The following is a 288,358-nucleotide window of genomic DNA, read 5'->3' on the forward strand; positions in this document are numbered from 1 at the left end:
CCTTTTAACACCACGTCTATTGTCTACCTCTCCTCATCCTTCAGAATGCCTCTGTGTTAATGTCCCAAATGATCATGATGCTGCTAAAGAGAACAATTCAGGAAACAAAGTGATATTCATTCTGAGAGGGTGTGAGTGTCTTATTAGCAAGTTTGGGTAGTAGTAGAATGTCTGTGTGTTATTAAAGGTCCAATGCAGCCATTTCTTTTTTTTATCTCAATGTCAAATCATTTCTGAGTAATTACTGTGATTGTTTTCAATCAGAATGGTGAAAAGAAACAGAAATAGCTTCTTACCAAGAGCAATTTTTCTAGCAAGAATTTGCTAGGACTGTCTGGGAAACCTGAAAACAGCTGTTACTGGCAGAGAGGTTTGGAACTCTCTTTCTTAATGGTCTATTAATGGTGACGTCACCAGGCAGGCCAAAACTCCATCCCACAGAAACAGGCTGAAATTTCAGGCGGTCTTTTCAGACAGCTCTTACACTAAAAGGGCAATATCACCATTTTCACAATTTCACAGTATTATTCCAAACTCATAGTATGGGGAAATAAGTAAAACACAGAAAAATCAAATGTTTGACTGCACTGGGCCTTTAATGAGTGTATGTTAATGAGTTTAGGCTTGGTGTGGTCGTTTTGTAACAGGAAAAGGGTCAGTGTGTTTTATGTGTAGATTAAGAATATTGCAAATCTCTTTTTTTGTAAGTAACCACTGAGTTAACCTTGTCTTGCCTTCACTATAATATCTTAAGGATCAGAGAAAAGGTTCATCTCCTTCAAGGTTGGGGTCAATTTAGTTTTCAATTCAGGAAGTGAGTTATAATGGTATTGAAATATCTTCCTAGAAAATGTACCACACTCTGTATATATATATATATATATATATATATATATATACACTGTACGTGTCTGTCACATGGAAATAACCACAACCCAAGCTACTGTAGCATTGTTCTCTCACTGGCAAATCTCATAGTTCTGGGCTTGACTCTATGACTCACAGTTTATAGTTTACTTTCTTTAACCTGACAGCTTAATTTACCATCTTTTCGTTCCCTTTACACAGAAGTCACACAGAAGTGACTGAGCAGACTGTGTGGGTGGTAAATAAAGTATAATTTAAAAGGAGGCCCTTTCTAGGAAGTCTTAATTTTGACAATCATGAACCTTTGAGGAACTTGTAAAACAACACTGTTACAAATGCACGGAGGCTTGTTGTGCAATTAAACTGAACACCTTTACTTCAGACCAACATGTTAGCAACTCATACAAACTCGTTTGACACCCACCAGTGGAGGTCGATGCCGTTTAAGATGAAAGGAGGTAATAAAAAAAAAATTATGATCATGGCTTTATTTCTATTACAGCATATTAGATGACTGCCATTCATATTCCATTCACCCAGTTCAATGCAACATCGATAGGTTCACAACGTATGTGCACAGGTCGAAAGATATTTGAGTAATTAAGGTGACAAACATTGACACATTCAATACCACCTTGCACACACTTGCCTGCATCTAGCTGATATAGGGTGTACTCATTAGTCCAACAGTTGCAAACGAGAGTTTCTATTGGACAAATTCAGGTATGTTTATCCCCATTTTGTTACGTTTGCTTCCATTGAAGATTTTTTTTTTTTTACAGAATCGGTGGAAAGAATACACCATGATCACACGCAAACACAGTTCACTTTCATAGCAGCCACATACAAACAGCATGATCCCTGTGATCGTTGTATAATTCCTTCTCCCATCTACGCGCTCTCCTCCTCTCACCTTTTCCCTTCGCTTGTGGACTTCAGTGCACAACACATCAGCTGTCTGTGACCAGGCAAAAAAAAACGTTCCAGGCCAAACCTTCATATCATAACCGCTAACCGCTACACACAGCCTAAATCGTTGTCACCATATTAGCTAACGTCATTGTCAACATAGCTACTAGAACTAATTAGTTAGTAAACCCAAGCAGTTTAGCAGTTACACTGGTGGGCCCCAGTGGCAATAAATTTATAAAACCAAAAGCTTACCTTGACTTGGAAGAGTTCCAGTGTTGGATAGCCATAGCCAGCAAGCTACCTTAAATAGCATCCCTCTCTGTTTCAGCCAGGTGTTTGATTAGGCTAAATTTGCTAGCTGCATTCACTAGTTACATAAGGGAAAGTGAAAAAATATATAACTAAATAGCTCTCTCTTTCTTTCTTGCTTATCCTTCATTTCTGAAGAAATGTATTTGTTCAAAACTGTTCAATTATTGTCTTTCTCTCTCTTTGAGTCAACTACTCACCACAGTTTTGAAAAAAAAAAAATCTTCAGAAATGAAGGAGAAGCAAGAAAGAGAGAGCGGATTGTCATTTTTTTTCAGTTTCACATACTTAGCTAGCAAATGCAGCTAGCTAGTTTAGCCTACTCAAATACCCTGCTCAAACAGAGGGATGTTATGTTAGCTAGCTGGCTATGACTATACAAAACACATCATTGGAACTCTTCCAGGTCAAGGTACGCTTTTGGTTTTTACTCATTTATTGCCACCGGGAACTGCTTACTGACTGTACACTGTAACAATACTGCATGACTGTAGCGAGTTTACTAACGTGTTAGTTCTATTTGCTATGTTGACTATGACGTTACTTTAGCTAATATGTTGACAACGATGTAGGCTGTGTGTAGCATGATATGGTTTGGCTTGGAAAGATTTTTTCACCTGGTCACATGTTGGCCTTCTAGGCAGAGTTCCTCTGTCTGTGTTATTTTCCCCCTCTTAATATTTTCTTCTTATTGGCCAGTCTGAGATATGGCTTTTTCTTTACAACTCTGCCTAGAAGGCCAGCATCCCGGAGTCGCCTCTTCACTGTTGACGTTGAGAAGGGAGTTTTGCGGGTACTATTTAATGAAACTTGCTTGTGAGGCATCTGTTTCTCAAACTAGACACTCAAATGTACTTGTCCTCTTGCTCAGTTGTGCACCGGGGCCTCCCACTCCTCTTTCTATTCTGGTTAGGGCCAGTTTGCGCTGTTCTGTGAAGGGAGTAGTACACAGCGTTGTACGAGATCTTCAGAGTCTTGGCAATTTCTTGCATGGAATAGCCTTCATTTCTCAGAACAAGAATAGACTGATGAGTTTCAGAAGAAAGTTCTTTGTTTCTGGCCATTTTGAGCCTGTAAACGAACCCACAAATGCCGATGCTCCAGATACTCAACTAGTCAAAAGGGCAGTTTTATTGCATCTTTAATCAGAACAACAGTTTTCAGCTGTAGTAACGTAATTTCCAAAGGGTTTTCTAATGATCAATTAGCCTTTTAAACTGACAAACTTGGATTAGCTAACACAACGAGCCATTGGAACACAGGAGTGATGGTTTCTGATAATGGTCCTCTGTATGCCCATATAGATATTCCATAAAGAATCTGCCGTTTCCAGCTACAATAGTCATTTACAACATTAACAATGTCTACACTGCATCTTTGATCAATTTGATGTTATTTTTATGGGGAGAAAAGTGCTTTTCTTTAAAAAACAAGGACATTTCTAATTGACCCCAACATTTTGAATGGTAGTGTACAACTGGAAGGCTTGAAACCAGCCAGCTACCATATACAACTGGAAGGATCGAAACCAGCCAGCTACCATATACAACTGGAAGGATTGAAACCAGCCAGTGATTCCATGGTACAGGTTGACACACCACCCGAAGCTTGGAATTGTGCATGGTGATCATAGGCTTGTGTGCGGCTGCTCGGCCATGGAAATCCATTTCATGAAGCTCCCAACAAACAGTTATTGGGCTGGCGTTGCTTCCAGCGGCAGTTAGGAACTCGGTAGTGTGTGTTGCAACCGTGGATAGACAATTTTGCTCCTTGTTGCTCCTAGACGTTTCCACTTCACAATAACAGCACTAACAGTTGATCGAGGCAGCTCTAGCAGGGCAGACATTTTACAAACTGACTTGTTGGAAAGTTGGCACCCTATGATGGCGCCACGTTGAAAGTCACAGAGCTTTTCAGTAAGGCCATTCAACTGCCAATGTTTGTCTATGGAGATTGCATGGCTGTGTGCTCGATTTGATACACCTGTCAGCAACGGCTGTGGCTAAAATAGGCGCATCCACTAATATGAAGGGGTGTCCACATACTTTTGTATATATAGTGTATTACTGTGACAGTCAGATACTGCACTGACAGAGACAAAATAACTTGTCTCACTGCAGATCACTCAGGTTCTTTCCTTCTCTCTCTCTCTCTCGCTCTCTCTTGCACTCGTTCTTGCTCTCTCCTCCAGCAGTGTATTTCACACCCCACTTTCCAGTCCTCCACCAATCAAACACACACACATCATCTTGGTAAGTCTTCAAAGAGTGTATACCAGTGATGTTGAACTATTAATTGTGTCATGGCTGCTTGTAGTGATGTACACACTCGCAGGGTATGTGTGTATGTACACTGTCCAAACAGAGGATGAAAGGCTTATGACTCAGAAGAACACAGAGCAGAAGATCAAGACTGGGGATTGTGGCGATGTGTGTGTGATGTAATGGTGGTGTAAATGGTAACAGAAAAAGGCAACTGGCTGGCTGGTTGTCTCCCTCTCTCTCTCGATGCATGAAATAAAACAGTGTTTGTTGGAAGAGAAATCCCTAAAGCAACCTTATCACATTACAAAGGAGAGGGGGAGAGGAGAGGATACGACAGGATGAGAGGGGAGAGGAGAGGATAAGACAGGATGAGAGGGGAGAGGAGAGGATAAGACAGGATGAGAGGGGAGAGGAGAGGATAACAGGGGAAAGGAGAGGATAAGACAGGATGAGAGGGGAGAGGAGAGGATAAGACAGGATGAGAGGGGAGAGGAGAGAATAAGACAGGATGAGAGGGGAGAGGAGAGGATAAGACAGGATGAGAGGGGAGAGGAGAGGATAAGACAGGATGAGAGGGGAGAGGAGAGGATAAGACAGGATGAGAGGGGAGAGGAGAGGATAAGACAGGATGAGAGGGGAGAGGAGAGGATAAGACAGGATGAGAGGGGAAGATAAGACAGGATGAGAGGGGAGAGGAGAGATGGTGAAGTGTGATTCATCACTCCAGAGAATGCATTTCCACTGCTCCAGAGTCCAATGGCTGCGAGCTTTACACCACTCTAGCTGATGCTTGGCATTGTGCATGGTGATCTTAGGCTTGTGTGCCTGCGGCTGCTTGGCCATGGAAACCCATTTCATGAAGCTCCCGACGAACAGTTATTGCCCTGAGATGGCTTCCAGAGACAGTTTAGAACTCGATAGTGAGTGCTGCAACTGAGGACAGACGATTTTTACAGGCTAAGCGCTTCAGCATTCAATTCAATGTTTGTGTGGCCTACCACTTCGCATCTGAGACGTTGTGGTTCCTCTTCACAATAACAGCTCTTACAGGCAGAAATTTGACAAAACTTTGACAAACTGTGACAGTGCCGTGTTAAAAGTCACTGAGCTCTTCAGTAAGGCCATTCAACTGCCAATGTGTGTGTATGGAGATGGCATGGCTGTGTGCTCGATTTGATGCACTTGTCAGCAACAGGTGTGGCTGAAATAGCCAAATCCACTCATTTGAATGATATTCACATACTTTTGTATATATGGTGTGTCTCTACACTGAGTGTACAAAACATTAAGAACTCTTGCTCTTTCCATGACAGACTGACCAGGTGAAAGATATGATCCTTTGTTGATGTCACTTGTTAAATCCACTTCAAATCAGTGTAGATGAAGGGGAGACGGGTTAAAGAAGGGCGTTTAAACCTTGAGACATGGATTGCGCATGTGTGCAAGACAAGATGAGCAAGACAAAATATCTAAGTGCCTTTGAACGGGGTATGGTCGTAGGTGCCAGGCACACCGGTTTGTGTGTCAAGAACTGCAACACTGCCGGGTTTTTCATGCTCGACAGTTGACCTTGCGTGTCGGGAATGGTCCACCATCCCAAGGACATCCAGCCAACTTGACACAACTGAGGGAAGCATTGGAGTGGAATGCGTGACACCTTGTAGCGTCCGTGCCCCAACAAATTGAGGCTGTTCTGAGGGCAAAAATGGGTGCAACTCATTAGGAGAGTGTTCCTAATGTTTTGTACGCTCAGTGTGTGGAAGATAGTGCTGCTTTATTGTCCAAGTCAAATTTCCCCTCAGGGACAGTAAAGTATATCATATCATATATCGTGTTCTTCTCTATAACATGGAATACAAAGTATGACACCAGAACCAACGTTTAATTTTGTTCCCTAACAACCTACTTAAAGCAACAGCATTCAATACTCAACTGAGCTAGGACTGCACATTACTGAACAAACACCCTCACCCAGAGTACAAATAGTAAGATCATTTATTGAGCGCTTTAACAACATGAATACAAAACAGTGAAAACTTAAACTGCTAAAATAAAAGGTGGTATGCAGCTGTGTACCGTTTGAATGTCTATGTTGACCTGGACACCATGCTCTTAACAATGTTGATGCTAAACTAGTGGAAAGCTGTGCCTGAACAGAACATACTGGAAGGCTTTTAGCAATGCAACACAAACAAACAGGAACGTAAACAAGGAACACAAACAGCTCATAATGGTCAGTAGAGGCAATAGAGTGCTTTTTCATGCTTGAACGAGGTGGGTTATTAGTGAAGAATATGGTGATCACATACATAGGTAGGTGCATGGAAACAGGAGTGAAACTGATGTAGACTGTATTTGTAGAGTATTGTACTGCATTACAGGGATTTACATATATCTGCTAGGCACTTGTTCGAAGATTCTTATTACTTGCCCCAAATGTTTTTATTTGCTATTTACATGCAGAAGTGCCATTTCCCCTACACATAGGGGAGGAATCAAAGATCAGTACTGGAATTTTTTGTATTTTCAAAAAAATACAAGGCTGGCTAAACTTGCCTGATTATAAATACGATAAATTGTCTGTCTTTCACTTAAACAATCGGGAGGAACCATAAAGATCCGTTTTAGGCTACTGGAATTATTTGCAGTTTGGTTATGTTCACACAACATCAACAAACAAAACAAATTCACCTGCCCAATGGGGAAACCTCAGTGCAGGCTCAACTTGCGTGACTGCTAAAGTCTCTTGCCCAAGGAAATAGGGCAACCCTTGATGTCAAACCCTGGTATTATATATTCTAGATTGTACAGATGCACATCTCAGTTGTGTAGGAATGCCAAAGCATCAGCCACATAATCCTGTGCCAAGTCTATAGGTCTGACACAGGTCATTCGTAAATTGAGAAATTAAACAGTTCAACACTTGACTTAAATCTCGGATCTTCAGTTCTGACACGTTAAAATGATCAAAATGAAGAAAAAAAACCCCAGCAGAAACCCCATTCTCACGATAGGACTGAGTCATGACATTTCATGAGATCAGATGAATCAGATGTTGGACAAAACAAATGACAAAAGTGCAGAGAACCAGCTGGTAGTGAACTTCCCACTGATCCAGAACACCTTCTAAACAACTCATGTAAACTGTAGTAACACACATACCTGTACATACAAAAATGGACTGATTTTAAATTTGGAAAAGCCTGCATATTCAAACATGAGAGGTATTTTCTTTCTCTTTCTATCATTACTGTCCGGTTTACTCACTTCCTTATTCCCATGAATCTCTCCTCCTTTAAGGACGTAAACAAGCAGGTCAACCCCAAAAAATTATGTAACGAGGAAGAAGAGCACACCTCTTTCAAATCAATCATTTTTTTAATTCAGCAAAGTGGGCGCCTTAAAGCAGAGATATACACCTAACGTCTGACCTCTTCATCTACAAATAGTGTCTAAGGAGCCAGGGTCCTTTTGCAAAGCACAAACACAGGCACACACAAAGGCACAAAAACGCACGCACTCTCACACACTTCAATAATGTCATTTTTGTGGGTCACTTCCGGCATCCCTTCCTCTCTCCACTTCTTAGTTGTGTCCTCTCTACTTCCCCCTTTTGGACCGCCCCCTGCGGCCTCTGCCTATGGCGGAGGGTCCTGGGGCGGGAGTGGCTGCTGCGCCGATGTTGATGCTTCCTTCCTGAATCTCAGTCCTGGTCTCTGGAGGAAGACCTTCTATCTGCTGCTGAGTCTCCAGGTAAAACATTACATCTCTCAGCTGCTCCTGGAGCTCGGCTATCACCCCGTCCTTACGCTCGCCTGGAGGAGGGAGATAGGATGGACTTGTCATTTAGATAATATTGTCATCCATTACACTCCCAGATAAAGATTATGTCCACAAAATAGGGCTCTAGTCTCCCTCTGACTCACCCGTCTCTCTCGCCTTGCGTTCCTCCTCGGCCAGCTGGGCCTGTAGTTGAACCTGATTGGCTCTCAGACAGCGGTTCATTTCCTGTTCCTCCTTCAGCTCATGACCAAGCTTTGTCACACGGGTCGACAGCTGACCACACCTGGGGGGGGGGGGCACGACATACAGCATGAATATGTACCTACCACCTACAGGTAGATGGTGCTACCAAGACACACAGATTCTCAATAACAACTTCTCTCCTTTCTCCCTACTACTTTATAGAGAGAATGATGATGTACAGCATGACTATGTACCTGCAATCCACAAGCAGATTCTACGGATTCTAAAATCCTACTGTGTCAGGATGATTGACAGCTGCAGTGTGAGAGGCTCCACCTACTTCTTGTCCATGCTCTGCTTGTCCTTGGCCAGCTCTCCCAGCCGACGCTCCAGGTTATCACAGCGATCTATGGTCTCCTTAAACTTGGCCTTCATGTTGTTGATCTAAAACACACACAGGGCATGAGCGTACGCACACACCAAGCATACATGAACCACACATTCAGCTGGGCAGATGCGTACACACACACACATTCCGAACACATGTCCACACTGTATCAGGCACTTAGGTGAATGGACAGATAGGAATCAATGCTGCATGTCTACCTCCTCCGCTGTGTCCTTCTCCAGGTGAACTATCTTATTCTCCCAGTAAATGCGCTGGGACTCCAGTTGACTCGTTAGCAGGTAAGAATACTGCAGGAAGAGGAAAGATCATTCTGGGGGAGACAAATCTTCTTTAACACGTGTGTTAACTAACAATAGTTCACACTTTTTGTGCCACATTATATAACACATCAAACTGTAAGTTGATGTCATTACATTAGAATGAAAAATAGGGTGTCACACACACAAACTATCCTTGTGGGATTCCCATTCAAAATCCTATTTTCCCTAACACTTAACCTAACCCCTAAACCAGTGGTTCTCAAACTAGAGGTTGCCTGATATGACTAGTGTAGTTGAAGGAAAATGACCAAAATTATACACCCCAAAAAATATTATATTGTCTTAGTATCTCAAAAGCATTGTAATGTGGTTAACCTTAAAAATCTAAATGAAAACTATTCAGCGTGCCCTTAGATCAGGGAAAAAAGGCTCGACTCATTCCCATGATGAAAGGCTAGACCCGCTAGGATATGAAACCACACACTATTACAGAGGCTTTGATAATACCGGCCTCAATTGATATGGTGAAAACAATATGTGGGGAGGCAGAGGCACAGAAAATCACATCGATACCTTTGTCAGATATCACTGTTAAACTAGGAATTGATGCTATTGATAGCAAGCAAGAAATAACTGACTGAACGACTCAAACTGCCCAGCTTACGTTCTCCAAATGAACGTTAGCTTTGAGGGCCGAGATGCCCATGCATTGACTTTTGTTCGGGGGATGCTATTCACCAGGACATATTGTTCTGTCTCAGCATGAAATAGGGCACAGAGGATGATCCGTGTGTTGCATGGCTATATTGACAAATACTGATTCCATGGGATCAAACGGTGGGCTTTTTCACAGATGGAGCTCCATCTATGGCGGGAAGGCCTGTGTCTCCCTCTGCCATATGGACGCATTGTATGACGCACCGAGAGCAACTGGCGGAAAAAAAGCTGAGCACAGAATTCGGAGATACACTGCAGCAGGTAACTTTGATTTGTAAACTAAGAATTCTTATTAGAGAGTCTTTCAAAAGCGAACCATGTGCCCCCTTCCCTCGGCTGTGCAGGTTTCCAACAGAAAACAGCATCAGTAAATGTCCCACAGCAGTGATGACTGCTCACCTCCAACGCTTGGAAGAGCACTTTGGGACCTACTTTCCAATCCGTTTGACTGTGATCCTGGCTCAGTCGACATGGCGGTAAGTGAAATCGAACAGCTGATTGAGCCGTCATTGTGACTGAATGCTGCAGACAACGCATTCACGGGTCACCACGGAGGAGTTTTGGTTCCTGACTCCTGACGGTAACAGTAACTGTCAACCACGCCCACTGACATCGAGAAGCTCTGACTCGACATGCATCAAGCACACCCACCTCATCAGTGGTGGTGAGATAAGAGACATTATGTCAGACTCATTTGAAATTGACTGTCATAGCCCCACATTAAAAGTACGTGATGGTGAGTTGAGAAGACCATCAGAAATACTGTTCAATTGACTGCCATAGTCCCAAATTTAAAAAAAGTTAACATTGGCTGTTGATTACATACTTTTATCCCACATGGTTGTGTTCGCAATAATTTTCAGATAACAAAATGGGGTCGTGGGCCCCCCCAAAAAAGTTGGGTCCACCTAAAATAGCCTTTTTCCTTGTGGGAACCGGCAAAATGCCCCCCCCCCCATTGTCCGATATTTCCTTGTTTTACTGTCCTTGTGAGGACTTCTCGTCCCCACAAGGATAGTAAAACCAGAAGCACACACACACACACACCTCTAATTGCAGAGCATCTATCTTCTCCTCATGGCAGGTTTCTCCTTCACACCCGTACTGAACCATCTTCCCATCAGTCTTACTGGCCACCAGCCTGTGAACGTAGTTATCTACAACACGCACGCACAATCAGTTAAGCACCTTTGCAATGCTACACACAGCGTTTTATACACATTGGCATTTAAAAACACAGAAGTCTGAACTCCCCACAGTCTGCTGTACCTCCAGCATAGTCCCAGACACGGTGGTTAGTGAGCTGCATGGCGTACGTGTGTTGCGTCTCTTCAAAGTGTTTGTAGGCATGACGACTGACGTAGCGACCACAGCCAATATGACCACAGATCAGGCAGATCCACAGGTTCTGGAGAGGGAGGGGCGTAGGAGGGAAAACATGAACCAGGGGGAGGGGCGTAGGAGGGAAAACATGAACCAGGGGGAGGGGCGTAGGAGGGAAAACATGAACCAGGGGGAGGGGCGTAGGAGGGAAAACATGAACCAGGGGGAGGGGCGTAGGAGGGAAAACATGAACCTTGCTAATTTTTTTACACCAATAGCAACTGTAAATGACAGGAGTACCTTTAGAGGTATGTAAATGTATGTCGTTTTAGTATGTAAATAAGGTTTACTTCCTGTACGCCACATTCAAAGCACTTGTTCTCCTCTACAGGCTCTGGGGTCTGGCAGTACCGACACACAGGACACCTGGAACAGAACAGTCAACACCTTTAAACACACATCAAAACTACCAGCTACCACTTTTTTTGTCTCCATGCTAAAACACAATGCCATATTGTTCAAATGTGGTGTCAAAAAAGGACCCATTCAAAGCACAGGGATAAAACAGCAGCACATGACAGTGATTCACTGGCCAGAGAGAAAGGAAGGATGGAGAAAGAAACACAAGGCCATGTTGTGAGTAGGGCCGGGATGATACCAGTATCGCGACACTCGTTAGTATCCCGGCAAGGAAACAAAACACGAAAACAGCCCTAATGTTGGGTTTTAATTTTTGCCATGGGAAAAAAATATTGCGATACTGGTATCGTCCCGGCCCTAGTTGCGAGTTGAATCAGGCCCAAGTACTCACGAGGCGTCCTCCCAGCGTTGCAGACACAGGCTGTGGAAGCTGTGGTTACAGAGTGTGGTGAGAACCCCGTTCACTGACTCGTCCATCCTCTCCAGACACACGGTACACTTAGGAAGCTCTGTCAGCTCCATCACTGGAAGACTGGCGCCCTGAGGGTGGGAGGGAGGGAAAGGTTATTATAATCCATATCCTGCAGCTACACTGCTAAGACAGTCTTCAAAAGGACTAGTGTACATACGGCACCTGCTCAGACTTGATGACCTCAGCTCTCTCCACATAGACCAGCTGGCAGACTGCGTCCTCTATGGAGTTGAACGTACGGCCATTACACGCTGTGTAGAAACTATCTGCGTCAGCCTGGAAGGGGGGGGGGGGGGGGGGGGGGGGGTGTTGTAGAGAGAAAGGTGAGAGAGAGAGACCCAAGTAAATAATTACACAGTTCATAAGCAGACCTTAAATTACAACAAACGCAGTGTTCTATGATCATACTCATCTCACCTGGCTACTGAACTTAATCAGCACCATGTACTGGTTAGGGGTGGGGTCTCGTATGATCTTCATGTGCTCCATGACGTCATAAAACGGTGCCACAAACTTCATGAGGTCGTGGCTGGTCATGGTGGAGGGGACGGTCAGGATACACAGCATGGCACTGCGACGCACGTCCTCCGTCAGGGACGTCATCTTGCTGCGAGGGGACAGACAGGGGAAACCAAATTGTCTCAATGCCAGTGAGATATCTTGTCAATAAATAGTATCATCTTTGGTATACTGTAGTTAAAGGGTAGACTATGCATGCATGTACACTGAGCAAAAATATAAAAACTTCAGAGATTTTACTGAGTTACATTTAAAAATCTGTCAATTTAAGTAAATTCATTAGGCTCGAATGTATGGATTTCACATGACTGGGAATACAGATATGCATCTGTTAGTCACAGATATATATTAAGTATGGGCTTGGATCAGAAAACCAGTCAGTAACTGGTGTGGCCACCATTTGCCTTATGCAACACATCTCCCTGTTGATTGTGGCCTGTGGAAAAAAAAAAATGGGGTTTTCTATATTCATGTTTACACTTTCCAATATTCATAAATTAATGTATTTTGATTTATTGAAATCAAAATACTACTCATATTACAGAGAAAGTGGTAAAGCTTCATGACTCCGATTTTAGATTTGTAGCATCTACAGATGAAACATTATGGAGTCTTAAAGGAGGCCTGAGTAAGGCCAAAATGTCATTTAATATGTCAAATATACAGTATGTTAACAATCCTTTCTCCAAAGGACTATTCTATGGATGACATTTAGTTACAATCCCCCAAGTCCTGGTCTTTATTGGTCTAGGTTTCGTGAGAAATATAAAGGCAACAATTTAAAAGATTTGACTGAGTTACAGTTCATATAAGGAAATCTGTCAAATGAAATAAGCGCGGCACATTTCCTTCTCATAGAATTGATCAGGCTGTTGAATGTTGTCCCACTCCTCTTCAATGGCTGTATGAGGTTGCTGGATATTGGCGGTAACTGGAACACGCCATCGATCCAGAGCATTCCAAACATGCTCAATGGGTGACAAGCATGGTGAGTATGCAGGCCATGGAAGAACTGGGACATTTTCAGCATCCAGGAATTGTGTACAGATCAACATGGGGCCGTGCATTACCATGCTGAAACATGAGGTGATGGCAGTGATGAATGGCACGACAATGGGCCTCAGGATCTTACCCTGTTATCTCTGTGCATTCAAATTGCCATCGATCAAATACAATTGTGTTCGTTGTTTGTAGCTTACGCCTGCCCATACCATAACCCCACCATGGGGCAACTCAGCAAACCGCTCGCTCACACAACTGCCCAGTACAGTTGAAACCGGTATTCATCCTTGAAGAGCACACTTCTCCAGCGTGCCAGTGGCCATCGAAGGGGAGTATTTGCCCACTGAAGTCGGTTACGACACGCCAAACTGCAGTCAGTTCAAGACCCTGGTGAGGACGACGAGCACGCAGATGGTTTCAGCAAAAAATGCACCTGTGTAATGATCCTGCTGTTTAATCAGCTTATTGATATGCCACCCCTGTCAGGTGTATGGGTTATCTTGGCAAAGGAGAAAGGCCCACTAACAGGGACGCAAACCAATTTGATCACAAAAGGCACCTAAAGGACTCTTAGACCATGAGAAACAAGAATCTCTGGTCTGATGAAACCAATATTCAACTCTTTGTCCTGAATGCCAAGCGTCACATCTGGAGGAAACCTGGTACCATGCCTACAGTGAAACATGGTGGCAGCATCATATTGTGGGGATGTTTTTCAGTGGATACTTTTGTGCCTGTTTCCTCCAGCATCTTCACAAGGTCCTTTGCTGTTGTTCTGGGATTGATTTGCGCTTTTTGCACCAAAGTACATTAATCTCTAGGAGACAGAATGCGTCTCCTTCCTGAGCGGTATGACGGCTGCATGATCCCATGGTGTTTATACTTGCGTACTACTGTTTGTACAGATGAACGTGGTACCTTCAGGCATTTGGAAATTGCTCCCAAGGATGAACCAGACTTGTGGAGGTCTACAATTTATTTTCTGAGGTCTTGGCTGTTTTCTTTTGATTTTCCCATGATGTCAAGCAAAGAGGCACTGAGTTTGAAGGTAGGCCTTGAAATACATCTACAGGTACACCTCCAATTGACTCAAATTATGTCAATTAGCATTTTTTAAGCTTTTAAAGCCATGACATAATTTTCTGGAATTTTCCAAGCTGTTTAAATGGCACAGTCAACTTAATGTATGTAAACTTCTGACCCTCTGGAATTGTGATACAGTGAATTATAAGTGAAATAATCTAGTCTGTAAACAATAGTTGGAAAAATTACTTGGCTAGCTAGTTAGCGGTGGTGCGCTCTAATAGCGTTTCAATCGGTGACGTCACTCGCTCCGAGACCTTGAAGTAGTGGTTCCCCTTGCTCTGCATGGGCCGCGGCTTTTGTGGAGCAATGGGTAACGATGCTTCGTGGGAGGCAGTTGTTGATGTGTGCAGAGGGTCCCTGGTTCAAGCCCAGGTAGGGGCGAGGAGAGGGACGGAAGCTATACTGTTACACATGCACAAAGTAGATGTCCTAACCGACTTGCCAAAACTATAGTTTGTTAACAAGACATTGGTGGAGTGGTTGAAAAATGAGTTTTAATGACTCCAACCTAAGTGTATGTAAAATTCCAATTTCAACTGTATGTATGTATGTATGTATGTATGTATGTATGTATGTATGTATGTATGTATGTACAGTGGGGAGAACAAATATTTGATACACTGCCGATTTTGCAGGTTTTCCTACTTACAAAGCATGTAGAGGTCTGTAATTTTTATCATATGTACACTTCAATTGTGAGAGATGGAATCTAAAACAAACATCCAGAAAATCACATTATATGATTTTTAAGTAATTAATTTGCATTTTATTGCATGACATAAGTATTTGATACATCAGAAAAGCAGAACTTAATATTTGGTACAGAAACCTTTGTTTGCAATTACAGAGATCATACATTTCCTGTATCTCTTGACCAGGTTTGCACACACTGCAGCAGGGATTTTGGCACACTCCTCCATACAGGCATTCTCCAGATCCTTCAGGTTTCGGTGCTGTCGCTGGGCAATACGGACTTTCTGCTCCCTCCAAAGATTTTCTATTGGGTTCAGGTCTAGAGACTGGCTAGGCCACTCCAGGACCTTCAGATGCTTCTTATGGACCCCCTCCTTAGTTGCCCTGGCTGTGTGTTTCAGGTCATTGTCATTCTGGAAGACCCAGCCACGACCCATCTTCAATGCTCTTACTGAGGGAAGGAGGTTGTTGGCCAAGATCTCGCGATTCACATGGCCCCATCCATCCTCCCCTCAATACGGTGCAGTCGTCCTGTCCCCTTTGCAGAAAAGCATCCCCAAAGAATGATGTTTCCACCTCCATGCTTTACGGTTGGGATGGTGTTCTTGGGGTTGTACTCATCCTTCTTCTTCCTCCAAACACGGCGAGTGGAGTTAGACCAAAAAGCTAGATTTTTGTCTCATCAGACCACATGACCTTCTCCCATTCCTCCTCTGGATCATCCAGATGGTCATTGGCAAACTTCAGATGGGCCTGGACATGCGCTGGCTTGAGCAGGGGGACCTTGTGTGCGCTGCAGGATTTTAATCCATGACGGCGTAGTGTGTTACTAATAGTTTTCTTTGAGACTGTGGTCCCAGCTCTCTTCAAGTCATTGACCAGGTCCTGCCGTGTATTTCTGGGCTGATCCCTCACCTTCCTCATGATCATTGATGCCCCACGAGGTGAGATCTTGCATGGCGCTCCAGACCGAGGGTGATTGACCGTCATCTTGAACTTCTTCCATTTTCTAATAATTGCGCCAGTTGTTGCCTTCTCACCAAGCTGCTTGCCTATTGTCCTGTAGCCCATCCCAGCCTTGTGCAGGTCTACAATTTATCCCTGATGTCCTTACACAGCCCTCTAGTCTTGGCCATTGTGGAGAGGTTGGAGTCTGTTTGATTGAGTGTGTGGACAGGTGTCTTTTATACAGGTAACGAGTTCAAACAGGTACAGTTAATACAGGTAATGAGTGGAGAACAGGCGGGCTTCTTAAAGAAAAACTAACAGGTCTGTGAGAGCCGGAATTCTTACTGGTTGGTAGGTGATCAAATACTTATGTCATTCAATAAAATGCAAATTAATGACTTAAAAATCATACAATGTGATTTTCTGGATGTTTGTTTTAGATTCCGTCTCTCACAGATGAAGTGTACCTATGATCAAAATTACAGACCTCTACATGCTTTGTAAGTAGGAAAAGCTGCAAAATCGGCAGTGTATCAAATACTTGTTCTCCCCACTGTATGTATGTATGTATGTATGTATGTATGTATGTATGTATGTATGTATGTATGTATGTATATGTATGTATGTATGTATATATATATATATATATATATATATATATATATATATATATATATATATATATATATATATATATATATATATATATATATTTTACATATGGGTGGTCCCGAACCCACTATCCTGACATTGCAAGCGCCATGCTCTACCAACTGAGCTAGTCTACTAAATGACTGAAATGTTATTGAAATATAAAGCCAAGGGTTTTAGACTGAGTGTTGCATATAGCAGTAGAGACTCACTTGGTCTTGTAGAGGTGCATGATGCCGTGGACTATCTCCACTGAGGGGTTTCCACTGAAGAAGGAGATCTGGTCTGGAAGATGCTTGGAGGGCGAGTCTGGAGCCGTCTCTGTGCCATCGGCACTGTCCTCTGTAGTGCCCTCATTAGGGTCCCTCTCGTCTGGTTGATTCTCTAGAGGGCGGGCTCCTCCACCCTCCTCTCCCTCTGCCCCAGTCTGCTCAACCTTTCCTTTATCTACAGAGGAGAGATGAGGTTTAACTAGAGACTTCTGTTCCTTTGAAGACTGACAGATGGATATTCACAGCTGTATTTTCTTTATGAAATCTCAGAATATGTCATAACACATCCCAACCCTTATAAAAAAAAAAAAACACTCAACATTTATTACAGCATTATTAAACCCCAACAATCACTAATACATTGGTGTGTGTACAGAATTGCATTAATTAAATATGTGATCCATATAGCTATACACCCTCATTTTTTACCAGGGTTGGGTGCGATGGTCTCGATGACCATGTCTCCCATGGCTCTGCTGCCGATGTGCTGGTGTAGGACTGCTGCTCTCTCCAGTTCTGTCTTCCCACTCAGAGAAAGCCTGGCTGAGCCCAGAGCTTTCTCCTGCAAATCCTCCTCTGACATATCCTCAGCTACAGGGGCAGAGAGGGGGACAGGTAGAAAGAGGGAGAGTAGACAAATACAAAGCATCAACTTCTGGAACAATACAATACCTATTATCATCATCCAAAACAGTGCGTGTATGTGTGTAGATAATTTTCCATAATGGCTGAGTCACTGAAGTTACTCTGAGCCAAATGTGTTCCAGAAAACGTAACCTGAGCAGGTCTCTACTCCTTAGAGGGGAGAGTGTCTTGCTCTGATGCTGAGGCTCAGAATATTAAATGTTTTAGCCTAGCTAGTTCTCATGCTCCTAGTCCTCATACTCCTGTGAGGAAGAGTGCAAAAAGAAACACCATTTGTCACTGTTGACTAGCTAATTAACAGTTGCTAGCTAACTAGCTTCTGCTAGTATCTAGCAAGTTGGTGACGTCGATAGTAAATCTGAAATGATTAAACTCACCGGCGGTGTATTGGAAATTCCGTGGAGAGAGAGACTGGTCTGCGAGCTCCAGACGGATAACGACCAGTGATACACTCATGTGTTATGAAAGAATGACGATTCTTCTCTACGAAAAACCAAACCAAACCAAAACAAAGACTGTCTGACAGCTAGCAAGTTGCAGCTAACCTAGCCAGCAGCTACTTACGTGAGTATCTAAGTTAACAAGCCAAATGTCTGGTTAAAGAGAGGGATAAATTATGACGTTTAACGAAACACCAACATGACGACTTTTTAGCGATCATTCACATACCACTGAATTATCAAAATATGTGTTTCAAGAATTCACCATTTAGCTTCGAAAATGGATCTGACCCCGTGAGGAACTTCTTCCGGGTTATTAAATTGACGTCATGATAAAAACTGTTTGCCTAGCTATAATAATAATAACTAAAGCATCACTGGAATTGCGTCCAAGATGTCCGACCGTTGTTTTCAAGTTAATCTACTCACGTTCACATACACCGATTCGTGGTATCGACTTGTTACCACAGCCACAAAGTCAAAATTGGCCTATTTCGTTACAATGAATGAAAACAACAAATAATTTAAAGTTAGGCATACGGTTATCAGTGTGGTTTGGTTTCAAATCGGATCTTAAGAAGATCAAGTATTACTTTGTGGCTGTGATTATGGATAAACTGACAAGAGACAAAGGGCGGCGCACAATTGGCCAAGCGTCGTCCGGGTTTTACCGGGGTAGGCCGTCATTGTAAATAATAATTAGTTCTTATTAACTGATTTGCCTAGTTAAATAAGGACTACATAAACAAAATACATGTCTCTCCGCCCTATCAATGGAAGTCGTTGTCCACAAAGCGGCACGACGGGCTGCCTAGCCCCTGCCTATACTTTCTTTGGATTGGTGGATACATCTTATTATAATTGTTTTAATATTCGACGAGAGTTGTTAACGCCTGTATTCAATGGAAAGATAGCCTTATATTATGAATATTCATAGCCATCTCGAGACAACTCTGAAATAAAATATTTTTTTCTCAAAGTTGCCGGCATGTCATGTGTCCTACTTATATCAATCAAATGTATTTATAAAGCCCTTTTTCATCAGCCGATGTCACAAAGTGCTGTACAGAAACAGAGCCTAAAACCCCAAACAGCAAGCAATGCAGATGTAGAAGCACGGTGGCTAGGAACAACTCTCTAGAAAGACAGGAACCTAGGAAGAGACCTAGAGAGGAACCAGGCTCTGAGGGGTGGCCAGTCCTCTTCTGACTGTGCTGGGTTGAGATTATAACAGTACATGGCCAAGATGTTCAAATATTCATAGATGACCAACAGGGTCAAATAATAATAACCCCAGTGGTTGTAGAGGGTGCAACAGGACCCAAGATCCATAGATAACGCTGTACAGTGCATATAAGTATGCCCCAATGCAATTCTGAAGTCTAATACACACACAGTGCGATTTCAACAGATACACACTTTTTTTGTGTCAAATTAACTCAATTCCAAAGTTATATAGTCCAATTATATAGTCCAATTGTGGTACTGTTCCACTATTTCTATCTGTTTGCATCAGTTTCAATGGAGGACATTTATTTTGAAAGCGAACTGCTGAGTCCACTATTATTGCTCACACTTTAATTACAGTTTAGTCATTTAGCAGATGCTCTTCTCCAGGGCAATTTACAGGAGCACTTATAGGATTAAGTGCCTTGCTCAAGAGCACATCAACAGATATTTCACCTAGTCGGCTTGGTGAAAAACCAGTTACTGGCCCAATGATTTTAGCTACCTGTGAGTTCAAGACACAGGGGTGCCAATATATGCATTTTTTTCCCCATACAACTTGATTTTATTTTGAGTAGGATAGCAGCCTAAACGAGAAATAACTACCAATATTGGTTGTAACCATCGGAAAGCCACCTTGATGTTTGTGTGCATCTGTTAGAGACAATTTATGCTTGATCAGTAAAATGTGGAAGGAGGCGCCATATGGATGGTGTGGTGCAATTGCTGAGCCTCTGGTGGATGCAGAGGCAAATGAGCTCGTAGGGCATCGTGTGCACCTCTCAAAAGTTCTAACTATGTGGAGGCTCCATATAGCTCAGCATTGACATGATTGGTTTGTGGTAGGTGAGGGCGGGAGGTCCTGAACAAACAAACTCACTTCCTTGACACAGCTCTGCGCTGTTCTGTGAAGCACAATAAGTACGAATGCCCTGGCTTCTGCAGAGGCCATATCACCGTAAATGCTTCCTGATTTATGCAGAGACCGTATCACCGTAAATGCTGCACGGCCAATGCAGACGGCGGATTGACCATGTAGCGCCTTTAAGTTGTTATTTATAGACGTTTGTATATGGGGTGAGGAAAATATTATAAAGGAAAGCCACAATGATACAATCTACTATTCAGTTGGGAGAATTTGCACTGCAAGTCGACAACAAAACAACATGAAGCAGTATCCTTAGCTCTCGTTTGTCGCAGTAAGGAACGGAAAGTAGCTAGATAGTGTAGCCACAAGCATAAACTGGTTAGTTGGGAAGAACTCCTCTGGACAATAGACTGAACCGAATCCGTTGGTATCCACTCGACTCTCACTGCGCGACAAATTTAATCAATTTGGGCACCAGGCGTGTCAATACACAACTGTGAACTCGGAAAAATAAAAGGTCAAATAATGACGTCAGTGATAATCAGGTTGGAAAGTCGGAGCTCTAGAAGAGGCCCGAGTTGGATGACTTTCATATCGATTTTTCCCAGTCGGATCTAGTCTTTTCCAAGTGTTTTTGAACGCTCGGAAGTCGGAGATTTCCGAGTTCCCAATTGTTTTGAAGGGGGCATTAGTTCCACTATGAATCATAAAACCCGGAAATAGTTGCAATCTTTTTTTCACCATTCATTTTTCCATCAGGGATTTTAGAACTACTTTATGTAAGGTCTGTATTTCGTGTAGGCTTATCATGGCAATCTCAGACAAGGTAATTTGTATCAATAATTACCATAGCTAATTTTTTTGAGTAAATTGAGGCGAATATATTGATAAAACTGACCTTGTCCGAGAGAGAATTACACAGCTATCAAAAATCACGCCAAGGGAAGCCTACACCAGACGCACAATTAATTTACATTTGTTGTAAAAAAAAAAAATGAATGGTGGAAAACCCATTGCAACAATTTCCATGTTTTTATGGGTATTATGACATGTCCACTGTGGCGGACCATTGCCGCGTTCAAAACAGCTGTGAACTAGTACAGTACATTACTGGTAAGGACGGGAGTGGGGATCATTTCAAGTGATCTGCTGGAGTTTGGTTAAAGTGGCAATCTGCAGTTGCTAAATCAATTTTTTTGACATATAAACCATTGATATGTACCCATTGATTATTGAAGAATATAACTTAGAAATGCCTCATTAGCTTAGTTCAACTGTCGTACCCCATTAGAACCCAAAATGTAAGCTTGTTTTGCACCAATGTTTTTAAACAAAGTAAACACAAACAAACACTGTATAGCATCAACATGGTTAAACTATCATTTCGATATAATGAATGGCCGGTCCTTGCATTCTTAGCTCTGTCTGTGAATTTGAGTGGTTGCGTATCTTCAGCCCCATCCCTCAGCTCTTTAGCAAAACAGTGGCAGGGAATGTGCTTTGTTATTGTTACAACTGCTGTTTGCCGCTTTAAGACGTCACCCTGCAACGCAGATCGGTAGATCACTTATATTGTGATCAATTACATTTTCTTGGAGACATTTTAAATTATAGTTCTGCTCTAATCTGAAATATTTTGTATCTCTAGAACAGGTGAGTCGGAGGGGTTTGATAGACCAAGGGCAAGAGTGATCCGATAATGGGGTCAGGTGCAGCAAAGAAAGACCTAGCAAAGCTGCAGCTGGCTCAAAACAAAGCAACACACTCTGCCCTTAACTGCACACACATAACTAACATCATCAACATGCATGATAGTCTTCCATGGTTGAGGAGAAATGTACAACTTCTCTTCTAATCTTTTTAAGAAACATTTGTGTGTTGAAAATGCCTAATCACAGGTATAATCTATTTGCATACACTTCAAACAGACATACAGTACATACCCCACAAGACACACCATTATGGGTTTCTTCACTGAGTTATGCGTCGCTCAGTTATGTATAGAGCCATGTCATCGTGGAATGCTCTGCCACCAGAGGTTACTCAGTAAAAAGTTTTGCTTTAAAAAACAGATTTAAAAAAACAACAACAAATGGCATCACAGCACCTCTCCTCTTTCCAAAGGTCTAATTTAACTGTATATAATATGAATATGTATGAAAAGTGTGTAAATAGTATATATATATTTTTTATCTCTTGGTGTCTTTCCAATATATAACTCTTATTTTGTATTATTATTGTTTTATGTATTTATATTTTATTTATTTATTTAATGTCCTTGTCTATAACTGTTCTGTATTTTGACATTTATTTGTACATTTTATGTGGACCCCAAGAAGAGTTGCTGCTGCATGTGCAGTAGCTAATGGGGAGCCTAATAATCTAAAATAAACTCCTAGTGGCACAGTTTAACACAACAGTCACGTGTCATTGTGAACTGGATGAAAGAAATAACAGTCTGATATTTTCAAATGATAACGTCAATATGGGCTAATGGCAGTTGACAGACATACTTAGACTGTATTGTAACATTTATTTTTCATAAACTGTTTTGAATTTATTGAAAACTCAGTTGAATTCTACTGAAATCCTACTCCCGCTTTTAATTCCTGTCTGTCAGATTGGATTTTAACAGAAGAAGTAGCATGACTTTTGGTTAGTATTTTTTATTTTTGGTAGTTAGTAGGAATTTGTTTTTGGGGATATTTTACTACCCCGTACAGTAGGTGGCGGCAATACACTTTATGAGTGTAGTCTGCCAATAAACCTCAAAGAAGAAGAAAAATCCCTGCCTGTTTGACGCGACTGCGCATGCTCAGCCATATACCCTGGTAACCTCCAACATGGCGGCGAGAGGCCATGTGCAAGACCCTAACGACAGGAGACTCAGACCCATTTACGGTAACAATTTGCAGAAAAACAGCCAATCTCTGTCTGGTTAAATGTTTTGTCAGTGTTTATCGACGTACCGGAGAGGTCGTCTGGTCAGTACCTTGTGTCTGGGACTCGGTGGGCAGTACCGCGGCCCCCGAAGTCTTAGCCCCGTTCTCAATTCGCCTGCAGTGCTGAATGACAGTGCACCTTGAGTGGATGTCAGCACAATTCTGACAGCGCACAGCTGCAGACCGTTTGCCCACCAATAACGCACAATGAGACAGGTTTGCTTTAAACGAAACCCCAAAAGAGCTCCAACGATCAGTCTCTCTCACTCGTAAAGTTCAGGTCTCCTATATTTGACAGCTAGCTAGTTACCGGTAAGCTACCTAATAAGCTAGCTAGCCATGTTAGTTAGTATGCAGAAACCGAGATGAATCTGAACCGTATTGCAAATAGTTCTGTATGTGGCAGAAATATCAACAACTAACTTACGTTAGCTAACTAGGTAGCTAGTTGATCAGATACAGTACATCGGGGTGTATTATTAGTTACACAAATTGATCGGATGCATTTTAACGTCCGAGCTAGCTCACCTCGCTAGAAAATGCAGCCACAGGGGCAAGACAAAGTGTTCATGGTTGTGAACTGTGATGCCAACGTTAGCTAGCTGGTTAACTTGCTTTATTAGCGGGTGTGTTTCATTTCGTGCCTCATTCTGCTGATTTTAGGTGATCAGATCAGTGATCATGGCTAGTTAACGGTAACGTTATGTGTCAGATGGGCATAAGAGGATTAAAGTTGGCTAACTTGATAGGCCTGGTTGTGTTGATGCTGCAACGTTAGCCTCTGTTTTTGGCCATTCGATTACATTCTAGTGACGTGTTCCATCATACAGATAACTAGATCCAGTTAGATTTATATCAATGACTGCTATAATAAACACTCACCATTGTTGAGGCTTCTGTTTTCTCTCAACTTTTCTCTTTCCTCAAAAGCTCTGCTAAAACCATGTAGAGTTGATTATCATCACGTGACAGATGCTGTCAGTGAGTGGGCACACAATGAAAAATAGACCTGCTATATGGGTCAGGAACTGTATATACGTTGGCACTGATCTTGGAGAACTTGGTTCATGAAGAGTGGGAAACCGTAATGGCCAACACGAGACACAATGATTAAGGCCTAGCTGCCATTTGGGCTGATGACATAGTGTAGAACACTGTGTCTGTCTGTCTGGCAGGGTTAATTTTGGCACCCAGCTGTCTAGAAGCCTAGACTCCAAGCTTGCGCTGGTAAAGGGACTGTGTGTGTGCTTGTGTGCTCTGCTGTGATCCACGGGAGGACCACGGTGAGAGACAGTTGTGTGTATCAAGGTCGCAAACAATGGCAGAGGTCAGAGACCGAATACACAGACACTGTCGATCGGTCATACAAATAGACATTCTAATCTCGTCACACTCTTGGGCACTCGCACAAATACACATATGCCCAAACACCTCCACTCAAGACAGTACACATAGTGAACCACATAAACACGCGCACACACACCACGGAGTGTATTTTCAGGTTTAGTTTATCAGACAGGCATTAGCAGAATGCTGCAGTCTCAGCTGGTTTTAGAAAGTTACTCCTCTCTTGTTTTTTTTGTTGTCTTCTAAACATCAGGGCTATGACTCTTTCTCAACCTCTCCCAGTTACTGTGTTATTGTTGTTGTCATGTCCTTCATACATCTTGAAAATGCCATTTTAGAAACTCCTTTTAGAGCCTGAGAATGGCTTTGGCTGAATTATTGAAATCTGTGCCGGTCTATAAAAAAACTGTGGATGCTGCAGCGTCTTAGGACTCCGTGAATGGTTGGTAGAGAAATAGAAGTAATAGCTCCTTTGCCCTTTGTGTGGGACTTGACTGGGTGTGGGCGTGTGCGTCATACTATGTACTGTATGGAGTAGGTTGATTGATGCTGTGATGTCATCTCCCATCAGACTACCTGGACAATGGCAACAATAAGATGGCGATCCAGCAGGCTGACAAACTGCTGAAGAAACACAAGGACCTGCATTGTGCTAAGGTGGGTGGGACTCTGGCTCTGGGCTGTATTTAGGGTCCAAGATGGAGCCCAGAGTTGTTCAAAACGGACCCCATAGGCCCCTACCTCAAACCCTACCACCAACCTCTACTCCCCACCCCGATGATGATGAGGATGATGGTGGCATGTTACTGAGGCAGATCTCCCTCTCCCCAGGTGTTGAAGGCCATCGGTCTGCAGCGAACAGGGAAGCAGGATGAGGCGTTTAGCCTGGCCCAGGAGGTGGCCACCCTGGAACCTACCGACGACAACTCACTACAGGCTCTCACTATACTGTACCGAGAGATGCACCACCGTGAGTACACACACACACACACACACACACACACACACACACACACACACAGAGAGAGAGAACTCTCTATATGATCTTTTCGATGCTGTGATGCTGTTGACTCTCCCCCTCCTCTCTCTCTGTAGCTGAGTTGGTGACTAAGCTGTATGAAGCTGCGGTGAAGAAGGTTCCCCTCAGCGAGGAGTATCACTCTCACCTGTTCATGGCCTACGCCCGCGTTGGGGAGTACAAGAAGATGCAGCAGGTCAGAACACACACACAGTAATAACATGTGAACAAATGATGTATTGTGCTACAGTAATTAATGTATTTTGTGTAGTTCTATCTAATGTCTCTCTTTCTCTCTGGCTGTAGGCAGGGATGGCTTTGTATAAGATCGTTCCTAAGAACCCCTACTACTTCTGGTCTGTCATGAGTCTTGTCATGCAGGTAGGCATGGTCTCTCACTATACAGTTGAAGTCGGAAGTTTACATACATCTTAGCCAAATACATTTAAACTCAGTTTTTCACAATTCCTGACATTTAATCCTAGTACAAATTCCCTGTCTTAGGGCACCACTTTATTTTAAGAATGTGAAATGTCATAATAATAGTAGAGAGAGTGATTTATTTCAGTTTTTATTTCTTTCATCACATTCCCAGTGGGTCAGAAGTTTGCACACACTCAATTAGTACTTGGCAGCATTGCCTTTAAATTATTTAACTTGGGTCAAACGTTTCAGGTAGCCTTCCACAAGCTTCCCACAATAAGTTGGGTGAATTTTGGCCCATTCCGCTGACAGAGCTGGTGTAACTGAGTCAGGTTTGTTGGCTTCCTTGCTCACACATGCTTTTTCAGTTCGGCCCACAAATTTTGTATAGGATTGAGGTCAGGGCTTTGTGACGTCCTCTCCAATGCCTTGACTTAAGCCATTTTGCCACAACTTTGGAAGTATGTTTGGGGTCATTGTCCATTTGGAAGACCTATTTGCGACCAAGCTTTAACTTCAATATATCCACATAATTTTTACTTCCTCATGATGCCATCTATTTTGTGAAGTGCACCAGTCCCTCCTGCAGCAAAGCACCCCCACAACATGATGCTGCCACCCCCTTCACGGTTGGTATGGTATTCTTCGGCTTCCCCCATTTTCCTCCAAACATAATGATGGTCATTATGGCCAAACAGTTATATTTTTGTTTCATAAGACCAGAGGACATTTCTCCAAAATGTACGATATTTGTCCCCATCTGCAGTTGCGAACCGTAGTCTGGCTTTTTTCTGGCGGTTTTGGAGCAGTTGCTTCTTCCTTGCTGAGGGGCCTTTCAGGTTATGTCGATATAGGACTCGTTTTACTGTGGATATAGATACTTTTGTACCTGTTTCCTCCAGCATGTTCACAAGATCCTTTGCTGTTGTTCTGGGATTAATTTGCACTTTTCGCAGCAAAGTACGTTCATCTCTAGGAGACAGAACGCATCTCCTTCCTGAGCGGTATGACGGCTGCGTGGTCCCATGGTGTTTATACTTGCATACTATTGTTTGTACAGATGAACCTGGTACTTTCAGGCATTTGGAAATTGCTCCCAAAGGATGAACCAGACTTGTGGAGGTCAACAATTTTTTTTCTGGGGTCTTGGCTGATTTCTTTTGATTTTCCCATGATGTCAAGCGAAGAGGCACTGAGTTTGAAGGTAGACCTTGAAATACATCCACAGGTACACCTCCAATTGACTCAAATGATGTCAATTAGCCTATCAGAAGCTTCTAAAGCCATGACATCATTTTCTGGAATTTTCCAAGCTGTTTAAAGGCACAGTCAACTTAGTGTATGTAAACTTCTGACCCACTGGAATTGTGATACAATGAATTATAAGTGAAATAAGTAAAAATGACTTGTCTCATGCACAATGTAGATGTCCTAACCGACTTGCCAAAACTATAGTTTTGTTAACAAGAAATTTGTGGAGTGGTTGAAAAACAAGTTTTAATGACTCCGAGGTAAGTGTATGTAAATGTCCGACTTCAACTGTATATATACCCAGTGGCCAGTTTATTAATTCACAGAAATGGATTGCTCCTACCGACAGTGAGTCAGGTGGCTGTGGCTTTCTTTATAAAGCAGGCCGACTGGGATCAATGCATTCAGTTACTGTTCCATTGTACGTTAGAATGGGCAAAACGAGTGACCTAAGCGACCGCATCCAGTATCTCAGAAACGTCCTCCTTCCTGGGCCTTTCACGCACTGCATTGTCTAAGGTTTTACAGAGAATGGTGCAACAAACGAAAACATCCAGTCAGCGTGGAAAAGCATTGCCTGGTCCGACGAATCTCATTTCCTGTTGCGTCATACTGATTACAGAGTCAGGAGTCCATGGCCCCATCCTGCCTGGTGTCAACGATACAGGCTGGTGGTGGTGGGGAACTGTTGCGGGGAATGTTTTCCTGGCACACGTTAGGTCCCTTGATACCAAATGAGCAATGATTGAACGCCACGCCCCGAAGAATTCAGGCAGTCCTGGATGCAAAGGGGAGTCAGGCCCTGTACTAGATGGAGTGTATATAGCTTGTGTGACTGAGTATGTATGTGTAATTGTGTGTGTGTGAGACACTGTATGGGGTGACTCACTCTGTGTGTGTGTGTGTGTGTGTGTGTGTGAGACTTTGTATGTGTGAGTCTGTACGTGTGACCGTGGGTGGTGGTTTGCTTGCATGTGTGTCATTGCTCTGTGTGTTTCAGGCCATCTCTGCGCAGGATGAGAAGCTGGCCCAGACCATGTTCCTGCCCCTGGCTGAGCGCATGGTGGAGAAGATGGTGAAGGAGGAGAAGATTGAGGCTGAGGCTGAGGTGCAGCTGTACTTTATGATCCTGGAGCGACTGGGGAAGTGTGTGGAGGCTCTTGATGTGGTCCGCGGTCCACTGGGAGGTAAGAGTGGTATGTGTGTGTGTACGCAGAACAGAGATTGTGTGTGTGTTAGAGACCCAGAGAGAGGATCTGTGCAGCTTGTAGGTTGTGAATTATTCATGTCTTTCTACTCATTCTGTTTATGTGCATGCTTCCATAGAGAAGTTGACCAGTGAGTTGCGGAGCAGAGAGAATAAGTGTATGATGATGTACCAACGACTGCAGCTCTGGCCTGAATGCAACGCTCTGTCCTACAAGCTGCTGCTCAAAAAGTGAGAACCCACACACATATTCCGATAAATAGTCACATTTATGCACATTCAGCATTTCTGTGTCTTAAAACTCTCCCACACTAACTCCCAATCTTTCTCCCTTTCTCCTCTCCTCACCTTTCTCCTCTCTCCTTTCTCCTCTCTTCTCTATTTTCTTCTCTCCTTTCTCCTCTCTCTTCTCTCCTCTCTCTTCTCTCCTTTCTTCTCTCCTTTCTCTTCTCTCCTTTCTCTCCTTTCTCTTCTCTCCTTTCTCTTCTCTCCTTTCTCTTCTTTCCTTTCTCTTCTCTCCTTTCTCTCTCTTCTCTCCTTTCTTCTCTCCTCTCCTTTTCTCTCCTTTCACCTCCTCTCTCGCTCCTCTCCTTTCTCCTCTCTCTCTTCTCTTCTTTCTCTCTCTCCTCTCTAGTCCTGATGATTGGCAGTTCTATCTCTCCTATTTTGACTCTCTCTTCCACCTGATGGACAAGTCCTGGAGCCAGCCTGAGGAAGGAGAGCAGTGAGTACTGTGTGTGTGTCTGTGTGAGTGAGAAAAGTTTATATAGTAGCTGACTAGACTATTCCTCTTGATGGATGTTTTACGATGTCATGTAAGAGAAGACGAACTGATCCTCTCTCACTTTGTCCCTCCCCTCTTCCTCCAGCTGTGTGGAGGGCCCAGTGCAGACCACGGTGGCAGAGGCAGTGAAGTTTGTGGTGGACAGGATGGAGGAGCAAGACAAGAAGGAGTCGCGTCCTCTCAGAGGGCCCTACCTGGCCTGCCTGGAACTCATACACAGACTGAGACAGAGGGGCTGCCCAGATGAGAAAGAGCTAGGTACGCACACACGCACACACACACACACACCACTGTTTCCTTGGCTGTTTGCGTTGACTGTTTCTATTGGCTGTTGGTCTTCAGGTGACCCGTTGGAGTTGATGGTTCAGTTTTTTGGGAAGTTTGGAGACAAACCCTGCTGCATTACTGACCTGAAGATATACCTACACCTTCTGCCCCCTGAGCAACGCTCACAGGTACACACACACACACACACACACACACACACACTCTCACCTGCAGAATAGCAGTTGGTCAACCAACCAAGCCCTTCATGATTTCAATACCATATCTATTTCCCTCCTCTCCTCTCTCCTTCCTCCTCCCTGTAGTTTAAAAAGCGTCTGGGGGAGTTGGTTCCGTTGGGGGAGGCGGGAGAGGATGGCTTTGGGTTTCCGGGGGACACGAAGGCGTTGCAGAGACACCTGTGTGTGTGTCAGCTGAGCCGGGCGCTGGGACTACAACATGCTCTGGACACAGAGGGCAAACTACGCCTCATCACAGAACTCAAAGCCCACTACCACCACGGACTACAGTTTGGTAAGAACAGCAGCACCCCTCTCTCTCTCTTTCTCGCTCTCACTACCACTATGTGGGCTGCAATTTGGTAAGGGCATCCGTTCCTCGATACGTCTCTAATCCATCTTCATCCATCCCTCTCCGTCTTTCAGTCTATCCAACATTTTATGCATCTAACTTAACTGCAGGAAGAGATGCAATGACAATTTTGTGAAAACAGATGAATGGTTTGAGTCTGACTGTAGTTAGTGTGTGTGTAACAGGGAAGTCGTGTCTGAAGACAGAGCTCCAGTTCTCTGACATGTACTGTCTCATGGCCGCCCACGTCTACGTCGACCTCTGGACAGAAACTGGTGAGTCGTCTCTCTCGCCTCTCTCCCTCTCCGACCTCCTACTCTCGCTGTCTCCGGGCGTTCGTCAACATGCAAACATACATTTGTGTCTATGCGTTGTTAGGCGATGAGAACATGCTGTGGCAGTGTCTCGGCGTGTTAGAGGAGGGCTTGTCCTTCAGTCCCTCCAACGCCCAGTTCAAACTACTGCTGCTGCTGCTCTTCTGTCGCCTGGGAGCCTTCCAGCCCGTAGTGGACCTCTACTCCAGCCTGGATGCCAAGCATGTGCAGCACGACACCATAGGGTGGGTTTATAGTACGAACACATCACCACACAATACGGTTACCATACTCAATGCACTGGTCCTTATATTCTCTCCTCTCTCCCAGGTATCTGTTAACTCGTTATGCTGGCTCGTTGGGGCAGTTTGCTGCAGCCTCCCAGTCCTGTAATTTCTCCCTCAGGTTTTTCCACTCCAACCAGAAAGATGTGAGTCCCATTCGCATCTAAATACGTCCTTAAATATGTCATATATTCTGGTGACACTTCCCCAAGTTTTTTTCTCACCTCGGTCCTCTTTCCTCGTCTCTTCTCCCCCAGACCTCCGAGTACATCATCCAGGCCTATAAGTATGGAGCGTTTGAGAAGATCCCAGAATTCATAGCGTTTAGAACCCGGCTCAACCAATCGTTGCACTTCGCTCAGGTCCGCACAGAGAGGATGTTACTGGACCTGTACACTGAGGCTGACGTGTTAGTATACACACACACACACACACACACACACACACACACACACACACACACACACACACACACACACACACCACACACCACACACCACACACCACACACCACACACCACACACACCACACCACACACACCTGTAACATATTCCTGTTTTGTTCCAGCACATTGAGTCTGGAGGAGAGTGTGAAGGCGATGGGTGTGTGTCCTGAGGAAGATGATATTCCCTGGGACAACATGAGAGACAACAGAGACCTGACTGTCCTTGTCAGCTGGGACCCCAAGGACAGGTACACACACACACACACACACACATATAACAAGGACTTATATCCGTTTTTCTGCCACCATCCTGTAGCTTTGGCGCCGTGCCCACGGCAAAATCATTGCAGCCACGCCACAAATATGGAACGTGAAGAAATATCCCTGAAGATGCTTAAACAGTCCACAGACTGTTCCTCTGCAAACACAACAAACAATGAATGGAACAAACAGACAAACCCATAGTTGAACAGTTGATCTATTTACCTAGTCATCGTGTGGTGCGTTCTAGGAGAGATGTATATTCCTCTCAAGGCACATTGTAGTTGCGAGTGCCATCGGGAGGGAAAGATGCATTCTGACAAGTCGTCAATGCACAACAGTTCATCGTGCAATCACTGGGAAAACAGCCGTTCCAATGGCCGTTGTTAAAGTAAGGGGCATCCCAGCTTTCCATTCCTACTTTATTTATCAACTCCTAAATATTGCGCGTACTGCAGTATTTTAGCAGCGGCATGGTTACGCATATTACCACGTGGTAATTAGTTGTGAGTGGATAGAGGAGAGTGGGGCTGAAAGGGTCAAACGGGTCAAAACACCATCCACCATCCCATTTTTGGGAGTGACTTAAATTGTGATGAGACGGAGTACATTTCTAGTCGCGCAAGAGTAGGAGTGGCAACCAGGGAAAGTGTTGAGGGGGGGGGGGGTTTCTTTGACAGGCAGTTGGGGTGTTACTCCGGGTGGCGTTTTACTGCCAAGTTACCCTAACAGGTACGCCTGCATTATTGTCACTGTTTATGCCAGTTTTGTGGGGCATCAATTTCATCAATATGATGCTAGTTAGTTAAAAGATGCCATTTAGGATCTAGCTAATGATTAGCTGAGTGAGGTAAATACAGATGGACAACCCCATGCGTCAGCCTATTTATTTCTAGCCACTATGCTGCTCTGTTGGGCTACAGGTGATAAGGATTTCTTCTATTTGAATTGAACCTTTATTTAACTAGGCAAGTCACTTAATTACAATGGCAGCCTGCCAAACCCCCCCCTAACCCAGACGCTGCCCTATGGGACTCCCGATCACGGCCGGTTGTGGATCGAACACGGGTCTGTAGTGACGCCTCTAGCACCTTAGACCGCTGTGCCACTCGGTCCCTTATGGACCATGCACAGGCTATATGCATGGTCCAATATGTTCAAATCATTGTATTAACAAATCATTTTACCAGTATGTTATTGGACTCATTTCTGGACATTTTATATAGTGTCATTATAATTACATTTACATTCATTTCGGAGTAGAATGGCCTTTTAAAAGTCAGCTGAACTGAGCTTCTCAGTCCTGCATATAAAATGAACACAGTTAATTGTGTGTGTGTGTGTGTGTGTGTGTGTGTGTGTTCCAGGGAGCTGACTGAGGAGCATCGTCGTCTGTCTCTAGAAGAGGAGTCCGTCTGGTTGAAGGTTCGCTCTCTCACACTCCGCCTCCTCGCCTCATTGGCTCTGCTCGGACATGCCCCCTCGCCACGGAACTCTGATAAGACCAATGAGAACGGTATATCGGCCAAAAGCTCCACCCTCCAGACCCTACTCTCCCAGCTAGATCAGACACTTGAGACTGCTGCCCAGATCACAGAGAAACAGACACAGGTACACACACTAATATATTTAAGCAATAAAGGCCTGAGGAGGTGTGGTATATGGCCAATATACCACAGCTAAGGGCTGTTACTGCCTGGATACAGCCCTTAGCCGTGGTATATTGGCAGGTTGATCATCCCCAGAGGTGCCGTATTGCTATTATAAACTGGTTACCAATGTAATTAGAGCAGTACAAATAAATGTTTTGTCATACCAGTGGTATACGGTCTGATGGGTGTGGGCCAATCAGCATTCAGGGCTTGAACCACCCAGTTTATATAATGTATGCTATTTAGCAGACGCTTTCATCCAAAGCGACTTACATCAGTGCCTACATGTTCATATGGGTGGCCCCAGCAGGAATCGAACCCACGACCCACGAAATTGGTAGCGCCGTGCTCTTACCAACTGAGCCACACAGGACCACTAACTGTTGTTGTGTTGTTCCAGTACCCGTTCCTGGGGCCTCCCTCCTCCCGCCTGGCATCTGCTCTGTCTAGTGGCAGCTGTCACTGTCAGGCCTCTGCTCTGCAACTATCACTGACTCTACGAGAACTAGAGACCACTGGACTGGGTAAGACAGGGAGATGAGGGGAGGGGGGGAGGTGGAGAGAGAGGGATGTAGGGTCCACTACCACTTGCCTCCAACAATCTACAGGAGCAGCAGGACTGGGAAGGAGATGGAGGGAGGGAGGGAGAGTGGGTGGAGAAGGGAGTAGCGGAGAGGGGAAGAGGAGAAAGGAGGGAGGTCTTTGTCATGCTCTTTATTCAGTTTCTCTCTCCAGACGACTCGACGGAACTCCAAACCCAGATCTGTAACGCCTTCAAATCGTCAGTAGCACAGCTCCAAGGTACACCGTCACAGATATCTTTATTAAAGATGATCAACCTGTCCATGGTAATAATGACTGTCTAGTCAGCCACAGGAGACGTCATAGCTTCAGGTCTCTAGTCGAGGTCTAGTCGAGTGGGTCATTCTTATTCCCCCATGCTGATCTGTGCCCCTCGCTCCCCTCTTCTCTTTCCCCTCTCCGCCCAGAGATGTTATCCAGATGTAAAGGAGAAGTGTTGGAGATGAAAGACGGCAGATTGACGACCCGACCCTCCCTATTAGAAACGCTGGTCTTCTTCGTGGAGGTCAGTGTACTACACTTATAGTCACGCTAGACATACACAAGTAATACATTACTAAAATGTACATGTATTATAATATGAAACGTGCAATGGTGTGTGTGTTTGTCCTGGTCAGACGGTGTGTGTGGTGCTGTGGGTGGCCAGTTACTCTGCCAGCGTACTGCGACCGCTCAAGTCCAGCCTACAGAAGAAGAAGAAGAAGAAGAAGGACAGCAGCAGCGCCATGGTACTCCGTTACTACCTCACCTTTATCCTCCGACGACCCTTCTCCAAAATCAATGTTATTTAGTTTTTTTCCCCCACCGCAAAACTAAAATAGCATTTCAGTCATCAGAAAACAACGTATTATTTTCGAGACGACAGGCTATAAAGTTCTGGGGAAAGTTGTGGAATTTACATAGAACTTTGGGCTACTTTTGGTGAATTTTTTTCCCATATTTATTACACCCATTCTTATACGGAAGCAAATGAGGCGGGACCTACCTGCATTTGTCCAATAGAAACTCTTGTTTTATTGGCAAAACGTTTTGCCACTGTTTGGACTAATTATTACACTCCTGCTCTTTCGCTTCGCTAATGATGCGAGTGTGTTCAGTCTTCGGTCTGTTGCGTGTACAATATCCATGCCTATTCATTGATGATAGGCCCTGCTTTACTGAAGTCGCGAGACACATGCAAGCCAAGAGATTGTGAGATACAGCTTTTAATTACCGATAGATAGGTCTAGTGCACGGTTCTGACTGTCTGCCTGGTGGCTGACATGCCTATACAGTGCCCCCCCATCTCTCTTCTGCCCTCACTAGCTTGCTATGAAAGATGCTTTATGTTCTCAGAAGTTTGTGTTTTCGGAAATACGGCAACTAATGTTACCTCCGTTCCAAAAATACTGAATCTTAGGAGTCAATTACTAGCGGAATCGAATCTTTACACAGAAATGGATTCGGACGGGGAGTCCACTCTCCACCAGTACCTCATCATCATTAATAGTTGGGAAAATGTCAGAGACAGGCAAGAAATAGCGTTGAAGTCCAGTATGGCAGCCTGGTCTCATAGTCTAGACGTAACATAGTAAATATAAATCCGGGACACTCAATTTAGTATGATGGTTACATAAGATGATTGATTACTTAAGCCACCTAGCTAGAATTCGTAAAATATTGTACGTTTGGAAATCTGTAACTATAATACAAATTGTAATTCAGAACATATCATACGAAATGGGTGATGGACATCCACAAATGAATACATACCATAATAAACATAACATATCACACTAAATGGAGTGTGTCGGATTTACATACAGAATAATGCAAAATGCTCTGAGACCAGGTTGTGTATGGCAATACTTTGAGAAGTTAAATGTGAACGAAATGCTCACTTGGCGAGGTGAAATTGAGATGCAGTAATGGTAGTACAGGTGCAACGCTTCACCATCTGAAAGGGACTTGCCATGAAACCCAACCCGATGCTGGCAGCAGCACAGCTGCATTGTGAATTTGCATTGTATGAAAATGTTATCGTTTTAACAGAAACCCTACCCCCCCCTCCCCCAAAAGGCAGTTTAAGCATTTACATTTATTTTCTTCATTTATTCACAATACACCATAGCCATTCACGCAGTAGCCCTCTGCCCCTACAGCCAGTGGTGCTGTGTGGCTTCCAGGAGTGGACAGGCAGCCTGCAGGGTGTTGTGACCCAGGCTCTTGATCACGTGAAGGGGCAGGAGGCCAGCCTGACGGCCCTCAAACTAGCAGCACTCACCCTGGAGGAGGGATACTCACAGACACAGGTTGGTAGTGTTGGGCGTGTATGTATGAATTATTGATTTGTGCCCAAGCATTGGCTTAGTTCAAAGCATGCTTCTTTCTGTTCTTTATTCCCCCCCCCTTTTTATTTTTCTGACAATCTATACCTCTAACCTGTCTTTCCCTCTCTCGCTCCCAGGAGGAGTGTGGGTTTACGAGGGCAGCCATGGACAAGGTTCAGAGTAGTTATCTTGGCTCGCTGCAGGAGCTGGGAGATCTACTGAGGAAGAGAGCCGATTCGCTGAAGAGCCTCAAGATCTGACCCGCATCAACCATCCCTCTTCAATCAACATCTTCATACCCAACTATCACCATTATACTGTCACCATTTATCGTCTAACTCCACCCACATCCAAAGCCTTCTCCCCTTGCTCGTCTCAAAGGAGGGCTGCCTGCCACCAACACACCCTCTCTTTCACTTCATCCCCTTACCTCTCCTTTCCCACATATCCCCCGGTCTGGGTGTCTTTATTATCACACAGGATTCTCCTCTCCCTCCCACCATTTCTCACCCTGAGAACATCACTGCTCTCGCTCAGCACAGAACCACAGTTTGTGATAACATCACAGAGAAGCTCCTCAAAGATACTACAGCAACAGATAGACAAACAAAATAAGCAATTTTAGAAGTACTCCAATAATTGATTGTACATAGTCTGCAGACAGAACATCAACTCCTTGACTGAACGTGAATGAAATATAAGCTACCCCCTTAGTTCGTTTTTTTTCTTCAGTCTGTTTCCATGGTGAAGCCCAGTTAGATTAGAATATATACTCCTCCTTTTTTCCATGTTGGACTCCTCACTCCCCAAGCCTGATCTGGGTGCCCAAACATGGACACTGTTGTCAATCACACTCTTCTGCTCATAAGAACAAATGGGGTGGAGATGGTGCTTAGCTTACTGTATGAAAACAAAGGACAGCTGAACAAAGACGGTTAACGAATTGTACACACAAGGAAAGCTAAACGCTGGGGCCAACTCGGAAAAGCCTCAACTGTTTCTTGTGGGAGTGCACAACTCCAGTGATTTCAGGCCTTGCCTTTTAGCCAGTAACCTGAGAAGCCAGCTGTGTGCGCTCTTCTACGGGCAACCAGTGACTGAATGGGTCAGTAAAGAGCTGGGGAGAACTGAAGACAGCCCTGGAGGACCGGAGGTGTGTACCTCTGGGTGTGGTGCACTCTTGGTTAATTAATCTCCCTGCTCCCCACCAGTCAATGCCTGTCTGATTTCAGTCCTCATCCCAAACTCCTTTTTAACTTGGTCATTGTTTGCTTTATTTTTTCCACTGGTCTTTTTTATTTCAGTTTTTAATTTGGTTTGAAAGCCAAATAAAAAAAGCAATCACGGGACAAGATTATAATGAATCTGAAAATACATACAGTACCTAAAATGTATTTGCAAACGCTTATTTTTGAATTCTGTGTCTGTAGCTCTCCTAGTTTAGCTAACACCTACAACAGAGTGGATGGTTCGTTTTAACACCGTAGGAGAGAAACCTGACAGTCATTTCTCTGAATAAACGGGTAGAACTATATGAAACGGTTCTGACAACGGCTAAAACCCAAAGTTAAGATATCTAAATGCAAAGGAGACAAGATAACCAACTTGTCAGATTGCAATGAAGATGGGAAATGTGTTGAATGTCCTTTGTTGTAGAAAATACCTAGTCGATCTCTCTCCCCCCTATCTTGTCAACGGTTATGAGCTGCGCTGAATCGCCGCATAATTAATTTCACCAACCAAAACTGTCACTGTGTATGTAACTATATACCAAAAATGTGGCTATGGCATTTTAACTGACAGCTAGACCTACACCAAGCAGGGGGAGGAGACTTGTATCAGACAGACATCACGGGTATGTTCGGTAGCATTGTGGAACGTTCAGATAAAACGCGCTGTGTAGAGCAGACGCGTCTAACATGTAGAGTGAGGAATCTTGTCCTCTAGTCATGACGTTTATCTGCAACGTTCATTAGTACTGTTGAGCGAGGCAGACGAAACTAGCAATGTTGTCACGACCACCAGGGGGCACTGAAAGACTATCCAATGCAGGCAGCAGACTGACTAATATTGAAGTATATGCTTTGACTTAGTTTGATTTTGTAGGTTGTTTAGCTTTTCCTTCTTTAAAACAAGACATGGATGGAAGGGGAGCAACAGTTTGATCCTCCTACAAAACACACCCCTCTAAAGATGACCTGTGCCCAAATCCCCGGATGGATGGACCCTCTCTAGAGGCTGTTAGTGGACTGAGTAGAACTTATGTTGATGTGCAGTGAAGTGGTTGACAATCTGGAATGTCATCTCACCTGATACCCACCCAGTCTTTCTTTTGGTAGAAAATGGAAAACAAAAAACACTGGAATGTCAAAAGGATTTTTTTTTAAATGAATAAATCTGTTTTGTTTCAGTCTTGTATCAGTGTTGTCACCAAAAATACTGAGTAGACCAACTGTATCGAGCATTATGTCAAATCAGCACACGTGGTGGAGGTTTGTTCCATTTTATTAGATATTCTGTTCAATTCCATTATCTAGACCTTGCCACAGTTCAGCAGCTGTGAAACACAATATTTTTACATTCACTACTAAATTCCCATGAATTTGACCTTGTGATCAGAAAATCTTTCTTTCAGAGGAAATGAACAGTAGATTTTGCAAGTGCTTGGTCATGATGACAAGACATACAGTATGTTATGGACTGTAAGGCTCTATTCAATCTGCATCGTTGAAGCATTACAGAGTCCGTGTTGGTCATTTTTCAATTGAGCCGACATAGTGAATGCGGTCTCTGCTAATGCGGGAACATTGCCTTTAAATTTCAATCTCGCTGTAATGCTGAACTTCCACGATACGGATTTAATAGAGCCCTAAGGCCAGTGTTTCTCAATCCCTTCCTGGGAGGATCCACAGAGTTGCACGTGTTTGTGCTAACACACCTGATTAAACTAATCAGTGGCTTGGTGATAAGTAGTTGAATCAGGTGTTCGTGCTGGGATAGAACAAAAATTTGCAACCCCTCCCCTCACACCCTGGTTGACACTGGTGTTTCTACAAAGACTAACCCACATCATGGGACAGTTATGGGTCACATTCGACCCAATAGACAATGATCCAACAGGAATGGCTAAAATCTACAAGACAAAACATTAAAAAGAGAAACAATACAATGGCCCAAAAAAATAAAACGTCACTGTTTCACTTAACAGTGTCTCACTCCAAGGGTTCATTACCCAGGAGATCAAAATCTTAAACAATATCACAATGGGAATTAACTATCAAAATCTTCAGTTAGTTTAAATATAGGATATATAAGTATCTCTATCTGTTAATGCTGCAGCAGCTACATGGTCAGCATTGCGCCGATGGAGGACGTATTACTTACTGTATCTGCACTAAAATATTGTCTTTGCGTACTTCAGAGAAATTCATTACCTCAGACACATTGTATTACTTTCGTGAATGTACAGTCAAACTGCAGAATTGATGAAAGCCATGGGGGGCGGAACATCAAATGACCACAGTCACAGATCTAGGATCAGATTATTCTCCAAATCCTAACCTTAGCCATTGGCAGAAAAAGAAAAGTGAATCTTTCGAAGCAGTGTCTGAACAACACGCTGATCTGAAATCAAGAGTATGATTATATTTTACACCTGAACACCCCATTTACGATATTGTCCTGCCAAAAGTAGTGCACTATATATGGAACAGGGCGCCATTTGAGCCAGCGTCCTGCTGTATATAGTTACAGTACAGGGAGACAAGACAGGTCCGTCTAGAGTAGACCCGACCACCATGTATCATCGTCAATATGAAATCAGAGGACGGTCAACACTGCAGTAGTAGAACTAGGCTGGTAGTCCCACAGGACAGCTGGACAGTCACAGGGACCATGTCTTTCTGTCCCTACTAATGGTATAGCAGACCTGGGGATCATCTATCAAATATTTAAAAGTATATATATATATATATATATATATATATATATATATATATATATATATATATATATATATATATATATATATATTTTTTTTTTTAAAGCCACCAAAGTCTAGCTCTCGCTCCGATGTCATTAACACACAACATGACTCCAAGTAGGCAGAAAGCAAAGGGGCATGAAGGAGGTACTAGATACAGCTGGTTTAGCTGCACGAGGCAAAAAAATAATGACGAAATGTTTATAACCATAACACGTTAAAAAGGGAAATGACGGCAACATACATGATCAATAGACAGCAATGCAACAAAAACACAGCAAAAAAAAACTAAAACATACAAGAAATGTAGAAGTATGCTAAACCACTCGATCACAACCCTTATCTGTTAGACAGATGGTTGCTGCCTGGGACAGTGGTGAGTGGAGGGAGAACAGCATGACAAACAGAACTACAATTGTTCAAAAGGATATACAAAACCCTTTACAGTATACACACACACACTTCATCAGTTATGGTAAAATAGAAGCTAGGTTGCACTGGGGCAACCCAGCCCTCTTGTTAAAAACCAGAGGCCAATTCCATTTCAATGGAGTCCATTCAGGAAATGCATTGAAAGTCCAATCCAAGAAATGACATGTTTAAATTGGAATTTCTGGTTGAAGTCCTTAAAGGACTGAGTTGAAGTAGACCTGGCCCCCAGCCCTGGTATTGAAGCCCTAGTTTACAGGAGAGGGGTGCAGCCACAGCGCAAGGCCAATTTACAACAGGCTGGATCAGGTAGCAGCGAGAAGCCTAGCTGTGCCAAAACCACTCAGAAGCAGCATCCTAATCACACACACACGCGTAGCCATAGTTGTGTCCACAGAGGATCCTAACCCTTTCTCGTTTGGACACACTCCCTAACGGCAGAGTACGGAGGCATCCGAACGCACATGCACTCCCAGTCACTGTGGGTTGCAGTTGTACACATGCACTCACGAGTGTGTGTGTGTGTCTGGCTTATATATTGTAAGGTAGCGAAGGATAATCAAGTCATGCAGAAACATCACGTTCTACGAGAGAGAGCCACAGACCTGGGACAAATCAACAAAATAACAACTGTCTCCCCAACCACCTGTCAGACAGACAGGACAGTGACCAGGGGTTAAAATGCTTCATCTACATCCCAAAATGGCACCCCGTTCAGACCCAGCGCTCAGGCCAGAAGTGGTGCCCTATATGGAATAGGGTGCCATTTGGGACGCGTTTCAAGTCTGCAGACCACTACAACTGGGATAAGGGCTTGTACGGACCGTAGTCTCGGGAGGGGGAAGAAACACAGATGAAACCAATGGCAGAATGACAGATACAGTATGATAAAAAACAGGGAACACAAATACATGAAAAATTAAATTGGTCCAAAGCCTGTTAATACATTATCTTATTCCAATTTTTGGGGAAATTATAACATACCGAGAACTGTAAAACAACAAATAACATTCTTATCTGTTTAAAAGGCTTTCTGTGTCTCTGGATACAAACGAAGCCCGTCTTATAATCAACTAACAATTACATTTTACCTTCTGTGCAAAGAGTTTAAAAATTTTCTTTAAATGCAAAACCGCTTTTGTTTTTCTGTGTGAATAGGAGGCATGTGATTGAGGGTCAGTACAATAACATTGACCAATCAGGACAACCCCCCCCCCCCCCCCCCCAATATGAATCATTGGAGACAGGAAGTAGAGCAGAGACTTCCTCTCCTCTGTGGACATGGTAACATCATCATGGAAGGGTTTTGTTGGTCAACCTCACTGCTCGTGAGCCGCAGTCATGCCTCGAACCTGACCTGACCTACGCAGCTGGGACAAGAGAGGAAGGAGAAAGAACAAGAGAGGAAGGAGAAAGAACAAGAGAGATTAAAATAATGCGGGTGTCACCACAGTACCCCCTGAAGGACAAGAGTCTGTCTGTGATGAGACGGAGGAGTGAACCACTTTTGTCATTCCATCAAATGACTATTGCCTGGTTCATATAATGTACTAGCTACACTGCCAATGTTCACTTCACGAAATACAAAAATAGTATTTCCCCTTTACAGCACATCAACCCATCTCCATCACAGTGAAAACTCTTATCCTCTCTGTCCACATGACAGATCATTCCCCATGTAGGCAACATGACATGCAGAAAGATGGCAGATAGCAACAGGGTAGTGGCGCAGCCCCAACACCTGGAACCACACACATAAAACACACCATGTTAGTTAGAAAGTGGACAAAAAAAACAAATGAAGGTTTGAAAAAGGAGGATGAAAGTGGTGCAGCAGAACTGCTGAGAGAGCCAGACGGAACGGAAGGCAGGCGTGATGGAAAGAGGCAGAAACAGAATGAGACAGCCACATGGAGACAGAGGCAAAGCCACCATAGACAGGACAGACTGACCCAGAACGTTTGATTAGACTGGCAACATGCAGCTGGCAAAAAGTGAAAAAAAAAAAAAACAGGCGATGAGCAACAAAAACGAGTGGGGGTGAAAGAAAGATATACAATGAAGACGAGTACAGGCATGGGATGAGTCCACAACGCCATGATGATGTCATTTCCTGTCTCCTGCTGGGGAACTTACTCAGCCTCTGACCTACAGGGGCGGGGGCTACTCTTCCGAGGTTGCCGAGGTTCCTCGCACGGTGCCCTTCTCACGCATCTAAAGGCAGCAGAGCAGAACTGTCAGCTGGACCAATCAGACCTCCATAGGAGGGTCAAAGGTTAAGGCCTAATGAGGGTCACAGTCAGTCCTAGAGAGGTGATTTGTTGTTTATTGTGGTTCCTGATCCCTTCATGCCTCTGGAATCAGGTGTTAGTTACCTCTTCATCATCATAAACATCCAAATAAGTCTCCCCACCACAAAAAAAACATGAGCACTTTCTCTAAAACCTAGGAAACAATGGCAGACATCAACTGTGCGTTTGTGTATTACCTCTTCCAGCTCTTTCTTGGTCTCCTCTTCCATTCGTCGGATGTCTGCCATGGTCAGCTCCACCCAGTTGTCGATCCAACAGAACAACTGGCGATGGAAGTTAGTGAAAATACGCTTCTCTTGCTAAAGGAAGGAGAGAGGTGGAGGTAGGAGAGATGAGTGATGACAATATTAGGTATCAGTCTTTTCTCATTAGAAGCCCTAAAAGTCATGTGAAAAGGCTAGAGAGCGATAGAGAGAGAGATAAAAGCGTTGTACCTTCTGGATGAAGTTCTCTACTTTGGTCTGCAGGCCCCACCACTTGAACTTGACAGTGACCAGTTTGTAGGCACACATCTTAGGACAGTCTGTCTTGTTCATCAGATCGTTCTGTCAGAGGAGAAACACAGGAAGGGTGACGAGGGAAACATTTCAAATGACATTTTCTACCATGTTGAGTTTGGGCCAGTAGCGTCCAGCAACGCAAACAAGAGAAGCGTGTGCCGTTCTAAACGAGGTCAAACGTCAACATGACCAATTAACACAGACAAGGCAGGAGGGAGTCTAGTCCTGTACCTTCCATTCAGGTGAGAGTGGTCCTCTGCCTGTCTTTGTCGATTTGAAGAGAGCAGGGTCCTCCTCTGGTTTATAGTCCTGTAGGAGAGAACGTACATTACAGAACATGCATACTGAAAACATATACACATTACAGCCCATTATAATCCTGCAGGAGTGAACACGCACACAGAGAAACTATTGAAAAGGGAGTACTAATGTACATGAAGATAATATTATCTAGAATGAAGCCTCTACCAGACTTCTCACGGTTCACATACTACTGTGTAAAAGGAGATGTGTGGATGGTACGACGATCTGAGGAACTGGGAGATCAACGCAACTCCCTTATGATGAAGGAATGCCACAAACGACCACAGGCTCTCCCCTAGTCCCCACTTTAAAAAAATTAAGAAATAATTTAAAAAAATTATTTAAAAAAATGGTCAGACCTGTGTGTGCGCGCGTGTGTGTGTGTGCGCCTGCACCAGATGGACCCTCAGATTAAGCCGTGGCCCTGCCACTGATCCACTTATGTCGTTAGGAGTACAGGAGCCACTACTGTAGCACATGCTCTGTCCTGAGTGTTCAGTCAGTACTGTACAGGAGAGACTGACAAGACAGACATGGTAGGCCCACCACAGACAGAGAAGCTCACTCCAATACCGACTCTCAACTACAGTGCTTGGGGATCCTGCACTGTGGCTTTTGGGTGGGAGGAAGGCTGATTACGCAGACAACAAGTCACGTCAGCAGTGTGTCAGTAAGGTGACGTGTCGATCAGAGTTTCTACACAGCGTCTTGCACATGCACATTTTCTGGCAGGCAGGAAGAGACTGCCAGGCTAACAGCAGATACAGGCTAGGGATGACACTAGCCTGGTAGTAATCCCGTGGACAGATGCACGTCACATAAAAAAATGGTAGTAACATCTGTTGACAGACTGTGGGATGCGACGACTAAAAAGGAATTTCATTCCGGACCGCTGATTTCCAGTTAAGAACAAATTCGTATTTACAGAAACGGCCTACTCTGGACGACGCTGGGCCAACTGTGCGCTGCACTATGGTACTCCCAATCACGGCCGGATGTGATACAGCCTGGATTCAAACCAGGGACTGTAGTGACGCCTCTTGCGCTGAGATGCAGTACCTTAGACCGCTGCGTTACTCGGGAGCATGAAACTTGCCTTAGACCTGCCAGATTGACTCTGTTTAGAGGGGTGAGAATTCGGTAGCGTTGTTAGTGTATTTTCTAACACATCTCCCCCAGATCTTAAACGAGCATGAAGCAATTAAGAAAGATTTTAGTTCTGGGTGTTCAAGATTAGATTGGCACACAGCCAGTCAACATGCAGTGACACAACTCGTCCACATGGGGGAGACAAATACATTGACATAACCGTCAGTGCCTGGGACAGGGGCGCTGTACTGGGACAGATTATTTTACCACCTGGGAAGAGAGCCATCTTCATGTCACTGATCTCAAACGGCTGATGAGCGGTTAAAACCTCACGGCTTGAACCAATAGTCATGTCAGGTCTGACGAGCAATATAGGACAAATCTATTTATTCAAATATTGTTTCGAAGTATTCAGAAATATTGGTCACATACACGTGTTTAGCAGGTGTGTGTGTCCACTCACCCCATGGGCCACCACATCTTTGTCTGCGATATCGATGGGGACTACCTCCACTGTCTTCCACGTAGGACCATCCAAGTCATGCACGTTTTCCAGCGTTCCCATGTCAGGTTTGTGCCACGTCTCAATCTTTATCAGGAAGTCATCTTTCATATACTCGTTCTGGAAGGAGTGAAGTGAGCAAAGAAAGGATAGAAAAATCTAAATTGGCCCATGTTTTAATCAAGTCTCCTAACTGAATTCTAGATGCTGTGGGTCGGGGCGGCAGCCATATTGGGTGTACCATTCCAAATGTTTGATTAGTTACTACACCTCCTCTGTACAGTAGCCTTAAAACGTTAGCCAATGGAAAGCTACAGAATGCCTTAAATAGAGAACCAATGGGAATCTCTAATGCTGAGAAAGCCTTGAATGGAGGCCGGAGGCCTATTTAAACCCAACAGCTAAGCTAATTAACTGATCGGACTGAAACGACACGTCTGGTTAGTGAACTTCTGCCCAACTAAACCTTGGCGTGCTAGCATTAGCAGCGCAGCTAGCTACACGCCACCAAGCTACGGAAGTCACACTAACGGGAATGAGTGTCTCAACAACACTACCCCACACAGACAATGGCAAGAGTCTGGGGATGATGGTGTGTGTGTGTATGGTCAGTTCACTACTCACCGTTATAACTGCAGCAGATGGATAACACAAGCAATAGAAGAAAGAAGGAAACATTGGTTAACTTTCAATAAAAACTATTAAAATGTGACAATGTTGGCCAGTCCCAATCAGAATTGGTCTCAATTGAGTGTTTAAACAAGAGTTGTGGGACTCACCGGTGCGGCAGAATGGGTAGGCGTTCCAGGCTTTTTCATGGAAGACTAACGCTCCCTCTGGTGCAATATACCTCAACCAGGCTGGGACTTTACTGCCAAGAGAGACAGGAGTCAATCATATGGCTGCGTTTACACATGTAGTCCAATTCAAATACATTTCCACTAATTGGTATTTTGAGATCAGCTCTTTTATCAGTAACTGGGCAAAAGATCAGAATTGGGCTGCCTGTGTAAACGAAATCTTAGGAAAATATGCATGTACACTCATCCACCACCCCAATACTGTATGCGTGTAGCAGATTTGGTGTGTGTGTGTGTGTGTGTGTGTGTGTACCTCTTTAGATGGTAGACTTTGTGCGTGTACTGTCCCTTCTCTCCCTCGTCCTCGTAGGGTTCATTTATCAGCACCTCGATGCCCTCTCCTCCCCCCGTCTCATTCTTACTGGCCTCTGCTACAGTGAACAGCTGACCGACTTGGTACTACAACAGAGAGAAGAACACAGAAATGTGTCACATACACGCAGAATATCAAAGTGTCACTAACACACATCAATTGGGCCAATCACTGACAGAGTCACTGTTAGTGGCTGAAAGGGGATGTTATTTGACGTTGTGTTTATATGGTTTATGACCATCCACATTAAGGGTTAGTGGTTTAGGATATGGGAAGCTAATGACATTTTACACACACACAAACTCTATACATATCAGAAAGGGTGTTGTGACTTCATGGACTAGGAGCCGGAAAACACAAAGCTCTGCATTGTGTGTGTGTGTGTGTGTGTGTAGAAAAAGATTGTGAGTGTGTGTCGTTGCGTCGACAGTACCACAGAAAGACGGCCAATACAGTCACCGGCCCAATTCTGCAACCCTGTCCTATTGTTCTCTAACAAGGGACCTATTGTCCCCCTGCATCGGCCCGAACACACACACAGTTCCACTTTAGGGACAAGAGAGGAGGAAAGGAGATTCTCAGACAAACTGGAACAGTGGGCCTTAGTTGGCTGCAATGTATTTGGCTCGTTTTGAATTGATTCCAAGGGAGAGATAGGGAGGGAGGGGGGGGGGGGGGGCTTTCAGCAGCACATCCTCACATCGGATGGGTCAGTCACGGAGATACCGTTTCTCTACTATCAGCTATAGTTTGTCCAGTGAGGCTTTAGACCTAGGTGTGAAATCTAATGATTCCCTTGATACCCTGGGCACATCTAGAGGTGATGGGGAAGCCAGGCAAACACCTTGACAAAGGGTTTTTATACCAACTCTGCCTAGGGATCAATAAAGCCCAACTACTCCATATCATGAATATACACTGAGTGTACAAAACATTAAGAACACCTTCCTAATATTGAGTTGCACCCCCTTTTGCCCTCAGAACAGCCTCAATTCTTCAGGGGGATGGGACTCTACAAGGTGTTGAACGCGTTCCACAGGGATGCTGGCCCATGTTGACTCCAATGCTTCCCACATTTGTGTCAAGTTGGCTGGATGTAATTTGGGTGGTGGGCCATTCTTGAAACATTTAGGAAACTGTTGAGCATGAAAAACCCAGCAGCAGCAGAGAAACCCGGTGCGCCTGCCACTTACTACCCATACCCCGTTCAAAGGCACGGAAATATTTGTCTTGCCCATTCACCCTCAATGGCACACGTACACAATCCATGTCTCTATTTTTTTTAATTATTTTTTTTTAAGTATTTGGGTAACAGACAACAGACGTGTCAAGGCTTAAATATCCTTCTTTAACCTGTCTCCTCCCTTTCATCTACACACAATCTATGTCTCAAGGCTTAAAAATCCTCCCCTTTATCTACACTTGAAGTGGATTGAAGTGGATTTAAAAAGGTGACATCAATAAGGGATCATAGATGTCACCTGGATTCACCTGGTCAGTCTGTCTTTGAAAGAGCAGTCATTCCGAACATGTTGTACACTCAGTGTACAGTAGTTGAAACTACAACCACACATTTACAAGCCTTCAGAGCTGCAGCCTGCTCTGAAGTTAATCTTTATATGGAAGGGAGGTGATTGACCTCAGTCCGTAGGACCTGACTAAGGGGGAAATGGCCTTCCCTGTCAGGATATATGACCCCTCCAGGGTGGTGACTTTACAGCTGTCACACTGTGTACCTGCACTAAAAATCTTTATATGCTGCTACTACATCACATGCTTCAGGAGAACATCATGTGTTCATCATGCTGGAGTATTAATGTTGTGACAAAACAGACTGCAGTGGAAAGAAAGGCATGCAACAGACATTATCCGATATAGGTTGCTGCCCCCCCTCCCCCACTCTGTTAAAAAAAAAAAAAAAATCTACTCGAATTCACAACGCAGAAAATGGTTATATTGTGTACGACCGCTGGGGGGGGGGGGGGGGGGGCAATGACGTTCCATCTACCGCAGTCATTGGCTGAATCTTACGCCAAAACCGAACACATGCACAAGCTAAGCGTAGGTAGAAATAGGTGTGAAATAAAATGTCATTATTATAAATCAACACTTTTCTACATACACACAGTTACCAGTTCTCAACACAATTGAACACTTATTCTTGAGCGGCACCTGAGACAGCATTTACCATCAACAACAAAACACCAAATTATGGTATTTCTCATGGAAGAATGGTGTTGCATCCCTCCAAGAGTTCCAGACACTTGTAGAATCTATACCAAGGCACATTGAAGCTGTTCTGGTGGCCCAACGCCCTATTAAGACACTATGTTGGATTTTCCTTTGGGTCACTGACAAACACACGAATGGGACTGCACTGGTAAACAGTGTGCAGAATGGCACTTATTTATGATAGTTTGACAGCTTGCTGATGAAGTTGTAGACGTGTTCCCAGCAGTCAGTCCGTACTTCAGCATGTTTCCAAAGTTTTTCCAACTTAACGAGCTTTATACACGTGTGGCAAACATTTCAAAAGACGCATATCTCCTACTAACGTTACAGCATTGTTGCGTTAGGTATGTCATTTTTTGTTATTGTCTTTATGAAGATCGGGAGTTATTAGTGGTAGTTTTGTGATAACAGCACTGTGATAAAAATTGTGTGAAAGATGTTTTGTTTTTCCTGTCAGAGATTTGTTCTTAACGTTAACTTCCCAATTTCATTTAAACGTTTACACACCTAGTTGGTATTATTATTAATCCTGCTGCTCAGTCACTGTTACCCCTGCCCAGGGCCGACTCCAGGCAAACGCCGCCGCCCCCTAAAATTGTAAAAGTTTCAGGAACTCAGACGGGGTCTCCACTTACTGTTGAGAGTTAGAATAGACAAGGTGCAAGTTGGAAATTTGGATGTGCATCAGCAATTTTTTTATCTTGTTTTGCGAGTTACTGACAGTCACTCAATTAGCCATGACAGCTAACAATTAGTTAGAATTGCAGAAAATTAGGTCTAAAACTTTTTTTAATCTCTGCGCTGCATGGCAAAATTTGTGGAATTGTAGTAAATTCACTTTAAAAATGTACATTTCTCTTTGGCGGCAAGGGGGGGGGGGGGGGGGGGCAATACTATGTTTTGCTCGCTTAAGGCCCCCAAAAGGCTAGAGCCGGCCCTGCCCCTATGTGCATGTCTACCCCTACTACCACTGTATCCCTGCACATTGAAATGATACTGACCTTGTACACAGTATAGCGTACATTCTCATGTTTTACTTCTCATCTTATTTCTTTGTTGTACATCTGACCTAGTATACATTCTGTGCTCTTTAAGATCCTATTCTGGATTTTGACCTTTAATATTAAACACTGCATTGTTGAGGAAGAGCTTGTAAGTCAGCATTTCACCGTACTGTTTCACACCGGATGCATCCTGTACATGCAACAGATACACCTATTGTCACAAACAAATCGAAGTTTATCAAGGCATTATCAATGCCAACACCAATTATGACCTGCTTTCATACATGTAGACTTGCATGCATGAAAGCAGGAAACTAGCACATGTAGACTTGCATGCATGAAAGCAGGAAACTAGCATAACAATTGTTTGTGTGGGCTATGACATGGTGGTACTCACCTCTTGCACAGAGATCGGTAGGATCACACGGCTGTAAGAGAGAGAAAGAAATAAAGAGAAACATAAGAAAACAAAGATGTTCTACCAGTGTTTTTGATTTATTAGGACGCCCATTAGCCGACGACATCTAGTCTTACTGGGGTCCGACACACAACGAACGAGACATCACTGACAAAATACTTTACATACATTTAAAACCTTAACATGTAGTGTGTGTGTGTTACACAAAGTGTCACACGAAGAGACTAAAAGGGGCCCTTGCAGTAAACCAAACCATATCCATGCCTCAGCCTGTCTTGGCAGAGTTCAACCAGAGCCAGGAGTGAACTCCAGTAACCCCACACACTGTGAGACTTGTCAGTTCATCATTCAGACCACTGAGCTGAACATTTTCTAATAGGAAAGAACTAACATTTTTAAAAACTGACAATTTTCCACACAGTTGATTTGAACATTTCATTTGGGTACTCATTCAGCTTGTTCTGGGAATATGAAGAGATGCATCTGCCCTACACAGTACTTTCCAGTGAATGTCCACCAGAGCTGTTGCCAGAGAATTTCATGTTCATTTCTCTACCAAATGCCGCCTCCAACATCATTTGAGAGAATTTGGCAGTACGTCCAACCATCCTCACAACCGTAGACCACCTACGTGTATGGCGTTGTGGGGGCGAGCAGTTTGCTGATGTCAACGTTGTGAACAGAGTGCCCCATGGTGGCAGTGGGGTTATGGCACGGCCAGGCATAAGCTACAGACAACGAAAACAATTCAATTGTATTGATGGCAATTTGAATGCACTGAGATACCGTAATGAGATTTTGAGCCACCTTTCGTGCCATTCATCACCTCATGTTTCAGCATGATAATGCACGGACCCATCTCGCAAGGATCTGTACACAATTCCTGGAAGCTGAAAATGTCCCAGTTCTGGCCTGCATACTCACCAGACATGTCACCCATTGAGCAAGTTTGGGATGCTCTGGATCGACGTGTATGACAAAGTGTTCCAATTCCCACCAACTTTACACAGCCACTGAAGAGGAGTGGGACAACATTCCACAATCAATAGCCTGATCAATTCTATGAGAAGGAGATGTGTCACGTTGCATGAGGCAAATGGTGGTCACACCAGATACTGACGGGTTTTCTGATCCACACCCCTACCTTTTTTTAAAGGCATCTTTGACCAAGAGATGCATATCTGTATTCCCAGACATGTGAAATCCATAGGTTAGGGTATAATGAATTTATTTCATTTGACAGATTTCCTTATATGAACTGTAACTCAGTCAAATCTTTGAAATTGTAAGCGTTTATATTTTTATCCATAGAATAGTCCTTTGGAGAAAGGATTGTTAACATACTGTATATTTGACATATTAAATGACATTTTGGCCTTACTCAGGCCTCCTTTAAGACTCCATAATGTTTCATCTGTAGATGCTACAAATCTAAAATCGGAGTCATGAAGCTTTACCACTTTCTCTGTAATATGAGTAGTATTTTGATTTCAATAAATCAAAATACATTAATTTATGAATATTGGAAAGTATAAACACAAATATAGAAAACAATTTGGCAAATTTTTTCTACAGTCAAATGTCAACTTGAATGGGGATGTCTATGATCTATTTAAATACGTTTCCTATGGCAGATTGACTAATTCATTTAATTAATTAGTTTAAAACAATGGATATTCTCAACCACTCAAGTCAACATTCTCTGATGTGTGGGCCTTCAACCATCTTTGTAGTACCATTTGAAAGTTGACATTTCAATAGTATTCACATTTTAGTTAAATGTATCAGCCAAAACATGACACCCACCCTGTATTCAAGAGCCTGCTGTGTCTCAACCGATGGTGGGCACAACAGACACCTCTGAAGATGTAGCTTAGACCCTATTTTACATCATACACTGAGTGTACAAAACATTAGGAACACCTGCTCTTTCCATGGCAAGTTGAAAGCTATGATCTCTTATTTATGTCACTTGTTAAATCCACTTTAAAATCAGTGCAGATGAAGGGGAGGAGACAGGTTAAAGAAGGATTTAAGCCTTGAGGCAATGTTGTCTGTTACCTAAAAAAAATGCACATGGATTGTGTATGTGTGGCATTCAGAAGGTGAATGGGCAAGAGAAAATTATTTAAGTGCCTTTGAAAGGGGTATGGAAGTAAAGGTGGCAGGAGCACCGTTTGTGTCAAGAACTGCAAAGCTGCTGGGTTTTTCATGCTCAACAGTTTCCCGTATGTATCAAGAATGGTCCACCAAAGGACATAAAGCAAACTTAACACAACTGTGGGAAGCATTGGGGCGGCTCTAACCTAGTGGTTAGAGCGTTGGACTAGTAACCAAAAGGTTGCAAGTTCAAATCCCCGAGCTGACAAGGTACAAATCTGTCATTCTGCTCCTGAACAGGCAGGTAACCCACTGTTCCTAGGCCGTCATTGAAAATAAGAATGTGTTCTTAACTGACTTGCCTAGTTAAATAAAGGAAAAATAAAAATTAGAGTCAACATGGCCCAGCATGCCTGTGGAATGCTTTTGACACCTTGTAGAGCCCCGACAAACAGAAAGTGCGGTCAGAAAGTGATTGAAATCATATGGAAATAAGTCAAATCCTAATCTTTCCAAAACAAAATCCAAGGAGTGGCTGCAAAAATCACAATGATGTCCTCAGTTCAGAAGGTTATTTGAAGTTAGTCGATTCAGCACATGTGCACTCCAGGATAAGAGGAGACACGTTTAGTTTACTCTGATAGTGTGCTGTACACAAAACCAGCTGTGTCCACTGCATGGTCTGCAAATACCCCATAAGGGTTCTACATAGTAGAGCAATTACAAGCCCTAGCTATGGTAACTGACTTCCCACAGACATCATACAACATGATACAGGAAAGCAGAGCTGTCCGTGGGAAGACCTTTGGAAAAGGCAAACAGATTTATTGATCTTTCAGTCATGTCCCAAGTAGATTCATTCCTGGATCACCTGAGGAATATCTGGTGAGCTGACTGTTCAGACACCACCCATAGACCTTAAAAGGGAATAGGCACCGCTTTAGTTTTCTTGACAACCGATAGGGGATATGTCATGACACCCTGAGCAAAACGACTTCACACACACACAATTTGAGCCTGGGTCTGTTGGGGAATTAATCCATTTAAATCTAGACAGCCCTAATCAAATCTGGATGAAACACTAGGACAGTCACTGCACACTTGGCCAGCATGTCAGGAATGACTTGGCCATCTACAGCATTGAGCAATATTGTCAGTGCATTACTGCGCTTGCTTGGCGGTGATGTGACTCACACTATATCAAGCAAGACAACGGGGGAGGATAATTTATTTGCATTTGATTACAATGCTTGATGATGCAGCCAAACACAAGTGTGAGTGAACTGAAGGCCGGTAGCGAGCTATATATGGTTGCCATGAAAACCGCTGCAGCTGAAGAGACAAGCAAACATTTAGCGCTTAACAAAATCATCAGGGAAACCCTGCAAGTAAAGTCAGACTGAGGTAAAAGCCTCTACACTGTCGGCCGGTTGCATGTTACGCCAGGAAAGAGTAGACGGATAGACTGAACACAACACCACAGATACTGTCTTTGACAACACGGTCTAAAAATAACGGGCTAGGTAGTTGCTGGCTAGGTAATTGTAATTAGCTTAAGTGTCATTTAGCCACCCAAGCTGATGGTTAGCTTGCATGCTAGCTAGTGAACGATTTACTTGGAAAAGTGAACTAACGAACTAGCATTGTAGTGTGTGCCGACTCGCACACTAACTGTCATTTGAGTTGTATGGTATTTTGCATTTCGTAGAAACGTCTCACTGACGGAGTCTTGAGTACCTCGTCTTGTTTAACAGAGCCCCCTGAGATGGCACCTTGATAATCTGTCACTCGCGAGACCGAAGCTTATGGCACCGTGTTAACCAGCTAACCTATATGCTAACTTTACAGGTGTAGACACATAGCTACCCCGTTAGTTACTTCGTTTCCTCCATTCAGATTCATTCAAAGGTAACGTTAGCTCGCTATCGCTGTTGTCTAGGCCTAGACACCGGTATCGTGAAGACACATCCTGATCCACCCAAACACTCACAATATCCTCTCAGCTGCCACAAATACGCAAATACTTATTTCAAATTACAGTCACGTTGACTCAATAAATTGCTGAACATAATTATATGTTAAATACTTCAACTCACTATTCCTTGATAAGCACCATCTTCTCCTCCGGGGCTGCGGCTGCGCAAGGTTCTCTACGTCACCAGCAATTATCAACAACGAATTGTTTCCGCCCACGGGAGTCGCCGATTGGTCAGAACTTGCATACCTTGTGAACCGGGATGGAGACGAGTCAGTGCTATCTAGATTCCTTGCGACTTTTTTTTTTTTGATTCCTTGAGATTTCCTACGCGGAACCTCGTGACACTAAGGATTGAACGTTTTGTTTTTTTGCCCAACCACTACACAGTTGCAAACTTTGATCATTTGAAGCATCTGTATATTGTTAGGGGAAAAAAACTAAACGTGCACCGAGTTTGGAAAACGCGTCCCTAACCCTTACCATTTATTTTAAATATCAACTGCAATGGGGGGGTATGGACGTCCCAAGTATTCAGGATAGCACAGACCGATGGAGAAGGGGCGATTAATACATTTTGGTATTTGTGATCAATAATATGTCTTATGTGTTATATCTCTCTCTATATATATATCTTATATATCTCTGGTTCGAATCATAAAAATGTCAAGGTTTCCAGAAGTTTCTCTGGACAAGAACTATCCCAAATACCAGTACAGGTAGACAGTACGTTTCTAAACCAATGTCACTTATCTCAATATTATTGGTAATACAATCATTACATTTCCATAACCAAAACCCGTATATGGGTTTTGCTCTAAAGAACCAGGATGTCACCAGCCAAGTCCTCACTTTCAACAAGCATCATCACAGGCACACCTAATTCCATCTCTTACCGCTATGGCAAGCTTGATCAAATTCTTATTTTATAGTGTATAAAGTAGATCACACTATAAATGTCATGGTTGAGGGTTCAGTTTTGTTCACGAAGGCAGGAGCAAAGTCCAGGCCGGCAGTAATGTCCCTGTTAACAACCACTAAAATGAGACAAGAGAGCAAAACTTGTTTTATTGAAAAGAATTTACTGAGAAAAAACAGATGCATCTGCAAAAAGTGTTTTAAAAAGACAATACATGTTTCAATAGTAAGAGAGTTCATGCTTTCAGACTGACACGTCATTTACATAGGTCTTCTCACATGTCTTTTCAGCAATTTAATACAAATATGATTTGTTTTTTATTTGTGTACTGTTTGCCTTTTAATATATAATACATTTAATACTGATGACAAAACACTGGATTTAATTTACAAAATAAAATAACAATATAACAGTTACAATCCTTTATAATAACAGTTAACAATAATTATATTCAAATAAATCATACATTTTATTGTTTTAGATAGAAAGTAAAAACACAATTTTTGTATTTTCAGTCATCGTAACAGTCTCCGAGCCTGAGACAGAGTCTGCCTGTATAAGGTGTCTTTACAGTGTAGAAGGAGACATGAGGACTACATGCTCTGTTGTCAGTGAGGAACCATAGGCACCATAACCCAGGGTTATTATTACAGACCAATCTGACCCTCTGTCCTTCAGTGACTGCATGCACTCTTCTCCTCTATGATCTAGCACTGATCTGTCCTCCCCACTAGGGGGCAGTCAGTCACCGCAAAGTGCAAATCGGAACTTCAGTTTTGGTGGTCCCCAGTGGACCTTCTTGCTAACGTAATGTTCAGTCCCTTTCATAGCTCGCAGCCCTGCTAGTAAAACCCACCAGAAGAGCCTTAGAGTCAGGAGCAGATATCTAACCATATCTAACCATGAAGAGTCTCTAACCCACGGCTCTCCAACCCTGTTCCTGGAGAGCTACCGTCCTGTTCTAATAATTAGCTGGTTGATGAGCTGAATTGGGTAAGTTACAACTGGGGTTGCATTAAAAGCCTACAGGAGGGTAGCTCTCCAGGAACAGGGTTGGTGAGCCCTGCTCTATCCCCTCTCAGCATTTAGAGGAGGGGAAGAACTTCCCAGGCGAGGGGAACTTGAAGCCATTCCCAGAGGGCAGTCTGACAGGGTGTGGGGGTGCTCCAGGACTACCTCCCCTGGAGGAGTCAGTAGCAGTCTGAGGAGGAGGCGCCTCTGGTGGTTTTGAACCCAGCATTCGATGTCTGTTAAGCAGGTTGATGGGGCTCTGGGGCCCCTCAGCGTCCTGGTTCTTGTTGTTGGACCCATGTCTTGGAGAGAGGTGGAGAAGCCCCAGGACATCTTTCTGGACCGTGCTCATCTTCTTCCCCCCATCTCGGAGCACTCTGCCTGGGCCGGGAACCTCCTGCCTCTGGGTGGCATTGGACCAGAAGGTTTTCAGGTTGTGGATGGCCTGGACCCTCTCGTCCACCAGGCCTGCCTGTTTCAACCGGCGCAGGCCAGGGGTTTCAGCCAGGCTGGAGCGGGACGCGGTAGAGCCTGTAGAGGAGTAGGAGAGGGCAGGGGAGGGGGCCAGGGAGAGGGCTGGGGAGGGGGCCAGGGAGAGGGCTGGGGAGGCGGCCAGGGACAGGAGGCTGCCGGCTGGAGAAGGGTGGCCTGAGCTGGGGGAGATGGAGATGCTATTGGGGGAGTGTGAGATGTGCGGGGTGTAAGGGGAGCTGGGGTATTTAAGTCTGAGCTGCGCATGGATGTGGGGGTCTGGGGTTCTGGAGGGTGAGGGGTGGGGGTGAGAGAAAGAGAGGGAGGAAGAGAGGGAGGATAGGGCCGGGCTGTTGTAGCCGGAGCTGATCTTCTGTAAGGACGAGCAACGAGAGGGGGGTTTGGGCCTGGTGGAGAGGAGAGGGGTGGAGATGGGTGAGAGAGTGGCAGGGAGGGGTGAGAGAGGGCTGGAGAGGGAGAGAGGTGAAGCCCGGGCCTGTAGGCTGGCTCTACTACTGGGTCTGCTGAAAGCGCTGGATTCAGACGAACGGAAGCCCAAACCACCTCCAGTGGGGGTCAGGGGGGCTAAGGTGGAGGAGGGTGTACATTCTTGTCCTCTTAGCCCCTTCTCCCCTCCCCCATTGCCTGCCCTTCCTGTCCTCCCCCTCTGGAGGCTCTCCAAAGCTTGCATGTGGCTCTGGGTCTCTTCCAGGATCCTGGTGGCCAGCTCCTCGGGGTCCAGAGGGGTGAAGGGTGGCTTGTCTTCCTGGGACTTGACGGTGCTGTCTGTCTCTGTACTGGACTGGTCAGACTCCGAGAGGACCGCCTCTGTACTGACCACCTGACCTTCAGACAAGCTCTGAGAACTGGGGAGGAGAGGAGGGAGAGATGTTTAACTTGATGTGACAAGTTGGTGAAGTTGCGAACAGTTAAAGCAAACAAGTGTCTTTTTTAGCCTAGTAAGAAAAAAAAAGCAACAGCTTACCCCTGGGACTTAACGTGTGTGTTAGGGCTGGGGGGTATGGCCAGGGGCGGGGGGAGGACTTTGAGCGGTGAGGTGGGAGTGCTGACACTCCCCTTGGAGGAGATCGAGACGGGGTACCCCCTCCCTGCCGCCCCTCCCCTCCCTGCTCCTCTTATGTGTCTGTGTCCCCCAGGGAAGGGGAAGGTGTCACACTCCCTCCCCCCCCCTCCCCCTCCTCCCAGAGGCTCACTGCTGATGATAGAGAATCCTTCATACTTATCCTCCCCCTCTGTCCCTCTGCCTACTCCTCTGTGATTCGTTAATCTGTTTCTCGACACATCTCCTGTGTGTCGGTGAGATACTCCTCCGCGGTGCCGCTCCAGTTCTTGCTGCCGCGAACGCTGGCTGATGCCATCACTTCCTGCGGGTTCAGGGCGGGACAGGAAGCTGAGAGAGGAGGCGAGGGAGCTGAGGCTGTAGAGGGAGATGGCGTCGCATGAGAGACTGTCTGTGCCGCCAAGCGGGGGCGAGAAGGGAGGCTGGGGGAGGTTAAGGGGGACGGAGGCACACTGGGAGGAGGAGAGAGACTCTAGAGATGAAGAGCTGTCCAGGCTGAGGCGTCTGGGGAGCTCTGTGGAGTCTGCAAGGGAGAGAGGAGAAGATGGAGGTGAGACGGGTAAGATGAAATGGTGAAGCACACTGTAACTATAGGAAGTCCAGATGCCTAGATACTGTAACAATGTAGAGAGAGGACTTGGAGACTCTTACCAAACAGTGCCAATAGAGACTGCAGAGCAAAGTGCATTGTCCGTCTGCAAGCCTGTTTACCAGTCTTCAATAGCACCTCCTCCTGTCCTGCCTCACACAGGTCAAAACCTGGAGGGAAACAGAGAAGGGAAAAGAATGACACACACAGCTAACGCTTTAGCTCAATGGGCTAACACAGTCTTGTGCCATGCAGGAGACCTGGGTTCAAACTTGACACACCCACAGTGGCTCTCAAAAGATGAGATTGGCCGCCACTGCTATAATACAAGTATATCTACCGCTCAGTGCGGTGATAACTCACCCAGCGCAGCCAGGAACTCATGACAACCAGGAAGTCTCCACAGCTGGACACTAATGGATACCTGGATGGGAGCCAACGAGAAGTCCTGCTCCTTGTCACATGTCTGTTGCTGAACCAATACCTGGTGGAGCTGGAGACAGGGAGAGGTAGTTTATTAGGTTATCGTAGTTTAGGTTACTTCTGCTTTGTCCTACTTTTTTGCCTCAGTATGAGTTTCTCATGCCAGAAAGATACAACACACAACTTACCATTCCCACCATATTTTTAACAGCCTTCAAGTGGTGGGTAAGAGGAAGAGCGAAAGAGATAGAGGACTTAAATTGTTAGGAGCAGACCATTAGAAAGTAACAAATCTTATAAATGAAGACCACGCAGGGACTACCACTATTTATAAGCCCTAAAAATCCAAGAGGTTATGATGATATTGATATTGACCCCATGCAAACATTACCAGGCCCATGACATGCATATTCAAATCATATTTCTGGGGGAGCACTTTTGTGAAACAACCAAACTGGGCAAACTGCCAATCGCCATAGCCTACCCATGAGAGAACGGGGGTTGGGAGGGTCCCAAAGTCAAATTTATTTATACATGATATCAAGTTGATTCATATACATGCTATTTAAAATACTATTAACATGGATTATCAAGCTATTTGATTCTAGATTTTAGGACAATTGGGGTTATCAGAAACTCACGCGTAAAAATAGTTTGATGAATCTTTTTAACCTGGCTTTATCTTAGTAATAGCACAAAGATATGTCAAATCACGTAATGACACATTTTTATGTTTTGGGGTGAGTGAAATGCATCAGAAAGGTATTGGAAAGTTCAGGAAAACATCAGGGATGATCATCAAACAATCTTTGTGTGTGATCTTCTGAAATCGAGCGTACAGCATGTCAATTAATCAGTGTGTCTGTGTGCATTGAGGCCTACCTTGTTGATTAGCTGTTCTCCAGTCTCAGCAGCAATGACCAGTTTACAGAGGGCCTGGAATGCTGAATGAGGCAGACCTGGATGACAGAGAGGATTGATTGATTGATAGTTTTCCATGTAGGGACTGGAGTATAGTGCTGTGCTGGCAGTCTGATTGGTTTATTATTTGGTTGAACGATTGACAAATTCATTGATAGGTTACCTAGTAGTGACTGCAGAGTGGTGCTGCAGAGCTGCAGCCGGTCTCCAGGGTCGGCCATAGGGAAGAAGACAGCAGCGGGGAGACCACTGCCGTTACCGGGACAATCTAACCGGAACCCCACGGCTGACAGCAGGGCCTGCCATCCCGGTACGCCACCAACCTGGTGTATTCACAGAAAACAGATATATTCATTACGATAACACAGAATAACTAAGTAATGAGAAACACCAAAGACCTTACACTGAAGTAAAGAGCACACACACACACACGCATGCAAACACACACACACATACACACCTTGTTCTCCACACTCTGCTGCAAGGTGTACATAGCATTACTCTGACCACTCTGTATACGCTGGAGAGACTTCTCAACCTGAGGGATGGAGGGTAAAATCACATTATTAGGCAAGGTTCTTTAAAGTCTCTTGAATGGACATAGGTGAGACGGCAAACTTTGTGCATGTTCATTACCAGGTGCAAAAGTACTCTCAGGGAGTCTCTAGCCCTCTCAGGGTATTGGAGGATCTCTGCCAGAGCCTGTCCAATCAGAGACGAGGGGCTGTTCAGCTTCACATCACAGCCAATCAGCATGAAGCCTGTGAGAAAACAGGAAGTGGAGTGAATAACGTGTGATGTGTGTGTGTGTGTGTGTGTGTGTGTGTGTGTGTGTGTGTGTGTGTGTGTGTGTGTGTGTGTGTACTAACCCGCCCAGTTAGAAGGGTGTGAGAAGTGTGTGCTGCTCTGTAGAGTCTTCATGGCCTCAGTGAGAGCTGCACTGGCCTTGGTCCCATTCAGAAGCGCCGTGTAGAAGGTGTGTGTGAACACCTTGGAGGCTGCCATGGGAACGGGCCACAGTGACACACACACACACTGCACCCCCGCTGCAAGGAAGGCACGGGTCAGACCCACCACCCCGTCAGCTGTCACCCTGCTAACACACTCCTGGTACGACCTGAGTGGGGAGAAGAGAGATAACCAGTTTATAAACGTAGACGTACGGCATAAAAATATATAAAAACTGCTTGGTTGATAATTAGGTATGTGTGTGTGTGGCTCACCCCAGCACCACCAGTTTGATAGGCAGTCTCAGGTCCAGTATGTCTGCTGCAGTGAGTAGAAACTCCTGAAGTGGTGGACTGTCACACACACTCTCTGCATCACACACACTTCCTCCGTCCTCGCTCCCGTCCTCCCGTTGCTCAGTCCTTGCTCCCACATCCCCAGTCTCGCTTGAAAGCGATCCCCCACACGGTGCACTCTCCTTGGGCCGTGTTCCCGAGTCCATCCCTGGATCCTGGCTGGGGGAGAGAACCAGGGCCGCCAGCTTCCAGGAGACATGAGTAGCAAAATGAACACACTCTGCCTGGCCCATGGCTGCTATCACACGGTCCTAGAGAAGAGAAAAGAGAAGTGAGGAGAATGTTTCCTGATTGTGCGTCTCAATAAACCACAGGAGTAGAACACATATGCTTTATTTTCAGTACCTTGGTGGCCTGTGTTCCAGTGAGGGGCTGGCAGCCCAGCAGTTCCCCCAGGCGGAGGGCCTCGTCGTGGGCAGAGGGCAGCGGACCCCACAGCCAACGCTCCATCACCCTGGAGGGCAGGCGTGGAGCCCCTACTACTGCAGTCATGGAACCCCCACCGTTGTAGAGGAAGGGAGCCCCGCGACGAGGGTAGGACTGGAGGTGGGGAGGTGACGCAGATTTAAATGATTGATCGTTCAATGACACAATCAATGACACAATTATTATTATTACAGCATGGTTATCAGTATATTGAATTGTGCAGATTGTGCTGTTGTCTTGTGTAGTGTGTGTGTGTGTGTGTGTGCCCGTGAGGAAATTTGAGTGTGCGCTGTACTCTACACCCACCTTAGCTACAGGCCCCAGGCTCCCTAAAGATGGGACAGCTAGAAGGTTGAACCTCTCATACAGGTACTCATTAGAAGAGCTACCTTTGAGCAGAGCGAAGGGAACCAGGTACAGCTCTCCCTCTAACACCAACACCAGCTGTCTATGTCTGCCCACTGCACCACTACTGGGCATCAGCACCTAGCGAGGGACGGTGGGGAGGGCGAGAGAGAGCGAGGATGAAGGAATGAGCATAGACAGATAGAAGATGTAATTCGATCTACGTCAAATGGTAACGCGTGTGTGACGGTATACACACACACACACACACACACACACACACACTCTTACCCCCTCCATAGGTGCAATGAGCAGGTGGTGAAGTGCTCGTAGGGGGGGTTTGCCGAGGGGGCTGGGTGGGGGTCTACAGGGTAGAGAGGGGGTCTCGCTCACTGGAGACACTGTAGAACTGACCAGACAGGAAGAACTCCTACTATCCCTGTAGAAATATGCAAAAAGAGGCTTGTTGTTTAACAACGGGTGCTGTCTAGAACAAGTAGATATTGCATAGGAACATGTGATGTGACACTCTCTCCATATGAAACATCAGACTTGATTTGAAATATGGCAACGTTTTGAGTCTTCCTGCAGAAGACCCACCTGTTGAAGAGGTTGTTTCTGGAAACCATGCGTAGGTAGCCTGTCGGGTCGCTGGCTGAGCTCAGCCGTTCCTCAAACTGCTGTTCCAACAGATCACCCGCTTCGCTCTCTGTCTCACCGCTGTTACATGCGCGCGCACGCACACGCACGCACGCACGCACGCACGCACACACACACACACACACACACACACACACACACACACACACACACACACACACACACACACACACACACACACACACACACACACACACACACAGTAAGGTGCTGTTGGCTAGGGCAGCAGTACTGCAGTGGTTGTCAGTGAGAACAATTTGTGAGGGGGAACATTTGCTGACACAACACAGAGGTCCATGACAAATTAGCCTGCAGTGCTGGCGCCGATGGAAGCTGCGTGTGGTATTCAACTTTATTACCCTCCGAGGTGTGATAGTCTCTCTCTACTTTATTAAAGATTGTTTGGCGCTTCACTGACGGGTAGCCAGTGTGCAGTGTGTGTGTGCAGTGTGTGTGTGTGTGCAGTGTGTGTGTGAGAAAGCGAGAGAGGCTGTGAACTCCCATTATCACTTGGAGGGGTGCAATACATGTCACCTCTGAACAAGCCCATCCATTCTACAGAGGGAGGGAGGGAGGGAGGGAGGGAGGGAGGGAGGGAGGGAGGGAGGGAAAGACAGAGCACCGAGCCATGCGATAAAGAGCGCTTGCAGTCTATCAGTGAAGCACTGCACAATATTTGAATAAAGCAAAGACCATCGCAAGGGAAAGACACACACATACCTGCTGTAGTAGTCGTCAACTCCCAGAGCCTCTCTAGCTGCAGTGATGTGCTGCTCCAGAGTCTGGCAGCCACTAACTCCTCCCCCCTGGATCTCTGAAGCCTGCAGCTCGGCTCCTCCCTCGCCCAGGTACACCTCATGGAACTTCACTATACCTGCGCACAACAGAGGGTGAGGGATTTAGAGGTGTGTGTATATGTGTGTGTGTGTCTCTGTGTGTAAGTACCTACCTGTGCCTGGTGCCAGTAGCCAGCTGTAGAGGTACCCTGCGGCCAGAGAGAAGTACAGCACCAGTGACTTTTGACTGTTGACCGTATTCAGGATGTGTTCTACGGTTACCGGGGAGTAAGGGTCAGGGGTCGGGGTATAAGGGTCAGAGGTCAGGGGTTGGTGACCCTGCTGTCGCTCCACCAGGAGGTCGGCGAACGCCCGGGTCCGACCCCGCTCTGCCACGGCTAGGGCCTCGTCATAATGACCTGGAGAGGAGAGAGGGATGAACAGAGGGATGAGAAGAGAAGAGAGAGAGTGATAAGAGATGGGAAAGTGCAAGTAGAGAAAGAGAGAGAGAAAGAGAGAGCGAAATAGAGACAGGAAGAGAGAGAAAGAGAGAGAGAGAGAGAAAGAGATAGAGGGAGAAATAGATAGAAGTGGCTCAATAAGTTTGAGAGAGTGAGAAAGTGAAGGAGATGGATAACACAAGAGAGATTACATAAAAACTGAAAGAGAGTAACGAGAGTGTTACCCAGGCTGACGAGGATCCTCTGGAGAGCCTGGTATGATGATGTCTGCAGGTCAAACAGAGTCAGCCTGTAGTCTGAGCTGAGTTGGGCCTCATGCCGAATCGACTCAAACAAGGCAGACGCTCGGTACAGCTGGAGAGAGAGAAAGAGAATACACACCTACATCACACATTCATTCACACCTGAATACACACCCATGTGGCACCCCCATCGTGATATACACGCAATTCGTTTTCATTTTAAACATAGGGAATCTCAAAACCCCTAAGGTTAGAATCAGAGACAGCAGTTTCATAGTCAACCAGCAGGTGTCAGCAGGACTCAAGAGAGGCAACATTAACTTTGAAACACACAAGTTGGTACCTGGTTCTGGGCCTCCTCCAGGTTGCTGCTGGCCCACAGTGACAGGCCCAGACGATGACGGATCCTAGCCTCCTCCTCTCTCCTCCCACACTGCTCTGCTAAACGCAGACCTGAAACAGAGAAAGAGAGAGAGGAAAGAGAGAGAGGGAGTCTCAAAACATCATCAAATCACCCCTCTCCTACCCTCCCTCTTTCTCCAAGAACCATGTCTTCATTCATACTCTCTCTCGATCTCTCTCTCTCCTCTCACCTTCCTGCAGGTACATGACAGCCTGTGTGTAGTTCTGTAGCGCATGGTGTGTCCTCCCCAGGCTGCCGTACGCCAGTGTCTTGGCTGTGAGGTCATTATTCTGCGCTGCCACACTCAGGTGCTGCTCCTGATGACATCACCACAGACAGAAAGGTCAAGTCCCAAACCGTTTACCCGACAGAACCCACAGCAGAGAGGAAGAGGCGAAGCAAGAGGGATAACTGGGCCCAAAATATGTCTTCTCCAGCAGGAGGAATTTTTCCTTTTTTTTGCTCAACCAAGTGAAACGTTTTTGTATGGAGGTCAATGAGAGTGACAAATTTGGTTAACAAAAAATGTAATGGCTTATGTGCTAAGTGTGTCTTACTTGATCTAATATAAGTTTTAGAATGATTCGGTTGTTACAATTGACATCCTGGCAACTTTGAGAAAAAACACTTTATTTCAGAGTTGTGCCTGTTGTTCACATGAGTATCTGCCCTCTCATTGGCTAGAATGGTCCATCCTGATCTTGCCTCCTCCCGACTGCCTTCCATTTTTTAAGACATTTATTTTCATTGTTAGAGCGTCCGCTTGAGTATCTGGTCAATATAATGGATAATCTGTGACCATAGCGTGTGTTTACCTGACAGGCCACAGCCCTTTCGTAGTTTCCCAGCTCCTCATAGGTCAATCCCAGGTTCCCGTAGGCCCTCCCCTGACTCCTCACACTTCCTGTTTCCTCCGCAATCTCTAATGCCCTCTGGTGCCACTGGAGAGAGAAACAGAGATGGATGGACAGACAGACGGACACAGACAAACAAACAATGGACCATTGCACGGGGAATATAATAATATCATTATAAGAACCAACCTGTAGAGCTGTCTCATTCTCTCCCATCAGCTGGTACACTCCACCCAACGCCCCGCTCGCTTCGCCCTCTAGTGCCCGGTCCTGGGAGGAACAGATTTAGAATATAATATATTGTATAATATATTATAGATTTATAACACATCTATAACAGATTTATAACACATATACATATATACATACATATACACATACCGTACATACATTTATATATATACACACATACATATATATATATATATATATATATACATGCATCGAGCGAGAGAGAGAGAAAGAGAGAGAAAGAGAGAGAGAGAGAGAGAGTGTACCAAATGTTTGGATGCAGCTATTCATTCAAGAGTTTTTCTTTGTTTTGACTATTTTCTACATTGTAGAATAATAGTGAAGACATCAAAACTATGAAATAACACATATGGAATCATGTAGTAACCAAAGAAGTGCCACTTCCACTACAGGTATTTATTCCTACCTCCCTCCCATTAGTCATTCACTCATTCGAGAGGTAGAAGTCTTACCCCTGCGGTGGAGGCGATGTTGAGTTGATGCTCCAGGCAGGATAGAGCTTGTTCATAATTCCCCAGCTGGCTGTGTAGGTCTCCCAGCTCCCCATATGCCTGGGCCTGGGCCTTCCTTCCTCCACTTCCTCCCTCTCCACCTCCCGATCCGCCCAGCTCATGGGCCACCACCAGACGCTTCTCAAAACACACTAACGCCTGCTGGAGACTACCTAGAGATCTGACAGGAGAGGAGGAAGGGAGGATATAGGAGTTATTTTTGTTTAGTCCCATATCTCTCTTTAGAGTTGCTAACATAGGCCTGCTGTTTGCTGCAGATGAGTCACTATTGCACTCACAAGGAGCCCTACCAATGATTTACATAAATGTGACTCGTTTAAGGAAACTAGGCGTATGTCGTGTGTCACTACTTCACAGGAGAGCCATTTGAACGTGAACTTTTTATTTTTATCATAATGCGTTTTTTTTGGCAGAAAAGCATTCTGGAACATGTGAACTTTCATGTGCCTTAACAACAAACATGTATGCCATCTGTAAATACAAATACAATTGTTAAATTACGAGCCTAGTTGGTTTAGCCACGGGAAAAAGGCAACCTTCCCGCTAGCCATGATTGGCTGAGATAATGAGTGGGCTGGACATGCCGAGAGACATGCTGTGGGCTGGACATGCCGGTCTGTCACTTCTGTCTATAATATGAGCTGGTCAGTATGTGTAGGTAATCCTTTCCAAAGTGCATTTAAAAAAAAAGATATTGTAGTAGAATTCCATAAGTGTTGCTCTCCACTTTCTGGAGGACCGAGTTTTGAAATCAGTGTATGATAGCTAAGGAGATGGAGAAAATTCTGCCGTTTGATTCCAAATATGCAGACAAAGTTGAAAATAGAACACACAGAAGGCTGTTGTATTAAAACACCTGTCTCTGGATTACATCTTCAAACTAAGGGCAACCATCCGTGACAGAGAGGGAGAAGCGTCCATCCATATATATGGGTAAGACAGTCTAGATAGCTACATTTTCAGATATTACACATTTCTAATTTTGTCAGGAAGTAGTTATAATTTCAAGTTAAAGTGTACTGTTAGCTAGCTAGCTAGCTAATGTTACATGTATGATCTGTGTAGTAATATTATTCGTATCTCACAGTCATTTGCATTGCTAGTTATAGCCTAATGTTAGCTAGCTAAAATTGAACTTTGTTGGTTAGCTACCTGCAGATTCATGCAGGGTAGTAATGTTATGATTTGGGATTATGGTTAATTGTTTAGCTAGCTGTCTAAACAAAAGACTCCACTTTGCAAGTAACTATTTCAATAGAATGTTTATGATGTCACAGCGACAACTGTCGATAGACGTAGCTGGTAAATTCGCTCTGGCTATCTACTCCAATTTCAGAGCACTCTAGTCTGAGTGTGCCAGTGCGCAGAATAACTGACGAATTTACGAACGGCTGGTGTCAGAAAGGGTCAGTAAATGTTGGCAGAAAAGCGTAATTACACTTTTGCCAACAGCACGGTTGCAGTTGGCAAACGCTCTGGCAGTTGGCAAACGCTCTGGATAACATTAAAACAGCCTAACCATCTCTGCTAGGGCGAGTAAAAAGGTCAGAGTGAGCTGTTCTCTCATTTGTGTCTGGAAGTAGCTAACAAGCTAGCTAACGTTAGCCAGTTAGCTTGGGTGCTTGACTGCTGTTGTTAGGTCAGAATACTCGGATCGACCCTACTCCTTGGCCAGAGCATCCAGTGTGAGCTCTGAACGCTCCGAGAGCGAAACGCTCTGAATTTACAAGGGGACAATGTGACAACGCTATGAGTTTATAAACGCCCAGAGCACACTCTGGCACTTCGGATTAAATTTACGAACACCCCCTTGGTATAACCCAGTCCTGAAACGTTGGTTGTTTAGTACATAGCCTCACATGTGAATCCTTAAAGAGATGGGTGAGGCTAAAGCTTAAGGGGGTGTGAAAGATGCTAAATGGGTGTAGACAAAGAAGAGCTCTCCACTAGGTACCAAAACATTCAAGGGCCATTTTCTCAAAAGTGAGATTACAAGTTTATCAACTTTCAAAGCAGAATTGCTTTCCCATTGTTCTTCAACTGTAGTGTATGATATACCAGTCTCTACTTTTATCTAATGTAAAAATGTTGCTACGTAAGAGCGAATTGAGCCGGGCGGTCACAAATGCATTTCATATTAAGTACACATAAGCCACGCCATAAAACACTCCACTCTCAAAACAGCAAAAGCTTCTAGTTTCCCACAGAGCTATATGTGAAACTTAAGGAAGCTAACAAGCTAACAATTAAGCAATAACTTCAGGACATGTTGATTTTGCTAGTATGAGATGAAAATAAACATGCACAGCTTTGGGGGAGGGAATGTAAAAGAGGCTGTGTCTGAAAATTAACATCAAGCTGTGGCTTTTATCAGTATAATTACATTACTTATTCTTTCATTATTCTGTCCTTCCCTCGCCAGGGATCAGCAGAGAGGGAGAGAGAGAGAGAGAGAGCAAGAAAGAAAGAAAGAAAGAAAGAAAGAAAGATAGAAAGAAAGAAAGAAAGAAAGAAAGAAAGAAGAGATAGAGAGAGAGAGAAAGAAAGAAAGAAAGAAAGAAAGAAAGAAAGAAAGAAAGAAAGAAAGAAAGAAAGAAAGAAGGGGAAAGATTGACAGATAAAAGGAGTAGGGGGTTAAAAGAGAAAGAATAGAGAGATATAAAGAGGAAGCAACAGCCAGACAGAGAGAGTGTGTGTGTGTGTGTGTGTGTCTTTTACCTGTGTGCGTTACCCAGTCCCCTGTAGGCTCTCTCCTGGTCCTGAACATGGTTGAGACTCTGAGCCACAGTCAGAAACATCTCACAGTACTTTATAGCTTCCTCAAAGTCTCCCAGAGAGTCATAACAGTCTGCTAGGTTCCCGTAGGCCCTGCCTCTGTCCAGCACACACTCAGCCCCACTCAGCTGCTCCAGCATGGCCAACTGCTGCTCAAAATACCCAATGGCCTCCTCCAGGACGCCCATGTTCATCTTGGCGATGCCCATGTTGCCCTGGACCTGTGCCTCCACGCAGGCATCTCTGAGGCCCTGTGTCAGGGTGAGCTGGGCCTGGTAACACTGGAAGGCTGTGGGGTAGTCTGTCAGGGCCATGTGGACGGCTGCCAGGCGGCCCAGAGCACCACACTGCCCCCGCTGGTCGTCTAGAGCAGTGCGGGCAGACAGCTCCTGCTGGTGGAAGGACAGGGCCAGGTCGTACTGACGGAGGAGTCTGGGGGAGGATATTTCTATTACTTCCCAGTCAATATTAACTAAAAACATATGAGAAGTTAATAAATAACATTTTAGATGCTATCTGGGCTAGAAGCCTACCTGTGGGCAGAGCCTAGCGCTGAGTAAGCGTCAGCCTCCATCTTGTGTTCTTTGACCTCCTGAGCCAGGGTGAGCTGCTGCTGGTAGAACCTCACCGCCCCGGCCACGTCACCCCGACACACACACACATCCCCCAGGTTTCCCAGGGCACGGAACACTGCCTGGACACACACACACACACACACACACACACACACACACACACACACACTCACACACACACACACACACACACACACACACACACACACACAGTTTTAATGTAGAATCTCACCACCCCTGTCAAGTCCCCCCAACACACACGCAGACCCACTTCTGACCCATTCCTCCAATCCCAGTTGTGTTAATGACTGTCTGTACCTGAGTGTTGTTCAGAGCCTGAGCCAGGGACAGCAGGTATCTCTGACAGTCCTCAGCCTTGCTATATTCCCCCAGGGCTTTGTAGGCCAGACCCAGGTTACAGTAGGCTTTAGCCTGGGACAACTTATCACCCAGGTCTTTAGCCAGTGCCAGGTCCTGCTCATAATACCTGTCAGTAAAGAAAAAAAAGAAAATGACTAAGAGTGTGTGGCTCATCTTCTTCACAAAGTTGAGACCTTTGTGTAATTTATTTGGAGAGGTCGGGACAACCTTTATGAGTTATTATTATACATACAAGGTGTATGAAGAGTGTGTCCTACCTGACGGCCTCCCTGTACTGTCCCAAGCAGTAGTGTGTGTAGGCCAGGTTGTGGCAGACCTTGCCCTCTCCCTCCAGGTCCTGTAGCTGAGGTGACAGGGTCAGGTACTGCTGGTAGTACGGAACCGCGGGGGCATACTCCCCTCTACAGCAGTGGAAGTTACCCAGGTTACCTACACACACACAAACACACACACCCTTTACCTTTAGGAATCATTCAAGTTGATTTAATATTGTTTTGTGTTACTTTGTCCATCTGTCCGTCCATTACCTAGTGCCCTGGCCGTGCTCTGCGTGTCTCGTAGCTCGCGTGCGATGGTCAGGTGGTGCAGGTAGTGCTGGAGAGCCTGGTCGTGAGCGCCCAGCGCCTGATAAGCTACAGCCAGGTTACCATGGGTAGAGGCCTGGGAGGGACGGTCATTCACCTGGGAGAGGAAAGAAAGGTCAATACCAGGGCCGCATTCAGCAGGACACAAAGTTGGCCAACGTTCAGATAGAAATGTATGATGCAGAACAAACACATCTCTTTGGTATATAAAATAAGGAATCACGTCAGCTCTAGTCATGGCATTTCTATCTGCAACGTTCTACAATGGTTTCATCCTGAACATGGCCCAGGTGTCTGTGTGTCTGCCTCCAGTGATATCGGCTACCTACGATACCGTACAGCCTGGTCGTACGTCCCCAAAGCGCTCTGTGTGTGTTTGTTCACGTGTGTGCGTTCACATGTGTGTTCAAGTGTGCATCCTCACCTCGAGTGATATGTGCAGTTCCTGCCGGTGGTAGCGTACAGCTTGGTCATACATCCTCAGAGCGTTGTAGGCATTTCCCATGTTCCCATAGGCCCTGCCCTGAGCAGCATAGTCCCCCAGCTCCTGGACCAAACACAGGTGGGCCTTGTGGAGCTTCAACGCTGCATCGTACTCCCCCTTCATCTGATGGATTATACCTGAGAGAGAGAGGCACAGTGGGGCGTTTTCAGTCCAGTGAGTGAGTGATGGCCAAACAGAGATTAGACATGAGGATAACCAATTAGGATCGCAGTCGACAAGACTGACACTAGGCCTCTTCAGGAGGACGGAACATTACGGAACATTCAGATAGGGAATTGTCGGGAAAAAGCTAATCGTGTCACATCCCTGAATACACCGATATCTGCAAGTGTGTGTGTAGGTAAGGGAGGGTATCAGTGCTCAAATATCGGCATCAAACACAAGACAAGAGGAGGGAGGAATGAAAGAGGGAGCAAATGTGGAGGTGTCGAGACAGGGAGGAGAGGTAGGGTGTGTCGAGACAGGGAGGAGAGGTAGGGTGTGTCGAGACAGGGAGGAGAGGTAGGGTGTGTCGAGACAGGGAGGAGAGGTAGGGTGTGTCGAGACAGGGAGGAGAGGTAGGGTGTGTCGAGACAGGGAGGAGAGGTAGGGTGTGTCGAGACAGCAGACGTAGATGGATCAGTAACACATGGCCCTGACATCTGTCTGTCTGTCTGATCCAGTATGTGTGTGTGTGTGTGTAGGGGTCAGTCTTAAAATGGAGTGGAGCATGAAATGAGCTTAGGTAGTTTGGCATTCTGAGTGGAGAAACACTGTTTCCATTTGCTACTTTCTTTCATCCGGAACATAGCCATGATTTAACAAGAGAGAAGGTTTATGTTAAAAGGAAGGGTACCTTCACACTTTCAATGTCCTTCTAATGTACATAAACATGTTGGTTAACAGTATATGTCAATAATACGTGCATTTTTTGTTAATAAGTATGCCAAACACTTTATTTGAAATCATTTCTTGCCAGGGACATTTTAAATGGAAGGCTTGAATAATCTATCAATGTAGGTCTAAACAGTGGAAGTGCAGCCATTTTCTTTAAACAACAAAAAATGTTCTGTTCTGTAGCTCACTAGCCTTGTGAAAGGAAAGAAACGCTCGGGTAAAAAATGACAAGGTTCAAAGTTAGCATAAGCAACATAAACAAACAGTATTTACGTTGGTATTTTGACATTCCTTCTGTCGAGAATCACGTTACAAAATGGAAGTACTCTTTTACTTATTCAGAGCAGAGCATGGTTTTACACACAGGGACCTCTGCTGTTACGATCTGCGGTGGTTCCGCCTTTGATCTATAGAAGTATAGATCCTCTGCAGCTTCTGCTTGATTGTCTCTGGTACACCGTCAAGCACACCTACAGTTAACTGCTTAGCTTTTTTAAGAACCTGTTTTCTTGCTAATAATGGACTCTTTTGGCACCGCTAATAACCCGTCGTCATTGTCCCCCACCACCTCCCAGCTGTGAATCCCTGAGGTGAATCCCTTTGAACCCAGAATGTCTAAGTACCCACTAAACCTCTCTGGGTTGTCTGGAAGACTCCTATCCCCAGTCTTCATTCTTAGGCTGGTCAGGTCCTCTGAGAGATGGAGAGAGCATGCAGCTGTGTTTGGGTCCAGAACTACAGGTGTGCAGTCCAAAATTTGCTGCATCTTCTGCTAGACCTATAAGCCAAGGTTGCCCAGGTGATTGCCACGTCGACCAGAGCTCCAGAGACAAGCGGAGGGTCAAGAGGAGAATCTCTGCTTTCATCTTCACGGTCTTGTCGCTTTGCAGGAATGCGGTGTCATCACCCGACAGCTTCTCCTCTACCTCCCTGATTCTTTTAGACAGAGATGACATCCTTTTAATCTTCTCCCCTCTTCCTCCCTCAGCTTGGCTATTCTCTCTGCCTCTCAAATTCCTCTTTTATCTCTGTTTTCTGGGCCTGCGCCCCGATGTAAGATGACATTTTCTCCCAGGAGGGTTTGGTCTTGTCAACGACAGCCATTTTATTCTGTAGCGCCGTCAGTGGTGTTCTGAGCTCCTCCCTCTGGGTAGCAGCCTTCTTCACAGAGTAGAAACTGTGGCCTGCATGCTCAGAAATACTCTACACACTCACCCTCCAGGCAGAACAAGTCAGGCTTATGTCAGTGGAGGCCACACACATTGTGTAGGCCAGCGAAGTGTGTTTGGCGCATTGGAGCCTGTGGGGGTTCTCCATGCGAGGTCTCCTCTTTGGCTATCTTTCTGGGCAGCTGGCTGTCTGTGCACTGCTTTCCCTCTGCAGGGTCTCAGGGTTGCCGAGAAACGTCTGTCTGCAGACAGAGCAGACCTTGGTCCCGCCCTGCTTCCAGGTGGCCTCCAGGCAGATCCTGCAGAAGCTATGGCTGCAGTAGAGGATGATGGGTCTGTGAAGATCTCACAGCAGATGGGACATGACAGGTCATCCTCCAGAGGGGAGAGAGAGGCTGAGATCCTCTCTGGACAACTGGAGAGCGAATGAGAGAGAGGTTGTTAGAATGATATTTTTAAGAAAATGAGAAAGAACCAGTGCCAATGAGAGTGTGAGTACGTGTGTTGTGTGTTAGTGTGTTCAAATACAACGTTGGTTAGATATAGAGAGACTGTCTAAGAGGATGCTGCAGTAGTCATAATGGCAGCTTAGCTTTGCCCAGCACCCTAGCTACGGAACTGTAACGTGATATGTGATGCTCCATATCACAGTTATGGCTTAGCTACTGTAAAGTATAGCAAACAATTTTTCAACTAACCTGTTCCTGGCTGTCACGCCCTGACCATAGAGAGCTTTTTATTCTCTATGTTGGTTAGGTCAGGGTGTGACTCGGGTGGGTCATCTAGGTGATTTATATTTATATGTTGGCCTGGTATGGTTCCTAATCAGAGGCAGCTGTTTATCGTTGTCTCTGATTGGGGATCATATTTAGGCAGCCATTTCCCCTTTGTGTTGTGGTGGGATCTTGACTATGGATAGTTGCCTGTTAGTACTATTGTTAGCTTCACGTTTAGTTTGAGATTTATTGTTTTGTTTTGCTGTGAGTTTCACTTAGTAATAAAAAGATGTGGAACCCAGATCACGCTGCACTTTGGTCCACTTATTATAACGAGCGTGACAGAAGATCCCACCAACAACGGACCAAGCAGTGTGCCCGGGAGGTAATGGCATCCTGGTCTTTGGAGGAGATTAGAGAGAGAACATTCTGGACTTGGGACGACATAATAGCAGGAGAGAAGAGCCTGCCATGGAAGCAGGCGGAAGCAGCGAAGGAGGGACAGCGACGAAGTCGGTGAGAAAGGCCACAGAAACCCCAATAAAAAAACAAATTTGGGGGGGGAAATGGAGCAGTCGGCAGAGCCGAGCAGTGGGCCAGAGCCGGTCTGGGAGAAGAAGGAGAATTTGAAGGAGAGAGAAATGGGAGAGTTATTGAGTTGGTGGAGGACGCACGGATTTGGTCTCAAGGAACGTGTTGTCAGTTTGGTGCCACCTGAGTCAGCTCCCCATACTCGTCATGAGAAGTGTGTTAAAGTTCCGGAACAATTGATGCCAGCTATATGCACCAGGTCTCCAATGCACCTTCACAACCCAGTACGTCCTGTGCCTGCTCCTCGCACTCTCCCCCAACTGCGCTTTCCCAGTCCGGAACGTCCTGTGCCTGCTCCTCGCACTCTCCCTCAAGTGCGTCTTCCCAGTCAGGTGCGTCCTGTTCCTGCTCCTCACACTCTCCTTGGAGTGCGTGTACACAGTCCAGTACGTCCTGTGCCTCCTCCCGCACACGCCCTGAGGTGCGTGTCATCAGCCCGGTACCAACAGTGCCGGTCCCACGCATCGGGCCTCCGGTACGCCTCCACAGTCCAGTGCGTCCTGTGCCTCCTCCCCGCACTCGCCCTGAGGTGCGTGTCACCAGCCCGGTGCCACCTGTGCCGGTCCCACGCATCAGGCCTCCAGTGCGCCTCCACAGTCCAGTATGTCCTGTGCCTGCTCCTCGCGCTCGTGCTGAGGTGCGTGTCACCATCCCGGTGCCACCAGTGCCGGCCCCACGCACCAAGCTTCCAGCGACAGTTCCCAGTCCAGAGCTTCCTACGACAGTTCCCAGTCCAGAGCTTCTGGCGACGGTCTGCGGTCCAGAGCCTCCAGCGACGGTCTGCGGTCCAGAGCCTCCAGCGACGGTCTGCGGTCCAGTGCCCCCGGCGACGATCCATGGTCCGGTTCCTCCGGCGATGATCCACGGTCCAGAGCCCCCGGCGACGATCCACGGTCCGGAGCATTCGGCGACGATCCCCGCACCAGAGCCGCCATTGAAGATGAAGTATCCGCGAGCGGAGTGGGTACTTCGCCCTGCACCGGAGCCGCCCCCAACGGTAGATGCCCACCCGGACCCTCCCCTATTGAGTCAGGTTTTGCGGTCAGAGTCCGCACCTTTGCGGGGGTGTACTGTTACGCCCTGACCATAGAGAGCTTTTTATTCTCTATGTTGGTTAGGTCGGGGTGTGACTAGGGTGGGTCATCTAGGTGATTTATATTTCTATGTTGGCCTGGTATGGTTCCCAATCAGAGGCAGCTGTTTATCATTGTCTCTGATTGGGGATCATATTTAGGCAGCCATTTCCCCTTTGTGTTGTGGTGGGATCTTGACTATGGATAGTTGCCTGTTAGTACTATTGTTAGCTTCACATTTCGTTTGAGATTTATTGTTTTGATTTGCTGTGAGTTTCAATTAGTAATAAAAAGATGTGGAACCCAGATCACGCTGCACTTTGGTCCACTTATTATAACGAGCGTGACACTGGCGATATTTTCTTTGTTCTCGATATGGGGAAAAAGTGTATCTTATAAATGTCCAGTTGCAGGTGGTTCTATCAAAAACCTTAGAAACGACTAGATCCTGCAAAGATACTGGGCGGCGCACAATTGGCCCTGTGCCGTCCGGGTTTGGCCGGTGTAGGCCATCATTGTAAATAAGAATTTGTTTTTAACAGGCCTGCCTAGTTAAATAAAGGTTAAAAACCAAAACAATGTAATCATAATAATGTGCAGAACCTAAGATGGCGAGGAACCTCCAAGTGCGGTACAAAACATAGACTTAATATCTTTAATAATTGTCTCTGGTTTTTGTAGCACCACCTGCAACTGGACATTTATTAGATACCCATTTTCCCTGTATCGAGAACAAAGAAAAATATCGTCAGGAACAGGTTAGTTGAAAAATGATTTGCTGTACTTTACAGTAGCTAAGCCATAACTGTGATATGGAGCATCACATAGCTATCACATTACAATTCAGTAGCTACCAGCAACCTTAGCTAGCGGATTATAACGGACTAATGTGATGTTTCATTAGCCATTACAGGTTAGGTACTGTTTTGCATAGCACAGAGAATTTTCAACCAACCTTAACTTGTCAATACTCAGTGGTGTAAAGTACTTAAGTAAAACTACTTTAAAGTACTACTTAAGTCGTTTTTTGGGTTATCTGTACTTTACTTTACTATTTATATATTTGACAACTTTTAATTTTACTCCACTACATTCCTAAAGAAAAGGATGTACTTTTTACTCCATACATTTCCTTGACACCCAAAAGTACTCGTTACATTTTGAATTCTATACAGGACAGGAAAATGGTCCAATTCATGCACTTATCAAGAGAACATTCCTGCTCATCCCTACTGCCTCTGATTTGGCGGACTCACTAAACACAAATGCTTCATTTGTGAATGATGTCTAAGTGTTGGAGTGTACCCGATAATACGTAAATTTAAAAAACAAGAAAATTGTGCCATCGACTTTGCAATATATATGGAATTTGAAAAGATTTATACTTTTACTTCGATACTTCGAGTATATTTTTAAAAATTACATTTACTTTTGATACTTTAAGTATATTTAAAATCAAATACTTTTAGACTTTTACTCAAGTAGTATTTTACTGGGTGACTTTCACTTTTACTTTTTCTGTTAAGGTATCTTTACTTTTACTCAAGTATGACAATTGGGTACTTTTTCCACCACTGTTGAAACTCTCTTTATTCCCGACTTGGAAGACAACCAATGTCTTCTAAACATCTATGTCTAGTTTCAGGGGGTGTGCGCCACAATCTTGTCTATTTCAAATCTTCTCTCATTGATCAAGACATGCGAGTGTCATCTTGACATGCAGCACTTTGTGGTGGACACCCACCTGTCTCAATCAAATATTTTTATGGACGGCTCTATGACCATGTGATGAGTGGAGGAGAGAGACAGCGAGGGAGACTGTCTGTCGGTCTGATCCAGTGTGTGTGTGTGTTTCCACAATTTGTTGGGCCATTGGCCACTGAACCTGTAGTGTGTGTGTCTGTATGTGAAATGTTCAAACGTAAAGAACGGGAATTACCAGGGCTCAGCCACATACCCATCCCCTGAAAACCCCTTTAAATCAATTAAGGTGGTTCGGGTTGAACCAGGCTATGGCCCGTCAAGTGACCGGGTGAAGCTGCTGAGGTAGGAGCACCCTGCTCAAATCTAAAAGTAATCAGCGCCGCTCAGTGATGTTGTCAAGAAGATTATTTCCTTGTAACAATTTTCGTTGGTGGAAGAAGGAGAGGAGGACCAAAGTGCAGCGTGGTAGGTATCCATAATACTTTTAATCAAAAATGAATACACAAACAAAAACAACAAAACGATAACCGAACAGTTCTGACAGGTACAAACACTAACCAGAAAATAACTACCCACAAACAAGAGTGGGAAAACAGGCTACCTAAGTATGGTTCTCAATCAGAGACAACGACAGACAGCTGTCCCTGATTGAGAACCATACCTGGCCAAAAACAAAGAAATACAAAAACATAGAAAAAAGAACATAGATCGTCCACCCTAGTCACACCCTGGCCTAACCAAAATAGAGAATAAAAAGCCTCTCTATGGCCAGGGCATGATACACCTGCTCGCAGAGGGTCAATATCATCAAGAACATGGAAGCAAAAGTGAGAAGTCTCTTCAAAGCAAGTAGAAACTTTAGTGAGACTTTTTCTTGCTGTTCCTGCATCCTCTGCTGAGGCTGAGAGAAGCTTCAGTGCCCTGAGAAGACTGAAAAGATGTCTCAGAACATCAATGACACAGAAGAGACTGAACAGTGTGGCTGTTTGCCATGTTCACCAGGAAAGTCTGGTCAAGTTAGACCGGACAAAAATCTGTGTGGTCTGAGAACTTTTTCCACTTTGAAAAACATGTTCAGTCAGCACAGAAGAAGGACGCTACACCCGAGGGAAGCTCAACAAATCCAACCGGCATTTGACAGGGATCTTACAAGAAGATTTCTGGGAGAATGTAATGATCGATTACTCAGGAAGTTCCACAGAGCATCGAGGAAGCTGCAGCTCTTTTGAAAAGGTAATATTGAAACAATTTAGCTGGTAGGTTTGTGTCAAAATCTTGCCTTAGTGTGTCCACGGTGCTGATAGAGCGCAGTGAGATTTCGTGCCATTTGAACCTGTCACTTCTTGGTCAAAAGCGTTTCTTTTACTTGTATGTTTGTTGTGGTATAGCATGATATAAGCAGAATTCAATACAATTCCAATGCACTAACCCACGTGATGCCCCTGGGTATAGCTACACATCGAGATGTTTCATTACAGAAATAAATAGGCTATGTTCTATTGGCGCTCCGGTACCACTTGGCTTGGCTGAACTTGGCTGAATGGAGTCTGTGACAATTTTTTGGGCTTTCCTCTGAAACCGCCTAGTATATAGGTCCTGGATGGCAGGAAGCTTGGCCCCAGTAATGTATTGGGCCATACGCACTACCCTCTGTAGCGCCTTACGGTCGGATACCGAGGAGTTGCCATACCAGGCGGTGATGCAACCGGTCAGGATGCTCTTGATGGTTCAGCGGTATAACTTTTTGAGGATCTGGGGACCCATGCCAAATCTCTTCAGTCTCCTGAGGGGAAAAAGGTGTTGTTGTGCCCTCTTCATGATTGTCTTGGTGTGTTTGGACCATGATAGTTTGTTGGTCATGTGGACACTAAGGAACTTGAAACTCTCGACCCGCTCCACTACAGCCCTGTCGATGTTAATGGGGGCCTGTTTGGCACACTGCCAGGTCTCTGACCTCCACCCTATAGGCTGTCTCATAGTTGTCGGTGATCAGGCCTACCACTATTGTGTCTTTAGCAAACTTAATGATGGTGTTGGAGTCGTGCTTGGCCACGCAGTCATGGGTGAACAGGGAGTACAGGAAGTGGTTAAGCATGCACCCCTGAGAGGCCCCCGTGTTAAGGATCAGTGTCGCAGATGTGTTGTTGCCTACCCTTACCATCTGGGTGGGTGGCCCATCAGGAAGTCCAGGATCCAGTTGCAGAGGGAGGTGTTTAGTCCTTAGCTTAGTGGGCACTATGGTGTTGAACACTGAGCTGTAGTCAATGAACAGCATTCTCACATAGGTGTCCATTTGTCCAGGTGGGAAAGGGCCGTGTGGAGTGCAATTGAGATTGCGTCATCTGTGGATCTGTTGGGGCGGAATGCGAATTGGAGTTGGTTTAGGTTTCTGGGATGATGGTGTTGATGTGAGCCATGACCAGCCTTTCAAAGCACTTCAAGGCTACCGACGTGAGTGCCACAGGGCGGTGACCTTCGCACAAGGACTATGGTGGTCTGCTAGAAACATGTAGGTATTACAGATTCAGTCAGGGAGAGCTTGAAAATGTCAGTGGAGACACTTGCCAGTTGGTCCATGCATGCTCTGAGTACATGCCCTGATAATCCGTCTGTCCCTGCGGCCTTGTGAATGTTGACCTGTTTAAAGGTCTTGCTCACATTGGCTATGGAGAGCATGATCACACAGTCATCTGGAACAGCTGGTGCTCTCACGCATGCTTATGACCTTATACAGCTTGTTGAGTGCGGTCTTAGTGGCAGCATCGGTTTGTGGTGATAAATAGACAGTTACGTATAATATAGATGAGAACTCTCTTGGTAGATAGTGTGGTCTGTGAATGTTGACCTGTAGATAGTGTGGTCTACAGCTTATCATGAGGTACTCTACCTCAGGCGAGACAAAACCTGAAGACTTCTTTAATATCAGACATTGTTATTGTTATTGTTATTGACAAATACTGTAGACACACACCCCCGCCCCTTGTCTTAACAGATGTAGCTGCTCTGTCCTGCCGATGCATGGAAAACCCAGCCAGCTCTATATTATCCGTGTCGTCGTTCAGCCACGACTCGGTGAAACATAAGATATTAGTTTTTAATGTCCATTTCGATCATAGATCATGGAGTTTGTTTTCCAGTGACTGCACGTTGGCCAATAGAACCGATGGTAGTGGCGATTTCCCCACTCGCTTACGAATCATCACAAGGTACCCCGACCTTCTCCCTCTGTATCTCCGCCTTTTCTTCACGCGAATGAAAGGGATTTGGGCCTGGTCTCTGGAAAGCAGTGTATCTGTCACGTCAGACTTATTAAAGAAAAAATCTTTGTCCAGTAATCGCTGTTCTGATGTCCTTAAGCTCTTTTCGGTCATAAGTAACGGCAGGAACTTTATGTACAAAATAAGTTACAAACAAAATAGCACAGTTGGTTAGGAGCCCGTAAAACGGCAGCCATTTACTGCATTTGTTTACTGTTAATATAACTAGCCTAAATATAGATTGTGTGCAATTAATCATCTTACCTCTTAGGGTTTATTGTTGAGAACCCCTGCTGTATGTATTCATCTCGGTTTTAATTTGAAGCATCTCTTTATTCTTTGCTTGTTTGCAATAATTGCAAAGACATTGGCAACTTTGTATTTGAAGTTGACTACAAATAAACACTGTTTTAGCGGAGGTGAACTTCTATGTTTAGCGGAGATCTTCTGTGTTGAAAGTGAGACGCGGAGGCTGCATTCATTGTAGCTGGGGATTTTAACAAGGCTAATCTGAAAACAAGACTCCCTAAATTTTATCAGCATATCGATTGCGCAACCAGGGGTGGAAAGACCTTGGATCATTGTTACTCTAACTTCCGCAACGCATATAAGGCCCTGCCCCGCCCCCCTTTCGGAAAAGCTGACCACGACTCCATTTTGTTGATCCCTGCCTACAGACAGAAACTAAAACAAGAGGCTCCCACGCTGAGGTCTGTCCAACGCTGGTCCGACCAAGCTGACTCCACACTCCAAGACTGCTTCCATCACGTGGACTGGGAGATGTTTCGTATTGCATCAGATAACAACATTGACGAATACGCTGATTCGGTGTGCGAGTTCATTAGAACGTGCGTTGAAGATGTCGTTCCCATAGCAACGATTAAAACATTCCCTAACCAGAAACTGTGGATTGATGGCAGCATTCGTGTGAAACTGAAAGCGCGAACCACTGCTTTTAATCAGGGCAAGGTGTCTGGTAACATGACCGAATACAAACAGTGCAGCTATTCCCTCCGCAAGGCTATCAAACAAGCTAAGCGCCAGTACAGAGACAAAGTAGAATCTCAATTCAACGGCTCAGACACAAGAGGCATGTGGCAGGGTCTACAGTCAATCACGGACTACAGGAAGAAATCCAGCACAGTCACGGACCAGGATGTCTTGCTCCCAGGCAGACTAAATAACTTTTTTGCCCGCTTTGAGGACAATACAGTGCCACTGACACGGCCTGCAACGAAAACATGCGGTCTCTCCTTCACTGCAGCCGAGGTGAGTAAGACATTTAAACGTGTTAACCCTCGCAAGGCTGCAGGCCCAGACGGCATCCCCAGCCGCGCCCTCAGAGCATGCGCAGACCAGCTGGCCGGTGTGTTTACGGACATATTCAATCAATCCCTATACCAGTCTGCTGTTCCCACATGCTTCAAGAGGGCCACCATTGTTCCTGTTCCCAAGAAAGCTAAGGTAACTGAGCTAAACGACTACCGCCCCGTAGCACTCACATCCGTCATCATGAAGTGCTTTGAGAGACTAGTCAAGGACCATATCACCTCCACCCTACCTGACACCCTAGACCCACTCCAATTTGCTTACCGCCCAAATAGGTCCACAGACGATGCAATCTCAACCACACTGCACACTGCCCTAACCCATCTGGACAAGAGGAATACCTATGTGAGAATGCTGTTCATCGACTACAGCTCGGCATTCAACACCATAGTACCCTCCAAGCTCGTCATCAAGCTCGAGACCCTGGGTCTCGACCCCGCCCTGTGCAACTGGGTACTGGACTTCCTGACGGGCCGCCCCCAGGTGGTGAGGGTAGGCAACAACATCTCCTCCCCGCTGATCCTCAACACTGGGGCCCCACAAGGGTGCGTTCTGAGCCCTCTCCTGTAATCCCTGTTCACCCACGACTGCGTGGCCACGCACGCCTCCAACTCAATCATCAAGTTTGCGGACGACACAACAGTGGTAGGCTTGATTACCAACAACGACGAGACGGCCTACAGGGAGGAGGTGAGGGCCCTCGGAGTGTGGTGTCAGGAAAATAACCTCACACTCAACGTCAACAAAACTAAGGAGATGATTGTGGACTTCAGGAAACAGCAGAGGGAACACCCCCCTATCCACATCGATGGAACAGTAGTGGAGAGGGTAGCAAGTTTTAAGTTCCTCGGCATACACATCACAGACAAACTGAATTGGTCCACTCACACAGACAGCATCGTGAAGAAGGCGCAGCAGCGCCTCTTCAACCTCAGGAGGCTGAAGAAATTTGGCTTGTCACCAAAAGCACTCACAAACTTCTACAGATGCACAATCGAGAGCATCCTGGTGGGCTGTATCACCGCCTGGTATGGCAACTGCACCGCCCTCAACCGTAAGGCTCTCCAGAGGGTAGTGAGGTCTGCACAACGCATCACCGGGGGCAAACTACCTGCCCTCCAGGACACCTACACCACCCGATGTCACAGGAAGGCCATAAAGATCATCAAGGACATCAACCACCCGAGCCACTGCCTGTTCACCCCGCTATCATTCAGAAGGCGAGGTCAGTACAGGTGCATCAAAGCTGGGACCGAGAGACTGAAAAACAGCTTCTATCTCAAGGCCATCAGACTGTTAAACAGCCACCACTAACACTGAGTGGCTGCTGCCAACACACTGACACTGACTCAACTCCAGCCACTTTAATAATGGGAATTGATGGGAAATGATGTAAATATATCACTAGCCACTTTAAACAATGCTACCTTATATAATGTTACTTACCCTACATTATTCATCTCATATGCATACGTATATACTGTACTCTATATCATCGACTGTATCCTTATGTAATACATGTATCACTAGCCACTTTAACTATGCCACTTTGTTTACATACTCATCTCATTTGTACATACTGTACTCGATACCATCTACTGTATCTTGCCTATGCTGCTCTGTACCATCACTCATTCATATATCCTTATGTACATATTCTTTATCCCCTTACACTGTGTACAAGACAGTAGTTTTGGAATTGTTAGTTAGATTACTTGTTATTACTGCATTGTCGGAACTAGAAGCACAAGCATTTCGCTACACTCGCATTAACATCTGCTAACCATGTGTATGTGACAAATAAAATTTGATTTGATTTGATTTGGAAGGGCAAGAAATGCATCGTAGCTTTTCATGAGTGGTCTGAGGCAGGCGTTGAAGGGAAATTCCGCCACTTTTCGACCCATATTCAACATCTCCAGCACCAAAGTAGTGTCTACATACACTGAGTGTTCAAGACATTAGGAATACCTGCTTTTTCCATGACATAGACTGACCAGGTGAATCCAGGTGAAAGCTATGGATCCCTTATTAATGTCACCTGTTAAATCCACTTCAATCAGTGTAGATAAAGGGGAGGAGACAGGTTAAAGAAGGATTTTTAATCATTGAGGCAAAGATTGTGTGTGTGCCATTCAGAGGGTGAATGGGCAAGACAAAATATTTAAGTGCCTTTGAACAGGGTATGGTAGTAGGTGCCAGGCGCACCCGTTTGTGTCAAGATCTGCAACGCTGCCAGGTTTTTCATGCTCAACAGTTTCCCATGTGTATTAGAAACGGTCCACCACCCAAAGGACATCCGGCCAACTTGAAACAACTGTGGGAAGCATTGGAGTCAACATGGGCTAGCATCCTTGTGGAACGCTTTCGACACCTTGTAGACGAATTGAAGCTTGTCGGAGGGCAATATTATGAAGGTATTCCTAATGTTTTGTACACTCATTATATGTGAAAACAGCGCTTTTCAATGATCTGTGGTTTAAAAGGTCAAGTAAAAAATGCTTCTCTGACATGACAGGGTAGGGTCAAAGTAAAAAACGTTGATTTTCAAAACCTGCAACGAGTTTCTAGCCCAGGGGAGGGTATTTTCTTGCTCCCCACATCCCCGGAAATCTCATAGTGTTTGAAAATCACTTTTTAAGATGTAACTACAAAACTTTTCCACATACTGTATGTTGACACTGGTATTGTGTGGGAGATAATAAAACTGAGGCCGAAAAGTGGCGGAGTTGCCCTTTAAGCCTAGTTCACATTATCCCTAAGCACTCCATCACGTTGCGCCGGATGTCATGCATTTCAACGGGGACGTCAACAACGGAGTGGAATCGCATCGCCCCCTTGTGGTTGAAGGCTCCGGTGCAAGACGGATGCTGCATACTTTGACATTTTCCAAACTTTGCGTCGTCTTTAATCCAGCCAGAGTCTGTCAAAGAACAGGAAGTTGCCAAACCACAGCAGAAGATTCAAATGTGTTTTTTGGTGATGGCTTCATGGGATAACTAGCAACAATTACCAATTCCTATGTGATTACTTATTAAAAAGAATGGAGAACCAAGGCACTTCTTATATAATTAAGTAAAATGCCTTTATGGCATGTTCAATGGAACAAAGATATAAAAACTCTTGACACGTTTAGGCCGAATGGCCTTCGTCAGCGAGTACAATGTCTTTTTGAACAAAGCTGTTTTGTGACAAAGCATGGTCACAGAACAGCCAATAGTTAAAATTAATTGGACAACACCTAGTAAACAACACTATACATTCAAAAGAGAGAGGTATGCTATCAAAATGCACATCAGGGTTGATTGGAAAATACAAAAGAAGACATTGTATTATTGTATTTTTGTACTCACTGACATGCAGCCGAAACATTTTACCAAATCTACACATTTTACCATGGGGCGGAGAGAAGATTTTGCAATATTATAACTAATTTCATGCAAAACTACACATTTTGCCATAGGGTGAAGAGAAATGATTGCAGTTTTTGATATATCTGAGTGAGAGTGACTAGCAAAATCAATGGTGGCCCGCGGTCGGTAATTCGACCATGATTACACTACAAGTCTAGAAAGCTCGCCGCTAGACTAACTTATCAATGTAAAATGTTTTAGCTGACATGGGTTAATTGAGTGACTGTCAGTGACTGACATAACAGAGAAACACAAAGATGTAAGTCAATATGTCATTGTTTTAGTCAAAATAGGCTTTGATATATTTGGGCTAGAACTGCCAAATTCGAATGTGTGACTTCGGACGTTTCCGTGAGTCTTATGTGTCTTTTCCTATGAGATGATGTGTAAATTCTTTTCAGAGCTGGGTTTTATTTTAAGGGTACCACTCACCAGCATGGCATTATTTATTCATCAGGAACACCTGCAAAGTTCGTGAGTCACGACTGAGCTGAGCAATATAACAGATAATACACTATATATACCAAAGTATGTGGACACGCCTTCAACTTAGTGGATTCGGCTATTTCAGCCACACACGTTGCATAAAATCGAGCACACTGCCATAAATCTCCATAGACAAACATCGGCAGTAGAATGGCCCATACTGAAGACGTGGCACCGTGGCAGCAACGTGGCACCATCATGAGAAGCCACCTTTACAAGTCAGTCCGTCAAATTTCTGCCCTGCTAGAGCTGTCATTGTCAACTGCAAGTGCTGTTAACATGAAGTGGTGGTGGGCCACACAAGCTCACAGAATGGGACTGCCGAGTGCTGAAGCGCATAGTACGTAAAAAAATGTGTCTGTCCTCGGTTGTAACATTCACTACCGAGTTCCAAACTGCTTCTGGAAGTAATGTCAGCCCAAGAATTGTTCGTCGGGAGCTTCATGAAATGGGTTCCATGGACGAGCAGCCGCACACAAGCCTAAGATCACCATGCGGAATGCCAAATGTCGGCTGGAGTGGTGTAAAGCTCGCCGCCATTGGACTCTGGGGCAGTGGAAACACGCTCTCTGGCGTGATGAATCACGCTTCACCATCTGGCAGTCCGATGGACAAATCTGAGTTTGGCAGATGCCAGGAGAATGCTACCTGTCTAATGCATAGTGCTAAGTTTGGTGGAGGAGGAATAATGGTCTGGGTTGTTTATGGTTCGGGCTCCTTCGGGTCAAGGGAGTTCCAGTAAAAGGTAACTCCAACTCCATATTAATGTCCATGATATTGGAATGAGATGTTCGACGAGCAGGCGTCCACATATTTTGGTGGTGTACATGGCTGTAGTGTATTTGGCTACCTCAAAGATGGTTGATGAATGACGATAGTTCACTCAGGCCGTTTACCATTGCAAATATGTGTGAGTTCCGGTCTCCTTAACGCGGTGGGTCTCCCAAAGACACCAATGCAATATCAGCTGGGTCTGGTTTACTTAGTTCATTGACTTTCATTGAACCAGAAAAAAACTGTGGTGTCCTCTTCTGTCTCTCGCTATAGCCTACACTTGGCTGTCTGAGCCATGGAGCAAATTAAAATAGGGGGTGCAGACTAATGTTTTTTCATCTCCACTTTTTTTTACCAGCAAATTATCCTAATCCATTGGATACTTTGTCCAATTTCACTTATTGTTTAGATAGTCTGAATGAAAAACACATATGACCATTTTATAAATAGTAAAATTGTGTGATATGATTGCATTTTACAACCCCCTCTCCACTCAAGATGAATGGTTTTGAGAGTCTGATAAACGTCAACCCTCATCATGTCAACAACTCGTAGGCATGGTTTACCTGAGACTCATCTCTTAACAATAATTATTTTCACCTAACTTACAATTTCTTTAACTGAAATGGCGCCCACATAACATGCATTAGCTAGGTAAGGATAGCATGCTAGCTAGTTACATTGACAGCTGTCAGTTGGTGCCTTATTTGTTGTTATTTCTCTGCTATATGTGGAAATCACCACAACGTTCCCACACCCAAATCCTGAATATGCATAAAGGCGTCAGCTTGCTTCAGTACGGCTGGTGTCTCGGTGACCCGAACGAGTGTGCTTGCACTCCCTTAAAGCTGCACTATGCAGAAATCGCTCCACTATTTCCTGGTTGCCAAAATTCTAATAGTTTGTCTAATTTCAGTTTGTGGCAAAACAAGAATGTATAGTGTAGAGAATCATTGTATCATCTAAGCCGCTGTGAAATATATTTTCCATAACCAATAATATTGGTAGTAAAAGACGCAAAAATGAAACTTAAGAATGGGAAGCATAGAAATAGCGCATATAGGACAGATTTACCGCTTCTTAGACTTGCTTTCACTGAGAATGACAGATCTATTTCTATGTGAATTTGGTCTGGTCGCCCAAAAAGTTACATATTGCAGCTTTAAAAGACCGCTTGAAAAATGAGAAAAAGTGGCAATAGTACTCTTTTTCCATTTTGAAACACCCTAGCCAGTATACACTTCCTCAAAATAGTCTGAATTAATCTAAGATAACTCAAGAAATCTGCCATTAATTTTTTACACTTTTGCAGAGGAGATCTGAAATCGCTCAATTTTACACCTAACAGTATTTCTCAATGAAAACATTTTCATGAGAACGAGTAGTCTTTCGTTGAACGACAACAGACTGAAGAATCCCTACTGTTGACCAATCACCGATGAATGGGCGTATACTTCGGCTACCGACTTCGGCTTGCCTCGAAATGTTTCTGTGTGCCTGAACAGCCCCAAAAAACTTACTGAAGTCCAAAATGAACAAACATCACAAAATGTCATCATGTACACAAATTATTCCAAAATCTTTCAGCTGGAAAGCATGCGGACACCTTTAGTAGCCTGCGTCAGCAGAGATTTGGATATATACAGTACCAGTCAAAAGCTTGGACACACCTACATGTACTCATTCAAGGGTTTTTCTTTATTTTTTTACTATTTTCTACGTTGTAGAATAATAATGAAGACATCACAACTTTGAAATATCACATATGGAATCATGAAGTAACCAAAAAAGGGTTTAACAAATCAAAATATATTTTAGATTCTTCAAAGTAGCCACCCTTTGCCTTGATGACAGCTTTGCACACTCTTGGCATTCTCTCAAGCAGCTTCATGAGAAATGCTTTTCCAATTGTCATGAAGGAGTTCCCACATGCTCAGCACTTGTTGGCTGCTTTTCCTTCACTCTGTGGTACAACTCATCCGAAACTATCTCAATTGAGTTGAGATCGGGTGATTGTGGAGGCCAGGTCATCTGATGCAACATCCATCACTCTCTGTGGTCAAATAGCCCTTACACAGCCTGGAGGTGTGTTTTGGGTCATTGTCCTCTTGAAAAACAAATGAGTCCCACTAAGCGCAAACTAGATGGGATGGCGTATCGCTGCAGAATGCTGTTTTAGCCATGCTGGTTAAGTGTGCCTTGAATTCTAAATAAATCACAGACAGTGTCACCAGCAAAGCACCCCCACACCATCACACCACCTCCTCCATGCTTCACAGTGGGAACCACACATGCGGAAATCATCCGTTCACCTACTCTGCGTCTCACAAACACACAGCAGTTGGTACCAAAAATCTCAAATTTGGACTTGGACACTAGACTCCACCGGTCTAATGTCCATTGCTGATGTTTCTTGGCCCAAGCAAGTCTCTTCTTCTTATTGGTGTCATTTAGTAGTGGTTTCTTTGCAGAAATTCGACCATGAAGGTCTGATTCACGCAGTCTCCTCTGAACAGTTGATGTTGAGATGTGTCTGTTACTAGAAAATAGTAAAAATAAAGGAAAATCCTGGAATGAGAAGGTGTGTCCAGACATTTGACTGCTATTGTATGTCTCCACCCTAACAATGGTCGTTGTCCACAGAGCAGAATGGCGGGCTGTCAAGCTCCAGCCTATTCCTCTCTTCGGATTGGTGGATACATCTAATTATTTTAATACTTTTAAAAATATTCGATGAGGGTTGTTTTTGTCAACCGCCTGTATTCAATGGAGAGAGATGCTATGCTACTAGCCATATGTCATATATATGCATAGCCATCTCGAGACAACTTCAATATAACGTGTTTTTTTCTCAAAGTTGCAGGGATGTCACGTGTCCTACTTATATCAGTACAAATTTATTTGACATTCTCTCATTGACCTCCATACAAAAACTCCTCGCTTGGTGAGCGAAATGAATAAAACACCGCCACCTGCTGGAGAAGACAGATTTTTGCCCCAATTGTCCCTCGCTTCGCCTCTTCCTCTCTGGCGTCAGTCTTCGAGGTGTTTACCACAGACCTTATTTTCAGCATAAATAAAAATCCATGAATTTTCCCATAGGCTTTGTTCAACGAACCATGGCTGAGTTAGTGCCTACAAAAATACGGGATTATTATTTCTCTCTATAGGTGAGGCAACTTCCTCTGAGGTGGGCGTTTAACCGAGGTTACCACTCTATACACGTTGACAGGTTATTAGCATTTTTGCTAGCTAGTTAGCATGCTAGCTCTGTTCTTTCAAGTGGTTTTTCAGTTAGCCACTTAGCTAACCTTTCTGACTGATATGTTTGTATGTTTAGCCAACCTGTTAATGTTATCAATGCCAGTAAATGTATTACGTTTAACTAGTTAAGCCATTTCTGTTACATATGCCCTGTGTCTCCACTGTTTCACACTTCTCCACATTATTAAACCTGCCAATTGCAACACATGCCTGTTCCTTGGAGGAAGTAGTGTGGTTAAGAGTTTAGCTTGCTGTTTAGTTGAACAAGCGCTCAATCGTTAAAGCGAGAACAGAACAGCAAGAGAGACAGAAACAGTGAGAGAGAGACTAAGAAAAATAGATCTCTCCATGGTGCTCAAGTAAGTAAGCAGTCCTACACTCAGAACACACACACCACACAGGTAGGTAAGTTAATGTCCACTCAGCAGTGGGGTCAGATTCAGAAAGTCTCAAATATCATCATGGTCGCGGAACCCTAAACCTCGTTAATAAAACATAAGTGTTGATTGGCCAGAGAAGCACTAGTGGAGTCATGTGATAGGACACAGCTCTGGTGTCCTGCTATCACACCTGGGCTGAAAGCAGGTGAGGCGTTTGTGGGCTGGAGAGGGGAATTGGACAAACCCCACTAACAAAACAATGCTGTATCTAGATAATAAACACAGAACAACTGTTTATACTGCCACGGATTGTCTGTAAAATGTCTATACTATTGTCCTTCATTCTATTGACCTGGCCTCTCTGTCTCTCCTGAATGCTGCTGGTCGATGTGGCATTTAACTGGTCAGGCTATTGGGGGACAGCTCTTGTATCTGTGATGGTGTCCAATTCACAACCTTCTGATCCCAAGGGAGAAACACAAAACAGATAACTGTCTAATAGAGAGAGCCAGAGAGTGTAGGACACCGTCATCATGTCTTACCCAGGTTGGATGAAGCTCGTCCCTGTGCAGCTCTGTCCTGCAGCTCCTCCGCTATGTCCAGCTGTTGCTGGTGGTACTGGCCTGCCCTCTCCAAGTCCTGGAGAACATATGGATAGTTATGGTGTGTGTGTGTGTGTGTGTGTGTGTGTGTGTGTGTGTGTGTGTGTGTGTGTGTGTGTGTCAGTGCTTGACTTGGGATGAAAAAGGTGCAGGAGCTGTCTTTTTTTTCACGCCGGTCCCATTAGACTATGTTCGCAAAACATTTCCAAATGACATTATGCTATACCGACCTTTGTTTAGTCATTTAAGGGTTTGTACACGTTTTTGACAGATGGCCTTTTAACCGTCTCTATGTATCCTCCATAAGAATGACAGCGTGAATGTGGTATTGACGCTAGAAGGCTGCTGGTTTCTGATCCCGTGTAGGCCTATTATCTCCTGCCGTTGATCAAGTCACTTAACCCCCCACAAAGTAGACTAAATGCACTGTTGGTGCTAATGTCTAAAACCCTCCATCTGGAGAGCTACTGGGTGTGCAGGCTTTTAATCCAGCCCTTAAACACATACGATCTGCCTATCAAGGTCCTGTTGAGCAGCTGATGTTTAGGCTACAATGTGGTGTGTTCGAGCTGGGCTCGAACAATAGCCTGCACACCCAGTATCTCTCCTGGAGAATTGTTGGCCACCCAAGTGTTACGCTCGTCGTCGGATTGAGGAGACCAAGGTGCAGCGTGGTAAGTGTACATCTTACTTTATTAGATGAACACCAAATAAAACAATATATATATATATAAACAACCGTAACGTTCTGCAGGCTACACAGTAACTATACAAAAATCAAGATCCCACAAACTAAGGTGGGGAAAAAGCTACGTAAGTATGATCCCCAATCAGAGACAACGATAGACAGCTTGCCTCTGATTGGGAACTATACCAGGCCAAACAAAGAAATAGATCACCTAGATTGCCCACCCTAGTCACACCCTGACCTAACCAAATAGAGAATTAAAAGGATCTCTACGGCCAGGGCGTTACACCTTGATTTAAATATTGCAACATTACAACCAAAAACATGTCTTTTATACAATTATTCCCTCATTCAATGGATCAGGTATGAAACGGATAAGGTAGGTTACTTCGAAGCATGGTAATCATGGGAGATCATGCACAGCATGTCAGTTATTTGTCAATTAGGCTATTCTTAGAATATAGAGGGGAATCCCAGCTTTCCAATAATGGTCAGATTTATTTCTCAACAGTGCCAGAGGAAAGGCGACAACGAGTCAAAGACATTATTGCTTACAGCTAAATAGTTCACTAGTGAGATAATTATCTGTAAATGTTAGTCAACAGAGAGATGTGCAGAACGGTAGGCCTAATTCTGATCACGGCTGACATGTACTGTAGATTTTTAAGTGATTGATAATATATTTTAAAAGGAAAACACAATACACCACATTCACAGAAGAGCTGCAAATAAACTTGAACAAAGCGGAATCAGGAAATGAATGCCCACTCTCAATTGCTATTCCAATGGAGATCCCGCCTTCATTACACTTTGATCAACCTTTTGTTTTTAGAAGCTATGTCTGAATCCGGGCCGGTGATAATCCACTTTGTTTTATATAGGAGCCGCTACGCCGCTAAACTGGAGGTGCTGTTACGGCACACTGGTCAAGCACCGGTGTGTATATCTTTGTGTGTACAGTATGTGTGTGGTTTACTACCTGCATGCAGCGAGCAGCATGTCCCAGGCCGGCGTAAGCCCTCATCTGTATAGTCCTGTCCTCCAGCTCCTGAGCCAGCTGCAGCACCAGGGTGTGGTAGGACACAGCCTTGTCAAAGTCTCTCTGGCTGTGGTGGGCACTGCCCAGGTTACTGTACGCCCGCGCCTCCTCAGGACCATTACCCAGGGTCTGCAGATCACATCAGAGAATATACAGTTGAAGTCGGAAGTTTAAATACATTTTTCAACCACTCCACAAATTTCTTGTTAACAAACTATAGTCTTGGCAAGTCGGTTAGGACATCTACTTTGTGCATGACACAAGTCATTTTTCTAACAATTGTTTACAGACGGATTATTTCACTTATAATTCACTGTGTCACAATTCCAGTGGGTCAGAAGTGTACATACACTAAGTTGACTGTGCCTTCAAACAGCTTGGAAAATTCCAGATAATGATGTCATGGCTTTAGAAGCTTCTGACAGGCTAATTGACATCATTTGAGTCAATTAGAGGTGTACCTGTAGATGTATTTCAAGACCTACCTTCGAACTCAGTGCCTCTTTGCTTGACATCATGGGAAAATCAAAAGAAATTAGCCAAGACCTCAGAAAAACAATTGTAGACCTCCACAAGTCTGGTTCATCCTTGGGAGCAATTTCCAAACACCTGAAGGTACCACGTTCATCTGTACAAACAATAGTACGCAAGTATAAACACCATGGGACCACACAGCCGTCATAACGCTCAGGAAGGAGACGCGTTCTGTCTCCTAGAGATTAATGTATTTTGGTGCAAAGAGTGCAAATCAATCCCAGAACAACAGCAAAGGACCTCGTGAAGATGCTGGAGGAAACAGGTACAAAAGTATCTGTATCCACAGTAAAACAAGTCCTATCGACATAACCTGAAAGGGTGCAAGGCAGAAGCCACTGCTCCAAAACCTCCATAAAAAAGCCAGACTACAGTTTGAAACTGCACATGGGGACAAAGATCGTACTTTTTGGAGAAATGTCCTCTGGTCTGATGAAACAAAAATAGGACTGTTTGGGCATAATGACCATCGTTGTGTTTGGAGGGAAAAGGGGGAGGCTTCCCAACCGGGAAGCACGGGGGTGGCAGCATCATGTTGTTGTGGTGGTTTGCTGCAGGAGGGACTGGTGCACTTCACAAAATAGGTGGCATCATGAGAGAAGAACATTTGGTGGATATATTGAAGCAACATCTCAAGACATCAGTCAGGAAGTTAAAGCTTGGTTGCAAAGCATACTTCCAAAGTTGTGGCAAAATGGCTTAAGGACAACAAAGTCAAGGTATTGGAGTGGCCATCACAAAGCCCTGACCTCAATCCCATAGAACATTTGTGGACAGAACTGAAAAACGTGGGCAAGCAAGGAGACCTACAAACCTGACTCAGTTACAGCAACTCTGTCAGGAGGAATGGTCCAAAATTCACCCAACTTATTGTGGGAAGCTTGTGGAAGGCTACAGGAAACATTTGACCCAAGTTAACCAATTTAAAGGCAATGCTACCAAATACTAATTGAGTGTATGTAAACTTCTGACCCACTGGGAATGTGATGAAAGAAATAAAAGCTGAAATAAATAATTCTCTCTACTGTTATTCTGACATTTCCCATTCTAAAAATAAAGTGGTGATCCTAACTGACCTAAGACAGGGGATTTTTACTACGATTTAAATGTCAGGAATGATGAAAGACTGAGTTAAACTGTATTTGGCTAAGGCGTATGTAAACTTCCGACTTTAACTGTAAATGTTGATTTTATTCCATGCCTTTAACACAATACACTGAAAAGATTGGGTGAAATAAAAGACACATCGAGAGAAAAATCATTGGAATTTCAATTCACTTCCTGAATTGTAAAATAATTGACCCCGACCCAGGGTCATGCATACATGTTTTTGTATGTATGCGTGTATGGTTCTTCATTAGTTAAATACCTTAGCTATATCCAGGTGTTGCTGGTGACACTGCATAGCGTTGGTGAAGTCTCCCAGTGCGGTGTAGACAGCGCCCATATTGCCCAGCTGGCGAGCCTCTGACAGCGGGCACTGGGTCTGCCGTGCCAACAGCACACACTGCTTATGGCTGGCCAGGGCGTTGGGATAGTCCGCGATCGCTGTGTACACATGGCCAAGGCTGCTCAGCGCAGCGGACGCAGCCTAGAGACAAACACACACACACTCATTTGATTTGTCCTCAGCCCTTCAAACCGGCAACCCTCTGGTGACTGGCCCGCCTCTCTAACCTTGAGGCTACCATCGCACCACATTAACACTGCCACAGGAGGCATCTTAGAAAGACACAAACACACGCACACGCACACACACACACACACACACACACAGACACACACACACACAGACACACACACACACACACACACACACACACACACACGATCTAAAGAAAACTAAACACAGTAGGAAAGATGAGGTGTATAATGATGAGTGTGTTTGAAGAACCTCAGGCTGTGGACATGCGGTGTCGACTGGAGAGGAGACTCAATAACCATGGCACAGACACACCTCAATGTCCTCCGCTCTAAACACACACACACACACACACTGCTTTCATTAGAATGGACCTGTTCAAGCACCCATTCATCTTGGTGACAGGTGTCTTATCGATTTGACACCTAGGAGGCCTTTTAATGACTCTGAGCTCGGACACAGCTGTCCTCCACACACGCTAAAACACACACACACACACATTGTACAGCATATTCAGAATGTGCATGAACAAGGTTAACATACTGAAAGGCATGTTTCGTACAATACTAAACAAACAATGAACATTGAATAACATATACAACGACATGTGACGACACAGCATAACCATACAGCTGTACTGACATTCACACAGTCAGGTCTGCAAGGTGTACGTTCAAGTTCCCCATAATACAGAGATTTGCTTCTCATTCCTCCACATTGTATTTTAGTCATGAACAGTGAGTGGAGCAGCTCAAGAGCAGACTTTGTTACATTGTCACATTGCTCTGACTGAGAGCAACTCAGCATGGATCCTGAATAGAAGAAGGGGCAAGAGAAGGAGAAGTACACGATAGAACGATCTCACACACACACACACACACACACACACACCTCTCTGTCCTTGAGTTTCATGGCGAGGACCAGCTGATGTCTGTGATTGGTCAAAGCCTCCCTGTAGTTGACCTTGGAGAAGTAAGCAGAGCCTAGGTTCCCGTGAGCTCGGCACTCGCCTGATTGGTCACCTGGGAAGGCATGATAATGAGGTGGGTGTGGACATAAGGCTTCTTAGACGGTGTTAAATGTTCCAGTTCATTTGGGTTTGAAGCCTGCAGATTTCTGCTAATAAATGATGTGGTGGAGGTGGTTCCGTTAACTACACTCACATTATCAGTAACCTTGCTTGAGACCTGATGACCATTGTTAGCTCACATAGCAATGCCTTGTCTTCCACTCAGTGGGTTATCACAGTCTTAAGTCACACGTACAGCGACATCTGTCTCTCCACCCATACCTAGTGTGTGTATGCGTGCAAATTGTGTGAGTGAAAGCAATTGTGCGTTTCAAGTAGTATTGTCACACGCACAGGATACAGCAGGTGTAAAATAATACAGTGAAATGCTTGTGAGCTCTGTGTGGGTGGGTGTGTGTGTACCTAGCGTCTTGGCCACCTCCAGGTCTTGCTGCATGTATCCTGTGCTCTTCTCTGTGTTGCCTAGCGACCAGTAGGCTGAGCTAAGAGCAGAGAACACTGAACCTCGGAGCTTCAGAAAGAACCGAGAAGAAAGAAGAAACTCAATGATCATCACACACACATAGAAACACACACACACAGACACAGACACAGACACACACACACACACACACAAACTGCCTTGCCTTCAGAGAGCATGTGCCGATCTTTAGCCCCGCCTCCAGGACCACCACTGAGGCGCCGTGGTAACCAGCGGTCAGCAGCTCCTGACCAATCACACACACCACCACGAACGGACTCTTGTCCAGCTTCATCCTCTGCAGCTGATGGTAGGTGGGTTCTAGAGAGTCTACGGGAGACACACACACACACACAGCTATCGAAATGCATTTATTAATGTATACATTTGTTTTTGCAATGTTTATTCTATTACCAACACCGTAATGCAAACTTTAAATTGATATTATGTAAGCTAAACATAAAAATTAAGTATATTTAAAAAAAGTTATAATGTTACTGTCCCAACAACAACAACAAAATAGTTAAATACATGGCATTTTGTCCTTGAAACATTAAATTGAAATATAATTTATACATTCCTATGGAGGAGTGCTTCTTCTGGGGAGTGCCGATATGGCCAACCGCCCGCTTCAATGCCTCTCACTGTCCAATACATAGTATCAACAATATACACTGCTCAAAAAAATAAAGGGAACACTTAAACAACACAATGTAACTCCAAGTCAATCACACTTCTGTGAAATCAAACTGTCCACTTAGGAAGCAACACTGATTGACAATAAATGTCACATGCTTTTGTGCAAATGGAATAGACAACAGGTGGAAATTATAGGTAATTAGCAAGACACCCCCAATAAAGGAGTGGTTCTGCAGTTTGTTACCACAGACCACTTCTCAGTTCCTATGTTTCCTGGCTGATGTTTTGGTCACCTTTGAATGCTGGCGGTGCTTTCACTCTAATGGTAGCATGAGACGGAGTCTACAACCCACACAAGTGGCTCAGGTAGTGCAGCTCATCCAGGATGGCACATCAATGCGAGCTGTGGCAAGAAGGTTTGCTGTGTCTGTCAGCGTAGTGTCCAGAGCATTGAGGCGCTACCAGGAGACAGGCCAGTACATCAGGAGACGTGGAGGAGGCCGTAGGAGGGCAACAACCCAGCAGCAGGACCACTACCTCCGCCTTTGTGCAAGGAGGAGCACTGCCAGAGCCCTGCAAAATGACCTCCAGCAGGCCACAAATGTGCATGTGTCTGCTCAAACGGTCAGAAACAGACTCCATGAGGGTGGTAGGAGGGCCCGACATCCACAGGTGGGGGTTGTGCTTACAGCCCAACACCGTGCAGGACGTTTGAAATTTGCCAGAGAACACCAAGATTGGCAAATTCGCCACTGGTGCCCTGTGCTCTTCACAGATGAAAGCAGGTTCACACTGAGCACATGTGACAGACGTGACAGTCTGGAGGCGCCGTGGAGAACATTCTGCTGCCTGCAACATCCTCCAGCATGACCGGTTTGGCGGTGGGTCAGTCATGGTGTGGGGTGGCATATCTTTGGGGGGCCGCACAGCCCTCCATGTGCTCACCAGAGGTAGCCTGACTGCCATTAGGTACCGAGATGAGATCCTTAGGCCCCTTGTGAGACCATATGCTGGTACGGTTGGCCCTGGGTTCCTCCTAATGCAAGACAATGCTAGACCTCATGTGGCTGGAGTGTGTCAGCAGTTCCTGCAAGAGGAAGGCATTGATGCTATGGACTGGTCCGCCCGTTCCCCAGACCTGAATCCAATTGAGCACATCTGGGTTTCTGGCTCTCACAGATTTCAGATTTCTGGCTCTCACAGACCTGTAACTTCTTCTTTAAGATGCTCCTCTGTCCTCCACTCGTTACCTGTATTAATGGCACCTGTTTGAACTTGTTATCAGTATAAAAGACACCTGTCCACAACCTCAAACAGTCACACTCCAAACTCCACTATGGCCAAGACCAAAGAGCTGTCAAAGGACACCAGACACAAAATTGTAGACCTGAACCAGGCTGGGAAGACTGAATCTGCAATAGGTAAGCAGCTTGGTTTGAAGAAATCAACTGTGGGAGCAATTATTAGGAGATGGAAGACATACAAGACCACTGATAATCTCCCTCGATCTGGGGCTCCACGCAAGATCTCACCCCGTGGGGTCAAAATTAACACAAGAACGGTGAGCAAAAATCCCAGAACCACACGGGGGGACCTAGTGAATGACCTGCAGAGAGCTGGGACCAAAGTAATAAAGCCTACCATCAGTAACACACTACGCCGCCAGGGACTCAAATCCTGCAGTGCCAGACGTGTCCCCCTGCTTAAGCCAGTACATGTCCAGGCCCGTCTGAAGTTTGCTAGAGAGCATTTGAATGCTGAGTTGCATCCAAAGAACACCATACCTACTGTGAACCATGGGGGTGGAAACATCATGCTTTGGGGCTGTTTTTCTGCAAAGGGACCAGGACGACTGATCCGTCTAAAGGAAATAATGATTGGGGCCATGTATCGTGAGATTTTGAGTGAAAACCTCCTTCCATCAGCAAGGGCATTGAAACGTGGCTGGGTCTTTCAGCATGACAATGATCCCAAACACACCGCCCAGGCAACGAAGGAGTGGCTTCGTAAGAAGCATTTCAAGGTCCTGGAGTGGCCTAGCCAGTCTCCAGATCTCAACCCCATAGAAAATCTTTGGAGGGAGTTGAAAGTCCGTGTTGCCCAGCAACAGCCCCAAAACATCACTGCTCTAGAGGAGATCTGCATGGAGGAATGGGCCAAAATACCAGCAACAGTGTGTGAAAACCTTGTGAAGACTTACAGAAAATGTTTAACCTCTGTCATTGCCAACAAAGGGTATATAACAAAGTATTGAGATAAACTTTTGTTATTGACCAAATACTTATTTTCCACCATCATTTGCAAATACATTCATAAAAAATCCTACAATGTGATTTTCTGAAATGTTTTTCTCTCATTTTGTCTGTCATAGTTGAAGTGTACCTATGATGAAAATTACAGGCCTCTCTCATCTTTTTAAGTGGGAGAACTTGCACAATTGGTGGCTGACTAAATACTTTTTTGCTCCACTGTATATGCAACTTAAAAGTTTTACGTCATGAAATTTCGACCTGAAAGCTTTTGGACATCAGAGCAATGCAGAGGGAATCCTATTTGAGTCAGAAACAGATACTCATATGATAGGTAAGATATACAAAACCTTGCAGAGATCTCTCAGAAAAAAATATGAACTATTGGAACCAAGCCTTAAAAAGAACTGTTATGCAGTAGGCACAAGATGGAGAGAGTGTTGGAACATAACAATGGCGTACTGTATATAGAGAGGGAGTAATCAGGGAAGTGATATGGTCCAAGTGTACCTGATGATGAGGCGCAGGTGTGCGTAATGAAGTGTTGTCAGGACCTGTGGTTAGTAAACTGGCGACGTCGAACGCCGGAGAGGAGGAGCAGGGGTAGACGTGACAACAGTTAACGAAAATCACCCTGATTACTCTCCCTTTATTCATCCCTCAGTAGCCTCAGTCTTCAGGCAGTATTGGTTTTGTTTACGTTCAGTACGCTACTCCTGTGTTGTTTATCTTCATGTTTCTCATTATCAAACTCACCTTCTGCACCTGCTTCCTGACTCAGTGCGTATACGTTATAGTACGCTTGATCCAGTATAAACTAAGGTAGATCATTTATTATGTAAGAGACAAAATGCATAAATTCTACAGCACAATGGCACAGCCAATTCTTAAGTGTAAAACTAATAAGACTCAATAATGCATGACTTCTGGGAGTGCTATAAAGTCCAAAAGTTATGGGCAGAGTTAGAAAGCTGGCTATCAGAAGTTTTACTTATATTGAAGAAGTTATTACTTAATTACTGGAAGTAAAACGATACCCCAACGTTAAGAGAATGGAAGAAACAAATGCGTTATTGTTTAAATATTGAAAAAAATCTGGCTACAGACAGAAACAACGTAACACAATTTGAAGTCATGTGAGGTAGAGTATTACAAGCATTAGAAACAACATTGGATGTGGATATGGTGGGAACATGTGGGTCTGAGCAAGTGTGATGTCATTAATGTTTGTGGAAATGCATGATTTTGTCTATGTATTTTGTTTATGATTATTTATCTATTTTCCCTTCTTTTTATCCTACTTGCTCTTCCTTCCTCATACATCTCTCTCTCTTTCTACCATCTCTCCTTCTGTCTTTTCTCTTGGGGGCTTTGACACCTCCACGTGTTAGCCCGGGGGTACTGGGTATATAAAGAAATGATGGATTGTGGGTAAATGAAGGGATGATGCCCACTAAAGGAATGATAATTCAGTCTGATGGAAGCTCCTCCATCTGATTCAGTTTCTTAAACACCCATGCTGTGTGTGTCTGTGTTTCTCTCACTAATATAAAGTGAAGCCGTCTGTCTCAAGAAGCAGCTTTAATTACACTATATCTTAGCTGAAAGCACATATTATGACCCTGAGTAAAACACACACACACACAAATCCACATACACACTCACGCGTAACACAAACATGCAAAGACACACATCGCACCTCGTAGTGGGGACTTCATGGCAGCCTCAACCATGCCCACCAGTAGTTGGAGACTCTTGGGGTCCTGCGCTAGACCAGAGGCAAACGCTGCCAGGGCGTCGGCATGGCGACCAAGGTACTGCAGGGCCACACCCTGACGGAAGTATGCCTGATGGAGGGAGAAAGGGAGAAGGAGAAGAGGGAGAATAAGTTAGGGAGAAAGAGAGGGGAAGAGGGAGAAGAAGTTAGGGAGAAGGAGAGGAGAAGAGGGAGAAGAAGTTAGGGAGAAGGAGAGGGGAAGAGGGAGAAGAAGTTAGGGGGAAAGAGAGGGGAAGAGGGAGAAGAAGTTAGGGAGAAGGAGAGGAGAAGAGGGAGAAGAAGTTAGGGGGAAAGAGAGGGGAAGAGAGAGAAGAAGTTAGGGAGAAAGAGAGGGGAAGAGAGAGAAGAAGTTAGGGAGAAAGAGAGGGGAAGAGAGAGAGAAGAAGTTAGGGGAAAAGAGAGGAGAAGAGGGAGAAGAAGTTAGGGGGAAAGAGAGGGGAAGAGGGAGAAGAAGTTAGGGAGAAAGAGAGGGGAAGAGGGAGAAGAAATTAGGGGGAAGGATAGGAGAAGAGGGAGAAGAAGTTAGGGGGAAAGAGAGGGGAAGAGAGAGAAGAAGTTAGGGAGAAAGAGGGGTAGAGAGAAGTTAGGGAGAAAGAGAGGGGAAGAGAGAGAAGAAGTTAGGGAGAAAGAGAGGGGAAGAGAGAGAAGAAGTTAGGGGGAAAGAGAGGGGAAGAGGGAGAAGAAGTTAGGGAGAAGGAGAGGAGAAGAGGGAGAAGAAGTTAGGGGGAAAGAGAGGGGAAGAGAGAGAAGAAGTTAGGGAGAAAGAGAGGGGAAGAGAGAGAGAAGAAGTTAGGGGAAAAGAGAGGAGAAGAGGGAGAAGAAGTTAGGGGGAAAGAGAGGGGAAGAGGGAGAAGAAGTTAGGGAGAAAGAGAGGGGAAGAGGGAGAAGAAATTAGGGGGAAGGATAGGAGAAGAGGGAGAAGAAGTTAGAGGGGAAGAGAGAGAAGAAGTTAGGGAGAAAGAGAGGGGAAGAGAGAAGAAGTTAGGGAGAAAGAGAGGGGAAGAGAGAGAAGAAGTTAGGGGGAAAGAGAGGAGAAGAGGGAGAATAAGTTAGGGAGAAAGAGAGGGGAAGAGGGAGAAGAAGTTAGGGAGAAAGAGAGGGGAAGAGAGAGAAGAAGTTAGGGGGAAAGAGAGGGGAAGAGGGAGAAGAAGTTAGGGGGAAAGAGAGGGGAAGAGGGAGAAGAAGTTAGGGGGAAAGAGAGGGGAAGAGAGAGAGAAGAAGTTAGGGAGAAAGAGAGGGGAAGAGAGAGAAGAAGTTAGGGGGAAAGAGAGGGGAAGAGGGAGAAGAAGTTAGGGAGAAAGAGAGGGGAAGAGGGAGAAGAAGTTAGGGGGAAAGAGAGGGGAAGAGGGAGAAGAAGTTAGGGGGAAAGAGAGGGGAAGAGAGAGAGAAGAAGTTAGGGAGAAAGAGAGGGGAAGAGGGAGAAGAAGTTAGGGAGAAAGAGAGGGGAAGAGGGAGAAGAAGTTAGGGAGAAAGAGAGGGGAAGAGGGAGAAGAAGTTAGGGAGAAAGAGAGGAGAAGAGGGAGAAGAAGTTAGGGAGAAAGAGAGGGGAAGAGGGAGAAGAAGTTAGGGAGAAGGAGAGGAGAAGAGGGAGAAGAAGTTAGGGAGAAGGAGAGGGAAATATTAGATATACTGGACATTCAATAGCTAGTCATCCTCTCATTTTGAGCTATCATTTGGTAAAATAGATTGTACATGTATTAAACTATTTTTGTATGCATAAAAATAAATAACTAATCAAATGTATATTTTAACAAGATTGTAATAGTTATAATAATACTGTTGAGAGAAAGGAGATCACAGGAAACAATTAGCACTGCAGGACTACTGCTACTGACTGTGTGTGTGTGTGTGTGTGTGTGTGTGTGTGTGTGTGTGTGTGTGTGTGTGTGTGTGTGTGTGTGTGTGTGTGTGTATGAATGCATCAGTGTATACTCAAAACGGCCCACCAATACTATAACGTACCAAATTCACAAAATCAGACAGACTCTTTCTGACAGCAGGTAGAGTCTGGATCCCTCCTCCCTCCCCCTCCGATCTGTCAGTAAGTCTATTAGCATGTCTGGCAGCTCCCCCAGAACCCCATGAACCACTTCTTCCGTATGTGACATAGCTATATCCCCTCTACCCCACAAGCCCACCTGCTGGAGGGACAGTTCAGGTAGAAGCAGACTGTTGCCGGGGTCCATCAGATTCATACCAGACCTGCAAGGAGATGTATGTGTGTGTGTGTGTGTGTGTGTGTGTGTGTGTGTGTGTGGGTGTGTGTGTGTGTGTGCGCGCGCAGAGGATGTGCGCTGGATGAACAAGATGCTTCAATTACCGCTCCCATTAATCAAGAACAGATGGCAATGCAATAGAGACAGAGAGAGAGAGGGAGAGAAGGACGTGAGAGAGGGAGGAGGGAAACCGGGAGAGAAGATGTGAGAGAAAGGGGAAGAAAGAGACGGAGGCAAGGGGAGAGAGAGGTGGGAGAGAGGGAAAGCATGAGAGAAAATGAATAAGAGAAAGAGAGGAGATAAGAAAGAGCATGCAGCGCAGACAGACGACAGGTTGATGTGTGTGAGACAGGGACTGTGCGTCAGCTGGGAGACACAACACTGGTACATGGTGCATAACGTAATATCTACCACAACTCACCGTCTTACTGCTTCACCACACCAATACATCTCCCCATTACCTTAGTGCAGTAAAACGACACAGTGTATTGAAACCAATTGCAGCTGAGACCAACATAGAGTTACTCACAGTCTGAGAATGAATGACTGTGTATACTGTGTTAGCATTAGAGACAAATAACAACAACAAGCATTGGAATACACTGAGTGATTCATACGATGATTAAATGTGAATAAATCATAGGAGAAGACCAATGAGTGGACTAACACAGTACAGATGGAGTCAAATATATTGGCACCCTTCCACAATTCACTGTTTCTGTGTTCACAAATGCATTTGTTTGATTTACAACTGCACATCTAAAACATCTAAACTGAAATTCTGAAATTCAGATTTTTTACTTCAAAGTCAAAAATAGCCTCTTGTTTGAGATCAAATGTTTCATATGAGGCGACACAACAAAATGTCACCTGTTATTTTAGGATATTTTCATACATATCTGTTTTTACGTTTTGAAGTGAAAGCACTTCATATACAGGTAAGTATTCAGACCCCTTGATTTTTTCCACATTTTGTTACGGTACAGCCTTATTCTAAAATGTATTAAATACAAAAATCTGCACACAATACCCCATAATGACAAAGCAAAAAACAAACAACAAAAAAAACAGTAAAACATCCTTAGACCATTCATGTGTGGGGTTGCTTGTCAGTCAAGGGAGTGGGCTCACTCACAATTTTGCCTAAGAACACTGCATGAATAAAGAATGGTACCAACACATCCTCCGAGAGCAACTTCTCCCAACCATCCAGGAACAGTTTGGTGATGAACAATGCCTTTTCCAGCATGATGGAGCACCTTGCCATAAGGCAAAAGTCGGGGAACGAAACATCGATATTTTGGGTCCATGGCCAGGAAACTCCCCAGACCTTAGTCCTATTGAGAACTTGTGGTCAATCCTCAAGAGGCGTGTGGACAAACAAAACCCCACAAATTCTGACAAACTTCAAGGATTGATTATGCAAAAATGGGCTGCCATCAGTCAGGAAGTGCACCCAGAAGTTAAATGACAGCATGCCAGGTCTTGAAAAAGAAGGGTCAACACTGCAAATATGAACTCTTTGCATCTACTTCATGTAATTGTCAATAAAAGCCTTTGACACTTATGAAATGCTTGTAATTATACTTCAGTATTCCATAGTAACACCTGACAAAAATATCTAAAGACACTGAAGCAGCAAACTTTGTGGAAATTAATATTTGTGTCATTCTCAAAACTTTTGGTCACGACTGTACAGCTGTGCCAAGCTTGCAGCATCATACCCAAGAAGACCCGAGGCTGTAATCAATGCCAAAGGTGATTTGATAAAGTACTGAGTAAAGAGTCTGAATACTTATGTAAATGTGATATTTCAGGTTTTGATTTTTACAAAATTTGCTAAAATTTAGAAAAAAATGTTTTTGCTTTGTCATTATGGGGTATTGTGTGTACTGTGGGAGAGAGGGAGAGAGACGGGCACCAGTTAAGAGAGAGAAGGAAGACCGAGCAAAACCAAAGTTATTTCTTTGATATATTTATTTTCTGGCTTAGTAAAGTTGTTTTTGCGGACTAAAGCCTCCCTGTCTCTGTGTCAATCTCTGCACGCTCAACCCAACACCCCACGGTTTACCACAGTACATACAAAAACGATTTAACTTCTTATGGCTGCAGGGGCAGTATTGAGTAGCTTGGATGAAATGTGCCCAGAGGTGCCCAACTGCTCCTCAGTCCCAGTTGCTAATATATGCATATTATTCAGTATTGGATATTGGATCAGTATTGGATAGAAAACACTCTGAAGATTCTAAAACTGTTTGAATGATGTCTGTGAGTATAACAGAACTCATTTGGCAGGCACAAACCTGAGAAGAAATCCAGACAGGAAGTGGGAAATCTGAGGTTGGTCGATTTTCAACCCAGCCCCTATTGAATACACAGTGGGATATGGATAAAGTTGCACTTCCTAGGGCTTCCACTAGATGTCAACCGTCTTTAGAAACTGAATGAGGCTTCTACTGTGTTGTGGAGCCGGATGGGGGCTCTTTGAGTCAGTGGTCTGGCAGAGAGCCAGGTCCTGGTCACGCGCATTTCACATGATAGCAACCTGCGTTCCATGGCTTCTCTACAGACATAGGAATTCTCCGGTTGGAACTTTATTGAAGCTTTATGATAACAACATCCTAAAGATTGATTCTATACTTAGTTTGACAAGTTTCGTCGATCTGTAATGTAACTTTTTGAAGTTTTCGTCTGATGTTCGGCTGGACCTGCACGAGCGTTTGGATTTGTGTACTAAACGCGCTAACAAAAGTAGCTCCTCGGACATATATAATGGACATTATCGAACAAATCAAGCATTTATTGTGGAACTAGAATTCCAGGGAGTATATTCTGATGAAGATCGTCAAAGGTAAGGGAATATTTATAATGTGATTTCTGATTTCTGTTGACTTCAACATGGCGGATAATTTTATTTATTTTCTGAGCGCTGTCTCAGATTATTGCATGGTTTGCTTTTTCCTGAAATGTTTTTTTGAAATCTGATACAGTGGTTGCATTAAGGAGGTATATCTATTTTTCCATGTCTAACAATTGTATTTATCAACATTTATAATGAGTATTTCTGTAAAATGATGTGGCTCTCTGCAATTTTTACATATTTTTTTAATTTATCCGTTATTTTACCAGGTAAGTTGACTGAGAACACGTTCTCATTTGCAGCAACGTGCATAGAGTTATGTAATTGATCTCACTTGTGGTAAGTTGCAGGTGCCTACAAGATAAAAAAAACTAATCACCATTCAACCAGTTTTGAAAAGAGAAAAAAAAGAAACTTTCTTCTCCATTTTAAAGTGCAAGGGTGCCAATATATGTGTGAGTGTGTTCTCCCTTCAAACTACAGATACAGGTCACACACACACACACACATTTGTTTTACTATCCTTGTGGGGACCCCAAAAATGCATTCCCATTCAAAATCCTATTTTCCCTAACATTAACCTTAACCCCAAACCCTAAAACTAAACCTACCCCTAACCCTAAAATAGCCTTTTTCCTTGTGTTGACTGGTGAAATGTCCCCACTTGTCCAAGGTTCTCTTGTTTGACTATCATTGTGAGGACTTCTGGTACCACAGAGAAACAAAGACACACACATATAAACTTTCATGCTTTGATTGACAGTCTAATTACCAGTGTAACAGAGCCAGCCCTGCTGCTGACAGGATCAGAAGGCTGTGTGTGTTTGAGGGGAGCAGGGATTGCCAGTAGTGTATTATGCGTCTGAGAGAAGGAGGGGAATGAGACGGGCTATCAGGACAGAGAAAAGAAGAGAATTGCTTTGCGTCACATGGGGAATAAACGAGTGTGTGTGTCAAATAAGTGGCCTTATTTTCCACCATAATTTGCAAATAAATTCATTAAAAATCCTACAATGTGATTTTCTGGATTTTTTTCTTCTCATTTTGTCTGTCATAGTTGAAGTGTACCTATGATGAAAATTACAGGCCTCTCTCATCTTTTTAAGTGGGAGAACTTGCACAATTGGTGGCTGACTAAATACTTTTTTGCCCCACTGTATGTATTTGGACAGAGAAGCTAACATTTTAAATGTGGCTCTATACTCTAGCATTTTGGATTTGATATCAAATGTTTCATATGAGGTGACAATACACAAAGCACTTTATATATCTCCCCCCCCCCCCCCCCTCCTTTGAAGAAGTTATGAGTATTTGGACAAAATTAACTTAAGTGTATTAAAGTAGTCAAAAGTTTAGTCCCATATTCCCAGCGCACAATGACTACATCAAGCTTGTGACTTTACACACTTGTTGGATGCATTTGCAGCTTGTTTTGGTTGTGTTTTGGATTATTAGATGCAAAGATTGATAGAATGATGACACCAACAGCACAAACCATCATTCTGTTACCAATCTTTGCATCTGCATAGAGTTATGTAATTGATCTCACCTGTGGTAAGTTGCAGGTGCGTACAAATCCCCATAATTTGTGTGAAGAAAAGAGAGAAAAGGGGGGGGGGGGGGGGGGGGAAAGTCAGGCTGCCTTCTGAGAATTTTTAGGCAAGCGAGTAAACCTCCACTGCCATCCGTTCTATTGGCCAAAGTGCAATCATTGGAAAATAAAATCAATGACCTACGATCAAGATTTTCCTACCAACGAGGCATTAAAACTGTAATATCTTATGTTTCACCGAGTCGTGGCTGAATGACGACACGGATAATATAGAGCTGGCGGGATTTTCCATGCACCGGCAAAACAGAGACGCTACGTCTGGTAAGATGAGGGGTGGGGGTGTGTGTCTATTTGTCAATAAGAACTGGTGCGTGATGTCTAATATCAAAGAGTACCTTATAATAAAAGGTAGACCACACTATCTACCAAAAGAGATCTCATCTATATTATTCGTAGCTATCCATTTATCTAATCAAATCAAATTTTATTTGTCACATACACATGGTTAGCAGATGTTAATGCGAGTGTAGCGAAATGCTTGTGCTTCTAGTTCCGACAATGCAGTAATAACCAACGAGTAATCTAATCTAACAATTCCACAACTACTACCTTATACACACAAGTGTAAAGGGATAAAGAATATGTACATAAAGATATATGAATGAGTGATTGTACAGAACGGCATAGGCAAGATGCAGTAGATGGTATCGAGTACAGTATATACATATGAGATGAGTAATGTAGGGTATGTAAACATAAAAGTTGCATAGTTTAAAGTGGCCTTGAGATAGAAGCTGTTTTTCAGTCTCTCGGTCCCTGCTTTGTTGCACCTGTACTGACCTCGCCTTCTGGATAATAGCGGGGTGAACAGGCAGTGGCTCGGGTGGTTGTTGTCCTTGATGATCTTTATGGCCTTCCTGTGACATCGGGTGGTGTAGGTGTCCTGGAGGGAAGGTAGTTTGCCCCCGGTGATGCGTTGTGCAGACCTCACTACCCTCTGGAGAGCCTTACGGTTGTGGGTGGAGCAGTTGCCGTACCAGGCGGTGAAACAGCCCGACAGGATGCTCTCGATTGTGCATCTGTAGAAGTTTGTGAGTGCTTTTGGTGACAAGCCGAATTTCTTCAGCCTCCTGAGGTTGAAGGTTCACAACGCTGTCTGTGCAGGTGGACCAATTCAGTTTGTCCGTGATGTGTACGCCGAGGAACTTAAAACTTACTACCCTCTCCACTACTGTCCCGTCGATGTGGATAGGGGGTCCTCCCTCTGCTGTTTCCTGAAGTCCACAATCATCTCCTTTGTTTTGTTGACATTGAGTGTGAGGTTATTTTCCAGACACCACACTCCGAGGGCCCTCACCTCCTCCCTGTAGGCCGTCTCGTCGTTGTTGGTAATCAAGCCTACCCATGGTCTTGAGCTTGATGACGAGTTTGGAGGGTACTATGGTGTTAAATGCTGAGCTGTAGTCGATGAACAGCATTCTCACCACAAACAGATGCTGGCACTAAGACCGCACTCAACCAACTGTATAAGGCCATAAGCAAACAACAAAATGCTCATCCATAAGCGGCGCTCCTAGTCACCGGGGACTTTAATGCAGGCAAACTTCCATCTGTTTTACCTCATTTCTTCCAGCGTGTCACATGTGCAGACCACCTTTACTCCACACACAGAGATGCATACAAAGCTCTCCCCCACCCTCCATTTAGCAAATCTGACCATAATTCTATCCTCCTGATTCCTGCTTACAAGCAAAAACTAAAGCAGGAAGTACCAGTGACTCGCTCAATATGAAAGTGGTTAGATGATGCGGATGCTACGCTACAGGATTGTTTTGCAAGCACAGACTGGAATATGTTCAAGAGATTCATCCAATGGCATTGAGGAGTATACCACCTCAGTCATAGGCTTCATCAATAAGTGCATTGACGACGTCGTCCCCACAGTGACCGTACGTACGTACATATCCCAGCGGGACACTAATCTCGACGCTTATAAGAAATCCCGCTATGCCCTCAGAAGAACAATCAAACTAGCAAAGCGTCAACACAGGATTAAGATTGAATCCTACTACACCTGGTCTGATGCTGATCGGATGTGTCAGGGCTTGAAAACTTTTACGGACGACAAAGGGAAACCCAGACGCGAGCTGCCCAGTGACGCGAGCCTACCAGACTTGTTAAATGCCTTTTATGCTCTCTTTGAGGCAAGCAACTCTGAAGCATGCATGAGAGCACCAGCTGTGTGATAACGCTCACGGTAGCTGATGTGAGCAAGACTTAAAAGGACAACATTCACAAAGCCTTGGGGGCCGACGTATTACCAGGACGTGTACTCAAAGCATGGGCGGACCAAGTGTCTTCACTGACATTTTCAACCTCTCCCTGACCGAGCTTGTAATACCTACATGTTTCAAGCAGACCACCATAGTCCTTGTGCCCAAGGAAGTGAAGGTAACCTGCCTAAATGATTACCGCCCCGCAGCACTCATGTCGGTAGCCATGAAGTGCTTTGGAAGACTGATCATGGCTCACATCAACAGCATCCTCCCGGATACCCTAGACCACTCCAATTTGCATACCGCCCCAACATATCCACAGATGACGCAATCTCAATCGCACTCCACACTGCCCTTTCCCACCTGGACAAAAGGAACACCTATGTGAGAATGCTGTTTACTGACTACAGCTCAGCGTTCAACACCATGGTGCCCACGAAGCTCATCACGAAGCTAAGGACCCTGGGACTAAATACCTCCCTATGCAACTGGACCCTGGACTTCCTGACGGACCGCCACCATGTGGTAAGGGTAGGCAACAACACGTCTGCCACGCTAATCCTCAATACTGGGGCCCCTCAGGGGTATGTATTTAGTCCCCTCCTGTACTCCCTGCTCACCCACGACTGCGTGGCCAAACACGACTCCAACACTATTATTAAGTTTGCAGATGACACGACATTGGTAGGCCTGATCACTGACAACAATGAAACAGCCTATAGGGAGGAGGTCAGAGACCTGGCAGTGTGGTGACAGGACAACAACCTCTTCCTCAATGTGAGCAAGACAAAGGAGTTGATTGAGCTGATTGTGGACTACAGGAAAAGGCGGGCCAAACAGGCCCACATTAACATCGACGGGCTGTAGTGGAGCGGGTTGAGAGTTTCAAGTTCCTTGGTGTCCACATCATCAACAAACTATCATGGCCCAAACACACACAGATAGTCATGAAGAGGGCATGACACCTTTTCCCCCCCAGGAGACTGAAATGATTTGGCATGGGTCCTCAGATCCTGAAAAAGTCATACAGCTGCACCATCGAGAGCATCCTGACCGGTTGCATCACCAACTGGTATGGCAACTGCTTGGCATCTGACTGTAAGGAGTTACAGAGGGTAGTGCGTACAGCCCAGTACATCACTGAGGACAAGCTTCCTGCCATCCAGGACCTATATAATAGGTGGTGTCAGAGGAAAACTTAAAAAATGGTCAAAGACTCCAGTCACCCACTTCATAGACTGTTTTCTCTGCTACCGCACGGCAAGCAGTACCGGAGTGCCAAGTCTAAGACCAAAAGGCTCCTTAACAGCTTCTACCCCCAAGCCATAAGACTGCTGAACAATTAATCAAAATGCCACCGGACTATTTACATTGACCCCCCCCCCCCCCCCCTCCAATTGTTTGGTACAATGCTGCTATTCGCTGTTTATTATCTATGCATAGTCACTTCACCACTACCTCCATGTACAAATTACCTCGACAAACCTGTACCCCCGCACTTTGACTCGGTACCGGTACTCCCTGTATATAGCCTCGTTATTGTTATTTTATTGTGTTACATTTCATTATTTGTTACTTTAGTTTATTTGGTAAATATTTTCTTAACTCTTTCTTGAACTGCACTGTTGGTTAAGGGCTTGTGCGTAAGCATTTCACAGTAAGGTCTACACACGTTTTATTTGATTTGACCAATATATTTGACCGCATCGGTAACTGCCCCGAGTGTGATCTCCCTAGAGCCCGACCGATTAATCGGCATGTTTTTATAACAATCGGTAATCGGCATTTTTGGACGCCGATTACATTGCAATCCACGAGGAGACTGCGTGACAGGTTGACCACCTGTTATGTGGGTGCAGCAAGGAGCCAAGGTAAGTTGCTAGCTAGCATTAAACTTATCAATCTTAACATAATCACTAGTTAACTACTCATGGTTGATGATATTACTAGTTTAACTAGCTTGTCCTGCGTTGCATATAATCAATGCGGTGCCTGTTAATTTAACATTGAATCACAGCCTACTTCGCCAAACGGGTTTAACAAAAGTGCATTTGCGATAAAAGCACAATCGTTGCACCAATGAACCTAACCATAAACATCAATGCCTTTCTTAAAATCAATACACAAGTATATATTTTTAAACCTGCATATTTAGTTAAAATAAATTCATGTTAACAGGCAATATTAACTAGGGAAATTGTGTCACTTCGCTTGCGTTCAGTGCAAGCAGATTCAGGGTATATGCAGCAGTTTGGGCCGCCTGGCTCGTTCAGAACTGTGTGAAGACCTTTTCTTCCTAACAAAGACCGTAAATAATTTGCCAGAATTTTACATAATTATGACATAACCTTGAAGGTTGTGCAATGTAACAGCAATATTTAGATTTAGGGTTGCCACCCGTTCGATAAAATACAGAACGGTTCCGTATTTCACTGAAAGAATAAACGTTTTGTTTTCAAAATGATAGTTTCTGGATTTGACCATATTAACGACCTAAGGCTCTTATTTCTGTGTGTTTATTATATTATAATTAAGTCTATGATTTGATATTTGATATTGCAGTCTGACTGAGAAGTGGTAGGCAGCAGCAGGCTCGTAAGCATTCATTCAAACAGCACTTTCCTGCGTTTGCCAGCAGCTCTTCACAATGCTTGAAGCACAGCGCTGTTGATAACTTCAAGCCTATCAACTCCCGAGATTAGGCTGGCAATACGATAGTGCCTGTAAGAACATCCAATAGTCAAAAGTATATGAAATAAAAATGGTATAGAGCGAAATAGTCCTATAATAACTACAACCTAAAACTTCTTAACTGGGAATATTGAAGACTCATGTTAAAAGGAACCACCAGCTTTCATATGTTCTCATGTTCTGAGCAAGGAACTGAAACGTTAGCTTTTTTATATGGCACATATTGCACTTTTACAACACAGTGTTTTTGCATTATTTAAACCAAATTTAACATGTTTCATTATTTATTTGAGACTAAATTGATTTTATTTATGTATTACATTAAGTTCAAATAAAAAAGTGTTAATTCAGTATTGTTGTAATTATTATTACAAATATATAAACATATAAAAACTGGCCGATTAATCGGTATCGGCTTTTTTTTGGGTCCTCCAATAATCGGTTATCAAACACACACGTTTGTTTGACTATCATTGTGAGGACTTCTGGTACTCACCGAGAAACAAAGACACACACATATAAACTTTCACACTTTGATTGACAGTCTAATTACCAGTGTAACAGAGCCAGCCCTGAAGCTAACAGGATCAGAAGGCTGTGTGTGTCTGTGTTTGTATGGGGGTGGGGGGCAGGCAACACCAATAGTATATTTACGCGTCTGAGAGAAGCTGTCCCTGCATCACACTGTTAACATCCTACGATGACAGTGAGTGAGGGAGACATGGCGCAAAACACCTGTTAGATCAACCCGACATCTGAATTTGAATTATCCCTCCAACTCTCCTCTCTCTCTCGCTCTGTCCTCAGTGTTTCCCCTATATTCATTTAGCAGCGTCAGACCACCACTAATAATCATCAAAAGTAAACAGGTTTTCAGTGTAAACTAAAACCACTGAAACCAGATGTAAAGTATGTAGAAAAAAATTGTGGAGCAATATATGTTTTTAAATAAGACCATCAATGAGAACTAACAATCACAAAAATAAACTAGACAGTCAGGGAGATTCAAAAAATGTAAAAATGTCACGGCCTGGTGGCCCCCATTGATGTTGTTATAATGTTTGAGTCACTCAGATACCAAAAGAACATGGCATAGGCCATGGCAAAATGTCTGGAACTGCAAGAAAATTTACTTTAAACAAACAAAAATATTCTCTCAGCCCCATCAAATAATGTACAGAATTTCAGGGGGGGTGAGTGAGTGAGTGAGTGAGTGAGTGAGTGAGTGAGTGAGTGAGTGAGTGAGCGAGCCAGCCAGCACAGTGATCATGTCATGCTCACTACCTAGGTTTCCATCCAGTTGGTGACAGATTTGCATGCAAACATTGTGAAATCTGCATGAAAACAATATGAGCATTTTCCAACCATAGATGTGTTTCCATCAAATGGACTTGTTGCAGATAAAAGGCTGTGCAGAAAAAAAAACACTTTAGCGCTAAATTCCCATGTACCGAAGTTAAATGGGTTTCCATCGCATTTTGAACTGTACTGATGGTTTTGTCACTGAAAATGTTCCGTTTTATGGTGAACGTGCCCACTCTAGCCAACATCTCGCAGATACAGTACGGGTATAGCCTAAATGATGAGATTAATATGTACAAACAGCAGCCAAGCTTCGATCATGTCAATCAGAATAAGTCCCTCGATATTTATGGGAAAGGAGCATCAAACTCATCACTGTGCACTTTCACCACCCTGTGAAGTTCAAAATGGATTTAATCTGTATCCTAATAAACTGTATGGTTTCCCGAGTCGTAGTGGGAGGACCACACCACATATCATCGCGTGACTCCAAGTTTACTTCGATATGATGCCATATCAATATTTATGCATAAAAGCATTTCCACCGCCGTTTATCACATAATAAATGTTACCAACAAAAGACCCCACCTTCTCTAGTGTATTTCGGTTTGTCTACATTTGGAAACTTCACAGGCAAATTTGCTGTTTCCATCAGGCCTGTCGTAACATTTTTTATCCGACATGTACTTTACTTACATAAAAAGGTTGGATGGAAACCTGGTTAATGTCTGCCAATTACTGTTCAATTTACCACCACAAGAAGCTGCAATGAGATTATGAGGTGAGAAGAGAAACCCCCACACAGAATCACCCCGCATTTCTCTCACTCTCGTCCTTCTCTCTCCACCCATCCCTTTCTCTACCTTTATCTCTATCTCTCCTGAGATGTCCCATATTGCTCCTGGCCTTTTCAGTCACTGTGACATTTGCTCTCCTACTGCCTGCCTCTGTAAGACCATGTAATGAACGCCACTGGCTGTTGCACACACACACACACACACACCACACATACACACATTCACACGCACACACTCCCACACGCACACACAAACACAACACATTCTCTCCTTTTCTCTGCAATGTCTGGTTATTATAGCTCTTTGTTCTCCCACCATGCAGTGCTGTAGTATTAAATATTTAATGTTATATCCACACACCAGTCTAATACAGATGCATGTTACCCTGTACTGATGCAGTGTGTGTGTGTGTGTGTGTGTGTGTGTGTGTGTGTGTGTGTGTGTGTCAGTAGCATGTTTCTCTGAATTATTTAACATCACGTCATGCCAAATGGTGTCTGACCACGTGCTGGGAGCTAATAGAGTCACACATTTTGTGTTTGTGTGTGTGTGTGTCTATACCGCAACCCAATGTCAAATCTTTCTCTCTCTCACAAACCCACACACACTTGGTAGAGTGGAGTATTTTCCCAGCAGCAACTAAGGTTTTGAACAGGTACGATGAAAAACAACCTCTCCATCTTCTCAATGCTCCACACTGCTCATCTGACTGCTGCTTGCTGACACTGGGCCCACTTATTCACATGCACACACACTTCCTGTCATAGCTGGGGTGAGCAATGGTACATCACAACTTTGTATCTACGCTCGGTTGACATGAAAGGCAGAGGGGAGGAGCAACAGTGAGGCGGAGAGGAGAGACGGCAAGAGAGAAAAAGAAAGATGAGAATATCATCTCATGGATAGATTACGTTACATAACAGACATATCTCACTTCCTGACAGTATCTCCTTTAAGAATCCACATGGTTGATTGGCATTAAATGAAATAGTGGAGGGGAGAGAGAGAGAGAGAGAGAGAGAGAGAGAGAGAGGGGGGAGAGAGAGAGGGGAAAGAGAGAGAGAGAGAGAGAGAGAGAAAGGGGAAAGAGAGAAAGGGGAAAGAGAGAGAGAGAGAGGGGGAGAGAGAGAGATAGGGAGAGGGGAAAGAGAGAGATGGGAAAGAGAGACAGATGGGAAAGAGAGTGAGAGGGGAGAGAGAGAGAGAGAGAGAGAGAGAGAGGGGGGGGAGAGGGGAGAGAGGGATAGCGAGAGGGGAAAGAGAGAGAGAGGGGAAAGAGAGAGAGACGAAAGAGAGGCAGATAGGAAAGAGAGTGAGAGGGGGAGAGCGAGAGAGAGAGAGAGAGAGAGAGAGAGAGGGAGAGGGGAAAGAGAGAGAGAGAGGGGAAAGAGAGACCGAGGGGAAAGAGAGAGAGAGGGGAAAGAGAGAGAGAGGGGGGAAAGAGAGAGAGGAGAGAGAGAGAGAGAGATAGGGAGAGGGGAAAGAGAGAGAGATAGGAAGAGGGGAAAGAGAGAGGGGGAGAGGGGAAAGAGAGAGAGAGGGAGAGGGGAAAGAGAGAGAGGGAGAGGGGAAAGAGAGGGGAAAGAGAGAGAGAGGGGAAAGAGAGAGAGAGGAAAGAGAGACAGAGGGGAAAGAGAGAGAGAGGGGAAAGAGAGTGATAGGGAGAGGGGAAAGAGAGAGATAGGGAGAGGGGAAAGAGAGAGAGAGGGGAAAGAGAGAGAGAGGGAGAGTGGAAAGAGAGATAGGGAGAGGGGAAAGAGAGAGATAGAGAGAGGGGAAAGGAGGGCACACACATTGATATATTGACTGCATTACATTTTTATACATTGACTGCCATTCTGTATACACACATACACTCTTAAAAAGGGTTATTCGGCTGTCCCCATAGGAGAACCCTTTTTGGTTCCAGGTAGAACCCCTTTTGGTTCCAGGTAGAACATTCTGTGGAAAGGATTCCACATGGAACCCAAATTATTATTCTACCTGGAACCAAAACGAGCTCTTCAAAGGGTTCTCCTATGGGGACAGCTGAAGAACCATTTTAGGTTCTACAGTAGATAGCAGAGAGTCAGCAACACACTCGCCTCGCAACATTGGCATGAGATCTGGAACATTTTCAAGTTGCTGTAGCTAAAGGATTACTCTGTCATAAGTTTGTGCCCGATAAAGTTATTGTGTTGCAATATTACACACAGGGACTTACACAGCACTCCTTGTTAACGGGGAGAGGTGGTGAGGGAGGGGTAAGTCAAAGTATGGTTATAAGAGGCTTAGCTGTATTGTAAGTAAATACATTATCCCAGAAGCATTGTTAGTCACAAGCATTTTTAGTCACAGGGGAACAAGAAAACACAGAAACCTCTCAGTCACAACCCCTGGAGAGGGGGGGGGGGGGGATTTTATTTATTTCACTTCTCTCACGCCAGCCACTGCAAAAGCTAAATCTGTCAATCAAACACTACTGAAACTATTTATGAGGAGTCTCTCTTCTCTGTCACACACAAACGCTCAGATGACACACACACACTATCATAACTGAGACTGTCAACAGCCAACACACATTATTTATATTTAATGCAGGGGTGAGAGTAGATAGGATCTATGTGGGCCTAGTCTTTTAAAATGTATTACATTTTGTTGTGGCATAAACACAACCAGTCATGATGTCTTCATCTGATTGTCAAACAATCACTTCAAAGGGCTCCTTTACTAGGCTACCCGCGCACGTTCATCCATCCACTCTCAACATTTCCAGCATCCAAACAGTTGTGAATGGAAAGGCACATCTGTTACACAAAATACCAAAAACCGTAATGACATTTGGCAATTGTCATTGCGACAGAATTTATGTGTCCACTGCTGTCCGCGCGCGTCTCGGTTTCGGCCACTCATCTCTGCCTTGCCGAAATGTCAGTGTTCTCCTCGAACCACATCGCATTTGAGAGCGTAGGCTATACCCGTTTTCAAGTCCATTCGCAAATTGTTCATGGCTCTAACATGCGGTAATGGTAAAAAGTGGCGTAGTAGACTACAGTTTTCTTTAGATTTTTGTTTGTTTTTGTGACAGGCTCACGTTTTACCGGTTCGACATACTCCCACTATGTATTTTGTCGGGACGCTTTAACTGACCGCCTTGCCTATACACCCGTAATTTATTAATGCAAAACTGAGTGTACACAAACAGAGACACACAGGCACACAATATCTAGGGTAAAAAAGCTAGGGTAAACATTAGTAGTAAAAGGAAGAGTATTTACAGTACTCAATAAACCTGGTCCTGGAGAGATACAGGATGTGTAGGCTTTTGTTTCAGCCCAGCACTAACACACCTGATTCAACTAATGATCAATAAACACTTGATCAACCCTACTCTAGTCCTAGGTCCTGGCGTGTGGGGTGTTTTAGTTAGTAACACTACTAATAGGGCTCCCGAGTGGCGCAGCCGTCTAAGGCACTGCATCTCAGGACTAGAGGCATCACAACAGGCCCTGGTTTGATTCCAGGCTGTATCGTAACCATGATTGTGAGTCCCACAGGCCGGCACACAATTGGCCCAGCATCGTCCAGGTTTGACCATCATTGTAAATAAGAATTTGTTCTTAACTGACTTGCCTAATTAAAAAGGTTAAAAAATATTAATAACAATAATAAACCACATATAGGACACATAGATAGAGCATAAACAGTCATTAATCTGTTTACACCATCACATTACACACCTGGTCTTACACACAGTACTATATCTCCAGAGAGAGCGGCATTAAGTACATTATAGGTTATCTCTCTCGCTCTGTGTGTGTGCGTGTGTGTGTGTGTGTGTGTCATATTACCACTTCAGCAGATTACCGGCCCTATCAGTTACATGTACTCAATGGGAAAGAGTAGAGGTATTTTCCCACAGGTCCTGTCTGAGTGTAGTGAGTGTGTGAGAGAGAGGGTGTGTGTGATCTTGGCTAGTAGCCTATGTGAATCTGACATATCTCTCCATGGACACTCAACTTCTGGCAGAACACAAAGACAATAGCAACACAATCCCCATGCCATCATCCAATTTTTAAGTGTACATTGCAAGGCAACTTGTAGCCTCAGCGTCCAGAAAGAAGCCCTATGTACAAGTCCCAATTACCTTCTTCCGAGGCTGCCATTTCATCATATTTGGAAACCACAAAAGTCCAGCATCAAAGTGTCACGCAGCCTGTGGAGGGGGCCTGAAAGTCAGTCATCATACCGCCCACCGAGCCTCAGGACTGCCGCCTAACCCCTCTCTGTCCTGCGGAGGACTGGGCTGACACCGGGGTTGTGACGACCACCTGGGGGTCTCCGTTAAAGCCCAAGTCAAAACGTGCATCCAGGTCAGTCTACAGGGTGGCAGAGAGAAAGCGCGTGCTTCGGCTGAAACAGCGTCTAGTCCTCTTTGGACTCACTTTCGGGAGTTTAGGTTAAGAATTAAATTCAGGCTGATAGAAGTTTGATGTCTCGTTCTTATTTTTATGAATACATTTCCAATTATGATGTGTGACAGCCTTGCAGTCTAACATCCATCCAAACAGTTTCTATAACTTAATAATAGGTTAGCTATTGTGGATTTGTGGTCCGTTATTTTAACGCTGGGTAGTCTGTGAGTGGATGGGTGTAGTATGTAGGTACACCACAACCCTGTAATAATGGCATACGTTTCGCAGTCAAGTGTCACATCTCCCTGGCTACAAAACTTGCGATGCAGAATTCCAACAGGAAGTAATTCCCCCAAAATAACTCCAGAAAACAGCGTGAGATAGCCTACATAGAAAAACGGAGAGAGGGCAACATATGAGAGAGAGCCCGTCACTACAAGAAAAACTGTCCACTGTTTAAAAAATCCTTGAACTATATTTCCGGATATCGGTTGCTGGAATAACGTGGCTGGTGAGGCTATGTGCTGGAGACTGGAGCAGCGTAGGGGAACGAATTCCCTCCCAGGCGCGTGCGCTCCACTCTCGCTGTGTGTGTGCGTATGGAAAGACTGCGAGTGTGTGAAAGAGAGGTAGCTAGAGCTCGCACTCCACAGGGTCATAGAGCCGTCACCACTTATCAATGTTGCGTTACAGATGCTCCAGCCTAGTCTCATAGACGAGACGTAACATAGAACACGTAAATATGTGACACTCAAATTAGTATGATATGTTATGTTTGGTAGGGTTATTAAGACAGAAGGTAACCTAAGAGGTACCTTAGGTATCTAAGGTACCTAAGAGTGGTTGGTCAATGTGGATGGGTCGGCATATATCGTGAATGTTTATCAACCCAAAGGTTGCGTGTTTGAATCTCATCACAGACGACTTCAGCTAATTAGCAACTTTGCAACTACGTACTAGTTTTTAGCTACTTTGCAACTATACTGCACAAAAATATACATGCAACATGTAAAGTGTGGCTCCCATGTTTCATGAGCTGAAATAAAAGATCCCAGAAATGTTCCATACACACAAAAAGTTTATTTTGCTTAAATTTTGTGCACAAATTTGTTTCCATTACATTTAGTGAGCATTTCTCATTTGCCAAGATAATCCATCCACCTGACAGGTGTGGCATATCAAGAAGCTGATTAACCTCTTGAGACTAGGGGGCAGTATTTTGATGTTTGGATGAAAAACGTACCCAAATGAAACAGCCTATTTCTCAGGCCCAGAAGCTAGAATATGCATATAATTGGCTGATTAGGATAGAAAACAATCTAAAGTTTCCAAAACGGTCAAAATATTGTCTGTGAGTATAACAGTACTGATATTGCAGGCGAAAACATGATGAAAATCCAACCAGGAAGTGCTGTTTTTCTGAAACCTCTCTGTTCCATTGCATGCCTTCCCGCCATTTAAAGGGTTATCAACCAGATTCCTTTCCCAATGGCTTCCACATGGTGTGCACAGTTTTTAGACATAGTTTTAGGCTTTTATTCTGAAAAATGAGCGAGAATGATCACATTGCGTCAATGGATAGCTGGATGTCCTTAGATTTTTGCATGCGCGAGCAGCTTGGAGCAGGCATTTTCTCTCTCCTATTGAAAAAGCTACCGTCCGGTTGAAATATTATCGATTATTTATTGTAAAAACAACCTGAGGATTGATTATAAAAAACGTTTGACATATTTCTACGAACTTTACGGATACTATTTGGAATTTTCGTCTGCCCGTCTTGACCTGCACGAGCCTGTGGACTACTCAACAAAACGCGCCAACCAAATGGAGGTTTTTGGATATGAAAAATAATCTTTATCGAATAAAACAAACATTTATTGTGTAACTGGGAGTCTCGTGAGTGCAAACATCCGAAGATCATCAAAGGTAAGCGATGAATTTGATTGCTTTTTTGACTTTCGTGACCAATCTACTTTGCAGCTAGCTGTTTGTAATGTTTTGTCTGCTGAGAGAGCTGTCCTAACATAAACGCTTGGTTTGCTTTCACTGAAAAGCTCTTTTGAAATCTGACATGCCAGGTGGATTAACAACAAACTAAGCTGTGTTTTGGTATATTGCACTTGTGATTTCATGAAAATGAAATAATTGTAGTAATTTAATTTGAATTTGGCGCTCTAGCAATTCATCGGATGTTTACGAAAATGATCCCGCTAAAGGGATCGGTGCGCCAAGAAGATTTAAACAGAATGATCATTACACAGGTGCACCTTGTGCTGGGGACAATAAAAGGCCACTCAAATGTGCAGTTTTGTCACACAACACAATGCCACAGATGTCTCAAGTTTTGAGGGAGCATGCAATTGACATGCTGACTGCAGGAATGTCCACCAGAGCTGTTGCCAGAGACCCACCTGGACATCTGATGAAATTAAGCCCTTTTGTGGGGAAACTAAAATGTATGCACTCACTACTGTAAGTCACTCTGGATAAGAGCGTCTGCTAAATGACTCAAATGCAAATGTAAAATTAAAAACAAATTCTTATTGGATGGGCCTGGCTCTCCAGTGGGTGGGCCTGGCTCCCAAGTGGGTGGGCCTATGGCCTCCCAGACCCACCCATGACTGCGCTCCTGACCTGTCATGTGAAATCCATAGATTAGGCCCTATTGAATTTATTTCAATTGACTGATTTTGTTATGTGAACTGTAACTCAGTAACATTGTTGAAATTGTTGCGTTTATATTTTTGTTCAGTATAAATGGAGATTCTTGGATTTACATACAGAATAATAGAAAAAGCTCTGAGACCAGGTTGGATGCTTAGGTGCCAGTTCTTTTCTTCCTAATGATCTCTCTCTGCCATACAATTTATGATGTGAGACAGTTTCCAAATTGTAAGCGTTGCACTGCTTTTTAAAAACGGTTCTGTTTCTGCCCCCACTTCCTTGAGGTAAAGAATACGTTGCTGTCAGTTGCACTGACATATTATTGCCGGCATGCACATGCACACATTTATGTGAAAGACAAATCTGTTTTGGTGAGCTACCGAGTCAATTTCCAAAAGGCAAGTTGTTTAAAACATTTTTGTTGTGATATTCTTAGGTTTATCTGTTAAGACAGTTTATTCATAAAGCGCTCACACCTGTCTGGTGCACATTGTCCCAGACTTTATTGTAGTTGCTCACTGTATCTAGCTAATGTGGACAAGCTATCTAGCTAGTGTTGATTAGCTAGCTAGCCATTTGATGTATGACATTTTTTGGCCTGATAAGCAAACAACGCTAAAGACCTAACTAGCTAGTCAAACTTTGAGGGAACAGTTGTTCGGCAAAGTTGGGACCAGCGTTGCCTAACAGTTACATTTGAGTCAGGTTTAATTTTCACCTCTCAAAGAGCATGTTTACATACACACTAATAATTGAATATTCAACTGACTATGGCAGTAGGCCAAGTATGGCATTAGTCATGTAAACACCTTACCCTGTTAATCTTACTCCTTACTCTGTTAATCGGCGTACGGTCATAATCGAAGTAAGCATAGTCCGATTAAAACCCCTGGTTTTCTGAGCTATCTTTCAAATTATTAGACCATGTATACACCTTAATCAGATTTTTTCTAGTGTCTTTAATCTGCGCATGTGTCAAATGGGATTGTTTCGTCACACTAAATGTGCCACTCCAGCACGAAGTGATCGCGTGCGTTGATGTTCTTTGGATATGGTGGCGAGTGGCAAAACTCAACACTTTTGGAGCGAAAACAAAATTATGTTCATGTTAAATATCATAAAGGAAATGGACATTCTTAAGTTTTTAGACGGGCACGGCGACATGTTCAGGACAGTGGAACAAAGTGGCTTTCGTTGGAAGGCATTAAAACAGGGTTTCTTCAAAGCTAGGAAGCAAAACAACAGCAGTGAATCCAATCCAGTGAAATGTTCACTGAGATGTTGGGGCATCGCCCAATGTCAACAACAGAGAAGGGTTAGACATTGGCTTTGAGGATCAAACCATTGACGTCCTTTATTTAAAGGAAAAGAACAAGCTGATCCTAACAAGCTGATCCTGTTATAGGCCTATTTCTGTTTTCTCTGTTGATCTAAAGTGTTGGAAAAACTTGTCAATAATCAACTGACTGGCTTTCTTTATGTCTATAGTATTCTCTCTGGTATTCTCTCTGGTTTCCGCTCAGGATATGGATGTGTCACTGCAACCTTAAAGGTCCTCAATGATGTCACCATTTCCCTTGATTCTAAGCAATTTTGTGATGCTATTTTTATTGACTACTTGGCCCAAGCTTTTGATACGGTAAACCATTCCATTCTTGTGGGCCGGCTAAGGATTATTGGTGTCTCTGAGGGTCTTTGGCTTTGTTTGCCAACTACCTCTCTCAAAGAGTGCAGTGTATAATGTTAGAATTTCTGCTGTCTCAGCCACTGCCTGTCACCAAGGGTGTACCCCAAGGCTCGATCCTAAGCCCCACTCTCTTCTCAATTTACATCAACAACATAGCGCAGGCAGTAGGAAGCTCTCTCATCCATTTATATGCAGATGATACAGTCTTATACTCAGCTGGCCCCTCCCTGGATTTTGTGGTAAAAACGCTTTACAACAAAGCTTTCTTAGTGTCCAACAAGCTTTCTCTGCCCGGTGGTTTGGTAAGAAGAATACCCCTCTCCCCATAGGTGTGATTACTACCGCTGAGGGTTTAGAGCTTGAGGTAGTCACCTCATACGAGTACTTGGGAGTATGGCTAGACGGTACATTGTCCTTCTCTCAGCAAATATCAAAGCTGCAGGCTAAAGTTAAATCTAGACTTGGTTTCCTCTATCGTAATCGCTCCTCTTTCACCCCAGCTGCCAAACTAACCCTGATTCAGATGACCATCCTACCCACGCTAGATTACAGATATGTAATTTATAGATTGGCAGGTAAGGGTGCTCTCGAGCGGCTAGATGTTCTTTACCATTCGGCCATCAGATTTGCCACCAATGCTCCTTATATGACACATCACTGCATTCTATACTCTTCTGTAAACTGGTCATCTCTGTATACCTGTCGCAAGACCCATTGGTTGATGCTTATTTATAAAACCCTCTTAGGCCTCACTCCCCCCTATCTGAGATATATACTGCAGCCCTCATCCTCCACATACAACACCCGTTCTGCCAGTCACATTCTGTTAAAGGTCCCCAAAGCACACACATCCTTAGGTCACTCGCCTTTTCAGTTTGCTGCAGCTATCGACTGGAACAAGCTGCAACAAACACTCAAACTGGACAGTTTTATCTCAATTTCTTCATTCAAAGACTCATTCATGGACACTCTTACTGACAGTTGTGGATGCTTTGCATGATTTATTGTTGTCTCTACCTTCTTGCCCTTTGTGCTGTTGTCTGTGGCCAATAATGTTTGTACCATGTTTTGTGCTGCTACCATGTTGTGCTGCTGCCATGTTGCGTTGCTACCATGTTGTTGTCATGTGTTGCTGCCATGCTATGATGTTGTTTTAGGTCTCTCTTTATGTAGTGTTGTGTTGTCTCTCTTGTCTTGATTTGATTTGATTTGATTCGTGTGTTTTGTCCTGTATTTTTATTTAATTTATTTTTAATCACGGCCCCCGTCCCGCAGTAGGCCTTTTGCCTTTTGGTAGGCCGTCATTGTAAATAATAATTTGTTCTTAACTGACTTGCCAATTAAATAAAGGCAATAGTTTGCTTGCTATCTGCAGTTATGCAGCCTAGTTAGCTAGTTAACTTAGTTTCCATCTTGGTGTTGTTCTTTCTTTCTGAGAAACAGGTGATTCAACAGGTGATTCCGATTAATCTGTGATTGATCAAGGATGGGAGTCAGAGAGGCCTGCCAAAACAACATCACAGCCAGATACATATGGTATGTGTTTCAGCAAATAATTTAATTATAGGTTATAATCATATAAGATCTTTTAAAAACTAATATGGTCTATTTCTCTGCAGTGTCAGGTGTGACGTCAAAGAGAAGAAGAGGTAACTCGGCAATGGCTAACTGGTCTTCTCAACACCAGACCTTTTTGGAGGGAATGGCAGCAGAAAAAGACATGGCTGGAGGCGCAGATAGTGCAGAGCCAGGGGAGGGAGGAGTGGCTCATCTCTTTGATTGTGGAGTCCAATGCACATACCACAGAGCATGTGGTGTCTCTGCCGCTTGAAGGCTTTCGAAGCATCCAGCCACCACCACCGCCCCAGCCAATGTTTGTCCCATCTCCCTATCAAGGATACCACACACCTCCCCAAAACTACCAAATGCATGCCAATCCTGCCTCAAGCACAGCCTTCTTTGACCAACCAGCTGATGAAGAAGAAACAAAATACTTCCAAGACTTAGTTCCAACACGTAGTTCCTAACATGTTGTTGCTCAGTTCAGTTTAGGGTCTAATAGTTGGCTCTGAAGTCCACGAGCAAGTCCCTAAAAGTTTATTTCTGTTGAACTGATGTGATGGAAATGCTTATCTTTGTGTTTTTCTAATAACCAATTTCTGTGTTAATGCAAGTGGCTGATTGAATGTGCCTGTCAGGAGTCCTCACTATTAGTATCTGCAATTTGGCAGTACGCCCAGAACAGTGGTTCTTAACCTGGGTTCGATCGAACCCCAGGGGTTCGGTGAGTCAGTCTCAGGGGTTCGGCGGAGGTCAAGACACACATTCGATTAATATGATTCGTGATGACACGCTCCGCTTGGCCATCATTGGCTGCAGGTGATCATGCTACATCGCTTGGCCTATCTGTGCTGCAGGGAATTTGGTGCGCTCAGTAGTCGACTTGTGATTTCTTTCTTAATATTTTAATCCCTTCATACTTACTATGTCGAGCAAAAAAAGAAAGTGGTCGGACGAATATGTACAATATGGATTTACATGTATAACCGAACGTGATGGGAGTCAGTGTCCTAACTGCATGATTTGCAATGCCAAGTTGAGCAATTCTAGTCTAGCACCGGCAAAACTAAGAGAACACTTCCTTAAGCTGCATGGAGATGGAAAATACAAGAACACAACGCTCGCTGAATTCAAGGTGAAGAGAGCCAGATTCGATGAAAAGGCTACTCTGCCTGTTCTCGGCTTTGTACCCATCAACAAACCGATCCTCACAGCATCGTACGAAGTTGTTCAAATGACACCATCAGCGACAGAATAGAGGACATGAGCAAAGACATCTTGGCTCAAGTAGTCGCAGATCTGATTTCAAGCCCGGCAAAATTCAGCCTTCAACTCGACGAGACCACAGACGTTTCCAATCTAAGCCAGCTTGCTGTATTCGTGCGCTATGTGAAAGACGACGTGATAAAGGAAGAATTTTTATTTTGTAAGCCTCTTACAACAACAACTAAGGCAGCCGATGTGAAGAAACGTGTGGATGACTTCTTCAAAGACAACAATCTTTCGTGGGATATGGTTTCTGCAGTTTGTTCGGACGGAGCTCCAGTCATGCTGGGAAGAAAGTCTGGTTTTGGTGCGCTAGTGAAAGCCGATGCACCACACATCATTGTTACGCATTGTATTCTGCACAGGCATGCGTTGGCAACAAAAACCTTTCCTCCAAAACTGGCAGAAGTATTAAAAATTGTAGTGGAATGCGTGAACTATGTGCGAACTAGTGCTCTGCGGCATCGCATCTTCAGTGAGCTGTGTAAAGAAATGGGCTCTGAATTCGAGGTACTTCTGTACCATTCTAACGTTAGGTGGTTATCCCGGGGACAGGTGCTGAATCGTGTTTTTGCCGTGCGTGTGGAATTAGCCCTGTTTTTGCAAGAGCACCAACATTATCATGCAGATTGCTTCAAAAATTCTGAGTTCATTCTCATTTTAGTGTACATGGCCGATATCTTCGCAGCTCTCAATCATCTCAATCAAAAGATGCAGGGCGGTGGAGTCAACATCATCGAAGCGGAGGAAAACCTGAAGGCTTTTCAAAAAAAGCTACCGTTATGGAAACGACGAACAGAGAACAATAACTTCGCAAACTTTCCCCTGCTGGACGACTGTGTAAGTAAGATCGAAGATGTATCTGGAATCGGAGACATTTCTGTACCCGCTGAACTGAAGCAAGCAATTGCCACGCACTTAGATGAGCTTGCAAATTCTCTCGACGGATACTACTTTGATTTTGTTCTTTGAACACAGTGATGTTGATGCACGGTTCATTTTGTGCACCAGTCAAATATATACCTATGTTTTGAATTTGATTTTTTTTTTCAATTAAGAAGGGTTCGGTGAATGCGCATATGAAACTGGTGGGGTTCAGTACCTCCAACAAGGTTAAGAACCACTGGCCCAGAACCTTGTTTTGAGAACGAAATATATCTCAGTTTCAAGGTCTCAGCTTATAGGGAGGAAGCCTTGTGATGTATTTGTCTGTAGGCATTTATAAGAGAAGTGTCTACGTGGTCTGCAGCCACTGGTAGAGAATAGCAAAAAGTGCACTAGGTGCTATTCTATATGTATAGTGAAGCTACATATGGTGCATAGGAAGTAGCGACAAAGAATCGTTGAATATGCATATTGAGTAATAAGGGTGATTATTGAGTGTGTTTGGGAATAGTACTAAGTGAATGAGGATGTGAAAGTTGTGTGATTATGAGATGTGACAGGTTAAACTGATTGAAATTTGAATAATAAAAGATTGACATTTGGATAATAAGCTGATTGAGACTTGTATAATAAGAAATTGTCATTTGATAATAAGCTGATTGAAATTTGGATAATAAACTGATTGAAATGTAGCTATTAAATAGAGAGTGAATAAGAGCTGTCATGGACTAGCTCCAGTGAGAAAGATGATTGAATGGATACCCCAACCAGTTCTGTGTGGGCTGAGTATTTCTATCTATAACGTTATCTAAGGGTTCTGTCCACAACTGCCCATCGTAGTCTGGGACTACTAACAATAGCATGAGTGTTATTGAGCAGCCACACCTTTGGCATTCTCTCAACCAGCTTGGAATGCATTTCAATTAACAGGCATGCCTTGTTAAAAGTGAATTTCTGGACTTTCTTTTCTTCTTAATGGTTTGAGACAATCAGTTGTGTTGTGACAAGGTAGGGGCGGTATACAGAAGATAGCCCTAGAAAATAGTAAATATCTTTAAAAGAAACTAAGTATATTTTCTTGTTAATTCAAGTAAATATTGCAGTCAAAATTGCTGTGCTTGATAACATTTGTGCAACTTGATAACATTTGTGCATCTTTAAAATAAAATTCTAAACAGATATTTATTAGCTTATCTGCATCAACAAAACATTTTCACAACATATTATGATAGGATTGCTTTGGCTCAATACAGTAGTGGTAGTAGGCCGACTTGTAGTACTACTAAGTCCTATTTAGTCTTTGACATTTCAGGTCATTTGTTTACATTTCTCGCCTGCGGAGAGGGAAGTTGGCTGCCATGTACTGTGTCAAGGCTTGCCTTGCAGCATGACCATCAGCGTTGGGTGCATTCTGTGCTTGTGCAACAGGTTGAGGTAGCGCTCTCTCCAGGTCGCCAAGAACTAAAAAGTTCACCTGCCTCCCTGTACTGTACGTCCTTCACCCTAAAGGTAAGATGACAATAGTAAGTCACTACACATTATCAAGAAGGTGGATAAGATATTAAGGTAAGTAAACAGGTAGGCAGCGCAGAAGTACAGTGTGTGTGTGTCTCTCTCTCAATTGATCCATTCTGGATACAATTAACGTGAGGAGGCATGATGACCATGGAATGCTAGGTAAGCAGGTAGACCACTGTGTGGGTGTTTGTGTGTACCAACCTTTGGGAGTAGGTGAGCCTTCTCAAACGGAGTCGATTGTCTCACTACATTTGCATCATGTGCACTCCCAGGCAGTTTGCGGCTGATGTTCCAAATGCTGTGTCAGATTACACATGTACAGATATGAATTACAGATAGATTAGACATTCAAAGTACTTCATTCACATGAATTGAAACAGGGGTAAACCTTACCAATATGTATCATCAACAATCCCTTGAAGAACATTGGAAGGCCAGCCTTTGCTGCGCCCGGGGCGCAGGCTTCTCTCCATCATGCCGCATAGCTTCTGAAAGGATCTTCAGGGCATGCGAAAGTTCTCTCCATTCTGCATCAGTATATTCTATGAGGACCACTCTCTCACGCCAATCCTTTACTGCGAACTCGCATCCAACACGCATGAGTGGTCTGGGGTGGCAAGAATGGTACCTCTCCAACCATGTTAACAAAGGAAGATGCCTCTGCTGTATGAGGGAATGGCGGCGTCTTCTGCTTTTCGCCAACGTTGAGAATAATATCGTTTGATTTAGCTCGTTTTGTAATAGTTGTAAGAAAACCGCGAAAAACAAGGAGTACCAAAACACTCATGTTTTTTTTTAAATCTCTGCTAATTTCCAGTATCCTAGCTAACAAGTAGCTATACTTGTTAATAATTGTTTACTAAGGGAGCACAGGAGTTGACAACAAGTAACAATTGTGGGATCTAGTGACATCACTTCCCCTAGATAGTCCGATCATCAAATGAATAGTGGTTAATAATAATATACCGGGTTATTAGGGGAAGTGATATTATTAGTATTTATTAGTATTAGTTTTAAATCAAACTCTTGCATTACTCTGATTATTCACAGTAATCAAACTATTGTGTACATGTAACCGTACTGAAGCATCTAACTGTACACAGTCTTGAGTCTCTCCTCAAACACTCTTTCACACTGAGGGCGAGACACATTCATTGACACAGGCTCTTTCTCAATGCTCTAAAAACCTTGGTCATTCTGGCTCCAGTTGTCCAGAGAGAAGGGCAGCCTGTCTCTCCCCCCTGGAGGATGACCTGTCATGTCCCATCTGCTGTCCTCTACTGCAGCCACAGCTTCTGCTGGACCTGCCTGGAGGCCACCTGGAAGCAGGGAGGGACCAAGGTCTGCCCCATCTCCAGAAACACGTTTCCCGAGGACCAGCCCCCTGCCAGCCCTGAGGAGGAACGCCTGTGGGACCCTTTGGAGGGAGAAGCAGCCCAAAAAGAGGGTCAAAGAGGAGGCTACATAGGACAAATCTCATGGGAAACCCCCCAGGCTCCAACACCCCAAACACACTTCAAGGGGCCTGCACACTGTGTGCCGCTGCCACATTCAGAAGCTGGGCTTGTCCTACCTGGAGTGTGAGTGTAAGTCGTGTGTGGGTGTGTGTCTGAGCACGCAGGCCACCGTTTCTGCTCTGTGAAGAAGGCTGCTACCCAGAGGGAGGAGCTCAGAACACCACTAACTGTCACGCCTGCCCCCGCTCCCCCTCTCTGGTGCTCGAGGGCGCCAGGCAGCCCATCATTACGCACACCTGTCACCATCGGTACGCGGATCAGCGCTTCATCACTTATTGATTGCCTCCCCTATATCGGTCTATTCCTCAGTTTCCTCCCCGTGTCAGCATTAATGTAATTTTGTTCCCCCTGTCCAGATGCTGTTCTTGTTTTGTTTCATGTTCGTTTATCCATTTCATCTTCACTCCCTGTACTTGCTTCTTGTCTCCCAGCGTCTGTCCTCACACTAAATGAGCCTACAGGATAAAATGGCTGTCGTTGACAAGACAAAACCCTGCAAGGAAAAAATGGCATCTCACATCGGGGAGCAGGCCCAGAAAACAAAGATAAAAGGTGAATTTGAGAGGCTGCATCTCTTCCTGAGAAAAGGAGAGGCAGTGAGGATAGCCAAGCTGAGGGAGGAAGAGCAGAAGAAGAGTAAAAGGATGAGCGAGAAATTGGAAGAGATTAGTAAAGTGACGTCATCGCTGTCCAACAGAATCAGGGAAGTGGAAAAGAAGCAGTTGGGCGATGACACTGCATTCCCGCAGAGCTACAAGACCTAACCCTTGCAGAGGACGAAGAGAGTCTTCCAGACAACCTAGAGAGGTTGTTAATCAGAGACGTCCTGGGCTCAGAGGGATTAACCTCAGGGATTCCCAGCTGGGAGGTTGATGTGGGTACAATGAAGGGTACTGTGAAGAGTGGTTGGTAGGGGTGGGATTGGTAGCCAGGGAGACAACTATGAGGATAAAATGTTGTCTGTAGGAGTGATGGAAGGTGAACCAATAACAATGGAAGAGAAGCCAGACAAGAACAGGGTTCAGCTGGACTGGGACAAAGGAGAGGTGTCCTTCTATGATCGTAACCATATGACCTCCAGACCTTTAACCAAACATTTACAGAACAGCTGTATCCATACTTCTATGTCGGTTTGTAGAACAAGGAACCGCTGGATATTCTACCAATGGATGTTTCTATAAACCATGCCAAATAATAGAGTGTACTTTAAGGGTGTAACGGTACATTCATTCGTACTGAAAGGTTGGACCTCGGTTCGGTCCACACTGTGAACACGAATGAATACATGAAAAAAAATATTCACAAAATGAAAGCACAAGGCCTATAGGCAGTGGCGGATTTAGGTATAGGCGACATGGGCCAGGGGTGGCAAGGGGCGCCCGCACCCCAAAATTTGGCGATCGGTTTTGTATCGCTCGTTCGCACGTCACGTTAATAATATCATGTCACCATGTGGGACTCTGGGTCAATTAACCTTGTCGGAGTGGGCGCCCTGATTCTAGTTTGTGAGCTTGGCAGGCTACTGCCTGGGAAGGTCTCCCACTCAGAAGAACGAGATGGGAGGGGGGCGGGGGTAGGTTGACCTCAGGTCTCCCCACTGGAAGCCCGAGGGAGAATCTATCAAATAGCAGACCTCTAACTTTGTACAGTACTAATGCAATTAGTCAAATCAGTCACGAAATGCTACCAAATAAACCACAATTCATTCATAATTCACAGACATATTGTTAGATTTATTTCTGGTTTGCACACCACCAAGGTGAATTGGTTTAGTCTTGGCTCTTGGTTGACAGTGTTGAGGGATGGGTAATGTATTGATGCTCGAGTGCCAAATCAACACAAATTTGTTTCTATTTGTCTTTGGTACTTGTCTTATTATTGTATATATTTTTATATAGTTTTAAAATATCATGATTATTTATTTGTGTTGTTCCAGATGTCTGAATAAAAATGTTTCAGTGCAGAATGGTGATTATAATTTTTGGGGCGGGGGGGGCGCTGAAGGGAGCCATACAAGCTAGAACCGCCACTGCCTATAGGCTATGCCTACACAACGCTGTAGGCCTATGCCTCTTGAGTAAATGTAAGCTGAAACAAACAAAAAAACATTCAGGCTATTCCATTAAAACAACTAGCGACAATGCACACGTTGTAACAAAAATGTTCAATCTTAATTGCCGCATTTCAAACTGTCATTTTGTGAGGCGCTTCCGTGAACCAGTTCTGTGGGGTCAATAAACCAGAATTGGAGGATCCTTAATAATCATTTAAATCTCCAGTTTGGAGACATTTTGGGTGCCAAGTAAATTACAACGGTGATGGACAGAGAGTTGTGGATAAAACGTTAACAGATTGTCACCACGCTCAACAAGAATAGCCTATGCATCTGCCAACACCTCAGACATGTTGACAGATTTAGGCCGACATCACCCCAGTATACCGGAGCAAGACGGAAACGCAAAGAAACAACAATCCCAACATCTTCTCCCCGCTGCATTGAAGCAGCCCTTGGCATCTGATCGGACTGGGTCAAAAAATTATATGAGCGATAGGTAGGCTATGTTTTCATGTTTTACCCTCTTTGGTTTAAAGCAGCGGATGAGCGCCTATTCTCGGTGGTTGAGAATAAGGGGTTTCAGCTCGAGCCACTTTACGACCTTCCCTCTTGCACCCATTTTTGCAAACAGGTAGTACCCACTCTATATCAGGAAGTTTTCAATGAATTGTCCAATGCACCCTGTGTTGCGCTTACTTAACAGTGACAGCCAATCACATTAACCCGGAGTGGGAGATGAGAATCACAAATGCGCATCTGCCACTGAAGGAGGCAGTGTCATGGAGCGTTCGTAAGCCACGTGGGAATTTACCACATACCACTGGGGGAAAAAATCCACTTGAATAGTGGTAATTAATAGTGTGAAACTCATCTATCATCCTAAGCACACACTTCTCCCACATGGTGTCCTCTGACATCACCTACTAAGTAAATGGCCTCTATAACAGCATTCTAGGCAGTTAAATGCAACAACAAAACACAAAAGGAAATCTACAGTATTAATTTTTTTTTTGCACTCTAATTTTTTTTTGCAAGCATTGTAGTAGTACTTTAAGTTTACAGTTGACACAGTTTTGTTGGCCATTAGCCAATTTGCGTTTCTCAATGTGTTCAAATCACATGAATGCATCCAACTGATATTTAAGACTTCACAACTGGTAAAAGCCCACCTCCCACATGGTTACAAACGCAGCATCAGTAGTGGACACTTGAGAGGCCCAACATAACAATCCGGTAACAACAGACAATGCAAACACCATGGTGAATGCTGAACATGGTGAATGACATTCCATTTTCCCATTGTGCCAAAACCGAACTGACCACAAAACGTACCTAACTGTGGGTTTGGTGAACCGTTACAATATCTACTGTACTTCCATCTGTTGGAGTTCTGTTTCTCTACTGAAAGAATTTAAAAATGTTGCTTGAAGAGGATTACTGCAGTGCCATTGGTTACATTGTTCATTTGAAATACTTTTTACATTTTAAAGTTAAGTATGTTTTAACTTTACAAGATAGATCATTAGAGCTTTCAATGTCAAAGGTTTCCGGGGCAAAAAATGATTTCAAATAAAGATCACGGCATAAGTAACAAAACAGATTTTTTCGGGGTTGAAATCGACAGACCAGTAAACAAAAAATGTCACACTTTCAAGAAGGGCATTCTTGAAAGTATTAAGGTAGTTGTAAAGGGTAGCAAACGTTTAAAAAGGGGAAATCTGGGATGAATACCTCAGTTCTTGAAGAATATAACAAATGCCTCATGAGCTTAGTCCAACTGTTTACCCCACCAGACCCCAAAATATAAACTTGTTTTTTTCCATTATTTGTAAACAATGTAATTGTAAAGAAACACTGTATATCTTCTAAACATCGTTAAAACTACCATTTTGATATCATGGATGGTCAGTCCTTGCATCCATAGCCCCATCCCTCAGCTGTTAACCCCAAAAAGTATTGGTTTTGAGAATTCCAGATGGCCCCTTTTAATTGAACAGGAAATAGCGTGTGTGTGTAGAACTAAGAGAACATCATTTGTATAAGCCTATTGCTTCCCCCTACCCAGTCAACTCTATCAGGGGGGAAGAAACTAGGGGTTGGTTAGGCCAAATGTCCACGAATTCTCCTTGGTTTTCTATTCTTGTGAGGACTTCTGGTCACAAATATAGTAAAACAAAGAACCCACCCACAGACAGACTACATACCCAACGCCCAACAGTTGTGAATCATCAGTTTAACCTTATCTGTCCTGCAAGGTCATTAGATTTGACTTTTCAACCCCTTCAGGGTCCATTTGGTAGAGCCCAGAGGGGGTTGAGGTGGTTTTGGTATTGGATCAGAACAATCCGTCTTCATAATGGGTTGAGGAGGGGGAGCCATTCAAGAGGGCCAGAGGGAAAGACAAGCAGCTGTTATTCTTAGAAACACACAGATGACTTGTTGTGTCTCTTGTCGTATAGTGTGTGTGTGTATGTGCACGCGTTGTGTGTGTGTGTGTGTGTGTGTGTGTGATCTGCTGTCTGCGGATAGTGGCTCTGTTTCTGAGATAGGTGACACACATTCACAAACAACTTTCATTATACCCTATGGGCTCCTAGCACCATGTCAACCATCACACACTCACACGCAACACACATCCTCTCTCACATACAATGCACGCAACACACATCCTTTCTCACATGCAATATGGGCCTGGCTAACTGCCTTGATCCCCAGCAATATTGTCATAATGTTATCCTCAGCTCCCCTTTCAAACAGCCTGATTGGCCAACCCCTGCGCTGACAGACACAATCCCTCTCTCCCCTTTCCTCTCCTAGTCCTGTTCTATCAACCACATGGTTCCTTCACTCTATTCTTTTTCTGTGTCGTTTTATTTAGCTTTTACAACACCGCTTGTGTTCAAAAGCTCTGATCATTCTTACACGCACACACACACACACACACACACACACACACACACACACACACACACACACACACACACACACACACACACACACACACACACACACACACACACAATCGTGTGTGGTGTGTCCTCGCTAAGCTGGGATAGCTGTGGGAGACAGGGAGCCCGTAGCTAGGGCTGGTAGGAGATTGATGTGAAGAAGAAATGCCAGCTTGAGGGACAAACACATGTACACACACACACACACACTCATCTGTGGTGTAAAGCTGTGGTCTGATAGGAGCTGTCAGCGCGTGAAGAGAAGCCCTGGGTGGGACGGACAGAACGGGACAGCCCAAAAAGAGAGGGAGAATGAGGGGGCCGTAGAAAGAGGTTAGCCTGTAGACGTGGACACAAGATAGCGAATGTGCTGGCACTTAGCAACATCATATACCAGCTAGGCTACTGTAGAGTTCAAACACACACACACACACCATCATGACAGGTACACTACATGACCAAGAGTGTGTGGACACCTGCTCGTCGAACATCTCATTCCAAAATCATGGGCCTTAACGTGGAATTGGTCCCCCCCCCTGCTGCTCTAACAGCCTCAACTCTTCGGTGAAGGCTTTCTACTAGATCAAATCAAAGTGTATTTGTCACGTGCGCCGAAGACAACAAGTGTAGTAAGACCTTACAGTGAAATGCTTACTTACAGGCCGTAAACAACAGTGCAATTTTTAAGCAAAAAATAGGTATTAGGTGAACAATAGATAAGTAAGGAAATAAGAAAACAACAGTAAAAAGACAGTGAATAATAACAGTAGCGAGGCGATATACAGGCACCGGTTAGTCGGGCTGATTGAGGTAGTATGTACATGTAGGTATGGTTAAAGTGACTATGCATATGTGATAAACAGAGAGTAGCAGTAGCGTAAAAGAGGGTTTGGCGGGTGGTGGGTGGCGGGACACAATGCAGATAGTCCGGGTAGCCAACTGGTTGGTTGGGCCAATTGAGGTAATATGTACATGAATGTATAGTTAAAGTGACTATGCATATAAGATAAACAGAGAGTAGCAGCAGTGTAAAGAGGGGTTGGGGGGGGCACACCATGCAAATAGTCTGGGTAGCCATTTGACAACCTGTTCAGCAGTCTTATGGCTTGGGGGTAAAAGCTGTTGAGAAGCCTTTTGGTCCTGGACTTGGCACTCCAGTACCACTTTCCATGCGGTAGTAGAGAGAACAGTCTATGACTGGGGTGGCTGGGGTCTTTGACCATTTTTAGGGCCTTCCTCTGTAGAGGTCCTGGATGGCAGGCAGCTTAGCCCCAGTGATGTACAGGGCCATACACACTACCCTCTATATTGCCTTGTGGTTGGAGGCCGAGCAGTTGCCGTACCAGGCAGTGATGCAACCAGTCATGATCGTCTTGATGTTGCAGCTGTAGAACCTTTTGAGGATCTGAGGACCAATGCCAAATATTTTTAGTTTCCTGAGGGGGAATAGACTTTGTCGTGCCCTCTTTACGAATGTCTTAGTGTGTTTGGACCATTCTAGTTTGTTGGTGATGTGGACACCAATGAACTTGAAGCTCTCAACCTGCTCCACAACAGCCCCGTCGATGAGAATGGGGGCGTGTTCGGTCCTCCTTTTCCTGTAGTCCACAATCATCTCCTTAGTCTTGGTTACGTTGAGGGATAGGTTGTTATTCTGGCACCACCCGGCCAGGTCTCTGGCCTCCTCCCTATAGGCTGTCTCGTCATGGTCGGTGATCAGCAAACTTAATGATGATGTTGGAGTCGTACCGGGCCACACAGTCGTGGGTGAACAGGGAGTACAGGAGGGGACTGAGCACGCACTCATGAGGGGCTCCAGTGTTGAGGATCTGCGTGGCAGTTGTGTTGGTACCTACCCTCTCCAACCGGGTGGAGGCAGCCCGTCAGGAAGTATAGGATCCAGTTGCAGAGGGAGGTGTTTAGTCCCAGGATCCTTAGCTTAGTGATGAGCTTTGAGGGCACTATGGTGTTGAACTCTGAGCTGTATTCAATGAATAGCATTCTCACGTAGGTGTTCCTTTTATCCAGGTGGGAAAGGGCAGTGTGGAGTGCAATAGAGATGGCATCATCTGTGGATATGTTTGGGAGGTATGCAAATTGGAGGGTTTCTGGGATAAGGGTGTTGATGTGAGCCTTTCAAAGCACTTCAGGGCTACGGACGTGAGTGCTACGGGTCTGTAGTCATTTAGGCAGGTTGCCTTTGTGTTGTTGGGCACAGAGCTTTGATGGTCTGCTTGAAACATGTTGGTATTGTCACGACTTCCGCCGAAGTCAGTTCCTCTCCTTGTTCGAGCGGCATTTGGTGGTCGACGCCACCGGTCTTCTAGCCATCGCCGATCCACCTTTCATTTTCCATTTGTTTTGTCTTGTCTTCCTGCACACCTGGTTTACATCTCCTACCAAATGACATGTGTATTTAGCCCTCTGTTCCCTCCATGTCTGTGTGGGGTATTGTTTATTGTCAAGGTTGGTACGCTTCCGGCTGGTTTGCGGCGGGTTTTGTTTTATACCCGTGCTTTGTGGCAGCCGGTACTTTGTACTTGGGTTTTGTACTTTGTGCTGCCTCACTTGTTCTTTGGGCATGTGTGTCGTGACGCGGTGGCGTTCTGTATCATGATTGCCTAAGTAAAGTGCTTTGTCCATTCATTCCTGCTCTCCTGCGCCTGACTTCCAGCTACACCCACCATTGACAGGTATTACAGACTCAATCAGGGACATGTTGAAAATGTCTGTGAATTCACTTGCCAGTTGGTCAGCATATGCTCGGAACACACGTCCTTGTAATCTGTAGATGTTGGAACATTGCGGCGGGGACAGCCACAAAAGCATTAGTGAGGTTGGGCACTGATGTTGGGCAATTAGGCCTGGCTCGCAGTCGGTGTTCCAATTCATCCCAAAGGTGTTCGATGGGGTTGAGGTCAGGGCTCTGTGCAGGCCAGTAAAGTTCTTCCACACCGATCTCAACAAACCTTTTCTGTATGGACCTCCTGTATGGGATTTTAATGCTTAAACAGGACAAAAATGGTCTAGAATGTCATTGTATGCTGTAGCGTTAAGATTTCCCTTCACTGGAACTAAGGGGCCTAGACCAAACCATGAAAAACAGCCCCAGACCATTATTCCAGGTAGCGTTCTCCTGGCATCCGCCAAACCCAGATTCGTCTGTCGGACTGCCAGATGGTGAAGTGTGATTCATCACTCCAGAGAATGCATTTCCACTACTCCAGAGTCCAATGGCGGCGAGCTTTACACCACACCACCCGAAGCTTGGCATTGTGCATGGTGAGCTTCGTCTTGTGTGCGGCTGCTCGGCCATGGAAATCCATTTCATGAAGCTCCCAACAAACAGTTATTGTGCTGACGTTGCTTCCAGCGGCAGTTAGAAACTCAGTAGTGAGTGTTGCAACCGTGGATAGACAATTTTGCTCCTTGTTGCTCCTAGACGTTTCCACTTCACAATAACAACACTTACAGTTGACCGGGGCAGCTCTAGCAGGGCAGACATTTTACAAACTGACTTGTTGGAAAGTTGGCACCCTATGATGGCGCCACGTTGAAAGTCACAGAGCTTTTCAGTAAGGCCATTCAACTGTCATTGTTTGTCTATGGAGATTGCATGGCGGTGTGCTCAATTTGATACACCTGTCAGCCACGGTGGTGGCTGAAATAGGCGCATCCACTAATATGAAGGGGTGTCCACATACTTTTGTATATATAGTGTATTACTGTGACAGTCAGATACTGCACTGACAGAGACAAAATAACTCTCTCTCTCTCTCTCTCTCTCTCGCTCTCTCTCGCACTCGCTCTCTCCTCCAGCAGTGTATTTCACACCCCACTTTCCACTCCTCCACCAATCAAACACACACACACAATCTTGGCAAGTCTTCAGAGAGTGTGTACCAGTGATGTTGAACTATTAATGGTGTCATGGTTGCTTGTAGTGATGTACACACTCGAAGGGTGTGTGTATATGTACACGGTCCAAACAGAGGATGAAAGGCTTATGACTCAGAAGAACACAGAGCAGAAGATCAAGACTGGGGATTGTGGCGATGTGTGGGGGATATAATGGTGGTGTAAATGGTAACAGAAAAAGGTGACTGGCTGGCTGGTTGTCTCACTCTCTCTCGATGCATGAAATAAAATAGTGTTTGTTGGAAGAGAAATCCTTCCAACAACCTTATCACATTACAAAGGAGAGGGGGAGAGGAGAGGATAAGACAGGATGAGAGGGGAGAGGAGAGGATAAGACAGGATGAGAGGGGAAAGAAGAGGATAAGACAGGATGAGAGGGGAGAGGAGAGAATAAGACAGGATGAGAGAGGAGAGGAGAGGATAAGACAGGATGAGAGGGGAGAGGAGAGGATAAGACAGGATGAAAGGATAAGACAGGATGAGAGGGGAGGATAAGACCGGATGAGAGGGGAGAGGAGAGGATAAGACAGGATGAGAGGGGAGAGGAGAGGATAAGACAGGATGAGAGGGGAAATGAGAGGATAAGACAGGATGAGAGGGGAGGATAAGACAGGATGAGAGGGGAGAGAAGAGGATAAGACAGGATGAGAGGGAGGATAAGACAGGATGAGAGGGGAGAGGATAAGACAGGATGAGAGGGGAAAGGAGAGGATAAGAGGAGAGAGGAGGGGATAAGACAGGATGAGAGGGGAGGATAAGACAGGGTGAGAGGGGAGGATAAGACAGGATGAGAGGGAAGAGGAGAGAGGACAGTATAGAACCAGTACATGTACAGTACTCTATTCTACAAGTACAGTGGCTTGCGAAAGTATTCACCACACTTGGCAGTTTTCCTATTTTGTTGGCTTACAACCTGGAATTAAAATGGATTTTGGTGGGGGGGGGTTGCGCCAAACATAGCGTTTTCCTTGATGGCCAAAAAGCTCAATTTTAGTCTCATCTGGCCAGAGTACCTTCTTCCATATGTTTAGGGAGTCTCCCTCATGCCTTTTTGCTTATTTGTCTCTTTAAGCAATGGCTTTTTTCTGGCCATTTTTCCATAAAGCCCAGCTCTGTGGAGTGTACGGCTTAAAGTGGTCCTATGGACAGATACTCCAGTCTCCGCTGTGGAGCTTTGCAGCTCCTTCAGGGTTATCTTTGGTCTCTTTGTTGCCTCTGATCAATGCCCTCCTTGCTTGGTCTGTGAGTTTTGGTGGGCGGCCCTCTCTTGGCAGGTTTATTGTGGTGCCATTCTCTTTCCATTTTTTTATAATGGATTTAATGGTGCTCCGTGGGATGTTCAAAGTTTTGGATTTTTTTTTATAACCCAACCATGATCTGTACTTCTCCACAACTTTATCCCTGACCTGTTTGGAGAGATCCTTGGTCTTCATGGTGCCACTTGCTTGGTGGTGTTGCAGACTCTGGGGCCTTTCAGAACAGGTGTATATATACTGAGATCATGTGACACTTAGATTGCACACAGGTGGACTTTATTTAACTAATTATGTGACTTCTGAAGGTAATTGGTTGCACCAGATCTTATTTAAGGGCTTCATATCAAAGGGGGTGAATACATTTGCACACATCACTTTTCCATGTATTTATTTTTTAATAATTGTTTGAAATACGTATTTTTTTTCATTTCACGTCACCAATTTGGACTATTTTGTGTATGTCCATAACGTGAAATCCAAATAAAATCAATTTAATTACAGGTTGTAATGCAACAAAATAGGAAAAATGCCAGGGGGGATGAATACTTTTGCAAGGCACTGTACACACATAAACACACACACACACACAGATCCCTGGTGTGTCCTCCAGGCTGCGTGTTAGTATGTAACATGTAAAGCAGCAGTGCTCCAATAAGAAGTCTGGGACTGAAACACGTCACATGACTGTTGACAATGTCCATAAGGTGTTCATTCGGAACACATGAGATTGCGTCAGCTGTGCGAAAGGTATTGAGACATGCTTTCTGCTGCATTGACACAAATATGAAACATAAAAACTGTTTTAAGTGAGAAGTAGGCAGATCTGAAGCCGAAAAAGGAAATTCACACGAGCACCACAGTGCCCACTTCAGCCATGCTCTTCTGAAGGTGGTGGTTGAAGTGAGTAGTAGAGCACTCCAGAAATTAAATATATCTGCAAGACCAGGTTAGCCCAATGAGCTAAAGCCTTGGCATTAACTCTGGCAGGAAACACAAATCTCGAGGTAAAGATACTCATCACATGATCACAGCACCATTCTTGGTATTACAAGACAAGCAAGTCCAAAATATTCTACACCGGGTGTCTGCTGAGCTAGTTCATAATGACAGGTGTGGTGGTGTATTCCGTTGGGCTGACAGAACTGGAGCCCCTGTGTGTATTGGGGTGTGTGTGTGTGAGAGAGAGAGAGAGAGAGAGAGAGATATGGGGGGGGGGGCATAGATGAATTTGTGGAGAGAGCCGGGAGGTGAAGACCAACACACAGCGAAACACACACACACACGTGTGAGCGTGAGTGAGCTAGCAGCCAGATCCTAGCAGACAGAGAGAGAGAGAGAGAGAGAGAGAGTGAGAGAGAGAGACACACAGACAGACACAGACAGACAGACAGACAGACAGACAGACAGACAGACAGACAGACAGACAGACTCGTAATAACCCAATAGCTAGTTCATAATGACAGGTGTAGTGGTGTATTCCATTGAGCTGACAGAACTGTAGCCCCTGTGCATTGGGGGTACACTAGTTAGACAACAGCTTGTAGGGAGAGAGAGAGAGAAAAACCTGGCCTCTCTCTGCTGCCAATCTCTCTCTCTCACACTCACACACACGCACACACACAGCTACGGACGACTGGGGGTTGATCTTAAATCTCTGTCCAATAAACTCTCACAGTCTCACTTCAGAATCCAACGTTTGTCCATAAACGTCACATTTCGAAAGTTACGTTTAGGCATTCATTCAGAATGGTTAAGGTAAGGGTTAAGGTTTGGGATAGGGTAAAATAAAACAGTGCCTATGAGTGGGATTGACAAGCGACCCTCGGCGCTGGAGCTCGCAGCTTACACCCATCCGTCCATAGAGCTCGAGCAAACCACAGGCCTACTTCCATAGAGCTCGAGCAAACCACAGGCCTACTTCCATAGAGCTCGAGCAAACCACAGGCCTACTTCCATAGAGCTCGAGCAAACCACAGGCCTACTTCCATAGAGCTCGAGCAAACCACAGGCCTACTTCCATAGATCTCGAGCAAACCACAGGCCTACTTCCATAGATCTCGAGCAAACCACAGGCCTACTTCCATAGATCTCGAGCAAACCACAGGCCTACTTGGTGGTTATAGCGCACACCGTTGTGGACGGTTTTTATGTAATCTCCCGACGTCATGGGTACCTGGACGGACGTTGAATTTCGCCTTGGATCTTTAGCGACCTGGCTGACCAGCCTAATCAATAATGCAGTGTGTGTGTGTGTGTGTGATATTTGTTTATGCTTGTGGCTGGTGCCAACCTCATAGTTCTTTCATGAATACGGTTTACTGCATGGAGCTTTTCCAAGAACAAAAACACACACACCACAAGGCGCATGCGTGCGGGCACACACACACACACATTAGAATGAAAATGTGATGTCAGAATGAAAATTTGTTGCACACATCTCGAGCCACCAAATCCATCTCTGCCAAGGTGTCTTTAGCCGCTCTGAGGTGTGTTGGCTGCAGTGAGCACTACAACAGCTTGACTGGGAGTGCCTGATTCTAGGGACTAGTGCTTTTGAGTGTGTGTGTGTGTGTGTGTGTGTGTGTGTGTGTGTTTGTGTGTGTGTGTGTGTGTGTGTGTGTGTGTGTGACATGTCTTCAATTAACTTGAACAGATCTACAGGATTTCAACTAGGTGGGGAAACATGTATGGGGAAACATGTATGGGGAACATGTATGGGGGAACATGTATGGGGAAACATGTATGGGGGAACATGTATGGGGAAACATGTATGGGGGAACATGTATGGGGAAACATGTATGGGGGGAAATGTATGGGGGAACATGTATGGGGGAACATGTATGGGGGAACATGTATGGGGGAAAAACATGTGTAACCACCACACTGTAACTGAACAGGAGAAAAGATACCTGCTGGAATGGATGAATGAGATGATACACCCTGAGGGTTGAGAGGAGAGGACAGGGTAGTACAAAAATCCACAGACTGAACAGACACACAGAGTAGAGACAAGCTGTGATAGTTAATGTCATACTATTATGTGTGTGTGTGTGTGTGTGTCTATGTGGTGTGTGTGTGTGTGTGTGTGTGTGTGTGTGTGTGTGTGTGTGTGTGTGTGTGGTGTGGTGTGGTGTGTGTGTGTGTGTGTGGTGTGTGGTGTGTGTGTGTGTGTGTGTGTGTTTAGCAGCTAGTAAACAGATCTCAGCAGACAGACAGAGAGACAGACAGACAAACTCGTAATAACCCAAGGCAAACAAAACACATTCGACGGTACCTCTTCCCCAAACACTCCAAATACTCCCATACAGTAAACACAATTACAGAGGCTCATCTGTTTGGCAGAAACCCCAGTCTAGCCTGGAATCTAGCCTGGCAACCCTCAGTGCCATCTCCATATGTGCCACCAACTGGCTGTATGGTGGGTGAGAGAGAGAGAGAAGGGAGGACAGAAAGAGGGGGGAGAGAGAAAGAGAGAGAGAGAGAGAGAGAGAGAGAGAGAGAGAAGGGAGGACAGAAAGAGGGGGGAGAGAGAAAGAGAGCGGAATTAGACAGAAATTAAAGCATTCTTGGATTGAACGTTCTGCGTTTTTCCCGATCAGATATGGTCAATGCCGCACTTTATCTCAAATTCAGATATTACTCTTCGATCAATTAATTATTAAGAGATTCAAGAGAAACTTGAAAGACTTAAGAGAAACTTTTCCCCCCCCCCCCAGACGATGTTGGAGGAGACTGATGTATCTGATGTGATCCGTTAAACCAATTAAATATTTCCCTAACGGGTAGCTGTTAAATGGGAAGACAAAAAGTAGTGCAGACACATTCCACCAATATGCATGACTACTACTACAGTCTTGGATTTTCTCTGACACTTTCTGTTGCTACTGTGATATTAGAGAAAAGGAGTGTGTGTGTGTGTGTGTGTCAAATCATGTGTATATGTTATATGTATATGTTATAGTGGGTAAAGCTAAATGCTTGCGTGTGTGTGCGTGTGTGTGTGTGTGTGTGTGTGTAAGTACATGTAAGCATGTGTTGTGTTAGCTAGCCAAACGTGACCTTCAGATGTTCCCCAAGGAAACACAAAGATGGGCGACTTATACCCCTCATACGACAGTCAGACAGGAATATACTGGAGGTGTGTGTGTGTGTGGGTGCAAGCATGTGCAGTAGCAAGATATTAACTATTTTATATAACCATGGCAAAAAGCATGGAAACATTAAATGATCCCTTTCCTAGAGTAGTGGTTACTCCGAATAAAAGTACTATTTTCTGATACATTATTTATTTTGTGTTATTTGGCCAGATATGATCCTTATGTTACTAGCGGTGGTGTCTCTCTCGACACCCCCCCCCTTTCTTTCTCCCTCACACCATTTTTCTCTCTCTCTATCCTCTCTTAATCACCCATGTCTCTCTCCGAGCCAAAACAACATCAGGACCTCAACCCTCAACCCCCCCCCCACACACCTCTCTCCCACTCCACTCTCTCCCTGCTGTCTATTCCAGACTTCTGTGTGGCTAAACTACACATTCTAAATATCGGCAAGTACAAACGTTGTGTGTAGAGACCTGCATATTTCCAATAATGATCAGCTACCAACAGCTGATTCCTCTGATCTGACGCAAATGGGCTGAAGAGTGTGTGCGTGTCGGTGTGTGTTAGCCCCTGAGGGGACAGTGGTGATCTATATCGCCAGTGTAGGAGATAGAATGGTGTCCTTAACTTTAGATTGATCCTAGGACTGTCCCCGACTAAAAAAAATATTTGTCGACCAAAAGTCGTCTGTTCTTTTTAAACTTGTATTTTTCCATATATAGACACATCCTACGTATGTATGTATTTTAACAAAATCAACTATATGCACTGAGCATGTCTGATTCTTTAAGGGAACTGTTTGATGAAATAATTAAGACAAACAAATGACTAGAGGGAGTCCGACCGCAACTGATTTGATTGTGCCGGGACTCAGACTTGCTTTGATATAAATAAAAAAATGAGTGACTAGCACATTTTTTCTTTCTCTCTCTCTCTCTCTTTCCCCTCTCTCTCTCTCTCTCTCTCCCCCCCTCTCTCTCTCTCTCTCTCTTTCCCCTCTCTCTCTCTCTCTCTTTCCCCTCTCTCTCTCTCTCTCTCCCCCCCCCTCTCTCTCTCTCTCTCTTTCCCCTCTCTCTCTCTCTCTCTTTCCCCTCTCTCTCTCTCTTTCTTTCTCTCTTTCCCCTCTCTCTCTCCCTCTCTCTCTCTCTCTCTTTCTCTCTTTCCCCTCTCTCTCTCTCTCTCTCTTCCCCCCCCCCCTCTCTCTCTCTCTCTCTCTTTCCCCTCCCTCTCTCTCTCTCTCTCTCTCCTGCAGTGACCACCACAGAACATCAACAGCCCTCTGTCCGTGTTGCTGAAGCTGCAACATAATTACACCCATTTCTGACTGAAAAGTTCTGCTACCGAAATCCCTCATTTGTTTAGGAAAAACATTCCCTGCTCCCTCAACCCTTGCCCTCTTTACGTGACACGTGTATGCATCAAATGCATGCGACCAATAGGGCCTGACCTATAGCATAATCACATCAATAAACTCAGAACACCGTAACACATGACAGCAAAAATGGATAACCTCAAAACAGGGGAATGTTTACTAATTGCTCAGAAGTTAAAGGGGAAGTCAGATGTGGGGAATACATTTGACCCGTTGTGGAAAATAACAAAGATCAAGAAAATGAAGGTAAGGCCCTGCTTGCATATGATGTGTGCCAAACAGGTGCTGCTAGATTTCAATAGATTTCAATATAATTTTTCGGACCCGTTTGGAACAATGTAAACAACGTTAAATTAATGATAAGCTTTACCAGAGATTCCGTTTTTTTGTAAAGCCTTCATTACGGCAAAAACGCGAATGCAATTTCAGAAATGGAACGGTTTGTTATTTATTCAGTGACTGAGTTGTTATTTTATTTGAAAACTAAAATGCTTGAAAGGCATTTCAAATCATGACTGCCTTCTATGCTGCGTGATGACATGAACAAATGAATGATTGATTGATACAGTAGCCTATATAACTGTTGAAATATACTGTAGGCTTAAGTAAGTTACAATACTAAGACAGGACAGGCTCTCAGGCCTACAGCTCGCTGCTGGTTATATAAGGCTGCTATACTAAGCCTACTAATGATAATGACATTTCTTCTTATTATAATGATGATCATAATAATAATAGTAATAATAACAATAAGAAGGAGATCAAGGAAAAAGGAGGCTATTATTATTATTCATATCATTTTTCTGACAATTTGGAAAAGTGTAAACAACCCTAAATAAATTATACATAATATCAGAGGCTGGAATAACAAAAACAAAAGTGTAAAGCCTTTAAAAACAGCAGAATTTGTGAAATTGTGAGGCTTGACTATTGATTAGGGCGGCAGGCTAGCCTAGTGGTTAGAGCGTTGGAATAGTAACTGGAAGGCTGCAAGTTCAAACCCCCGAGCTGACAAGGTACAAATCTGTCGTTCTGCCCCTGAACAGGCAGTTAACCCACTGTTCCTAGGCCGTCATTGAAAATAAGAATTTGTTCTTAACTGACTTGCCTAGTTAAATAAAGGTAAAAAATAAATAAAAAATTACAGATGTAATTAAGTTTATATATATATATACCCGAAAGCTAGACCACAACACTGATAGTCTCATACACTATTTATACAAAAGTATGTGGATACCCCTTCAAATTTGTGTATTGTGTAGTAGAAACATCTAGGAGCAACAATGGCTCAGCCGCGAAGTGGTAGTCCACACAAGCTCACAAGCTTTACTATCCTTCTGGTCCCCACAAGGATAGTAAAACCAAAAACACACAGGCGCACAGATGCACAAACACACACCGCACAGGGCCCCTCATACTCCTTCCCTTTAATTACCCATCATATGTGATTGTTCATTAATCCTCGTCTGGAAATAGACTCACACACCCAGTTATTAGCGGCTACATACTGATCTCTCTCCCCCTCTCTCCCCCCCTCTTCCCCTCTCTCTATTATGGCAGCACCAGCACCAATCTCCTCTTAGAAGAACACAGATTCTTATTCCAGAAGCTTCCCGGAAAAGGCTGAGGTACCGGGGGAATTCCCAAATCCACCACAGAGAACAGAATTCCAAAACAGAGAATATGGGACACTGGCTGCATTCCTCTGGGCTGCTGAAATGGGAACGCTGGGAAAAGCTGCTGTAGAGAGACTGGTGTACAACTGGGCTTATGGTCAGGATTAAAACTAAAGCCCAAACCCTTTCCAGCTGACAATACATTCAGAAGTGTAAACCCTCTCACACTCTGTATGAAGGCCACTGAAACACAAAGGTTATAATTATCCAACTGTTTAATAACAACTTGTATTCCACCTCGCGTTCTCTTCCACTTTTACTCTCTCTTTCACATTTATCCACCTCTCTCCTCACGTCTCATTTTTCCCCTACCCCCCCCCCTTAATGACCAATCCATCCCTCTCTCCAAATGTCTCCTTCCTCCACACTGCCACTCTACAAAGGAACCCAACTGTGTGAGTGGGAGAGAAAGAGAGAAAGGTGGGCAGAGAGGAGGGATTGGGGTGCTTCGCTGAGAAAGCAGAGTTGGTAGGCTCTGGCTGTGTGTGAGCAGATGTCTGTGTGTGTGTGTGTGTGTGTGTGTGCGTGCGCGCAAGTGTGTAAGAACATCTCCCAATTAATAACAACCAATTAAGCCCACTATAGTGCTAGCCCGCACTGAGGCTCATTAGAGGGGTGCGTGTGTGTGCGTGCATTAGTGTGAGTGTGACAGCAGGAAATAGATGCTGATGATGTGCGCTTTTCATCACGTTATCACACTCTCACAGATGAGAGGCTGCAAACTGTCATCATCTGGTGTTAGTCTTTTAATAGGAGAGGAGAGGATGCTGTTTTTAAGCGTTCTGTTGCATGTGGAACTAAATGTTTAGGAGTGCATGCATTTTTTTTTAAACCCCAGCACGCACACAACTAACGACCAATCATATGCATTTAGGCCTACACCAATTCAGTGCCCATAACTGTTTTATTCAAAGCCTGTATCGTGTACCCTTGACCTGAAACAGTGGATTGGGATTTAGAATTATTTGCATGAATGGTGCATTTTGTGGGTTTTATATACAGGACTATATTTGATGTGTGATTGTGTGTCATGTGAGAAAGGTATTTCTGTACATGACGTAATACTGCCCTCTGGTGTTTATGATGCAACATCACTGCCCAACCTAAATAGTTGTGGTGTTTTGATGTTTGTGGGCCTGAAAGCTGCTTCAAAAAGGTGAAAGCTACACGGGAACATGTCCAGCCAAACACACTCCCAGAGTTTTTGTCTCACGAGGCAGACCTTTCAGGGTACATATGGGCCTTCATATGTAAATCTGTAGTGACAGACTGACCACTTCAAAGCCTTTCATAGGGACCATGACTGAATTAAAGAGCTGAACATGGTATGGTTTGGAGAGCTTAACAACTCAGAGAGAGAGAGAGAGAGAGATTTCCAGAACAACAGAGCCAGGGTTGGTGCCAGGGTTGGTGAGAAAGGACCAGTATAGACAGAAAAGTCAGTCAATAATCCATCAGAAAGAGACTTTTTTTTTCAAACTGCATGGTCTTTCTAAGCTCCATCCATCTGTCCATTGAAATCAAGAGGCATATAAGGTTTAAGTTGGGCTACTTAGTTTCTCACCACTGTGAACCCTGGGTGCTCAATGCACCTGTAAGTGAAAAAGCCTCTTTCAATATGCCAATCTGCCTAGCAACAACTATACAGAAACCCAGTGAAGGCTGAAAGAGGAGAGGGTAACTCCCATACAGCAAAGAGCTCCAGAGAGAAAACAGGAAGGTTGTATGGGAGAAAAACACTCCAAGGCTTTTCACTCCTGCGACACGGCTCCATCTAAATGACAAAGAGACAAAGACCAGTTAAAGCGGAGCACGAAACACACCGACAAAAGGAGAGAAAGACGAGAAAAAACAAGAAAAACAACGTCTGTGCGCCTTACACACACACAACACACACACCTCTATTCACTATGCTTTTGTGCCCCTGCTTCTGTTTTCCCTGTTGCCTCTCAGCTCCCATACCCAACTCTACCGTGTGTGTGTGTGTGTGTGTGTGTGTGTGTGTGTGTGTGTGTGTGTGTGTGTGTGTGTGTGTGTGTGTGTGGCCTGCTGTGCCAACACAGAAGTCGACAGGGGTGCAGCGGATTGGCGACCGGAGGAAGGGAGGCTGACAGAAAGAGGGAAGAAAATACAAGAGAGCAGAAGGAAAGGAAAAGAGAGGGAGGCCAGGCTGAGGTAAGCAACGTTCTCAGAGTGGTAGTTCATTACACCTGACCTTCACACTGACCCACAGAGAATACAGCAGCAGGACCACTGCTACGACACACACACCCAGAAGCAGCTTCCGTCTATTCTCTTCAGTATAGAGAGGGGAAGTGGAGTGGAGCTGGCCCAGACCCAGAGAGAGAGAGATAACAGAGCCAGCCTGGAAAAGCCTTTCTAGGTTCTGACTCCTTACAAAGATCACTTATTCACTCACTCACTCACTCACTCACTCTCTCTCTCTCTCTCACACTCTCTCTCACACTCTCTCTCATTTGTTTAGCGGCTGTATGTGCTAGTATAGACTTGAATAAAGCCAGTCCTACCTTGGGCCATTTGGGGTTAAGCAGGCGGGCTTTGAGGGCGTCGTCCAGGGCGGTCTGGTACTGTCCCAGGTGGAGAAGGGCCGCAGAGCGGTTACTGTACAGGATGCAGTTCTGAGGGTCAGCAGACAGGGCCTCCCCGTAGAGCTGCACTGCCAGGCTGTACTGCCCCCGTTGGCATGCCTGGTTACTGCGACGTACTGCCTCCAGAAACTCTGCCTTAGAAAGGATTGTTGGCCCGGGAGGGATGTAAGGATGAGGGTCTGTCTGGCAGAGAGGGGGGGGGATGGGACGAGCAGAGGTAGAGGACGAAGAGGACAAAGAAGGAGGGTTGGTGGCTCGGGTAGAAGAGCGAGGGCCGAAGAGTGAGAACTGAGATGGAGAGGGAGGAGGAAGAAGAGAAATGTGGGGAAGAGTGGTCAGTTATCTTTTCATTCAATCAGACACATTTTTCTCAACGTTAAAGTCATTTTACAGTCCAGAGAACCATGTTGATAAACATCTGAGATTCTAATCTGTTCCACCAAAACATTAAAGCAATATTTATATCTGCATTTGATATTGTGTGTGTGTGTGTGTTTAACTATTCTTGTGGGTCAGGTTTAGGTTTTAGGGTTAAGGTTAGGGTAAGATTTTTGAATGGTACTGAATTGTGTGTCCCCACAAGGTTAGCTGTACAAGACTGTGTGCGTGTACGTTGAGGTTAGCCCTCTGTTGCCTCAACTTAGAAAAGCTGCTTCCCTCCCTGATCTGCTGTTGCCAGATTTGTCCTTTCAGAATGACTTACACCAAGGCTGTCATTATCGCTCGCTCTCTCTCACACACACACACACACACACACACACACACACACACACACACACACACACACACACACACACACACACACACACACAGACAGACAGACACACACACAGACACACACACACACACACACACACACACACACACACACACACACACAGTCCCAGTGGCTTTCTCTGTCCAAACAGCTGATTGGAGCACTAACTCACACAGTAGGAAGTTTCCACTGAGAATACACAGAGAGAGAGAGAGATAGACAGAGAGACACAGAGAGAGAGCGAAAGAGACAGAGAGAGAGTGAGCGAGAGAAGCTTTTCAACCTGTGTATACAGCCAATAGGCTTGTATGCATTAGTCAAAACTGTTTTGTTGGAACAGTAGTACAAGAACACCCTCTTCACAAGCACACACACTCACATGCATACACACTTACGCACACACACACACACACACACACACCACTTCCATGTCCCTTCCTCCCCCTCCCAGCTCAGCCCAGGTCAGCAGGGAGAAACACATTCCTGAGAGAATGAAACCAGGGACCTCCTCTGACAAAGAGAGTGAGAGAGACACACTAAAGATTCAACCACCACGTGCTCTTTGTCACCCAAGTAACACACCACCTGTAAAAAAGAATGTTACATTTGTATCTTGTCTTATTATTAAAGTAATACTGTAACATGGCCTCTTTTATTTTCCACTAAATTGCTATGAAATGCAATGTGCTACATACTAGCGCGGTATGGGCTGAATAGCTGCGTCACTTGGACACAACATCAAACGCATCATCAAAGCGCTTTGGTTGATGTTGATGGGTTAGCCAGCCTATAATGCAGCTAGATATATAGCCCATAGTCTCTGCTTTGTAAAATAAACATATATTTTTTTTGGTCATTGAGTTATATTTACCCTTTCTTTCATCGGTCGATGTTTCTCCATCCTGTCCTAGTTTTATACTCAGCGGCAGCAACTTAAAACTTTCATCCCATGCAGTCCGCTTCCCAAACAGGACAGAGAAACAGTGCGATCTCACACAACAATGTAGTAGGAAGGAACTCCAAACATTCTGTTTTCATGGACCTCAAAAAAGTGAACAATCATGCGATATTCCCTCTCTACCGGTCGCGAACTAACTAAAGTTATTTCCCAGAAAGTGCGCCATGTTGTCAAATCCGTTTTTCCCCGAGTAACGGAATTTGTGGCCGGTGGAGGCGTGTCTCCGTAGGCTCGAGCTCCACGGATGCAAGCTCCAGTCGGTCTCCAGGTCTCAGTTACTCGTGGTGACATCAGAGAGGGGTTGAGTTACCTAGCAGCTATTCATTCCACTGTGGAGCTGTGGGTATTGTTCCTACAGCATTTTGGTAATAGATCATTACTTTCTGCAACCCTCTTAGTAAATAAACATACACAAGGTGCAGTTTACTCAAAAGTCGATTGCACAATGGCCTTGAATCAAAGGGTGATAAACAAATGAAGAAGAAATCTAGAAAAAGACAATACAGACAACATCCCCTCTGCATTTCAGTAACTTATTCTGGTTATGCCTTATTTTGGGGTACATTTAAGAAATTGCTAAAATGTCAATGACATAATAAATAAAAACAGGACATCCAAACACTGTTTGTATTTGACAACTATGTGTTTTCTTATACTAGTAACATCAATGTACAACTTACAGTGGTTAAGTTAGAGTCATGAATGCTGAGTGCAGACAGTGGTTGAAAATAAACCGTTTTGTACACTATAGACTTGATACATGGTCTTCCCTCCACAACAGCCCCTGACACTACTATCACTATTTACTGTACAACTACTATGTTAGTATTCATATGCCTGGGTGAGGAAATATATGTATTTGTACATCTCTTTTTGACCTGCACTGTTGGAGCTCGGGGGCTTAAGAACTTCACTGTACCCTGTGCATATGACTAATAAACGAATTGAATCAAATCAAATAAATGGTGTGCCTAAATAGATCAGGCAACACTACATCACATTGGCACTGCATCGCCTACTAAAGCACATTGTTTGCGATTCCTGGTCTAGTGCACGTTGGGTTTTGTCATCCTGAGGCGGAGCTTGTGTAATCCTTGGTGTTGGGCCCGTCAGTTGGCCCTCCTGACATGTTGTCCAGGGCCCTAAAGATTGGCTCCTCGATGTCTCCACCAGCCTTCCTCTGCTGCTCAAGCAGAGTGGGAGAGGGTTTTACCAGAGCAGCTGAACAGCTGTAGGCAAGGAGACAGACGGTTACAAACTCCCGTGTGTGCGTGCCGTGCGAGAGAGACAGCATGTGTGCAGTGTGTGTGTGTCTGTGAGTGTGTAGTGTCCCGACCGTGTCCCCTGTGTGCAGTCCTGTGGCTGTACTGTGAAACACGACAGAGAGACGTGCTCCAGCAAGACAGACTGAACCCCAGACAACTCCTTCTGTTGAACCAGACCCTCAGACAGTCTGGAGAGGACAGGAGAGGAGAACATATTGTTCCATAGACCCTCGGACAGTCTAGAGCGGACAGAAGACGAGAACATATTGGGGGTGAGCTCCAGACAGACACTTAAGCACACTCCCACTGCTGCCCAACTGATCTACAGTACTTCTACTGCCATATGTTTCATCAAACATTAAGCGACAACTGCTAACACAACTAGTAGGGCTGTCCTTCACTGTCTGACCCTGTACACACAATGTGTTTCAATTTGACAGAATGTGACAAATATTATTGTACGGGACAGCTGAAGTTACTGGGCCTGACGGTCCACTCTGACCCCCTGTGGTGAGGTCGACTGGAGCAGCACTGGAGGGAGTGTTGGAAGTGGGAACATAAGGAGAGGTGAAGGTGGAGGAGGAGTAGGAGATGGGGGTGGTGTTGTCAACCATGCCATCCTCCTCTAGGTCAGGGTCCGGGTGGGTGGAGTTTGAGAGGCTGGAAGGATGGACCGCAGCACACAGAGACAGCTCATCCTGTTGACACCTGCAACGGAGAGGAATGGGTTAGGATCAGACTCTATTCCAGTTGACATTGTATGTTGCATGAAGCACTTCGTGAAGAAACGTGAGTGAGGTAGTCGTCATCGCTCACATGCCAAAGCAGTTCCTCTGAGAGCACGGTCGTCGGTGGGAGAAGCCAAAGCAGTTCCTCTGAGAGCACTGTGGTCGGTGGGAGAAGTCAAACCAGTTCCTCTGAGAGCACTGTGGTCGGTGGGAGAAGCCAAAGCAGTTCCTCTGAGAGCACTGTGGTCGGTGGGAGATGCCAAAGCAGTTCCTCTGAGAGCACTATGGTCGGTGGGAGAAGCCAAAGCAGTTCCTCTGAGAGCACTGTGGTCGGTGGGAGAAGCCAAAGCAGTTCCTCTGAGAGCACTGTGGTCGGTGGGAGAAGCCAAAGCAGTTCCTCTGAGAGCACTGTGGTCGGTGGGAGAAGCCAAAGCAGTTCCTCTGAGAGCACTGTGGTCGGTGGGAGAAGCCAAAGCAGTTCCTCTGAGAGCACTGTGGTCGGTGGGAGAAGCCAAACCAGTTCCTCTGAGAGCACTGTGGTCGGTGGGAGAAGCCAAAGCAGTTCCTCTGAGAGCACTGTGGTCGGTGGGAGAAGCCAAAGCAGTTCCTCTGAGAGCACTGTGGTCGGTGGGAGAAGCCAAAGCAGTTCCTCTGAGAGCACTGTGGTCGGTGGGAGAAGCCAAAGCAGTTCCTCTGAGAGCACTGTGGTCGGTGGGAGAAGCCAAAGCAGTTCCTCTGAGAGCACTGTGGTCGGTGGGAGAAGCCAAAGCAGTTCCTCTGAGAGCACTGTGGTCGGTGGGGGAAGCCAAAGCAGTTCCTCTGAGAGCACTGTGGTCGGTGGGAGAAGCCAAAGCAGTTCCTCTGAGAGCACTGTGGTCGGTGGGAGAAGCCAAAGCAGTTCCTCTGAGAGCACTGTGGTCGGTGGGAGAAGTCATAGCAGTTCAACTTCAGCAGTTTAAAGAAGGTTTATATCCCACCACGTCTGATATGCATTAACATTTGAGTCATTTAGCAGACGCTCTTATCCAGAGCCACTTACACAGTGTATTCATCTTAAGATAGCTATCAAAACCACATATCACAGGCATAGAAAGTACATTGTTTCCTCAATAACTAGCTATCAGTAGATTCAGAGCTAGATGTGCAAGTGCTTTCAATACTGTCCTCAGCCCCCAGCAAACACCTGTGGAACCTCTACACAACAACACAAATGTTAACACAATAATAGCCTGAACTGTATCATTATATAAGTATAATTATATATATATATATATATATATATATATATATATATATATATATATATTATAAAAGGCTTATGTGAATAGAGAGAAGGAAAAAAAGAAGGAAGGTATTTTCAGAGAAAAAGGCAGAAGCTTCCTAATGAGATTCATAGTAACAGAATTCGGCTCAAACTAATTCAATGTGTCATTGAACCAATTTCACTTTATGGCAGCAAGATGCGGGGTTCACTTGCTAAACAAGATTTAACCCAATTGGACAAACACCCAATTGAAAACCTGTATGCAGAGTTCTGTAAGAATGTCCAACATGTCCAGAGGAAAACTACAAACAATGCATGCAGGGCAGAATTAGGCCAATATCCACTAATAATAAAAACTCAAAAAAGTGCAATTAAGTTTTGGAACTAAAATACAGTGACCCCCTCTCATATCATTACCAATCCCTGCAATGCCAAGAGCTGAGCAAAGAAAATAGTTCACATACAGAAGTGTGCTGGTTATCAAGGGGCAAAGTATTGGCAAGTTTTTTTACTGACCATAATTTTACTTGTCTGACCGCTTGCATGATGACCAATTTCTCACATGACTGGCCAATCTGGGTGATGTTTTTTCTCGCCTGAATTATCTGTATCTAGGATTACAGGGACTCTCCCAAACTATATTCAATGTGCGGGACAAAATTGAGGCTATGATTAAGAAGTTGGAGCTCTTCCCTGTCTGCATTAACAAGGACAACACACAGGTCTTTCCACCATTTCTAATTTTTTTTGTGTGCTAATGAGCTCAAGCTTACGGACAATGTCAAATGTGATATAGCGAAGCACCTGAGTGAGTTGAGTGCGCAATTATGTAGTTACTTTCCCGAAACTGATGACACAAACAACTGGATTCATTATCCCTTTCATGCCCTGCCTTCAGTCCACTTACTGATATGGAAAAACAGAGCCTCATCGAAATTGCAACAAGCGGTTCTGTGAAAATTGAATTTAATCAGAAGCCACTGCCAGATTTCTGGATTGTGCTGTGCTCAGAGTATCCTGCCTTGGCAAATCGTGCTGCTAAGACACTGATGCCCTTTGCAACCATGTATCTATGTGAGAGTGGATTCTCGGCCCTCACTAGCATGAAAACTAAATACAGGCACAGACTGTGTGTGGAAAAAGACTGAGACTCTCTCCAATACAACCCAACATTGCAGAGGTATGTGCATCTTTTCAAGCACACCCTTCTCATTAACCTGTGGTGAGTTACTCACATGGTTTTATATGTAAGATGGATAAATAAAGAGCTAAATTATTGATTATTATTATATTATTATTTGTGCCCTTGTCCTATAAGAGCTCTTTGTCACTTCCCACGAGCCTGGTTGTGACAAAAACTCGCACTCATTCTTATGTTTAATAAATGTATGGTATAGTGTGTGGCAGGCTTACAATGATGTAAAAAAAAACAACATTTAAGAGTGCGTTTTTGTTGAAGACTCCACAGTTGGCCTCGAATGACAGGATGGTGTCCTGACACTGGTCATGCTCCCTGCAGCAAAGTCTGTCTGTGCAAACACACCTGTCACAGGAAGACAGGCAAGAGATAGTCAGCAACAGCCGCAACAACAACAAGAGACCAGGTTAGGCTAACTGAAATTTTGTGAAGCAAAACAGAGGAAAAAGTAATGGGCACATGAATTATCATCATCAATCACATTCTAGTTTTAATACCTCATACAATTATTAAAAGGGGAACCAAATCTGAGAAAGGAACATGTTGGATACAACACCAACCACCTACCTAAATCCTCATAGGTTGCCACCTTGTTCACTGAGCTGCACCAAAGTGTTCCAGGCATGATGAAACCATGTTTTGGTGCACCTGGGTCACCAACCTGGAACTATCACCACCGTCTCCGAGAGGATTTTGGAATGCCAATGACCTGGCATCATAACCATCTTCCTCGTCAACAACGCCCAGTGCCTCCTGTCCACCCAATGCACTGTATGGCCTACAAAAAGGTTATACTGTATATAGAACACAAAGCACCTTTTTTTTGCAGTGGGTGATGGTATAGCTCCTGAGTGGCGCAGCGGTCTAAGGTGCTCCATCTCAGTGCTGGTGGTGTCACTACAGACACCCTGGTTCGAATCCAGTCTGTATCACAACTGGCCGTGATTGGGAGTTCTATAGGGCGACGCACAATTGGCCCAGCGTTGGCTGGTATAGGCCGTCATTGTAAATAAGAAATTCTTATTAACTGACTTGCCTAGTAAAATAAATAAGCCTATACTGCAAGGTGCACAGTGGAGTTCAAGTCTGAAGTGACAGATGTCTGGTCCATTGAAGAAGAGATTCAAAACTGTATTTAGTTAAGAACAAATTCTTATTTACAATGACGGCCTACCGGGGAACAGTGAGTTAACTGCCTTGTTCAGGGGAAGAAAAACAGATGTTTACCTTGTCAGCTTGGGGATTCAATCTAGCAACCTTTCGGTTACTGGCCCAACACTCTAACCACTAGGCTACCTGCCACCCCTAATAATAGGTATATCAAGAGAGCCAAAGTCCACCTGTCTCCCACTGCTTGTCTACTCAGACCGCTGGTTCTCAAACCTCACCTGATTCACAACCTCACCTGATTCACAACCTCACCTGATTCACAACCTTACTTGATTCACAACCTCACCTGATTCACAACCTCACCTGATTCACAAAAACATCCTTCCATGTCACAGATGCTGCTATAAAATGAGGGAATTTCACAGAATGTTTATGCATTAATCCCTTTGCATGCTCTCTCCCAAGGGTGTGAGTATGAACAGTGGCAGAAGGCAAATACTGTACATAATGTGTATGTAGTATAGCCACAAAACATCTGCAACTTTATTCTGTACTTGAAAATACATTTCATATTCAAGTTCATTACAACAGACCTTTACAGTTTTCATATTTTATTTTACTTTATATTGCATTACTGTTTAACATACGCTATCAGAGATTATTTCACATTTGAGAATGTCTAGCAATCAAACCTACTACAGATCAATGTATACGTCACATGATCAAGACAGGGCTCACGCTCAGCATGTATTTTGTGCGCATTTGTTATCTGTCTGTCACAGTAAAATGCAGTGCAGTGCAATATGACCATGTCGACAGAATTGTTTAGTATTTCATCAGGCTTGGAGTCATTTCTTTGTTCTCCGCGAGAGAGAGAGAGCTAGAGAGAGAGAGAGAGACAGACAGAGATAGAGAGACAGACAGAGATAGAGAGATAGACAGTGATATAGAGACAGACAGAGAGAGAGACAGAGAGACAGACAGAGAGAGAGAGACAGACAGAGATAGAGAGACAGACAGAGATAGAGAGATACAGTGATATAGAGACAGACAGAGAGAGAGACAGAGAGACAGACAGAGAGAGAGAGACAGACAGAGATAGAGAGACAGACAGAGATATATAAAGAAATAGAGAGCAATATCTAAATCAGTGCATTCCAGGTTTCTATGATATCCCATGTTTCTTAGGCGAGCTAATGCTTCAATAACATGACATGTTATCAACATAAACAGCTAATACTAACTATGTAAACATCTTCATACATAAATAACATCAATATATGTTCCGTAACATCCATCATATCCTCCTTTTAACAAACTGTTTGTACATACAGTACCACTTGAAGATTATTCTTTGTCAGAGCAAACCCTTGTACCCTGCAGTTACGGTATAGAAGTATAGAATACAGATTATGACCATGTCATGAGAGCACAGTATAGAAGTATAGAACACAGATTATGACCATGTCATAAGAGCACAGTATAGAAGTATAGAACACAGATTATGACCATGTCATAAGGGCACAGTATAGAAGCATAGAACACAGATTATGACCATGTCATAAGAGCACAGTATAGAAGTATAGAACATAGATTATGACCATGTCATAAGAGCACAATATAGAAGTATATAATACAGAGTATGACCATATCCTTAGAGCAAAGTATAGAAGTATAGAATACAGATTATGACCATGTCATGAGAGCACAGTATAGAAGTATAGATCACAGATTATGACCATGTCATAAGAGCACAGTATAGAAGTATATAATACAGAGTATGACCATGTCCTTAGAGCAAAGTATAGAAGTATAGAATACAGATTATGACCATGTCATAAGAGCACAGTATAGAAGTATAGAACACAGATTATGACCATGCCATAACTCTGTACAGCACAATCCAGGGTGGGGGTCAGAGACGATGTCATCTACATAATGTAATCTATATAATGTGTTGCAGTTCTTTTTGTTTCACTGTAAACACTGTGTTGATGAGTACATGCATACAATAAGCATTCTGTCAGCACACGAATAAAGAAGTTGTAAAAACAGAGGCCCTTCATTTGCTGCTAATTCAGGTTCACATTACTAAAAGTAGGAAGACCAAGAATGGAAGACAAAATAATATATTTGAGAGGAAGATAGAAACAGCCTGGGGTGGATGAATCTAGGGAGGAGGAGAAGAGGAAGAAGAGGTCGTGACTTAGTCGTCCGTGTCTTTAACGGTGTTGTCATCTAGGAGGACGTGCCAGCGCTCAATCTTCTTGTCTTTGTTCTTCAGACATTCGTACCAGTGCTTCAGACATTCCCCCTTGGCTGTGATGCCCAGCTGGCACCCTCCTGAGGGGGAGAAGGTTTTTACTTTGAAGTCAGCTTTAAAAGTGCACAATATAGTTTGCTAAACATTGAAAGTACATTCATTCTGCCATCGTTACTGAACTCCCCAATGAAATCGTTGGATTTCTCAATTGACCAATGAAAATGCTGGATTTGCCCCATGTCAAATTCCCAACTCACCAATGAAATCATTGGATGTTCCCATGTCATAGTCCCAGACTGAGATGTCCAGGCTCTTCTTGGCCAGCTCACCATGTTTGATCTCATAGCTGAACTCCTGCAACACAACTTCAGCCATCACACTCCATGCTCAGTGCAAAGACCCAGACCGCCATTACACTCCGTATTAATAAAACAATGGCCTGGAACCTGATATTGTGTTGTTATTGATATATATGAGGGGACATTAACCTCGTTGAACTCTGGGTTCAGCGTCTTCTTTTTTATCTGAGTCTTGTTCTTGGCTTTCTTCCCCATGTCTGGTTTCAGGAAGCTGCAGGTCACAATCACAGGAGAGAGAATCAATCCACATTCAATCAACCAACCAATCAATCTAGCCATCCGTCCATCCACCCGTCCATCAAATTTTTAAGGCTGTAGGACAGGGTCATAGAAGAGGAAGGTGAACATCAGCAATCAAGGTAGTTATGTATATATATATATATACATATATATACAGTGGGGAGAACAAGTACTTGATGCACTGCCAATTTTATCATAGGTACACTTCAACTGTGAGAGATGGAATCTAAAACAAAACTCCAGAGAATCACATTGTATGATTTTTAAGTAATTAATTTGCATTTTATTGCATGACATAAGTATTTGATCACCTACCAACCAGTAAGAATTCCGGCTCTCACAGACCTGTTAGTCTTTCTTTAAGAAGCCCTCCTGTTCTCCACTCATTACCTGTATTAACTGCACCTGTTTGAACTCGTTACCTGTATAAAAGACACCTGTCCACACACTCAATCAAACAGACTCCAACCTCTCCACAATGGCCAAGACCAGAGAGCTGTGTAAGGACATCAGGGATAAAATTGTAGACCTGCACAAGGCTGGCATGGGCTACAGGACAATAGGCAAGCAGCTTGGTGAGAAGGCAACAACTGTTGGCGCAATTATTAGAAAATGGAAGTTCAAGATGACGGTCAATCCCGCTCAGTATGGGGCTCCATGCAAGATCTCACCTCGTGGGGCATCAATGATCATGAGGAAGTTGAGGGATCAGCCCAGAACTACACGGCAGGACCTGGTCAATGACCTGAAGAGAGCTGGGACCACAGTCGCAAAGAAAACCATTAGTAACACACTACGCCGTCATTGATTAAAATCCTGCAGCGCATGCAAGGTCCCCCTGCTCAAGCCAGCGCATGTCCAGGCCCGTCTGAAGTTTGCCAATGACCATCTGGATGATCCAGAGGAGGAATGGGAGAAGGTCATGTGGTCTGATGAGACAAAAATCGAGCTTTTTGGTCTAAACTCCACTCGCCCTGTTTGGAGAAAGAATAAGGATGAGTACAACCCCAAGAACATCATCCCAACCGTGAAGCATGGTGGTGGAAACATCATTCTTTGGGGATGCTTTTCTGCAAAGGGGACAGGACGACTGCACCGCATTGAGGGGAGGATGGATGGGGCCATGTATCGCGAGAACCTCCTTCCCCCAGTAAGAGCATTGAAGATGGGTTGTGGCTGGGTCTTCCAGCATGACAATGACCCGAAACACACAGCCAGGGCAACTAAGGAGTGGCTCAGTAAGAAGCATCTCAAGGTCATGGAGTGGCATAGCCAGTCTCCAGACCTGAACCCAATAGAAAATCTTTGGAGGGAGCTGAAAGTCTGTATTGCCCAGCGACAGCCCCGAAACCTGAAGGATCTGGAGAAGGTCTGTATGGAGGAGTGGGCCAAAATCCCTGCTGCAGTGTGTGCAAACCTGGTCAAGAACTACGGGAAACGTATGATCTCTGTAATTGCAAACAAAGGTTTCTGTACCAAATATTAAGTTCTGCTTTTCAGATGTATCAAATACTTATGTCATGCAATGAAATGCAAATTAATTACTTAAACATCATACAGTGTGATTTTCTGGATTTTTGTTTTAGATAAAAATTACAGACCTCTACATGCTTTGTAAGTAGGAAAACCTGCAAAATCGGCAGTGTATCAAATACTTGTTCTCCCCACAGTGTGGGGCAAAAAAGTATTTAGTCAGCCACCAATTGTGCAAGTTCTCCCACTTAAAAAGATGAGAGAGGCCTGTAATTTTCATCATAGGTACACTTCAACTATGACAGACAAAATGAGGAAAAAAAATCCTGAAAATCACATTGTATGATTTTTAATGAATTTATTTGCAAATTATGGTGGAAGATAAGTATTTGGTCAATAACAAAAGTTTATCTCAATACTTGTTATATACCCTTTGTTGGCAATGACAGAGGTCAAACGTTTTCTGTAAGTCTTCACAAGGTTTTCACACACTGTTGCTGGTATTTTGGCCCATTCCTCCATGCAGATCTCCTCTAGAGCAGTGATGTTTTGGGGCTGTTGCTGGGCAACACAGACTTTCAACTCCCTCCAAAGATTTTCTATGGGGTTGAGATATGGAGACTGGCTAGGCCACTTCAGGACCTTGAAATGCTTCTTACGAAGCCACTCCTTCGTTGCCCAGGCGGTGTGTTTGGGATCATTGTCATGCTGAAAGACCCAGCCACGTTTCATCTTCAATGCCCTTGCTGATGGAAGGAGGTTTTCATTCAAAATCTCACGATACATGACCCCATTCATTCTTTCCTTTACACGGATCAGTCGTCCTGGTCCCTTTCCAGAAAAACAGCCCCAAAGCATGATGTTTCCACCCCCATGCTTCACAGTAGGTATGGTGTTCTTTGGATGCAACTCAGCATTCTTTCTCCTCCAAACACGACGAGTTGAGTTTTAACAAAAGGTTATGACATTATGACATATGACATTCTCCCAATCTTCTTCTGGATCATCCAAATGCTCTCTAGCTAACTTCAGACGGGCCTGGACATGTACTGGCTTAAGCAGGGGGACACGTCTGGCACTGCAGGATTTGAGTCCCTGGCGGCGTAGTGTGTTACTGATGGTAGGCTTTTGTTACTTTGGTCCCAGCTCTCTGCAGGTCATTCACTAGGTCCCCCCGTGTGGTTCTGGGATTTTTGCTCACCGTTCTTGTGATCATTTTGACCCCACAGGGTGAGATCTTGCGTGGTATGTCTTCCATTTCCTAATAATTGCTCCCACAGTTGATTTCTTCAAACCAAGCTGCTTACCTATTGCAGATTCAGTCTTCCCAGCCTGGTGCAGGTCTACAATTTTGTTTCTGGTGTCCTTTGACAGCTCTTTGGTCTTGGCCATAGTGGAGTTTGGAGTGTGACTGTTTGAGGTTGTGGACAGGTGTCTTTTATACTGATAACAAGTTCAAACAGGTGCCATTAATACAGATAATGAGTAGAGGACAGAGGAGACTCTTAAAGAAGAAGTTACAGGTCTGTGAGAGCCAGAAATCTTGCTTGTTTGTAGGTGACCAAATACTTATTTTCCACCATAATTTGCAAATAAATTCATAAAAAAATCCTACAATGTGATTTCCTGATTTTCTTTTCTCATTTTGTCTGTCATAGTTGAAGTGTACCTATGATGAAAATTACAGGCCTCTCTCATCTTTTTAAGTGGGAGAACTTGCACAATTGGTGGCTGACTAAATACTTTTTTGCCCCACTGTACAGACAGACAGACAGACAGTGTACATACTACTTCCGGCGCCGACTTAATGGCCGCCTCGCTTCGCGTTCCTAGGAAACTATGCAGTTTTTTGTTTTTTTACGTGTTATTTCTTACATTAGTACCCCAGGTCATCTTAGGTTTCATTACATACAGTCGAGAAGAACTACTGAATATAAGATCAGCGTCAACTCACCATCAGTATGACCATGAATATGTTTTTCGCGATGCGTATCCTGTGTTCTGCCTTACAAACAGGACAACGGAGCGGATCCCATGCAGCGACCCAAAAAAACGACTCCGAAAAAGAGGGAAACGAGGCGGTCTTCTGGTCAGACTCCGGAGACGGGCACACCGTGCACCACTCCCTAGCATTCTTCTTGCCAATGTCCAGTCTCTTGACAACAAGGTTGATGAAATCCGAGCATGGGTAGCATTCCAGAGGGACATCAGAGACTGTAACGTTCTTTGCTTCACGGAAACGTGGCTCACTGGAGAGACGCTATCCGAGGCGGTGCAGCAAACGGGTTTCTACACGCATCGCGCTGACAGAAACAAACATCTTTCTGGTAAGAAGAGGGGCGGGGGCGTATGCCTTATGGCTAACGTGACATGGTGTGATGAAAGAAACATACATGAACTCAAATCCTTCTGTTCACCTGATTTAGAATTCCTCACAATCAAATGTAGACCGCATTATCTACCAAGAGAATTCTCTTCGATTATAATCACAGCCGTATATATCCCCCCCCAAGCAGACACATCGATGGCTCTGAATGAACTTTATTTGACTCTTTGCAAACTGGAAACCATTTATCCGGAGGCTGCATTCATTGTAGCTGGGGATTTTAACAAGGCTAATCTGAAAACAAGACTCCCTAAATTTTATCAGCATATCGATTGCGCAACCAGGGGTGGAAAGACCTTGGATCATTGTTACTCTAACTTCCGCGACGCATATAAGGCCCTGCCCCGCCCCCCTTTCGGAAAAGCTGACCACGACTCCATTTTGTTGATCCCTGCCTACAGACAGAAACTAAAACAAGAGGGTCCCACGCTGAGGTCTGTCCAACGCTGGTCCGACCAAGCTGACTCCACACTCCAAGACTGCTTCCATCATGTGGACTGGGACATGTTTCGTATTGCGTCAGACAACAACATTGACGAATACGCTGATTCGGTGTGCGAGTTCATTAGAACGTGCGTTGAAGATGTCGTTCCCATAGCAACGATTAAAACATTCCCTAACCAGAAACCGTGGATAGATGGCAGCATTCGCGTGAAACTGAAAGCGCAAACCACTGCTTTTAATCAGGGCAAGGTGTCTGGTAACATGACCGAATACAAACAGTGCAGCTATTCCCTCCGCAAGGCTATCAAACAAGCTAAGCGTCAGTACAGAGACAAAGTAGAATCTCAATTCAACGGCTCAGACACAAGAGGCATGTGGCAGGGTCTACAGTCAATCATGGACTACAGGAAGAAATCCAGCCCAGTCACGGACCAGGATGTCCTGCTCCCAGGCAGACTAAATAACTTTTTTGCCCGCTTTGAGGACAATACAGTGCCACTGACACGGCCTGCAACGAAAACATGCGGTCTCTCCTTCACTGCAGCCGAGGTGAGTAAGACATTTAAACGTGTTAACCCTCGCAAGGCTGCAGGCCCAGACGGCATCCCCAGCCGCGCCCTCAGAGCATGCGTAGACCAGCTGGCCGGTGTGTTTACGGACATATTCAATCAATCCCTATACCAGTCTGCTGTTCCCACATGCTTCAAGAGGGCCACCATTGTTCCTGTTCCCAAGAAAGCTAAGGTAACTGAGCTAAACGACTACCGCCCCGTAGCACTCACTTCCGTCATCATGAAGTGCTTTGAGAGACTAGTCAAGGACCATATCACCTCCACCCTACCTGACACCCTAGACCCACTCCAATTTGCTTACCACCCAAATAGGTCCACAGACGATGCAATCTCAACCACACTGCACACTGCCCTAACCCATCTGGACAAGAGGAATACCTATGTGAGAATGCTGTTCATCGACTACAGCTCGGCATTCAACACCATAGTACCCTCCAAGCTCGTCATCAAGCTCGAGACCCTGGGTCTCGACCCCGCCCTGTGCAACTGGGTACTGGACTTCCTGACGGGCCGCCCCCAGGTGGTGAGGGTAAGCAACAACATCTCCTCCCCGCTGATCCTCAACACTGGGGCCCCACAAGGGTGCGTTCTGAGCCCTCTCCTGTACTCCCTGTTCACCCACGACTGCGTGGCCACGCACGCCTCCAACTCAATCATCAAGTTTGCGGACGACACAACAGTGGTAGGCTTGATTACCAACAACGATGAGACGGCCTACAGGGAGGAGGTGAGGGCCCTCGGAGTGTGGTGTCAGGAAAATAACCTCACACTCAACGTCAACAAAACTAAGGAGATGATTGTGGACTTCAGGAAACAGCAGAGGGAACACCCCCCTATCCACATCGATGGAACAGTAGTGGAGAGGGTAGCAAGTTTTAAGTTCCTCGGCATACACATCACAGACAAACTGAATTGGTCCACTCACACAGACAGCATTGTGAAGAAGGCGCAGCAGCGCCTCTTCAACCTCAGGAGGCTGAAGAAATTCGGCTTCTCACCAAAAGCACTCACAAACTTCTACAGATGCACAATCGAGAGCATCCTGGCGGGCTGTATCACCGCCTGGTACGGCAACTGCTCCGCCCTCAACCGTAAGGCTCTCCAGAGGGTAGTGAGGTCTGCACAACGCATCACCGGGGGCAAACTACCTGCCCTCCAGGACACCTACAGCACCCGATGTCACAGGAAGGCCATAAAGATCATCAAGGACATCAACCACCCGAGCCACTGCCTGTTCACCCCGCTATCATCCAGAAGGCGAGGTCAGTACAGGTGCATCAAAGCTGGGACCGAGAGACTGAAAAACAGCTTCTATCTCAAGGCCATCAGACTGTTAAACAGCCACCACTAACATTGAGTGGCTGCTGCCAACACACTGACACTGACTCAACTCCAGCCACTTTAATAATGGGAATTGATGGGAAATGATGTAAATATATCACTAGCCACTTTAAACAATGCTACCTTATATAATGTTACTTACCCTACATTATTCATCTCATATGCATACGTATATACTGTACTCTATATCATCGACTGTATCCTTATGTAATACATGTATCACTAGCCACTTTAACTATGCCACTTTGTTTACATACTCATCTCATATGTATATACTGTACTCGATACCATCTACTGTATCTTGCCTATGCTGCTCTGTACCATCACTCATTCATATATCCTTATGTACATATTCTTTATCCCCTTACACTGTGTACAAGACAGTAGTTTTGGAATTGTTAGTTAGATTACTTGTTATTACTGCATTGTCGGAACTAGAAGCACAAGCATTTCGCTACACTCGCATTAACATCTGCTAACCATGTGTATGTGACAAATAAAATTTGATTTGATTTGATTTTTGATTTGATTTGTAGCTAGATTAATAGAACACATACATCTTGACGAAGGGGTCTGAGTATCCATTAGAGTCCATAGCTGCCAGGTGAGCACATCGCACCACTCCCACTATCAGACGACCCTGCTGGGTACTGTAGGTTAGAGAGACCAGGATACGACCCCTCTCCTCTGCATCCTCCTTTACCTGTAAGACACACACACACACAGAAATGTACGAACACACGCACAGACAAGAAGATTTGCAAGTGGATTTACATCCACTACGATAACATTTTTCCAATATAGATTAACATATCAAAGATTTTCATGACATGTACAGTATCCATGCATGTACTGTACAGTGCATTTTATTCTAAAATGGATTAAATTGTTTTTTTCCCTCATCAATCTACACTCAATACCCAATAATGATAAAGCAAAAACAGGTTTAGAAATGTTTGTGTTCCTCAGTATTTGGGGAGTTTCTCCCATTCTTCTCTGCAGATCCTCTCAAGCTCTGTCAGGTTGGATGGGGAGTGTCGCTGCACAGCTATTTTCAGGTATCTCCAAAGATGTTCGATCGGGTTCAAGTCCGGGCTCTGGCTGGGCTACTCAAGGACATTCAGAGACTTGTCCCGAAGCCAATCCTGCGTTGTCTTGGCTGTGTGCTTAGGGTTGTTGTCCTGTTGGAAGGTGAACCTTCACCCCAGTCTGAGGTCCTGAGTGCTCTAGAGCAGGTTTTCATCAAGGATCTCTCTGTATTTGCTCCGTTCATCTTTCCCTTGATCCTGACTAATCTCTCAGTCCCTGCTGCTGAAAAACATCCCTACAGCAAGATGGTGCCAGGTTTCCTCCCATCAGATGGAGACCATCAGTCCAATAAAATAAACAAATTATTATGCTCACTCAGCTGTACCTCACAAGTAATACAACAAATGATCTATTACCAGTGTGACCATATACTGAAAATGTTGACATTTAAAAATGGTCTGAGAAGAGCAACATTGGCAGGGCAATTAAAGCATAGCTAATGGTGGTAGTGGTAATGCATTGGGCCTATAGCCTACTGGACAAACCTCATTGCTACAGAACTGTTTTAATAGGTTAATAGGTTAATGTTGCGTTTGCTTCTGTTTTTAATTTTAATTTGATTTTAAATCTGAGTGGTAGATCTCAGCTTTCTTTTGGACTCAGAAAGTGATCTTGACTCAGAAAAGCTTGGTGACCACTGGACTAGGGAGTTTTTTTTTAGGTTAAAATAAACGGAGTAGTGCTAAGCACAGGCAAAATTCCAGAGGAAAACCTGGTTCAGTCTGATTTCCAACAGACACTGGGAGACAAATTCACCTTTCAGTAGGACAACAACCTAAAACACAAGGCCTAATATACACTGGAGTTGCTTACTGAGAAGACATTGAATGTTCCTGAGTGGCCTAGTTAAAGTTTGGACTTAAATTGTCTTGAAAATCTATTGCAATACTTGAAAATGGCTGTCTAGCAATGATTAACAGCCAACTTGACAGAGCTTGAATCATTTTTTTAAACAATAATGTGCGAATATTGTACAATCCAGGTGTGCAAAGCTCTTAGAGATCGTTGCCAAAGGTGATTCTAACATGTATTGACTCAGGGGTGTGAATACATACTGTATGTAAATGAGATATTTCTCTATTTCATTTTCAATAAACATGTTTTGACTTTGAATTATGGGGCATTGCGTATAGATGGGTGAGAATATGTGTTTATTTAATCCATTGTGATTTTAGGCTGTAACACAACAAAATGTGGAATAAGTCAATGGATATGAATACTTTCTAATTGGCACTGTACGTGATGTCGTCTGAGTTATGTAATGTGTGGCCAACTCTGGGTGCAAGTTATTCTGACAGTACAACTAAAAAACCATTTCCTTCGGGAATATAGAACAGGGCCACAGGTCACAGTTGAAACAGAGATGAATATTATAAAGGCGGCTGGTGGCACCTTAACTGGGGAGGACGGGTTCATAATAATGGAATGAATGGAACGGTATTGACACATCACACACATGGTTTCCTTGTGTTTGATACCTTTCGATTCACTTCAATCCAGTCATTATTATGAGCCGTCCTCCCCTCAACAGCCTCCTATCCTTGAAAGGTATTTATCTTGTGGAGACAACAATAGATAGCAAGGCAAGGAAGCCTAACGGGTGCAGAAAAAGTTCCTACTAAATTCAATGGAAATGAATAATACATGTGATGTCAGCATTCAGCTACAATTTTGTTCCCTCACCGGAGTTACAGGCATAAATCTTAAGTGTGAACGTGAAGTGTGAATCCTGAGTGTAAATCCTGTCTCAGGCGAGTCTTACCTCCTCCTCGTAGAGTGCCATGCCCCGGGCTGAGCCTCCTGTTCCTGCCTTCTTCACCTGGGAGAGGGGGGAGCAAAGGGGGAGAGTGGGGGTGAAATCACTTATATCATGATTATTTGCACAGTTGCATCCACAATGCAAAGGTTACAACTTTCTCCGGACCTGGATGCGTGCCCTCACAGACACACACTGTTGTAGTTCTTACCTGGACCACCCTCTCCAGACACAAACTGTTGTAGTTCCTACCTGGACCAGCCTCTCCAGACACACACTGTTGTAGTTCCTACCTGGACCACCCTCTCCAGACACACACTGTTGTAGTTCCTACCTGGACCACCCTCTCCAGACACACACTGTTGTAGTTCCTACCTGGACCACCCTCTCCAGACACACACTGTTGTAGTTCCTACCTGGACCACCCTCTCTAGACACACACTGTTGTAGTTCCTACCTGGACCACCCTCTCCAGACACACACTGTTGTAGTTCCTACCTGGACCACCCTCTCCAGACACACACTGTTGTAGTTCCTACCTGGACCACCCTCTCCAGACACACACTGTTGTAGTTCCTACCTGGACCACCCTCTCCAGACACACACTGTTGTAGTTCCTACCTGGACCACCCTCTCCAGACACACACTGTTGTAGTTCCTACCTGGACCACCCTCTCCAGACACACACTGTTGTAGTTCCTACCTGGACCACCCTCTCCAGACACACACTGTTGTAGTTCCTACCTGGACCACCCTCTCCAGACACACACTGTTGTAGTTCCTACCTGGACCACCCTCTCCAGACACACACTGTTGTAGTTCCTACCTGGACCACCCTCTCTAGACACACACTGTTGTAGTTCCTACCTGGACCACCCTCTCTAGACACACACTGTTGTAGTTCCTACCTGGACCACCCTCTCCAGACACACACTGTTGTAGTTCCTACCTGGACCACCCTCTCCAGACACACACTGTTGTAGTTCCTACCTGGACCACCCTCTCCAGACACACACTGTTGTAGTTCCTACCTGGACCACCCTCTCCAGACACACACTGTTGTAGTTCCTACCTGGACCACCCTCTCTAGACACACACTGTTGTAGTTCCTACCTGGACCACCCTCTCTAGACACACACTGTTGTAGTTCCTACCTGGACCACCCTCTCCAGACACACACTGTTGTAGTTCCTACCTGGACCACCCTCTCCAGACACACACTGTTGTAGTTCCTACCTGGACCACCCTCTCCAGACACACACTGTTGTAGTTCCTACCTGGACCACCCTCTCTAGACACACACTGTTGTAGTTCCTACCTGGACCACCCTCTCCAGACACACACTGTTGTAGTTCCTACCTGGACCACCCTCTCCAGACACACACTGTTGTAGTTCCTACCTGGACCACCCTCTCTAGACACACACTGTTGTAGTTCCTACCTGGACCACCCTCTCCAGACACACACTGTTGTAGTTCCTACCTGGACCACCCTCTCTAGACACACACTGTTGTAGTTCCTACCTGGACCACCCTCTCTAGACACACACTGTTGTAGTTCCTACCTGGACCACCCTCTCCAGACACACACTGTTGTAGTTCCTACCTGGACCACCCTCTCCAGACACACACTGTTGTAGTTCCTACCTGGACCACCCTCTCTAGACACACACTGTTGTAGTTCCTACCTGGACCACCCTCTCCAGACACACACTGTTGTAGTTCCTACCTGGACCACCCTCTCCAGACACACACTGTTGTAGTTCCTACCTGGACCACCCTCTCTAGACACACACTGTTGTAGTTCCTACCTGGACCACCCTCTCCAGACACACACTGTTGTAGTTCCTACCTGGACCACCCTCTCTAGACACACACTGTTGTAGTTCCTACCTGGACCACCCTCTCCAGACACACACTGTTGTAGTTCCTACCTGGACCACCCTCTCCAGACACACACTGTTGTAGTTCCTACCTGGACCACCCTCTCTAGACACACACTGTTGTAGTTCCTACCTGGACCACCCTCTCTAGACACACACTGTTGTAGTTCCTACCTGGACCACCCTCTCCAGACACACACTGTAGTTCTTCTTCTGGTTGGCTTTGAGTTTCTTCAGAGCAACACGCGTCTCTCCGATGAACTCATTGTGCCCAAACTTGTCCATATCACTCACTGACAGCCTGGAAGCAGGAAGAGGAGTTCTATTCTCTATTTTTTTTTTTTACATAGTTTTGTATCATCACCGAAGAGTTTTTATTGTCTTGGTTCCCTTTAGCCCTGGGAAATCTAACTGATGTAAATGGAGAGCCAGGGAACTAAACTAGGCCAATATCAACGTAAACGTTTTCATTTCAGATGACCCAGTGGGTGACACATATACAGTGGTGTTATGTGGTATGGGCGAGCCTGCCTGTATTTACCGTAGCGTTTTGCGCTGCATGTCGTCGTCAGTGATACCGTGGTACACCAGAGTCTCATTCCACACTGGGTTCAGAGTGCCCTTCAGTGTCTTAGTACGCAGCTTGTTAGACTGTGGAGACGGGGAGAGAGGAGAGGGGGGAACAGGGAGAGGGGGAAGACAGGGAGACGGGGAGAGGGGGGAACAGGGAGAGTGGAGGGGGGGGAGAGGGGGAAGAAATAGAGCAGAAGACAGGGAGACAGATGGAGAGGGAGAGAGAGACAGAGAGACCCCACAGAGCCCCACGACAGCAACACAATTAGTCCCAACCAAAATAATGAGAAAACAAAAAGATCATTACTTGACACATTGGAAAGAATTAACAAGAAAACGGAACAAACTAGAATGCTATTTGCACTAACAGAGAGTACACAGTGGCAGAGTATCTGGCCACTGTGACTGACCCAAAATGAAGGAATGTACAGACTCAGTGAGCAAAGCCTTGTTACTGATAAAGGCCGACTATTTGCACATCATTACAACACTGTATATAGACATAATATGACATTTGAAATGTCTTTATTCTCTTGGAACTTCTGTGAGTGATACAAGTCTGTGTCAACAGGCAGCAGAAACAGGCCTACTACAACCAGAAGTGTTGGAAGTTACCTTACTGGCTCCAGGTAAGAGGTGCAGCTTGACGTAAGGGTCTGCTAGGCCATTAGAGTCCATCGGCTTTAGGCCCTGACAGAGAGAGAGAGAGAGAGAGAGAAAGAGAGAGAGAGAGAGCAGAAGATTAGAAATAGAGAATATCAACCTAAAGATGAACCATTCAAGCATGTCACTGAAGCTAGCGGTATGTGTGTATACCTTGGCTTTGACTATATTGCAGTGCAGCGCGTTGCTCTCCTGTTCATAATGCAGAGTGAACTCCAGTAACCCCAGGGTGGCTGATGCGGACAGAACAAAAGAACATCATGCTCAGATTGGTTCCTACACCCAACACACACACACACACAGAGAGAGAGACAGAGACAGAGAGACAGAGAGACAGAAAGACAGAGAGACACAAAGAGAGAGAGAGAGAGAGAGAGAGAGAGAGAGAGAGAGAGAGAGAGACAGGGAGACAGAGAGACAGAGAGACAGAGAGAGAGAATAACAGAACAGAGAGGAAGCGTGTATGTGTGTGCATTAGAATATGTGTTTCATATGGTTGGTCTACAATGTCCCTGCTTGGGAACCAAATTTCCCAGTGGTCTAATAAAGACTGATGGTGACTGTATGCACACGGTATGTAGAGGGTCGTGCTTAGTGACAAGGTAGAGGAAGTCATCAAATGTCTGAAGTGACTGAAATCAATAAAAAGGTACATGTGTTATAGAAGGACACACACTTACTGGATTCATCAGAGTCATATTCGTTGTCATCGTCCTCGACAGGAGCGGGGGCTGGGCGTGCTGCCAGGGTGGGTTTGGGGGCAGGAGTGGGTTTCTCCTCCCCGACTGGAGTTGGGGCTCTATCCTCCCTCTGGTGAGGGTGTCTGCTCTCCTCGGGCGCAGGGGCTGAGGTAGAGAAACGCAGCTATTTAGTCAGTCTCAATCTCCAAGTAGAAGGGATTATGCATCTGAGCGGTTGGCGGTAACAGGTAGGCAAACAAAACCAAAGCAGTTATTATCCATTGACTGCTTTTAGGGTGGGTAAGGAAAAATACGTCATTTTGTAATTTGGGCGAGCTGACCCTACAATCGTACCCTGTGGTGCGACTGAGTCAGCTGGAGCTGGCGTGTTCTCTCTCCCCCTGGCTGTGGGAGGTCTGGAGCCTAACTTAGACTGGTTCTTCACCATCTCTTCCTGCACAGCAACGCCCCCTAGTGTCTGAGCAGAGCTATACCCCTCTGGGTCCTGTTGCTCTGAGCTGGAGTACGGGGGCTCATCGGTGGGCTCTGAGACAAGATCGGAGAGAGGAAGATGACATGTTGAAATACCCAACAAGCTTTTGCATGTACCTCTCATGCAAGTCCAACGAGTCGTGAAATCTTAATGCTTGTTTCCACTGCTCACCTTGGTTCTCTGTGTTGGAGCAGCAGTTACCCTGCTGCTCCTGCTGCTCTGTGCAGTCCTGGGCACCAGCGTCTGGCTGGTAGATGGGCTGGGTCTGGGTACGGGCATAGGGCTGGGTACTGGGCTGGTGATGGGTGGGGTTCAGGGTACGGGGGCTCTCTCTACCTGTCCCTCTGGGCCTGGAGATGGGCAGGGGAGCAGGGAGGACCTTCTGGGGTTGGCCCTTAAAGAACCACGCTCCAGAACGCTTCAACATCTAGACATGGAGAGAGAGATGGAGAGACAGAGAGAAAGAGAGAGAGAGGAAGAGATGTAGAGAGAGAGAGGGGGGGAGGGGAGAGACAGAGAAAGAGAACATTTGATGGAGAGAACGAGATTGAGATGGAGTGAGAGAGGAGGGGTAGCGTGCTTAGCAGATGAGTTATCTCACATTGGACTGACAGGTAGGGCCATTTAATTAAAGGTTCCCTGGGGAGCGGTTTCACCGAACACAGGGTCAGCACTAAACAATACTGTGAAACGGGGTGACTAAGCCAACCCAAAAAATAAGTGCGAGTGTGATTAAGTCTGAACAGCTGAACCCTTCTCTCTCCCCCATACATTTTGATTGTGATGGGACAAACAAACACAATCTTTTCTAATTATTTATTAACATGAAGGCGTATTCGTGGGGTATACATTAAAACGACATTTGTTTTGGTCTTCAACCTATAGTTTCTCTATCATTCCACCCCTCCTTTCCACTCTCCATCTCTCTCTCTCACCTCTTTGTGCTCGCTGCAGATCCTACAGACCCACACAGGACATGACGAGCGGCTGTTGTTCTGAATCCCACACTTACTGCACATATGCTGCGAGCAGAAACACACACATGCACACACTTACTTAAACCAGAGTTATTTTTATGATACACTCATAGAAGAAAAGGTGCTATCTAGAACCTGAAAGGGTTCTTCGGCTCTACCAATAGGAGAACCCTTTGAAGAGCACTTTTTTGCTTCCAGGTAGAACCCTATTGGGTTCCGTGTAGAACCCTTTCCCCCGGAGGTTAAACATGGAACCCAAAAGAGTTCTACCTGGAACCAAAAATGGTTCTACCTGGAACCAAAAGGGTTCTCCTATGGGGACAGCTAAAGAACCCTTTTTTTCTGAGAGTGTAGGACAAATGTAGGCACAGTTTGGGAGCTAGACAAAGAGAGCGACAGAAAGGATTTAGGAGCACATACCAGACTACTGACAGAATCAGCTCTGCTCAAAGCAACATGAAGTAGTAAGTCGAACAAAAGAAGACGAGAAACCACAGAGACCTACAGGACTTGGACCTCTGATAACTGTCCAGACTCTCTACATAGCTCTATTATGTGTGCTAGTTACCTTCTTGCAGTGGGAACAGAGTACGGAGTTGACTCCCTGCTGGCCAAACGTCTCTCCACACAGCAGACAGCGAGAGTGACCATCTCCACATGCTGTCTTCTTCATACTGTCCAACCTAGTGGCAAAACGCCTGCAGAACACACAGACACAGACACAGTTACACACAGACACAGTTACACACACACACACACACACACACACACACACACACACACACACACACACACACACACACACACACAGTAAATACACGCAACACACATCAGACTGCCAGACTCACCATCTGGCCATGCTGTCTTTTGTCCAGACAGGTCGCCAACCACATAGGGTGGAGAGATCAAACACACACACACAGTTTTGTCTCTTTCTCATTTTTGCCCCCCACTCCCCCTCCCTCCCTCTCTCTCTCTCTCTCTCTCTCTCTCTCTCTCTCTCTCTCTCTGTCTCACCCTATCCTCTCCTGCTCCATGGCCTCCATGGTCTCAGCCCGAGCCAGAACACTGTTGATGATCTCCTTCTCTTCGTCTGTTAGCTCCACTTCCTGAGGACCTCCTCCTCCATGGCCTCCTCTGTGCCGGTGCATCCTGCTGACTGACCTGACAGACAGAGACAGGACACACACTTACAATGTCATACACACACATCAGAAGAGACACACCTACACAGACACTTACAGACCTAACACGCACAAATCCGAGGACAAACACACATCAGAGGACACGGCACACTCAAATGTAGAAAAGTCAACTGTCGCCTCTGGAGTGATGTGTACTCTAGGTTCAATACTACCGAGTAGTACCCAGGGCTCAATACCCCGCTACTAGTAACTGAACATGCCTCTAGATGTTTTCACTGAACAGGCAACAGAGGCACACAACATTATCATCGGCTAGATTAGAACACTGTCACGTAGGATACAGCAGGGGACCCCTCGCAGCAGGGGACCCCCCGCCGACCCCTCGCAGTTTGGGAACTACTGCTTTAGATCAATGTTTCTCAATCCTGGCCCTACCACTACACACCTGATTCAAGTCAAAGGCTCGATGAGGAGTTGATTAGTTGAAGGAAGTGTGTGAGTGGTACAGTAGGGCAAAAACAAAAATGGCACCCTTTGGGTCCCAGGACCAGGATTGAGAAACTGTGCATTAGATCAGTGTATTTCAGCATTTGCTGTGGGTCACCAGGACCAGGGTTGACAAACAGGAGTCTAAACGACTATTGAGCAGACAGGACTGGTGCTACCCTGGTTTTGAACTGAAGAACTGCTGTACCAAATGTCTTGGGCTGGGAGAGGTAACAGAAATTAGTGGTAGGTGGGTACTTTGCTTCTGTAATAGTTGGGGAAACATTGGTACTGAACCCTGACCTGTTCACCGGACGTGCTGTTTCGACCCCCCCCCCCCCCCCTCCCCCTCTCCTCTCTCTCTGCCGCACCTGCTGTCTCAACCTTTGAATGCTTGGCAATGAAAAGCCAACTGACATTTACTCCTGAGGTGTTGACCTGTTGCACCCTCTACAACCACTGTGATTTGACCCTGCTGGTCATCTATGAATGTTTGAACATTTTGAAGAACGATGGTCACGTTACTCTTATACTCTCCACCCAGCACAGCCAGAAGAGGACTGGCCAGCCCTCTTAGCCTGGTTCCTCTCCACCCAGCACAGCCAGAAGATGACTGGCCAGCCCTCAGAGCCTGGTTCCTCTCCACTCAGCACAGCCAGAAGATGACTGGCCAGCCCTCAGAGCCTGGTTCCTCTCCACCCAGCACAGCCAGAAGAGGACTGGCCAGCCCTCAGAGCCTGGTTCCTCTCCACCCAGCACAACCAGAAGAGGACTGGCCACCCCTCTGAGCCTGGTTCCTCTCTAGGTCTCTTCCTAGGTTCCTGTCTAGGGAGTTGTTCCTAGCCACCGTGCTTCTATATCTGCATTGCTTGCACTTTGGGGTTTTAGGCTGGGTTTCTGTATAAACACTTTGTGACAACTGCTGATGTTAAAAGGGCTTTATAAATACATTTGATTGAATGATTGATACAGTGTGTGTTCATTTAAGTATACAGGATATCTACAATATAGCCATCAGCATAACTGACATCAAAGCATCACCAAGCTGTTTGCCCTGCCTCTTTTCCACTTTGTTAGCTCTCTCTCAATTCAATTTAAGGGCTTTTATTGACATGGGAAACATATCTCTCTCTTTCTCGCTCTCGCGCTCACTCCCCCCCCCCCCCCCCCCCATCTCTCTCCAGCCCTTTCTATCCTTTCATAATGTTCTCTCCCTGATGATTGGAAATGTCAGGGGTTGCCGTGACAGCGGGCAGTTTGGCAACCTGACTGATTCCTGTCACCGTGTGTGTGTGTGTGTGTGTGTGTGTGTGTGTGTGTGTGTGTGTGTGTGACATTGGTGGGTTGAGGCTGAAGTGGGGGGGGAAGGAAAGTTCTACAATGGCATGAGACTGACCTCATCTCTCACACACATTGTAAGACATCACATAAAACCAAAAAATTGCCCACTAATACAGGACTAGTAAAAGGCCCAGTGCACTACTTTTGTGAATACCTTTTTTTCATTCTGATTTTTCAGCATCCCTGCTTCCTGTGGCTATGTATGGGTCAAGACACCTATATCACTCGTGTAGCCTATTATACTCAAAGAACCAACTTTGTGGAGCACACACACACACACACACACACACACACACACACACACACACACACTATTGAGTCGGGCTGGTTGAAGTGGTGTTGTAAATCAATGGTCTAGATCAGTGTAAAGGGGTGGGGACAGAATGGTTATCTGATTCCTAATGTCGTCCACTGAGAGGGAGGATATGCGACAGTTGAACATGATGTAATTCTCAAACACACACACACACACACACAGTGTGCAGGGCTAACGGGGCTAAGATCAAAGCCAGCGACGTGACTGAAGGGAGTTAGTCAGTAGGATGACACGCAAGGAAATATGATGTTAATATATATATATATATATATATATATAAGGATTGCCTGCTCGTGCATATGCATACTCATGATTTAAGGTAATCTGAATCAGGAAGTACCTGCAGGGGAATGGAATAGCACAGGAGGATACATCCCTTCTAACACCCTGAGAGAACAGACCAGTCATGAAGAGCACTGGACTGAACCTGCACCATAAAATCAAAGACCCCTGCACTCCTCTAGCTCACTCCAACACAAACATGAGCGAACACACACACACAGACGCCAGGAGGAATTTACAGTAGACAAGTCTTTCATCTCGGGAAGAAGATTGAAAGCTGTACGTAGAGTCCATTTGAAATAACATTTCTGTTCCATTTTTTTTCTCCTTCCAAAAATAAAAAATAAATGTACGTTTTCAGTTCGCATCTGGTTTGAGTCTGATTTTAATGAGCCAGGTGGTTTTATAACAATATACTGTGTGTATGTTTGTCTTTGTGTGTGTGGTGTGTGGGTGTTTGTTTGTGTGTGTATGTGCATCTATCTGTCCTCAAGCTGGTCTGTCCTCTGCAGCTGCTGTCACAGACACACACGGCACAAGCAACACCCACACACAGCACCCGTAACACACACGGCATAAGCAACACCCACACACAGTGAGCTGAGAGAGAGGACCTGTCACTGTGCATCTATCGACTGACACTGTCCCAGGGAAAAGCATGCACGCACACACACAAATATACACACACACACACACACACACAGCCCAAGGAACTGCAGTCTAACTGCAAACTGAAGTGAAGTAAAAGAAAGCGGAGGCATTTTAGCTCCACGAGACAGTGTGGGTTGACTAAGGACAATTGCTGTTCCCTGGGCTGTGTGTGTGTGTGTATTTGTGTATGTCTGTATGAGTGTGTGTATTTGTATGAGTGTGTGTGTATTTGTGTTTGTTTGTGTGTTTGTGTTTGTTTGTATTTGTATTTGTGTGTGTGTGTGTGTGTGTGTGTGTGTGTCATGCCAGGGGCTAGCTAGGTCTGGCAGACTGTGTCATCCTCCTGTGCTTTCCTGTCATGGAAAAAGGCCTTTCCCTCTTGTTTCTTTACATTTCACGCTAGAAATACTGTAGAACTCTAATTACATTGAATAAATTCAAAGACAAATGCCATGGAAATGGGACGTCAAACCCTTTTCCGTGTCCTAATTTGCATAATGTAGGATTTCATCCATAAACATCTGCAGCTATTCATCATTGCCTACATGGGTGAGGCTGTCGTTTTGTCTAGACCTGGGTTCAAATACTATTCAGGGTATTTCAATTACTTTCAAAGACATTTGGAAGTAAGAACTTCAATATATTTTCTTTGAAAACACAAGGAGTTGAATATTGGAATGTATTTGGAAATACTCAAATACACAGACAAGTGTATATTCAAATATAAATATTTAAATATTTCATACATTTGAATCCAGGTCTGTTTGGAATTTGAAATAATGTATTTGGAAATAAGTATTTTGTATACATATTTTTTTTAGTAAGCTTTTATAGAAAATTACTATTTGATTTGGGCCAGATTATTTGAAAATACTAAAATACACAAAAAAACAAGTATTTACACAACAAATAATCAAATACACATGTATTGAACCCAGTTCTGGTACTGTCAGGCATGTAATGCTGCAGTCGTAGAATTAGAGGGGTATTCCTGTCACGCCTGCTCCCACTCTTTCCCCCTCTTCTCGTCTCCAGCGTCGGTCCTTACATTCTGAGTCCAACCACTTCTAATTCTATGGATTTTCCACTGCCTCAGGAATCCTAACAGCTCTGGAAAATCTCTGTAGTCAATCAGTTTGTCTATACATTAACTGGCTAGTTTATTAATTACATCTAATACTGTCTAGTACCGTGTCGACACCCCCTTGCCTCCAGAACAGCCTGAATTCTTAGGGGCATGGATTCTACAAATAGGAAACGTTCCATAGGGATGTGGGTCCATCTGGCATCAGGCAGTTGCTGCAGATTGGCTGGTGGTACAACACCGCCACCAGCCTGTACAGGTGTTCATGGACTCTTGCTGCTTACGCCAAATCCTGACTCTGCCATCAGCATGACCCAACAGGAACTGGGATTCGTTGGGACAATGCAATTGTTTTCCACTCCACAATTGTCAAGTGTTGGTGATCGCGTGCCCACTGGAGCCGCTTCTTGTTTTTAGCTGATAGGAGTGGATCCTGGTGTGGTCGTCTGCTACAATAGCCCATCTGTGACAAGGACTGACCAGCTGTGCATTCCGAGATGCCGTTATGCACAACACTGTTGTACTGTGCTGTTATTTGCCTGTTTGTGGCCCGCGTGTTAGATTGCACAATTCTTGCCATTCTCCTTCGACCTGTCTCATCAACAAGCTGTTTTCGCCCACAGGACTGCTGCTGACTGGATGTCTTTTTGTTTGTCACCCCATTCTCGGTGAACCCTAGACACTGTTGTGCGTGAAAAGCCCAGGAGGGTGGCCGTTTCTGAGATACTGGAACCGGCACGCCTGTCACCGACAATCATACCATGCTCAAAGTTGCTTAGGTCACTTGTTTTGTCAAGTCTAACATTCAATCGAACAGTAACTGAATGGCTCGAAGCCTGTCTGCCTGCTTTATTTAGCAAGCCACGGCCACGTGACTCAGGGTGTGCAGGAGCCATCCACTTTTGTGAACGGTACCTAATAATATATACAGTGTATTCGGGAAAGTATTCAGACCCCTGGACTTTTCCCACATTTTGTTACATTACATACAGCCTTATTCTAAAATGGATAAAAAAAAATTGAATAGACATCAAATCACATACAATACCCCATAATGACAAAGCAAAAACTGATTTATTAAACATAAAAAACAGAAATACCTTATTTAAGTAAGTATTCATACCCTTTGCTATGAGACTCGAAATTGAGCTCAGGTGCATCCTGTTTCCATTGATCATCTTTTAGATGAGTACACTTGTGAGTACACTTGTGGTAAATTCAATTGATTGAAACGTTTGTGGTCATACGCACATCCTTAAAAACATTGGTGCTGGGATAATAAAGACTAGTATAGAACAAGAAGGCCCGCACGCTGTTAAAGCTCCCAATTCATGGCTTTATTGACAACGTTTCGATCCGAAAGGGATCTTCCTCAGGTCAAACAAACAAACTGACAGATCACATCACAAAATATATAACATTTCACCTCACATGACCATTGCGGACATGACGCACGGTGGGTGCAAAAGCAATTTGTGCATCTCTAATAATTGAATAACAATGAGATGTGTACATGTAAACACAGCAAAAAAAGAATCGTCCTCCCACTGTAAACTGCTTTAATTTTCAGAAAACTTAACATGTGTAAATATTGTATGAACATAACAAGATTCAACAACTGAGACAAACTGAACAAGTTCCACAGACATGTGTCTAACAGAAATTGAATAATGTGTCCCTGGACAAAAGGGGGGTCAAAATCAAAAGTGACAGTCAGTATCTGGTGTGGCCACCAGCTGCATTAAGTACTACAGTGCATCTCCTCCTCGTGGTCTGCACCAGATTTGCCAGTTCTGCTGTGAGATGTTACCCCACTCTTCCACCTAGGGACCTGCAAGTTCCCGGACCTTTCTGGGGGGAATGGCCCTAGCCCTCACCCTCCGATCCAACAGGTCCCAGACGTGCTCAATGGGATTGAGATCCGGGCTCTTCGCTGGCCATGGCAGAACACTGACAAATCGGGCACAGATCGAGCAGTATGGCTGGTGGCATTCTCATGCTGGAGGGTCATGTCAGGATGAGCCTGCAGGAAGGGTACCACATGAGGAAGGAGGATGTCTTCCCTGTATCTCATCATTGAGATTGCCTGCAATGACAACACACTCAGTCCGATGATGCTGTGACACACCGCCCCAGACCATGATGGACCCTCCACCTCCAAATCGATCCCGCTCCAGAGTTCAGGCCTCGGTGTAATGCTCATTCCATTGACGATAAATGGGAATCCAACCATCACCCCTGGTGAGACAAAACTGTGACTCGTCAGTGAAGAGCACTTTTTGCCAGTCCTGTCTGGTCCAGCAACGGTGGATTTGTGCCCATAGGCAACATTGTTGTTCGTGATGTCTGGTGAGGACCTGCTACAACAGGCCTACAAACTCTCAGTCCAGCCTCTCTCAGCCTATTGAGGATAGTCTGAGCACTGATGGAGGGATTGTGCATTCCTGGTGTAACTCGGGCAGTTGTTGTTGGCATCCTGTACCTGTCCCGCTGGTCTGATGTTTGGATGTACCGATCCTGTGCAGGTGTTGTTACACATGGTCTGCCACTGCGAGGATGATCAGCTGTCCGCCCTGTCTCCCTGTCTTAGGCGTCTTACAATACGGACATTGCAATTTATTGCCCTGGCCACATCTGCAGTCCTCATGCCTCCTTGCAGCATGCCTAAGGCACATTCACGCAGGTGAGCAGGGACCCTAGGCATCTTTCTTTTGGTGTTTTTCAGAGTCAGTAGAAAGGCCTCTTTAGTGTCCTAAGTTTTCATAACTGTGACCTTAATTGCCTACCGTCTGTAAGCTGTTAGTGTCTTAACGACTGTTCCACAGGTGCACGTTCATTAATTGTTTATGAGTCATTGAACAAGCATGGGAAACAGTGTTTAAACCCTTTACAATGAAGATCTGTGAAGTTATTTGGATTTTTACGAATTATCTTTGAAAGACAGGGTCCTGAAAAAGGCACATTTCAAGTTTAGAAGTTCCAGAAAATAATATATATTTACAAAATGACCAAGTAGGTGACCTGGAAGGCAAGACAAATCAAAATGACATATTCATGTAAGAAATGGTCTGATATCTCCTGACATCAAATTCAATTGATTGGACATGATTTGGAAAGGCACACACCTGTCTATATAATGTCACACAGTTGACAGAGCATGTCAGAGCATAAACCAAGCCATGAGGTCGAAGGAATTGTCCGTAGAGCTCCGAGACAGGATTGTGTCGAGGCACAGATCTGGGGAAGCGTACCAAAAAAATTATGCAGCATTGAAGGTCCCCAAGAACACAGTGGCCTCCATCATTATTAAATGGAAGAAGTTTTGAACCACCAATACTCCTCCTAGACCTGGTCGCACGGCCAAACTGAGCAATCAGCGGAGAAGGGCCTTGGTCAGGGAGGTGACCAAGAATCCGATGGTCACTTTGACAGAGCTCAAGAGGTTCATCTTTGGAGATGGGAGAACCTACCATCTCTGCAGCACTCCACCACTAAGGCCTTTATGGTAAGTGGCCAGACGGAAGCCACTCCTCAGTAAAAGGTACTTCACAGCTCGCTTGGAGTTTGCCAAAAGGCACCTAAAGGACTCTCAGACCATGAGAAACAAGATTATCTGGTATGATGAAACCTAGATTGAACACTTTGGCCTGAATGTCAAACGTCACATCTGGATGAAACCTGGCACCATCCCTACGGTTGAAGCATGGTGGCGGCAGCATCATGCTGTGGGGATGTTTTTCAGTGGCAGGGACTGGGAGACTAGTCAGGATCGAGGGAAAGATGAAAGGAGCAAAGTACAGAGAGATCCTTGATGAAAACCTGCTCCAGAGGGCTCAGGACCTCAAACCGGGGTGAATGTTCAGCTGGACAAGGACAACAACCCTAAGCACACAGCCAAGACAACGCAGGAGTGGCTTCTGGACAAGTCTTTGAATGCCCTTGAGTGGCCCAGCCCAAGCCCGGACTTTAAACCAATCAAACATCTCTGGAAGGACCTGAAAATAGCTGTGCAGCGACGCTCCCCATCCAACCTGACAGAGCTTGAGAGGATCTGCAGAGAAGAATGGGAGAATCTCCCCAAATACAGCTGTGCCAAGCTTGTAGTGCCATACCCAAGAAGACAAGGCTGTAATAGCTTCCAATAGTTCCTTAACAAAATACTGAGTAAAAGGTCTGAATACTTATGTAAATGTGATATATTATATATATATATATATATATATTTTTTTTTACATTTGCAAACATTTCTAAAAACCTGTTTTTGCTCTGTCATTATGGGGTATTGTGTGTAGATTGATGAGTGGGAAAAATGATTTAATCCATTTTAGAATAGGCTGTAACGTAACAAAAAGTGAAAAAAGTCAAGGGGTTTGAATACTTTCCAAATGCACGGTATATTTGAAGGGTATTCCATGTTAAAACTGTCCAGATATTTTGATTTTGATTTTGATTTTAAAAGCTTTGTTTTTCCTTTTGCCACCCTTGGGAAACTTTTTTGCTACTCCACTTATCCTGGATTCCCTGGTTGTGATATATGCTGATGTAGTGGGAGTTCTTTATAGAACATAGAAGATTCTAGAGAATTACATTCCCACGGGATTCCTTACCCTGACAGCTGGATGACAATGGATCCTCCTCTCCATCCTTCTATCTTCACCCTCTTTCCTCTCCTCCTCTCATCTCTCATTCTCTCCTGTCTCTCTAGTCTTCACTCAGTGGAAGCAGATTATAAAGCTTGGAGCTCTCCACATCCCCTCCCTCTATTCCTGTTGATGACTCTCTGTGGATATACCGACAAACACATGCACGATGCACAGGCGGTCTAATGACATAAGAGCAGATAAATGCTCAATACTAAGTCTGCAGAAAGCACACACACACAAACAGACAGGCTTAAAGCTCTGATATGGCAGTGCTGTCTGGAAACATCTTCCTCAGTCGCTGAAGGGAGGAGCTGACGACACACACCTCAGTGTGCTGAAGGAGAAGACCGCTAACAAATATGGCTATAGGAAAAGACTAAACGTCTTGTAGATTTTGGGACTATGCTGTGACTTCAGAGGGGTGTACAAGGGGAGGGTGAGAACACATACAGTGCCCATGGAAGTTTTTCACATCTTGTTACGTTACAGCCTTATTCTAAAATCTATAAAATCTATTTTTCCCTCATCAATCACAGTACCCCATAAAGACAAAGTGAAAACAGATTTGACATTTTTGCAAATGTAGTAAAAATAAAACACCTTATTTACATAAGTATTCAGACCCTTTGCTATGAGACTCAAAATTGAGCTCAGGTGCATCCTGTTTCCATTGATCAAGGGCCTTGGTCAGGGAGGGGATCAAAAACCCGATGATCACTCTGACAGAGCTCCAGAGTTTCTCTGTGGAGATAGGATAACTTCCAGAAGGACAAACATCTCTGCAGCACTCCACCAATCAGGCCTTTATGGTGGAGTGGCCAGACGGAAGCCACTCCTCAGTAAATGGCACATAAAAGCCGCTTGGAGTTTGCCAAAAGGCAACTAAAGACTCGCAGACCATGAGAAACAAGATTCTCTGGTCTGATGAAACACATATTGAACTCTTTGGCTTGAATGCCAAGCGTCATGGTGGAGCATGGTTGTGGCAGCATCTTGCTGTGTTTATCAGCGGCAGGGACTGGGAGATTAGTCAGGATCGAAGGAAAGATGAACTAAGCAAAGTACAGAGAGATCCTTGATGTAAACCTGTACCAGAGAGCTCAGGACCTCAGACCTGGGTGAAGGTTCACCTTCCAAGAGGTCAACGACACCAAGAACACAGCAAAGACAACACAGGAGTGGCTTCGGGACAAGTCTCTGAATGTCCTTGAGTGGCCCAGTCAGAGCCTGGACTTGAACCCGATCTAATATTTCTGGAGACCTGAGAATAGCTGTTCAGCGACGCGCCCCATCCAACCTGACAGAGCTTGAGAGGATCTGCAGAGAAGAATGCAAGTGTTCCAAGGTTGTAGCGTCATACCCAAGAAGACTCGAGGCTGTAATCACAGAGTAAAGGGTCTGAATACTTATGTAAATAAATTATTTCAGTTTATTTTATTTTATACATTTGCACAAAAAAATAAAAACCAGTTTTTTTATTTGTCATGATGGGGTATTGTCTGTAGATTGATGGGGGGAGGGGGGCGGCATTTTTTAAATCCATTTTAGAGTACAGGTTGTAGCATGACAAAATGGAAGAAAAGTTACAAAAGAATAAAGACATTTCAAATGTCATATTATGTCTATATACAGTGTTGTAATGATGTGCAAATAGATAAAGTACAAAAGGGAAAATAAATAAACATAAATATTGGTTGTATTTACAATGGTGTTTGTTTTTCACTAGTTGCCCTTTTCTTGTGGCAACAGGTCACAAAGCTTGCTGCTGTGATGGCACACTGGTATTTCACCCAGTAGATATGGGAGTTTACCAAAATCGGGGTTGTTTTCAAATTCTTTGTGGATCTGTGTAATCTGAGGGAAATATGTGTCTCTAATATGGTCATACATTTAGCAGAAGGTTAAGAAGTGCATCTCTCTCTCTCTCTCTCTCTCTCTCTCTCTCTCTCTCTCTCTCTCTCTCTATCTCTATCTGCATGTGTGTGCGGGGTATTGGGGTGGGCTTGGGGCCATGGCAGTTCATAGCCCTCTTGATTAGCAGAGGGAAGGCAACAGTGCTCGTTTGAGAGAATGAAATTGTGTGTGCGCGCGTGTGTGTGATACACCAGGGGCAGCAGTCAGTCCGCCACAACAACAACATAGGCCTTATGCTAATGAACATTCTTTCTCCCTCTCCCTCTGACTCTCTCCTTTTGCCTCTCTCACTTCCTCTCTCTCTCTCTTTCTCCATCTCTCTCTTTCCATCCCCCCCCTCTCTCTCTCTTCCAGACAGCCCTGCTGTCAATCTACTGCTTCAATCACAGGTGCCATGACCTGAGGAGATGGATGGAGGTGAAGATGTGATATAGGTCAGGGCTGGGCAGATAGCTTAGGAGGTTGGTGGCACCTCCATTGGGGAGAACGGACTTAGTAATGGCAATTGCTGGAGGGGAATGTGTGGAATGGTATCAAAGACATCAAACATGGTTTCCTTAAACATTCAAATAGAATTTAGAATATGATCATTTTCACATATAACACACAAACAGACATAATACACTGACATACAGTATTAACCAGATAAATACTCTTAATAGTCCAAAAATATATATTGAGTCCTTCATCTACCATAGTCCCCGCACAACCTTCCAATTTATTATATTTAAATAGTTAAAATACTATTGTTTGCATATATATTTTGAATGGTTTCTGGTTTGCTCAGATACATTTTTCAAATTCTTTATTGCTCTAAATCGAAATGTTATTTGGACTATTCCTCTTTTCTGTCTTTATAACGCATAGACGTGGACAATTTATTACTAGTATTTACTTAATGTCGGTCTCTTACCAACTGAATACTGTTGTGAATAGAGTTTGGCTGTTTTAAATGGTGTACATTGTGAAATAAAATAAGCATTTTTTTTTCAATTATTGTGTTGATTGATGACCAGCCAAGTGTCACACCCTGATGTGTTTCACCTGTCTTTGTGATTGTCTCCACCCCCCTCTAGGTGTCTCCCATCTTCCCCATTATCCCCTGTGTATTTACACCTGTGTTCTCTGTTTGTCTGTTGCCAGTTCATCTTGTTTGTCAAGTCAACCAGCATTTTGTCTCAGCTACTTCTTTTCCCCCAGTCTCTCTTTTTTTCACCCTCCTGGTTTTGACCCTTGCTTGTCCTGTCTCTGAGCCCGCCTGCCTGACTACTCTGTCTGCCTGCCATCCTGTACCTTTGCCCCACCTCTGGATTACCGACCTCTGCCTGACCTGACCCTGAGCCTGCCTGCCATCCTGTACCTTTGCCCCTACTCTGGATTATCAACCCCTGACTGCCTTGACCTGTCGTTTGCCTGCCCCTGTTGCTGTAATAAACATTTACTTTGACACAGTCTGCATCTGGGTCTCACCTTCAAACCTGATAGTACGAACTGGCCATGACTGACCCAGCAGTCCCAGGACAGCTGTGCGACACCATCTCCTCTCAAGGAGCAACCATCTGGAGGCACGAGGAACTGCTTCGTGGCCTTAGGGAGGGGGTCCACACGTTGGCTGAACGCCATGACCGGGCATTGTATATTTTGCTGGAGTAATTCCGCAGGTTGTCTGGGAGGCAGCCTACTACGGTGGTAACCCCACAGCCCCTGGGTGCTCAGGGTGCTCTCATGTTTGAGCTTCAGCCCTCCTCCTTCCCCCGGATTGCTCCAAGATTGCCTCTCTCATCACACTGATGTCCGGGAGGGCTCTCACCTGGGCTACTGCTGTATGGGAACAACAGTTGTTCATATGCGTTAGTCTGGAGGGGTTCGGGGGGAGGTGAAGGTTTCTTACACCCCGTTCTCCGGGAGAGAAGCTGCCCGGAAGCTAATCCAGCTTCGGCAGGACTCCCACTGTGAGGCAGATGGTGTGGATTTCCGCAAGTTGGCAGTGGAGAGTGTTTGGAACCAGGAAGCACTGTTCGATATGTTCCTGCACTGCATCTCGGAGGAGGACAAGCTTGCAGCTCGGGAATTACCTACGGATCTCGATTCCCTCATCGCTTTGACCATCTGAATCGATGGGCGACTACAGGAATGACGGAGGGAGAGGAAATTTGACTTTGCCTGCATGTCCAGGGATTCCATCTTGCCTCCGAGTCATCCTGGAAGTCCCCGACGATCTCATTGCCGAGAGAATATGAGGCTTACCGACCTTCCCCGAGAGTTGCCGAAGACGGCTGAGCCACCGCTTCCTGAGCCTATGCAACTAGGTAGCCAGCGGAACAGTAATACAGGACCAACACGAAGAGTTGTCTGTATTGCGGGACTCTTGGTCATTTTGTGTCCTCTTGTCCTTTAAAAAGACCAGGCTCACTGGTAGGAGTGAGTACTCTGGTGGGCGATATGGAGAGCTTTCTTGCTTTCCTTGCTCACACCCCTTTTCATGCCATTCTGCTGTGGGGAAAGCAGTCTAAATCTCTCCGGGTCCTGATTGACTCTGGGACCGTTGAGAGCTTTTAGGATGCTACCCTGGATTCCGAGCTGAACATGCCCACTCAGCCCCTTTCTTCTCCCATGGATGTTAGAGCGCTGGATGGGCGATCTATAGGCCGCGTCATTCATATTACCACTCCCATCAACCTACGGGTGTCAGGGAATCACAGCGAGACTATTCAATTCCTGCTCATGAAGTGTCCTCAGATTCCCGTGGTTTTGGGATTCTCCTGGCTCCAGCGACACAATCCTCCTCATCAACTGGTCTACTGGTGCCATCATGGGCTGGAGTCCATTATGAAGACGGTGCAACTTTCCCCGGGACGTATTCCTGGGGGCTCGGAAGATGCCCCGGACCTCTCCACCATCCCCGCAGAATACCAGGACTTTTGGGAGGTGTTCAACAAGGCCCGGGCCACTTCACTTCTGCCGCACCGACCATATGAATGCAGGATTGACCTTTCCCCTGGCACCACTCCACCCCGGGGACAACTGTACTTGCTATCGGGACCGGAGACCAAGGCTATGGGCACCCACATTGGGGACTCCCTAGCTGGAGGATTTATATGTCCTTCATCCTCTCCCGCCGGCGCAGGGTTCTTTGTGGAGAAGAAGGACAAGAGCCTATGCCCGTGCATCAACTACCGGGAACTCAATGGCATAATGGTGAAGAACCGCTACCCGCTACCACTCATCTCCTCGGCCTTCGAGCCGCTCCAGGGGGCCACTGTGTTTTCCAAGCTGGATCAATGGAACGCCTACCACCTGGTGCGGATACGGGAGGGGAATGAGTGGAAGACCGCCTTCAACACGGCCAGAGGCCACTAAGTATTTGGTCATGCCATTTGTCCTCACCAACGCCCCTGCTGTGTTCCAGGCTCTGGTAAATTATGTTCTCTGCAACATGTTGAACTGGTTCATCTTCGTCTACATTGATGACATCTTTGTCTTCTCCCCCCCCCCCCCCCCCAAAAAAAAACATGCACTCCACGTATGACAGGTTCTTCAATGCCAGAGACATCCTGGACCCAAGGCCTCATCGTGGATTTCCAACGCCAACACCCCAGTCAACCAGGTATGCGCCCAGGTAGGACGCCAGCCTCCTAATTTCACTTGCTAATGCATTTCCCCAGAACACAGAACAATAGTTCACCTGACTCCCAATTAATGCTTGGGTTGTTCGCTTAAGAATCTTTCCCGGTAAATATTTAACTATCCATCTGATAATGCATGCATGTAATATATATATTTTACATAGATTAGTTATTTGAGATGCTTCACCCCTAGAAGTTTGGTTTCTGCCACTTCCTAAATTTTTACTCCCCTCGTACTTAATTGTATTCCATGCTGTGTTGACCTTTTCCTGGTAGAACAGACCAACAACCTTGGTTTTCTTGGTGTTCAAAACCAGTTTGTTCCGGCAAACCCACTCCCTGATATGAACCAAATCTACTTGTAGAGCTTGCTATACTTGTTGAACCGATTGTCTTGATGTATAAATTGTAGTATCATCTGCAAATATAGTAGCTTGGGTTTCAGATAAGGCATAAGGAAGGTTGTTGGTATATACACTGCTCAAACAAAAAAATAAAGGGAACACTAAAATAACACATCCTAGATCTGAATGAATGAAATATTTTTATTGAATACTTTACATAGTTGAATGTGCTGACAACAAAATCACACAAAAATTATCAATGGAAATCAAATTTATCAAGGAGGTCTGGAGGTCTGGATTTGGAGTCACACTCAAAATTAAAGTGGAAAACCACACTACAGGCTGATCCAACTTTGATGTAACGTCCTTAAAACAAGTCAAAATGAGGCTCAGTAGTGTGTGTGGCCTCCACGTGCCTGTATGACCTCCCTACAACGCCTGGGCATGCTCCTGATGAGGTGGCAGATGGTCTCCTGAGGGATCTTCTCCTAGACCTGGACTAAAGCATCCGCCAACTCCTGGACAGTCTGTTGGTGGATGGAGCGAGACATGATGTCCCAGATGTGCTCAATTGGATTCAGGTCTGGGGAACGGGCGGGCCAGTCCATAGCATCAATGCCTTCCTCTTGCAGGAACTGCTGACACACTCCAGCCACATGAGGTCTAGCATTGTCTTGCATTAGGAGGAGCACAGGGCCAACCGCACCAGCATATGGTCTCACAAGGGGTCTGAGGATCTCATCTCGGTACCTAATAGCAGTCAGGCTACCTCTGGCGAGCACATGGAAGGCTGTGCGGCCCCCCAAAGAAATGCCACCCCACACCATGACTGACCCACCGCCAAACCGGTCATGCTGGAGGATGTTGCAGGCAGCAGAACGTTCTCCACGGTGTCTCCAGACTCTGTCACGTCTGTCACGTGCTCAGTGTGAACCTGCTTTCATCTGTGAAGAGCACAGGGCACCAGTGGCGATTTTGCCAATCTTGGTGTTCTCTGGCAACTGCCAAACGTCCTGCACGGTGTTGGGCTGTAAGCACAACCCCCACCTGTGGACATCGGGCCCTCATACCACCCTCATGGAGTCTGTTTCTGACCGTTTGAGCAGACACATGCACATTTGTGGCCTGCTGGAGGTCATTTTGCAGGGCTCTGGTAGTGCTCCTCCTGCTCCTCCTTGCACAAAGGCGGAGGTAGCGGTCCTGCTGCTGGGTTGTTGCCCTCCTACGGCCTCCTCCACGTCTCCTGATGTACTGGAATGTCTCCTGGTAGCACCTCCATGCTCTGGAAACTACGCTGACAGACACAGCAAACCTTCTTGCCACAGCTCGCATTGATGTTCCATCCTGGATGAGCTGCAGTACCTGAGCCACTTGTGTGGGTTGTAGACTCCGTCTCATGCTACCACTAGAGTGAAAGCACCGCCAGCATTCAACCAAAACATCAGCATGACCAAAACATCAGCCAGGAAGCATAGGAACTGAGAAGTGGTCTGTGGTCACCCCCTGCAGAACCACTCCTTTATTGGGGGTGTCTTGCTAATTGCCTATAGTTTCCACCTGTTGTCTATTCCATTTGCACAACAGCATGTGACATTTATTGTCAATCAGTGTTGCTTCCTAAGTGGACAGTTTGATTTCACAGAAGTGTGATTGACTTGGAGTTACATTGTGTTGTTTAAGTGTGTCCTTTATTTTTTAGAGCAGTGTATTAAGTAAATGAGGGGCCCAAGGCAGCTGCCCTGCAGTATTCCACAGTTTAAAGCATGAGGGGAAGAAAACGACCCATTGATATAGGTGGACTGTTTCTTGTCAGTTAGATATTACTGTACCCAATTCAATGCTGCATAATGCAATCATTTTGCACTAAATAAAATGCTCCACTGAAATCTAAAAATAGTACACCCACAAACCTGCCATTATCCATAGCATTGAGCCATTGGTCAGTCAGTGATGGAAGAGGTGAGGGAGTGAGGGATAGAAAGAGAACAAGGAGTAGTAGAGGTAAGAGGTGGGTGGATAAAGAGAGGAAGAGAAGGATAGATGAAGAAGAGATGGATAGAAGGAGATATAAAGGGGAAGAAGAAGGTCCCCAGAGACACATCTTCAGGAAGGAACAATGATATATATAAACGTCTGGACTACTGATGCTATGTATTGACCAGTGAGAGGCTTTGAAGCCACCGGTCGGCCATATTTGAACTCCCCAGAAGAAGCAGAAGGACAAAATTACATGTACTTGAGTATTTATGTTGTAGTGGGGACCGTAACATAAAAAGTATACTTTAAGGAAAACAAAATTGCACACCTCTTCAAGAAAACCCCACTGGTGGTCAAAAAGAGTGGTCACAATATTGGGGACAGCTTGGTGAGATCTGACCTGATCCCTGAGACCACTCAGACACTCTTGACATCCATTCCAAATGGGAACTACAAATGTGGCTCATGCGCACAGTGCAATAGCACTACAAAAACATCCTTCTCAGATATCCACATACAGATCGAAAAATTCCTGTTAGGGGTATCATCTCATGCAAGACAAAGGGAGTAATCTATCTCATCACCCTTCTTATGAACAATTATATTTTCTGTGAGCAGGTATTTTGTAAATTAAGGTATTCTTAATACAGCTTATCAGAGTACACCAATATGTTCCCCCTGTTGATGACGCTTATTATGCACTATGGTTGAACCAAAATATGACAAAAACATTTCATGAAATTGGAAATTTTTAAATATATAGGTAAAACATTTATGAAACAATAATGTTCATGTTATGCTAATGATAACAATGACATAATATATTCAATATGCTGTGAGCTATTGTCTTTTAACAGTTTCGCTCGGTTCATTCTGATCAAACTACTGTAGCAATTACGACACACCCCTCACTATTGTCATTGATTGTACTAATTGCACTGTTTGTCTACGTAAACTGGTTCAAGCATTCATGACATCACCCTGAAGAAGACACAGTGATGCCATTACGTTGGTGTTTCTTTACCTAATACATTACTGGGAGCTGATATATATGGTGTGCGACTTTGTTTTTGTAGCTTACAGTTTGTTCTCGGTTAGTCAGCACCTCCACACTACATAATTTTCTCTGGGTGTGCGCCAGCTCATGCTTTTCATTGGACTGATCATGTCAACATCATACTTTCAAAATCTTAGCTAGTAGTCATCATCATGAATCAGGTCGACAATCTACTGGCAAATCCTTTTCAACCCTTGTAATATGAAGAGAAATTATAGATAAAATGTATCGGTGCTCATCGGCCCTTGGACATAAACATTACACAACAAGTTGGAAGTCTCAAATTCAACAATGAGTGGTTTGGAAGGAATCAATGGCTAACTGCATGCATTGCAAATTAATCACTAGCCTGCTATTCAGTGGAGAGGCTGTGTGGTCCAAGTCTGGGTTTAACATCTTAGGGCTAGGCCCCTTTTCTCTCCACTTCCTGCTTGAATGACGTTCCCAAAGTAAACTGCCTGTAGCTCAGGTCCTGAAGCCAGGATATGCATATAATTGGTACCATTGGAAAGAAGATTTTTTTTTTTGAGAGACCATCCTCTTAGAAATGCAAGAGAAAGGTTATATTGAAAACTCCCTGGATGCAATTCCTATGGCTTCCATGGGGTGTTTGCAGTCTATGTTCAAGGTTTCAGGTTTGTAACATCAAAATTGAATAACAAATAACAGTTTAAGTAGAAAGACACAGTTTTGGAAATTCGTGTTTGCGCACGCCATGAAGACATTACGCACCTGCTAAAATCGGTTTCCTATTGAACATACTTCTTTCCGAAATAAATATTATAGTTTGATAACATTTTAGGGTATCTGAGGAGTACATAGAAACATAGTTTGACTTGTTGAAACAAAGTTTAGGCGTAGATTTTCAGATTCCTTTCTTTGCAAGTTGAACGACTGGATTACTCAAATCGATTGCGCCAACTAAACAGACTTTTTGGGATATAAAGAAGGATTTCATCTAACAAAACGACACTACATGTTATAGCTGGGATCCATAGGATGACACATCAGAGGAAGATTTTTAAAAAGTAAGTGAATATTTAATTGTTATATGTGAATGTATGAAACCTGTGCCGGCGGAAAAATATTTTGATGTGCGGCGCCGTCCTCAAACAATCACATGGCATGTTTTCGCTGTAATAGCTACTGTTAGATTAACAAGAATTTAAGCTTTCAGCCGATATAAGACACTTTTGTACCTAAATGTTTAAAATCCATAATATTTATGATTATTTATTTGAATTGCGCGCCCTCCAGTTTTACAGGAAGTTGTCCTGCTAGCGAGACACCTATCTTTATTAAGGGTCTCTTGTCCAAGCTTAAAAGGATAAACATTCACATGCAACACCATGGGCCAGAAAATACATGAATACATGACTTCTGCTGCGTTCAAAACAACTGGAAACTTGGAACTGGGAAATCTCAGACTTCAGTGAGTTCAAGACAACTGGAACTCTGAAAATATCAAGCTCCGACTGGGAAAATATGTTTTGAATGCTCATCCAACTCAGAATTTCAAGTCGGGAACTCTGGCCTCTGTAACGGCTCGAAGAGTGATGGGTGTGGAGTCATGCGCAGAGAGCAGAGGATTCGGAAAAACACTTTATTTCCGTACAGGCACAGCGCACAAAGAGGGTGACGCCGAACACAGGCGTAAAACACTCCAAAATGTACTACACAGGTACATGCGCTGTACAGCGGAAAATCCAAAAGACAGGAACACTCCTTGACCAAAAACAGCAAACAAGCCCGCACGAACACAGGCGGGCCAACTGAACTTAAATAACCCCAACCCAAAACCCCAAACAAGGAACAGGTGAAACCAATTAGACCCAACAAAACGAAAAGGGGAAAAGGGATCGGTAGCAGCTAGTAGACCGGCGACGACGACCGCCGAGCGCCACCCGAACGGGAAGGGGAGCCACCTTCGGTGATATTTGTGACAGCCTCTTTCTAGAGCTCTGACCTAAAGACCACTGACGTCATGATTCGACCTTGTTTTTTTCAGAGTTCCCAGTTGTTTTGAAAGCACCATAAATCCAGAGAATGCCAAACGTTGATGACAATGATTGAAGACAAAGTTTGTATACTGCTGCATTAATTATGTAATATGCCAGGGATGTATACTGTAGCTAAGAAAGTAATACTAAGTGTATGTTGTGTAGTAAGCTGTTAGTAGCCCATGTGCCTCACCCTAATAATTTGGTTCCTTTCCCCATCATAACTTGGTGGTGCATACTGTTCTGACTTGGTGGTGCAAATGTAGCCTAGAACCAGTTTTAGAGAAATGTAATCATTGAATATTGTAATAGCTTTCATTGTCTGCTTATATCGGGAGCCGAAGATGTGGATGTCGATTATTAAGGCAGCCCCCCGTACCTCTCTGGTTCAGAGGGGTTGGGTTAAATGCAGAAGAGACATTTCAGTTGAATGCATTCAGTTGTACAACTGACTAGGTATCTGTCACGTTCTGACCTTAGTTCCTTTGTTTTGTCTTTGTTTTAGTATGGTCAGGGCGTGAGTTGGGGTGGGCAGTCTATGTTCTTTTTTCTAGAATTTGGGATTGTGTGTTTGGCCTGGTATGGTTCTCAATCAAAGGCAACTGTCAATCGTGGTCCCTGATTGAGAACCATACTTAGGTAGCCTGGTTTCACCTTTGAGTTGTGTGTGATTATTTTCTGTTCTGTGTTTTGTGTGTATTCACCGTACAGGACTGTTTCGGTTTCATTTCGTTCTCTTTGTTGTTTTATTCGTTAGTGTTCTGAGTTATAATAAATATCATGAACACTTACCACGCTGCGCATTGGTCCTCCGATCCTTCCTACTACTCCTCCTCGTCCCTTCCCCATTTATTTATCCTACGGTTCTGACTTGGTGTACTTGGAAGAACACTGTAAGAACGGCCCATGTTCTGAATTCTGTCTCTGTACATTTCAAATGTGCTGAACAAATAGTTATATTGACTACGTCTGTCCTATCTCGCTCATTAATGTCTTAATCGAAATCACGGATTGCCTCTTATCCGCTCATCGTTCCCTTATGCCATAGTTTGTACATCTCAACTGTCAGTAGAAACCACATTTGTTTAAGCAAGTCAGCCATATCAGCAATGTTTTATAAAAGACAGTAAATGAGGCTGAATGAACTGTTTCGCTGCCAGACAAGGCTCCGCTGATAGCCAGGTGTAGCAGTGGTAAGGGTTCACTCCATGGTGCTGAAAAGAAACCTCTGCTGTCGGGACAGCCTTATGTAGGACCTAACAGTTTGTGGGCACAGTTTTTCACTGTTATAGTGCAATTAATGAAATGTTTAGTGTTGTGTTGTGTAGTGGCTTTGCTGGCATGCATCTAAAAACATTTTTTGTTTGTTTGCCGCACCAAGATATACATGCTAAAATCTCCACTGGCAACCCTTCTCATGGGATCAAAAGTCCTGCACATTCCTGCATACTAAGTAGCTCTCCAGGAGGAGAGTTAGTCACCTTTGAAGGGTACTTCTCAGCACCAGTAGGGTACCTCTCTGTAAGAAATGGGGTGTCCAATACTGGGAATAATGTGCCAAAGATTTTCTGCTCATAAGAGCTCATTTGTTGCTCTATTTCTATCCAGCTCGTGGATGTGTGTAGTTCTATCCTTCTCTTTCAGATACGGCTGTGTGGCCATGCAGCGTCAACATTCAGCTCAGGTCTCAGGTTCAGAATGAATCTATAGTTCTGGTTCCCTCACACATTCATTTTCCCAGCCAGGGAACGACTGTCACAAAACATATTAACAGTATGGTACACAGAGGAAATGGACACGCCTTAATATTCACTAAGGATATGCAACCGCCTGATTCAGCATCTAACTTGCACTAGTGCTTCCACATACTCACAACACCATCACCCTTGACGGCTATACACACTCCAAACATACTCATGGTACATTGCTAATCAATCACCTCTGGTCACACTTTGTTGTGCCGGAGAATATCTGTCATGAGAGAGAGCAGCCAGGGAAGTAGTGGACGACATCGCTTTCCCTGCAGATTTGGGACAGGAAGTCAATTACTCTAGGTTCCAACTGTGTCAAACTGAAGAAAATACATTCCAACATCCTGGATGAAGTGAGGTGGGAAATTCTCATTGAAAGCAATGGGAAACTGTCCAACTCATGAATGTGAGTTGATTGGTTAAATGGATTAGGTTGGAATTGAGTTCACCCCAACCCTGACCTCCATTTATCATCATGGAGAGTTTATAATGTATGAAACGAATAAGCAATGGCAGCAGGCTATCCTTTCCCATTCTTTTCTACATAGGCGTGCGTGTGTGCGTGTGCGCATGCGCGTGTGTGTGTGTGTGTGTACCCAAGAAATATTATTATCTTCCAGGTACCGGAAAGTAAAACAAGGAAAATTCTCCCTCGTGAAGGCCATTTTAAGTTTAGGGTTGGGTTTAGGGTTAGCGGTTAGGGTTAGTTAATTAGGGTCGGCAGTTAGGTTTAGGGTAAGGGTTGGTAGTTATAGTAGTAGTAGTAATAGTAATAGTATTAGTAGTAGTAGTGCTAGTAGTAGTAGTAGTGCTAGTAGTAGTACTACTAGTAGTAATAATACTAGTAATAATAGTGATAGTAGTAGTAATAGAAGTAGTAATTGTAGGAATAGTAGCAGTAGTAGTAGTATTAGTAGTAATAGTAGTACTAGTAATAATAATAGTAATAGTAGTAATATAATAGTAGTAGTAATAATAGTAGTAGTAATAGTAATACTAGAAGTAGTAATTGTAGCAATAGTAGCAGTAATAGTAGTAGTAGTAGTAGTAGTAGTAGTACTAGTAGCAGTAGTAGTAGTAATAATAATAATAGTAGTAGTAGTAGTAGTAGTAGTAGTAGTAGTAGTAGTAGTAGTAGTAGTAGTAGTAGTAGTAGTAATAATAATAATAATAATAGTAATAGTAGTAGCAGCCTGCTACTGCACTGCAGTAGTAACGGAGTAACGACTGATAGCATGTTTGGCATTACAACATGGCTGAGTACTCCATCCTTCCCAGCTCATCATCATCTACAGCTGGAGAGTATACAGACAGTGCAGTGCTATACAGACAGTGCCAAACCAGACTCCAGCATCATGCGCTCATAAACAACTACAGCAGCCATCCACATCCGTCTCTCACCATCTTAATTATTTTCCAGGGTGATAAATGTCCACAGCAGATTGTAATTAAGTCCAGCAGCACTGTCTTATCTTACCATTGTAAAACTAGGACAAACTCCCTCTTGCTCTTTCTACTGCGGAGTAATGGATCACATTGAGTGCTTTTCCAGGAGCGCTACTGTATATTGCAGGCTGCAGCAGTGCCAATACAGGAACACTATATTACAGCCAGGAGTCCAACTACAAAAAGACAAGGGGAAAGATCGGAGACTTTCTGACAATATACATCATGCCTGACGCCCTTCTATACACTTGAACTTGCTGTTTTAGTTGATGACCCCAGAGGATCAATCTGCAATGTATCCCTTTTAAATCTGTCTACTAAGAGGGTAAAACCCCCAACCCGGTGAATATTTCCCCTGACTTCAGCAGCAGTGGGGGTTTGGAGTGAGTGATGTAAGCACTGTCAGTTTCAGCACCTCAGTCAGCGCCTAACTCTCCATCCCACACACACACACACACACACACACACAGTCAATAATACCTATCACAGGGGATTGTAGACCATGGGAAAATAAGAGCTGATCAATATACTGCAGCTAGAGCATGTTCTATAGGGAATCATAACCTGACCTTTGACCTCTCGACACTCATGCATGCAGGCACGCACATACCTTGTAGCATGACAATAATGTTATTCTCTGACTTGCTTCTCTCCTCTTTCACATTGTTCTTCATCTTGACCTTTCTCTGCTGCCAGTATGTGTTATAGTTAGCAACTGAAGGCTCCCTCACCTCGTTTACAGACTGGCTAGTTCGGAGTGAGTGTGCGCGTGAGACAGGTCTGAAACAGGGACTGTCGGTGCAATGGGGAGTAATGGGGAGCGACTCCACACTATCTGTCCTGACTGTCTGTTTCTGCTGTAGCTGACTTGCTTTTTCTAATCGGTGTACTTTGCAGCTTGACACGTCAAATGTAAATGAGTCCATAGTGAAGGAAGGGGGAGAATATGGCCTGAAGAGATCATGGCAAGGAAAGCTTGGTTTATTGCCCCTTAAGAACCTTGTTCCGCACTCTTCTATCCCCAGAAGGGATTAAGCCCAAGTCTTTTTGTGTCAATATACCCACAAGAGGCTGGGGACTGAGGTTACAGAGACATCAACCTCTCCTGTCATTTCAGTATGCAGCTCTTTGTGGATCTCACTGTAATAAATTATGTCCTGCAGTGGTGACACAGAGTGGGGCATTCAATTACTGGAAAGGGAGGAATTGAATGAATAGAAGTCATTTTCTATGTTCACATAAGTCAACCTTTTTTTCTCCCTCTAAAATGTTCACAAGATGTATAATTTTCTCAGACATGGCACATGTTGACTATTTACATCCTGAATAATGGATTCTTGCAATCCATATTGGTCAATTCATTATTGTCGAGTCCTTCTAATCTAACGTCATATTTTTTCCCAATCAACCACATACTGACACACAATCAAAATGCTCTCACTTCTCTTACCTGACACTTCTCCAACAGTTCTTTTAAAATGTTTTTTCTTCCTCCGACAGAGATTGGAGATGTAAGAGAAATAGAGATGGAGAGAGAAATGTCAAATAAAGCGTCCTGCCTCTGTGCGACTGTCACAATTTCTATAGGAGCGCTCTTTCCACAACAGTCCCCATACACTCCCTCCACTCGCACGCGACCGAGTAGTCCGACCTCCTCATTTAAAGCCGCGAGCCCTGAACCCCGCCCCCTCCCTCTCAGTCGCGCGCTGAAAGGAGAAACGGGGGCTGAGAGGCAACTACCGTACCCACAGGAGGGAAACCCCTCCCACACAGGAGATGAGGAGGAGAGATGTGAGGAGTGGAGGAGCTCCCTATGATGATGGTGATGGTGGTGAAGATGCACTGTAGTGTTCACTACATTTATACCCCTGGATTTTGCATGCCTTTTTTTATTTTGATAATAAATGGTGCTATGCATTGTTGTTCATTACAATGAATTGATGATGATGATGATTATGACACATCCTCATCATCATGGCTGTACCCTTATGATAATCCCTTGATTAACCTATCAGGTGAATCTCTAATGATAATCCCTTGATTAACCTATCAGGTTAAACCTACCAGGTTAACTGTGCATGCCCAGGTGTTTTATCCACAATACCATATGAGGCAGTGTCTTCCTATTTACTAGCCTTCTATTTATAGTCCTATTCGTTATTTCCCTCTGAGCAAATCAGCTGCAAGCATTATTCTGTTCCATACAATCTGAATACAATAGTCCACAAATCAAATACACAGTCCTATTCTAGAATGTTCTAATTCATTAGAATAGAGATTAGAATAATATGAGGAAGAGGAAATATTCTAACTGACCCTCCTGACCCCCTGCTGAGGTTACTCATTCACTGATTCTGTCTTAATAAAGAGTGTCCTTGCTACAGGGTTTGTTTGTGTGTGTGTGTGTGTGTGTGTGATTCAGTGATCTCACTGTAGCCCTCTTGAGGTTGTTCATGGCCATGACAGAGGAGAGACTAGGTCTTGCAGTGGACTAGGTTCTGCAGTGCTACAGCATTCTCTCCCGCGCCACGGTACATTGGCTGCCTAATTGACCGGGCATTGCCCCTCTTGAAAAGCCTATATAAAACTCACGCCTGCCCCCCCCCCAACACACGCACAAGGCTATATAACGTATTACTCGTTTTAAAGTCCGCTGATTCAGGAGAGCTGTGCAAGCATTGAAATGAGGTACAGGATAAACCTGAGACAGCTTTACAGGGATAAATGACGCATGGCAGAGGATCACATGCCATTTGCTATAAAAAAAAATATGAAAACATGACTTAAACATGAACCAAACAGATTTTATGATGGAACTGCTGCCAAACACAATAAAAAAATATCACAATGCTTTACATTATTAAACCTAACCCGGACGACACTGGGCCAATTGTGCACCGCCCTATGGGACTCCCAATCATGGCCGGTTGTGAGATGCAGTGCCTTAGACCGCTGCGCAACTCGGGAGCCCCTCCATACTCCATAATGATGTGGGGACATATTTAAAAGTAACACTGGCTCCAACTGGTTCCATCAGGCTCCCTGGTTTCCTCTCAGTCTGACTGATACCCTGTAGGGTTTGGGTGACTGGATCCCCCCAAACACAGGTGAAAGGTCAGGGTTCCCAGCATCCTCTGGCCACAGGAAGTGGAATCGCTGCAGCAGAGTGACCAGGATGAGGAAGAGTTCCATACGTGCCAGCAGCTCCCCGAGACACACACGAGGACCTGACACACACACACACACACACACACACACACACACACACACACACACACACACACAAAATCAGTAACATAATGACAGAGTACAAAATCTCACTGGCCTAACTACCAATTTCACTCTTTCTGTTCTCTTTGTCTCTGATTGTTTGCTTATTAAAACTGTCTACTTGGCCAGCAGGGGCTGAAGCATGACTTGTCACATTTACATAACTAACAACAGCAGTTATATAAATCCAGAACTAAACACTAGTTACATAAACAGCCCAGGATTTACATCATAAACCTCAAACACCTGTAGATCCACTGAACGGCTCCGTTTCTCTCTAGAGAATAAGATGACAGTATTCCTGTCTATAACCTTAGGCTGCATTTCGATAGTCTCTCCTCGTCCCCTCTCATTCATCTGCACTGTTATGATTGATAGAACTGGTGGCCATGTTGTCAGAAGCTATTTATTATCAGTTTTACCTGCCGAGAACACCAGAAAGGCTTCTGGTTTCACAAACTGCCCGTCATCATTCAGGAAGTGGGCCGGGTTAAAGTCATTTGGACGCTCCCATTGGCTGCTCTCAAAGAGCACAGAGGTGAGGTTGGTGATAACCAGAGTCCCCTTTGCCAGAGAGTGAGGGAAATATGAAGGAGAGAGGGACGGGGAAGGAGAGTGAGTGAGAGGGGGAGGGAGGGAGAGAGAGAGGAAAGTGTAGGGGGCAGAGGGATGGAGGGAAATAGAATGATAAGGGGAAGATAGGCAGAAAGACAGGTAGTAGGAGACAGAGGTGGGCAGGGAGCAAGAGAGAGAAAAACACAAAGAGATGGGGAGAGGCACCAATAACAACTGAAGGAATAATGCCAAATTCATGACCATACATGTTGAATGCTGAAGGTCAATGCATTTGTGTGTGTGTGTGTGCACTCGTGTGTGTGTGTGCTTGTATGTGAATGTCACTTATCACCTTGGGTATGTTATAGCCCACAAGCCTTGTTCCCCAAAGGGCCAACATTGACCAGATCTGTCTCTTGTGTGAGTGTGAGTGTGTGTGTGTAATTTAAAAGGTTATCTGTGTGTGTACCTCTGGTATGTCATAGCCCATGAGCTTGGTGGGTCTGATGGTAGCATGAAACACCCCTAGCGGTGCGATGTTGGCTAGACGCTGGGTCTCATGGATAGTGGCCATCACATAGGGCATCCTGTGTCTGTCCTCAAACGACACTCTCTCCTTCCCCCCCAGAACACTGTCAATCTCTGTCTGACATTGGGCTGGGGAGTGAGGGATGGAGTCAAAGAGAGAGAAGACAAAGGGAGAGAAATTAATACTTTTTGTCAGCCTCCTTTGGGACCGACCGACTGTCTTAAGCTAATGCGTGTCCTGGCCTGTGCCAGACAGCTCATGTAGGAACAGTTTGCAGCGATAACATGATGTCGCCAATGAGTATCAAACCCAGGGCCATCTGAATGACAATGAGACTGAGTTAGCCCACTGAGCTAAAGCCAGGGTGTGCGTCCACTCACCCTGTATGTGTGTGTGTGTAGCTAGGTAGAGCAGCGCCGTGAGTATGGAATTGGAGCTAGTGTCAGTCCCAGCGAAATGGAGGTCCAGTAGTAACATCACCAACCTCCCCTCTTCCAGCGCACACCCCTCTGGACCTCTCTGGAGAACACGTTATAGATCTGCTATAACTTAATGTAATAACAGTGGTATAAACACATTCAGTCATTTAACACTAAAGACAGGATAACACACACACCTTGTCCATCTCATCCAGATAGCAGTCTACGACGTCTCGCGGCTCCCCCGGTGCACGTGTGCGTTTGTGCTGCTCCACTAGTTCCACGGTGTGTTTCTTCAGAGCTCTGTAGTTGTCAAACACTCTCTGGAAGGGGAGGGGCAGCCGCCGCAGCAGCGGGAAGCTGTCATAGACCTGCGTAGAGAATGACACATAAAGGCCTAATGAATGACTACATAAGTGTCCATAGAGCTAAATTAAGAATAGAATTATCTACTTCAGGTAAAAACGTTAAAGACGTTGGATCTGAGAAATGTTGCGTGCAACAACTGTGACCTTTTTATGCTGCAATAGAGGTTAAATTGAGTGTATTTGTAACTCACAGCAGCCCAGGGCCCGTTAGCAATCTGAGCATTCTCCTTGAAGCTGTTGATGACGAAGGAGAGGACCGGGTCCTGGTAGTCATAGCGATGACCAAACAGAACCGAGCAGATGATGTTGGACGCAGCGCTGTGGACCAGAGTCACAGGGTCCAAGGATTTACCTGAGAAATAACACACTGTTGCTACGACGACGTTTGTTTCCAACACACAACACACAATTGAAGCACTTCTTCTAAAAACCTCGACAAATAAGTTGACATTGAGTATCCAGTTCAACTCATCAACACCTTTTTTTTTTGATCCTCAACGACGGGTTAGATGAGGGTTACATACCTGCATTCTCTCCCAGCCGAGTGCAGACGTGATCCGTCTCCTCCAGGATCCTCTCCTCCATGGATCTCTTCCCCAGAACAAAGTTCTTCATGGTGGTCAGAGCAAAGCGCCGGTGCTCCTTCCACACCGCCCCGTAGTTACCCATGATCAGACCTGTGGTGGTGAAACACTGGGTTAATCTTCTGAGCCTGAGCCACAATATACCTGTAATCTCTAGAAACCGCCATTAAAACATGGTTCGGTAGAGCTACGTCATTGCAATACACTGCCATGTAATACATGGTATAATGTAATATGACAGCGGTATAAAATGCTATGATATCTTGTTGCATGGCTAACACATATCACCTTTGTCCTCTGTAACGTGGTTGACCATCATGCCCTGTGGTCGTCCAGCGAAGTCCACGGATTTAGTCACCAGTGCCTCCCGTACCGCCTGTAGACCATGGAGCACCACGGCAGGCCTCCAGCCCAGGAACAGGCTGTACACCTCACCATACTCTCCGGACAGCTAGAAAACAATATAGGAGACTGTTAGCTTGCTTAGCTAAAGCCTACATGTTTGTTCATGGCCTACTTCACCTTTGAAAACCCCAAAATATGAAGAAAATAAAAACATTGCAACTTTCTCGAGTGCTCGTTCCGTCTTCTTACCTTATCCAAGCCAGCCATAGGATTCTTCATGCTCAGCTGCAGAACATTCCCAAATATAGGAACGGGCGGTGGTCCCGGCGGGAAGTTCCTGGGCCTCCGAGGCCTCAGCACAACCAGCAGCAGGAGACAGGATCCGATACAGAGCAGAAAGAATGTCCCCACCATCTTAGGAATCTGTTACTGAGGGTACAACACACTGCTGCCCTTATAGACTGGGAGGGCGGAAAGAAGGATTGGCCAGAGATTATGGCATAACAGAGACCAAGACTTAGGCTACACATCACATGGGAGCACCCAGTTACATTTGTGAGTTTCCTTGGAGTGCCCAGTGTCGATATACTTATGACCACACTGTCAACACGGTTCTTTTACCTTTAGAGTGGGAGAAGGTTATCCCCACTAAGAACAGATCCGAGGTCAGATGTCTTGTTTAAATCCTTTGTTGTTAACGTCACTATTGAAGTGAGCAACAACGGATACAAAGGCAGTTCGTAGGGGCTCGCTCGCGTGCAGGCACGGACACACAGTCCTGGAGACTGGGCACGCCACAAGATATATGGTTGCTCAACAGTGCTGGCAGGCTTCCACAGCTGAATGTAAGAGCTACTGTGCTGTACTCAGCAGCTCTGAGGAAATAATTAGCGGAAAGTGCTATTTTATCATTAAAAGCCAACATGCTTTAGCATCAAGGTGCTGTTTCTTTAATGAATGCACCTTGGTCAGACCTCTGGTGCTGGCATTACACCGCCACTTAGCAGGGGGCTTCATCAACTTAGCTGCATGGTGCTGTAAGAATGAGCCCCAACCGAAAATGACATCCTTGAAAATGCATAAGGAACGCTTGACGTCTTTAACTCTTTAAAATCAGTGTGTGTAACTGACTGACTGCGCAGTGTGATGCCTTTCTATTCATTGCAGTGCCAATAACAACAGGAGGGAGACGTTTTGAGGCATGAGCATTGCCGTTTATTATCGTTATCAAGGAAGTTACCCAGGTTACCTGCAATGAAATACAATACGATAAACCTCTTAAGCTTTGTGAGAAAGCTCCAACTCCACGACACAGGGTAGAGAGCTATTAGATTACACAGACAGTTCATCTTATTGGCAATTAGATATGTTTAGTAAGTACATTCTCCTCTACAAGATATTAATGTACAATATACAAGTTAAAAAATATAGTTTGTTTCGTTTGTTTGCATTGAGTTCAACATTTTTCCTTTTTTTTTTGTATGCTGTCAGGGTTGACAGAAGTTCACATTAAAGTGTTTTCAGGTTAAGTATGGAGGTGAGACTGAAGAGCACTGGTTTCTCAGAGTATAACCAACACATGTAATGCATATGCATAGGGAGGCACATCTATGCATGTAAACAAAACAGGAAACAAGAGAAAAAAGCAATTTCATCGTGATCAGAGGAAAACAGAATCCAGAAGAGATGACCAGGCATCGAGGAGCAGGCAGCTGAAACATCAGTATTCTCTGGACACGCACCCTCTCTCACGCACACACCCTCTCTCACACACCCACACAAATCCTAACACACCACGATACATAAAAACACCAGAAGCACGCCACAGACTAGTGTTCGACAAACACACCCTACAGTACAATGAACGGGCTCACTACACACAGCACAGTAGATACTAAGGATCCCCGAACTCAGTCAAAGGAGAGAAACAAACTAACCATTCAGAAGAACAACTCCCCAGAATAGGATGAAGTTGCCCTTAGACATTGATCTAGTCAGTTAAATAGGTTTCCTCCGAATGGTCAAGCTTAGGTCTTGGGGCGGCAAAGCTGATCCTAGATCAGTGCTTAGGGGTAACTTGTACCTGGAGCCCCAGAGAGGTTGAGAAAAGGAATGTTCTAGACCTCCCTCATCGCCAAGACAGCAAACTTACACAGACCAATCCAATATTATTTTAAATACAACGAGGGGGAGTGAACTAGTGCACACTTTAGGGAAAAGGGGGATGAATGAGAACATAACCCTGGACATACAGAAGATCACAACTTCCTCCTCAACCCTCCCTGCATTACCCAAAGGGCTGATCTGAAATGGCACCATATTCCCTATATAGGTTACTACTTCTGGCCTCATAAGGCTCTGGCCATTAACAGTGCACTGCACTATATAGGAAACGAGCTGCAATGTAAAAACAAAACAAAAAAACAACCTTTAAACAGTAATCAACTGTGTAGACGGGGAGGCGTGTTGGCGAAAAAGCTAACGTTATGTTACACATTTGAAATGAAATGGGTAGATACTTTATCATGGTAATAATGTACATACAAAACACATATATTAAATTAATATATCAACCTGGGAACAACCCTTTCCAGAATACTGTAGTCGACAATAAGCACTTAGTTTCAAATGGACAACAGATCGAGAAAGAAATGTGGTTTAGTGTGATGCACCTAGCAAAATAATAAAACAGACTGAAACTGCATGTTCAACCGTGAAACATAAATGGAGAACAAAGGAATTGTAGCTGATTGCAATTGTGTGTGTGTGTGTGTCTGTGTGCGTCTGTGAGAGAGAGTGACCAGGCACTCCTTTTAACCTATCAAGTTAAATCCGGCCAACCAACAGTGGACCTGTAGTTTCCATGACAACCACGACAATTGAAAACTAAAATGGCCAGAAATCAAAAATGTGCGGTAGCTTCTCGAAACCGAGAAAATTAAGTTTATGTGGTGCTTCAAAAGTACACAATAGGCATTCATCTTTAAAAAGAACAGACAAAGAAAGAAAAAAACAAAAAACAAAGAAATAACGTAAAACTTTTTGGGGCAGCCGCATCTCAGTGGCGATGCATGTTGCTAGGCGGACTGGCATAAACAACAAGTTACCCCAGAAACTCTGAAACAGTTTCCACAGTAACATTGGAACAGAAGCGCCTGGGAGGAAGCACCCTACCTCTAATCTCGTCCCCCACTGTCGGTGCTGTAGACAACTCTTCTGTTCGTTGTTATAACAGCACTTACGAACAGTATGGGGCGAGGCGACCACACCTCCAGAAACAACCCTCAGACCCCACATTAGTGCTTAGTGGGAACAGAAGGCACCCTGGGAGTTCTAGCCGCCAATTCCACCCAAGGTACAAGGCTTGTGCTGTAGCTGTTGCGCTGCTATGTAAATGCGGCGTTAAGGACATCGGGTGCGAGTTTGGGAATGGTAACCAAGGGAGACTGAGTATCACTGTGGCAACAACAAAAACATGTCAACAAAAACATGTAATAAAAATAAACCAAAAATATGCCTTTAAAAAGACAACAAAAAAATCCTCCCCAACATCCTGAATAGAAATCCACTGGGAAGTTATTGGGACTCTAGTTTGAGGGGGGTGAAGATTTAAAAAATAACATCACTACAATACCCAGAATTCTTCCTTCAGTAACAGAAAACATGATACAAAAAAATGAAAACAATATTACCACTGGAAGTATCCCTTTTTTCTCTGCAAACAGTGTCCCCCCCACACTCTGGTTTAACCGGGCAGAGGGAGACCACTGTTGGCCGAGATGTTGGATGAAACCATTTTGGCACAGGCCTTTTTTCTCAAATCTGAGAAGGGCTCACTCATCTCACTACTTCCCAATAAACAAACGATCGATGCATTTCTTTCCTTTGGTTAATAAGAAATAAGACAGAAGAAAAATTCATGCCAAAAAGAGAGGGTGGAATAATAACAAACAGAACAGGTAAGCTAGGTTATTCTCCCTCTAGTGAGCTGAGAACAGAGCAGCCTGGGTCTGGTCTGAGAAGGTCTAAACTCAGGCTGAGGTTAAGTTTAGGGCTTTAGGCTTGTTATTAAGTTCTGTCATTAAGCTCGTTAGGGCTCTCCAGATAATCACAGTGGTTTAGGGGACTAGAGGGCTACTGTTCCTGGAGAGAGAGGGGGGACGAGGATAAGGAGCAGAGGAGGAGGAAGGGAACAAAAACCCCTCCGTTAGTCTCGGTTCTCTCAGACTTTTGTTTTTCGTTATTTTACGTTTTCTTCTTTTCCGTGTAGTCATCGTGATCACGTCTCAGGTGTTCAGGTGCAGCTGGCAACAAAAATTTAACAGATTCCTGAGAGGGACAGAGGGAGAGAGAGAGAATTCCGGTCCTTTATAACAAAAAAAAGCAACAACCGCAAAATGAACTCAAGACACAGTTCCTGTATTTACCTGGGACAGCGTGGGGGTCAAAGGTGAATCTCATCTGTAGCTCTTCTGCTGCTGCATCAGACCGACGTTCTCATACACTCTAGAGCTGTCCTCCCTCATCCTATACACACACACACACACACACGCAGGGAAAAAAAGAGAAAACACATACATACCACAGACAGAGAAACGCATCAGTCAAGGTATTTCTCAATTGAAACTGACTAGCTAAGTGTTAGCTTGAGTATAGTAGCTGGTAATAGTAAAACTAATTAAAAAACAACCTTTAAAGTACTAATCATGTAGTGTTTTGGGGTATCTGTGCTTTACTATTCATATCTGACAACTTCATATATTTTCCCTGACACCCCAAAAGTACTCTAGACATTTTGAATTCTTAGCAGGACAGGAAAATGGTCCAATTCTTCTATCAAGAGAACATCCCTGGTCATCCCTACTGCCTCTGATCTGGCGGAATCACTAAACACACATGCTTCATTTGTAAATTATGTCCAAGTGTTGGACTGTGTCCCTGGCTATCTGTAAATAAATACAAATTTATAACATTTGCTTAATATAAGGAATTTGAGAGGATTTATAGTTTTACTTTTGATACTTAAGTATATTTTAGAAATGACATTTACATTTAATACTTAAGTATATTTAAAAGGTAAATACTTAGATTTTACACAAGTAGTATTTTAGGGTGACTTTCATTTTTACTTGAGTCATTTTCTATTAAGATATCTTCACTTTTACTCAAGTATGACAATTGGGCACTTTTTCCCCACAACTGGTTGTGAGTAGGTACTCACTCTGTGCAGTTGGGGGTGGGGCTGGGGGTGCAGGGAGGCAGAGGGCTCTGCAGCTGGTCTCCACCCGTCAGGTCAGATAGAGAATACTTAATGTTGGTGTACTCCCTCCCCTTTATCTTACTCTTCTGTTAAAGACAGACGGAAAGGAGGTTAGAGAAATACTTCTACGACCACTCATACTGACAAAACACACACACATACACATGGACACACACATACACATGGACACACACATACACATGGACACACACATACACATGGACACACACATACACATGGACACACACACACACACACACACACACACGGACACACACACACGGACACACACACATGGACACACACACATGGACACACACACATGGACACACACACACACACACACACACACACCTGTTCCTCCTCTATGCGTCTCTGCAGTGTCTCTATGTAGTGCTGGACAGCCATGTAGATGAACCTGTACTGGGCCTCAGTCTGAACCATCCCAGACCGCTGGGAACGAACCATCTGGATGCTCTTAGGAACGTCTATGTCACAGTCCACTCCTACAGAGTCACAGAAGAGGATTTATACAGCAGACACAGACCACCTACGGGGTCTGAACGAAGCAAAGCATTCTTTATGGAGACCATCTCATCAAGCACAAATAGATGACGCATTTGCACTCACCTTTTTCCCGGATGACATCAATGAGGATGTCAATCACTATGAACGTTCCTGTCCGCCCGATACCAGCACTGGAGAGAGAGAGAATTAGATGGCAACAATACACACAACTGTCTCGTGTGTGTGCGTGTGTGTGCTCATGTGTACCTGCAGTGCACCACTATGGGTCCAGCCTCTAGAATACTCTCCTGTTTGAGGTTGACCTCCTCTAGGAAGTCCAGAACACCCCCGGGGTCTGTAGGGACCCCATGGTCCGGCCAGGCTCTGAAATGGTACTGCCACACTGTCCGCTCTGTGTTACCCTGGAACACACACATTTTTAAGTATCACGCATGCTCACACACAGTCAACACACACCCGTACGGTGCACTTAGAAAAAAACACAGCCCTCTCCTCTCACCTGTCCGACCTTGGACAGTTTGAGTTCTCGCAGGATGTAGTCGTGAGCGGACGTCTCTTTGACGTTGCGGACACGCATGATTCCATACTCCTTCAGAGCTGACATGTCTGGCCAGTACTTCACACACTTACTCTGCAGGGAGATGACACACAAATGGCGACCAAATCAAACATACAAATAGAAAACGTGCGTCTATTCACTACAATACTCCTGCTCCAAAACCTCAGGAAAAAAATGCACACTGATAACCAGGAGGCCTGCTTCGTAGGTTTTTCAGAGATGCTCGGGAATGGAGACCCAGTCAGCCAGTTACCTTTCCTCTCTCCACCTCCTTGGTAGTCATGACGATGACCCGGGAGTTCTCCTGGAACACCATCCTCCAGAAGTCACTGATGGTGTTCTGTAGACAGCCCTGGGTGGCGATGTACGACTTCTTCGGCTTGGTGCTGTTACACTTGGACTCCAACTCCGGCTAGAGAGAGAAAGAACACCGAGTTCTACAGAGACGGGAGCTGTGTTGAATGTAGTGCGGATTGGAACACACGGTGACAGAGGGAAGCAGACTACGCGCAAACTAAAGTTGCACACATTGGTCAGCTAGCAGTACACTTCACAGTCCACACACATTGAATTATTATTATTATTATTTTTAAAGACAAGCTACAGCACAAACTGGTACGGTAAAGCTTGCATAAGCATTTTGTAGAGCTGTCACAGACTGTTTGAAATAGAGCTGAGTCTAAGTCATTTACTGTGTCTGACAGGTGTGGGTCCTGAGGATAAAGTGAGTTTACCATGATTGAGGACGTCAAAGGTTCCGCCTGCTGCACAGACACTATAGAAGCTTTAGTCTAGAGCGCCAGGGTTAAATTGTGTTTAAGAGTCTTATAAAACTCTCCAAAATGGCTCAATTAGTGAGAAACAGATGTAATTGTTGCAATAGTTTGTGAGTGGGCAACATATACTATCATCCTAAATTGACATGTTAAATTATTTTTGCCATTACACATTTTCATTATTCTGCCATAGAAAAATTTGACATGGAGCCAATTTCCCTAATATTGAACGTTTGTGTTACTACCTTACACAAGCTTGCTTTTTCATTGTGTGGAATTACACATCCTTTTTTACCTCAGATTGGTGATGTTAATATAAAAGTTTATAGTCATCAAGACGATACTAAATCGATTGATTTAAAAACAGATTCACGTCTTTGTGTGATTTTAATCATACGCGCCTGTCCTCCGGACTTGGAACACTGTGGTCATTTTCAAACTCAAATGATACAGATAATTGTCATTTGAACTACCTGTGAGGTGACGATTCGTTGAAATAATCCAGTCAAAAAAAAGGGTTGCGTTTCCCATTTTCAAATTGGCCATCTAGTTGATAAGTGGCTACTACAGGTTCTCATCTATCGAAAGGTATACGTAGCATACCCAAGTTTGTTGTGGTTCGTCTTTTAGAAGAGCGCAAACGGTACATGTCGCCGTGGTTATTGTCCAAGTTCCATTGATTTTAATACAATATCGATCGGAGTGATCAATTTGCGTGCGCTACTGATTACAGAACAAGCTAATCAATTTCAGTCCGAAGTGAAATATTGGTGTGAGAGCAGTTATGAAAATAATTATGAAAAATACAAGTATTCTGAACACTCCTGTTTGTCAGGAGTTATTTTTATGTCTTGGTCTTCAACATATCAGACTTATTTCAGCATATAGACGATGAATTTGTACATTTAAAACCAGTGCTGACACTAGGCTATAAATCACAAATACATAGGACAATAGGAAACAGCAACAGTATCACTGTCAACCTGTGTTTTAGGACTATAAATGGTACTTTAAACATTCTTTTTTTCAACACGATTCTTAAAATCAGGGGAAAAAAACTACTGAATGAGCCCAAAAACGTGCTAGGATCAATCGATTTTAATGACATAACTGAAATCGTGAAAATAAGTTTGTCTTGCCTACCATGATGTCCGTTACTACCATGATGAGATTAGCATTGATATAGTCAGAACCAGCCTCAGATCCATCCCCATCGTTCAGCACCACACGAGTGTGATCAACTAGAGGAGACAGGGAGGAGAGAGAGAGACACGATTTGAATCAGACTAACTCATATCCAGGCTATGCATACGGCAACAACAGGGTGGTCAGGCAATGGTGATATTTGATAGGGGAGGGTGCGCGTGTGTGTGTGTGTTCTCACAGGGAAGAATGTTCTTGTATCGGTTCTTGTTCTTGTTCTCTGCTCTCTGTCCCTCCTTGCGGCTGTATAGCAGCTTACACTCCTGCTGCTGCAAAGTCTGGGAGGGAGAAAAACAGAGGACATAGAATATATAGCTTAGGATGTATAACTGTATAAAAACCTTTCCTGACATGTGAACAATACTGCATTAAATATATATTTTGAAATGCAATGACGCGTTATGTTACCTCAAACTCTTCCCAGAAGCCCTGTTTGACCTTGTCCGTGGCCTCGGCCAGTTTACTAAGCTCTCTCACTCTACTCTCGATCTCCGCTGCGTTGATACGAGTGGTGTTCAGGGGCTGGGGAAAGAACATACACAAGTTTAGAAACACAAGAAATCAATGGCTCTTATTAATGCTTCTGAAAGACAAAAAGGGCCTTGGGCGTGATTAGTACAGTTATCAAGATCTGGGGAAGGAGATCTGACAGCGACACCCAGCTGTATAAAACACCTGTTTGAGTTGCAGCACCGTGCCCAGTGTCTCCACCATGGGGTTCTTCTTATAGTGCTCTACCAGGTCTGTCAGAGAATCAAATTTCTCTCCTCCACCCACGTCATACTTCAGGTCATGCTGAGGAACACAAAAAACAGAACTTACTGGTGATGATCCCATTAGGATGATATGAGATATGGAAATGTTCAAAATAGTAAAATAACCTTTTGTCATTTAGCAGACGCTCTTATCCAGAGCGACTTACAGTTAGTGCATTAATATTCAAATAACTAGATGGGACAACCACATATCTCAGTAATAGTAAGTCCATTTTTCCTCAATAAAGGAAAAATCAGCAAAGCCATCAGCAAAGTCTGTGCTTTTTTGGGAGGGGCGGGGGGATTATTTAAGACACTCTTTGAAGAGGTAGGGTTTCAAATGTTTTCAGTAGATGGGCAGGGGCTCTGCTGTCCTAGCTTCAGGGGGAAGCTGATTCCACCATTGGGGTGCCAGGACAGAGAAGAGCTTTGTCTGGGGTGAGCGGGTGGGAGGGCCAAGAGACCTGAGGTGGCAGAACGGAGTACTCAGGATGGGGTGTAGGGTTTGAGCATAGCCTGAAGGTAGGGAGGGGCAGTTACTCTTGCTGCTCCGTAGGCAAGTACCATGGTCTTGTCGTGGATGCGAGCTTCGATTGGAAGCCAGTGGAGTGTGCAGAGGAGCGGGGTGACATGGGAGAACTTAGGAAGGTTGAACACTAGGCAGGCTGCGGCGTTCTGAATAAGTTACAGGGGTTTGATGGCACAAACGAGAAGCCCAGCCAACAGCAAGTTGCAGTAGTCCAGACGGGAGATGACAAGTTCCTGGATTAGGACCTGCACCGTTTCCTGTGTGAGGTAAGGTCGTACACTACGGATGTTGTAGAGCATGAACCTGCAGGAGTCACGCCAAGGATCTTTTCACTCTGTGAGGGGGACACCGTGGAGTTGTCAACCGTGATGGAGAGGTCTCGGAGCGGGAATGCCTTCCCCAGGAGGAAGAGGAGCCCTGTCTTGTCAAGGTTAAACTTGAGGTGGTGGGACGACATCCAAGCTGAGGTATCGGCCAGGCACGCAGAGATGCTTGTCGCCACCTGGGTGTCAGAATGGGGAAAGAGAAAAGTTTTTGAGCGGCAGCCACATAGCAATGATAGGAGAGACCAGGTGAGGATATGATGGAGCCAAATTACTATGAGAGAACACATAGCCAGATTAAGAGAGAGAAGCTGAAGTAGCAGTGTTCTCTGGGGTGATCCATGTCTCCATCATTAAAGGGGCTCCAGAGTGGCACAGCGGTCTAAGGCACCGTATCACTACAGACCCTGGTTCGATCCTGATCTGTATCACAACCGGCTGTGATCGGGAGCGCCATGGGACGACGCACAATCGGCCCAGCGTTGTCCGGGTTAGGGGAAGGTTTGGCAGAGGGTAGGCCATCATTGTAAAATAAGAATTTGTTCTTAACTAACATGCCTAGTTAAATAGGCATAGGTTAAATCAGGGCCAACAAGTTAAGGGACTGAAGGGCAGCAAAGGTTGAGATGAACTCGCTGTTCTTGACCGCCAGTCGGCAGTTCCAAACGCTGCCGGAGATATCATGTAGTGTATCCGTGGCATATGCCACATTATCACTCCTTTAGTTCTCAGCTCTCTGTAAACTCAAGGCCAGACAAACATGTCATACAGTATGCCAGTAATACCCCTTATCTGTATTTATGTCAGTATCACAAACTTATGACAACATTCCAGGCCACTTATAGTATCCCAACTTCTGCCCATTGGTATGCGGCACTCATTATGTAACAAATATTGACATTCAACACCATTCACCTCTAAAACCTAATTTACAACAGTCCAAGAACGCGAACCCTGTTTTGATCGAGGGGGGGAGGGAAGGAGTAAAGCACAAAAAGAATGAATGATACTATACCTGGCAGCGGATCATGACGTGCGTGACCTTAGGCTTGCCATCGCTGCTGTCTGTCTTGTCGTCACCGGTACGGACGGACAGAACGAAGTCTCCAGGGTGGCTCTGGCTCTCTCTGACCAGGAAACTACCGTTCTTCCCCTTCTCTGTCAGCAGCTTCTCAGCCTCGCGGCCTGACAGGTGACCATGGAACCACCTGGGACACACACACACACACAGAGATAAACACAGTTTAAAGAACTCTACTGACGAACTGACACGCAGGCTAGAGCGGTATATACACACACAGACAAACAAGAGACAAACACGCATGTTGTGTCCGTGTCAGTGTTCACCTCTCAGAGGTGGGGTCAGCACAGTTGAGGGGGTATTTGAGCTCGATGACATCTCCATTCTTCTCCTTGAGTTGGCCGTGGTGCTCCATGTAGTACTGAACCAGCTCAGCCAGGGTGGCAAACTTCTCCCCCCCGTACAGGTCATAGTAATCCCCTGTGTTCTGGATCTTAATGTGGGTGACAGCTCCGTTACGTCTGCCCAGGGAAACACGGGAATAATAGAAAGGGAAATATGAACCCCCACCACCCAGGCGACGGTGAAATGTTATCTTCAATTTGCCTAATCATTTATAATACAATATAAATGGGGAAAGCATTTTCTTGTTTACTTTGTATGCTTTAGGCGTAACTAAACTAAATAGACTCCTTTTTTATGTATCAGTGTCAACCAAGCCTACAGTAGCTCTAGTGTCTGGTGCTACAGTAACTCACCTGACAGAGAGGGTGAAGTCTCCAGGGTTGCTCTTGCTGGGTCGGGCCAGGAAGCTCCCGTCCACCCCCCGTGTCAGCAGCAGATTCTCAGCCTCCACCCCCGTGATATTGGGGTGGAACCACCTAAAAACCACAACAACATCACAGGTAAACTAGCTAGTTAAGTGCATTTGAAGTAATAGGTGACACAGCATAAATTCACAGATTTGTGGACTACACCACATCCATGACCAGCTTAAACATCAAGGTACCTGTCCTTGTCCTGTCTAGACTTTTATTTTGGATTTCATCATAACTCTATTGTAAATGCCAGTGAGTCATCTACCCAGCTGGGTTCAGGGCCCTTGACTTACCCTTGGGGAGATAACAAGCAGTCATAAATCACAGAGTTCACTGGTAGCCTAGCCTAGAGAACATATGTGGCCTGAATATAGTCTGTTAGTGATGTATGATTAAAGGATGTGAGAATGATCAGGAAATCCTGAGAGAAGTGAGGGATATTAAACATATATTTATTTACAGTCTATAGTTATGTTGGGTATATTTTTGAATAACAAGCGTGTCCTCCAAACTGAACCAGATGCATTGAACCGCATATCCTGGGCAGATAGCTTTTAAAATGAGTGCACATTCAAAAAGGTAGCTTCAATTTCACATATGCCCATTGTAATTGCCCAATGAAGAACTTACTTAGCTAGCTAGCTTACTACTACTACTACTACTACTACTACTACTACTACTACTACTACTACTACTACTACTACTACTACTACTACGCTGACTCTAAAACACCGCCAAGGCACATCCTTGACAAATACGACTTTTATTATTAGGTCGTTAACTGAGGATCACATGTATGCATTAAATCACTGGGATAATCTTGTAAGTGTAAACAGTTCTAGGCTAATGTTAGCCGACAGGCTAGTTAGCTAGCTAACTACCATCATCAGATTGTTTTCCATGATTAGTCCTTAAGGCTTACGTTACCTCCGAGATGTCATATTTTTTCAACCCTTATTTCCTCGCGCTGACGTTAGTGCTGGCTTTTCCAACTATTGTGGTTTTCTTCCGCAGTCTAGTCCCAGCGAAAATGCCTCATAAGGTCCAGACCCCGCTCCAAACGGGCACAAAAAAATGGACATTTGTTGGAAATTTTTCACAACAACAAAAATTACCTAGGCCTCGGCCCCGGAGGCTTCAGAACGAGTCGACAGTTGAAACGTCACCAGACACGCGACACAACATACATTTTCCGTTTGCGCACGCGCTGTAGGGGGAATGGATGGCCGATTTTTAAATCGCTTAGTTCTGTGAAAATATGACCCTCGCTACTTCCCGTTTAAATTCTTACGTGGCAGTCTACCTGAAAGCTAGCCTGCTAGCAAGGAAGTTTCCAATCTCACCCTCTATAATTTGTGCTTGTTCTGAGCCTCCTGATACGATACATGTGCACTTTTAGGGTGGGTTTGAAATCGTGGGAATACGGAGAATCTACAATCGTTACGTAACGCTAGCTAAAACATAAACATGTTCACTGCTTCAGAGATCGTTGTCCTTTTTGCGGTCTTGTTCTCCACAGCATCCGGCTACTTTGTTAGCATAGACGCTCATGCCGATGAGTGTTTCCATGAGAGGGTCAACTCAGGAACCAAGATGGGCCTAATGTTTGAAGTTGCAGAGGGAGGCTTTTTGGACATTGACGTTGAGGTGAGATTACATTTGGTGTTTCTTATGGATTTGTTTTTTCTTATGGATTTGGTTTCACTTGTCACTTCCGCAAAGAAGGTGGGGAGTAGCTAGCTAACGTTAGCGGATATGGCTAACAAGCTAGCTATTTAGCTTAATTGCTCACCACAAGCCAGTCATACTTGTTATTTTTGAAAGGCATGTTTTGTATAGTTTAAAGTCAACCCACTGCCTGTTTTTGTAAATTGTTAGCTAAATTGGTAAATAACTATTAAGTGACTGACCTGTTCATGAATGATACAGCCAGGAAGTGTATTGTTGACTAATGTTACTAGCTGTCATTCAAACAGCTGTCAGTTTAACAGAACTTGAGAAACAGCCCCCTTCCATTTCTTTAACAGCACTGCTCCAGCACATGCATTCACCATCAGAATGGGAATTGTTGTAAATGCAAATGAGATCCATCTTTTTAGTGGATTTCAAAAGTATCAATATGTAAAGTGTTTGCTACCATGTGGTGCAGACCACCCCGATCCCCCAACCACTGAATTAAATATATATTTGTTGCTACAATGGTCCAGAATATTTTTTTAATCTTGGTTAGAACGACAGCACACCACAATGTTGCACCATGAGTTGTCAATTATTTGAATGATATTGTCTCCTATGTAGATAACAGGACCTGATGACAAGCAGATCTACAAAGGTGACAGAGAGTCCAGTGGGAAATACTCTGTAGCAGCTCACATGGACGGGACCTACAAGTTCTGCTTCAGCAACAAGATGTCCACCATGACACCAAAGATCATCATGTTCACCATCGATATCGGAGAGGCACCCAAGGGACAGGACATGGAGACGGAAGGTAAGCTTGATTTGTGTGTGTGAATTAAGCTCTATTCTTAATAATTTGTTAATTGCTTTAACGGATGATCACTTCTGTTTTCACATTATTTCTCTCTTTTCTTTATGATGCTATTGTTCTCTCTTTCTCTCCATCCTCTTGACTGTGCTGGACTGTTTTCCCCTTCCCCCAGGTGGCGAGAGTTGGGATGGTAGGGTTCAGGCCTCATCTGAAGCTATGTTTGCCCAAATGCATTCGGTTTCCTCTAACCTAAGTTGAATGAGTTTTCCAGTGCAATCTAATGTTCACAAATCACCACTTAGTTACGGTAGTACATGTTGCCTGGGAATGATGTGAGAAATCTCTTTTAAAAAATGTTTTTAATAGATGCTGGAACATGTTGTGCATGATTTCATACATTCAATACAGGGACTAATAGTGTTCTTTTGTGGAGTGTTTTTAATGTGTTCAGTGTAACATACATGTAATTTTCACTAGAATGTTGTTGATTCTATGCTGATCCTGATTGGTTGGTTGTGTGTTCTGTTACAGCCCACCAGAACAAGCTGGAGGAGATGATCAATGAGCTGGCGGTTGCCATGACAGCAGTCAAGCATGAGCAGGAGTACATGGAGGTCCGGGAGAGGATACACAGAGCCAGTAAGTTACACACACCACATGAAACGGAACGTGAAAGCAAATGGTGTTCGAATGGACTGTGGTTAAGTACCCATTCACTTTATTGTTATGTGTGTGCTGCAGTGTCAGCACTGACAGCCAGTCTTGAACTTAAGTCATGGTTATCTTTCCATCTAGTCAATGACAACACGAACAGCAGGGTGGTTCTCTGGTCGTTCTTCGAGGCCTTGGTCCTGGTGGCCATGACTTTGGGACAGATCTACTACCTGAAGAGGTTCTTCGAAGTGCGGCGAGTGGTGTAACACCTAAAACCTTCCCCCTGCGACTTCCTGCTCCACTGTTGTCTCCAGCACAGAGATGGCGAATCAGTCACACCTTGAAATAAGACTGGCAGATTTCAGTAAATGTCTGAGTACAAATTGGATCTCTTATGTTTTTTTTTTTTTTACCCTGTTACCCCTTTGTTCCCATCTTTATCGATGTGCTTGTTACTGTCATGTTTTGAACTCAAGGCCTTTCAAAGATCTTAGGTTTGATGATGTCAAGTTTGATTTTCTCATCACTGAGGAAGCAAATAATTTGTTATGGATTACTCCATGCAGCTTGATCAACTGCATGATCAGCCATACATTAGCTAGCGAGGTTGTATGTCTGCCTGCCTGCCTGTATCTTGTCAGTGGATGGGCTGTATAAAGTAACAAAAGCAGGACATGTATTCGAGAGATGCACACTGATAGTTAAGCAATGATGACGGTACCAGTGAAGAATGTATCCCATATTTGAACCCCTTTGCAAGTGATCTGACAAAGTTGTTTATATTAAGTATGCAGAATGCATCCGCTCAAGGTGAGATACTTAGGGCTTGTTCAGGAGAGTGAAATGTCCCAGAACGTTCAAGTAGAAATGTATTGTGCATAATAGACATGACTAGAATAAATAATTGTCTGCTTTATATATCATATTTCTATCTGAAACTTTCAGAATGTTGTATCCTGTGGAATATCTGAAAGCAGATGTTTTTGCTCTTGTTGCTGTTGAGTTATATATATATATATATATATATATATATATATATATATATATATATATACCCATGGCACATAATCATTCTGAATGTTTGTGTATGGGATGTGGAGGGAAAACCTTTTTACTCCCATTACACCACAGATTTGTTATAGTAGGACAGCCTTCCTCAATCCTGGCTCTGGGGATCCACTGGGTGTGCAGGATTTTGTTGTAGCTCATCACTAACACACCTGATGCAAATAATAATTTAACCTTGGATTCGTTGATTCAGGATTGGTACAGCTGGGCTGGAACAAAACCCTGGACCCCTGTAGGTGTAGAGAATCAGGAATTAAGAACACTGTAATAAATTATGGGTGGGGGGTCTGAAGCTATGTTATGATTGCTGAGGCTAGGGAGTTACCTCTACTTTTTTTAGACTGGTTGTAATTTGTGGTTTTGGGTTGGTCTCTAATTTCATACCTTTTAGTTTTCTGGTACATATTCAGTGGGGTTCAACATTCAGAATGTAGAAATGTTTATGTATAGAATGGACATGCCTTTTTATTCCACATGTTTGAGGATGAATTGTAGGTATAGTCTAATCTATACACTACATATCTATCTGCAACACCATAAATGTTGCATCTTACTGAATATGCCTCAGTCTGTTTTGTACTTTATGTGATCTGATTAGCTCAGGCACAACTGTCACCGTGAGACTGGAGTGACTACTGAGGGGAAATAAGATTAAGTGACTCCTGTATGTCAATGAAATTCTGCTAACTGGATCTGTAAACTTTAAGAAAGATGCTTGTCTGTGGGTCCAGGTTTATTAAAACAAAAATGAAACTTTAAAATGCTGTTTAATTTTTGATTGTCTTGCAATTTATTTATTGGTTAAACAATATGTTTACAGCTATTGGGGTGTGGGGTTAGGCTGAGCCGCCGGGCACCCCACTTTGGCCCGTGACGTTAACAGCAAAAGTGCCCTTCTCAAATCAAACAGTGTGTGCCACTAGGTCATGTTGTTTTCAAGGCAGCATAATTCGTCGCCCAGAAACATCTCTCTTCCATAAAATATCTCTGAATTGTTAAAGCAGTTTTTATTGGGAAGGCAGATTGTTTTCAATAAAAATGTTATCTTTTGCATGTGAAAACAAAATCCTGCTCAATGACCTTATATATGAAGATCCTACTCATTTCTCAAATGTGTTAAAGAGCATGTGGAAGCTATTTCTTAATGCCAAAAACACAATAGTAACGTAGAGCACCCCAAGGAAGCATTCCCAAATTAAACTCTTCAATATTTGTTCTAAAAGTTGGGTTTGGGGTTTTCCCCAAATCAGCTGACTTTGGAAACAACCCCACAAATCAAATACAATTTTATTGGTCACGTGATTAGCAGATGTAGGGAAATGTTTGTGCTTCTAGCTCTGACAGTACTTGTTAGACATTACTGCACTAACAAATTACACAATATATACCCAATGCACACATCTAAGTAAGAACTTTGTTGTCCTTAAGCCGTTTTGCCACAACATTGGAAGTATGTTTGGGGTCATTGTCCATTTGGAAGACCCATTTGCGACCAAGCTTTAACTTCCTGACTGATGTCTTGAGATGTTGCTTCAATATATCCACACAATTTTCCTGCCTCATGAGGCCATCTATTTTGTGAAGTGCGCCAGTCCCTTTTGCAGCAAAGCACCCCCACAACATGATGCTGCCACTCCCGTGCTTCACGGTTGGGATGGTGTTCTTGGGCTTGTAAGCCTCCTCCTTTTTCCTCCAATCTTAACAATGGTCAATATGACGAAACAGTTCTATTTTTGTTTCATCAGACCAGAGGACATTTCTCCAAAAAGTACGATCTTTGTCCCCATGTGCAGTTGCAAACCGTAGTCTGGCTTTTTTATGCTGGTTTTGGAACAGTGACTTCTTCCTTGCTGAGCGGCCTATCAGGTTAGGTCGATATAGGACTCGTTTTACTGTGGATATAGATACTTTTGTACCTGTTTCCTCCAGCATCTTCACAGGGTCCTTTGATGTTCTGGGATTGGTTTGCACTTTTCGCACCAAAGTACGTTAATTTCTAGGAGACAGAACGCGTCTCCTTCCTGAGTGGTATGACGGCTGCGTGTTCTCAGGGTGTTTATACTTGCGTACTATTTTTTGGACAGATGAACGTGGTACCTTCAGGCATTTGGAAATTGCTCCCAAGGATGAATCAGATTTGTGGAGGTCTACAATGTTTCTTTCTCTGGTCTTGGCTGATTTCTTTTGATTTTCCCATGATGTCAAGCAAAGAGGCACTGAGTTTGAAGGTAGGCCTTGAAATACATCCCTAGGTACACCTCCAATTGACTCAAATTATGTCAATTAGCCTGCCAGAAGCTTCTAACAAACGAACAAAGCTTCAAACCTGACTCAGTTGCACCAGCTCTGTCAGGAGGAATGGGCCAAAGTTCACCCAGCTTATTGTGGGAAGCTTGTGGAAGGCTACCCGAAACGTTTGACCCAAGTTAAACCATTTAAAGGCAATGCTACCGAATTCTAATTGAGTGTATGTAAACTTCTGACCCACTGGGAATGTGATGAAAGAAATAAAAGGTGAAATAAATCATTCTCTCTACGGTTATTCTGACATTTCACATTCTAAAAATAAAGTGGTCATCCTAACTGACCTAAAACAGGGCATTTTTGCTTGGATTAAATGTCAGGAATTGTGAAAACTGAGTTTGAATGTATTTGGCTAAGGTGTATGTAAACTTCCGACTTCAACTGCATATGTAAAAAAAAAAAAATGCTACCTATTGTAATGACTATTCAGAAACACTGTTGCATCTTTTTGGGCATTGCATTCAGGTAAGGAACCTGTGGCAAGACATCAGTAGATTTATAATTTTACACATTTGAAGATTTTACACTATTATGGAGATATGTACTGTTTGAATTCTTTACCGACGATAGAAATAAGTTGAAACAATTTTGGCCAAATTTCATATACAAAAACATCACATTTTCTTACTTTATAAAAATACATTTAACTATATTTTAAGATGATAAATACTCTGCCAACATAAATGCCGTAAGAATGATAAACTTGTGTATGTCCCTCAACGGGATCTACGGGATGGCAACTGCACCGCCCGCAACCGCAAGGCTCTCCAGAGGGTGGTGCAGTCTGCACAATGCATCACCAGGGGCAAACTACCTGCTCTCCAGGACACCTACAGCACCCGATGTCACAGGAAGGCCAAAAAGATCATCAAGGACAACAACTACCCGAGCCACTGCCTGTTCACCCCGCTACCATCCAGAAGGTGAGGTCAGTACAGGTGCATCAAAGCTGGGACAGAGAGACTGAAAAACAGCTTCTATCTCAAGGCCATCAGACTGCTGAACAGCCATCACTAACTCAGAGAGGCTGCTACCTGCATAGAGACTCACTAGCCACTTTAATGTTTACATGTCTTACATTACTCATCTCATATGTATATATACTGTATCTTATACCATCTATTGCAACTTACCTATGCCGCTTGGCCATCGCTCATCCATATATTTGTATGTACATATTCTTATTCCATCCCTTTAGATTTGTGTGTATTAGGTAGTCGTTGGGGAATTTTTAGATTACTTGTTAGATATTACTGCACTGTTGGCAGTGGCGGTTCTAGGTTGTATGGCTCCCCCCCCCCCCCCCCCCCCCCCTCAGTGGCTCAACACTCTTAACTTTACTCTCCCACCTTGTCTCAATCCACATCTTCAAAGTGATGTCCACATGCTTTTTCAGGATGCCCCATCGCTGTGTGGAGGCTGAGAACAAGGTGTACAGTTTGTGTAAGATGCAAAAGTAACCTGTGGCATCTACAGAACTTTTAGTAGCATCAGCCACAACCAGGTTCAATGTGTGAACCCCACATGGCACAAATAGAGCTCTTGGATTCATTTCCAGGAGTCTGGCTTGGACATCTTTGTTTTTGCCTCTCATGTTGGCCCCATTATCATAAGACAGTCCTCTGCAGTCCTCAAAAGGGATTTGTAGCTCCTCTAATCTTTTGAGAATCAGGGATGCTAAATGTTGGCCCGTGGACTCCTCTGCCTCAAAAAAAACCTAACATGTTCCTTTATGTGTGGCTCCTCCTTCAGTGACACAATTCTAATCACAACTGACACATTGTTCGGTGTGGCTGACATCTGAGATGCAATCTAGAATGATAGAGAAGAATTTTGCCAGCTTGATGTCACTCACCATTATTGAAATGACCTTGCTGCTCAACAAATCAGTGAGTTCATTCTGTATTTGGTGGCCAAGGTAGCTGCTGGTGGTGTGACTCGAGGTCCCTTTTTGGACTCGGTTAAGGTGCGCTTACATGACTGAATCAAATTGTGCCATCAGTTCAACCTCTTTGTGGAAATGTTCATTTGATGGAGAGTCCAGTGTTTCTGTGTCCCCCCTTAGTGCCAGATTTCTAATTGCCAGAGACTGCACAAAAGCAGTCTAATGTGTCAACACCTCATTCCATCTTATCCTCTCAACCTCCATAAGTGCCATCTCATGATTATCAATTGTTTCCCCTTTTTTATCCTCATTGTCAGTTCTTTCCATGTTTTCATGCAGTTATGGTGTTCTGGACTGCTGTCCTGTGAAGTCAGCAAAGAATGACCATGTTTCAAGTCTGTCAGTCCTGAGTTTTAAATTCGTAGCTTGCCTAGCTCACTGTAACGTCCGCTTCCAACTCACACTCTCAAACACGTAGATCCCCTGAACGCAGCTTACTTTCCAGCCCACTTGTACAATGGCCGATGAGCACCGATACGTTTTATCTATAAATTCCCTTCATTATTTATCCTAATATGACAATGATTAAAAAGGATTTGCCAGTAGATTGTCGACTTGATTCATGATGATGTGAAAGTGTAAGAAGGTAGTACAAACCCTGAGGCTTTCCGGGAAGCGGCATTGCTTGCGGTTCCCATCCACTGATATTGCTATCGGAATCGGTGCAGCCAGCTGGTTTCTCCACGCATCGCGCCGACAGAAACAAACATCTTTCTGGTAAGAAGAGGGGCGGGGGCGTATGCCTTATGGCTAACGAGACATGGTGTGATGAAAGAAACATACAGGAACTCAAATCCTTCTGTTCACCTGATTTAGAATTCCTCACAATCAAATGTAGACCGCATTATCTACCAAGAGAATTCTCTTCGATTATAATCACAGCCATATATCCCCCCCCCCCCAAGCAGACACATCGATGGCTCTGAACGAACTTTATTTGACTCTTTGCAAACTGGAATCCATTTATCCGGAGGCTGCATTCATTGTAGCTGGGGATTTTAACAAAGCTAATCTGAAAACAAGACTCCCTAAATTTTATCAGCATATCGATTGCAACCAGGGGTGGAAAAACCTTGGATCATTGTTACTCTAACTTCCGCGACGCATATAAGGCCCTGCCCCGCCCTCCTTTCGGAAAAGCTGACCACGACTCCATTTTGTTGATCCCTGCCTACAGACAGAAACTAAAACAAGAGGCTCCCACGCTGAGGTCTGTCCAACGCTGGTCCGACCAAGCTGACTCCACACTCCAAGACTGCTTCCATCACGTGGACTGGGACATGTTTCGTATTGCGTCAGATAACAATATTGACGAATACGCTGATTCGGTGTGCGAGTTCATTAGAACGTGCGTTGAAGATGTCGTTCCCATAGCAACGATTAAAACATTCCCTAACCAGAAACCGTGGATTGATGGCAGCATTCGCGTGAAACTGAAAGCGTGAACCACTGCTTTTAATCAGGGCAAGGTGACTGGTAACATGACCGAATACAAACAGTGCAGCTATTCCCCCCGCAAGGCTATCAAACAAGCTAAGCGTCAGTACAGAGACAAAGTAGAATCTCAATTCAACGGCTCAGACACAAGAGGCATGTGGCAGGGTCTACAGTCAATCACGGACTACAAGAAGAAATACAGCCCAGTCACGGACCAGGATGTCCTGCTCCCAGGCAGACTAAATAACTTTTTTGCCCGCTTTGAGGACAATACACTGCCACTGACACGGCCTGCAACGAAAACATGCGGACTCTCCTTCACTGCAGCCGAGGTGAGTAAGACATTTAAACGTGTTAACCCTCGCAAGGCTGCAGGCCCAGACGGCATCCCCAACCGCGCCCTCAGAGCATGCGCAGACCAGCTGGCCGGTGTGTTTACGGACATATTCAATCAATCCCTATACCAGTCTGCTGTTCCCACATGCTTCAAGAGGGCCACCATTGTTCCTGTTCCCAAGAAAGCTAAGGTAACTGAGCTAAACGACTACCGCCCCGTAGCACTCACTTCCGTCATCATGAAGTGCTTTGAGAGACTAGTCAAGGACCATATCACCTCCACCCTACCCGACACCCTAGACCCACTCCAATTTGCTTACCGCCCAAATAGGTCCACAGACGATGCAATCTCAACCACACTGCACACTGCCCTAACCCATCTGGACAAGAGGAATACCTATGTGAGAATGCTGTTCATCGACTACAGCTCGGCATTCAACACCATAGTACCCTCCAAGCTCGTCATCAAGCTCGAGACCCAACTCAATCATCAAGTTTGCGGACGACACAACAGTGGTAGGCTTGATTACCAACAACGACGAGACGGCCTACAGGGAGGAGGTGAGGGCCCTCGGAGTGTGGTGTCAGGAAAATAACCTCAGACTCAACGTCAACAAAACTAAGGAGATGATTGTGGACTTCAGGAAACAGCAGAGGGAACACCCCCCTATCCACATCGATGGAACAGTAGTGGAGAGGGTAGCAAGTTTTAAGTTCCTCGGCATACACATCACAGACAAACTGAATTGGTCCACTCACACAGACAGCATCGTGAAGAAGGCGCAGCAGCGCCTCTTCAACCTCAGGAGGCTGAAGAAATTTGGTTTGTCACCAAAAGCACTCACAAACTTCTACAGATGCACAATCGAGAGCATCCTGGCGGGCTGTATCACCGCCTGGTACGGCAACTGCTCCGCCCACAATCGTAAGGCTCTCCAGAGGGTAGTGAGGTCTGCACAACGCATCACCGGGGGCAAACTACCTGCCCTCCAGGACACCTACACCACCCGATGTTACAGGAAGGCCATAAAGATCATCAAGGACATCAACCACCCAAGCCACTGCCTGTTCACCCCGCTATCATCCAGAAGGCGAGGTCAGTACAGGTGCATCAAAGCTGGGACCGAGAGACTGAAAAACAGCTTCTATCTCAAGGCCATCAGACTGTTAAACAGCCACCACTAACATTGAGTGGCTGCTGCCAACACACTGACACTGACACTGACTCAACTCCAGCCACTTTAATAATGGGAATTGATGGGAAATGATGTAAATATATCACTAGCCACTTTAAACAATGCTACCTTATATAATGTTACTTACCCTACATTATTCATCTCATATGCATACGTATATCCTGTACTCTATATCATCGACTGCATCCTTATGTAATACATGTATCACTAGCCACTTTAACTATGCCACTTTGTTTACATAGTCACCTCATGTATATACAGTACTCGATACCATCTACTGTATCCTGCCTATGCTGCTCTGTACCATCACTCATTCATATATCCTTATGTACATATTCTTTATCCCCTTACACTGTGTATAAGACAGTAGTTTTGGAATTGTTAGTTAGATTACTTGTTGGTTATTACTGCATTGTCGGAACTAGAAGCACAAGCATTTCGCTACACTCGCATTAACATCTGCTAACCATGTGTATGTGACAAATAAAATTTGATTTGATTTGATTTTGATTTGACTTGGTACCATTGAGTTTATGATTGCAGAAGGTATCTATTGTGATTGAATGTTTAACTTCAGCACAGGCTGCAATCATTGCTGTTGTTCTGTTATATCCCTCTGTGAGTTTACATCTCACAGGCAACAGCCATCTTGCCATCAGAAAGACAGCAGGAGGAAGAGAGGATCCGGGTGAAGGAGATGAAGAGGCACTGGGAGAGCCTTCAAAGAACAGCAGGGTTTAGTTGAGGTTTATACTATTTTTGGACTGAAATTTCTGTCTTGCTTTACAAATACCCTGCACACTATTTTGTGTAATGGAATTGTAAATAATTTAATGCTTTACATGTGACTTTTAGGCAATGCAGTGGAGTTGTCAGAGGGAGGAAGGAATGGCCTTCTCTGCCACCTGAAGAGAAGATTGAACTGAACTGAACTGACACATGACCAAGACAACACCAGGAATAACTATCACAAGCTAATTCTGGGAGAAGGGTATATTTTTGATGACTCTGATGTAGATGTGAACTCAGATGAAGATGGGTCCTATTGCTGAGAGCTCAGATGACGACTGCTATGCTTTCTGAAATCATACATCACCCCTGCCTCTTTCTCTCGGTCTCGCTCGCTCCCGCAGGAGAGGGAAAAGGCAGCCACCACCTTGGGAGCAACCTGGTCTCCTGATGTTGACCCCTGACCCCTCACCTTCTGAACCCATCCAGGGAAATGAAATTTGCCTGATGACACGCTAGTGGAGAAGGAACGTCATTTTAGCGCATTTGTTTCCATGTTTCCTCTCCTCACCTCCTCTATAAGATTTCTTCCAGTACTAGACTATGGCGACATCATCAGCAACTGTTGGTTGAGGACCTCTTTACTGAGGAATGTGGTTGTTCTCCATAATAGTTTTTTTTGTATTTTGTATTAGTATTTTCTATGCTGCCGTAATTGAGATTTTTGTGTAATTGTGAGTTACAAAATAGTCTTTGGTCTCAATGGGACTGCTAAAATAAATAAAGGTCTTAATAAATAAATGTGTTAAGCACTAACAGCTCTGAGTGTGTGTTTCAATCGATTACATAGTATGAATTCATTATTTTGATGTAATAAAAAGTGTTGGTGCAGCATGCTGCAAGCCATAGCTGCCCCTTTCAACATTATATGTACCATGTCTTTCTAATCTGATATTGAGTGGAATGTACTGTTGCCCAACCCATATATTTCAGCAGTGCATTGTACCCTACACCATAATTTCAAATGGTAGTGGAAGCTATCTGGCTGATGAAGGACAATGTAGTATGCCTATTTACAGCAGCATATGATTTAATAGTTTTACCTACATTAATTGTCAATTGATATATTCATGGTATAAAAAAAATATAGACTTTTACATTATAAAGTTCACCAACTATAGCCTACTAAGATAGGCACCTGGCACAATGCTGATTATGGGTTATGAGCAGTGGATTGTGTCACACTCTGATCAGTTTCACCTGACCCCCTCCAGGTGTCGCTTGTTTTCCCCAGTGTATTGATCCCTGTGTTTCCTGTCTCTCTGTGCCAGTTCGTCTTGTATTTTTCCAAGTCAACCAGCGGGTATCCCGTTATCCTTCTTGCATTCTCCTTTTTTTTAGTCCTCCTGGTTTTGACCCTTGCCTGTTTCTGGACTTCGTACCCACCTGCCTGACCATTCTGGCTGCCTTGACCACGAGCCTGTCTGCCACTCTGTACCTCCTGGTCTCTGATCTGGTTCTGACCTTTTTGCCTGTCCACAACCATTCTTGCCTACCCCTTTGGATTAATAAACATTGTAAGACTCCAACCATCTGCCTCATGTGTCTGCATTTGGGTCTCGCCTTGATAGATTGGTCTGAACAACTTTAGTAGGCCTAATAATTGTATTGTGAGTAGTGAGAAAACAACAGCAAAAGTGATGGGAATATTGCATTTTGAAATGAACACCGAACAAAAACAACAAAATACCAAACGAAACGTGAAGCTAATAATAGTGCTAACATGCAACTATCCATAGACAAGATCCCACAAAGCACAATGGGGAAATGGCTGCCTAAATATGATCCCCAATCAGAGACAACGATAAACAGCTGGCTCTGATTGGGAACCATACCAGGCCAACATAAATCATGAATCACCTAGATGACCCACCCTAGTCACTATCACACCCCAACCAACATAGAGAATAAACAGCTCTCTATGGTCAGGGCGTGACACAGCCATTATTATGAGCCGTCCTCCCCTCAGCAGCCTCCACTGATTGTAGCAGTTTATTGACCTAGGAATTGTTCATGTAACTGAACCAAAACTTAATATCTTAATATAACTCTGGAGATTCATTTGGTCTACACAGAATTGGGCAAATCTGCTTTTTGTTTTTGTTGCCCCTTATGTGTGGAACAATACACAGCATTCCTTGCAGTTAGATATTCTGGTGCCTTTCAGGCATTTTAAATAGCTGATTGGAGACTTTTATGTTACAGAATGCGATTGCTTTTCTTAAATATGTTTAACATTGTGTATTGTGTTTTGTTATAGTGTGTTTTATTTGTAATGTATATTAGAGCTGTTATGTTATTTCTGTACTGGGTTGTATTTGTAGACGTATACAGGACTCATAAAGGCTCATAAAAATAGAAACACATTGTACTAGACCTAACCCTGATTGCAGACTCACTTTTATATGTAAGAATATTGATGAACCAATATTAATTGGGTAGATTACAATAACTGTAGTGTCATGGAGGCACACCTGGTCCTCCCTGGTCCCATTCCATATCGACAGGCTACGTGTTTGCTATCCACCACTGTGTCCTCCTGGCTCTGCCGACTGCCGTATCTGCTGCTTTCCTGATTCATTGTACAACTTGTAGATCTGTCATACTGCATGTAGATGTTTATGTGTATGCCATTAAACAATACCATAGGATTCGTCAAGCACAGACCACACATTGGAAATTGAAGAGGATTTTTTATTATTATGGAGATAAGTGGGGGGTGGGGGGGGGGGTCGATAGAGAAAGAGAGAGAATGAGAGAGCTCCTTCACAGGTATAGGGACAGGAGTGGGCTTCCGGAGATGGTAGAGAATGAGACAACTCCTTCACAGGTATAGGGACAGGAGTGGGCTTCAGGAGATGATAGGTAGGTGGACCCAGGTGCTCCGCCACTTTCTGCCGCCACTGCAATGAAGCCACCACCACCAACCACAACAACAAAAGGAACAGACCACATCAAAATAGGTCAAATGAAAGAATCCAATAAATAACTTTTATGTTTGAATTTTTTCCTGACTTACATAACTTACATACTTCTCTGTTTTGGGGCACTTGTGCATATGGCAGAGGCGCGCATGAATGCACAAATGGAGGGGGAGGGAAAGAGACTAATTTGGGATTCAGCAAGAATCTAATTGTGGACCTAGGTGCAGTGCTTGATTTGGTCAAAAATAGGTGCCGGTACTCATTTTGGGTGCTGTTTATATTCAATTCGTTGCAGGAGCTCCACAATACTTTTGAGCTAATATTCTATAAGAGGAACAGGAGCTCAAGCAGTAATAAGTCTGAGGTGCCGCTATTCTGCTACGGTGAGCTCCAACCCAAGTCAAGCATACTGACTGTACTTTGAGAATAACTAGGCTCAGGTCAAACAGAGGTGACATTGTTTACAGAATATCGAACAATTTCCCCAGTTTGACCTGTTTATTGCATAATAACATCAATGTCATAACTGTTCCTTCCCTTCCCTGTTCCTTCCCTTAGATTCCATTCTAACTAACCTCCCTAAATCTGGACCTCACCACTGTCTCCACTGTTCTTACACAGTTCCTATCCTTGCATTCTGAAATATGAAAAAAAATATATATATATATTTCTAGACATTATAGAATGGTAATGTATTTTAGTCGTTGCCTGAAACATAGCAATGCATGTTGTTGATAACTTAGTCGACTTTCAGAGTCATTGCTGGTACATTAATAAACAACTAAGATAATGTGCTGTACTATAGAGATGACATGTCATGTATTGTCATGTTGTGTCCTGTTCCTGTTCTTTCTCTTCACCCTGTCTCCCTCTGCTGGTCGTATTAGGTTACCTTTTCTTCCCCTCTTTCCCCCAGCTGTTCCTTGTCTTCTCTAACTACCTCGTTCACCCGTTCACCCCTTTTCCCACCTGTTCCCTTTTTCCCTCTGATTAGGTCTCTATATCTCTCTCTGTTTCTGCTTCTGTCTTTGTCGGATTCTCGTTTGTGTTTCTCATGCCTGAACCAGACTATCGTCGCGTTTGCTGCAACCTTGTCCTGTCCTGTCGGAATCTGCCTGTTCATCTAACCTTGTCCTGTCCTGTCGGAATCTGCCTGTCCATCTGAGCCTACGTGTGTTTCGTCATTAAAGAAACTCTGTTTTGTTAATTCGCTTTTGGGTCCTCATTCACGCACCTGACATGACAGCCTAGGCTCACATTGTGTACAGTGGAGACAAAGAAAATAGCCTGTGACAAATTAAAGATAGGTCCATGTACCTTTGCACTTATTCGGTTTCTGTCTTTTCTGGCATTCTGCAGTGCCAGTGTCCTCCTCCATGGTCACAATGGACCCCTGCTTCTCTTCCACTGTGAACTTCAACTTGAATGAACACACACAGACATAATTGGTATTGAAACTATTAGGTTGCACATACATATTATTTGCTGGTCCAAATTCACTCCCTACCCCTCCTCCTTGGCCCTGACTTAACCCTTAGATTTTTTTAAGGGTCTGGACCATATTGCACCATATTGCTTACACCTTAGAGATAATAAAGTAGACGGCACACGCCAAACGTTTGATTTATGACCCTATGTCCAGATGACGTGTGCATGCCCATATTTGGACATCCGTTCAGGACATCCTGGCCGGAAGTTATCACGTGGTTATGCCCAGATATGGGCATGCTGTTCCTGTTCTCACGCCTTAGACTGAGTGTTAATTTATGTATATAATGCATCTATTCATTTGAAGATGTCATGATGATTGATGTCTAGGGACCTCGTTGAACTGGAGGGATGTATTTGAACATTTCAAAGAGTATGGCCCCCCCACCCCCATGTTTTATTGCCCTTAGGGTTGTTGTCTATGAAGCAGGAATATCTGGGAGGGGGATTGTGTGTGTGTGTGTGTGTGTGTGTGTGTGTGTGTGTGTGTGTGTGTGTGTGTGTGTGTGTGTGTGTGTGTGTGTGTGTGTGTGTGTGTGTGTGTGTGTGTGTGTGTGTGTGCGTGTGTGCGTGTGTGTGTGTGTCTCTACAGGGGTGTTGGAAACAAGGTCCCTTCTCATTGTGTACATTTTGAGCTTTCAACAACAATAAAACAACCATCTAAATAATGTTTTTCGGCCTAACACACTGTTGAGTTTCCTATTTAGTTCTCTTTATTTGTACATGCACCGAGCTTCCTGGTGGCTCCAGCCTATGGACGTTCGGTGCATGTATACCAGGGGGATTTTGAAAGAGTTAGATTAGAACCCCAAAGTAATAGGGTTAAGAAAAGATCATAAAGTTCATTTCAGGTTCAGGTTTAGGGGGTAATAACTTTAGGGAAACCGGCGCCGACAGAGATGGCCGTTCCTAGGAAACTATGCAGTATTTTGTTTTTTTACGTGTTATTTCTTACATTGGTACCCCAGGTCATCTTAGGTTTCATTACATACAGTCGAGAAGAACTACTGAATATAAGAGCAGCGTCAACTCACCATCAGTACGACCAAGAATATGACTTTCGCGAAGCGGATCCTGTGTTCTGCCTTTCACCCAGGACAATGGAATGGATCCCAGCCGGCGACCCAAAAAAACGACTTTGTAAAAGAGGGAAACGAAGCGGTCTTTTGGTCAGACTCCGGAGACGGGCACATCGCGCACCACTCCCTAGCATACTTCTCGCCAATATCCAGTCTCTTGACAACAAGGTTGATGAAATCCGAGCAAGGGTAGCATTCCAGAGGGACATCAGAGACTGTAACGTTCTTTGCTTCACGGAAACATGGCTCACTCTAGAGACGCTATCGGAGTCGGTGCAGCCAGCTGGTTTCTCCACACATCGCGCTGACAGAAACAAACGTCTTTCTGGTAAGAAGAGGGGCGGGGGCGTATGCTTTATGGTTAACGAGACGTGGTGTGGTCACAACAACATACAGGAACTCAAGTCTGACTCAACTCCAGCCACTTTAATAATGGGAATTGATGTAAAATATATCACTAGCCACTTTAAACAATGCTACTTAATATAATGTTTACATACCCTACATTATTCATCTCATATGTATACGTATATACTGTACTCTATATCATCTACTGCATCTTTATGTAATACATGTATCACTAGCCACTTTAAACTATGCCACTTTGTTTGCATACTCATCTCATATGTATATACTGTACTCGATACCATCTACTGCATCTTGCCTATGCCGCTCTGTACCATCACTCATTCATATATCTTTATGTACATATTCTTTATCCCTTTACACTTGTGTGTATAAGGTAGTAGTTTTGGAATTGTTAGTTAGATTACTCGTTGGTTATTACTGCATTGCCGGAACTAGAAGCACAAGCATTTCGCTACACATGATTGTCACAGTCAATCATGACAGCCTCTTTTTGAAAGGCCTTTACTTATGATTTAAACAGATTCATTTTCTACCCATCTTATTAATTAATGCTGTGGGATAAATCAGGTGTTTCTTGGTGGGCTTAAACACATCTACTGTGAAACAAAAGTGTACACTCTACACACATGTTTATTGACTTTAAAAAAAGACCACTGTAACATGACAGATATAGTAGAGATGCTACAAAAATCTGTTAGTTCGTATGTATTTTCCAAAGCCTGTCTGGATGTGAACGACTTTATGCCTGGAAAACTTACGGAGCTGGAAACGGCATGATGTCAAAACCTATAACCAGGCCCTTTATCTGTAAGAAAGGGATAGTACTTTTTTTTAAATGATTTATAACATGTTTTAAACTGTATGTACTAAAGATTTAGAATTAAATGGGGATTAATGCTATATCTCACCCCTTAATGAACGGGAAGCTCTCGTTTTCTGTCTTGCCCCAGGGTCTGTCGTGGAGAAAGGCTTTTCTGGGAAAATGGGCATGTGTGTTTCAAAACAATGTCTTATTTTATACGAATACAGTCTTTCCTACAACGGTATGTTATAAACATTAAAGGTTATTAAAAGTGCAGTACTGTCTGGTACAACAATGTTTATACATAAAACATTAGTGCATGTTTCAATATTGGGCAGTAAAATTAGTTAATTAATTATAAGATGTTTTAAAAAGGTCTGTACTAAATATTTTGAATTAAATAAATAGTTTTAAAGAGGTATCTCACCTTTAACGAAGGGGTTCTGTCTTTTCGCTCTATCACCAAGCATGTCTCGGATAAAAAAAAATCTTAAAAGACGTGCATGCGCGGGTGTGCGTGTGCCGGGCCAGGAGGTGTGTGTGTTCCAAAAACAAAGGGGTGGGGGTGTGTCTCTGCATGGGTCGTTTGAAAATATTATTTCCATAAATAATAGTGAAACTAACTTAATCCACTCTAATACAAATAGTACATTGCCAAAACAAACCAAACTCCCACTTCTTCCTTCATTTAATTCTCCCTATCCCCCTTCTCAGATTCTAGGACCTGAGAGGGTGGCACAGCTTGTGTGAATATTACATGAAACTCCTTCACTGAGAAATCTTTCAGCCCCAGGAACCACTCCGCTGCATCCTCTATGATTTCTATCTTCCTGGAACATCTCTCCACCTCGGCAGTGCCATTAATTACCATAGCTATAAAGGCCACAAAGTCCACCTTACCATTTAAAATGCCAGGATCCTGCTGGTGAAAGGCAACCCCTGCAGCCTGCAGTGTAGGCCTATCCACCACCATGGACAATTTGGGTGCCCCATTCAACCCCTCAACCCTTTTCACAGCTGCAGCATATGGAAGTGCTCTGTACAACCCTGGCTTTGGCCCCCTCATTCTCTTTCACCCTTTTGGGGCATTCGAAAAACGTGGCTTCATGGTTCCCACCGCAATTGCAACATGTCACATATTCAAATTTAACATCCATTCAAAATTCTCCAGCCCTCTGTGTGACAATGACGTGATTTTGGCGGTATGGCAACGCGAGACTAATCTATGGGTAAACAGGGTTGTATTTGTATGTTGTATTTATTATGGATCCCCATTAGCTGCTGCCAAGGCAGCACCTACTCTTTCTGGGGTCCGGTAAAATTAAGGCAGTTGTACAATTTTTAAAACATTACAAAAAGCAATCATTACAGAAGTCACAACAAACTAAGTGTGTGCACTCAGGCCCATACTCCACTACCACATATCTACAATGCAAAATCCATGTGTACGTGTGTGTATAGTGCGTATGTTATCATGTGTGTGTATGCATGTGTCTGTGCCTATGTTTGTGTTACTTCACAGTCCCCACTGTTCCATAAGGTGTATTTTTACCTGCTTTTTAAATCTGATTCTACAGCTTGCATCAGTTACATGATGTGGAAAAGAGTTCCCTGTAGTCATGGCTCTATGTAGTACTGTGCGCCTCCCCTAGTCTGTTCTGGACTTGGGGATTGTGAAGAGACCTCTGGTGGCATGTCTTGTGCGGTATGCATGGGTGTTCGAGCTGTGTGCTAGTATTTTAAACAGACAGCTCGGTGCATGCATTATGTCAACACCTCTTACAAAAACAAGTAGTGATGAAGTCAATCTCTCTTCCACTTTGAGCCATGAGAGATTGACATGCATGTCATTAATGTTAGCTCTCCGTGTACTTTTAAGGTGCCAGCCGTGCTGCCCTGTTCTGAGCCAACTGTAATTTTCCCAAGTCCCTCTTTGTGGCACCTGACCACACTACTGAACAGTAGTCCAGGTGCGTTATGCTCAACCTGTTTCCCACCACAAAACACTAGAAAATGGCCAAAAAGAGTAGACCCAGCTCACCTGCTTTTACACTATGATTTGACTATTAGATGTTTGTTTCTTTTGAAATAAATATAAAAAAAGGAATAGTTTCACCATATTAAAACTTTAAAACTAGAGTTCAATTCAAGAAACAGTTTTTAACCTTAAAATGAGGGAAATACATAAATGAGTCAATAATCACATGAAATAAATAATAATCTTCAGAAATAACTTTGCCAAAGCATCAAAATAACTAAGTCTTCACAAGGACACGCCCACTTCTATGGGCACTGTTCATGACAAACTGTTCACACCCCTCGTTGGTGGAGAGAATCTTGCAATTTTAAAGCTTATTTCCTCCTTCTATACATTGTGCCATGTCTAATGTATATTAATTTGATATTTGAGTGACGAAAAAAATACAACAATATCTATGGGCTAAAAAAAACGAAATATACTGAACAAAGATATAAACGCAACATGCAACAATTTAAAAGATTTTACAGAGTTAAAGTTCGTTTGAGGAAATCAGTCAATTTAAATACATTAATTAGGCCCTAATCTATACATTTCACATGACTGGGAATAAAGATATGCATCTGATGATTATAGATACCTTAAAAAAAATGGGCCTCAGGTACTCGTCACAGTATTTATGTGCAGTCAAATTGCCATCAATAAATTGTGTTCGTTGTCGGTAGCTTATGCCTGCCCATACCATAACCCCACCGTCACCATGGGGCACTCTGTTCACAATATTGACATCAGCAAACCGCTCGCCACACGACGACGCCATACACGTGGCCTGAAGTTGTGAGGCCAGTTGGACGTACTGCCAAATTCTCTAAAATGACATTGGATGCAGTTTATGGTAGAGAAATGAACATAACATTTTCTGGCAACAGCTCTGGTGGACATTCCTGCAGTCAGCATGCCAATTGCACGCTCCCTCATGACTTGAGACATCTGTGGTATTGTATTGCGTGACAAAACTGCACATTTTAGAGTGGCATTCTTTTTTATTTATTTAACCAGGCTAGTCAGTTAAGAACATATTCTTATTTACAATGACGGCCTACACCGGCCAAACCCAGAAGACGCTGGGCCAATCGTGCGCCGCCCAATCACAGCCGGTTGTGATACAGAGAAGAATCGATCCAGGGTGCCTGTAGTGACACCTCTAGCAGTGCCTTAGACCGCTGCGCCACTCGAGAGCCCCGTTTTGCATCTGTGTAATGATCATGCTGTTTGAATCAGCGTCATCCATGCATTTTGTGAATGTTATTGGTGCCAGGGAGAGGCCAAAAGGTAACACTTGGGACTCGTATGCTATGCCGTTGAATACAAAGCACAGGAACTTCCTGTGAGCTGGGTGGATCAGTACATGGAAGTAGACATCTTTTAGGTCGACAGTGGTGAACCAGTGGCCTGGGCTGATAGCCTGTAGGATGCGGGACGGAGATAGCATCTTGAATGGGAGGGGCGAAAGCCGACATCCCTCTTGGGTACTAGGAAATATACTCAATAGAACCCACTGCGCTGTTCTGATGGTTTGAGTTGTCTGATTGCCTCTCTGAGTGGAGAATGCAATCTCCAGTTGGAGAGCTTCTCTATTCAGGGGGTCGGCTGTTGTAGTTGACCAAACCCCTCTGAAAGGTGGTGGCCTGCATCGGAACTGGAGTCTGTACCCCTGTAGTACAAGCTCCTCCCACTTTGCCCGATGGACATGGGAGAAGTGGCCCGAAGGTGTGGCGACACCCATCAGGATGACTGAGGGGGCCCGTCCTTCTTCGGAGCAGAGGGACAGTTCTTGTTATGCCGTTGCCTGTGCTGGTGGTGGCGCCATGGAGCCTGTTGTCGTGACTGACCCGGAGCCTGTTGACGTGGTTGATCAGGGTGTGGCTGGATTGTGGGAGGTTCAGAGAGAGGCAGGTGAGAGCTCAGGTTTAGACCGCAATTGTCTCTGGGTAGGGTAACGCGGGGCAGAGGGATCCATGAAAGACTGCAGTGTCTCTCTGTCCTTCCCCAGCTTTGCCGTTTTCTCCAAAACTACATCCACACGAGGACCAACAGCTTGGCCTGGGGAGATAGGGAGCTCCATCAAGTGGTTCTTCAGGGAGGATTACATCCTTGTCTGTGAGAGCCAACGCGGTCTGCATGACGAGATGACCGTAGATGGGGCTTTGCCATTAGCACAGTGCTTAAGAGGGAGAGGAGTGTGGACACCTGAGACATTTCAGCTGTCAGCTCAGGGTCACCGTCGGTGAACAGGCGAACTATCAGACCGTGCAGGTATTCCTGCAGCAGAGTGGTCACATTCATGAGGCGAGCCACCGTGGTTAAAGTCAGGAAGGTGTCCTTTAAGTGGTCGTCAGCAGCCCAATGAGGTCACAGAGGACAGCGGGGGACCTACCAATGATCTCCTTGGCTGGAAGTACCATTGCGGCAACAATGGGTTCCATGAGGGGGAACAGGTCCAGTACCAATTCTTCTGGTGAAGCCATGAAGGTCCAAAGCTTGTACTGGTTTGACAGATGGAACCTTGAGTTCACCTTAGCCCAAGTTTGACGCAGTTTATTGGTGAACTTGGGGCACTGAGGAATGTTTACTCTTCCCACGGCTGCTCTTAGGGTTTGGATTAATATCCAGAGCTTTTAGAACCCTAGAGAGGAGCTCCAGCATAGCAGCTGTTGAAGAGGGCACTTCACTCTCAGCCTTCTCTGAGCTATGGTTCGGTGATCCAGAACCAGCCTCGGTCTCTTTGTCTTAGTCATTACCAGTAAAGATAGAGATACAGTGCCTTGCGAAAGTATTCGGCCCCCTTGAACTTTGCGACCTTTTGCCACATTTCAGGCTTCAAACATAAAGATATAAAACTGTATTTTTTTTGTGAAGAATCAACAACAAGTGGGACACAATCATGAAGTGGAACGACATTTATTGGATATTTCAAACTTTTTTAACAAATCAAAAACTGAAAAATTGGGCGTGCAAAATTATTCAGCCCCCTTAAGTTAATACTTTGTAGCGCCACCTTTTGCTGCGATTACAGCTGTAAGTCGCTTGGGGTATGTCTCTATCAGTTTTGCACATCGAGAGACTGACATTTTTTCCCATTCCTCCTTGCAAAACAGCTCGAGCTCAGTGAGGTTGGATGGAGAGCATTTGTGAACAGCAGTTTTCAGTTCTTTCCACAGATTCTCGATTGGATTCAGGTCTGGACTTTGACTTGGCCATTCTAACACCTGGATATGTTTATTTTTGAACCATTCCATTGTAGATTTTGCTTTATGTTTTGGATCATTGTCTTGCTGGAAGACAAATCTCCGTCCCAGTCTCAGGTCTTTTGCAGACTCCATCAGGTTTTCTTCCAGAATGGTCCTGTATTTGGCTCCATCCATCTTCCCATCAATTTTAACCATCTTCCCTGTCCCTGCTGAAGAAAAGCAGGCCCAAACCATGATGCTGCCACCTCCATGTTTGACAGTGGGGATGGGGTGTTCAGCTGTGTTGCTTTTACGCCAAACATAACGTTTTGCATTGTTCCCAAAAAGTTCAATTTTGGTTTCATCTGACCAGAGCACCTTCTTCCACATGTTTGGTGTGTCTCCCAGGTGGCTTGTGGCAAACTTTAAACGACACTTTTTATGGATATCTTTAAGAAATGGCTTTCTTCTTGCCACTCTTCCATAAAGGCCAGATTTGTGCAATATACGACTGATTGTTGTCCTATGGACAGAGTCTCCCACCTCAGCTGTAGATCTCTGCAGTTCATCCAGAGTGATCATGGGCCTCTTGGCTGCATCTATGATCAGTCTTCTCCTTGTATGAGCTGAAAGTTTAGAGGGACGGCCAGGTCTTGGTAGATTTGCAGTGGTCTGATACTCCTTCCATTTCAATATTATCGCTTGCACAGTGCTCCTTGGGATGTTTAAAGCTTGGGAAATCTTTTTGTATCCAAATCCGGCTTTAAACTTCTTCACAACAGTATCTCGGACCTGCCTGGTGTGTTCCTTGTTCTTCATTATGCTCTCTGCGCTTTTAACGGACCTCTGAGACTATCACAGTGCAGGTGCATTTATACGGAGACTTGATTACACACAGGTGGATTGTATTTATCCTCATTAGTCATTTAGGTCAACATTGGATCATTCAGAGATCCTCACTGAACTTCTGGAGAGAGTTTGCTGCACTGAAAGTAAAGGGGCTGAATAATTTTGCACGCCCAATTTTTCAGTTTTTGATTTGTTAAAAAAGTTTGAAATATCCAATAAATGTCGTTCCACTTCATGATTGTGTCCCACTTGTTGTTGATTCTTCACAAAAAAATACAGTTTTATATCTTTATGTTTGAAGCCTGAAATGTGGCAAAAGGTCGCAAAGTTCAAGGGGGCCGAATACTTTCACAAGGCACTGTAGCATCAGGACTCTGTATTAAGTCTTCAACTGAGCCTGTTTAGACAAAGAGGCTGCCTGGGCCTCCAATTCATCCAGAGTAGGTATCCTGTCCTTCTTGGACTGCTTGATGGGAGGGCCCACCACTGAGAAGGGTTGTTTACGCTTGAGTCTGCTCCCGGAGCCTCTAGCATTGTCTCCATCATAGCTAATCGTGCTTCACATTGGCGTGGCCCAAGAGTAGCACAATACATGCAGCTGAACGGGGAATTCACAGCCTGAATGGCATGCTCTAAGCCTAGGCACATCATACAGGTGGAATGGGCATCAGCCGATGCAAAGCCAAAAATTCATTTATTGTGGTAGTATGGCATGGATAATCCTCTCCCTGTCTAGACAGATGTAGAAATACAGATATGTCTTATAGAACTGATCATCTGTATAACACTCCTTTAATACTACCTGGTGTAAATATAAAGTAGATCTGTTCTCAGGGCAATATGTGAATTAAGTAATAATATATTTTATGGATACCAAAATAAATTCCACTTACAATCCCCAAAGGGTATGAATGTGAGGAGCCAAACTCAACTGACACAGTAACCGACTATGTGTGAGGAGAGGTCCTGCGAACAGACTGGCCAACTCTCTCTCGAGATTAGTAAGGCGAGCGCCTTAAATCTCACTCTGGCAACAACTGCAGCTCGAGCCAGTAAGGGAGTATGCTAGCTAGGATGTGAAGCCTGGACGTTAACCCTTGTGTGGTGTTCATGCTTTTGTTATTCACCCAATGTTCCCGCGGGTCTGATGGACCCACAACATTATTTGGTTTTAAAACAATACAGCCATAACAATTTATGTAAAAATACTTTATACTTAGATGTTCACTTATATCAATTACAATCAATATAGACAGCATACATGGTTAATATTTGCCCGTTACCTCTGCTAGATCACATTTATCAATGAAAGCACTATTCATTTATTTGATAAAAATGTGATTTTTGTGAACAAATATAAATTTTAATATATTTTTTTGCACTTGCTGCATGTGTACATGTGTACTCTTCCTGTGCTTCTTGGTTCCACACACATCGCAGCGCTTCTTCTTGTTGCTTCCGGCTGCAATCTAGAATGATGAAAACACTTAGTTCAGGAATTTTACTAACATCTAACTCACTCACATACATAGTTACGGCAGGCCAATGTAGGAGAGTCAGACACACACACATGCAACAACATCACTCACACTTACTTCCAGTATTGGAGTTGTTGGGTCTGTGGGTCGGGCGGATGGGGCACCAGCATTCTCCTCCTGAATCTTCCTCACAATGGCTGCAGAAGCTGGGGTCCTTGGGATATGTTGCCTCCTCTGGATTTGAGGTCTTACCAATGCCTTGCCCATCTCCTCGAGATTAAGCTGTCTCTTCTGGAGCTTCCCTCTGTTCTAATCTGGGTTCAACGGCATCCAGATGACAAACGCGTTGCACGCCAAGATGTCCAAGATGTTGAAGAATATCACAGGTGGCCAGCGTAGGGTTCTTATTTTGCAGCTGTTTCTTGCCCTTCCCTTTTGCAGCTGTTTCTTGCCCTTCCTTACAATATAATAAAATGAGCCCCCTAGTCCTGCTCTTTTGCTAAGATGCTCATTTGTTTTATTAAGTTATTCTGGATGTCGTGGCTCGTGTAGGTTGTGTTGTGGGGAATGGTTGGTACAGTATCTTGGCCAACCCTGGGTCCTTTTGGAGGGTATACTCAAACAATGACAAGAACAGCCCTCTGCCTTCCTCTGCCATGCTTTGGAACAGCCCTCTGCCTTCCTCTGCCATGCTTTGGAACAGCCCACTGACTTCCTCTGCCATGCTTTGGAACAGCCCACTGCCTTCCTCTGCCATGCTTTGGAACAGGTCACTGACTTCCTCTGCAATGCTTTAGAACAGCCCACTGACTCCCTCTGTCATGCTTTAGAATAGCCCACTGACTTCCTCTGTCATGCTTAAGAACAGACCACTGACTTCCTCTGTCATGCTTTAGAACAGCCCACTGACTTCCTCTGTCATGCTTTAGAACAGCCCACTGACTTCCTCTGTCATGCTTTAGAACAGCCCACTGACTTCCTCTGCCATGCTTTGGAACAGCCCACTGCCTTCCTCTGCCATGCTTTGGAACAGGTCACTGACTTCCTCTGCAATGCTTTAGAACAGCCCACTGACTCCCTCTGTCATGTTTTAGAATAGCCCACTGACTTCCTCTGTCATGCTTAAGAACAGACCACTGACTTCCTCTGTCATGCTTTAGAACAGCCCACTGACTTCCTCTGTCATGCTTTAGAACAGCCCACTGACTTCCTCTGTCATGCTTTAGAACAGCCCACTGACTTCCTCTGTCATGCTTTAGAACAGCCAACCTTCTTCCTCTGTCATGCTTTAGAACAGCTCACCATCTTCCTCTGTCATGCTTTAGAACAGCCCACTGACTTCCTCTGTCATGCTTTAGAACAGCCCACTGACTTCCTCTGTCATGCTTTAGAACAGCCCACTGACTTCCTCTGTCATGCTTTAGAACAGCCCACTGACTTCCTCTGTCATGATTTAGAACAGCCCACTGACTTCCTCTGCCATGCTTAAGAACAGCCCACCATCTTCCTCTGTCATGCTTTAGAACAGCCCACCATCTTCCTCTGTCATGCTTTAGAACAGCCCACCATCTTCCTCTGTCATGCTTTAGAACAGCCCACTGACTTCCTCTGTCATGATTTAGAACAGCCCACTGACTGCCTCTGTCATGCTTAAGAACAGCCCACTGACTTCCTCTGTCATGATTTAGAACAGCCCACTGACTTCCTCTGTCATGCTTAAGAACAGCCCACTAACTTCTTCTGTCATGCTTTAGAACAGCCCACTGACTTCCTCTGTCATGCTTTGGAACAGCCCACTGCCTTCCTCTGCCATGCTTTGGAACAGCCCTCTGACTTCCTCTGTCATGCTTTAGAACAGCCCACTGACTTCCTCTGTCATGCTTTAGAACAGCCCACTGACTTCCTCTGTCATGCTTAAGAACAGCCCTCTGACTTCCTCTGTCGTGCTTAAGAATAGCCCTCTGACTTCCTCTGTCATGCTTTAGAACAGCCCACTGACTTCATCTGTCATGCTTTAGAACAGCCCACTGACTTCCTCTGTCATGCTTTAGAACAGCCCTCTGACTTCATCTGTCATGCTTTAGAACAGCCCACTGACTTCCTCTGTCATGCTTTAGAACAGCCCTCTGACTTCCTCTGTCATGCTTTAGAACAGCCCACTGACTTCCTCTGTCATGCTTTAGAACAGCCCACTGACGTCCTCTGTCATGATTTAGAACAGCCCACTGACTTCCTCTGTCATGATTTAGAACAGCCCACTGACTTCCTCTGTCATGCTTTAGAACAGCCCTCTGACTTCCTCTGTCGTGCTTAAGAACAGCCCACTGACTTCCTCTGTCATGCTTTAGAACAGCCCACTGACTTCATCTGTCATGCTTTAGAACAGCCCACTGACTTCATCTGACATGCTTTAGAACAGCCCTCTGACTTCCTCTGTCATGCTTTAGAACAGCCCACTGACTTCCTCTGTCATGCTTTAGAACAGCCCTCTGACTTCCTCTGTCATGCTTTAGAACAGCCCACTGACTTCCTCTGTCATGCTTTAGAACAGCCCACTGACTTCCTCTGTCATGCTTTAGAACAGCCCACTGACTTCCTCTGTCATGATTTAGAACAGCCCACTGACTTCCTCTGTCATGCTTTAGAACAGCCCACTGACTTCCTCTGTCATGATTTAGAACAGCCCACTGACTTCCTCTGCCATGCTTTAGAACAGCCCACTGACTTCCTCTGTCATGCTTTAGAACAGCCCACTGACTTCCTCTGCCATGCTTTAGAACAGCCCACTGACTTCCTCTGTCATGCTTTAGAACAGCCCACTGACTTCCTCTGTCATGCTTTAGAACAGCCCACTGCCTTCCTCTGTCATGATTTAGAACAGCCCACTGCCTTCCTCTGTCATGATTTAGAACAGCCCACTGACTTCCTCTGTCATGCTTTAGAACAGCCCTCTGACTTCCTCTGTCATGCTTAAGAACAGCCCTCTGACTTCCTCTGTCATGCTTTAGAACAGCCCACTGACTTCATCTGTCATGCTTTAGAACAGCCCACTGACTTCCTCTGTCATGCTTTAGAACAGCCCTCTGACTTCCTCTGTCATGCTTTAGAACAGCCCACTGACTTCCTCTGTCATGCTTTAGAACAGCCCTCTGAATTCCTCTGTCATGCTTTAGAACAGCCCACTGACTTCCTCTGTCATGCTTTAGAACAGCCCTCTGACTTCCTCTGTCATGCTTTAGAACAGCCCACTGACTTCCTCTGTCATGCTTTAGAACAGCCCACTGACTTCCTCTGTCATGCTTTAGAACAGCCCACTGACTTCCTCTGTCATGATTTAGAACAGCCCACTGACTTCCTCTGTCATCCTTTAGAACAGCCCACTGACTTCCTCTGTCATGCTTTAGAACAGCCCACTGACTTCCTCAGTCATGATTTAGAACAGCCCACTGACTTCCTCTGTCATGCTTTAGAACAGCCCACTGACTTCCTCTTTCATGATTTAGAACAGCCCACTGACTTCCTCTGTCATACTTTAGAACAGCCCACTGACTTCCTCTGTCATGCTTTAGAACAGCCCACTGCCTTCCTCTGCCATGCTTTAGAACAGCCCACTGACTTCCTCTGTCATGCTTTAGAACAGCCCACTGACTTCCTCTGTCATGCTTTAGAACAGCCCACTGCCTTCCTCTGTCATGATTTAGAACAGCCCACTGCCTTCCTCTGTCATGATTTAGAACAGCCCACTGACTTCCTCTGTCATGATTTAGAACAGCCCACTGACTTCCTCTGTCATGCTTTAGAACAGCCCTCTGACTTCCTCTGTCGTGCTTAAGAACAGCCCTCTGACTTCCTCTGTCATGCTTTAGAACAGCCCACTGACTTCATCTGTCATGCTTTAGAACAGCCCACTGACTTCCTCTGACATGCTTTAGAACAGCCCTCTGACTTCCTCTGTCATGCTTTAGAACAGCCCACTGACTTCCTCTGTCATGCTTTAGAACAGCCCTCTGACTTCCTCTGTCATGCTTTAGAACAGCCCACTGACTTCCTCTGTCATGCTTTAGAACAGCCCACTGACTTCCTCTGTCATGCTTTAGAACAGCCCACTGACTTCCTCTGTCATGATTTAGAACAGCCCACTGACTTCCTCTGTCATGCTTTAGAACAGCCCACTGACTTCCTCTGTCATGATTTAGAACAGCCCACTGACTTCCTCTGTCATGCTTTAGAACAGCCCACTGACTTCCTCTGCCATGCTTTAGAACAGCCCACTGACTTCCTCTGTCATGATTTAGAACAGCCCACTGCCTTCCTCTGTCATGATTTAGAACAGCCCACTGCCTTCCTCTGTCATGATTTAGAACAGCCCACTGACTTCCTCTGTCATGCTTTAGAACAGCCCACTGACTTCCTCTGCCATGCTTTAGAACAGCCCACTGCCTTCCTCTGTCATGATTTAGAACAGCCCACTGCCTTCCTCTGTCATGATTTAGAACAGCCCACTGCCTTCCTCTGTCATGATTTAGAACAGCCCACTGACTTCCTCTGTCATGCTTTAGAACAGCCTACTGCCTTTCTCTTTCATGCTTTTGAATTCGTCATGATCTCCTCTTAGAGGGAGTAGATTAACTGCAAAAACGTGCAATTTCAAGGTAGCATGTTTGTTCAGTCCTTTATCTGTCTTTAATGCGTGCTTCCAATCACAGAACCCTTTAATGGTAAATGTTGAATCTAATTACGCAGACGCGCTGAACCGGAGTTTTCGGCATAGGAAACAAAAGGCCATGTCCCCTTGAGTACTGAATACTCTTGACAATCTCCATTGTGGTACCATGTATTAGCAAAAGACTGCTTCTTCCCTGAATACAATCTTACTGTAAACGTATCTAATGTCACCTGAATGGGCTTCTCAACCCCAAGGTCATCTGGGGGTGCTCCTCTGGATGTGGGTGGTTATGACTCTGCTAGCTTCACCGTTGACAGAGACTAGTCTAGCCAAACTCTGTGTGCTAGCCGCATTGCCATGATCACCAGCAACTGTAGCAGTGGCATTTCAGCAGCACTTGTTGCAGCAGATGATGCGTTCTTTTTAAACCAATATCAAATATCCATTTTTAAGGTAGCCAGGCCTACTTATCACTGAGACACACTGTTGTGTTTAACAACGCTCCACTCACTACTAATTCAAAATGGTGGTAAAAAGACACGTGATTTAATGATGCATGTGATAGGTCTAAAACCCTGTCAGTCATAATTACTAGAGCCTTTTGGGGAGGTAATTTAAACTTTATATGGCCTAAATATCATACATAAAGCAGTTTAATTCATCCATGTATTTTATTTGGAGGGGCCAGGAGGTTCGGTAGGGCAGGCCAGACCCCCTAAGATCCGCCCATAATGCTGGCCCTGGATGCTGATTGCAGGTCTGTAGCCTAACCATAACCCACATCAATTAAACAGCTATATAAACATGGTGACACAAAACATCTGTTTTAAGTAGGATATTTCTAAATCTCAGTCTGCCGAACAGCAATAGCCAGTCATTTTCATCCATCACGTCACGGTTTGTATTACTTTAGGCTATCCTCCATATTTTCGACAGTCACAAAACGAGTCAGGCCAAGTAAACAGTCATAGGTTCAATCCCAAATCACCCCCTTCCACTCAGCCTTCCATTTGCACATGTACTCGCCCTCCGCCACATGCACAAGTGTCCGGTAGCTGAGGGAGAGAAAATAATGGAGGGAGTAGGAGCTAATTAGAGCCCCTGACCGAGTCCTTAACACTGCCAGCTTCAGAGAAAAGTGGTAGTTAGTTTTGAGTTAAAGCAACTTCACACAAAATATTGGCAAGGCATGCTAATTATGAGCCCCCTATGTTTGTTTGTGTCTGATTTCGAGCCTTGACATATGTAACATTTGAAATACCTCCCAAATTAAATATTTAACTGTTACTGATGTTTATATCTTGTAAAATGAAGGGGGAATTTTCTCATTTGAAGATAATGCTTGTTTTATAATGTAAATGTAGATGGAACATGAACTGCATCATTCAAGTCACGAGTGTGTCCCAAAGTTGATGGGTTTATTTGATCCCCTCGCCACTCTTGAAGTTACATTCTGAGTTTCGTCAGCAATACGTGAAAACAGAGGGCCCTCTCAGCGGGTTGGTAGGGGTGAGGGGCTGGTTTGGGATTCACAAATGGGATTCATTGATTGGGTGTGTTCGAGCGGTAAAGGTGCCTAGCCGAACTCAGTTGCGCCATGCCAAACCTCCCTTAAAAGACCTTCGCTTGAAAAACAAGAAAAAAAGGTCAATAGTGCGACAACACTACCGTTGTCCATTTTCAGACGCCATAGCCAGTATGCACTTCTTCAAAATAGTCAGAATTAATCTAAGATAAGTCAAGAAATCGGACATTCATTTTGACATTTTGCAGAGGATATTTACATTTTACACCTAAGGCGTTTGGTGCAGTACTTATCATAGAAATGACAACAAATAATTTTTTGAAGAATCCCTACTGTTGACCAATCACCGACGAAGGGGTGTAGACTTCGGCTATCGACTTTCGGCTTGCCTCAAGAAAAAATGTTGTGTACCCAAAAAGCCGAAAAACCCTTACCAGTCCAAAACAAACAAAAACGTCACAAAATGTCGTCACAATATATGCACAAACTCTTCCGAACTGTTTAATCTGGGAAGCATGCGGACACCTTTAGGCTAATGAAGCCGACTGTAGACGAAAGTCGGCGAGTGAAGTCAGGAATACTGCATCTGTGACAGACTAAAGTCGGACACTGTAGTGGTTTTCCAACAGCATGGCTCAGATCAACATGGCAATGTCAACATCGCTGCTATTGTTTAAAAATGTTTGTCTTTATAATGTAAAAATAAACTTCTGTACCCCCCATATTCTGGTTTTCGCTCAGATTATGGGACGGCAGGTAGCCTAGTAGTTAGAGCGTTGGACATTGTAAACGAAAGGTTGCAAGATCGAGTCACAAGGTAAAAATCAGTTAACCCACTGTTCCTTGGCCGTCATTAAAAATAAGAATGTGTTCTTAACTGACTTGCCTAGTTAAATAAATATACAAATGTACAATTATGGAAGTGTCACTGCAACCTTAAAGGTCCTCAATGATATCACCATTGCCCTTGATTCTAAGCAATGTTGTGCTGCTATTTTTATTGACTTGGCCAAAGGAGTATTGGTGTCTCTGAGGGGTCTTTGGCTTTGTTTGCCAACTACCTCTCTCAAAGAGTGCAGTGTATAATGTCAGAGCATCTGCTGTCTCAGCCACTGCCTGTCACCAAGGATGTACCCCAAGGCTCGATCCTAAGCCCCACGCTCTTCTCAATTTACTTCAACATAGCTCAGGCAGTAGGAAGCACTCACATCCATTTATATGTAGATGATACAGTCTTATACTCAACTGGCCCCTCCCCGGATTTTGTGGTAAAAACGCTCTACAACAAAGCTTTCTTAGTGTCCAACAAGCTTTGCCCTTAACCTTGGTCTGAACACCTCCAAAACAAAGGTCATGTGGTTTGGTAAGAAGAATGCCCCTCTCCCCACAGGTGTGATTACTACCTCTGAGGGTTTAGAGCTTGAGGTAGTCACCTCATACAAGTACTTGGGAGTATGGCTAGATGGTACATTGTCCTTCTCTCAGCACATATCAAAGCTGCAGGCTAAAGATAAATCTAGACTTTGTTTCCTCTATCGTAATCGCTCCTCTTTCACCCCAGCCGCCAAACTAACCCTGATTCAAATGACCAGCCTACCCATACCAGATTACAGAGACGTAATTTATAGATTGGCAGGTAAGGGTGCTCTCAAGCGGCTAGATGTTGTTTACCATTCGGCCATCAGATTTGCCACCAATGCTCCTTACAGGACATATCACTGCACTCTATACTCCTCTATACTTGCTTTAATGCTTTAATGCAGGGAAACTTAAATCCGTTTTTACCAAATTTCTATCAGCATGTTAAATGTGCAACCAGAGGGGAAAAAAACTCTTTACTCCACACACAGAGACGCATAGAAAGCTCTCCCTCGCCATCCATTTGGAAAATCTGACCATAATTATAGCCTCCTGATTCCTGCTTACAAGCAAAAATTATCTTATTGTGGCTTGGGGGCAGTATTTCGACATCTGGATGAAAAGCATGCCCAAAGTAAACTGCATGTTACTCAGGCCCAGAAGCTAGGATATGCATATAATTGGTAGATTTGGATAGAAAACACTATAAAGTTTCCAAAACCGTTAGGTCCGACCGGGAGGTGGGGCGACGCACAATTGGCCTAACATCGCCCGGGTTAGGGAGGGTTTGGCCGGTAGGGAAATCCTTGTCTCATCGCGCACCAGCGACTCCTGTAGCGGGCTGGGCGCAGTGCGCGCTAACCAAGGTTGCCAGGTGCACGGTGTTTCCTCCAACACATTGGTGCGGCTGGCTTCTGGGTTGGATGGCGCTGTGATAAGAAGCAGTGCGGCTTGGTTGGGTTGTGTATCGGAGGACGCATGACTTTCAACCTTCGTCTCTCCCGAGCCCGTACGGCAGTTGTAGCGATGAGACAAGATAGTAGCTACTAAACAATTGGATACCACGAAATTGGGGAGAAAAAGGGGCAAATATTCAGCAACAAAAAATCTAATTAAAAAAAACATGTCTGTGAGTATAACAGAACTGATATGGTAGACAAAAACCTGAGGAAAATCCATCCAGGAGGTGGGATTTTTTTTGATGTGGGTATTTTCAATTGAATGCTTATAGAGTATCTAATGGGTTAGGACCCAGATTGCAGTTCCTATGGCTTCCACTAGATGTCAACAGTCTTTAGACATTGTTTCAGGCTTGTTTTCTGAAAAATGAAGAAGAATGAAACCTTTCTGTCAGTGGACTGTAGAATCATGCAGTGCTGGTTTTTGCGCGCCCTTCATTGCAGTGCTGACCAATTGCGCGCCCTTCGTTGTTTTTCTTTTCTATTGAATATGCTATTGTCCGGTTTAAATATTATCGATTATTTAAACAATTGACAACCTGAGGATTAATTATAAACATCGTTTGACATGTTTCGACGAACTTTACCGGTACTATTAGGATGTATTCTTCTGCATGTTTTGACCGCTTTTGAGCCAGTGGATTACTGAACAAAGCGTGCCACCAAAACAGAGTTTTTGGGATATAAAGAGGGACGTTATCGAACAAAACAAACATTTATTGTGTAGCTGGGACTCTTGTGACTGCAACCATATGAAGATCTTCAAAGGTAAGTGATTAATTTTAGCGCTATTTCTGACTTTTGTAATTCCTTTACTTGGTTGTAAAATGTTTGTATGCTTTTGTAAGCATACACACATTTCATGTGTTGGTATGCTGGGCGCTGTCCTCCGATAATCACATGGTATGCTTTCACCGTAAAGCCTTTTTGAAATCTGACAAAGTGGCTGGATTAACAAGAAGTTCATCTTTAAGCCGATGTATAACACTTGTATTTTTTATGATTGTTTATTATGATTATTTCTGTTTTTTGAATTTGGTGCTCTGCAATTTCACCCCATGTTGTCGAGGTGGGTCGCTAGCGGAACGGTTAAAGCAGGAAGCACCAGTGACTCGATCAATAAAAAAAGTGGTCAGATGAAGCAGATGCTAAGTTACAGGACTGTTTGCTAGCAGAGACTGGAATATGTTCCGGGATTCCTCCGATGGCATTGAGGAGTACACCACATCAGTCATTGGCTTCATCAATAAGTGCATCGAGGATGTAATCCCTACAGTGACCGTACGTACATACCCAAACCAGAAGCCGTGGATTACAGGCAACATCCTTACTGCGCTCACGGCTAGAGCTGCCGCTTTTAAGGAGTGGGACTCTAATCCGGAAAGCTTATAAGAAATCCCGCTATTCACTCAGACAAACCATCAAACAGGCAAAGTGTCAATACAGAACTAAGATCGAATCATACTACACCGGCTCTGACGCTCATAGGATGTGGCAGGGCTTGTACACTATTACAGACTACAAAGGGAAGCACAGCCGAGAGCTGCCCAGTGACACGAGCCTACCAGACGAGCTAAACTTCTTCTATGCTCGCTTCGAGGCAAATAACACTGAAACGTGCATGAGAGCACAAGCTGTTCCGGAAGACTGTGTAATCACGCTCTCTGCAGCCGATGTGAGTAAGACCTTTAACTTCTTTGGGCTCAATTACCGTTAACGGGATCAATTTGACAACATCCGGTGAAATGGCAGAGCGCCAAATAAAAAAAAATATATATAAAAAATATTAACTTTCATACATTCACAAGTGCAACACACCAAATTAAAGCTTAACTTCTCGTTAATCTAGCCACCTTGTCAGATTTCAAAAATACTTTACGGTGAAAGCAAACCATGTGATTATCTTAGGACAGCGCCCAGCATACCAACACATGAAAATCCAATTTCAACCCGCCAGGCACAACACAAAAGTCAGAAATAACGATTTAATTCATGCCTTACCTTTGAAGAACTTCTTCTGTTGGCACTCCAATATGTCCCATAAACATCACAAATGGTCCTTTTGTTCGATTAATTCCGTCGATACATCTCCAAAATGTCAATTTATTTGGCACGTTTGATTAATTAAAACACCAGTTCCAACTCGACCAGCATGACTACAAAATATCTAATAAGTTACCTGTAAACACTGTCCAAACATTTGAAACAACTTTCCTAATACAACTTTAGGTATTTTTTTATGTAAATAATAAATCAAATTTAAGACGAGATAAACAGTGTTCAATACCTGATAAAAACAACAAGAAGTGTGTGACCTGGAGCGCGCATCAAAACAGAGTGCACTAGTTCTGAACTGCCGTACTTCTTCATTTCTCTAAAGAAAAACATCAACCAATTTCTAAAGACTGTTGACATCCAGTGGAAGCAATAGGAACTGCAAGCAAGTGCCTTATAAATCTAGATGCACATAGAAACCCATTGAAAACACTGTCACCTCAAAATAAATAATTCCTGGATGGTTTGTCCTCTGGGTTTCGGCTGCCAAATAAGTTCTGTTAGACTCACAGACATAATTTTAACAGTTTTAGAAACTTTAGTGTTTTCTATGCACATATATCAAATTATATGCATATCCTAGCTTCTGGGCCTGAATAGCAGGCAGTTTACTTTGTGTATGTTTTTCATCCAGATGTCGAAATACTGCCCCCTACCCCAAAGAAGTTAAACAGGTCAACATTCACAAGGCCGCAGGGCCAGACGGATTACGAGGACATGTACTGCGAGCATGCGCTGACCAACTGGCAAGAGTCTTCACTGACATTTTCAACCTCTCCCTGTCCGAGTCTGTAATGCCAACATGTTCTAAGCAGACCACCATAATCCCTGTATAAGGGCACAAGGTGAGACCCAAATGCAGACACAGGAGGCAGATGGTTGAGCTCCGATATTTATTGTACCAAAAGGGGGTAGGCAAAAGACAGGTCGGTATACAGGCGAGAGTTTATAAACCAGGTCAGAGTCCAAACAGTACCAGGCGATAGGCAGGCTCTTTAATTTCTTGTTACTTTTATTTATTATTCTTATCTGTATTTTTTTAAACTGCATTGTTGGTTAGGGGCTCGTAAGTAAGCATTTCACTGTAAGGTTGTATTCGGCGCATGTGACTAATACAATTTGATTTAAACTGGTCATCTCTGTATATCCGTCGCAAGACCCACTGGTTGATGCTTATTTATAAAACCCTCTTAGGTCTCACTCCCACCCACCTATCTGAGATATCTACTGCAGCTGCCATCCTTCACATACAACACCCATTCTGCCAGTCACATTCTGTTATAGGACCCCAAAGCACACACATCCTTGGGTTGCTCGTCTTTTCAGTTCGCTGCAGCTAGTGACTGGAACGAGCTGCAACAAACACTCAAACTGGACAGTTTTATCTCAATTTGTTCATTCAAAGACTCAATCATGGACACTCTTACTGCTTCGTGTGATGTATTGTTGTCTCTACCTTCTTGCCCTTTGTACTGTTGTCTGTGCCCAATGTTTGTACCCTGTTTGGTGCTGCTACCATGTTGTGTTGCTGCCATGTTGTGTTGCTACCATGTTGTTGTCATGTTGTGTTGCTGCCATGTTGTGTTGCTACCATGTTGTCATGTTGTGTTGCTACCATGCTGTGTTGTCATGTGTTGCTGCCATGCTATGTTGTCGTCTTAGGTCTCCCTTTATGTAGTGTTGTGTTGTCTCTCTTGTCGTGATGTGTGTTTTGTCCTATATTTTTATTTCATTTATTTTAATTTTAATCCCAGCCCCCGCAGGACACCTTTTGGTAGGCCGTCATTGTAAATAAGAATGTGTTCTTAACTGACTTGCCTAGTTAAAAAAAGGTTAGATAAAAACAATTAAAATGACAAAAATGTAATCATACACTCACAGACTGAAAACATAACATGTGCACAATTAATTAGTTAGAGAGAGATGGCACAGTCAGAAAGGGCAGCTCTGCTTCTAGCTCTTAAGCTAACAAGCATTTAGCTACACCCACAAAAACATCTGCTAAACATGTGTATGTGACAAATAAGATTTGATTTGAAAGACATAATTGATCCACTCGTAGGTGCACATTGCTAGTAGTCTTGCAAATTAAATCAGTTTATTATCAATAGTCTCAAATACAGATAATATTTTTGAGAATGCAAACATTTATTCAAATGGATTAAAACACCACCTTGGATTGAGTAAATATAAAATCATCCATAATCCAATAGTAAAGAAATCCGATACATGATAAACACTGCCAATGAGACCATGATTTGACTGTGAAACCACTGATGATGAGCATAAAATACATAGGCTCACTACTGTTATTTTATTGTTGCTCCTTAATTATTTGTTATATTTCTTTTTTTCTTAAAACTGCATTGTTGGTTAAGGGCTTATGAGTAAGCATTTCACTGTAAGGTCTACACCTATTGTATTCTGCGCATGTGACAAATACAATCTGATTTGATTTTAAAAGGTTACCATGATCATTACACTAAAATGGAAAGTAGGCTATATAATTCAATACTAAGAAACTAAAAACGTGAAATATTATGACATCAGTAAATATTATGACATTGAGAAATTAACTTTGCCACCCAGTATAGTATACAGTACTGAATGAAACAAAATTAAAAGTCAATTTACAGTTTACTGTAAAGAACCTACTGTTCTTTTAGCAAGCTTATATCTCATGCAACTTGCACATAAGTTACTGTATCTATTTTGAAAAGCCATAGGCTACCTTGTGGAAGCACAAACAAAAAAGTATAGTAATTATGCAGCAGTAGAAAGGTCAAATTGTCATTCACCTAAGGTTCAACAAGAAATTATTCACATTATGATTATACTGAATTCATGTAATTCATATGCTGAATATAAAAGTATGATTTTATCCCTTTCCTAACATGTCTCCAGTGGAGGTTGTGTTACTGGATGGCTGCAAGGATGTCGTTGTACTCTGGGGTGTCCGGGTCCATGTACTTCTTATCGGACACCCAGGACTTCAGCCTCGCCTGCTGATTCTGGTCGATGATCCCCTCTTTACAATGGTGATTCAGCATCTGATTGAAGCCAGCTTTGTAGTAGAACACCGTTCCTTCAGGAGATAAATCAATGGATCCCAGGGTAAGTGTATTGGGCTTTCCTAGAATAAAAAACATAAACAAATTAATATTAAAACTTTCTGTGAAAATCAGAACAATCTAATGAAGAATTTCCTATATAAGAAGGACAGACTTAAGGGATAATACCCGGGAAGCCGGTGTTTGGAGGATACATTGGCACGGGGGTTGTTAAGAACGGCAAAACGTTCTAAATGTTCCATTGCAATACTGGCTGGCAACCTTCTTATCCCTTGCTTTTCTAGCTAACCAACTAATGCTAAGTTACAGTCACTTCAAAAAGTGCAGCCAGAATAACAGCAAAGTAGCTGCATTTGTATTTGTTTAAGCTGTTTTCTAATGAAATGTATTTGGGCACATCCATAACAATGAGATAATGAGGCACGATTTCGCCTGGCATAGAATATGTGCTCACTCGTCAGGACACTGTTGTTCAGAGGAGCTAGCCAACAACACAGCTAACACAATCACTTCAAACTGAAGCTGGAATGACTGCAAACTAGCTGCACTTCGTCTCGTTTGACTTTTGACATTTCATTGTATACATCCATAAAAAAAGATGCTGATTCATTATTTCGACTGGCTGAGAAACACTGCCTGCCTGTCTGTCTCGTCCCAACTCCCGACACGTTCATTACCATGGGACAGCTGGAGATTTGAATATTGAAACAACGTTGCAAATGTGGGAGAGACAGACAACAAGGCTCATACAAATCTTCGCTGTTGAAAACTAAATGTTAGTCTAAAAGAAATGAGAGATAATGTCTAGATGCTTTTATAGTGGAGATCAAGTTTAGAAATGGCCTGGATGGGCTGATGAGACAGTGGATTGCGCAGTCAGATGGAACAGAGTAAATAGGCATTTTAACATCATAGATTTAGCCGGTGGTAACTTGTGGAATAGACACCGACTGGAATGTGGTTTTAATCAATAAGCATTCAGGATTAGACCCACCCATTGTATAAATGACAATAATCACCTGCTTTGTCTCTGAGCTGTTTGGAAGCAATAGGATGAGCCATGATGAAAGATAACTTCAGTGATTTCTCCACATCTCCGCTTGCAAGTGTATCCGCCAGAAGCTTCCTATGAGTTGGAAGGCCATGCACAGTGTTATTAGGAGATTGAGAACATTACAAATAGGGAAGCAGCATAGATAGTAATTATTCAATTCCTTAAACACCACAAGAATGGAACTTTTCACATTGTAGCTAAATTAAAGGGCTGAAAGGTCTAAGAAGAAGAGGACCAGGCAGAAACCTTGCTTAAATGATATCAAAGTTTGTTTCTGTGTTTTTATTTCAGCCTCGGTTGTGTATCACAGGGAGAAAGGGAAGGGATGGATTGCACCTATATTAATAGATAATTCACCTGCAGATGACAGATGTCTTACTCCTTCCAGTGGTTAGAGCATTCCTGTGATGCTGTTTGAGAACCCGCATTGTGAGCAGGTTCCCTCCATTTGGATCTGATTCAATGCTGTTTATCATATCATAAAGCTTCGGATTCTTCTGTTGAAGATTTTTCATCTGAGATTTTTGGTCTCTGGCCAGCTTCAGGGAATTCTTTGGTGGGATATGGTCTGCCTCCACAATGCCTCTTTCCCCCATGTCGTCAGAGAAAAGTTTGGTGGTTTTGACGCTGATGAGGGAATAGAAGAGGAAGGGTTGTACTATGGAAGTACAATTCAAGTAAACACATCTATTTACACTATTTGTATGTCAATGCTTTATGAATTATTATATACATTTCTGGTCTTAATAATATATTCAAGTGTAAAAACAATGCAGGGTCATTATAATAACATTGGTAGATTTGAACAATGCCCATATATAAATTTAAAAAATGATTATGCTTAAATACCTTTTGTTAGGACCAACTAATCCAAGGTGGTACGTAAAGGCTATGTCATACTCATTTATCCCTGAGGAACTATAAGGACAATTCTTCATGGGCCTGATATCATGTTCATATTCCCCATCATTCGTCCGTTTTCTATTCCTGGCCCCTCCAACTATAGCATATTTTCCATGATTTTTCTCGAGTGCATCATAGGCCTTCTGGGTTTTAACCATTTCACTATAAGCCTGAAGGCTCCCTTTAATCTATGGGAAGACATAACAGGTATCAATAACTCCAATTACTCCACAACCAAGGTTAAAGATGCAATATGTTATATTCATTTATTTTATTCATACAGTTGGTATCTACCAACCATCTTAATTTCCTAGTGTTCTTTCGTTGGATTTGATGAAAATGACATATTTCAGAAAGTTACTTAGTTTAAGAATTATTGAAACTATACATAGACATGAGTAGGCGTACAGTACCTGGTCTTTAACATTGTTTCGTAGATTCACAGCTTGACTCGTGATCTCATCCTCAGACCTGTTAGATGTTGCCTGTGCTAGGGCATGGTACAGGCAGTTCTTGTTCTCTGAGCGCACAGGGATTACTTTGCCATCTTGGATGATGTCAAAGTGACCACTGTATGGACTTTCCACTCCTTGGATTCTGTCTTTTGCTTTAGAGAGGATTCCTTTCTCACTGAAAGAGCAGAAATAAAGAGCACCATTGGTTCTCATTAATGTAGTTCTAATGGAGAGATCCTAATTTTGGGAGATTTGCAGTATTGTTGATGAAGGTCTACCAAACAGTTTAGGACAAATACCTGTGTGTTTTCTCAGGCTCTTTGGTCAGTCGTAGAGTGATTTGGCCGGCTGAGCTGTTCGTTCCCGGGTAGGACTCCTCTGAGAGCGTTTTCCCATCTTGATCCACCACTTTCAACTGGATGCCTTTACCATGGAGCAGGTCACTGTTTGTGAGGACATACATGTCCAGGGCCGAGGCTGGTCGATTAACATCACCAATCTTCTCTGCATAGTCCAGAAGTTCTTTTGTTTCAGTCTCTGACAGAGCTTTCCCAGCCTTCTGACTGGCTGACTTCATATCATGTTTATGCTGCCGGTCCTGGAAAAAGGCCTCAGTTTTGTGTCTGCCAAGTACATTGTCAACAACCTTTCCAGTAACTCCATTGAGCTTCTTCTTGAATGTTCCCGTCACAAAAGAGGACATATGACCAGCACAAGCATCTATGAACGCTTCGGAGACACTTTCCGAAATGGAGCTTAGGAGCTCATCCTTTAAGCGAATCACATCTGGTAAATCATGTCTGCCATCTTGGTCATACTGCTCCACATATCTTTGCTGCTCTTCAATTTCTTTTTTTAATTCGAGGACAAATATGTCATTGATAACATGTTCTGTAGGAATAGACCGAATCATTTGGACCAAGATTGTGGTGTGTTTAGCTATTTCTACACTTATTTTGACTCCTTTTGCAATAAAATGTGTTCCACTTTTTGCCACAAGGTCAGTTGCATTATTGCACACCTCAGAGAGTCTGCTGATAACATCACTGACTTGGGATGTGGTGGCATCAGTCATGAGGCCAGGAATAAGTTCTTTTGTCATAACTTGAACTAAATCTTTTGTTTGTTGTTCAAGCTTTGAGTCAATCTTATAGTTGCTGCGGTTCTGCAAAGCTCCTTTAGGTACTGCAGAGCTAATGTATTCAGTGAGACTAAGATCTAGTTCTGCATTCTTTTTGACTGTTGAATTGACCATGTCTTTGAAAGCTTTTTCTAAAATTGTTTTAAAGATGGCCCCAATTCCAGCATCAATGGCATAGTTAATTCCTTTGATTACACCCTGCTTCCCTACCTCCTGAAGTGCGTACTTGGTTGCGTGTTTTAGAGCCATCTTCATGTTTGTAGGGGATGCCAGTTTCTTCGTTGCAGTCTTAATTGCATACTTTGCTGCTTTCTGTGCGGACTTGAAAACATGTTTTCCTGTGCCAATGATATCCTTTGCAACAGATGAGAGTTTCAAAGTACCATTGAGAACTTTATATGCTGTGATGGCAACTTTGTTAATGGCGCTGAACCCTGCGGTGAGCAGAGACATCCCAATGCTGATGCTTTTGGAGATGGCCCATTGTGCCCAATCGAACGTGCCCGATATCATGCCAGATATCCCTTCAATCATGTCAGAGACTCCTTCAGAGATGATACCTAAGCCAATCTGGGTTGCAGAGCCAAACGACAGGGCACAAACCAGAATTCCGAGGATGACCTGACACATACCGATGAAGAAACAGATCAAAGCATCAAAGCTGAACTCTGGCTTCTTTTTCACCTCAAACACAATGCTCAGGCCATTGTCATACAAGGCCGTGAGTTCATTTCCTGTGATGTAGTCTTGATTTTCGGAGAGGCTGTACACTGAGGATACCTCTGTTATGGCTGTGCCTTCACCCTCAAGCTCTTTAAGTTTATTTACTGCAAGGTCAATGTTAAGTATCCAAGCTTTGTGAATGCTCATCCTGGAATCTATTTGCTTTAGAAAGTTGCATTCTCCTTCATGATGTGGTTCAAAGTTCCCTTTTGTGGCAATCTGAAAAGAAACCATGGTATTTGTGGTTTCTGACAAGTAAACATCCACAGATGTCTTTGCCCTTTCCAGTAATTTCCATGCCTCTGTTTTGTAGCCATCTTTGCCCATGTTGATGGTGATGAAAGCTTGGTTGTACATTGCCACGGCACTGTAAAAAGGGTCACATTCTTCAACATCTTTCCAGTAGGACTTTGCTTCATAGTCACACTTACTTTTGTTGCGGAGGTGCAAGTCTGTTCTGCCGGTAGCCTGCTTAATGTGGTCATAGAAGTTTTGACTTTTTCCATTCAGCAGCATGTTGCCCCTATTTGTGATATGCTCAAGAAGGTCTGCTTTAAGAACACTGATATCTTCGTGCTGACGGATGTGCTCCTCGTGAAGGGTAAGCCACAACGCCCATGTTTCTTTCAAAGCATTGAGTGCAGGCTGGTAATCAAACTTAGGGCCTTTTTCTTTAAAACACTCAGGGACATCATTCGGCCCCATTCCTGACAGGTCATTACTCTCCTGTTTTGTGAAGTTGCCATGAAACTTGTCAAGAAATTCACAAAACGTGCCAAACAGGTCCTCTTTCATTTTTATTTCGAGAAGCTCATCTGTCTCCATATCTTTGATGCGTTGGACTTCGTACTCCTCTCTCAATTGTCTCATGATCTCCACAGGCTGGCCCTGGTATGCTGGGGCAAGGTTATCCCCACAGAGGATCATCTGGACCATGCCCGGGTTTCCCTTCCGACCAGTTCTTCCAAACACCTGTTTCTCCACTCTGCGACTGCCAGGGTAATGTGTCAGGAGGACGAAGAGGCCACCACGTATGTTGACATCCTGATCAACCTTGATATCAGTTCCACGACCTCCTAGGTTTGTGGCTATGATTACATGTCCCCCTCTGAATTTGGTTCTCTCAATGTTGTGTTTCTCACTGATTGTGTATAATGTGATGGGGGGATGTGGATTCTCGCCCTCTATTTTCTTCAGAAGCTCGCTTGCGGTCTTGACATCTTCACATACGACCAAGACAACCTGACCACTTTCTGCCACCCTCATTGCTGTATTACAGAGGATCTCCATCCACTGGGCTTGCCCAGTGACCTGAATTGCTGGAAGCTCAACAACCTTCTTATGGCGATGAGCTGGTATTATGTAGCTGTCTGTTTCGTAGTGCCTTGCAAGGAAATCTTTGTCGGCATCACCCCCTAATGTCCCAGACACACCAAATATCCCATTCCCTTTCAGGTACTTTTGAAAGTAATGGAAGTTTGAAAGGTAATTAGTCACATTGGACAAAGGAGTGGTTGCCAGCTGGTGTTTCATCTCCAGAAACTGCTGCAGGCCGTCCCCCCAGCGTTTGTTCTTCTCCAACACTCCACTGGCCTGGAAGTCCACTGGGATGATAGCATGGTAGAGATGCTTGTCTCCAACAGCTTCCAACGTCTGATCAATCATGTACTCTCTGCCTTGTGTCATCATGATGGCTTTCAGGGCGTTTTCCACAAAGACTGGTAACTGATTCTCAAGGTACTTCTCAAGGAAAGAGGGGATCACAAGAAACTCTGAGTTTGACTGAGAGCTGCCAGAATATTTGATTTTAGACTTCAGCTCAGAGACTGTTGCCTTAATGAGTTTGTCTTCAGGTATGATCTCGCTGGCTCGTCCATTCTCGAGGAGAAGCATTTTGATTTCCAGGATATCAGGGTTGTTGTGCAACTTTTTCTCCTCAACCAGCACGGCTTTATTGTTTGTCACAGAGTAACAGTCAATGGCCACATTATTCTCCAGTGCTTTCTCCATTATGGTGAGCAGATCACACTGTTGAGTAATTCCAACTTTGGCCATGAATGTATCAACAGTTATCCTGTTCTCCGTTGTATCGTCTTTCTCTGTGTTCTCTAGAGCATGCATGAACATGTCAAAATCTTCATCTGAATAGATACCCAACTCCACTCCGGCTTCCAAAATGTGAAATTCAGAGAATTCTTTAGATGTCGCTGGACCGATAACAGCTAACTTTGCAGCCTTGTGAAAATGCTGGATTCCAGTTGCCCACTCAATCTCTCCAGTATCTTCCATCTCAATTGGCTGACACATAGATACCATGGCCCATATGCTAGCAAGGACTTGTCCAAGGTGCCTCAGGCCACTTGCCTCGTGGGATAGAAACGTCACCTGAACTCCATTGTCCAAGGTCATGTAGTCCACTTCATCCACAATCACCATGTCAAACCTCCTCTCCCCACGTGTGGTGTCCTTCTCGAATTCCTGCCTCAATGCGTCTGCTGCAAAGCTGCCAACGGTTCCGTAAACTAATTGTTTCCTGTAAGCCTCCTGTAGCATACTATCCCTGCTTTCAGGGGAGCTTCCCTGTATCTGTGGTGGTGGCACAACAGAGGATGTGACACCAAACATGTCATACAGCTTCTTCCACTCCTCTTGGTCTCGACGAGCAAGGACTGGAGAACTGGTCACAACGTCAACCTTAGTGCCACGGATGGCCTGGATGGTGGCAAACATAGCCAAGATGCAAGATTTTCCTTCACCTGTGCCGATTTCCAGAAGGATACCTTTTTTCCCTGTTAACTTTGGTAGAAGGAGCATGAGCAGTGATGCCAACTGAGTGAGTCGGGGAAAGTAGCCTTCTATTTTCTCAGCAGTGAGCAGTGATTCCAGCGGAGTGATGCTAGGAAAGTAGCCTTCTATGTTCTTACCGTTTTGAGTGTAAATGGTTGAGCAGTCTTGCACAGCAATAGACATCCTTATTAGGACCTCCTTGAGAACAGCAAGGTCAGGGTTAGTAAAATCCAGTGACTTGATCATCTGCTTTGCTTCCTCTATCTTTACCTGATCCAAGTCCTCCTTCGCATGTTTTGGAAGTTCCTCTGTCATATATCCTAGAATTTCCTTCATTATGGACAATATTTTCTCTGGGTACTTTTCATTTTGCATTTCATTCACAATGGTGTCGGCATCCTTGTCCCCTTCTGCATCAGCATACCATTGTAGAGAGTTGACAGGGTCTTTATCTTTCAGGGCAGAGAGAGTAGAGAGAAGATCCAGCTTGTTTGTCCTCACAGTATGAAGGATTGAGGTTGCTAACTCTTGGTTTATGCCTGAAACACCTCGCAAAAAGAGCAGAATTTCTGAAGGTGTCCAGATCATGTTGAAGAGAATTTGACTAAGGAGCCCCTTGTTTTTCTCTGACACCTCTGTGAACACATCAAGAATGCTCAGAACAAGTTGTTGAGCCACTGTGGGATTTGTGCTGTACAGCTGTTCAAGAAGACGGATGAGAAAGTCATACTTCTGGTCCCATTCAGGTAGTTGGTCCTCTTTACTGTCTGTGTCCGAGTCGTTGGTCAACGTTAGCTCTGTCACAGCCTTGAGGATGCTAAACTGCTCAGTGAGCGATTGCTCTCCTTGGCTGATAGCACGATCTATGGTCAACTGACACCAGATTGACAGTTGAGGTTCTCCAAAGTATTTAAGGGTTAGTTCATTCTGAAGATTTTTCATTCGGTTTTCAAGTTTGTCCTCCTGCATGCCTTTGTCTTCAGTGATCTCGTATTTCTTCAGAAGATCTTCAAACTTATTTTTCAAGTCCCCTGGCTAGAATGAAATGGTCCCAACACAAAAAAAAGTGCAAAGAAAATTAATATTTTAGTACAGATGCACTAAAAGATGTATGTGTCATACTATAAACACTTTTTCTATTAGTGGTGTTTCCATGTAAATTGGCAACTGTATGTAAATATGAAAAAAACTGTATTTTCAGAAATATATAATATGTTTATCAATAAGTTAACACAACATTTATGTGAAACACAAAATCATTCATGCGAAATAAAACCTATTCTACAACCCTTTTTGAAATATCTCTTACCTCATCCCTTCTGATTGCTGCAGCGTCATCTTCTATCATCTGGTGTAGTACCTGTGTACGCTGGTGATGGCGCTGTTGTCCTTTTAGTCTCAGCTTCTGTCTCAGCTTTTCTCGTCCCTTTGACACCTTCTTACCCGAAAGTTCGCTCTCCCTTTCGATTTCTTGCTGGATCGCCATCTCCCTCTCCAGTTGCTCCTGGCGCCTCCTCTCCTCCTGCTGTTGTCTTCGTTGCTCCTCCTGTCTTCGCCGCTCCATCTCCTCCTGCTGCTGACGAATACGGTCTTCCTCTTGCTTCCCTGATGGATGAATACAAATGACACCATATTTCCTTTGTAATGCACAGCGTTTGGCCAGAGACCATGTGGACATATAAGGTGGCATTTGAGACGTAGTAGCCAACAGCCAATGTTGTTCAAACAAAAATACCGATCAATAAGAAATATAGCAGCCCTGAGCCAATACTGCTATTTGCTGAACCAATACTATATTATTTGTGTACTGTTAGGAATAGTCTTTACATTAATTGGCTCAGTTGCAAATGCTAGTTGCTGATCAACGATGAATTGAGGGTATATGGTTTATTTCCAAAAGGAACATTTTGAATATGATAATGTAGCTCAGCAGATTTGTAAGAATTGACTTACCATAGTTTGGACATGTTGGACTATTAGACTCTGTGTCGCACAACAGCTGAATGAGTGAACGGCCACTGGTTTCTATAATAGTGAATGTTTGACTTCCGTCCTGCTTGTGACTGTTGAACTCATATGAGAAGGAGTTCCAACCGTGATTGTCATATCTTAACTTTAGGTAGCAATGGATCCCCCTAGAGTTGAGGTTTTCTTTTACACTACTACCCCTGCCATGCAACGTTCCACTGCCACTGCCACCTCCCTGGAAAAGAGAAAATCATTACCAGATATACATTTTAAATTCATAAATGTGTAAAGATTCATCTTCAGTGATCCAACTTAATGCTCATCAATTTTTGAGATTTGATCTCAAAATAAAATGTCCAGGTCTGATATTACACTGGTTTTCATTTTGACACAGGGACAATATTGATAAGCGCTCTGGCTTTTACTGCCAACAGCCACTTTCAGGTAGTCCACAATACTTAAAGGTAGTCTATACTCAGCAAAATGGCATTATCATACACAATGGGCGGACTTTATTCATTTTAACAACAACAACAGAATTCAACTCTAACAACACTGCCATTATTAGTTCAGCTCTTCATAATGTTTACCTTCCTTTGTGGCATGCCAGCATTGGGAAGAGACAATAATCTATGTTTATAAATATCATGATCAGGTATTTCACAGAGCACCTAACACTCAGCAAAATTACATTACTGCCGTAATCAATTACCTTGCCATATTTAAATTCTATTGATTTTGTTGTCTGTAAGAAAGTTCCCCGTTCGCAACAGAAGTGTCACTACATTACATTACGTTTTTAACTATCATGATTTTACAGTGACTCAGATACTTACGTCTCCGAGAAGTTCGTAGTGCCAAGTGTAAGGGGTTTGGTTCCTTATAGACACAGAGGCCCCCATTATTCAGAATCTGTTGGGAAAAAACAGCCTTACACCATGCAGACCTATTGCTATTTCTACTTATTCATTGTTTATTAATTCCTATTAATACAAGTTGTATTTATTTATTCATAATTTACAGTGGTTATCGACGGGATTATTTTGAAAAGTACAACAATTCTCTTATAGGAAACATGAACTATCAAACTTGTGTAGCTCCCCGCAGTCTCCGCAAGCATCACTTTTGGGGCATAAACATGTCAAACAAAAAGTAGCAATAAATGTTTTCTTGAAAATGCTGTTTTTAGATAACTATGATGTGTAATGAAGATATACAGTATATCTAATAGCATGACATTTAATATTGTTAATAGTTGTTAACATTTGAAAAAAAATTAGAAGTATGTGTATTGGCCTACTTGATAACTTGTCGTGAAGTCGGCATTAGTGGGACATCAGATGTAGTGGGACATTTGTGTTTGAGGGTGCTGTACTATAGTAACTTTGCAAACCAATAACAACACATGTTATTGGGTTGTTTCTGCTTGTGTCCTGTGCATAAAACATTTCTGGTGTCAGCGTTACATCACTTTAGCTTGTGTGGTCAGGTTTCTTAGATCAGGTGACCCGTTGAAAACAAAAAAACCTGCCATACTATGATACCTTGCGCTAGAATGATAAGTTTGTCATTCTGTCAATTATTATCATTGAACCAACTATCTTTTGGTGTTAAAATGAATAATGATTTGAAACATAATAACCAGTCATGTAAACAGCTTTTATATTTTATGAAAATTTGATTTATATTACTGTCCCACTTCCCGTGAATGGAGTTTGAGTAGTGGAACAGGTACCTTTTTCAACTATGCACAAAATAAACCTTTAATCATTTAAAATGTAAATTCCTTCATTAGATATTCTAAAGTACATTGGAATATGTTGTTGTAGTTGTTCATAATATCTCAAAATCTAGTCTAACTGCTAAATAGGCCAAGCACATAAACCGCATAGGATGAGTGGAAGGAATTAAAGGGAAATAAAAAGGGGAGTGAAAGAAAGGAAGGACTGGTCCGGCCTACTAGCTGCCACTGATCTTTTCCTCCCCCTCCTTGTCTGTTTATTAGGTACACCTGTTGTTAATTAGGTTTATTAGTTGGGCTTTATTAGCCAGCCGGCCCGCCTGCTGGGTGTGCGGGATTGTTTTATGTGTACTCATTGTACATGCCGATAAGTCACGGTTGTTCGTGTACGTGAGTTGTTTTTGGGACTGTTTAGTTCCCCTGTGTTTTGGGGCATTTGTTTTGGGTGGCGTCTGTTTTCACCTGGTTGGTGAATAAAGAAGTAGCGCTACTCTGAACTCTCTGTCTCCTGCGTCTGACTCCTTCCTCCACTACACCCCGGGCATTACAATGGGGAAATGTATTTGCACCGTAATAATTCGATATTAGGCTAAATTGATTATTGCAGTAGCCAGATTATGCAATAGTCATGTCGGCCTAAACACCTTACTCTGTTTATCTTAATCAGGGTAAGGTCAAAATCAAGTAAGCTTAAAACACCTGGTTTTCTGAGTGATCTTTAGAATTTTTAGGGCATGTAAACTAGTGATGCGGGTTGGCTCATAACCCGTAGATGAGTTTAAGGTCATTAAATATTGTGTGGATGAAGACGGGTGCGTGGCGGGCGGGTTGGATAAGGACAAAACAATAGGCTACCTAAAAAAAATCCATAAATGTATCATTCTTGTACAAATTATTTATAGGCGAGCGGGTTACACACAATACCCCATAATAACAAAGCAAAAACAGGTTTTTAGAAATTTGTTTTCACTTTGTCATTGTGTGTGTGTGTGTAGATTGATGAAGAAAAAAATGATTTAATACATTTTAGAATAAGTCTGTAACTTAACAAAATGTGGAAAAGGTCAAGGGGTCTGGATACTTTCCAAATGTACATGTTACAAATTTTAAAAATATAGGCTACAATATATTAAGAATTTGAAAAACTTATCAGGGTTAGAGTTAGGTGAAGGGTTAGTTAAAAGGGTTAGGGGAAGAGTTAGCTAACATGCTAAGTAGTTGCAAAGTAGCTAAAAAGTAGTAAGTAGGCTCGTTGAAAAGTTGCATATTAGCTAAAATGCTCAAGTTGTTCAGGATGAAATTCGAACTTGCAATCATTGGGTTGCATGACAACTTTTGTTTTAACCTTAAGTAAAACCATTTGTCTTATGTGACCAGACCAAACATAACATATCACACAATTATCAGTGTCCCGGATATACATTGGCTATATTAGTCTAGTCTATGAGACCAGGTTGCCTGTAGAGGTGCTATCTTTATCAGCATCATACAAACTGGTAGTATTTCAACCACATTAAATTAGCCTCCAAGTCGAACTGAAATATTATCAGAACCATGTTGAGTCGTTTATATTTCCATAAGACCGGTCAAACTGATACCTTTTATAGATTGCATTTTATCCCGGTCCCTAAACGTCTTTGATCAGCGTAAGTATCAGCAATAACAGAGAACTTTACCGATAGGCTAGATTGAAGCATTCATTCCATCGATTTGTGACATTATTCTGGTGAGCAAGGGTTTATATAGTCTTCTAGGTTAACACATATTGACAAAAGAGAAGCTGCATGTATCTAATTATAGACAAGTTAACTAACAAATAGTCTACCAAAATGTCGGAAATTATAGAGAGAAACATCTAAATCTGGCATAAAATCGTTCTGCCATCTCATACTATAGCCTACGGGCATTTTCTATATTAGTGGGTTAGGGTCGAGCCTCAGATTGTCACTTTATCACATATAGTCAGGCGGTTGCGGATGTGTTATTATTAATTGCGGACGTGTACAGTTTGCTCACTTGCGCACCACCAATGTAAACACGTTATGCACTGTTCCGGTGGTGTGTTTCATCTGAGCACGTGGGTGTGTTTAATCTGAGCATGCGCTAGCACAACTGAAGTAGTTTTCACATGCAAACTTTATATGTCCGAACTCAGAATCAAATATGCTTCCCAAAAATAATATGTTTTCGGTGATAGAACGTTTATCTTGATTGGTAATTTCGACTGTTATCTGAGTGCCATCAGTTTGCCTGATTTCAGATGTGTCCATGTAAATCGTTCTTCTTGCAATATGCATGTAAACGTTTCAACCGAACTACTATATTAATCTGACTATCCACATGCAACTGTAGCCTACTCACTGACATGTACACTGAGCAAAAATATAAATGCAACATGCCACAATTTCAAAAAGTACAGTTCAGGATATCAGGAAATTGAAATCAATTCACCAGGCCCTAATCTATGGATTTCACATGACTAGGAATACAGAGTATGCAGGCCATGGAAGAACTGGGACATTTTCAGCTTCCAGGAATTGTGTACAGATTCTTGTGACATGGGGCCATGCATTATCATACTGAAACATGAGGGGATGGCAATGGATGAATGGCGCAACAATGGGCCTCAGGATCTTGTCACGGTATCTCTCTGCATTCAAATTACCATTGAGTGCGCTTGTCGTCCGTAGTTTATGCCTGCCAATACCATAACCCCACCGCCACCATTGGGCACTCTGGTCACAATGTTGACATCAGCAAACCGCTTGCCCACACGGCTCCATACATGTGGTCTGCGGTTGTGAGACCGGTTGGATGTACTGCAATGTTGGAGGCGGTTTATGGTACAGAAATTAACATAAAATTCTCTGGCAACAGCTCTGGTGGACATTCCTGCAGTCAGCATGCCAGTTACACACTCCCTCAAAACTTGACACATCTGTGGCATTGTGTTGTGTGACAAAACTGCACATTTTAGAGTGACCTTTTAATGTCCCCAGCAAAAGGTGCACCTGTGTAATGATCATGCTGTTTAATCAGGTTCTTGATACGCCACACTTATCTGGTGGATGGATTATCTCGGCAAAGTAGAAATGCTCACTAACAGGGATGTAAACAAATTTGTTGACAACATTTGAGAGAAATAAGCTTTTTGTGCATGTGGAAAATTTCTGGAATATTGTATTTCAGCTAATGAAACGTGGGACCAACACTTTACATGTTGTGTTCATATTTTTGTTCAGTGTAAGAAACTGAGGAAAGAAAGGAGGCTGAATTTATGAAAGGGGCATTTGGGAAATAATAGAGGTGTTTCAGGGTCAAGTAAAAGCTGTGCAGACTCCTTAAGTTAGGTTTTCACCCAGACCTTGGAATGTCCCCAAATACATTTCCCAATAGTATGGAGATGGTTTAGTACAAGGTCATTGACACAAAATGGTAAAAACAGAGTGTGTTATATACAACCGTCAACAAAGTTACAAGTGCCAGGTGAAGTGGGACACCAATGTATTTCTTATGAGAAAATAGTGTCCCACTTCATCAACTTAATTAAGTGTCCCACTACAACTTAAAGCCACGCTTTAGCAAAAGTATGGGTCTGATGTTGTTTTAGTGGTTGTACATAATACATGATCAACTTGTTTCATCATAAAAATGCCCAAATGCCCCTTTTTTGAAACTGCATTGTTAGTTAGGGTCTCGTAAGTAAGCATTTCCCTGTAAGATCTACCTGTTGTATTCTGTGCATGTGACTAATAACATTTGATTTGAGATAAGACCTTAATTAATGAAATTAACATCACTTGAGTAGGGGTAGACTGATTTTGATTGTGTACATAATCATCTACCAGAAAGTGTCCCACTCATGCATATATCACCCTACACATAAATAGCCCATTGAAAACAATTCCATTTCATCCAGTTAGTTTTCAACATAAATGAAAGCCTAAAAAATGAGTTGTACTATGTAGAATAGTCTACACAGTGAACAAGATTTGAACTAACCTTTTCCTCTGCCTTCCCTCTTCTCTGTGTTCAGTCAGCGCTCTGAGAAGGTGAAAATAAGAAGGACTAAAAACACAGTGAACTTTGAGACACTGCACAGCTTTTTATGTACTTTTCTCTGAAGCTGATCTTGACCTGACACAGCCAATAGCCACAGTGGTTTCACTTTCACATTTCAAAGACCAGCCTCCTTGTTTTACTTTATCCATATACTTGAAGAGGAGAGATTGCTGTATTCTTTACAGCTGTTTATGCACTCTTGCTCTCACCGTACAGTATATGCGTTTTAAGGAGAACGGTTTATTAGAGGTTGTAAAAGATCATGTAAACATACATTTTGGTCAATTTCAACATGACGTGTTGGTGATGAAAGAAAGAATGAGAAATTGTGATAAATTTGTTGTAATCAATATAACGTTTAAACAATTAGAGAACCAGTTTTTTTATTCCTAAAGATACTAAATACAAGACTGCACTACACTTCTGTGAAAGGGCCGCTTAACCACATGACATGCTTAAAGTAAACAGGCCAGAAAGACACTTTAGCACCGTGATGTAACTTTGTGGTGTAAAACACAGGTGACGTGAACATGGGATGTGGCTTCAAATGAAAAGCTGTTTTTTAAATAGCCCACTCTGTTAATATATAAAAATTGTTTGTTTTTAACCTGGCGATTCAGTTAGGAAGAAATTCTTATTTGCAATGAAGGCCTACTGGGGAGCAGTGTTTTAACTGCCTTGTTCAGAACAAAAGATTTTTACCTTGTCAGCTCAGTGATTCAATCCAGAAACCTTTCGGTTACTGGCCCAACACTCTAACCACTAGACCACCTGCTGCCCCCATAAATCTTTTGCATTGGCCGGGAATCCGGCCGGGAAAGTATTCAGACCCCTTGACTTTTTCCACATTTTGTTACGTTACAGCCTTATTCTCAAATAGATTTTTTTTTAAATTCCCCTCTCATCAACCGACACACAATACCCCATAATGATAAAGCAAAAACTGTTTTTTAGAAATTGTTGCAAATGTATGAAAATAAAACACTAAAATATCACATTTACATAAGAATTCAGACCCTTTACTCTACTTTGTTGAATCACCTTTGACAAGCTCTGTGAGCTTGGATGGGGAGCGTTGCTGCATAGTTATTTTCAGGTCTCTCCAGAGATGTTTGATCGGGTTCAAGTCCGGACTCTGGCTGGGCCACTCAAGAACATTCGGAGACTTGTCCTTTAGCCACACCTGCGTTGTCTTGGCTGAGTACTTAGGGTTGTTGTCCTGTTGGAAGGTGAACCTTTGCCCCAGTCTGAGGTTCTGAGCGCTTTGGAGCAGGTTTTCATCAAGGATCTCTCTGTACTTTGCGCCGTTCATCTTTCCCTCAATCCTGACTAGTCTCCCAGTCCCTGCCGCTGAAAAACAACCCCACAGCATGATGCTGCCACCATGCTTCACCGTAGGGATGGTGCCATGTTTCCTCCAGACATGACGCTTGACATTCTGGCCAAAGAGTTCAATCTTGGTGTCATCAGACCTGAGAATCTTGTTTCTCATGTTCTCAGAGTCATTTAGGTGCCTTTTGGCAAATTACAAGTGGGCAGTCATGTGCCTTTACTGAGGAGTGGCTTCCGTCTGGCCACTCTACCATAAAGGCCTGATTGGTAGAGTGCTGCATTGATGGTGTCCTTCTGGAAGGTTCTCCCATCTCCACAGAGGAACTCTGGAGATCAGTCAGAGTGACCATGGGGTTCTTGGGTTACCTCACTGACCAAGGTCCTTCTCCCCCGATTGCTCAGTTTGGCCTGCGGGTCAGCTCTAGGAAGAATCTTGTTGGTTCCTAACTTATTCCATTTAAAACCAGTTAGAGATTGGGGACAGTATTTCCACTTTGGATGAATTGCGTGCCCATAGTGAACTGCATCAAAATCTGTCCTAAATTGCTCATATATGCATATTATTATTAATATTGGATAGAAAACACTCTGAAGTTTCCAAAACCGTTTGAATTATGTCTGTGAGTATAACAGAACTCACAGGGCAGGCAATCTTCCAAACAAGTTTTGAAATCCTGAAAGTTGGGGCAACTTTGACGTCATCGCCCCTTCCCTTCCCAACAAGTTATGGATCTGGAAACACTTCCTACGTCTTCCACTAGATGTCCTCATTCAGTAGAAAGTGTAATGGAGCATTTGCTGTGAACTTTGACCTAATGGGAAGGAAAGTATGCCATTTTGTTGTGGCGCGTTTGTCTTTGATTGCTACGGCTGTTCCAATCAGCCCCAGATGAAAATGAATGATCTGGTTGGAATGCTATTGGATATATATGATTATAACATCCTGAAGATTGATTATGCACTTAGTTTGACCAGTTTCTTCGACCTGTAATATGTCTTTTGGAAGTTTTGGAAGTTTTCATGCAAAGTTATCCTGGACCAGAAATCATTTTTTGGCCATGTGAGCTGAAAGTGATAGCAAATGCTGCTACTTGGACACTAGAACTGAACATTATGAAACAAAACGATTTATTGTTGACTAGGACTTCATCATTCTGATGAAAGATCATCAAAGGTAAGGGAATATTTATGTTGAAATATTGTTACGTCTGAGCGCCGTCTCAGATTATTGCAATGTTAGGCTTTTTCCGTAACGTTTAAAAAAAATGTGACACAGCGGTTGCATTAAGAACCAGTGTATCTTTAATTATACAGTGCCTTGCGAAAGTATTCGGCCCCCTTGAACTTTGCGACCTTTTGCCTCATTTCAGGCTTCAAACATAAAAATATAAAACTGTATTTTTTTGTGAAGATTTAACAACAAGTGGGACACAATCATGAAGTGGAACAACATTTATTGGATATTTCAAACTTGTTTAACAAATCAAAAACTGAAAAATTGGGCGTGCAAAATTATTCAGCCCCCTTAAGTTAATTTTGAACCATTCCATTGTAGATTTTGCTTTGTGTTTTGGATCATTGTCTTGTTGGAAGACAAATCTCCGTCCGCTGGCAGTGTTGAAGGCGGTCTTCCACTCGTCCTCTTCCCGTATCCTCACCAGGTGGAAGGCATTCCGTAGATCCAGCTTGGAAAACACGGTGGCCCTCTGGAGCGGCTCTATCCCCGAGGAGATGAGGGTAGGAGGTAGCGGGTCTTCACCGTTATGTCGTTGAGACCCCAGTAGTCGATGCACGGGCGCAGGTTCTTGTCCTCCTCCACAAAGAATAACCCTGTGCTAGCAGCTAAAGAAGAAGGACGGATGAATGCAGCTAGGTAGTCCCCAATGTAGTTCTTCATCGTCTTGGTCTCTGGTCCCGACAGAGAGTACAGTCGTCCTCGGGAGAGTCGTGCTTGGGAGAAGGTCAATGCCGCAGTCATAAGGTCGGTGCGGCGAAAGTGAAGTGGCCCGGGCCTTGTTGAACACTTCCCAGAGGTCCTGGTAGTCCGTGGGGATGTCGGAGTGGCCCGGGGCGACTTCCGAGCCCCCAGGAAGGCGTCCCAGGGCAGGTTGTGCTGACTTCAGGCAATGGGCGTGGGCAGAACGGGCTCCAGCCCATGATGGCATCAGTCGACCAGTTAATGAGAGGATTGTGCCGCTGGAGCCAGGAGAATCCCAATACCACGGGAATCTGAGGAGAACTGGATAGCCTCGCTGTGATTCCCTGACACAGGTCGGTTGATGGGAGTGGTGTTGTGGGTGACCCAGCCTACAGATCGCCCGTCCAGCGCTCCACAATAGGTTCCTCTCACTGGTATTGTCAAGACCCTCGTGGGTGTGGAAGTGTGTGTGTGTGAATGGGATAGGACTGCAGTCAGGTGGTTTTCGGGTTGGGCCTCTATGTCCCCCCTCCCAGCAGTGTCTTCTCTCTTCAACTGCTGACCTTATATGGAGTTGAGTTCCACAATCCTCATTGTCCTAGTTCCTCAGCAACTGGCCTGCCTTATCAGGAACTGAAACCAAACCGCCACCCTTTGCCTCCTTCCTTATAAATATTGAGCAATAACATGTTTGATCAGAATATCAACTTTTGGCACTTCCCCTTGTCTCACTCAGTACTTTGCATACCCAAAGTTCCTATTCACCCTTCATTGACCCGTAACATATACATTTCTTATAAGTGTAAAGTTATCAATACGTTCTAATATGATGACAGGAATATGTATATTTCAAGACAGAATCCAACAGGTGGAAAAGTGAATGTTTCTCTGTCTCCCAACTTCATAATTGCATTGATCTCAGTAGAGTCATGTTTTTAACTTGCCCTATGTTTGACAGCCACACTTCAGGATAGTCAGACAGGGCAGACGGGGAATCTCCAGCAGAAGATTGAGGGTCTTTACCTCAGTGTCTTTACCTCAGTCTTTACCTCAGTGTGAAACAGAGGAAACACTACCTCTACCGTTTGATAGGTAAGCCCCAACAACAATATGACCTCAAACACATTATTAATCAAGCAGTAAAACTGATATGTGAAAGAAAATGCATTTGTCATACATATCAGACCATGTTTATGATCAAATGTAGGCATGATGTATGTTATTCATTCATCTAATGCAAAACATTTCATTAAACTGAGAAATTACATGACAATAAACAACAGATTATCTTGTGAGCCATAACTCTGAATGCCTTGTACAGTATATCATAATTCTATGACAGATCTGTCAGAGTGGATTCTAATCTCTTCACCCAATAGACACAGTTATACTAAGTCATTCTTAAGTTCCCCACAATTTTTAATGTATCAGTATTTACACTCCAATATATTAAACAATTTATTTGTGACTCTTTGGCGTCACATTTTGGTTTCTAGTTACTTTTGTCCATGGCTGTGCCACAGCTGTGTGGTTGCGCCCCGACAGTGACAAGTGGCAAGCAGGACATCCTGATTGGAATAAAAAGTAAATATGTGGTTTTTAAGGACTTTACTTCTATTTACATGTTTTTAAATCATGTAATTAATTACTTCCTAATAATTACTCCTGACTCAGGCTGGTACAACCTGTCCCTACCTGCTCTGAACTGCTCCGGGTGTCTGAGACATTGGACAGTGGGGCTGGACGTACTTGTAAAGAGTGGCTACTGGCCAGCCACCGTGACTCACCAGACCATCTTCACAGTGGACCTCTTCAAGTCCTTTAAAGACATGAAGGGGTTGGCCCCAGGATTCTCCCGTCAAGCCTTTGTGGGAATGCTTCATGGAAGAACAAAGCACTTTGGCAGGGTAAGTGTGTATCCACTGTTCTAATAATATGATGATTTTAATGAATTAGCTGTTAATATTTGTCCCTAATATAAAAATTGCCCCCTACTTATACCACTGTATGTTTAACATGTTATTAGAGTGGAAAGATATGTGGTGACACATTCCAGAAGGCATTCCTTGAGTGGACTTTCGACACGGATTGAAATAGACACGTTTTGTGTAAGCGATCTCCTCCATTGTCCTGCCTGGTTTGGATGGGAAAGCCTCAAGGTTTTTACTACCTTATGTGTTGTATGTTTTGTTCAGGGAATAATTATACCTTCTTAAATTGCATGCTGTTCTTTTTGTAATGAAGTATATGTTTGTGGTGATTGAGGTGGTTAATTTCTGTATTACCAAATGAGGAGAGAGACAAGCTTCACACACCAGTCAGAGTTATACTTAAACTACATATTTAATAATAAGAGCTTTGCAATAGCACTGACTTTCAACTATTACCCATTTCTAATGAACCGTTGATTGTCAACAAAATGGCTACTGAGATTTTTTATAAAATCGATCCACCCCCCTTCTCGACATGACAAACCACAGATATTAGGAACAGTTCACAAAGGAAGACTTTTACTTGAGAGAGGAGTATCCCATAGCCAGATAGCATTCGCTATAAATTATCATTCAGTTTGGTCCCTAAAACGAGGTTCTAATCTCGTTCCTGGTACTTCATAGAAGAAAAACACCAACTCATCCATTGGCATAAATCAATTGTCAACTCTAGATACTCCCATCTCAAGTAAACCCCTCTTGACCCCACTCCTGGACAAGCTCACTGAGGGGAGTGAACTTCTAGGTCATACACTATCCCAGGATAAGTGCAACATCAGAGAGGACATACAATGGTTCCAGACACTGCCATACACGTCCCCCCAATAGAAAAGGAGGGAGTGACTTGCACACAGACATTGTGGAGACAAATAATTGTTTCCCCATGAATCACTCCATCCCTTCACATGGTTTAAGAATAGGTAAAGACACATTCACATATGAAAACAATGTTCCATCCTGTCCTCTTCCCTTTCTGATATTCTGCATAGCGAAAAGAACATGTGAAAGACAAGCCTGACCTCTACCATCTCTGGCACCCAAGTAACTGAGCCCCAGCTGAGGGAAGAAGTGCAACTGCCAACACCAGAGTCCAAATGGATATATTCTAAAAACAAGTGTATTACATAAGCATATTATGCAGATAAGACATCTTAGTTATCTATGTTACCCAAGTAATTCTGATTCATCCGCCACATGATATATTCCAGTTGGTGTAAATTTCAGAAGATTAATTGTCAACTAAAAATTCATTTTCCATGAAGAAAATTTGTGGGACAGTGATTTGTCATTTTGCTTTTTCCAAATCCCTCCGAGACACACACAGACACATACACAGAGAGGTTGGAGCAACACGATCAGATGACTGGGAGTTGAGCCAGCAACCCACCACTCTAGGCTACTTAACACATCTTGGCGGTTTGGATTGATGTATTAATTTGTGATGTAATCTTGCAGTCTGACTCTCTATCTAGTGTTGAGAAGGGCTTCTATTATGGTGTCTTCTGAGGAAAAGTTGATGATGTGATCCCTCGTCAAACATGTCCATACAAAGACCAATCATTTATCCATTCTCACAGTTTCTATAACATAGCTTAATGTCACCCAGTTTAGAACTTTTTTCTTTTAAGTTAATGTCTGAACATCACTGTGATTTTCATGTTGTAGACACCAGGCAAAGGAGTGTGTGTCACGTCAGAGTGGACAGCGGCCAAAGAGACGTCAGGAAATGAATCTGCCAAAGTAGAAGGAGGGCCTTGTGATAGCAGTTTGCCGACACAACGTGCTCCTCAAGGCCCTCAACATGGACAGAGGCGAGATATATTCTATGCATCTGCAATGTACTTGCAGAAAGAGCTGTCTTCTGCTGGAACTGTGGGCTTTTTATGCTGCTGTGTTGCATGCAAATACTAGCCATATTTGCAGAAAGTTGTGCAGGCGTGTCCAGAGTTGGAAGAGCTTCTAAAAATGCACCTTCTCCTTTCCGTTATGCCCTTGCCTATTTTGATAAAGGTTAAATAAAATACAAAATAAACACAACCAGAGAGGAAGTCGAACATGTGAACAGTTTTATGTCCAGAGCTGCTGTCACGACAAAGTACATGTCCAAGGCTGTTAAGTGTATTATAATAACATAACTAATGCTGAAGAAGGTTTAGGATTGAAACAGAATTCCCTTAAAAATTTTGAACTACTAAATGGTCCTTTATATTTCAGCTCCAGCACACTTCAATTAATATGATAAACCTAATTGCCCCTCTCCTGGACTGTCACCTTGCCATGTTGGAGAGGCTTGCGTACTCCAATGACCCTGAGCGCTAAGCCAGAGGCGGTTAATACTCCCGGCAGGTGCAACCAAGCCGGCCAGGTCGAAGGGTAGGAGGCAGACAAAGCAGTCCATGGTCCTCCATGTTGGGGGTTGGGCGTGGGGCTAACCACCCCACCCCGGAAAGAAACAGAAACATTGATGAATGGAAAATAAATTGCCCCATAGCAGGAATTTTTTTTGGACACATGTTACTGCTAAAGGGAGAAGCTGACAGTGAAGGACATTTACTTTTTGGGGATTAACTGATGATGATACGATGATGTTACGTAATGTTCCTGTAATTGCAATCTTTACGTTGATTGGTTAGGCACAGAGTAGTAAATGATTAGAATAGCAGACTAAATACAGACATTATCACAATATTGGCAATGGACTGGAATAAGAGGAAGTTGATGAGGTCCAGCAGTGGCCTGAAGGTATTTTAGGGTCCAAACAAATAGAGCAAAACTGAAACGTACAACCAGAAAAAGCTCAAACCAAGTTTATTCTACCCACAAGCATATATTTCTACTTTCTGACTAGGCGGAGATGACACCTTACATGTCTAAGATAAACACTCCTCTGTTGTTAGGCAGAAACCCAATAGGTTCCTCTCACTGGTTTTGTCACGACCCTCATGGGTGTGGAAGTGTGTGTGTATGGGATAGAACTGTAGTCAGGTGGTTTTCGGGGTGGGCCTCTAAGGCCCCCCTCCCAGCAGCGTCTTCTGTCTTCAACTGCTGACCTAATATGGAGTTGAGTTCCACATTCCTCATTGTCTTAGTTTCTCAGCAACTGGCCTGCCTTACCAGGAACTGGAATCAAACTGCCACCCTTTGCCTCCTTCCTTATAAATATTGAGGAATAACATGTTTGACCAGAATATCAAATGTTGGCACTTCCCCTTGTCTAACTCAGTACTTTTCCATACCCAAAGTTACGATTCACCCTTCATTGACTCTACACGAAAAAAAAAATGTATATGTAAGTAATCAATACATTCTAATATGATGACAGGAATATGTATATTTCAAGACAGAATCCAACAGGTGGAAAAGTGAATGTTTCTCTGTCTCCCAACTTCATAATTGCATTGATGTCAGTGGAGTCATGTTTGTAACTTGTCCTATGTTTGACAGCCACACTTCAGGATAGTCAGACAGGGCAGATGGGGAATCTCCAGAAGAAGATTGAGGGTCTTTACCTCAGTGTCTTTACCTCAGTCTTTACCTCAGTGTGAAACAGAGGAAACACTACCTCTACCGTTTGATAGGTAAGCCCCAACAACAATATGACCTCAAACACATTATTAATCAAGCAGTAAAACTGATATGTGAAAGAAAATGCATTTGTCATACATATCAGACCATGTTTATGATCAAATGTAGGCATGATGTATGTTATTCATTCATGTAATGTAAAACATTTCATTAAACTGAGAAATTACGCCCCGATATTGACAAGTGGCAAGCAAGACATCCTGATTGGAATAAAAAGTAAATATGTGTAACGGTATTCGTCGTCGGATGAATAGGAAGAGGAATCATCGGACCAAAGCGCAGCGTGGTAAGTGTTCATACTTTTATTTTAAACTGAACACAATAACAAAAATAACAAAGCGAATAACCGAAACAGTCCTGTAAGGTGCAGAACACTAAACAGACATTAACTACCCACAAATATCCTGTGGGAAAAAGCTATCTAAGTATGGTTCCCAATCAGAGACAACGATAGACAGCTGTCCCTGATTGAGAACCATACTCGGCCAAAACAAAGAAATACAAAAACATAGAAAAAGGAACATAGAATGCCCACCCAAATCACACCCCTGACCAAACCAAAATAGAGACATAAAAAGCTCTGAGGTCAGGAGGGTGTCGCTGGAAGCTCCTGACTGGAGGGCGATGCTGGAGGCTCCGGACTGGAGGGTGTCTCTGGAGGCTCCGGACTGGGGAGCGACTCTGGAGGGAGGAGACGCTGGGGAGACCTACAGCAGGCCTGGTGCGTAGAGGAAGCACCGGATGAACCGGGCGTTGGAGCATAGGGTTCAGTGGAAAGATATGTGGTGACACATTCCAGAAGGCATTCCTTGAGTGGACTTGAAGGCTTGAAATAGACAAGTTTTGTGGAAGCGATTTCATCCATTGTCCTGCCTGGATGGAATGGGAATCGCAAGCAATAACGCTTCCATAAAGCCTCAAGGTGTGTACTACCTTCTTATGTGTTGGATGTTTTGTTCAGGGTATAATTACGCTTTCTTAACTTCTTGGCGCACTGATCCCTTTAGCGGGATCATTTTCGTCAACATCTGCTGAATTTTAGAAGGCCAAATTCAAATTAAATTACTAAAAGTATTTAATTTTCATGAAATCACAAGTGCAATATACCAAAACACAGCTTAGCTTGTTGTTAATCCACCTGGTGTGTCAGATTTCAAAAAAGCTTTACAGTGAAAGCAAACCAAGCGTTTATGTTAGGACAGCTCTCTCAGCAGACAAAACATTACAAACAGCTAGCAGCAAAGTAGATTGGTCACGAAAGTCAGAAAAGCAATAAAATTAATCGCTAACCTTTGATGATCTTCGGATGTTTGCACTCACGAGACTCCCAGTTACACAATAAATGTGTGTTTTGTTCCATAAAGATTATTTTATATCCAAAAACCTCCATGTCTAAAGACTGTTCACACCATGTGGAAGCCATAGGGAAAGGTATCTGGTTGATATCCCTTTAAATGGAGGGAAGGCATGCAATGGAACAGAGAGGTTTCAGATAAACAGCACTTCCTGGTTGGATTTCCCTCAGGTTTTCACCTGCAATATCAGTTCTGTTATACTCACAGACAATATTTTGACAGTTTTGGAAACTTTAGAGTGTTTTCTATCCTAATCTGCCAATCATATGCATAGCTTCTGGGCCTGAGAAATAGGCAGTTTCATTTGGGTACGTTTTTCATCCAAACATCAAAATACTGCCCCCTAGTCTCAAGAGGTTAAAGTGCATGATGTTCTTCTTTTTGTAATGAAGTATATGTTTGTGGTGATATATTCCAGTTGGTGTTCTTTTCAGAAGAAGATTCATTGTCAACTAAAAGTTCATTTTCCATGAAGAAAATTGTGGGACAGTGATTTGTCATTTTGCTTTTTCCAAATCCCTCCTAGACACACACAGACACATACACAGAGAGGTTGGAGCAACACGATCAGATGACTGGGATTTGAGCCAGCAACCCACCTCTCTAGGCTACTTAACACATCTAGGCGGTTTGGATCATGTACCAATTTGTGATGTAATCTTGCAGTCTGACTTTCTATTTAGTGTTGAGAAGGGCTTCTGTGATGGTGTCTTCCTAGCGAAAGACGATGATGTCATCCTTTGTCAAACATGTCCATACAAAGACCAATCATTTATCCATTCTCACAGTTTCTATTACATAGCTTAATGTCACCCAGTTTAGAACTTTTTTCTTTTAAGTTAATGTCTGAACATCCCTGTGATTTTCATGTTGTAGACGCGAGGCAAAGGAGTGTGTGTCACGTCAAAGTGGACAGCGGCCAAAGAGACGTAAGGAAATGAATCTGCCAAAGTAGAGGAGGGCCTTGAGATAGCAGTTTGCCGACACGACGTGCTCCTCAAGGCCCTCAACATGGACAGAGGCGAGATATACTGTATGCATCTGCAATGTACTTGCAGAAAGAGGTGTCTTCTGCTGGAACGGTGGGCTTTTTATGCTGCTGTGTTGCATGCAAATACTAGCCATATTTGCAGAAAGTTGTGCAGGCGCGCCCAGAGTTGGAGAAGCTTCTAAAAATGCACGCTCCCCTTTCCGTTATGCTCTTGCCTATTTAAATAAAGTTTAAATAAAATACAAAATAAACACAACCAGAGAGGAAGTCGAACATGTGAACAGTTTTATGTCCATAGCTGCTGTCATGAGAAAGTACATGTCCAAGGCTGGTAAGTGTATTATAATAACATAACTAATGCTGAAGAAGGTTTAGGATTGAAACATAATTCCCTTAATAATGTTGAACTACTAAATGGTCCTTTATATTTCAGCTCCAGCACACTTCAATTAATATGATAAACCTAATTGCCCCTCTCCTGGACTGTCACCTTGCAATGTTGGAGAGGCTTGCGTACTCCAATGACTCTGAGCGCTAAGCCAAAAGCGGTAAATCTCTTACCTAGAAACGTGAAGGCAAACCAGAACTGAGATTCTGGTGCCAAAGGAATACTGAAAATGCATTCGTCAAATCAATCGTGGTATCGCCCCCAACAGAGTAGTAACTATAGGAACCACCGGGGCACGGGCAAAAACTGCATCGTTCACAGGCTTTAAGTCCTGGACCAATCCCCTATCACATGAAGGTTTTCTAACAGGCAAGATAGGGGTGTTACAGGGGGATTCTGGACAGGAAATTAAAGTGCCATTAGCTAACAGGGATGCATGAACAGGAGTAATGCCTGCTATTTCCTCCCTACCGAGTGGATACTGTGATCTACATGGGCGCCTGGTATCTTTAGGAGTGACCACCATTGGCTCAACTCCCTTTATTCTCCCAAAATCATATTTGTCCCTTGCCCATAGGCATTCAGGGACCCCTCTCAGGGGGGGTGAGTCTTCACTCAACAACATGATATTGGTAGAAAAAGAAACCTGATCATCACCATGCACACCCCTCTCAGTTCACGTTTTCCGGTGAATATGTTGACCCATCAGGGCGCATCTCCCAGTCTATAGCATCAACCAAGCATTTCATCCAAATTCCATTATCCACCCATTCTACTCTGTCTGATTTTGCCAGGGGCACAGAAATCACTGCTAAAGCACAGAAATCACTGCTACAGTATAAACCCTCACACTGCACTGACTCATTCTGTAATGTATCACACAGCCATTGTTTCTCATAATGGAGATCTCTTGTCAATGGTGAAAAATGGGAGGTGCAATGTAAGCCTGCTTCAGACATGACACTGCCCTCGTAGCCCCAATGGGTTTTGGCCATTGAAAAAACATGAGCAATATTGGGCACCTCATCATCAACATCCCATGCATAATACCAGTCACAAAACTCAGACATTAACATCAATTGCTACCCCCCCCCTTCCTCCTCTTCCTCATGAATACCAGTTAAACCAGATCGGCCACATGTTATGTTGATGCCCAGTTTACACAGGAGGTCCCTGCCCATCAGATTGACAGGACAGTGGTCAGAGTAGAGAAATTCATATAGACACTTCTCCTCACAAAAGGAGACAGGCAGAGGCAAAGTTACCTGCTCTCTGAATGGGAGGCCTGAAGCCCCTACAGTTTTGACTGTTTCATTAGACATGGGAGGCTTTGTCATAGGATTGCAGTTAATGACAGACATAGCAGCCCCAGTATCAACAAGAAATATTAGTGACTCACCACTGACGCAAGCCTCAACGGTTGTCTCTACTCTCGGAAGGGTGTGACACTTCAAAAACAAATGCTCTTGTTGCTCTGAGGATTTTAGCACAACTGTCCCTGTCTCCTCATCACGTCAAAACTCCTCCTCCTGTCCCTGTCCTGGATTGTACAGGGTTGTCTGTGCCGGCGGCCCCATCTGCCTAGGCTCCAGGTTGCCAGGCTCCAGGTTATCCTCTACCTGATGGGACTCCTTGTGGACCCCACTGTTGATGTTGCTCGACCACGTGAGGTGGCCCGACCTGCCATTGGTTGGAGGGTGGCTGCCACGGCTGTTGTTGGAACGGGGCTGTCCATGCAGGTGCTCTTTTGCCTCCTCTTCTTGCCCCCTCCCTTTGGGCCCCTCTTCTCGGCCCACCCCTGCCTGTGTTCCTCTGTTTATTCGTTGACTAGGAGCAGTCAGCAGCAAAATGACCCGGGTTCCTACAGTTGTAGCACTTGCGCACACCACCTCCTTGTCCTGTCCCTGCTGGGGCTGCTCCCTGGTAAAACATAATCTGGGCAGCCTGTAGTTTCTGTGTCTTCACTTTTTCTTCCTTCATTTTTTCTTCTTTCTGAGTACTTTGTTGTCTCTCAGCGTGCTTGCAGTGCTGCACCACCGTTGCTAATGGCTCAGTCTCCCAACTGATGCAGGTAGTCCTCACAGCATTCTCCAGGCCCGGTGTCAGACCCCTCACCAGGGTGTCTTTCAGCAGATCCCCATATGCATGTTCGTTTGGTCTGATACCACTGTGTAGCCTGAAACAGGTCTCAAGTCTCTTTCTGAAAGCCTCCTGGGCCTTGTCTTTCTTTATAGTGCATTCTCTGATGGTAGTCCAGTCGGTCTTAGTTGGATACATCTCCACAATCCTGGTCAGCAGCGCCGTTATCTGGTCCTGATACGCACCATTCTCAGCCCACAGGTAGTTGCAATCAAACTGTCCCTGTACATTCGGCCGACCTGAGTCACAGTTTCTTTTTACAGATATGGGCTATCTCAGCAGCAGATGGTTTGTACTGACCCACTAATACCCTCATCTCTGCTGAATATTTCACAGTGTCCTTATTTGGGTCTGGTAGGTCTTCTACAATGTCTTTAATTTCATCATGTCTCCACGTCCTCTGGACATACACAATGAGGCTCCATGCTGCAGCGGCAGGAATATTAGCAATATCAGGTCGAGGCTGAGGGTTGGGACAGGCCTTCAGAGGGTATTGTCGATACTGTCTGATGCTGGGTCGTATGGGGAGGGGGTAGAGACACGCCTCTCCGTCCTGGCCCGTAGACGGTCCTTCAGCGGGGGAGTCAGCTGGGGTACCCCTCCGTCCTTACTTTCCTCACTGGAGCTGAGTGGAGGAGCATTGAAAAAAGGATTGTTGATCTTCTTACCCTTCTGGCGTGCTCCCCCCACCGCGCCTCCAGTGGGACTGGCCGGGGTCACTCCAGACCCATTCAGGACTTCAGCCAGGCTCCGTGACAGACGATCAATCACCGTGGTGTTGGGAGAGACAGGGGGTGGGGCTGCAGGTTGTAGTGGTTTTGCATCCAGCGGACAAGCAGGAGACGGCTGAGGAGGAGCGTGGTCCGGGAACACTGGGTAGAGAGTTTGAGGAGTACAGTAGGGAGGGGGACAGTCTCTGTCATCATCATCCTTCCTATTCCTTCTCACTGTTTCATCTTTCCCCTTCTTTTCTCCTTCCTCAGTCTGAACTACCATATTCTGACAGGGTTTTCCTCAAAATGGGTCCTGTCTCTTCTTTTGTTTGTCAGCTTCCTTTTTCCCATTTCCTGAATTTCACCCAGTCCATTTTATCATTTTTCCCGAGTTTACCTTCCTTCTCTATCAATTTCTGTCACCCGCGCGCACCCATGGCTCCTTAGTCACACACACACACAAACACAAAATCTCTCACACACACACACACACAGGGAGAGAAAAACAGTTATAACAAAAATTCCTTAGGTACTCACACAGAACTAAAATGATCACCCACACAGGACTGGTCAGATGTCCACACAGAACATCAGAACATAATTGAAAGTTTACCCACACAACCAGAATCAACCTACCTCGCCCACACAGAACTCTCCTACAAAGATTACCTACACAGGATTTCAAATCCTGTCTATATGTACAGGGAGACCCTGTTATCAAAATATTACCTAGTGGTCCCAAAACAAAACAGCCACACAGGGTAACCAAGGGCATACCTGGCTAGCACATTTAAATAGACCGCACCAATCCCCACTGTGATCAATTCAGTGTCAGGACAGCTTTAGGTCGCCTGCAACCGACCAGTGGCAGAGTTTCTTTGAGTCCACAAACTCTCAGATTATTCTCCTCTGACTCGGCCAGGACCGGCCAGGACCGCTACCTCCACATTTGTGCAAGGAGGAGCAGGAGGAGCACTGCCAGAGCCCTGCAAAATGACCTCCAGCAGGCCACAAATGTGCATGTGTCTGCTCAAACGGTCAGAAACAGACTCCATGAGGGTGGTATGAGGGCCCAACGTCCACAGGTGGGGGTTGTGCTTACAGCCCAACACCGTGCAGACGTTTGGCATTTGCCAGAGAACACCAAGATTGGCAAATTCGCCACTGGCGCCCTGTGCTCTTCACAGATGAAAGCAGGTTCACACTGAGCACATGTAACAGACGTGATAGTCTGGAGACGCCGTGGAGAACGTTCTGCTGCCTGCAACATCCTCCAGCATGACCGGTTTGGCGGTGGGTCAGTCATGGTGTGGGGTGGCATTTCTTTGGGGGGCCGCACAGCCCTCCATGTGCTCTCCAGAGGTAGCCTGACTGCCATTAGGTACCGAGATGAGATCCTCAGACCCCTTGTGAGACCATATTCTGGTGCGGTTGGCCCTGGGTTCCTCCTAATGCAAGACAATGCTAGACCTCATGTGGCTAGAGTGTGTCAGCAGTTCCTGCAAGAGGAAGGCATTGATGCTATGGACTGGCCCGCCCGTTCCCCAGACCTGAATCCAATTGAGCACATCTGGGACATCATGTCTCGCTCCATCCACCAACACACAAACACCACAGAATGTCCAGGAGTTGGCAGATGCTTTAGTCCAGGTCTGGGAGGAGATCCCTCAGGAGACCATCCGCCACCTCATCAGGAGCATGCCCAGGCGTTGTAGGGAGGTCATACAGGTATGTGATGGCCACACACACTACTGAGCCTCATTTTGACTTGTTTTAAGGACATTATATCAAAGTTGGATCAGCCTGTAGTGTGGTTTTCCACTTCAATTTTGAGTGTGACTCCAAATCCAGACATCCATGGGTTGATAAATTTGATTTCCATTGATAATTTTTGTGTGATTTTGGTCAGCACATTCAACTATGTAAAGAAAAAGTAGTTAATAAGAATATTTAATTCATTCAGATCTAGGATGTGTTATTTTAGTGTTACCTTTATTTTTTGAGCAGTGTATTTGGCAGGTGAAATCCCGAGGACAAACCATCCAGGAAAAAAAAGGTTTTGAGGTCACTCTCTTTTCAATGAGGTTTCTATGTGGATCTAGATTTCTAAGGCACTTGCTTGCAGTTCCTATCGCTAACACTGGATATCAACAGTCTTTAGAAATTTGTTGATGTTTTTCCTTTGAGAAATGAAGAAGTAGGGCTGTTCAGAATGAGGGTCGAGACTAGTGTACTGTTGTGGTTGGGGCGCGCAACCTGAAAGCTCGCTCCACTTTGTTTTTATCCACTATTGAACGCAGTTTATCTCGTCTTAAATTTGATCGATTATTTACATTAAGAAAACAAAAGCAAAGAGAAAGAATTCTGCAGACAGAGTGGGAGGGTCATCAGATCCTTGACTAGTCTCTAGACTAGTCTAGCTACAGGGTGGTAGTCATTTAGTTCAGTGCGGCAGGGCGGCAGGTAGCCTAGTGGTTAGAGCGTTGGGCCAGTAACTGGAAGGTTGCTGGATTGAATCCCCATGCTGACATAGTAAAAATCTATTGTTCTGCTCCTGAGCAAGGCAGGTAACCCACTGTTCCCCGGGTGCCGACGATGTTGATGTTGATTATTGCAGCCCCCCACACCTCTCTGATTCAGGGTTAAATGCAGAATACACATTTCAGTTAAAGTAAAGACGGAGATAGCATCAGGATTTGGTCTTAAGTCTTCGACGGAGCCTGTCGGGCTGAGAGAGAGGAGCTGTTTAGACCAAGAGGCTGGCTGGGCCTCCAATTCATCCAGAGTAGGTCCCCTGTCCTTCTTAGACTGCTTGGTGGGAGAGCCCGCCAAGGGTTGTCTACACTTAAGTCTGCTCCCGGAGCCTCTAGCATTGTCTCCATTATAGCTAATTGTGCTTCACATAGGCAGGGCCCATGAATAGCACAATACATGCAGCTGAACGGGGAATTCATAGCCTGAATGGCATTCTCTAAGCCTAGGCACATCATACAGGTGGAATGGGCATCAGCCGAAGCAAAGCCAGCATTGCATTTATTGCATGTGTCACGCCCTGGCCTTAGTATTTTGTGTTTTCTTTATTATTGTGGTTAGGCCAGGGTGTGACATGGGTGATTATGTGTTTGTCTTGTCTAGGGGTTTTGTAGATTAATGGGGTTGTATTTAGTATAGTATTCTAGGCAAGTCTATGGTTGCCTAGAGTGGTTCTCAATCAGAGGCAGGTGTTTATCGTTGTCTCTGATTGGGAACCATATTTAGGCAGCCATATTCTTTGAGTATTTTGTGGGTGATTGTTCCTGTCTCTGTGTTTGTTGTCACCAGATAGGCTCAGTCACTTTGTTTTTTCTTTTTTCCTTGTTTTGGAAGAGAAGAGAACGAGCGCCATTCTCCTTGCGGAGATGGTGCTAAATACATCAACACGGTCGGTCCCTGGGATTG

General features: G+C 44.2%; 9 protein-coding genes, 1 long non-coding RNA gene and 1 pseudogene across 13 annotated transcripts; 4 read left to right on the forward strand and 7 right to left on the reverse strand.

Annotated features, from left to right (window-relative positions):
* Nucleotides 1-6,329: 6,329 nt before the first annotated feature.
* On the reverse strand, nt 6,330-20,969 carry LOC110523830 (BRCA1-associated protein). Of its 2 annotated transcripts, XM_036977516.2 has the most exons (13): nt 18,113-20,969; nt 17,520-17,681; nt 17,031-17,265; nt 12,337-12,526; nt 12,082-12,195; nt 11,839-11,987; nt 11,378-11,453; nt 10,974-11,112; nt 10,752-10,861; nt 8,925-9,014; nt 8,659-8,762; nt 8,279-8,418; nt 6,330-8,167 (listed from the first exon to the last, which is right to left on the reverse strand). In XM_036977516.2, exons 1-13 carry the CDS (start codon nt 18,189-18,191, stop codon nt 7,953-7,955), a joined length of 1,803 nt encoding a protein of 600 aa, XP_036833411.1. In that variant the 5' UTR covers nt 18,192-20,969; the 3' UTR covers nt 6,330-7,952. The 2 variants fall into 2 exon arrangements, with proteins under 2 accessions (XP_036833411.1, XP_090090968.1); XM_090234842.1 differs by lacking the exon at nt 18,113-20,969 and having other exon boundaries at nt 17,520-17,835.
* A 1,771-nt stretch (nt 20,970-22,740) lies between these two features.
* On the forward strand, nt 22,741-38,355 carry LOC110523829 (N-alpha-acetyltransferase 25, NatB auxiliary subunit). The gene is made up of 23 exons (XM_021602884.3): nt 22,741-23,171; nt 25,131-25,216; nt 25,391-25,529; nt 25,655-25,773; nt 25,884-25,958; nt 28,252-28,438; nt 28,578-28,689; nt 29,093-29,182; nt 29,328-29,500; nt 29,585-29,697; nt 29,833-30,040; nt 30,283-30,372; nt 30,476-30,656; nt 30,742-30,841; nt 30,953-31,104; nt 31,264-31,389; nt 32,770-33,013; nt 33,455-33,578; nt 33,790-33,855; nt 34,044-34,141; nt 34,254-34,364; nt 35,778-35,927; nt 36,083-38,355. Exons 1-23 carry the CDS (start codon nt 23,114-23,116, stop codon nt 36,203-36,205), a joined length of 2,925 nt encoding a protein of 974 aa, XP_021458559.1. The 5' UTR covers nt 22,741-23,113; the 3' UTR covers nt 36,206-38,355.
* A 77-nt stretch (nt 38,356-38,432) lies between these two features.
* On the reverse strand, nt 38,433-54,313 carry LOC110523831 (phosphatidylinositol transfer protein beta isoform). Its single transcript, XM_021602887.3, has 11 exons — nt 54,086-54,313; nt 49,869-49,899; nt 46,176-46,321; nt 45,842-45,933; nt 45,687-45,694; nt 45,024-45,182; nt 43,400-43,477; nt 43,103-43,213; nt 42,845-42,967; nt 42,493-42,570; nt 38,433-41,726 (listed from the first exon to the last, which is right to left on the reverse strand). Exons 1-10 carry the CDS (start codon nt 54,103-54,105, stop codon nt 42,520-42,522), a joined length of 819 nt encoding a protein of 272 aa, XP_021458562.1. The 5' UTR covers nt 54,106-54,313; the 3' UTR covers nt 38,433-41,726; nt 42,493-42,519.
* A 716-nt stretch (nt 54,314-55,029) lies between these two features.
* On the reverse strand, nt 55,030-151,253 carry LOC110523832 (tetratricopeptide repeat protein 28). The gene is made up of 37 exons (XM_036977520.2): nt 150,875-151,253; nt 149,166-149,534; nt 100,049-100,196; nt 95,628-95,791; nt 95,404-95,512; nt 94,863-94,993; nt 93,699-93,920; nt 91,736-91,924; nt 90,009-90,105; nt 70,354-70,550; nt 69,873-70,026; nt 69,603-69,774; nt 69,283-69,451; nt 68,923-69,083; nt 68,333-68,821; nt 65,555-65,774; nt 65,040-65,120; nt 64,812-64,937; nt 64,187-64,313; nt 63,937-64,046; nt 63,576-63,705; nt 63,064-63,309; nt 62,835-62,988; nt 62,055-62,174; nt 61,746-61,893; nt 61,416-61,595; nt 61,029-61,223; nt 60,603-60,934; nt 60,249-60,496; nt 60,016-60,140; nt 59,840-59,917; nt 59,543-59,702; nt 59,341-59,417; nt 58,399-58,528; nt 58,098-58,205; nt 57,351-57,969; nt 55,030-57,231 (listed from the first exon to the last, which is right to left on the reverse strand). The coding sequence occupies exons 1-37, from the start codon at nt 150,902-150,904 to the stop codon at nt 55,962-55,964; spliced, it is 7,785 nt and encodes a 2,594-aa protein (XP_036833415.2). The 5' UTR covers nt 150,905-151,253; the 3' UTR covers nt 55,030-55,961.
* Nucleotides 151,254-157,038: 5,785 nt separating this feature from the next.
* Nucleotides 157,039-199,613, reverse strand: LOC110523833 (rabphilin-3A). The gene is made up of 16 exons (XM_090234843.1): nt 199,231-199,613; nt 174,735-174,881; nt 174,286-174,415; nt 173,676-173,762; nt 172,912-173,167; nt 172,602-172,793; nt 172,248-172,412; nt 171,721-171,800; nt 171,520-171,594; nt 170,873-170,982; nt 170,506-170,632; nt 168,456-168,512; nt 166,162-166,307; nt 159,278-159,359; nt 159,047-159,143; nt 157,039-158,869 (listed from the first exon to the last, which is right to left on the reverse strand). The coding sequence occupies exons 2-16, from the start codon at nt 174,866-174,868 to the stop codon at nt 158,733-158,735; spliced, it is 1,875 nt and encodes a 624-aa protein (XP_090090969.1). The 5' UTR covers nt 174,869-174,881; nt 199,231-199,613; the 3' UTR covers nt 157,039-158,732.
* A 950-nt stretch (nt 199,614-200,563) lies between these two features.
* On the reverse strand, nt 200,564-204,367 carry LOC110523835 (cytochrome P450 2D15). Its single transcript, XM_021602891.3, has 9 exons — nt 204,100-204,367; nt 203,794-203,956; nt 203,446-203,598; nt 203,113-203,273; nt 202,751-202,924; nt 202,515-202,653; nt 202,075-202,262; nt 201,473-201,614; nt 200,564-201,007 (listed from the first exon to the last, which is right to left on the reverse strand). Exons 1-9 carry the CDS (start codon nt 204,262-204,264, stop codon nt 200,814-200,816), a joined length of 1,479 nt encoding a protein of 492 aa, XP_021458566.3. The 5' UTR covers nt 204,265-204,367; the 3' UTR covers nt 200,564-200,813.
* A 675-nt stretch (nt 204,368-205,042) lies between these two features.
* On the reverse strand, nt 205,043-216,917 carry LOC110523836 (protein tyrosine phosphatase non-receptor type 11). The gene is made up of 16 exons (XM_021602892.3): nt 216,550-216,917; nt 215,563-215,685; nt 215,131-215,325; nt 214,799-214,991; nt 212,852-212,971; nt 212,585-212,698; nt 212,358-212,454; nt 212,117-212,214; nt 210,451-210,609; nt 210,138-210,269; nt 209,885-210,039; nt 209,741-209,808; nt 209,465-209,616; nt 209,072-209,196; nt 208,278-208,377; nt 205,043-208,179 (listed from the first exon to the last, which is right to left on the reverse strand). The coding sequence occupies exons 1-15, from the start codon at nt 216,561-216,563 to the stop codon at nt 208,308-208,310; spliced, it is 1,815 nt and encodes a 604-aa protein (XP_021458567.1). The 5' UTR covers nt 216,564-216,917; the 3' UTR covers nt 205,043-208,179; nt 208,278-208,307.
* On the forward strand, nt 216,810-220,596 carry LOC110523837 (transmembrane emp24 domain-containing protein 2). Of its 2 annotated transcripts, XM_021602893.3 has the most exons (5): nt 216,832-217,269; nt 217,921-218,113; nt 218,286-218,303; nt 218,645-218,752; nt 218,909-220,596. In XM_021602893.3, exons 1-5 carry the CDS (start codon nt 217,090-217,092, stop codon nt 219,031-219,033), a joined length of 624 nt encoding a protein of 207 aa, XP_021458568.1. In that variant the 5' UTR covers nt 216,832-217,089; the 3' UTR covers nt 219,034-220,596. The 2 variants fall into 2 exon arrangements, with proteins under 2 accessions (XP_021458569.1, XP_021458568.1); XM_021602894.3 differs by lacking the exon at nt 218,286-218,303 and having other exon boundaries at nt 216,810-217,269.
* Nucleotides 220,597-254,676: 34,080 nt separating this feature from the next.
* LOC110523838 (uncharacterized) lies at nt 254,677-270,577 on the reverse strand. The gene is made up of 10 exons (XM_021602895.3): nt 270,449-270,577; nt 265,542-265,617; nt 264,691-264,940; nt 264,047-264,342; nt 258,386-263,772; nt 258,045-258,261; nt 257,578-257,819; nt 257,086-257,355; nt 256,694-256,800; nt 254,677-255,736 (listed from the first exon to the last, which is right to left on the reverse strand). The coding sequence occupies exons 2-10, from the start codon at nt 265,605-265,607 to the stop codon at nt 255,519-255,521; spliced, it is 7,053 nt and encodes a 2,350-aa protein (XP_021458570.3). The 5' UTR covers nt 265,608-265,617; nt 270,449-270,577; the 3' UTR covers nt 254,677-255,518.
* A 2,103-nt stretch (nt 270,578-272,680) lies between these two features.
* LOC118964605 (uncharacterized) lies at nt 272,681-277,803 on the forward strand. Of its 2 annotated transcripts, none has more exons than XR_016496431.1 (6): nt 272,681-273,014; nt 274,717-274,850; nt 275,255-275,342; nt 275,433-275,665; nt 275,785-275,917; nt 277,415-277,803. It is a non-coding gene; the product is annotated as an uncharacterized LOC118964605 (long non-coding RNA). The 2 variants fall into 2 exon arrangements; XR_016496430.1 differs by having other exon boundaries at nt 275,785-275,866.
* A 640-nt stretch (nt 277,804-278,443) lies between these two features.
* Nucleotides 278,444-282,133, forward strand: LOC149983277 (uncharacterized; annotated as a pseudogene).
* Nucleotides 282,134-288,358: the final 6,225 nt, after the last annotated feature.

The sequence above is a fragment of the Oncorhynchus mykiss genome, chromosome 5, assembly GCF_057628025.1.
Source record: "Oncorhynchus mykiss isolate SJ-2025 chromosome 5, ASM5762802v1, whole genome shotgun sequence".
NCBI lineage: Eukaryota > Metazoa > Chordata > Actinopteri > Salmoniformes > Salmonidae > Oncorhynchus > Oncorhynchus mykiss.

Excerpts from the sequence above, each read along its gene's own strand:
- LOC110523830 (XM_090234842.1), bottom strand. The coding sequence starts at position 17,775 with ATGATGATAATAGGTATTGTATTGTTCCAGAAGTTGATGCTTTGTATT. Across the intron at positions 11,988-12,081 it reads AGGTCATCAAGTCTGAGCAG|GGCGCCAGTCTTCCAGTGAT; the intron begins GTGCCGTATGTA and ends TCCCACCCTCAG. Across the intron at positions 11,454-11,838 it reads CAACGCTGGGAGGACGCCTC|GTGTCCTGTGTGTCGGTACT; the intron begins GTGAGTACTTGG and ends GTTCTGTTCCAG.
- LOC110523829 (XM_021602884.3), top strand. The coding sequence starts at position 23,114 with ATGGCGGCGAGAGGCCATGTGCAAGACCCTAACGACAGGAGACTCAGA. Across the intron at positions 29,501-29,584 it reads CCCAGATGAGAAAGAGCTAG|GTGACCCGTTGGAGTTGATG; the intron begins GTACGCACACAC and ends GTTGGTCTTCAG. Across the intron at positions 34,365-35,777 it reads AGGACAGCAGCAGCGCCATG|CCAGTGGTGCTGTGTGGCTT; the intron begins GTACTCCGTTAC and ends CTGCCCCTACAG.
- LOC110523831 (XM_021602887.3), bottom strand. The coding sequence starts at position 54,105 with ATGGTGCTTATCAAGGAATA. Across the intron at positions 45,934-46,175 it reads AAAGTCTACCATCTAAAGAG|TAAAGTCCCAGCCTGGTTGA; the intron begins GTACACACACAC and ends CTCTCTTGGCAG. Across the intron at positions 43,214-43,399 it reads CACTCTCACCTGAATGGAAG|AACGATCTGATGAACAAGAC; the intron begins GTACAGGACTAG and ends CTCCTCTGACAG.
- LOC110523832 (XM_036977520.2), bottom strand. The coding sequence starts at position 150,904 with ATGGAGAAACATCGACCGATGAAAGAAAGG. Across the intron at positions 70,027-70,353 it reads AACTGCACATATCACTCGAG|GTGAATGACCGTCCCTCCCA; the intron begins GTGAGGATGCAC and ends TTCCTCTCCCAG. Across the intron at positions 69,452-69,602 it reads CAGTACAGGGAGGCCGTCAG|GTATTATGAGCAGGACCTGG; the intron begins GTAGGACACACT and ends CTTTACTGACAG.
- LOC110523833 (XM_090234843.1), bottom strand. The coding sequence starts at position 174,868 with ATGCACCGGCACAGAGGAGGCCATGGAGGAGGAGGTCCTCAGGAAGTG. Across the intron at positions 170,983-171,519 it reads TCTTACCTGGAGCCAGTAAG|TCTAACAAGCTGCGTACTAA; the intron begins GTAACTTCCAAC and ends CCGTCTCCACAG. Across the intron at positions 170,633-170,872 it reads ATGCAGCGCAAAACGCTACG|GCTGTCAGTGAGTGATATGG; the intron begins GTAAATACAGGC and ends TCCTGCTTCCAG.
- LOC110523835 (XM_021602891.3), bottom strand. The coding sequence starts at position 204,264 with ATGGTGGGGACATTCTTTCTGCTCTGTATCGGATCCTGTCTCCTGCTG. Across the intron at positions 202,925-203,112 it reads CTAACGGGCCCTGGGCTGCT|GTCTATGACAGCTTCCCGCT; the intron begins GTGAGTTACAAA and ends TTCTCTACGCAG. Across the intron at positions 201,615-202,074 it reads TGGGCTATGACATACCAGAG|GGGACTCTGGTTATCACCAA; the intron begins GTACACACACAG and ends TCTCTGGCAAAG.
- LOC110523836 (XM_021602892.3), bottom strand. Across the intron at positions 212,699-212,851 it reads CGGTGCTGCAACTCAAACAG|CCCCTGAACACCACTCGTAT; the intron begins GTGTTTTATACA and ends TTCTTTCCCCAG. Across the intron at positions 212,455-212,584 it reads GCTTCTGGGAAGAGTTTGAG|ACTTTGCAGCAGCAGGAGTG; the intron begins GTAACATAACGC and ends TCTCCCTCCCAG.
- LOC110523837 (XM_021602893.3), top strand. The coding sequence starts at position 217,090 with ATGTTCACTGCTTCAGAGATCGTTGTCCTTTTTGCGGTCTTGTTCTCC. Across the intron at positions 217,270-217,920 it reads TTTTGGACATTGACGTTGAG|ATAACAGGACCTGATGACAA; the intron begins GTGAGATTACAT and ends TCTCCTATGTAG. Across the intron at positions 218,753-218,908 it reads GGAGAGGATACACAGAGCCA|TCAATGACAACACGAACAGC; the intron begins GTAAGTTACACA and ends CTTTCCATCTAG.
- LOC110523838 (XM_021602895.3), bottom strand. The coding sequence starts at position 265,607 with ATGGGGGCCTCTGTGTCTATAAGGAACCAAACCCCTTACACTTGGCAC. Across the intron at positions 263,773-264,046 it reads CAGCAATCAGAAGGGATGAG|CCAGGGGACTTGAAAAATAA; the intron begins GTAAGAGATATT and ends ATTTCATTCTAG. Across the intron at positions 257,356-257,577 it reads TTAGTTGGTCCTAACAAAAG|CGTCAAAACCACCAAACTTT; the intron begins GTATTTAAGCAT and ends TTCCCTCATCAG.